Genomic DNA, 286,982 nt, shown 5'->3' with positions numbered 1-286,982 from the left:
AGCTTCCAGTGGTGATGTGGACGCGTTAGCAGCCCAGAACCTCACTTGTCTAATCCTATGGGCTCTTGAGCCTAGAGAGGTTCTACCCTTGACCATCAGCATGCATCACACTGCACCACTTCATCATCAGCCGGCTCACACAGGGTTTGAACATAGATCTGAGCGACAGGCCAAAGCTTCTCCAATTCCAACAAGTTCTATAGATACAGAAGCAGTCTGAGAGGCTTGCAAACCTCTACACAGCTTACCATCCAGCTGCCATTTGTCTTACATCTCATATGGTTCATCAGAACACACCAGCACACATCAAAACTAGAGATGGGCCTACCCCTTAGACCTGAACATCCCTGAGGCTTTGGGATGCTGATCAGGCCCATCTACAACGGAAACAGTTCTCCATGCTGCTGTTATAGCAATCCCTGGGCATGAGCCCCTCATGGCAGCTCGGCCTACCTGCAGTGCAGACCATGTGCCTTTGTTACAGTCTATACCTAGCTGGGTTGGTTAGGCTAATGAGATCACCTATCTGAATAGCTGAGTCACCACTGAGGCTCATTTTGCTTTCCTTCAGCCCAGACAAGCCTGGCAGGGAAGAACTGCGGCCTACCTGCTCTTCAGGAGTTCTGCTTCCAGGGAACTGCCAGGCCTGGCTAGGATATGGATCAGGATTCAAGCTGACTTCCCAGGCAGACAGCTGTCACTGCTTGCGGATGCATCCCAGCATTGTTGCTTGGGAAGCTGGGATGTTGCACCATTATAGGCACGAGGGCAGGTCACTTCTAGCCCATGTGGAATCCCCTGTCAAACTGTAAAAGGCTCATATAGCCAGTAAGAGGCCGTGAAAGGCTTAGTAATTGGAAGATGAGCTAAAAGGACAGTAACATGGTTACAGATGGTTCTGGAATGCTCTGTACATTTCAGACTTGCTTACGTCACTGAGAAGAAACAGAGAAGGGCCCTGTCTGAAACCAGAGAGCTAACTGTAAGCTCGGGGAGCTTGGGTCTTGACCTGAGCTTTGTGTCTAGGGCCAGTCTCTGGCAGGCAATGCAGCAAAGTGACTCTATCCCATTGCCGATACTCTGGGCCAGCCGTTACTTTGGCTTGAGTTTCTGTGCGTATTGCTAGAAGCAATGGGAGCTACACAGGGCAGATCTCTGTTAGGCTGGATGGACCCAGTGCAATGGCTGCTAAGACCCCACTTCAGGAAATTGGGAATCCCATAGATGCTGCCAGTGATTAGGGGGGCTACCCAGGCCCCTTCTTTCCCTCTGCAACAGTCAGCAGGAGTTTGCAGAGTTGGCACTAACTGCTTTGGTGTCCTAAGTAAGTATGGGGTTTGGTTTCCTTCCCCCACCCAAATCACTTTGAAGCACAGGCCAAATCACAGAACCTCTGTGCCTCAGTTTCCCCAGCAGTCAAGCAAGGATTATAATATGTACCTGCCTCCCAGGGGCGTTGACTCATTTATGTCTGCAAAGAGCTTTGAGGTGCTTGGATACCTTTGGCTGTTACAGAAAAGCAGAGTGTTATTCGTGATCATCCTTTGGTTGCTGCTCCAGTTCTAGAATCCATTATACCAGCTGCAGCAATGCTTCAGAGGCAGTACCACAAAAGTACCACCATTACAAAGCCGGATGCTGGAGCTCACAGAGCACCTGTTGACAGAAACAAGGAAGCAGAAACCTTATGGCTGACAGGCCCAGCCTATGGGGGAGCGACCATGATAGACCCAATACATTTTCCATGCAGTGCCACCTAGTTAGCCTGGGTCTAAGGTTGCTTCAGATTCCCTTAAAGATCTCTCTGCAGGTTCCCAGGAAAAAGGACGGATACTGACACACCTCTCACCATACCTCTGGTGTCTACAATGAATGCTTTGTGAGGAGAATGGATAATAAAAGGGTCTTATATTGTTGGACCACTGTGGATTGCTCCTTGCATCCAGTGATAGTTTTCTGGGGTCCAGCTTGATTCTTTCCTGACCTGTGGGTCCCCCTTTGCATAAATTCTTAAGTGGAAAGTGACACGCAATGCGCCAAATTCTGCTTCTGCTTACACTGGAGTAAGCTCCAGGTGACTTCAGTGCAGCTACTCTGGACGTACATTAGTGCAGCGGAGCCGCATGGGGTCCATTGGATCCAGTTATGGCGATAGTGTTCGACTGGAGCAATTGACTGTAATGGGAGCAGGAATAAGCTGTTAGGGCCTGATCCAAAGCCCATCTTCCCAATGACTCGAGTGGCTCTGGCTCAGGGCCCCAATGTGCAGGAAACCACCCAACTCATTCATTTCTCTCCATTCTTCGTAAATGCAGAAAACACAACTGGGGCCTCTGCTTTCTTTGCTGCGACTTCCAGAAATGTGATTGCAAACCTTTCAGGGAGAAGTGAGCATCTTTTAAAGCCAGTGTCATGTTTTTACACGTCCGGGGGCCGTTTGCCTCATGCTTTATTGGAAAATGATCCCTACCCAGAAGGCCACCAACCATCCTTTCATCAAGTCTAAGGTTACCTGTGACGTATGGATTTGTCAGCTGTCTGTGCATTGCATAGCGCAATTCATCCACCAGGATTTATGGGGAAATAAATGGGGGTGCTGAAAATGAGCTTTGTGGTGAGCAGATTTATGGCCATAACAGAAGCTTTAGAAGTGAGGAGACTCCTGCAGTATAAAAACACTTCCCACTAATCCATATCCTTCCTAATTTAACCACGGGCATCAGAACGAGTCCTTCTGTTCTTTTATGGAAGCTGGTAAATTAAAGAGCAGCAAGTCAACACAGTAATTCAATACCCTTCCACCAGCATGCTGTGAAAGATCAAATGAGGGAATATGTAGCTACTGTACTGCAGAGAAATCAAAAGTCCAAGAATACACCCAGGAAATTACCAAGGCCCGAAATACTCAGAGCAAACACCAACCATATGCTCATAAAATAAAATGCTTTATTAAGAATTGCAATAGCCTGAATGTTCATTCAAGCATTTCCCTGTGGAATGATGATACTCTGCTCTTATATAGCACCTTTGTGTGAAGATCACAGTGTGTTTTTCCAGATACTGATGAATTAAGCCTCATGGCTAGAGATGACTCCAGAATAGATTCCAGTTCCAACTGCTACAGAGTCTGGGGTGTTTACAATCTGGGGTTTGGAGTCCAGGTGTTATGGCTTGGGACCGTTTCTACTCACAGACACCCCTGGAAGCTGATACTTTAAATATTATCATCCCCATTTTACAGATGGAGAAACTGAGGCACAGAGGAGTCACCAAGCTAACAGTGAAGCAGTGGCAAAAACAGGAATAGAATTGAATAATTATAGCACATAGTCCCGTGATCTAACCCCTAAGGCACACCACCTTTTCTGTTCCCTTTCATTCACAAATCAGGTTCAGCCTGGGCAACAGCACTGCAAACTTCTCCACACAATCCCACCAGCATGTCGTCCTGACTCTAGGAGTGAGAGGGGAATTGATTTGCCCTGCTCATCCAATCTTGGCCTTTTGATGAGATTGCCAAGAAGGAAAATAATTATTGGCTTGAACTGGGTTCATTGGCAAACTAGGCGCTTTCTATTCCATTGCTGATACTCTGGGCCATCCAAAAAGGTTCTAATTTAACACTGAGGTTTAAATTTATGTCTGGTGTAAGTCCATTGAAGTCAGTTAAGTCATACTAGGGATAAATTTGGCCAAGCATGTTTAATTTGTTAGTAAACCCTCATCTTCTTTTGGACCATTTCTGCATGAAATAAAGTACAGTGTCAAGATTCAACGTCATATTGTGCTGTATTTCAGAACACTTCAAGACTTTATCAGCCACGGCCCTTTTCTTTGGCAGATTCTAGGTGAACTGCCTAATCTAGCAATTTGTTTCTAGCCCTAAAACACCTCCAATGCTCACAAGACCATCTGTTCTTGTGTGTTAGTAACCTGGTACAGGATTCCTAATTTCTCATGTACCAGAGACATCAGCAAGCCAGCCTCAGCTTCAAACAAGGATGCCTGAAAAGGTGAGAATGTAAATCCATATTCACTAGATACTTAAATCTGGATGGCGGTGTCTCACACTTTAGACATACAACTATTTCCCCAAGCTAATTTTTTGCCTACGGTTACTCACACCTTCTTAAAAAGAAAAGGAGTACTTGTGGCACCTTAGAGACTAACCAATTTATTTGAGCATAAGCTTTCGTGAGCTACGGCTCACTTCGGCTGCTACTCTGAAACCTGTCACACCTTCTTGTCAACTGTTTGAAATGGGCCATCCTGATTATTACTACAAAAGTTTTTTTTCTCCTGCTGATAATAGCCCGCCTTAATTGATTACTCTTGTTAGACTTGGCATGGCAACCCCCATTTTTTCATATTCTCTGTATCTATATATATCCCTACTGTATTTTGCACTGCATGCATCTGATGAAGTGGGTTTAGCCCACGAAAGCTTATACCCAAATAAATTTGTTAGTTTCTAAGGTGCCACAAGTACCCCTTGTTCTTTTTGCTGATACAGACTAACATGGCTACCACTCTGAAGGTTATCTAATGTTTGCCTAAAGCTTTATTCCCACATCCTGCTCGTAACAAAATGCTCTGTGTATGAGAGTCAAAAACGTAAAGCAGAGAAAGTTTTATCTGGGAGGATGGCAGCTGAAAGCATTATTTCCAGAGGTAAATGGCTAGATGTGTGGAGCAGCTGTGCGGACCAGGCCACCTGCTGCTTTAACTCCAGTACTTCTACAGAGGTGTGGAATTCCACACCCGGCTCTAAATGACCCCACAGGAAGAATTTAGTAGCCTGACTCCCATTCAAAAAGTGCAGTTTATATCAAATCACTGCTGGTGGCCATTCCCGGGTCACACCTGTTTCACTGTGTGTAGCATCAACGCGGTGGTATTTCTGGCTTTGACACTTTCCTTCCTAGAGCATTAAACTGAATGAACAATGATCTATATGGAATTGAAGGTGGTTCTAGATGAAACATTTAAAAGGCACGAAAATGGACATTCTCCCCACCACACATAACACACCTCACGCTGCCCATCTCTTAAAGTAAACAAGACAGACAAATGGATTTGTCACAATGTTGGGGATTGGTCCTGCTTTGAGCAGGGGGTTGGACTGCTGAGGTCCCTTCCAACCCTGATATTCTATGATTCAATGATTCAATGGGCCAAACCCTGAGGTCCTGCGTCAGGCCAAACACCCCTGGGAATCACTGGGAGTTGGGCTGAGTTGGGACAGAATCCAAACTAAAGGCCACATCCTCCCATGCAGGAGAATAGCCCCCAGCTTACAGAGTCTCCTATGAATTCTGTCATTGAGGATAGGAGGCTGCTCCCACTGGGCCTTGTAGAACATGATGGCTTCAAGCCTTGTGCTTCTAGGACTCCACAGACCACAGATGTCTTTGCTCCACTGAGGGAGAAGGCACTTAAGTTAACACAGCCACAGGTTTGGGGGGGAGCAAGTACCCAGATAAATCCAGTTGGTTCCCTTGCCCCATCCCCTCCAGCACCTGTTGTATTAACTTTCTCAGTGTGTGCACGCACATTGGGGGGAGGGGGTGATTCACGCCCCTCTCAGCTTTCCCCCCTCTTGCCTTACAGATCACTGACAAGGACAACCTACCAGGCCCAAGGCAGGAAGGGATGGTGCCTTGGGGTCAGATAAAGGAGAAGGGAACACATAGAGAGTACGCGGCACCAATGATCAGGATGAGGGCTTGACCCTTACTTTTAACAAATACAGTTTCTGGGTTTGGGTTTTCATTCATCCTGAAATATCAAAGAACCCTTCCAGTTCCAGTGGAGCTGAACACGGCACCCGCACAGGAAACCTCCTGCCCCCTTGCATCCAGCTTTGTCATTTCAGTGCTTGGCTGCTGGAATCATCCTACGGAATAGATGTTCCAGACATAGGACTGTTTGCTTTGGAGGAACCAACACTGAAGTATCTTATACACATAAAGTTCCAGGAACAACTCAGAGCACCAGATGACACTGAGGCAATGAGGGCTGGACACAGGTAGCAGCTCTCCGCAAGAACGGAAGGGACATTTCTGGAGCTAGACAAGCTGTGTGTGCGAATGAGGGATGCTTATGAGGCTTTCAACATTGTAGCATGAGACCTGGCACAACGTTTATTTTGCTGTATTTCTTAACTGCCGTCCCAACAGGATTTTTGAAGATAATTGAGCAATGGAATGTCCTGTTCTGCTAAGACTTCTTGGCTGTCAGAAGCGATGTCTAAACAGCTGAAGTGCAATTCTTGAGCACAGCCCCACAGGGCAAACAGAAGCTGTTTGTGTTCATCACCTGGCTTTGCAGACCTACTTATCTGCCTCAGCACATGGTGCCCTCTGTGAAACTACACTCAAAGAGTTCGCCCATCAGGTTCCATCCTCTGAAATTCACTGGCACTGACTTTGGTGACACAGCAAGGTCCAAAGGATAGGGCGAGGGTCAGGAAACCTGGTTTCAGTCCCGGTTCTTCCACTGATTAGTGTGTGATCTTGGGCAGTTCCCTTCACTGTGCCTCTATCCCCTCTCACCGTCTGTCTTGTCTATTTAGACTGTAAATTACTTAGGACAGAATGGTATCCTACGTGTACGTACAACACCTTGCACCATGGGGCCACGATCTTAGCTGGGGAGTCTAGGCATGACTGTAATTCACCTAATAATAGCAACGACAACAATGCAGAGGCTGGGTTCACCTTGTAAGCCTAGGCTCAAAGGTTTACAACACTACGCAGCAAGGGGCTTAGCCAGCCCATGGGCCCTACTGGTTTAAATGGAGAAGATGGTGGTTGATGTCCCATCATAGCCTTCTTCCTGGTGGTCTCTGCACAATGCTTGGGATAGAGTTGTACAGTACAGTCAATGTGTTACAAGTCCTGTCAGCCACAAACATTCTGTAGATTTCTAGAGGTTTTTCTTTTTGGACGATGGGTGGCAAAGGGAGGCAGAGTTTTGATGCCAGTGTGAGGCTCAAGATAAATTAAAACCAACAATCAATGCAGATCTCAGAACTTTACTGTGACTTGGTAAGAAGTCCACTGTGCACTCCTTCCTCACCCTGGTTAGATCGCTGCAAAGAATTATCAAGGCTCAGTGAAAGGAATGCTGCTTGTCTGTCCAGCATTCGTCTTCCTATCCAAACACGTTCCTGGCCAGACATTTGTTAGGTTTCTTAAACAGGACCAGATTTGCCAAAGTGCTGAGCACGTAAACACCCCCTGAAGTCAACAGAAGTGCAAGATGCTGCCCCTAATTTTCCACAGCTCTTATATTTCCCTTAATCTGCGACAAACTATGGAATCTAATATTTTCACTATGACTAACCTATGAAATTGGACAGTTTTGTCCTTGATTTACATGGGGCTCTAGTTGCCATATTCAGGTCTCTCCCATCTACTCTCTCTTTCCTCCTTACTCTTTTCTACCATCTCCTTACATTCTCCTTCGAATCTTCTTCTCTTGCTGGTTAGAACCATGGAGAAAACGTCCTAAAAATTCATACTGTAGCAGTGCACTCCTGTCTTTAATACTATATGAATTGTAATTTCTCCGAGTATTTTCCAAAGGAAAAAAGGCTTCAGACCCCAGCAAAAGATCACATATTTTCAGCCCGGCTTCTCAGCTACCAGATGAGTAAATCTCCCACACCCACACCATGGCTCTCATTTAAGACTGCAGATGCTGGCTTTTCTGTGCAATTACCACATCAGTTTTACAAGTCAGTTTTGCTACAGCCAGTTGTTGAGTCTTATCAAACAATGCTGTTCTGGAGATTTCTAGAAAATCCAGAGTGCAATTAGCCTAGATCAGTTAATGAATACTACAGGCCAGCTCTTCAGCTTGATACAAACTGGCACAGCTCTGTCGTTGTCAATGGAGCTATACAGATTTACAGCACCTGGGGATGCAGCCCTAAATTGCTTTGCACTCAGCAGAAAGTGTGACATATGCACCGCATTTCCGTGAGGATAATGGGCCTGATTCTCTTCTCACTCAGCCCAATGGATTTACTTCCGATTTAGTGAAAGAAGAATCAGTCCCTGATTCTATGCTTCTGCCTCAGAAAAGTTCTCAGAATCATTTGACTCCATCAGATTTCTCAATATCATTTTTACGATTATTCCCGTTGCCCCCCCCCCCATGATAAAGCTATTGCACCTACATGGAGTGTATATTGAGTAGATCCTGACCCATCTCTGAGCACTTTTCAGTGGTCCATTTAGCAATGTGACTTGCATTTGTCAGACTTGGTCACCAGGCATTGGCTCCCTCCCCATCTCAAATGCAAATTCAGACTTGCCCTGCTGTTTTTCAGTGGTCTCACTCTAAATCACAGCTCTGACCTTTTCTCCACAGGGCCAACCTAGGGCCGGTCCCAACACTGGGGAAGAAGATCCATCGATCCCCCTTTACTTGCAGTGTTCCTTCTCTTTAGAACTCTCCTCCTCCAATTGCCCATTCTCCCTCGGCCGCTATTTCTCTTGGAATCAAATCCTAGTCCTATGGCTGTTGGTGGAAATGACTGACATGTAAAGACAGCCGCTTTGAAACATGTCACCCAATTTCTTTGTATGTTAAAGAAACTTTGTGCCAGAAGTCTTTGTCCTCCTAAAGAAACATAATGGAGAAATATTCTTGAGTGTACGTGTGCTGGAATATTGTAGGCCTTAACTAAGGCGTACATTTTTAATGATGAGAGTAACTAACCAGCGGAACAATTTACCAAGCACCATGGTGGATTCTCCATCACTGACAATTTTTAAATCAAGATTCGATGTTTCTCTGAAGTATCTGCTCTAGGAATTATTTTGGGCAAGTTATCTAGGAGATCAGACCAGACGATCACAATGATTCCTTCTGGCCTTGGAATCTATGAAATGAAGGAGATGCAGCTTACAAATAAACGATTAATTCCTCAGTGAAATAGTTAGACTTAACTGTATTTCCCTATTGCTAAAAACCACTTAAGTCCCTAATGAGATAATGAAATTGAAGCGGGCATAAAGATGAAGATCTTGTTCAAGGACCGTGGTGGGAGGGATTTGACTTCCCTTTGCAAAGTGTATTTAAAAAGAGGCTCTTTAAAAAAAAAATCTACATTGCAGATGGATCCAAACAAGAATCCTATATCCAAAGATCCACTGATATCAACTGGAGTCTTTCCATTCACTTCAGTTGGGCCAGGATTCCACCCCAAACTTGGGGAAACTCTAGATCCACATTCAAACTTTGCAGGCCAGGTCCAACTCTGGCTTTTATTAAATTAAGAGATGTAGCTACAATTTCTCTGATGCTTCAAACTAAAATCGGTCTCTCTTGTCAAACTGTATTTTACACCTCCATCACAAGAGCACACTGGTCTTCAGTCTAACAAGTGTTGTGCTGCCATCCTATTCCCTAGGTGGTGTGGAGGCTATAGTTGGAGAGAGGATTTCCCTCCCACTCCCACCATTACCCCCGCTGCTGCAGTAGTCCCTTGGCTTTTCAGGGTGTAGAAGCAGCCTTCAGGCTGCTCTAACTTATGCCAGGAAACCAGGCTGGCACCCAGCTGGGCCAGGATCAAGGGAGCACAAAGGTATATTAAAGCCATTTTTGCCATGGAATGAACTCACTGTTTCTTGCAAGCAGCACCACAATTATATATTTAAATGGCCATGTGTTTTTTTATTTTCTCTTGTGTGTGATTTCCTATAGTGTCCACGTATTGGCCTGTTTCGTACTAGACAATGATACACAGGTTGGCATGTTAAAAATTAGAAATAAAAAATTCATAAAAAATAGCAAACAGCTCTCTTCTTTACTTCTTCCTTCTGTCACTTCAAGAGAGAACACTGGGTTCTTCTTTATTCTGGGCAATGCTCACCATCTGCAAATCCATTTTAAAGAGGCACTATGAATTAACCAGATGTTGGCTTTGAAGCACAGTATACATTCATCATCTGCTTGCACACCCAGTCATTCCCGAGCCCAGCCATGGCCTGCTTTGAAACATCACTGCTGTTTCCTTCCGTGTTGGTTAGGAAGGTGTTGATGAGGGTAGAAGGTTAAAATTCTAACTGATCTGCACTGAAACATCATCACCAGCACTTCATAGGCAAGCCATCGGGAAAACATATGCAAGCTGGAAGGCCCAGACTTGATGTCACTAGCAAGTTGTTCCTATCCTTGCATCTCTGCCACCCCTGCGAGGCTGGGTCTAGCTCTAGGATGCTAAGAATGGTGGATGTCTGGGTTTGGTTCATACGTGGATTGACCTGTTCTCAATAAACAAATGTACAGTGCATGTAAATCATTCCCATCCTGTTGGACTCTTTTATGGGAAAGGGATATTTACACAAGTTGCTTTCGCCACCACTCTCCCAATTACTTGACCAGGTGACCAGTTTACACAGGAACTGTGTTATCGAAAGATGGAGCAGTCGTGCATCTGGCAAGCTCCCCATGATCTAATATACAGCACACACTTCAGACATGAGAGCTAGTGTTGGGTAGACAGCCGATGTTGCCCAGTCTTGGACTCTTCCTTCCTTCCCTCTCCAACTGATTTAAAATAAACCTAAAATCTCCAAGGAACATAGGAATCGCCAGACTTGATGTGCCGCGGTCAAGCCTAGCGGTCAGAGCAGCGGTGGTCAGAGGCCAGGAACAGCGCCAAAGGTCTGAGCCAGAGTCAGGACCAGGAGTCAGACCTGGAGTTGAGCCAAGAGTCAGAGTCAGAGCAGGGGCAGGGACCAGGAACAAGGCAGGAGCCAGAACAGGTCAGGAAAGCAGGGCTCAGGAGTTGGCCAAGAAAGTAGGGTCCAATGTAGCAGCTAGCCAGGAATCTTATAGCACAGCCAGTCCAACTGGGGGCAGTGGGGGTGCTCCTTCAATCAGGACACCCAATGGGTAGTACCTCTGGTGGGGCCAGGGCTCCATTAGCCACTGGCAAGCCACCACCTGGTGGCCAGGCTGCAAAGATTGCCCGAGACCCAAGGTCAAGACCCATGGATCCTCACAGGATCAAACTCATGACTCATCTAGTCTTTTAATATATATATATAGCAGAATTAAAATGGACTGACACTGTCTGGACCTTAGGTTCTTGGGATTCACTATCAATATGATTTTGGCATTGCTGTTAGCTGCCCCTGTCCACTGCACTTTGTGATGGAGGAAAGAGAGTGTGGAGTAGTTGAATGTGCTCACGTTGGTATAAACCCAAAGAATAATTCACAGTGTTTTATATGCAACAAGAATAGTCTGTATCCACTAATTATGAAATAAAGTAACAATATCATATCATATGATACAAGTACAGTCCTATCCCTTTAAGAATTCTCCTATCCTGCAAGGAATCTCCTGCCCTACAAGTGAGTTCCATTGAATAACACTGAGTTCCTGGAAAACACAGACCTTCTCTTCTGGCAGGGCAGGGGAAATTTTAACAGGAGACAATATTGGTTTACCAAATATAGTCTAGTCACCTAAGAAAGGGTCATGTGAGCTAAATCAGTTTTGCACTAGTCACATCTTAGCTGGACAAGTCCTTGGAGCCCAGAAATGGCCAGCTAGCCATGGAGGCCCTGTGTACTGCCTTCTTAATAATTTCAGAGGCTCCTGGACCCAGTGTAAATTGGGGGCCCCTACCATATTACAGTAGGAAATAAATAGTAAATCTTGTCTCTAAATTTTATTGTGAGCCAAAACACAACATAGCTCTCCCCCAGATGAGGCAGTGGCCACAACATCCTCTTTGCCTCTGGATGACTTTAGGCAATTCCAAGAACTACAAATCCTGCATCTGGGCATCTGATTAGATTAGATGACCCTTGTGCTTCATTTTAACCTATGGTTCTATGCTAGTGGTAATAGAAAAAGTTTTACACTTATTTTCCTGATTTTAAAACATTGTTTTCTGGATGTGTGGGCAGCAAAGTCAAGAATGACATCTGAAAATTCAATTTCCTGAAGCACATTGGACTCAATATTCACCGTAGATAGAGAATTCAATCTTGGCTGTAGCCTATGACAGATGTAGTCGTTTTTTATCAGCTTCAAATCTGAAAATGACCATTCACCACTGCAGTTTGTTACACTCACAGACAAGGAAATTCACAAAGCAATTTCAGTGTTAGTGAATTGAATGTGGAATCCAGCTTGTCAGTCTTTACTTCCAAATGAAGGCTTGACATGGACACTGATTCTTCTCCTTCTGCTGAGATATCATGCTTGAAATGCTGATATTCAGAAATAAGGTCTGCTTTGCCAAAGTCATTTTGTAGTAAAGAGAGGCAAGCTTCTCCCGCTACTTTGCGATTTCCTCAGTATTCATATCCTTTGCTTTCATAAAGAAAACAAATTGCCCATTGATGTCTTTGTATAACTTGCCTCATCTTAATCCATGAGTTGCTGATTGGTTTCAATCTTTTTTCAATTATGAACTTTTGGCTTCCTTGAAGAACCGCGTTACTAGCAGCTCTTTCAAAGTGACTTAGGCAACAACTTCATTGTTTTACTGTTACTGTAATCAGCCTCTGGACCTTCTGCCTTTGCCTTGCATTCATATTCATCAAACTGGTCTCTCAGATCTTGTGTATATGACTTCAAAGATTGGACAATGATGACAACAACAGACAAATTCACATCTCCTTTTTATATAGTCTTGCCTGTTTCACTGAACCAGATGAGAATATCATGCCAAAGAATGGTAACAAATACTGTCTCCAGTGTGCCCATTTTTTATGGAGATTTTGAGCATCATGCATGGTTTCTCTTGGCTGATGGTAGGTTATCACTGGCCAAAGAATCAAGAGTTGCTTGAATCCCTTCACAGACATCACATGGATCCTTCGCTGGGTCAGCATGAGCTGACCATTGAGTGTTAGACAAGCGCTTCACCACCTTGTAAAGACACCAATGCATTCCAACCATGAGTAGATGAAGCAAAATATGTGTACAATCTTTGCGTAAAGTCAAAGTATGAAACAACTTGCATGCTCCATTCAGCAACCTTAACACCTACTAGGAACAAGGAATATCTTGCACAGGGAACGTACACAGGAAATTCATTCATTTCTTTTAGCCTTCCTGCAAATTTGAGTTGCTTGGGTGGAGCAAAATTTGGACCAGGGTTCTACTCATGTGAGTAAGGGCTAAAGGATGTCGTTCCTCATGTGGAAGGGGGCAAAGAAGGCTGTTGGGCAGGACATTGAGAGCATTATTATTCCTGTTAAATCCGTTGTTTTTTCCAAAGTCCTTCTAACCTGAATATGAAAACCCTCTCCTGGCTGAAATGTGGCTGACAAGCTTCAGCCCCAAAATTAAATTAAAACCCTTTTTCTTTGCTTTTCTGGAGAATCAGTCAAAACAAAAGAGCCCTTTCCCAGCCTAAAATTGTTATTCCACTTAGGAAAAAAAGATGCTAACTTTTCAAATGTGATTGTTTGGAAGCCCTCGGTTCTACTCCCATGGGACTCAGCAGCAAAGCTCCATTGACACCAGTGAAGCGGAATCAGGCCCAGAGATCTTTCTTTGGTCTGATGCGAGCTGGCTTGTTGATGTCTGAAAATCAGGATCTGTACATGAACATTATATTTCCCAGTATAGACTCAGGAATAACTCCATTCTGTGGGGAGACACCTTAACCCTCTGAAAGAGCCAACTGTTGAGATGCACTGGGCCATAACCTCAACCAGTGCAATACTTGGAATTGCTCAATTGAAGTCAATTTGTACCAGCCGAGTATCTGCTCCATTATGCCAAGGAGATACTTATTGGAGTCAATGCACCAAATTCAGCACTGGCATAACTCCACAGAAGGCTGTGGAGATACACCAGGGATGAGTATGGCCTGATATTACTTAGCAGAGCTAGGAGAATCTTGGCCACTTTGCTTGCCAGAGATTTCCACAGACAGTTTCTTCTTCTTCTTCTGTGTGGCATTCACTTTCTACTCCCTCAAGTTTCACTGTTAATTTAAGTTTGAAGAAACCTAAACATCTCTAAGAGAAACAACTGCAAGTTGAAGCCACCAAATTTTCACATGGTTTTGCATCAAAACCTCAAATTTTCCCCAGTATCAATATGAAAACACAACATAACCTGCATTTCCTCAAAAACTGGCACCAGATGTGCTTCAAAGGGTCACAAACCTTTCAATAAACCCAGTCTGAGGTGAAAACAAGAACCCCAGCCAATAGACCACTGCCTATCATGCTCACCAGTATTGTCGCATTATTTCTTTGTGTTCCCCCATCTGTCTGTATGTATCCACCTGTTGTCTCATGTTTTATACTTAGACTGTAAGTTCCTGGAGTAGGAGATCATCTTTTCGTTCTGTGTTACAATGCCTAACACTGTGAAGGCTGTTGTGATAATTGGGCCTACAACTTTACCCTAATTATGAGCTAAACTTATAAGAAGTACATGAAAGTTCATAAGATATCACAGTGACCTATAACAACAAACGTTGATGGGAAAAGGCACGATAGGGAGACGCCAACATGGAAAGAGTCCAAACAGAAAGCTCTACTGATATAATTCAAGGACTGTGTTAAGATCATGCTTGGTAAACAAGAAAAGTATGGAACCAGAAAACCATGAACCCTAATTGGTGGGCAAAACCATGAGGGGATAAGCTATTCTGCCCACCATTCCCTTTGTGGGTCCTTAAAGAAAGACTTTGGCTTCACCATTATGGCTGCCTCTCCCACCATTTTCTGGAATGCCAGGCCTTCATCAACCTGATGCTGAGAGATGGCTGAGCAGACCAGGCCAGAGAGAGGGACCCAGATGACACTGCTATTTCTACTGGCTCCAGCTGAATCCCAAACACCACCTGGGATGAAATGGGATTGGATGTTAACAACAACAGGTCCAGCCCATCTCAACTAACTTCTTCTCTTACCATCAGTTATTACCATCATTGATACCATCTAAGAGACTGACAAACAAGGTTTTTTTCCCCTTCTAAGGACTCTTACCAGCTAAAGAAAAATGGAACAAGGGATGTTGTTAAAATGAAAGCCTTATTTAATGTTTGCATTTCAAATACTTTAAGTGATTTTCCTTCTTTTCTTTATCTTTCATAAAAGGTTTAAAGGATTTTTAATGGGGTGTTTGCCATGTTACCAAGCAGGCTGAGGTCTCTGTATGCCAAACCCCGGACCTTGTTTAACACTGTTTAATGTTGGACAGAGAGACTGGGTTATGTTAAAACCTTTAGCTCACATATTCCATCTAAATTAATACCACAGGTACTGGTCGATGACTAGGGCTCCTATGGGCGACAACAACCAATATATATCACAAAAAAAACCACAACAACGGTGACTGTACTTTTCTATGGTTCCAGATGAATATTTCACAAATAGTGGCTAAGAAAAAGTGTTGCCCTCATATTTTTGTTTTCAGGAACCTGCTTTTAATCCATGGCGTGGTGCATTACAACACATTGAGAAGTCAGCAATGAGACAGAGACCATCCTCCCCTGCTTGTTTTGTTATAATTATCCTGCCGTATTTTGTTTTGGAAACATTGATATGGAACATGCTTCCTGAGATCCCCAGGGACCATGTTTTTTTTCTTAGAACCTTAATTCCTAATTTGCTTGACATTTTAGGCAAAGCTTCCCAGAATTATAGTTGTAGCTTAAAACTAATCTTTCACCAGCCACAGATTCTCAAACTCCCACAGTGGTTTTAACACTTCAGAGGTAGCTTTTACATCTGTTACATAAATGATGTATGTAAAACTGAATAGCATTTAACCATGGTCCACAGTTTAACTCATAACCAAATCCTTCCAGTGGGAAATGTCTGGTCATTCCTTGACTCCTAGTCACAGCCTGTAAATTCTCCTTTGGGCAATAAAAGCAAACTACTGTAGTACATTTTCTGGATCTTTTCCAAAAATTTTAGGCAGATGGGCCACGATTTTAAGCTGAAGGATTGTTTGTTTTAAGTCACAAAATAATTTTGTGCGTGAAAGGTTTGATGATGGTTCAAACCTCACAGTGAGCCCCTGGGACTCTATGACATCTCCAAGACTGAATATATAACATGGAAAACATTGCTAGGGGCTGGGGTATCAAACAAGATTTTAAAAAAATAGTTGGCATTAGTTATCCCTGTAGAATGGTTGGATAACTCCAAGGAGTCAGGTGATAAATGAAATCAGAACTCCCAGCTCATTGTTCTAGAATGGATTTAATTTTATTGTAAAACAGTGTTTGCTGTGGAACCAAGTAGGCAATTAGGCCCAGATCAAAGGTATTTAGGTGGCTAACTGTCAATGGGTGCTGAAACATGTGAGGATCTGGGCCTTTGTTACTTAAAATCCTGTATTCTCCTGCATAAAGATGCAGGAGGGAGGAATTTACAGAGAAATGCACACATCAGCAGAGGGAGATTAGCATCAAATCCCTATGGTAGGCTGGCAGTGTGAATGGGAATGTAGCCAGGAAAACAAGAGTAGGTGCTCAGATACCATGGTTATGAGTGCAGCATAAGAACCAGAATAGAAAAGAATAAGGTTTAGATTAGCAGACTCATTGCCTTGAGATGTTGTGATAGCCAAAAGTATAATTGGGTTAAAAAAAGAACTAGATAATAGATCCATCAATGGGTATTAGCTAAAATGGTCAGGGATGTAACCCTATGCTTGGGGTGATCCTAAACCTCTGATTGCCAGAAGCTGGGTGGGGAAAACAAGGGTGGATCTCTCTAAAATTGCCCTGTTCTATACACTCCCCCTGAAGCTCTGGTACTGGTCACTGTTGGAGAATTTATCAAGCAAAATTTATCAAGCAAAATTCAGATAAATATGCTATTGTTTTACAATTAGTTACATTCCCTATATCAAATCATAGAAGTAACTGTGTAAGAAACCACACAGCCTCCTGAGAGTTAATCCACAGTAGCAAACGGGAAGGAGAGTGAAGAAGAGCAGACGACCTGGCATGGTAGCTGAGCAGACAAGCCGCTAAAGCCCTAGACAATCTCTAAGTACCACTGGATGAATCATCCCTTTAGCCTCAAGAGGGACTGAATGCTAATTCAGGAAGAGATGAAGTTTCAATTAATTCCAGCTTTAAATTTAACAGGTGAAAAGCATTAAGGGGAAAAAAAAAGAGGATGAAAAAATGTCCTTTTCATTCTAACACATTCCTCTGTCTTAAATATTGAATAAATTTGTGCTGGTTGAAAATCCTAGAAACCAGAGACTCTGGAGGGATTCTGAACTGCGAGTTCAGATCCGGATTTAGAACCTAGAACCGAAATTGTTCAAAGTTTGGGTGTTGTCCTGATTAGGGGCTCTTATTTGGACCACTGAAGATATAGTCTGACACTTGGCTCTGGAATGAGATCTGGAGCCCAAAGTTCAGCAGTATTTGGCTGTTCAGATCCGCGTCCACTAAAAATGGGTTAGTCTGCACACTGAAACACAGAGAAGGTATTTGACTAAGAAAATTCCCAAGTATCCCTCACACAAAAAGAGGGAACAGTGGAAGCTAAAACCTATCTTATATCACAAATAGTCTCTCTCACACAGCCTCAGGAACTACAACATTAGAAATTAATGAATTGTAACCCACAAGAATCATGTATATGTAGTAATATATATACAAATTTTATGTCCTCAGTAGACTTCAGCCACTGGAAGGCGACATGGCACACATTAGAGACAACTGTACCTTAATAGAAGTTAACCACTACATGGTGACACGATCCTACACACTCATACACTGCTCTGCCATTACTTATGGCAGGGAACACATAAAACCTGTTGGAAGACGGGCAGACATACAAATACAGTGCATTATTATATAGACATCGTAGCAGTCGTGGAAAATGTGAGGATAAACCAAATTGGACAGGCCCAGGGAGAGCCATATATCATGTTTGTTATCAGCTCATCACACATTAGAAATACTCAGCTCTTGTCTGGCTGTGCAGCTTACAACTCCGAGGATGCACGGTAGCAAAGCAACATCTCCCTGCCAAGCCGGAGAACTGATTATATCTTCCATATTTGGCTAGTGGAAAGAAGCTGAACTCCCTGCGGAGAGATACCTGTCAGGCTCAAGCTCAGCATGCTACAAAATATGGCATTCAACATGCCCCATGCACTGACCAATCTGCCAATAACCTGGTGCAATAATTGCAGGTTAGTGATGATGAAACCAGAGACCGATCACAAGGTCTGAATTACACAGAGAATTGTTTTTAATGAACCTCTGCACTAACATGCTGGTGGTCTTTCCCCGAGCTCTGTGTGTATGCCTCCTGCACATTCTTTGTAGCCTCTCCAGCTCCCGTTTATCCTTGACAGGAGAAGCTCAGACAAGAACAGCTGGAAAATCTCAAGCAGAGAGGCCTGCACCCGCAGCAGTCTAGTTTTAATATCCGGTTTAGTTTTCTTCACATGTGGAATAACCTTCTCCTTGTTTTGCAGAGAAAGTCTTTGTCATGGGCATTTTCCTGAAATAGTGACTCTTGGAATCCAGTGCAAAATGTTCAGAGACAGTGACAGACACTGAGACACACGACCAAATCCTCACCTGGTATAAAGTAGTGTAGCTCCACTGAAGTCAATGTAGCTACACCAGTTTACATCAGCTGAGGATCTGGCCCACGCTGTAGAAGGCAAGCAAATAGGCTAATAGCTTTCAAAGGGGAACATGAATTTGTACTCTTAAGAGTGTAATAAGACTGCTCGTGTGGGGGAGGGTACATTCCCCCACTCTTTTGTTATAATTAATTAGGACAGTTTTCTGTGCAGACAGTCTTCATCAGGAGAATGAAGCAAGCCCATCAGGGCATGTTCCATTGAAATGGAAGCTTGTAGAACATAGGATCAAGCCTTTAGGGTCTGACCCTGCAAGGTGCTGAATGCCTCCTGCAAGGATCTAAGCACTCTCTTAAGTCTTTTGCAAAATCAGGTCATCATTAGGTAAAAATCCAGCTTGAGAGAGTAAATAAAACAGTTCAGCTCAATTTGGGAAGCCACTGCCTCACTAAGGAATTTCACACAAATACATTCTTCCAAAACCCTCTTAAACATGTGTACTTTTCCTCTAACTCCTTCCATTGCTGATGATTACCAGAATATCTGCATGTGAACAGAAGATTCATGTCATTTAACAACAAAGTTAATTAAACTCGGGCTGTCGATTAATTGCAGTTAACTCACGCGATTAACAAAAATATTAATCGCAATTAATCGCAGTTTAAACAATAGAACACCAATTGAAATTTATTAACTATTTTGGATGTTTTTCCTATTTTTTAAAATATATTGATTTAAATTACAACACAGAATACAAAGTGTACAGTGCTCACTTTATATGATTATTTTTATTACAAATATTTGCACTGTAAAAATGATAAACTGTTTCTTTGCTATTGTAATAGCTTTTGGTGAGCTCATCGGTTTTGTTCTTTTACACTGTAAACATAAAATCTGAGTAAGTGTAATTAGAGATCAGTTGTTTATATGACAACGCCACAAACATTTTCAGTTTGTTTTGGTCCGTCTGCCAGCAGGAACGAGAAGGATTAGAAAGTGGGCAGAACTCAATTTAACGACCCTTCCAAACCTCATTTTCTCCTTCATACTCAAATTAAAACAAACATTTGAAAGAATTTGCCTGCACTTCGGCTATTGGCTCCTGAGGATCCAAGACCCACATAGTTTAAAGGGGATCATTTTAAACAAACTGGCAGGCACAGGTGATAAGGGGATGTGAGACAGTCACTTTTTTTTGCCTAACTTTGAAATGATTACTGTTGAACTTGGACATATGGGACAATAAATTTAAAGTGGAACCAACATTCGAGGGGCCCAATTCTTCACCACCCCACAGGATATCAGTAACTCCCTCTGACATCAGAACCAGGCCCCAGTTTGCTAGAATTAGCTGAGGACCAACAGTAGCGTGCTTGTGATGGAAGGAACAATCTGTTTAGACTAAATGACAATCCCTCGACTAGTTCGGAAACCTTTTTTAAAGTCCTCCATTTGCTCCCTCCATGGCTCTGTGTATCAAGTTGGAATGCCTTGTCCTTGCTTTCAAACCCTACTTCTCAGAGACTCATAGGACTTTAACATCAGAAGGGACCATCATGATCCTCTAGTCTGACCTCCTGAATGTCACAGGCCAAAGACCACCCACTCCTGTAATAGATCCCTAACCTCTGGCTGAATTACTGAGGTCCTCATATCTTGATTTTAAGACTTCCAGTAACAAAGAATCCACCAGCCACACACCTGGGAAAGAATTCTCAGAGCCCTCCCCATCCAGTGTCCCATCTCCAGCTGTGGCCGATATTTGCTGCTAACAATCATGGATGGGCCACATGCCTTTGTAGGCAGTCCCATCATACCACACCCTCCATAAACTTATCAAGCTCAGTCTTGAAACAAGTCAGGTTTTTTGCCCGCACTGCTCCCCTTTGAAGGCTGTTCCAGAACTTCACTCTTCTGATGGTTAGAAACCTTTGTCTAATTTCAAGCCTAACCTTATTGATGGCCAGTTTATAGCCATTTGTGCCAGCACTGGCCCTTAATGTAAATAACTCTTCCTCTCCTTCCCCTGTGATTATTCCTGTGATGTATTTATAGAAAGCAATCATATCCCTCCTTAGCCTTCATGTGGTTAGGCTACACAAGCCAAGCTCCTTAAGTCTCCTCTGGTAAGGAATGTTCTCCATTTCTCTGATCATCCTTCTTGGCACCTGTTCAAGTTTGAATTCGTCTTTCTTAAACATAGGAGACCAGAATGGCACACCGTATTCCAAATGAGGTCTCACCACTGCCTTGTATAATGGTACTAACACTTCCCTGTCTCTACTGGAAATACCTCGCCTGATGCATCCTAGGACTGCATTTGTCTTTTCCACAGCTGCATCACATTGGAGGCTCATAGTTGTCTTGTGATCGACCAGCGCACCCAGATCGTTCTCCTCCTCTGTCACTTCCAACTGATGCCTCCCCAGTTTATAGCAAAAATTCTTGGTAGTCCCTAAGTGAATGCACTTTGCACTATTAAATTTCATCTCATTTCTACTACTCTAGTTTTCAAGGTCATCCAAATCTTGTGTGATATTGTACGATAATCTCTATATTGGCATACTTCCCAACCTTGTGTCATCCACAAATTGTATTAGTACACTCTCACTTTTTGCGCCAAGGTCATGAATGAAAATGTTCAGTAACACTGGTCCAGTAGTAGGGTCCTCAGAGGGCTGGGTGGCCTAGTGGTTAGTGTCCACTCAACTGTGGGACAGTGGTTGGAGACCCTGGGTCCACGCGTTCCACTGAGCTACAACCCAGGGCCCTAGGAGGGTTAGGAGTGTCGACCCCAGGAAGAGGCATGGGTGCCCCCTCTGAGTTACCCTCCCTGGGTCGCTTCCTACCATTGCTTCTGCTTCTGGTGCCAGATAAGGAAAAATAAAAAGGAAGCCAAACCGTCAGCACCAACTGGGCTCAGCGCATACTACTCAGGGACATGTCTCTAGCCCAGTGGCTCTCAACCTTTCCAGGCTACTGTGCCCCTTTCAGGAGTCTGATTTGTCTTGTGTACCCCAAGTTTCATCTCATTTAAAAACTACTTGCTTACAAAATCAGACATCAAAATACAGAAGTGTCACAGCTCACTATTACTGGAAAAGTGCTGATGTTCTCATTTTTACCCTATAATTATCAAATAAATCAATTGGAATATGAATATTGTACTCACATTTTAGTGTGATACTTGAGCCTGGTTTTCACTTGTGAGCCTTGTCATTCTGGGAGGCAGTGAAGTGACAGCAACCATTAGGTTTTTCTCCATGCTGAGCCTATTCCTACTCTTAGGCCTGGCGTCACGGAGTGGCAAGCAGGGCAATTGTCCAGGCCTCATGCCACAGGGGGCCCTCTGAAGCTAAGTTGCTCAGGCTTCGGCTTCAGCCCTGGGCACCAGTGAATCTAACGCTGACTCTGCTGAAGCTCAAGTCCCGCCGTGTGGGGTTGAAGCCTTCAAGTTTTGGCTTTCTGCCCTGGGCCCCAGAGAGTCTAACCAGCACTGGTGACCCCATTAAAAGGAACTCATGACTCACTTTGGGGTCTCAACCCACAGTTTGAGAACCGCTGATATAGTAGACGGAGCAGGAGCCTGCGGGCTAGGCCTGCACTCATCCCCAGTCTCCAGAGCTGAGTTGCTCCCTTGGAGGGGCAGGTCTAACTGGGCTCAATACTGTCCTTTAGCCCCTTCTGTCCCAGTGTGGGGTCTGTATACCCCATCACAGGTCCCAAGACCGATCCCTGAGGAACAACACTAGTAACCTCCCTCCAGCCTACCTGTTCACCTCTCAGGGTGGCCTGTTGTAGTGTCCCCTTTAACCAGTTCCTGACCCACTTTTTGATTCTCTGATTAATCCCTGTCTTCTCCAATTTAACTAATAATTTCCCATGTGGTACTGTAGGAAATGACTAACTGAAATCCAGGTAGATTAGATCCACTGTGATTCCTTTGTCTAAAAACTCAGTTTTCATCTCAAAAAAAGAAATCAGCTTGGTCTGGCACGATCTACCTTTTGTAAAACCATGCTGTATTTTATTCCAGTGATCATTTACCTCTATGTCCTTAACTACTTTCTCTTTCAACATTTGTTCCAAGACCTTGCATACAATTGAGGTCAAACTAATGGGCCCATGCTTTCCTGGATCACTTTTTTTTCCTTTCTTAAATATAGGTTCTACAGTTGCAATTTTCCAGTCATAGGGCACAACCCCTGAGTTTAGGGATTCATTAAAAATCCTTGCTATTGGGCTTGCAATTTCATGTGCCAATTCCTTTAATATTCTTGGATAGAGATTATTTGCTCCCCTCTTCCCTCCCCCCCACCCCGATTTGGTCCCATTGAGGTATTCGACTTCCACCTCAGATATGGTAATTTCTACTTCCATGTCCTCTCTGCTACTGTCCCCAGGCTCCTCATTATTCTTATTAAAAATGAGACAAAGTATTCGTTTGGATAGTGGGCCATCCCCATATTATCTTTAGTCTCCACCCATCCTCAGTGCTTAGTAGTCTCACTTCTTCTTTCCCTACTTCATCACTCAGCTTCTGCCAACATCTTGGTCTCCTTTGGTGTGTTCCTCCTTCCAGCCTCAATTTCCCCTTCATCTCCTTCTCTAACAAACGTCTCTGCCCCTTCTGCCTTGCCACCCAGTATGCCTGCAACTCTCTCTCAAAATCTCTTTGCCAGCCCAGCACACTCACCTCGTTAAATCCCTCCTGAAACCCAGGGCCACTGCAGAGCCGCGGAAGAAAGAAAAGAACTGAGCGGAATTAAACAGAAAATAGTAAACAAACTTCTCCCCACCATTATCCCGCCCTACCCCAAAAATAACCCAAAAAGGTTGCTCTCCAAGAAGTGCATGTCAACTAATCAAGGTCTCAGTTCTGTGATGAGCTCTGAATGGGCATAGGGCTATTCCCATTAGCGCTCATTGCAGAGTTGGGGCTTATGTCACCACATAATGTTATGTAAATGGCCCTGTCTGATCCTATGCTCTTGTGTTATGACATCTAAATTTTAAAGTGTAAGCTCTTCAAGGCAGGGAGCTATCTATTTATCAGGGTTCTTATTTGGCCCCCACAAGCCTAGTATCTAAACCTCTTCCACAAGTAAAATCGAAAACAGTAATCTCTCTCCCCCTCTTATCTGTCATCCTGTTCAATGAGGCTTTGATTACACCTCCGGACATGGTGTAAGTAATGAAGAAACAATACTCCAGTACTAAACTACATACTTGCTCTCCAGTGCAGTTTCTCTGTCCTTTGTCAGCCCCTTTGCTCTCTCCGGTTACTTATCTCCATTAGGGCACTGCAACTCCCCAGTCTGCCGTTGGCTTGCATTATTTTGCAGAAAGTTGGAATATGCAATCACCTTGTTAAGGGATTACTCAGACTGTGGTTTCCTCACTCTTCTATTTGGTTTCCTCTGAGTCCTGTGGCTCAGTGCCACCTCCTAAGCTACACGCTGTGCTATATAAGAGACCCCAGCGGCTTCAAGCTGCTGAGATCGCTTGTACTGTACCGTAGCCCAACTCAGAAGTAGCATACAGGAGACTTTGGTAAGCTGCAACTCTTATTTCTTCTACTAAAGGGTTGTAAATTCCTTAGTTCAAGGATGCTGTGCGTGCAACTAACTCTTGCTTCACCTCTCATACTGTAGCTTGGCTAAAAACTTTGCAGCAAGTGAGATTGGATTTTCCCTTAATTGTTGTCTAGGTGATGTATGCAAGTGAATTAATCTAGGGTTTTATTCCCCCTCTGGTTACACGATTATAGATCATAAATATGTAATTAAGGCTGAGTAATTGTATTTGACTGTGTTTATGGTTGAAAGATCTATACACTATAAATTGGTTAGTCTCTAAGGTGCCACAAGTACTCCTTTTCTTTATACTGTAAGTGGTAATTCATTGATGGCGTGTTGAGGGAAATATTTCAGAGACTGAGTGCTCAACAGCTCTGAAAATCATGGAAGGGGGGAAATATACATTGAACTGTGGTCTGGCGCGAGTACAGGACAGATCATTAGCCTAGGCAGAAATGATCACTTTTAATTTCTATTCAACCCAAATCAGTGCATGGGAGAAAAGTCTCCTGACTTCCTTCTATCAGATTTCTATATTACACAGATATTAGCAGCCCTCAAAGCACAATCTTCCTTCTGTAGGTTTCAGACCTAGGGGTTTAAGCACAAAATCTGTACATCCAAGCAAGGGAGCCTCTTAATTTACATGGAGCTGTTCCAACCTCATTGAATGTGAATATGTTTCTACATTGTGACTAGCTCCTGATTCATAATCCTCTTTCCAGATAAACGGGAATGTGCATAGCATACAGAGTGCTTAAACTCCTCTGGCTTAGTGGGAAGCTCAGCTGGAAAACGAACATTTTAAAAACCCTCTGTGTCTTGGGCTTCCAGGAATGTAGACGGTTTCTGGCTCCTACACCCTATGGGAAAGGGAAAAAAATGTCCTAATTCTTGGCTGAGATTTCCACGAAATCCAGTTTATAACAAGCTAGAACTGAGGTACAAAAGTAGCCTCCAAATGGGAATAGGCTTTTAACTAGGGGTGACTTTTCTTCTGCTATTGTTAGACTGTAATTTCAAATTCTCATTATAAAGCCACAAATTGTCCCGAATTTCCTGCTTATATCGTTTTTTGGCCACTCATAGCTTTTAAGTTATAATAAACATATTTCCCACCCCTATAGTGCCTTTTCTCAGAGACCCTCATAAATATGACTTTCTAACCGCTAGGCATCATCACGACTGTTATTAAACATCACCACCATCCTGCAAGGTATGTAAATCTTAGCCTCATTTTACAGATGGGCAAACTGAGGCGCAGAATGGTTAAGGCTATATTTTCAATATGTCCACTAACTTTGGGGACATCACCTCAGACACTGACAACCCCAAGTGACTTAAATGGGAGATGATGCTCAGAATTTTTGAAAATTAGGTCAGAAGGTGGGCACCCCAAAAATCTGGGACACTTGTAAATTTGGGCCTATGTGATTTACTCAAAGCAGCTTCATAATGGACAGAGCTGGGAATAGAACCTAGAAGCCCTAACTCCCAGTCCGTGGTCTGTAACCACTAATGTAATAATAATCCTTTTTTGCAGCATGTTGGTCCCAGGATCTGAGAGACACAAGGTAGGTGAGGTAATATTTTTTATTGGACCAACTTCTGTTGATGGAAGATACAAGCTTTCAAGCTGCGCAGAGCTCTTCTTCAGGTCTGAGGAAGGAAATCAGAGTGTCTGAGTTAAATACAAATTGGGACAGATGGGTCAGCAGAAGGGGTAACGCATGCTGTACATGCATATTGTAACATGCATTACCCTTTCTGCTTAACAATCTGTCCCAACTTGTATTTAGCTCAGACACTCTGATTTCCTTCCACTGACTTGAAGAAGAGCTCAGTATAGTTGGAAAGCTTCTACCTTTCACCAGCAGAAGTTGGTCCAAGAAAAGATATTACCTCTCCTACCTTGTCTCAAAATACTTTGCACATATATAGAATTTTTACACTTTCAAAGCACTGTACAAACATCAGTCCTCACACCTCCCCTGTGAGACAGCTAAATAAATAGGTAGCTTTACCCCCAACTTGCAAATGGGGAAACTAAGCCCCTGAGCAGTTACTATATAACTTACAGAAAGCCACACAGCAAGTCAGTGGCAGAACTGGGATTGGACATTAGATCACACTTGATGCTATTCCACTTTGCAAACAACAGAATGACATTGATGTCAGAGGCATGTGATCTAATCTACAGTGCTGACAGCTCTGGAACTTGTCTGTTTCAGTTACATTTTATTTCCAAACCATATTTACTATTGGTTGCAACTCCTTTCCAGTATATGCCATTGTACTTGTGTCATTCTTGGAGCAAGGCTGCGGTTTCAGAAGGAACGTGGGACTGTCGGGCTTGGTTTCTGCAGCAGTCCTGAAACATCATCATTGCATAGAGATTTAATCCAGGAGAGGGCGGTTTAATGATCTTCCATGAAATCATTGTCTGCAGAACACATCTGGGGCATGGCTTGAATGGGGTGGGAGGATACAAATACTAGAACTCTGTGCTGGATACACCTTTCACACAAACAGAAATAAGGAAGAATTCAACTGAAGTCAATAAAGTTCCACCAGTGTGAGAGAAGAATCAACCCAAATGTTTGCAATGGGGTAGAGACAGAAGCCCAAACGCTAAGGCCTGTGCTGTACAGGAGGTCAGGCTAGATGATCATATTAGTCCCTCTACCGGCTTTAACACCTGTGAATCCAGAAGTGATGCCATTGGTGACACAAGTGCCACGTCAAGTGGAAGTTGGTCAGAAGACAGGGAGGGTGGGTGTAAGTGGCAAGGGAGTGTATTTCACATTGCTTGGTCAATACTCACACTAGACGGTTATACTGTGAGGGCCCAAAAATGATTGGATACTGTAAAAACTTAGCCATTGTACCTCAGGACTGTTTACCCAAGACGATCTTTGGCCCACACTGGTAAATGTATATTTAATAAGAATGGCCATATGGAGTAGTTCCAAGGAACATAGTCTTCAGAGCAGAACTCCTGGCTATTCCTACCAGACAGGTCAAGTCTTGTGTTTAGGAATCAAGGCCATTCTCGGCTCTTTTAGCACCAGATTTTGCCACCTATAATTATGCTGAGTTGTACTTCAGTCTTGGAGGAGCCCCACTGACATCAGCCATAGCATGCTGGGGCCTGAAATCACCCCGCCTCTAACTGAAGGGAGGTGTTACCCAACACAAGGAAGGCTGAGAAAATCTGGCCCTTGATGAATTGCCCTTCAGGACCTCTTTGAGAGAACCATCACATAGGGCCTAGGCCAAATCCCATTGATATCAATGGGAAGATTGTCATTGACTTCAATGGGCTTTGGATCTGACCCATGCTAATTGAAATTGTCTTCACAGGTGACCTGATTTAGGGAAACTACCCAGGGACTAAAATTATTTGAAGACTCTCCATTCTCTGTGGGGGCTCAGCCAGTGAAAAAAAGGATGATCGCAGCAAGAGGATGGATTCTCTCGCTCTTTCTTCTGGATGCCACAGCTGTTCTAAGTGAAGGTTAAACATTTATACCAACATTATGGTTGTGGCCCAAAGCTGTCACCTGCTGATAGCTGTTTGATGGCCTACATGAAATGAGCTGTTGTTTTCAGGTCTATTCCAAGGGGAATTGCCCATGTCAGAAAAATCACTGGTGCATTGGCACTATCTGCTAACATTTCCCATCTAGATTACTTATCTGGCCCCCATCACTGTAGGAGCCGATCCCCTCACACTCTTTAACACCCCTGTGAGGTAGGGCAATTATTCCAGTTTTGCAGATAGGGAACTGAGGCCCAGAGACACTAAGTGACTTGCTCAAGGTCACACAGGAAGTCTGTACCAGAGGTGTGAATTGAAACAAGGTTTCCCAAGATCCAGGCTAGTCCCCTAACCACTGGACCATCCTTCCTCCCTAATCAAAGTCCCATAATTTTCACTCCCACCTCTGCTCCAATATTTGAACCCAGGACCACGCGCATTGTAAGTGAGAGCCATACCCCAGACGAAATGGTGTAGTTTGTGGGCACTCTACTACACTGTCGCCTCTTAGGCAATGTCTATTCTGGGAATTTTCCCCAATTTCAGCCATCAGCAGGCAGCCATCAATGGCACTGCTGAATTGTTGCCCCCCCCCCCCCCATATAGACCAGCGAAGATGTGATTTGCACTGATACAGGTTACCCTGGATTCAAGCAGGAGTAAATTAGATTGGTGCAAATTATGGCTTATAGCAGTTCATTCTTTCTACACTAGGAGTTTGCACACCAATGATCGGCTGCCCGTTGCTGAAATCCACAGAGACAACATGGTCTTAGACATGGTATCCAGGGCAGGATCAATATGTGAATGGGGCAATGTGGGTTAAAAAGCCTGCAGTTACACCGCTTGTGCAATAAAATAGAGCAGATAACCCCTTCTGCCTCGAGGCTGGATCTCAGTCTCTGTCAACAGAGATGGCTGGGAAATTTCTGCAAAAAATTAAAATTTGACAAAGTAGAAATGAAATTTTGAGAAAATCCATGGTGGTTTCCATTTTCTGGCCAGCAGCTCTAACTTTCCATCAGACACCTTTCAGCAGCACAAATTTAACTAAAGAAAAAGGCAACGGAAAACAAATCTAGATCATCCCATTGTTGTCCATGTCCACACCCACAAACTCCTTATCTCTCAACGAAAGCAATTAAAAAATATTTAATGGCAACACTGGTCATAAACTAGTTCCTCATTTGTGTTACAAGCCATCCCTGCCTGCCTCCTGCTTCTTGAGTTTCCAGTCTAAACAGTTCTAAATTTCATTCAAAACACGTTTGACCTCCAACAACAGGGCTAATGGCTCACTCAGTCAGCAATGACCCACTGCCCATGTGTGATTAAACTACTCAGCCTCAAACCGCATAGTTTATCCCTTTGGGAGGGAAACTAGATTATTGTTCCCCAAATTGCAAGGGGGGTGGGCTAGATGACCTCTGCAGGTCCCTTCCAGCCCTACATTTCTAAGGCAGCACATGGCTATTATTGTCCCTTCGTTACTGAATCTTAAGCATGTTCCAAGCATGCAGACATCAAAGAGTTGGGGCTGGGCTAAGTATGGGCAGAGATGGGGCCAGAGAAGCATGCTGCAGTCTTCGAGGAGGATTCCTTCCTCTTTTCCCCTATGCATTAGCCCAGTGCCCAATCCTAGGCAGGGCGCTGTGTTCAAGATTTAGCCTTTGGGGTTAACTGCAGCATTAAATAAAACAAAGCAGTTGGCAGCCGTTACATGGAATCTGTAACACACTTTGGAAGGGTTATTTTGGTGAGTCAGCAGTGCTAGAAACTGATTATTGGACTACATTTCCGGTCACATCGATGTCAATAGAGAAAAGGAGTACTTGTGGCACCTTAGAGACTAACCAATTTATTTGAGCATGAGCTTTCGTGAGCTACAGCTCACTTCATCAGATGTTGATGAACATCTGATGAAGTGAGCTGTAGCTCACGAAAGCTCATGCTCAAATAAATTGGTTAGTCTCTAAGGTGCCACAAGTACTCCTTTTCTTTTTGCGAATACAGACTAACACGGCTGTTCCTCTGAAACCTGTCATCGATGTCAATGGGACTTTTGCCATTGGCTTTACTGCGACCAAGTTTTGGCCCCATGGTCTGCAGAGCAGCTTGGTTCACTTAGAATTTTCACGGCTTTGCAGTCAGAAAGGAAACCTGGTGAGAAGAGGTTCTTTTGTGAGATTCCCAGACCGACTGCTTTTGGCAGGGATGGGAATATTGTGAGGTCTGTCTATCATTGTAAATAATTTTAAAATACAAAAGTTTTCAGCCCACTCTTAAATTCCACCGAAGACACAGGCCCTTTGTAGCTCAGGAGGGTCACACAGCAGTTCTCTATCCAGACCATTACTGGTGCAAAAGAGAAACTCTGAGATGGCTGTGCACAGAAACTCTGGACCCAAACACTGTCACTGAGAACTGGATCCACATTAGAGTCTCCTGGCAGGCCCCTAAGTCTAGAGTGGCTGAATCAAAACCCAATTCTGCACTAAGTTACATGGGTGGTGCTCCCTTTAAAGGCAGTGGGAGATGCACCCTATGTAACTCAGAGCAGGGTCGAGCAAGCATGTACCTCCCAGCTTTGGGAAAGCCCAAATCCAAACTCTGCAGCTCAGACCCATTGCAGAGAAGCAAATTCTTGAGGATATCGACTATTAATAAAGCCAGGGCTGCTTCTAAAATAATTATTTCTAGCTTTTAAAGAACAGACTTCCTTTGACCATCAATGACTACTTTGAATCCCCAGCAATTTATCACGTGACTGAAGAGCAACTCAGCTATCTCATAGTATCGATCCGTTCCCTGGCTCCCGCAGCACTAACATTGGGGGTGCATTAAAAGAAATTTTGGAAAAAATCAATTGCTAGGAACACCCACCCCTCAGAAATGTTCTTCTTCCCTGTGTTGTAAACTTCTCCCCCAGGTGAGAGGGTCCTGAAGCAATCCGTCAGCAGGATCCAGCCCAGACAGAAACCCCTCACTCCCTTTGTAAAGGACAACCTAGCAAGTAAGTCATTTTCCATCTCCAGAAGCTTTGCTTGGTGGGTACAGAGGTCGTTTTGTGCACGTTTATTTTTTTCATGCTTAATATCCAACCTCTTTAACAAGATGAGGTGCTTATGCAATGGACTCATCCCCACCTCTGGCAGGATTTGGTTGTCACTGCAATATGCTTCTGGCTTCTCTCCTGGAATAGTGAAGGTCAAATATACAACCACAGCCCATATTTCTAGCTGGAATCCAGCCTCACACACTTCCCTTAGGGACGTAAGGTTCCTCAGAGAGGAGGAATGCATACAGATATCTTGAATGTTTCACTACACCTTCCTCCCCCACCAGAAATCACGCAGTGTCAGTCCTCAGAAGAAGTTTGATAGACAGTTCCCTGCCCTACACTTTTTCCTCGGCACACAATGCCTCTTCAGAAGAACTCTCCAAGGAGATTTTGTCCCACACTGTACACATGCAGAAGGAAGGTGCCCTGAGAAAGTTGGGCTGGGCAGAAAAACATCCAGCCCCAGGACCACTCAGAGAATTAAGAGCTCTCCCCACACGACCAGCAAAATGAAAAGACAAGCCACCATCGTCAGAATCAATGGCTGGAATTTCTCAGGGGTCCCCTACAAGTTCTGGGTCAATGTAAACATGCTCTTGTAACAGGTGCATGTGTGCTGCTAAAGCAGAGTAAATGTGCCCCCTAGCTGAAAGCATCCCCTCCCTCTCTCCTGATTCAGACATTTCCCACCAGAACTGGGAATAATCTGCAGGCAGGGCTATGTGTGGGTGCCATGGGTTAACCAGGGGGCCTATGTGCAAAAATGTATACACCACCAGCCAGAACCCTACATCGGCGTCACTCCACTGAAGTGAGTGGAACTGTACCGATTTAGCCAACGGAGGATCTGGTCCCCAGCTCCCTAAAGCTCCACCCTGAAATGCACCTCTGTGGCATTTTTGCAACTGCGGAGTTAAAGAAGGCAGATAAATTCCATCTAACGCTCCCATCAGCTGTGGGTGGGTTCTCTGATAAGCTCCCTGCCACGAACTTGGCCCAAATACAATGCTGGTAGATAAGCCTAACAATGTAACTGGTTAGCCCACCAGGCACAGATCCTCTAGCAATGCTGAGCACATGCCAGCTGCCACAGTGTCACCCTGCAAACAACCCCTATCTTTCTACAGTCGCGTAGGGTATTTCTCAGTGATAAACAACCAAGCAGATTTAATGACCCACAGCGTCATCTTTGCCCATCAGCTCATCCCAGCTGTTTCTTAATCCTCAGGAAATATCCTGATGCCTCAGGTGATGTTCCCTAACGTCAGGCACCGCAGACTAGGATTTAAATTGCAGCAGATACTGAAAGCGATGAACAATAATGATGTTACGGCAGAGGGATTGCCAGACGTTCACAGCAGTTACGCAAACCTTCCCATCCCATTTTCCCTTCATTACCATTCTTAGCAGTGGTTGGGGTGGGAAGGAACCATCCATGTGTGATGAGCTAAAAGCACAGAACCAGGGACGCAACACCTGCATTTCAAATACAGGATCTGCATTGGCTCAAAAACTGGAATGCCAATTTAAGCTGCTTGTTTCCCCCTTAAACTGGTGGTTAAACTCACTCTTGTTACCAAACCTGTGGTTAGAGCTAACACGGCAGTTGGGGATAGCCCATGTTTCATGACAAGGGAAATATCTAATATTTGACAAATTTGTTTAGAACAGTGTTTCTCAAATTTCATTGCACCACACCCCCCTTCTGACAACAAAAATTACTACATGACCCCAGGATTGGGGACCGAAGCCTGAGCCCGCCCAAGCCCTGCCACCCTGGGAGGTGGGGGGGAGGGAGGCAAAGCCCAAGGGCTTCAGCCCCAGGCAGAGGGCTATAATCTGAGCACCGCCACACAGAGCTGAAGCCCTCAGGCTTCAGCTTTGGCCCCGGGTGGCAGGGCTTAAGCTTCGGCTTCTGTTGCAGGCCGCAGCAAGTCTAATGCCAGCCCTGGCGACCCCATTAAAAAGAGACCACAACGCACTTTGGGGTCTCAACCCAGTTTGAGAACCGCTGGTTTAGAACAGAAGCTTCTAGACTTGACCACACTTGGAAACAGGGATCTGAAAGCACCATGCACACATTAATTGATTAAGTCTCATACATCCCTCCTGGGGAAGTATTATACCCACCTTTTATGGCACAGAGGTTAAAGGACTTACCCATGGTAACACAGCACAGCTGGCATTAGCATCCAGGATTCCTGACGCTCCAGTCCCAGTTTGGGGACATACACAAGAAAAAGAAAACATTCAGGATGAAAATTAAATGGGAACAAGAGCCAAAAAGTGGCGTGGTGATCATGCCTCCAAAGCTGACTGTCAGTACTGAAGCATCCTTTCTGTTATCCAGATCATGGGGAGTGGACCACATGGTTCAATGTTGATCATCCAGGTGGCAACGGGGATCACGAACGTTTAGACGCCATCAGGTTTTACTTCAGGGATAAGATGTGCGAGAGACCCATGGGAATTGAAGCACGAACCACAGACTGGGTTCCTGCCCAGAAGACAGGCCAAGTGGTCCACGCTAGCCTACAGGAGGGATTCTGGTGTTTGAATAAGGAGCAGCCTGCAGGAAAAACCTGTTTGAATTATGCCATACGTTTCCTGTGTCCCACAGGTAAGTGCAGCAGCTCTCTGGGGGGTTGGAATTAATATTTACCATGTCACTCTTAAAGAAATGAGGTCCAACATGCCATCCAACGAGGATGTACAGGGTATCTCTACACAGCGAGGGCAGTGCATCACAGAGCCCGGATCAATGCTACAGTGCAGGGCTCACATTATGACGCTAGAAATAGGTGTGTAGACGTTACGGCTAGGGCTGGAGCTCAGGTTCTGGAGCCCATTGTCCTCCTTTAGCTTCAGAGCCCGAGCTGCAATATCTACTATTTTTAGCACAATAGCACAAGCCTGAGTCTCTTGACCTGGGCTCCAGACGTAAAACAGGTCTTATAATTAGAGCCCTGTGAAATTGCTTTTATTTCTCAGAAATATATTATTTTATTTTATCCATTCTTCCGCCAAGGAGCTGGGCCCTGCCCCTGGGGGAGGCTGGGAGGCCATGAGGGGATGGTTGCAGAGCAAGTCCACCTTGCATCGGACCTGCAGTGATGGCTGCTGTCCTGCAGGGCTGGGCCTGGCTCCGGCTCCCTGCTCCAGGCATTGTGACCTGGCACACAGGGTCACAGTGCCACTCACTCAAATTTGGTCCGACCATTCCCCCATCCTCATGATGGAGTGGCAGTTGGGCCAAACCGGAGTGATGCTGCAACCCCATGCACCAGACCCAGGCCGACAGGACAGGAGATACAGGAGCTTCCACTGAGGGTTGAGTTTTTCATTTTATGTTGTTTTAATGTTTGGTTTTTGTTTTATTTTGTGCTATTTCACTTTTGCATAAAACACAGGGCTCCATTTATCATTCACCCCATAGAAAGCATTTTAACTTGTACGGTCGTCTTTTGAGACTATCATCTGTCAATCAACCAACCAGAACACAGGATTTGAGGCACCAACAGCTTTAAAATGTCCATTTAAGCCATGGCACTTCTTGACGAACCAGCCATTACAGTTCTGCGGCTGCTGTACTTCGCTTTCCTTCTCCAGCCACCAAAGTCCACATAAAACTTCTGCTTTTATAAGACAGGGGTCAAGTAGCCGGGGGTAGTCGTGTAGTCTGTATCCACAAAAACAACAAGGAATCCGGTGGCACCTTAAAGACTAACAGATTTATTTGAACATAAGCTTTCATGGGTAAAAACCCCACTTCATATGCATGTTCCAGGCATCTGAAGAAGTGGGGTTTTTACCCACAAAAACTTATGCTCAAATAAATCTGTTAGTCTTTAAGGTGCAATAAGACAAGGGGTTCATATTCCAACATTGTTATTCAGACACTTAGCTGGGCATCTGTCTGCATTTCTACCAGGTAACCTGACCTTCTAACTGGTTTATTACAATAGGTGGAAGAACGTATAACATGGTGCTTAGACATTTTTCTGTAAAAGCAGATTTGTATGTATTTAAAAGAATGTGCTAATAAATATTTTATGGGGCACGGTGACTTTCATTTTTAAACACTTGGAGCAGACCGTGTATTTTGCAAGCAAGCAACTTAAATTACATTAATTCCTTCTAGTAACTTTTTTAACTGAAGTGTCTTAAGATCCCAAACACACACAAGACCATATCATGCACTGCAAATAATCTGACCATAAAATGCTATGTAAGTGCTAAGTGGTATTCCAGGGTTCTGTTCTGCCCTCAGTAAAACAAGTGCAATTCTCACAATGGGAGATGTACTTATGTTATTGTAGACAACGTTTAATTATCAGAGTCATTGGCCTAGCTTGTGCCAATTCTCTTATATCCTTCCATGTAAGTGACAAGGTCTGTTTGATTTCCTTTAAAACAAAGACATTCAAAACTAAGCATCTATTGCCCTTGAGCAGTGGTTCTCAAACTTTTGTACTGGTGACCCCTTTCACATAGCAAGCCTCTGAGTGCGACCCCCCTCTATAAATTAAAAACGTTTTTTTAATATATTTATCACCATTATAAATGCTGGAGGCAAAACGGGGCTTGGAGTGGAGGCAGACAGCTCACGACCCCCCCCCCCGAATAACCTTTCAACCTCCTGAGGGGTCCTGACCCCCAATTTGAGAACTACTGCCCTTGAGTTTTACTTTAGCAATTCTGAATGTAGTAGCCTGCACAGATTTAAGTCAGGCACATTTGAAAGTCTTCTCAAAGCTTATTACTCAGAATCATTAATATGTTTTGGGTTTTTTAAAATCTAAATTATTTTTTTAATAATCACTGCCTTTTTCCCAGGCAAGAGAGAATACGCAGTAAATGTAACATGCATCTTAGTAACACAGAAATGATGTTATTCAAGGGTCTTTGCTGCAAGATTCAAAAAGGTTTTGGTCTCCATGGTCGAAATGGAGTGCGTGCTCAGCAGAATGTGGCAAAACTGGTGTCCAGACCCGTATCAGAACCTGCCTGGCAGAGAGCCACTTGGACCTGCACTGTAATGAAGTGACTGAGGAAGGGCAACTCTGCATTGGACATTCTTGTTCAGGTGCTCATATAAACTTGATTACAATGTCCTTTACCTACATGAAATAATGTCACGGTCTCACTCCAACTACTAGAGTAAAGGAACCACCTGTACGGTTTTAGCATCTTTCTTGCCAGTCTCAGGCAGGAGTGAATAAGCCACAAAGCCTGATCTACCCTTTCACCCCGAGGGTGGTCTTGTCAGATCATGACTGAAGTACACCGATGGGGAAGCACGGGGAATTCATATGCTGTGGTCTATGCTGTGCTTACCCTGTGATTAAACAGAGGGCTCCAGAGATGAGCTAAAATTAAAATCCCCCAATTTTGATGCTTTGGTATCAAGATGTGGGAAACACTCAGGGCTCCATCAGGGATGCTGTGGATCTCTTGGATTAAGGAGCATCTACATGTAATGTCCTGATAGAGCAGCACTCAAACTGTGGCTTATGGACCACTGGTAGTCTGCAGCGTACTTGCTGGTGGTCTGCTGGCTGGTTACGTAGTGTTAGCTCTCCTCTTATTAGCACATGGTAAGTAACATTAAAAGTAGACAAACTACGTTATATACTTTCCTAATAGTGCTGTTGTTGCCACAAGGCAATTAAGCAATTGTGAATGAAAGAAGAAATGGTGTGTGCCATTGTGATGGGAAAGGGAGATGGTTCCCTGAAACACTCTCTATTAGGTGTAGTCCACCTTAGGAAAAAGTTGAGACTCACTGTTTTGCAGCTAATCTATTAGACCCCTAATTCTGTCCTCAGAGAATGCCCCTTCAGTACCTCCCATTGCGTACTCAAGTCAGGACAGAACTGGACCCACAGAGTTAACTAGGTAATTAGTTTTATAGACGGACCTGAGTCATGCCATGTACACTTGGATCTGCACCCCAACTTTCCCAGTGTTTAGAGCGTTTGGATTTGTGGTTTTAATTTGGCCCATTGTATATCTGTGGCTAAGCTGGAAAGTTCACATCTAAATCTAGATTCAAATTTCCCCAAGGTACAATGCTGGGAGGTAGAACGGAATGTTTGCAGTAGCTAGTTATTTCAAGGTAGTGACCAATAGTAATAAATTTTCATTAAGTGATTGACTACATAGCCATTAAATCTATCTGCTTCTAATTCACAGTTGCAGATCATCAATAAAAATGTGTTTTGGATAAAAATTATTTCACGTGCTATATCTGCCTTATTAAATTTGAATTAAAGTAAGACTCAAGATCCTTAACGGAAAGCATTATCAGACTGAATCCGAATGCTCCATTTTAACCTACACTCCTTCCTTCCCCAGAGTGCAACCTCACTTGCTCCATGGGCCGCGTGAATGCTGAATGTGATGCCTGCATGTGTGAGGACCACGTACTGCATGGGATGGTCTCCCTTGCAGACGGAGCACCGGCTGCTGAAGCTACTGTCTACGTGCAGTCTGAGAATCTGAAATTGTTAACGGAGTCTGATAGGAACGGAGGGTTTAGGATTCCTGGTGTGTGCCCTGACGGCAAAAACATTCTGAAAATAAAAAAGGCCAGATACGCCACTGTGACTGTCCCCATACCTGAAAGCACCAAGAAATCCTCAATAATCCACGTGCGTCTGAAAAGAGCAGGTAACTACAAAGACTCCTGGCAATAAAATTTACTGCTATGATCCACTGATTGCTTAGTAGTTTGCTCCTGCTTTTAACATTCATCAACTCTAACTGTGGTTTTAAACTGAAAAGAATACAGATTTTCTTCCCTCCCACAGACAAGCCATACAATGTAAAGAATCCAGTGGATAAAGTGAGAAGAATAGGGCAAAGCGTGATACTCTGCTGTAAAGCTGTGGGGAATCCAGCCCCTGATCAATATCTCTGGTAAGCAATTAAAGGTGGCCCACAAAAGTTATTTTTTGCCTTTGAGCATGCTACAGATATAAAAGATGCAACAATGCTCTTAGAGTTCCTCTGCACTTAGGTTCCTCTGCAGAACCACAATAAATCCTTACATTATTGTTAGTAGGAAGTATTTATATTACGGTAGTGCCCAAATGTCCCAACTGTGCTTGGTGCTGCAAAACCATAGAAGAGTCCATCCCTGCCTTGAGGGGCTTCCAGTCAATAGTGTGTCCGGTCATTTGCATTTGGAATCTCAAAAATCCCCTGTAGAATTCGCTATTGAGGAAGGGTTTAGTATAAAGATGCCCAAATTGCAGCCTAAATCAAAGCACACTGCTGATTTAGGGCCAGATTATAATACTCCTTACACACCGTAAATAGTACTTTACTCCCAAAGATTGACATTAGTTGGATTGCTGATGGTGAAAGGTGTTATTCACAGTCTGGTCCTTAACTTGTGTGATGAGTTGATACACTAAAGCTGATGGATCAGAGAGTAATTTTCTCTGTAGTGTATATTTTATTTTTATCTCCTTATCCTCTTAACAAACACATTTTTGAAATGTGACACAAATAATGTGTAGGACTTCATAGAATGGGAAATTATTGTTGTAAGTAATTGTTTCTCTAAGATTTATACTATATTACTTCTTGTACAAGTCTGCAGTTAAGAGTTCGTATGGAAAAAATATATAAATAATGATTTAAAAACCCCCTATCCCAGCAGAACCTTCAAATGTGGCCGGGAGACACTCTCCAGTCTGCTGTGTTTTAGATACAACTTGTGGGGGCTGGCTATGCTAAAGCTGGATTTACTTTAAGAATTTTTACCAAGTTTAGCACCATTGTGGTTCTCCACGTGCCAGAAATGGTAGAAGCACCACCATAGGCCAAGTGAAGGCATTTTGACCACCATATATCTTACCCTGGTGACATGGTGGCAAAAATCATGCACTAGCATTTCCACAGTTTCTAGCAACAGTGAAGCTGAACCAGTGGGCAAATGGCCATGGTAGGAAAATTGCTAGAAATTCTCAGCGCAGACTAGCCTAGCATACCAAAAACCCACAGCTAAATTCTGAGCTTATTTAACATCACTGAATTTACCTCCACGTAGCTCAGATCGGAATCCAGCCAAAGACTGATAATGCAATGGTCATACTTAAATGTTTTTACCCTGTCTGAAAGTTTTTACCAGTTTGAGAGAGAGAGATCTCCAATACACAGACGGCCTGGGTCCAATGTCCACAGGAGTCACTGGAAAGACTCCCATTCCCTTCTATGGGGGTGGGATATGGTCTGCTGGTAAAAGCTTTCAAACCACAGAAAAATTCTGAGTGGTCTAATATATCCCTCCAATGTCTCTGTGAATGCTTGGGCATTTTGGTTTCAGTGCTGGTGAACTCAACCAACGAGCGAGTTCTAGCCACTCATCAATGATAATACAATCACAGGCAGATATTAGGGCTGTTCGCATATATTTATTTTAACAGTAAGTGTAAATTATAACTAGGACTATCTACAGACTCCTAGAGAATTGCCAATGTATCCCTCAGTGTCAAAGTTTGGACAGCCCCACCATAGTTTATTTACTGGATACTCATAAAAATATTTTGCTCTTCTGTGGGGCCTTCTACTTAAGGATTTCAAAGCCCGTTATTAGAGCGAGTTAAAAGCTCACATCACCTCCATTAGGTAATATTATTCCAATTTTGCAGATGGGAAAACAGCAACCCAGCAATGTGTGGCAGAGTTAGGAGTAGAACCCATATCTCTAATTCTAGTCCAATGCATTAGTCATTAAAACCATCCTTTCCTTGCCCCATCAAGTTGCTTGACTTTTTAAATCAGGCTATGGAAGGATTTCTGTTTCTTACAGGTACCACAATGGAACTCTGCTGGATTCCTCAGTGTACAAATATAATAGCAAGCTGGTGTTAAGGAACCTGAACACAGACCAGGCAGGAGAGTATTTCTGCAAGGCTAGCAACGAGGCAGGGTCTGTGAAATCCCAAGCTGCTAAACTTTCTGTAATAGGTAAGAAAATGAGGCATGTTACAAGAAGTTTGGGAATTGCCAATGTGCAAAATCAGCGGGCACATATGTTGAGGCTATTTAGGACAAGTTTTGCAGAAATAATATTCATTATTAGCACATTAATACAAGATACATTCAATATCAGATAGTCGCAAAAGAACGAGCCTTGTGCACTTTGGATCACCTACCAAATTTCAGTTTAATGACCTAACCAAAATAATTGTCCTTTACACTCACTGCCATATGAGTGGAGTACCTCAGTACTTTTAGACACTGGGGCTGAGGCCCCAATTCAACAAAGCACTTAAGCATGTGTTTAAGTTCATCCCTATTCAGCAAAACACTCAGGCACATGCTTAAGCTTAATAACTAAAGGATATTCTTCATTTGAATGGGATGTTAGCACATGCTTGAGTGCTTTTCTGAATAGACAGACCCTAATCACATATTTTAAGCATGTGCATTGCTGAATTAGAACCAGAGGCACTTGACTAAACAGAAGCTTGTAACGCATCCAATTATTCTGAATTTAAAAACCTTATTGCTATTGAAATAATGGTTATCAATATCGGAGGGGTTCAGATGTGGCAAGAAGCAGCGCAGAAATATCTACACATTCATTGATAAAAATCTATTTTAACAGCAAGCGATGAAGCTTCCTGCAATCCAAGACCTGAAAGCTACTTCATCAGACTCCCGCATGACTGTTTCCAAAACGCAACTAACTCCTTCTACTATGACGTTGGTAAATGTCCAGCACACACATGCGCTGGAAAGACAGATAAAGGACTCCAGTGCAAAGACAGCGTTGCTTACTGCTGCGGGGTCTCCAAAATGGAAGTGAGAGAGATATCGTGCAGTGGATTCGCCCTTCCCACTAAAGTTGCTGTGGAATGTGGCTGTAGCATGTGCAGGGAGATCAAGATGACAGTCCGGGGGACAGCCACAGCTGCAGATAACGGTGAACCAATGAGGTTTGGCCATATATACATAGGGAACAACAGAATCGGCATGACTGGCTACAAGGGAACCTTCTCCGTCCACATCCCAGCAGACACAGAGAGGTTGGTTCTTACTTTTGTTGACCGCCTACAAAGGTTTGTGAACACGACTAAAGTTTTGCCTTTCAACAAAAAGGGAGGTGCCGTGTTTCACGAGATCAAGTTACTAAGAAAGAAAGCCCCCGTTACGTTAGTGTCCTCTGAAACCAACACGATTCCCTTAGGAGACGTGGAAGGGGATGATCCGATAGCTGAACTAGAAATTCCTCCCAATACGTTTTATAGGCAGAATGGTGAACTCTACACAGGCAAAGTGAAAGCCAGTGTTACGTTTCTGGACCCAAGAAATATGTCAACAGCTACGGCAGCACAAAGTGACCTGAACTACATAAATGAGGAAGGTGACATGCTCCCGCTGCACACATATGGCATGTTTTCTATGGACTTCACTGATGAAACAGCCACCGAGTCTCTTAATGCAGGGAAGGTAAGGGTTCACCTCGACTCTACACAGATCAGGATACCAGAACACCTGCAGCAGATGAAGCTTTGGTCACTGAACCCAGAGACAGGATTATGGGAGGAAGAAGGGGACTTCAAACCTGACCAAAGCACACGTCACAAACGGGAGGAAAGAATTTTCTTGGTTGGGAACATGGAGATCAGAGAGAGGAGGCTCTTCAACCTGGATGTCCCAGAGAGCAGAAGGTGTTACGTCAAGGTACGAGCTTATAGAAGTGAGAGATTTCTGCCAAGCGAACAAGTTGAGGGGGCTGTGATTTCCCTTATAAACATGGAGCCCACATCAGGTTATTCATCCAACCCTAGAGCATGGGGACGCTTTGACAGCGCAGTCACTGGTCCCAACGGGGCTTGCTTACCAGCTTTCTGTGATGAGCAACGTCCAGATGCCTACTCAGCCTATATCCTGGCAAGCCTTGGAGGAGAAGAACTTGAAGCTGTGCCCTCTTCTCCCAGATTCAACCCTAACGCCATTGGAGTCCCTCAGCCATATCTCAACAAGCTCAACTACAGGAGGACAGATCACGTGGATCCTAGAATTAAGAAAACTGCCTTCAGTATCACGGTGGCCAAACCAAGTCTGAGCACTGCAGAAGAGAGCAATGGCCCCATTTATGCCAATGAAAACCTAAGAGAATGTGAGCAAGCACACTACAGTGCCGCTCATTTCAGATTTTATAGAGTAGAAGGAGACAGGTATGATTACAATACAGTTCCCTTCAATGAAAATGACCCAATGAGTTGGACTGAAGACTACCAGGGATGGTGGCCCAACCCAATGGAGTATAGGGCATGCTATATGAAAGTAAAAATTAATGGACCCCAAGAGGTGAACATAAGATCTCGCAACATGGGTGGTACGCATCCGTACACAGTCGGCAAGCTTTACGGCATCAGAGATGTGCGCACCATTCGAGACATGGAGCAATCAAACCTTTCGACAGTGTGCCTGGAATTTAAGTGCAGTGGCATGCTGTATGACCAAGACCGCGTGGACCGTACACTGGTAAGAATCATTCCCCAAGGAAACTGCTATAGAGAAAGTGTTAATAGCATGCTCCAGGAATATCTAGTGAACCACCTCCCCCTTGCTGTAAATAATAAGTCAGATGAGTACACAATGTTGGCACCTCTTGACCCTCTTGGACATAATTATGGAATCTACACAGTCACTGACCAGAACCCTAGCATAGCCAAGGAAATAGCTCTGGGTAGATGTTTCGATGGCACGTCTGATGGTACTTCCCGAGTTATGAAGAGCAACGTAGGCATAGCATTAACTTTTAACTGTGCTGAAAAGGAGGTGGCGCAGCAAAGCTTATTCCAGTCTCTGCGGAATTCACCTAGGCAGAGTGAAAGAATAGGGATTAGAAGGCAACAAAGAGAAATCTGCATTGGCCAGGCCAATATGAGGAGAGTTACCCAACGCAGGAGTTCACCAAGAGTTCAGTGTACACCTACAGATTAGAAACACACCAAAGCACCATTACAGTACCCATATTTGACTAAATATATTCTAAAAAGAATAGCTACTTGCCAGTAAGCTAATCTAAGTACATCTGTTCAGCTGCAGTTGGGGATCATTACTGAATTTCCTGAGACATCACTTCTGTGCTCACTCAACTCTAGTAATTAAGGTTCATCAATTTCTGATTTTCTTTTTATTGCACCACAAAGGAGAGATATGAAGCAAACATACTTGGGGCCAATCATATTACCATGTTAACATTCTTAGTTAAATGAAATCACCATAAAAATCTTATTTTTGCCTGATGTTAAACAACTTCAAACTTTGGCCTAAAGGGGAAAAATTCAGAGATTAAATAATGTACCTAAAATATTGTTCTAATGTTCTGGATCCAAAGACGTTGCCAGCTAGGAGTACATGAACATTAGTTAGTAACAATTAAAAGGAATAAACTGATTTCTTCATAGTGAATTCAACTGCAAGATTTTGTACTTGAAATGTAAATATTTTATTTATTTCCTTGCTTATTTTAGAAGTGTGTATTCATTACTGAAGTATTGTATAGTGCATTTATTTTATTTTGTGTTTTTGTAGCACATTGAGAAGAAATCATGTGGATTTTTAGGTTTCACTTGCTGAAGGCTACAGTTTTATTTTGCTTCTTGCTTGATTCAAGTAAAAAGTCCACACTGTAGAATAGTGTAGATTCATAAAAAGGTAATTTTTGTAACATTGATAGCGCTGTATTCCTTCTGTGTCTGATGGGTCTGTATTAATGTTCAAGTAACAAAATAGTTATTCTTGGCAAGGAATAATTTGCTAAATTAAAAGGTGAAACTCTTTCTTTTCGTGAACAATTCACAAAACAGATCACAAAATCCTCAATTTGAGTCCGATTCTGGCTGATGCTGTGGGCACAGTTCTGGTAGCACAAAGCAGCTGTAAAGCTGCTCTAAAAATGGGCAACTGGAGATTCTCCCAGGGTGTGAGGGGGCATAGTCAGAGCATGTTGCAGCAATTTCTTCTATTACGAGCCAATGCAATTTGGAGCAGCCCTGGGGCTACTCTAATGAACACCAGCAACCAAACTTGCACCCAGCAGCCCCTGAGATGGGGAAAGTGCTTCCCCCAGCCCCAATCTCCTCGGCTGCATTGTGCAGAGCTCTCATGCAGGTGAGGATCTAGCCCTTACTTTGGTCTTTGAGTTCTAACTTTGTTCATTCTTGGAAAGTTATCATGAATTTCTTCAGTACTTAGAACCTGATCTGCTGATTGCTCATGAACCACGAACTGCAAACATTCACAATCTGCATTGCACTGGCTAGTTGCACAAGACATATAGTATTGTTTCTCTTCCTGGAATGGCTGATATATGCAACTAACCAACAAAGAGCAAACTGTATATTTTACAATCAAACCAACCATTTTAAATGAATATTTAAGTTTAAGATTTGGGCTAGTAAATCTCAAGCACTAGAATGCTCATGGAAAGAGGTCACAAAAAAGTAACCAATACACTTAGATTGGGGAGGACAAACTATGGCCTGCGAGCTGCTTCCGGCCCATCAGACGTTTTTATCTGGCCCTCGAGTTCCCACCTGGGAGCAGGGTCGGAGGCTTCCCAGCCCCAACTCACAATTCCCTTGATGAGCACCATCTTCCGACATGCAGAACCACACTGCGCAGGTGCGATTTCACTGTGCTGTTTCCGGGATTGGAACCCTGCCCCTACGTGGCAGCCCCCACCCCATGCGGCAGCGCACCCAATCCCCTCCCGGTCTCCTACGGCCCCCCCTCAAGAGGCTCAAAACCGCCCAAGGGCCGCACCCGTCCCAGCTAGGGTGCCTCTGCCAGTGATGGTGCCTGGTACGGCCGCCTTGGTGTCACTGCCAGCAGGACCCTTAGGAGTCCCCAGTACTGCCCCTGTAGAACCCCCCCACCACGCCCCATGAGTCCCCGCTCACCCCACCTCAGTAACATCCCTTATATAGCCCCCCCATGCTACACCCCATACAGTCCCCCTCTCCCACCAGGCATTCATGGCCCACCATACAATTTCCATACCCAGATGCGGCCCTCAGGCCAAAAAGTTTGCCCATCCCGACTTAGATCAACAGTCACTTCAGAAGTGAAACAAATACTCAGGACTAATTTTTTCCTACTATTCACTCAACCCTCATGTGTAGTAAGTAATTTCTAAACCAGATAATATGCTTGACCCTGATCCAAAGCTTACTAAAGTCAATGGAAGTCTTTCAGTATATTTTAGTGGCTCAGTCCTCAGTGTTGGGGGTGGGGGAGGACGGCAAGAAAGTTCAGCTTCACTGATTTTAATGGTTATAAAAAAACCCAAAAACACCTTTGATCAATAGACAAGAAATGCCACAATAAGCCTTGTTTTTGTGGATCAAACTGTCAATTGATGAGACTAAGTGAAAAGAAAACTGGCGACTATTTGGGCATTTTTTCCTTTTCATAATAGTGAGTTTGGGTCATTCCTCTTTTATGTGTGTCTATTACTCTGCATTGGTTTGCCTGGAGCTGCTGCTGGCAGAGCCAAGATGGATCACTGACTTGATTCTTCCTCCAAAGTCGCTGGCTTGCCTAGTTCAGCAATGCATTTTTTAGACTAAGCACCCCCCCCCTTTTTTTTTCCCTTCCCCAGACACAGAAAGTAAAATTCTGGTCTCAGCTACACCCATTTAAATCTGGAACACCACTATGGGTTTACACTGGTGACAGTGAGCTTAGAATCTGACCCAGCGTATGCGCATACTTAAAGCTAGAGTTTTCCCTTTTGGGAGAATTTTCTAAAATTCATTTAGTACTGATGAAAGGGTCCTGATTCACAGCCCAGGGGACTGAAATCCTCTTTATCCAGAGAATGGGTACAGCATGGGACGCAGCAACGCAAGCTTCCCTATGCTGCCCCACCAATAAGCCTGACCTAGAAAGACAAGACGGTTCAGGACTCCATACCTATTCAATCCTTGATCTCTCTGCTGACAAGGTTACCACCAAGAGCCAAGGGTGGTCATGGGTTTTCTGATGTGGAGACTTATTTGCTGTTAACTAGATGGAGTTCATCAACTCATTCCATGCAGCCTCAAAAGCCACTAGTCAGATGCTAACACCCTCTCACTGCTAACATAGGCAAGAAGGGTTCCATATCCCATTACCCATCTCAGGAGCCATCTAGTCCAAACACAATTTTAAGACAACTCATTAAAGAGACACACAAAACTTAGCCAACCCCCATCTCTGATCCACAATCTTTATAATATTCTTCAGTCCTGTGTTCTTCGTTTGCATCTGTCCTTTGACTTCCATAATACTTAGCTCTTGTGTTTGTTTGTTAATTTCTTGCATGAGATGCATTAGCTGCAACCTCTAGCTTCATGTGCAAAGTTATTACACACTAAAACACAGGTAGATCATGTCAACTACAGGGAGCTCAAGAACCAACCCCATGGGAAAACTCAAATTCAGCTCCTCCCCTGTGACGGCTTCAGGCCCCCAACCAAGGCATCATTCAAGTAGATGGGCCTCACGATGCACCGGAAGATCCACCAATTAGGGACTAACAGGAAAATATGTTCCACCGAGAACACACTTCCTCCCAACCCCAGATAAACATCTACCATCAAATTCTATTCCCGCTGAAGCCAATGACAAAAATCCCATTGACTTCAGCTGGAGCAAGACACCACCATTTGGAACCATCAAGCACTCATTGGTTGGTCTCAACTGTTGGGATAAGACACAGGAAGAGGTGGTTTCTTATATACTCACAACTTTAATTTCTTGGGGCTTATGCATCTTAGCCTCCAGGGCTTTGTGTGGGTCTACACTGGCTCACCTTTAGTCATCTGTAAAATACTCAGCAAGAAATAGGAGAAAGTTAGAGCTTTAAAAAAAATCCTTATCTTTCGAGCAGGAGCAGCCCAATTGCTGCAGTTACAATCATACCGAGAGATATGCCACAAGGTTTCCTATTCCGCATAGTATTTATCTGAAATTCAAAATGACAGCATCCCTATGCAACACCAATGCCTCTCCAGAGTTCAAGAAGTTTTTTAGGTCCCCTATTGACCTGGCTTATAAAGCTCTTAATAAATTAAAGCCTCAGTGGATGTAGGCTTAAAAATATAAAGTTGCTACAATTTTCTCTCTCCTCTGAAAAGGCAAGAGTTGTTCTGCTTAGCTAGCAACAATTTCTGAATACTAGGGTTGCTGTTCTTGACCTTAATAGCGATGCTGGGAATTGAATCACAACGGCTAACGCATTTTAGTAAATCTTGGCATGCTATGTCACACCTCATCAGCAAACACCCCACTTTTATTATGTGCCTTCTGCAAAAATAATCATTCTTCATTGCTTTCTGGGTTAAATCCCCATATCATGTAGATTCTGGAAACAATGCTTTCAGACACTTTGGCTGAGATTTTCAAAGATGCCTGGGGGACACAGACATCCAATTCCCAATAATCTCAGCCATTGTGCAACAGATATTAGAGTCAACTGGGTCCCAAACTGGGAAATAGAAGAATCATCTTTTCCTCCATAAAATAACTACAAGAAAGCAGAGACCTCTTCTCAGCTTGTGCATTAAAGAGTTACTAAACAACTGAGAATTTCCTAATATTTGAGCATATAAAGTTGCTTTTGTAAAAGAATAATTTAGTGGCCTCAAACAGAACTTTGTGTGGATTTAATCATGAGCAAAACTGGGCAGCTCTGGCCATAGCAAGGATTAAAAATGGTTTTCCAGGAGACAAAGAATTATGGGTATTCTGAACCCTATATTTACTTTGTGATTCTGGCACAAATGAGCCATATACTTAAAACAGATACTTCTATCAACATCAAGGGCAATACGCTACTCGCATATGGCACAAAGATCAGGATCAGATACAGACAGCATCATCTGCTGATCTCTTGACTGTAAGTAACTGTGTATATCCAGAAAGTCACAAAAGGAAACATCTGCACTATAGTGTGTAGTTAGGCTTAAAATTACAGCAATAAACCTCACACAAAGCGCAATCTGAAGACAACAGCAAGAAATGTAGAAGCTACTTTGCAGCTTCTCTCTGGTTCAAACATTTACTGCAGTATAAATGTTGCTCTCTCTTCCAAAGCACCATAAAGTAGATATTCCAACAAGCAGCTCTGTTGCCCTCTGGTGGGGTGATACTCTTGCATTGCTACACAGGACTCCACAAAGCACTCTTAAGACTGATAAGGCACCCACTGCACAGTGACTGGGGATTTCTGCTCTGTGAATATCATCTTGCAAGCAAACATTAGAATAGCACTTGTGCTCAATCCTTAGGGCTGTTTTGCAGGAGGATCTTCTTTCTGACCCACACAATGCTAAATGCCTCATCGTTTTGGTTTAGACAGAGGCAACTTTATGGACCCAGCCAGGTCAAAAAGCACAGAAGTAAGGAGAAATTAAAGAAAAACCAAAGACATTACAAGGAATTGTTTTAAAGCATTAGCACGAACAAGACAGGTGAATTACATAGGCTGGTCACCAGAAAATCTTTAACCCAAGAACAGCATGGCTATAGTCAGCACCTCATTCAATTTACAGACATTACAGCTTATTCCTTTTGATCAGGGCCAAATGGGCAGACACACTGACCTACCTTCTCACGGACCCAGTACATTGGTGAGGCGTGTAAAAAGCTAGCCTAGGCAGTGCCATGCCATCTGTTCTTCAACTGCAGCACTTTTCATAATCACTAGATTCCTTTCCACTGTGTGCTAGAAATGATCTGTGTATTAAATGTTAAGTGATTTATTTCCTCCATTCCTCTATATTAAGGAGATTCCTATGATTACTTATGAAGCCACAGTTGTGTGACATCACAACTAATCAATGTCACAAGTGGACTCTCTCCAATTTGTCCACATCTTTCCTAAAGTCTGGCACCCAGAATTGGAGACAATACTCCAGACGAGGCCTCCCCAGTGCCAAGTAGAGCAGGACAATTAACTCTTGTGTCTTAAATACAACACTCATGTTAACACACCCCAGAATTAAATTAGCCTTTCTCGTAACTGCATCATATTGTTGACATACTGCATATTCAACTTGTGATCCCCCAAGTCCTTTTCAGCTAGCCAGTTATTCCCCATCTTGTAGATGTGCATTTTATTTTTTTCCTTCCTAAGTGTAGTACGTTGCACTTGTGATTATGGAATTTCATCTGGTTGATTTCAGAACAATTCTCCAATTTCTCAAGGTTGTTCTGAATTCTAATCCTGTCCTCCAAAGTGCTTGCAACCACTACTAGCTTGGTGGCCTCTACAAATCTCATAAGCATACTCTCCACTCCATTTTCCTAGTCATTAATGAAAATATGGAATAAGTACAAGCCCCAGCACTGACCCCTACAGGGCCCCACTAGACTGCCACCCTCCATCCCCAGTTTGACAGCAAACTCTTGATAACTACTCTTTTAAGTATGTTTTTTTAACCAATTGTGCACCCACTTTATAGGAATTTCATCTAGACCACATTTTCCTAGTTTGCTCATGAGAATGTCATGTAGTATTGTCAAAAGCCTTACTAAAAACAAGATACATCGCCTGTATCACTTCCCCACTATTCACTAGGCCAGTAACATTGTCAAAGGAGAAAATTAGGTTAGGTTGGCATGATGCATCCTTGACAAATCCATGCTGGCTATTCCTTATAACCCTATTATCCTCCAAGTGCCTACAAACCGATTGTTTAATAATTTGCTCTGGTATGTACCCAGGTTTTGAAGTTAGGCTGGCTGGTCTATAATTCCCCAGGTCGTCTTTATTCTCCATTTTTAAAGATAGATATTATGTTTGCCCTTCTCCAGGCCTCTGGGACCTCACCTGTCCTCCATGAGTTCTTGAACATAATTGCTAAGGGTCCTAAGATTCCTTCAGCTAGCTCTTTAAGTGCCCTAGATGAATTTCATCAAGCACTCCTGACTTGAATACATCTAACTTATCTAAATATTCTTTAACCTGTTCTTTCCCTATTGTGGCTTGTGTTCCTACCCCCTTGTTAATATTGCATTGAGTAGGGGCCACCATTAACCTTTTTAGTGAAGACTGAAGCAAAATAAGTGTTAAACACCTCAGCCTTCTTGATATCATTATTAGCTGTCCTTCCCCTCTACATAGAGGGAATACACTTTCTTTCATCTTTCTCTTGGTCCGAATGTATTAAGACAATAAGAGATTCTTTAAAGTACCTTGCTAGATCTAACTCATTTTGTCCCTATATGCTTGTGCCATTCATTTGTACTCCTCCTTAGCAATCTATCTTGTTTCCACTTTTTGTAGGACTCCTTTTTGATTTTCAGGTCATTAAAGAGCTCCTGATGGGAGTCATAGTGGCTTCTTACTGTTACTTTCTCTCTTTTGTATCTGCAGTGCGCCTTTAATATGGTCTCATTGAGAAACGACCAGCTCTCCTGACCTCCTTTATCCCTTATATTTTGTTCCCATAGGACTCTACTTAGTAGCTAAGTTTGTTAAAGGCTGGGTTTTTTTGTCAAGCCAAATAATTTTGCCTCAGTTTGACAATGAACTCCATTGTCCTGAGCTACCACAGTATTTTATAGGAGTTGTCATTCAGCTGATATCCAGCCTCATTCTTCCCAATAGGCCAGCTCCCCAGCCAGACGTCTCCCATGCCAGTTCAGCCAAGGGGAGGCTGTGATGCATCATGGGAGAAAAGTCTGGCCAGGGACTTTGGCCCATAGGATTATAGGGCTTCCAGTAGGCACCACACTTGAAGGGGACATACATTAACGCCAAACTGACCCCAAAATGACAGGTTTCAGAGTAGCAGCCGTGTTAGTCTGTATTCGCAACAAGAAAAGGAGTACTTGTGGCACCTCAGAGACTAACCAATTTATTTGAGCATGAGCTTTCGTGAGCTACAGCTCACTTCATCGGATGCATAAAGTACAGTGAGGAGATTTTATATATACACACAGACCATGAAAAAAATATACATTGTAAGGAGAGTGATCACTTAAGATGAGCTATTACCAGCAGGAGAGTGGGGTGGGGGGAGAGAAAACCTTTTGAAGTGATATTCAAGGTGGGCCATTTCCAGCACATTTCCAGGAGTTAACAAGAACGTCTGAAGAAGGGGGGAGGGCAGGAGGGGAGGGGAAGGGAAGGGAGGGAGGAGATAAACAAGAGGAAATAGTTTCACTTAGTATAATGACTCAACCACTCCCAGTCTCTATTCAAGCCTAAGTTAATTGTATCCAATTTGCAAATTAATTCCAATTTAGTAGACTCTCGTTGGAGTCTGTTTTCAAAGTTTTTTTTGTTGAAGGATACTCACTTTGAGATCAGAAATCGAGTAACCAGAGAGACTGAAGTGTTCTCCGACTGGTTTATGATGTTATAATTCTTGACATCTGATTTGTGTCCATTTATTCTTTTACGTAGAGACTGTCCAGTTTGCCCAATGTACATGGCAGGGGGGCATTGCTGGCACATGATGGCATATATCACATTGGTAGATGTGCAGGTGAACGAGCCTTTGAAAAACCAAAATGGTTTCATTTTGGGTCGAGACACAAGACAAAGTATGCTGATTTTCTCTAATAGAGAAATCGGAGTTTTCCCAGGAAAAAAAATTTTCATTTGGTGGAAAACACATTTCCCACAGAAAAAAACATTGATGGAAAATTTCCAACCGGCTCTCGCTGGGAAGAAGGCTTATGGAAAACAATGGAGGAAAAAACTGAAATAACAATTAAAGTTGTACATAAAACCTAGTCTGAGACCCATCTTGCTTTCAGAGATGCAAGAAAGATAAATGACATTAACAAGCTAATCTCCTTGTCCTTGGTGGAAAAGTTGAGCTAGAAAAAATTAGAAGAGTCAAATATCGGACCACTAGCTGAAAAGCGGGCAGAAGGCATTAGTTTGAGCATCTGTCTCAGTTTCTAAACACAGGCTCAGTTTAATATTTGTAACTCATAAAAGCGTAATAAGTTACAGCCCTATTTATGTGCAGTTATTTCAAAGTGACAAATTCTCAACACGATCCAGTCTTTTACCATGATACTGCGTCCAGGTTTACATTAGGAGTCAGAGGCCTAAACATCTTGGAAGAGTCTATGTTTTGGGAAACCTGTTACAGATTCATGGATAGACTGAGGGCAGTAAGAAAAATATTGTGACGTGTATTCCATTAAAACGTTTTCCTCCATGTTATATAATGTAAGGCATTTTTAATGGATTTTTCCTCTCTTGCCCAATGCATCTCAGCTATTTCTAGGATGCCTGCCACCTTGGTGTCTACACATTTAGAATAACTTTATGGTCTGTGTTTCTCTTCCAGCTTTAGTCACATCCTTCTTTACATCTGAAAGGATGTACACACACTGCCATTGAAAGATTGAGGTGGCCAACAAGGCAACCCTAGATAGACCAGGAGGGAGAGGTTAAAGCAGGAAGTCTGGGCATATCCAGAACTTGAAGCATATCCACCAACATGAGAAACGTTACTTAGTGACTGTGAGAACTTGAGCCATTTACTTCTATAGAACTTACACAACTTTTTGTAAAGTATACAGCCCTTAGGATTTCATTGATAACTTTGCAAATATGAACTGAATGGAAACTGATGCAGTGTGTTTTCCTGAGTTTGCAAACAGCTCCAGTAGCTCTATTGATTCTCCAGCTTCTCCCAAGCAGCCAAAAAGCGAAATTAGCAATACTCCAAAGTTTCACTGCTGCTATTCAGGACCTCATAGGCAATAGTAATGCAATCCAGAATCAAGTCAATGTCACACTGCTTGAGAAAGCTACAGGTAGGAGCAGACATGAGTACTAGGGTTATTCCCAGAGAAGCTCTTTCTCTCTCCCCCCCTCACTCCATCATCCCCCCACCAACCCAAATATTTTTCTTCCATCTTACCTCAGCAGGCAGGAGACTGGGAAGGGTAGAGTAGCAAAGACCAGCCCCCTTCACAGCAGCCCATACGTTCTGCAAGAGGGCAATACATAGCAGCTAGAAGGTTCTGAAGGGGAAAGGAGGAACAGAATGCATCTTCCCCCTTCCAGCAGCTAGAGGGTGGTGGAACTTCCAAGTTCTGTTGTACACCTACAAGCCAGAGGTTGCTACAATACATGGAAACCCCCAAGCAGCTTCAAGGATAGAAAGTTGCTAAAAAACCCAGCACTATCGGCAATCCCCACAACTGAGGATGGCAGGCTTCTAAGAAGTTGCCCCTAGAATTCATAGAATCATAGAATCTAAGGGTTGGAAGGGACCCCAGAAGGTCATCTAGTCCAACCCCCTGCTCGAAGCAGGACCAATTCCCAGTTAAATCAAATCCCAGTTAAATTCTCTGGTACCTCCTGTTTTTCATCTATACTTCCAACTGGTAGGCTCTAATAAATTGTTTGATACAATTTTCAAGTCCTGTTTATAAATGCCAGAGGTTCGTCCCATTGTTTTTCTAAACTTTAGTTATTTCCAGAGTTGGATGACTATAAACCGCTGAAGATAACTGTCCAAAATCTATGTAAATGACAACTTAAGCCTAGTGGCAAAGGTTAGTTTACAAGCATAACAAAAGTGTTACCATAATACAAATCATAGTTCTATTAAATAATCTTAAATGTAAATATAAAGTCATTTTATGGGGGGGAAATTTCTACTTAGATACTTTAAAAGCACAATTTAATAAGAGTCTTGCAATTTTAATCTTGACTATGTAAGCACAGTGCAACTCTGAAAGACGAAAGCACAAAGCATGCAAGGGCTGGTGTTTGCTGGTTACTGTTCTGTAGCCAATACTGGCCAGTCCTGTCTCCTCTTTGGGAAAACAGGGCTTCTTGACCCTTTTTTCTTTAAAAATTGACACTCATCGGTAGAAAAAAGTTTTTCTTTAAAAGAAAGTACTAAACTTCTGGCTGTTTCCTCTAATGTCAAGCACTAAAGTGGGTTTTTGAAAGATCTGTGTGATAAGCCTGGATGACAGAAAAGCATTCCAGACTGCTGTCATTAATCAACAGATATCCCTGCATCCAGATGAAGCAATAAAGCCTTCTACATTTTCCCAAAACATTATCAGAACAAAATACTGTTTCCTGTATTCTACAAACGTCAAAATGTTTGAATGACCATAAACAAACAGTTAATTCAATGTACGTGTTCAGTGCCAAAATTGTACTAGCTTTTCTTCCATTAGACACACAACTTCTCTGGATGGCCGTCATCCAACCAAACACTAGTCAAATGGTGTGTACTCTAAGAGAACAATTCTAATTCCAGTGGGTATTGATTTAGAGGCTAAATTTCTGCTTTGTGTTCTCTAGTTTATTTTAGATAAAAGCATGCAAAATTACCAATATAATCCTCCTGGACAATTCCCACTTGTGGACTTCACTTGAAAATGTTCCACTAACTAAAAGTTACAAATCTGAGCCTGAAATACTACACAATTACCATATGCCTTTGTACAAATAAATATCTGGATCCAGTAGGATTTTGGCAGATATTACTTACCAAAATAGGTTTTGTTTCACACAAACAGGACCTTGCAGGTAAAAAAGTGTTTCTCATTAATTTCCTATGCCATTTAAGGACAAACTACTTTAAGTTTGTCAGATAAGCATAATTAAACAGAACTATATTGATCTACCCTCTGACAAAGCCACGTTGGAAAAAAAAATCAAGCTTTTAAATTATTTTTTACACAAAATTTAAATTGTCTAACAACAGAAACAGGGTTATTCATTGTCTTAGTTAGGCATTCACTAACGTGTGCTCTTCTCTTAAAGGAATAAAACATAGTGCTTCATAAAAGAGTAATGAAGAAATCTTCTTGGCTGATGATACCAATATCACACACTTTGCAGTTGAAGCGCCCTTAAAGAAATTCCTGCTTCATTTATTGTAATGGACGATGAAATACTTAATGTTTCTATTCATTTACAGCCATCCTGTTTGACAAATTTCGTGCACTTTGTTTTATATTGTGCACCACCATTTCCTTTTCTTTCAGTCTTCTTCACTGTGGTAAGTTTGAGAGTATGAAATCTGCAGTCCCTATAAAGATTTTTTGAATTCTGCTGGAACCAGGGATGTAAGTACCCATTATAGAAGTCAGCAGCTGTAAGCTTCTTCTTTAAAATGACAGTTTTGACTCCGACCCAGCCTTCCTAGAAAGGAAGATAAAAGATGCACACACTAAGGACTCTATCTACTAGCTAAGTTTGTTAAAGTCTGATCATTCTTATGTTAGGGTGCAGATTATTAAAAACAGAGGTAGCAGTCTAAAAATCATCTTCAGAACCCTGAATAGAAAGTAAAGGCAGAAAACATACCTTGCAACGTACCACCAATGTCTGTGACGATTTATGGTATAATACTGATCCTGGAACAATTCCATGCTCATTTAATAGTTGATCTGCAAACAAATAGGAACTTCTTGCATTTTCACGCTACTGAATAAGAGTAAAAAACATGAAACTTATTTTTATGCCTGTCTCTGAAACTAGACAGTTATGTAAAAAAGTTATGACAGTTACCGGTTTGCACAAAAAACCTCATTGTTCTTTATGATATATAGCAGAGAGGAGCAAGTCAGAGTAAGGGGTGAAAGTGTCCCATAAGTAACAGAAAATATCTAACATGGTCCCCAACTTTTCCAAAAGTATGCATAAGCTCCCTTGTAGTAATAACGGCATGTTTGCTCTCTAGGGGACTTAGTGAAGCCACACTCTGCAGTACACTGCTTTCTAATAGGTCCCCAAACAAAACAGTCACTGCAGTAGAGTAGATACTAGAGGTACCATTAACTTCTTCTGGATGTTACCCATCTCCCCTGAGAGAGGATTTCAGGAAACACAAAAGAGAGGCTGGCCTTCCCTATGGATGACCCAGGCTCAACAGGTCTACGCCTATAACTATTAATTTTACCAGACACAGAAAATAATAGAATCATAGAAATGGAAGGCTGGAAGGGCCCTCAAGAGGTCATCTAGTCTAGCCACCTATGCAGAGGCAGGGCTAGGTAAACCTAGACCATCACCGACAGGTGTTGGTCCAATCTGTTTTTAAAGACCTCCAACAATGGGGATTCCAAAGCCTCCCTTGGAACCCTATTCCAGAACTCAATTACACTTATAGTTAGAAAGTTTTTCCTACTACCTAACCTAAGTCTCTCTTCCTGCAGATTAAGCCCATTACATCCTGTCCTACCTTCAGTAGAGATGAACAACTGATCATCATCCTCTTTATAACAGCCCTTAATGTATTTGAGACAGTTATCCAGTCCCCCCACTCAGCTTTTTTTTTTTTTTTAACAAGACTAAGCATATTCAGACTTAAACTTTCCTCATAGGTCAGGTTTTCTAAACATTTTATCATTTCTGTTGCTCTCCTCTGGACTCTCTCTCCAATTTATCTACATCTTTCCTAAAAAGTGTGGCACCCAGAATTGGGAACAGAACTCCAGCTGAGTCCTTACCATTGCCAAGTAGAGTGGGACAATTAACTCCTGTCTCTTAAATACGACAGTCCTGTTAATACACCTCAGAACGACAATAGCCTTTTTTTGTAACTGCATCATATTGACTCATATTCAGGTTGTGATCCACTATAACCCCCAAGTCCTTTGGCTAGGCAATAGTACTGCTAACAGTTATTCCCCATTTTGGATTTATGCATTTGGCTTCTCCTTCCTAAAGGTAGTACACTGCATTTGTCTTTACTGAATTTCATCTTGTTGATTTCAGACCAACTCTCCAATTTGTCAAGATCATTTTCCATTCTAATCCTGAAGTGTTTGCAACCCCTCTCCCCCCCCCCGGTGTCATCTGCAAATCTTATAAGCACATTCTTCACAGCATTATCCAAGTCATTAATAAAAATACATTGAGAGCAATTTATAAGTTTCTATGCATTTAGATGAGAATATTTAGTCTTGTTTAATTCCACTAGACTCCTAGTTAAAAACTTGCATCATGTAACTGTCGCCTAGCATAGCTTCATGTTCACTTCCAATTAAATTAAATCACTTTCAGGGTCTGTAAAATCATGTAGCAGAAAATGTTAACAGATTATAATAAATACCAGCAAAGCTACGGATGTTATGCACTTCCACAAAATCCAGAAGTTTAACAGTATTTCCCATCCACAATGTCTGCAATGGAAGCTGGAAATACATAAGGAGATATGACAAACTGAGAACGTTTCTACAAGAGTCTCCGTCAATTACTTTGTTTTTTCATGTGAAAAGTGTGGTAAACAGCTCTAAGGCAAAGGTTTAGGGACTATTCCTGGTTGGGTGGACTGTCTACAGGTCATCATGCATATAAGCATCTGATCTTTTTTGTTCTTCTCCTATTCCTTCCTCTCAAACTTCTTTACAACCATATTAAGCTACATATTAAAAAAAAATTACTCTAGCATTAACAGTGCATGATAAATACCTAAATACACTTGGATGGAGAACTCAAGAACTCCTATACCTGTGAAATTTTAACGCTTCACAAACAAGAAATGTGTGTACACAAACCTGGTATGTTTGTAGTTAATATCTGAAGGATACATTTGCATCCTTTAAAACAGTTAACCATAACTTTACTCAGTACTTCACAAATATAGCATCATTCCTCTGAATGAATGCACTCTCTGAAGTACCACACATATCCCCATTTTACTGACAGGGAAATTGAAGCAGAGAAGTTAAATAACTTGGCAAGGTCACAGTAAGTTAACAGAGCCAGCATTAGAACTCAGGAGATGTTCTTGGATCCATGTCCTATCCTCATGCAACGTGACTGCTTTGCCTCTCTAAAAAGAGCCAATCCACCATTTAAAAGGCTAAAGCATCAACTCCCAATTAGGGTAAGATTTATCTTATAGGAAAGCTTCTAAAAAATTATTTGTTTTGTCTTACTATAGCTCCTATGGCACGTTGTAGTCGTAATATCTGCTCAGGAGTTTGTTCTTCCCATTTTATACAACTCATAGCAACAGTGACTTTAGGAGCTAGAAAAAAGCAAAGCAAAAAAAAGAGACTTTATATTTTTGCTTTGTGTTTATTTACAACTGAATAAGTGTAATTTGTAAAGCCATTAAAAGCATTTAAGTCTGTCTTCTTGTTGCACCACCAGCACTAGAAGATCACACAAGTTAACACCACCTATGCTCAAGCCGAAGAGTTAATTTTCTGGTAACGCAGACAGGAACAGCATGAAACCGATTAGAATCTTGAGATGTAGTCTTTACTTTAGTGGTTGCAGGGGCTTTCAGAAAATTGTTACTCCTGGAATCTAAGGAAAGATTCTGCAGTGTTCTACCCCCAGCCTCCCCCATGATGTTAATCCTTTAACACAGAAGTCATTGGAAGTTTTCTGTTGATTTCAAGAGATACAGACACAGCCCTAAATAAGAACCAACACATACAAGAGTGCCCAAAAAACACAATGTAGGATCACAGGAACTGAATTCTATACCCAGGTAATATTGAAAAAAAAAAAAGAAAAACATACAATTTGCATTAAATACTCAGTACCTACCAAATGTTACTCCTTCATTTGGTTGCTCCCTTTTGTTTTTTAAACTTTCAGGTAAGTTTTTCAAAACTGAAATGAGCTGCAAAACAAAAAAAAGGCTTTGTACAGAACAAATTTAAATAGCACATGAGCATTATATTAGATATACTGCCAGTAGCATTCCTCCAAGACTTTTAAAGCCTCAAACATTTTGATCAGTCCAACTTTCTAAAAGCTCAAAAGAAACTCATTTCACTGAACTAAGAACACACTTAACTGTGCTATAAACTAATTTTTTCCAATTAAAATTGAAAATTCCTCAACCTTATGCTGGCAGCTAGCCTGCTAGTGTCACTGGGTGTAAAATCAAGTGAAAAATCTGCCACTGATTTCAATGGAAGCAGTGTCAGCCTGAGTATTCATACAGTGTGTTTAAAAAGTTGTTCTTTGGACATAGGCGCTGACTCCATGGGTGCTCCAGAGCTGGAGCACCCACAGAAAAAAAATAGTGGGTGCTCAATACCCACCAGCCACCCCTGAACAGCTGTTTAGCAGTGGGTAGGCGGCACAGTGAGGATGGGGCCTTGGGGGACGGGTGGAGTGGGAGCAGGGCCTCTTGGTGGAATGGGTGTGGATCACCCAATCCCGAAAAATAAAAGACAGTGCCTGTGTTCTGGACAGTTAAACCAGAACTAATGTCCACTGGAACCAGTTAACAGACTGGGACACCAATACTGCCAATGCATCTTTTCAGCAACGCAGGATGCTCAGAACTGCCAAATTTCAGACCACCTATATCTATTTTCCTGTCAAAGCTTGCAGTTAAATCATGGTAGCATTAAAAGCAGTTAGGTTTGTGTATTGAGGGAATGTACGCCTTTGTTTTCTAATGCATTTACAAATAGCTCATAACAAGGAATGCTTCTCAGAATGGAAACTGAGGACAATGCAATGAATAAAGTGGACAGTTACTTGCGTAGGTTTACCATGTTTGCACCCAACTTTGATAATATTGCTTCTAGTTCTTTTGCTGTGCACTGAGAAGGAACAGCAAACTTTTCCTGCTTAATAATTGGACCTACATCAAACCTAAAAACAAAAAACATATGCGTTAGCTTCTTCCTCTAGTGGACTATCACTTCATTCACACTAGCTCTCGTGTACAATTTTGGTCTGAATATTGGACTTACAATTCCAAGTGCTTCACCTCAAAAGAAAAATGGCCTGAAATATTCAAGGTGAATTTCATACATTGTTGAGATATGTTATCCAACAGAAGTAGGACAGGAAGAATATTCCTCTAGTATAGCTAAAAAACAGACAGGTCCACAGTAAAGGGGCATAGCATGAACCTTTTAATGTACTCGGTACACTATGCCATTTCATTTTATGTTCAGTTTCAGAAATGAACAAGTTTGTAGAACCTGTGAGTACACCATATAGCATCTAGAAAAGCAGATCAGAGGAGAGAGGTAATTTACCAGTTTCACTGCACAGTTGAGTTGAGATCGGTAGTCCTGCAGATCTCGTGCTATTTTTGACTTGTACAGCACAAAGTGCTTAACAGACAGCTGTGATAAATCAATTTGTCCACTCACAAGCTATATACATGACGAGTCACAGCAGTTCAGGTAAAACTTCTGAACTGTTTGAAAGTACTTAATATGAAACCATCTGTATGGGTGCATAGATGCATTTTAATTAAATGAAATTAACGTCAATACTATTTAACTTAAAAAGAATGAATATTCAACACAGTATTAACTTAATATTTGTTAAAGGCAGACATTGCAGTGATTGAATCATTTTTAAAATGTTTGCTGTACCTTTTAGGCTTAATTTGCATAATTGTCACCCCAGTTACTGTATCACCATGAAGCACTGCGTGGACTATCGGTGCAGGGCCACGCCACCTTGGGAGATAGCTGGGATGGACATTCAAGACGCCACTGAATCAGAATATTTTAAAATTAGAATAGGACCAGTAATTCTGTAACACATAAACGGGTATTAACCATTTATTATACTGAACTTCCCTCTTATAAAAACAGGTTTTAGCTCTTCAGATGTATTGAAAATTCAATCAGTTTCACGAAGTCATATTTAAAATGCCAATCCTAAGAGCAAAGCAGCCATTTTAGAGTCATATTTACACAATACAGCTTTAATGTCTGGCAACAAATGAACACAGGAATGGGAACAGAAGTAGTAAGGGGAACATACCACATATTTACAAGGACCTCTAACTTTTTTTAAGTCATTTCCGTATGTCAACGTTTTTGTTTTTGAATCTACTATTGTTACAAGCAGCACCCAAGCTAACTGGAACAGATTCAAGAACATAAATTTCGCTATTTTGTTCATTTTATTAACTTTGCACATTTGATAGCCTTTCTGCATAATTAGTTTTCACAGTTTGCAGAGCTTGTGATGTTCAAAGCCATAAAAATCTGCTGCAGAACTCAGCAACAAGCTTAACATTGCAATGACTCAACTTTTTTTGACAGGTTTCAGAGGAACAGCCGTGTTAGTCTGTATTCGCAAAAAGAAAAGGAGTACTTGTGGCACCTTAGAGACTAACCAATTTATCTGAGCATGAGCTTTCGTGAGCTACAGCTCACTTCATCAGATGCGTACCGTGGAAACTGCAGCAGACTTTATATATACACAGGTATTGTTTCATATTCTCTGTGTATATATAAAGTCTGCTGCAGTTTCCACGGTACGCATCTGATGAAGTGAGCTGTAGCTCACGAAAGCTCATGCTCAAATAAATTGGTTAGTCTCTAAGGTGCCACAAGTACTCCTTAACTTTTTTTGAAAAATGACTGATTTTTGAGTTGATGCTGTCCCTTTAAAGGGATTCTTCAGAATGCAAAAGACCCAAAGCTCAGATGGTCTTTTCACATGCTACTGTAACCAAAGGCTAGATGACAAGAAACATATCATACCCGAAAACATGCTGCTGCTCCATCATGTCTGACTTACTATGGAAACTGAAGAATGAGGTCCTCACTCAGAAGACGCCCAAACGATGCCACCACCCCGACATCAAACTGGCCATTGGGTCCTGTATCCGGCCATTCGTGGGTTGGGAGTTGAAACTGTTTGGTGCAGTTTTTCACAGGAAGACCCCTCGGCAAAGGGGATGGCAGAGTCACCACCTCCAGCCTGTCTATGAGCGGCTCCTCCCTGGGCTCCCTGTGGCAGAACGACAAGGCGGCATATGCCAGTGAGTGACCAGCACAGCTAGGAAGGGAAGGCAAAGCCTCTCTATGAACAACAGGTAGAGAAACAGCTGCTCCTTTCTTTCTGCTCCCCCAACCTACCCCACCTCGCCCCTGGTCCCGTCTCACCCTCCTGCTTGTCTCCACTTCCCTCCCTCACAGTCTCCCACCGCTTCACAACCTCCCCTCTCAACCCCGTTACCGCCCCAGCCCACTGCCCAACTCTTCCATGGTCCCCACTCACCACCCTCCCCATGATCCTCCCTCCTCAGTCCCTCCCTTCCCACCCTCCCATGCCAGCCCCCCACCCATCCACCCCCCTTCTCCCCATCCTCCCCTCCCCCGGTCCCTGCTCACCCTCCCCTTAGTCCCCCACCTCCCTTCCTCCCACCCCCACGGTCTCCCCCCAACCCTTCCATGGTCTCCACTCACCCCCCTCCCCATGATCCTCCCTCCTCGGTCCCTCCCTCGCCAGCCCCCCCACCCATCCACCCCCCCTTCTCCCCATCCTCCCCTCCCCTGGTCCCCCACCTCCCTTCCTCCCACCCCCACGGTCTCCCCCCAACCCTTCCATGGTCCCCACTCACCCCCCTCCCCATGGTCCTCCCTCCTCGGTCCCCCCCCGGCACCTGGCGGCCTCCAGCGCCCTCAGGGACTCGGCGGCGAAGTCGTCGGTGCCGAAGAACAGCACCCGCCACGGTGGCTTTGCCCGGGGGACCCCGAGCTCGGCCAGCCCGCGGGCGGCGGCTCCCTCCCGCCAAGCCCGCAACAGCCGTCCCCTCATGCTGCCCGAGCGCGAGCCGCGGAGCCCCAAAGCTCAACCGCTCCCGCTTCCGGCGTCGGGTCTCAGAGTGACGCAAACACGCCACGCACACCGCCTGAGCACGGCCTAGCGCGATGACGTCATGGCTCGCGGGGACTCGACGATGGGAGGGGCCAGAGGAGGGGGCGGGGCCTGGGGGCGGGGCGGGGCTACGAGGACTGGACAGGGCCGCAGAAGCTTGAGACCCCCGGCTGGAGCCTCCTTTCTCCGGAGCCCCCTCCCACACCCTGAACCCCTCATTTCTGGCCTCACCCCGGAGCCCGCACCCCCAGCCAGAGCCCTCACCCCCTCCCGCACCCCCACCCCCTGCCCTGCCCGGAGCCCCCTCCCACGCCTGAACCCCTCATTTCTAGCCTCACCCCGGAGCCCGCACCCCCAGCCAGAGCCCTCACCCCCTCCCGCACCCCCACCCCCTGCCCTGCCCGGAGCCCCCTCCCACGCCTGAACCCCTCATTTCTGGCCTCACCCCGGAGCCTGCACCCCCAGCCAGAGCCCTCACCCCCTCCCGCACCCAAACCCCCTGCCCTGCGCCCCCTCCCACACCCTGAACCCCTCATTTCTAGCCTCACCCCGGAGCCCGCACCCCCAGCCAGAGCCCTCACCCCCTCCCGCACCCCCACCCCCTGCCCTGCCCGGAGCCCCCTCCCACGCCTGAACCCCTCATTTCTAGCCTCACCCCGGAGCCCGCACCCCCAGCCAGAGCCCTCACCCCCTCCCGCACCCCCACCCCCTGCCCTGCCCGGAGCCCCCTCCCACGCCTGAACCCCTCATTTCTGGCCTCACCCCGGAGCCTGCACCCCCAGCCAGAGCCCTCACCCCCTCCCGCACCCAAACCCCCTGCCCTGCGCCCCCTCCCACACCCTGAACCCCTCATTTCTAGCCTCACCCCGGAGCCCGCACCCCCAGCCAGAGCCCTCACCCCCTCCCGCACCCCCACCCCCTGCCCTGCCCGGAGCCCCCTCCCACGACTGAACCCCTCATTTCTAGCCTCACCCCGGAGCCCGCACCCCCAGCCAGAGCCCTCACCCCCTCCCGCACCCCCACCCCCTGCCCTGCCCGGAGCCCCCTCCCACGCCTGAACCCCTCATTTCTGGCCTCACCCCGGAGCCTGCACCCCCAGCCAGAGCCCTCACCCCCTCCCGCACCCAAACCCCCTGCCCTGCGCCCCCTCCCACACCCTGAACCCCTCATTTCTAGCCTCACCCCGGAGCCCGCACCCCCAGCCAGAGCCCTCACCCCCTCCCGCACCCCAACCCCCTGCCCTGCCCGGTGCCCCCTCCCGCATCCTGAACCCCTCATTTCTGTCCTCACCCCTGAGCCCGCACCCCCAGCCAGAGCCCTCACCCCCTCCCGCACCCCAACCACCTGCCCTGCCCGGTGCCCCCTCCCGCACCCTGAACCCCTCATTACTGGCCTCACCCCGGAGCCCGCACCCCCAGCCAGAGCCCTCACCCCCTCCCGCACCCGCACCCCCACCCCCTGCCCGGTGCCCCCTCCCGCGCCTGAACCCCTCATTACTGGCCTCACCCCGGAGCCCGCACCCCCAGCCAGAGCCCTCACCCCCTCCCGCACCCCACCCCCTGCCCTGCCCGGAGCCCCCTCCCGCGCCTGATCCCCTCATTACTGGCCTCACCCCGGAGCCCGCACCCCCAGCCAGAGCCCTCACCCCCTCCCGCACCCCCACCCCCTGCCCTGCCCGGAGCCCCCTCCCACACCCTGAACCCCTCATTTCTGGCCTCACCCCGGAGCCCGCACCCCCAGCCAGAGCCCTCACCCCCTCCCGCACCCCCACCCCCTGCCCTGCCCGGAGCCCCCTCCCACGCCTGAACCCCTCATTTCTGGCCTCACCCCGGAGCCTGCACCCCCAGCCAGAGCCCTCACCCCCTCCCGCACCCAAACCCCCTGCCCTGCGCCCCCTCCCACACCCTGAACCCCTCATTTCTAGCCTCACCCCGGAGCCCGCACCCCCAGCCAGAGCCCTCACCCCCTCCCGCACCCCAACCCCCTGCCCTGCCCAGAGCCCCCTCCCACACCCTGAACCCCTCATTTCTGGCCTCACCCCAGAGCCCGCACCCCCAGCCAGAGCACTCACCCCCTCCCGCACCCCAACCCCCTGCCCTGCCCGGTGCCCCCTCCCGCATCCTGAACCCCTCATTTCTGGCCTCACCCCGGAGCCCGCACCCCCAGCCAGAGCCCTCACCCCCTCCCGCACCCCCACCCCCTGCCCTGCCCGGAGCCCCCTCCCACGCCTGAACCCCTCATTTCTAGCCTCACCCCGGAGCCCGCACCCCCAGCCAGAGCCCTCACCCCCTCCCGCACCCCCACCCCCTGCCCTGCCCGGAGCCCCCTCCCACGCCTGAACCCCTCATTTCTGGCCTCACCCCGGAGCCTGCACCCCCAGCCAGAGCCCTCACCCCCTCCCGCACCCAAACCCCCTGCCCTGCGCCCCCTCCCACACCCTGAACCCCTCATTTCTAGCCTCACCCCGGAGCCCGCACCCCCAGCCAGAGCCCTCACCCCCTCCCGCACCCCCACCCCCTGCCCTGCCCGGAGCCCCCTCCCACGACTGAACCCCTCATTTCTAGCCTCACCCCGGAGCCCGCACCCCCAGCCAGAGCCCTCACCCCCTCCCGCACCCCCACCCCCTGCCCTGCCCGGAGCCCCCTCCCACGCCTGAACCCCTCATTTCTGGCCTCACCCCGGAGCCTGCACCCCCAGCCAGAGCCCTCACCCCCTCCCGCACCCAAACCCCCTGCCCTGCGCCCCCTCCCACACCCTGAACCCCTCATTTCTAGCCTCACCCCGGAGCCCGCACCCCCAGCCAGAGCCCTCACCCCCTCCCGCACCCCAACCCCCTGCCCTGCCCGGTGCCCCCTCCCGCATCCTGAACCCCTCATTTCTGTCCTCACCCCTGAGCCCGCACCCCCAGCCAGAGCCCTCACCCCCTCCCGCACCCCAACCACCTGCCCTGCCCGGTGCCCCCTCCCGCACCCTGAACCCCTCATTACTGGCCTCACCCCGGAGCCCGCACCCCCAGCCAGAGCCCTCACCCCCTCCCGCACCCGCACCCCCACCCCCTGCCCGGTGCCCCCTCCCGCGCCTGAACCCCTCATTACTGGCCTCACCCCGGAGCCCGCACCCCCAGCCAGAGCCCTCACCCCCTCCCGCACCCCACCCCCTGCCCTGCCCGGAGCCCCCTCCCGCGCCTGATCCCCTCATTACTGGCCTCACCCCGGAGCCCGCACCCCCAGCCAGAGCCCTCACCCCCTCCCGCACCCCCACCCCCTGCCCTGCCTGGAGCCCCCTCCCACACCCTGAACCCCTCATTACTGGCCTCACCCCGGAGCCCGCACCCCTAGCCAGAGCCCTCACCCCCTCCCGCACCCCCACCCCCTGCCCGGTGCCCCCTCCCGCACCCTGAACCCCTCATTACTGGCCTCACCCCGGAGCCCGCACCCCCAGCCAGAGCCCTCACCCCCTCCCGCACCCCAACCCCCTGCCCTGTGCCCCCTCCCGCGCTTGAACCCCTCATTACTGGCCTCACCCCGGAGCCCGCACCCCCAGCCGGAGCCCTCACCCCCTCCCGCACCCCCACCCCCTGCCCTGCCCGGAGCCCCCTCCCGCACCCTGAACCCCTCATTTCTGGCCTCACCCCGGAGCCCGCACCCCCAGCCAGAGCCCTCACCCCCTGCCCTGCGCCCCCTCCCACGCCTGAACCCCTCATTACTGGCCTCACCCCGGAGCCCGCACCCCCAGCCAGAGCCCTCACCCCCTCCCGCACCCCCACCCCCTGCCCGGTGCCCCCTCCCGCGCCTGAACCCCTCATTACTGGCCTCACCCCGGAGCCCACACCCCCAGCCAGAGCCCTCAACCCCTCCCTCACCCCCACCCCCTACTCCAGCCCGGAGCCCCCTCCCACACCCTGAACCCCTCATGACTGGCCTCACCCCGGAGCCCGCACCCCCAGCCAGAGCCCTCACCCCCTCCCGCACCCCCACCCCCTGCCCTGCCCAGTGCCCCCTCCCGCACCTAAACCCCTCATTACTGGCCTCACCCCAGAGCCCGCACCCCCAGCCAGAGCCCTCACCCCCTCCCGCACCCCAATCCCTGCCCTGCCCGGTGCCCCCTCCCACACCCTGAACCCCTCATTACTGGCCTCACCCCGGAGCCCGCACCCCCAGCCAGAGCCCTCCCTCACCCCCAGCCCCTTACCTGCCCGGAGCCCCCTCCCACACCCTGAACCCCTCATTACTGGCCTCACCCCGGAGCCCGCACCCCCAGCCAGAGCCCGCACCCCCAGCCAGAGCCCTCACCCCCTCCCGCACCCCAACCCCCTGCCCGAGCCCGGAGCCCCCTCCCGCATCCTGAAACCCTCATTTCTGGCCTCACCCCAGAGCCTGCACCCCCAGCCAGAGCCCTCACCCCCTTCCTCACCCCCACCCCCTGCCCCAGCCCGGAGCCCCCTCCTGCACCTGAACCCCTCATTTCTGGCCTCACCCCGGAGCCCGCACCCCCAGCCAGAGCCCTCACCCCCTCTCGCACCCCAACCCCCTGCCCCAGCCCGGAGCCCCTCCCACACCCTGAACCCCTCATTTCTGGCCTCACCTCTGAGCCCGCATCCCCAGCCAGAGCCCTCACCCCCTCCCGCACACCAACCCCCTGCCCTGTGCCCCCTCCCGCATCCTGAACCCCTCATTTCTGGCCTCACCCCGGAGCCCGCACCCCCAGCCAGAGCCTTCACCCCCTCCCGCACCCCAACCCCCTGCCCTGCCTGGAGCCCCCTCCCACACCCTGAACCTCTCATTTCTGGCCTCACCCCGGAGCCCGCACCCCCAGCCAGAGCCTTCACCCCCTCCCGCACCCCAATCCCCTGCCCCAGCCCGGAGCCCCCTCCCGCACCTAAAACCCTCATTTCTGTCCTCACACCTGAGCCCGCACCCCAGCCAGAGCCCTCACCCCCTCCCGCACCCCCTGCCCAGCCCGGAGCCCCATCCCGCACCCTGAACCCCTCATATCTGGTGTCACCCCAGAGCCCGCACCCCCAGCCAGAGCCCTCACCCCCTCCCGCACCCCAACCCCCTGCCCTGTGCCCCCTCCCACACCCTGAACCCCTCATTACTGGCCTCACCCCAGAGCCCGCACCCCCAGCCAGAGCCCTCACCCCCTCCCGCACCCCAACCACCTGCCCCAGCCCAGAGACCCCTCCCGCGCCTGAACCCCTCATTTCTGGCCTCACCCCGGAGCCCGCACCCCCAGCCAGAGCCCTCACCCCCTCCCGCACCCCAACCCCCTGCCCTGCCCGGTGCCCCCTCCCACACCCTGAACCCCTCATTACTGGCCTCACCCCAGAGCCCGCACCTCCAGCCAGAGCCCTCACCCCCTCCTGCACCCCAACCCCCTGCCCTGCCCGGTGCCCCCTCCCACACCCTGAACCCCTCATTTCTGGCCTCACCCCTGAGCCCGCACCCCCAGCCAGAGCCCTCACCCCCTCCGGCACCCCTGCCCTGCCCGGTGCCCCCTCCCACACCCTGAACCCCTCATTTCTGGCCTCACCCCAGAGCCCGCACCTCCAGCCAGAGCCCTCACCCCCTCCTGCACCCCAACCCCCTGCCCTGCCCGGTGCCCCCTCCCACACCCTGAACCCCTCATTTCTGTCCTCACCCCTGAGCCCGCACTCCCAGCCAGAGCCCTCACCCCCTCCGGCACCCCTGCCCTGCCCGGTGCCCCCTCCCACACCCTGAACCCCTCATTTCTGGCCTCACCCCGGAGCCCGCACCCCCAGCCAGAGCCCTCACCCCCTCCCACACCCCAAACCCCTGCCCCAGCCCGGAGACCCCTCCCGCGCCTGAACCCCTCATTTCTGGCCTCACCCCGGAGCCCGCACCCCCAGCCAGAGCCCTCACCCCCTCCCGCACCCCAACCCCCTGCCCGGAGCCCCCTCCCACACCCTGAACCCCTCATTTCTGGCCTCACCCCTGAGCCCGCACCCCCAGCCAGAGCCCTCACCCCCTCCCGCACCCCAACCCCCTGCCCTGCCCGGTGCCCCCTCCCACACCCTGAACCCCTCATTACTGGCCTCACCCCGGAGCCTGCATCTCCAGCCAGAGCCCTCACCCCCTCCTGCACCCCAACCCCCTGCCCTGCCCGGTGCCCCCTCCCACACCCTGAACCCCTCATTTCTGGCCTCACCCCTGAGCCCGCACCCCCAGCCAGAGCCCTCACCCTCTCCGGCACCCCTGCCCTGCCCGGTGCCCCCTCCCACACCCTGAACCCCTCATTTCTGGCCTCACCCCAGAGCCCGCACCTCCAGCCAGAGCCCTCACCCCCTCCTGCACCCCAACCCCCTGCCCTGTGCCCCCTCCCACACCCTGAACCCCTCATTTCTGTCCTCACCCCTGAGCCCGCACTCCCAGCCAGAGCCCTCACCCCCTCCGGCACCCCTGCCCTGTGCCCCCTCCCACACCCTGAACCCCTCATTTCTGGCCTCACCCCGGAGCCCGCACCCCCAGCCAGAGCCCTCACCCCCTCCCACACCCCAAACCCCTGCCCCAGCCCGGAGACCCCTCCCGCGCCTGAACCCCTCATTTCTGGCCTCACCCCGGAGCCCGCACCCCCAGCCAGAGCCCTCACCCCCTCCCGCACCCCAACCCCCTGCCCGGAGCCCCCTCCCACACCCTGAACCCCTCGTTTCTGGCCTCACCCCTGAGCCCGCACCCCCAGCCAGAGCCCTCACCCCCTCCCGCACCCCAACCCCCTGCCCCAGCCCGGAGCCCCCTCCCACACCCTGAACCCCTCATTTCTGGCCTCACCTCTGAGCCCGCACCCCCAGCCAGAGCCCTCATCCCCTCCCGCACCCCAACCCCCTGCCCTGCCCGGAGCCCCCTCCTGCACCTGAACCCCTCATTTCTGGCCTCACCCCGGAGCCCGCACTCCCAGCCAGAGCCCTCTCCCCCTCCCGCACCCCAACCCCCTGCCCCAGCTCGGAGCCCCCTCCCGCACCTGAACCCCTCATTTCTGGCGTCACCCCAGAGCCTGCACCCCCAGTTAGAGCCCTCACCCCTCCCGCACCCCAACCCCCTACCCCAGCCTGGAGCCCCCTCCTGCACCCTGAACCCCTCATTTCTGGCCTCACCCCGGAGCCCGCACCCCCAGTTAGAGCCCTCACCCCCTCCCGCACCCCAACCCCCTGCCCTGCCCGGAGCCCCCTCCCGCACCCTGAACCCCTCATTTGTGGCCCCAGCCTGGAGCCCACACCCCCGCTAGAGCCCTCACGCCCTCCTGCACCCCTGCCCCAGCCTTGAGCCCCCTCCCGCACCCTGATCCCTTCATTACTGGCCCCACCTCAGAGCCTGCACTCCCAGTTGGAGCCCTCACCCCCTCCCGCACCCTTCCCCAGCCCAGTGAAAGTGAGTGAGGGCGGGGAATGTCCTGAGTAAGGGGCAGGGCCTCAGGGAAGGGATGGGGCAGGGGGTGGGGTATCTGGGAAGGGGCGGGGCTAGGGCGTTTTGTGCGATTAGAAAGCTGGCAACCCTAGCAGGTGCATGGTGCTCCTCACCCCGGTGTCCAAGGGATGCCAGCCTTTGCGTTGGCAGGGCGAGGATAGCGGCACGGATAACCTGAACATCTACCAACCTGAGTGTGCAGAGCTGCCCGGGCTGCGCTTAGCAGACTGTGTTCGGGTTTGAATTAAGACTATTTGTGTATTTTGACGTATGATGTGGACAATTTGTGTTTTAATGGTTATAAATATTTAACTTTTTGAATTGCAATGTCTACTGTTTTGAAATAATTATGATCTGGCTTCCCCCACTGAATTTCCAATAACTGTGAAAATTTAAATCAATACAAAATTTTAAAAGTTTAAAAATAAACATCGCTATTATCCCTCAAAATTGTAAAAAAATAAAAATAAAATTCTACCATGCTTATATATATTATACTATGCATTATCTAGTTAGATATTACATTCTATTTAATAGAGAGAACATTATATTGTAAAATCAAAGGAACATTATGAAACCAATACAATAATTCAGGACTAATGCTTTCAGGAACAACAGTGTTCCTGGAAAAAGAACAGGAGGACTTGTGGCACCTTAGAAACTAACAAATATATTTGAGCATAAGCTTTCGTGAGCTACAGCTCACTTCATTGGATGCATGCAGTGTTCCTGGACTTACTGTATTTTCACTGTTGGATACTGCAAGACAATGAGGAGGCTCAAAATACCATGAGTAGCCAAGATCTTACATCACATCAGCCCTGTAAATGATACTCCAAGGTGTTAAACGCATCACACCCTAATCACAACGTTATGGCTCTCCAAATTTATTTAATCCCCTTTTTAGGAGCTACTTTAATCCTGTTTCCTGCTCCTGTTTTGTTCTTGCTGTGGCAAGCAGCAAAATGTCAGCTTCTGTTCCTTTTCAGAATGAAGCCTCATGGAAATTTCAGCTGCAACCAGGCAATTTTGTGAACCCAAGTGGTTTTTCGCCCATCTGTATGTGCTTTCTTTGATTATCTTCACAACCAGCAACACAGAATCTAACCCTCTTTCTTGAACATGATCTTGTAACCTTCAGCCATGTGTTTTAAACTGGCTACATTTAGACGGAGTACAGTGTATAAACATTAAGTGGAAAAATGTCAGGCAAAAAAAGGGCGACTGTTGACACCAAAGTCACTGACTTCCTTCTGGTTCTGAGCAAGATTGACAATTAGATGCTGCGTTGGAAAAGTTAGTTCTTTTGGTGAGGCATGTTCTGTCTTAGCGATGGTTATAATTTAAGGAACATTCTGTTCTTGTAAAGTACAAGGTCAGGATAATCACTTAATGAACAGTCTTCTCCCGTAACATAAGAATGAAAATATTTTATCATCTTCTAAGAACATTCTTTTATCTATGTTTATATATGTAACTCTGACTAAGTTTAATCAGAATTATGTGGTCAAATTTCCTACACTTTTAGATGACAATGTACCCTAGTAACTTTGACATTAAGAAGTTCTTCAGCATAGTATCTAAGAATTTGGGAATATTGTAGGTGGTCTAGTGTTGATATGGATTATTTACTCGTTAGATTACAGAATTTGTATAAGAAGCATATGCAGGAAAAGTTATCTATAGATGGCACTGTCCATTGAAGGTCATGTAATCTTTAACTTTCCAGTTTCATATTAAGCTCGGGTATAGAGGTCCTGCTCCCTTCCAGCTCTCCTTTGCCCAATTTTAGGTTTCTGGAGGTGGCACTGCTCAATGGGTATTTGGCCAGTGCCGTATCAGTGACTCTAGCCCCATGTGTGGAGGCAGAGAGGGAGCAGCGACTGGTGGTGGTGTGTAGGGTCTGTGGAGCTGCGCGCCACAGTGAAAAGCAGGTTGTGATGTGCAGTTGTGCATGTCATTGAAAGGCTCTGGCAGGGGGAAGGCGGCAGGGGACACCTCAGACAGCAGGGAGACTTTCCCGACAGCAGGGCAAGGCTTCGTCTCCCTGTGACAGGGAAAGATTCCAAACAGAGGTGGCAGTAGGACACGACACTGCTAAAACTAGGAGTGTGAATGGGGAAGGTACAGCTTGGATATGTAGAGAGCCGGGTAGTACGGTACATACCTTAAGGTTCAGATGTGTCTTTACTCACATAAGCAGTGCCTCACTGTCTACACGATTTATACTTGTGCTGGGGGTGCGTGCAGTGTATGTACTCTACACGCCCGGTAAGGAGTGTATGGTGTCAAATAGGGAGTGCCTATTTAACAGATATCTTGCCATCTATGCCGGGAAAACCACACACACTAGGACACATGCCACACAGCCTGGGACAGGGAAAATCTATCGCCGGGAATCAAAATGTTTTGTTTCTAATCATCCATTCAGACTCAATTCTTACTTAATTCTGACTTACAGAATCAAAACTTTACTGTTCCTGGAAGTCTTTGTCTTGAATTGCTGTGTTGGCCCCATGAAGTCTAGTCTCCCTTTGATTTTGCACTATAATGTTCAATATATTATATTACACACACAAAAACTACTCTTGTAGACAAAATAATGCATGATCGTGTAATAAAGACTGTATAATCATAATACATATGCACAAAAAAATAGAATTTCCACCATGTGCTATCATATTGACACCCACATAGTTCATCAGCATGGTTGGAACCTTGAAATCCAACATGCAGATCTCTGCCACTTGAACTGGAGTTTCTGATAGCAGTAGTAGGTTGTCGTCCTCTGTGGAGACCAGCACTACAGGAGGATGGGACACTTTCAGTGGGTTTGACGGATATTTACTGAGAGCAGAGGAATGGTGGGACTCAGGACTCTTGGTTTCTGGTGGGGAGTGTGCTCTAGTGGTCACTTATTCTTTTGCCCATTCCCCCCAAACTTGACCCCTTCTGCCCCATCTCCTCCAACTTGCCCCTGTTTTGTCTCTTTCCCACCCTGACTCCTTGTCCCAGTCCCATCCACCTTGTCTAACCAATCCCAGCCTTCACTCCTACGGCCTCTCATCTCTGATCCAGCCTCCTTGTCCAGCAAGTCCTAGTCTCCCAGCTCCAGATTCCCCATTCCAGTCTCCCCAACTTACATTCCCTGTCTCTTTGCCCAGCCATTCCTCTTTCTCCCCCACTGCAGGCTCCTTCTCCCTCGTTCCCCTCCCCCAGGTCAGGCTCCTGTCCCCTCTGCATTTGAGTCAGACAACTTCCTTCTCCATGCTGCTTGGGCCCAGAAAGGGTTCACCGAGAGCACAGGAGAGACAAGCTCCCTGCTCTCAGTTCCAGTGCCTGGCCATGACCCAACCCACCCCTGCATAGAGCTGCAATTGCAGGGGAAGGCCTGCTCAGCCCTGGGCTGGAGCATGTCCAGGATGTAGAGAATCTTTGGGGCTTTAAGCTGTGAAGCTCTAGCAGGCCTCTACTAAGCAAGTTCAAACTGCAATATCTCAAAGGCATATAACTCGGGGAAATGTGGGTGGATTTTCAAGTGGGCTGCAAATGGCACATCCCTGAACAAATTCCCAGCATCCAAATTGCAAGTTCCCGCTCCAAACCTGGAGCATTTTGGCTGACATTTTTGGGGGAAAAAAAAATGAAAAGGTCAGCCCGAGGCAGACACCTGGCATAGAAAGTGTCCGCTTTGCACATCATATTTGGCAATGTTACAAGAAACAGAAAAAAGAGTGTTATAATTGGAAGTGTAACACAACAATAATAACAAGTGGTGCTGCCAGCCCTGCCTATAACATATGACTTGAACAGCTAGTATGTAATATACAGTAGAGATGCAATACATCAGATCTTGAAAGATATCATTTTGCTTCTCACCCTCCTTTTATTTGCCCACTTCAATTCCAATGTGATTTTAGCAACCACAATCTCATAAGCATACAATCACAGGACTGGAAGGGACCTCGAGAAGTCATCTAGTTCAGTCCCCTGAATTCATGGCAAGGCTACGTATTATCAGTGAGATCTAGAATTGTGGGGCATGAATCTGTCCAAATCAGAATGGCACCGTGGCTAGGTTCAAAGCAGTGGAAAAATCAGGTCCTACTAGTTTGCGTCATCGTAAACATAATATCAAGTATACCGCTTGATCTCTCAGCCAACAGGAACAGCCTTCAGAGACGGCCATAACTGGAGCTGAGGGTGCTTAGCGCCTGGCAGGACTGGCTCAGTGAGTATGTCTATTGCAATAGAAGCTCAGGGTTAGTAGAATTCAAGTGAGCAGAGCCTAGGTTTGTTAACCTAGGGCTTGGGTGTCTACATTCAATTGTAACCCTGGGTTAGGAATTGTTGACCACTGAATGCGAACCTGGGAGGGGTGGTTGAATCCCGCCACCCATATCCAGACTTCCGAGTGCCCCCTTCCCCCCAAAATATGGCCACTCCAGCCCTTTGTTTATGGTGCAGCATGGGAAAACTTGACTGTCCACCAACCTTGACTGTTCAGAGGACAAAGGAAGCCAGACTGTGGGATACTTCTGGCAGACTCCCAGAGCATGAGTCCAGTGGGCTGTGTGTACACTGCAAAATAATAGGGCTAGAACCCTGGGTCCTGGCTGGACTCAGGCTTGGAGCCTCCACCCCCGTGGGATCCTGAGGTGGAGCCTTGGGTTAGTGTGATTTGTGACACTAAGGTGCCACAAGTACTCCTTTTCTTTTTGTGATTTGTGAGTAGATGGAAGGAGGGGTTAGGCCTGAGCCTAAGTTTGAACCATGGGCTTACACTGAAAAGAAAAAAAAAATCCAGCAAGAGGGTGGGGCTCAGAACCTAGCCTCCAGCCCAAGCGGGAGTGTCTACACTGCTGTTTTTAGCCCCGTAGTGCAAGTCCTGTGAGTCCATGTCAGAAGACACGAGCTCTGAGACTCACTGCTGCAAGGTTTGGTTTGTTTGTTATATTTCAGTGTAGACATACCCTAAATGCCAACATTCTGAGCTCTTGGGGTGAAATCCTGGCCTTTTTGAAGTCAACAGCTAAACTCCCATTGACTTCAGTAGTATCAAGATTCCCTCTCAGGGGTCTACGAGGGCTAGAAATGCATATTGACACCATCGGAAAATGGAGAATAAAAGATTCCAGCTTTCTGGTGACCGTCATTAATTCTAGCTAATGGTTCACAATATATCAGACTGGTCGTTCATTGGTAGATTTTCATACTGATTTGTAATTTAATATAGCAAATGTAGGCCTCAGAATCCTGCCAGCAGGTATACTTAAGGATTCTGGAAATACTGAAACTTCATGCTGAATTCTTGCCAGACTCATTTACAAAATAATTCGTGTTTTGTTTCTGGTGCTTTCATGAAATGGTTTGAAAGTCACTCAGATATATTTTACTCCCAAGCATTGTTCATGTCAGTACTGTAACCGCATAGTTCAACTAGCTGTTTCATTATGACACACTGTATGGTGTACATGCACTGTAATTAAAGGCTTGTCTGGAAATAAATGTTTATTGCACAGGCAAAGGCACGATTTTTATTGTCATTCAAATAAAAAGCTCAGAGCCCTTGCTTTCCTAAGGGATTTGAGCTCTGATATTGTATATGGCACCAAAAAAAAAGAAAAAGAAAAAGTGCTGAGTTATTCTGTAACCAGGTGTGTGGGGTCAAAGACACCGAAGGGATCAGAAACCTGTAATACAAACAGATAAGCAAAATCGAAATGCCAAGGACAGAGTCTGGTTTCTTCCTAGAAATACCAAAGACAAATCTGGGGAGGAGATGGAACACAAAGTCATGTGCTACCTTGTGGGTGGAGCCGAAGAGCTCAGATAAGGGATACAAAGGTGACAGTCAAAAGCTCTGGGGCATAAGGGCTCTTTGGAGCCTGCAGGAATCTTTTCCATTATTTCAGAGGGTGGATCAGGCCTTCAGGGAGCCTCAGCCACGCACCATCCCCCCCAGGCGCACAACTTACTCCTGTGACCAGGAAGGGGGCTTAGGTCTATAGACCACTGAGTTTCCCCTGTGCAGGAGGAGTCCTCTGACGACTGAATTGTGCAGCTGCCCTAACACAGGACATGAACCAAATAATCACTGTGGAGCTATTGGACCTGCTCCTGGCTTCAATGGGAGCTGCAGATGGTCAGTGCCTCTAATTATTAGGCCCCTAAATATGATTTTCCATGCCTCACTTACATAGGCCTTCAAGTTTGGAAACGTAAGCTATAGTACCAAACCCAGCATGGCTGGGCTTTAAGACCCCAGTTAGGGCAATATCATTCTGAAATCATAGATGATGATCAGCTTTAGTTGGATAGACCTTGGTGCTGGCTGGTCCATGCTTTCACTTGGTGACTGGTCTGTGTGGGTCAAGATCTTCCCCTCAGCCCCTTGATCTTCTGTTGAAGCCAACAAGTGAGGGGGATGTGACACAGTTTGGCCCTGTGATGGTGGAGGGAACTATTTGCTCAGTCTGATGTACACATTACGTATGATCATTTAAAGGGGAAAGAAAAGCCATACAAACTCCCTGGGAATGGGTGATAATGCTGCGTCCGATGCGACAGAGCCCTTATAAATCATACAACTTGAAAGAAGAAGGAAAAAGACACTATAGAAATCCTGGGAGAGAGAATGTATAAATTACAGCAAATCCCCTGCCTTTTAGCCTTAAGCCTCTCTCCTCAGGCTAAGTGAGCCTTTATGCCCCTAGGAATGGATTTTGAATGAAAAACTAGAATCCTGTTTCCTGCCTGACTGAAGCTGAATAGTAAATCCTATCTGTCTGGGGAGTCTGAGCATTGGCAGGATAAGGTTTTATAGGGACAGGCAGAGAATGCTCTGAATTGCATATAGAGGGAGAACTCAAAGATAAATGATTGCAGGATGCAGCTTCAACACCAAAGAGGTTTCAGTTCAAATTGGAAAATGCTGAAGGCAGGGAGAGAATGTGGAGCCTGTGACAACCATTCCCTGACCATATGCTATTCATGATACTTGGCTGCTAGGAGCCTCACCACTGATATGGTATCTGGTTTTTCCTTTTTATTCACCGTTCAGTTGTGCACTCAGATGCTAAGATCAGACATGTGTAAAAACGCTAATGGCTTCTCTGACATTAATCCCTATTTGCAAATATAGCTGACATTAAAACCAATACGTTGGCATTATTATTGCATTGCAAAGTTTTACTGATTAATCAGTTAGAGTGTACCTGCAAGGGACCCGATCTGGCTAACTACAATACTTTTCCTACAGCCCTCACCCTTTCTCCCCAGTAAATCGCAGAATGGCCTTCTGCCACTATATCACATGGAACAAATAGTTATCCTACCACCTTTTCCTCCAGCGAATATGTCTTACAGTTCTTCCATGGACTGCTATAGTTAACTGACATTATCACAGTGTAACTTGGCATGTTAATTATATGTAGAACAATCAGATAAAAATAAGCAAATTCAGATTTGGTGTGTGGGATGCCCAGCACCTCTAAAACAAGGCCTCGTACTTATGTACCTCTTGTATTATTGTTAACAATAATAATTTAGCTATCTCACCTTTCTCCACTTGTATGATGGGGATAAATATGTCCCTGCCTCCCAGGGGTGTTTTGGACTGTGTTTATTAACGCAGTCAGGTTTGTAAAGGGCTTTGAGAGCCTCAGCGGGAAGGTGCTATAGCAGTGTTGTTATTATCTACAAACACTGGGCAACACCTGTAATGTGTCTTTTTATGACAGTGGTGGATTAACACACGGGCCCCTGGGGCCTGTGCCCAGGAGCCCTGCGAAGATCTCACGATGCTAGGGCAGGATGATTTAGCTGCTGCGCCCTCTGCTCTGCTGGCCAGGCTTGGGGCAAGGCTTCTTGGATGAGGCAGTGGTGGCGAGCGTGGTCAAGGGAGCAGCAGCAGCCACCACCTCTTCCTCACCTGCTTGTTGTTTTCTTCGCGGCTGCCCACAGCTTCTCGCCGCTGCTGGTGACGGGCTCCCCCTGCCTCCTCCTGCACCTGGCCGGGACTAGGCGGCGAAGGAAGATGGGGACCACCACCTCCTCCCGCCCCAAGCTGTGCCAGAATGTCCACTCCCGGCTGGAGTCCTACCGCCCCGAGCTGTGCTGCTAGGGCATGGACTGCAACCTGTACCTTAAAGTTATGAATAATAGAGTCATTTTAGCTCAGGTTAGGATTATTTCTTTTAATTAAGTTACTTTCTGGACTTGTGCCTAGTGTCTTTCAGACCTCTTCCTGCCACAGTAGAAAAACTGAACTGTAACAGGATCAATAGGTGGAAAAACATGCATAATGGTCAGGTTCAAAAATACTGGGGGAGGTGAAAGAACCATTTGTTGACCTGTGGACAACTGATTCTTGAAATGCCAGTGTTGTCCAGATGAGCTGCGACCACCTTTGTGTGCTGGTATGGATAATATCTAGCCATATTAATTTTCTATGTGGCAAAATTGAACAGTTAATTTAGGCATAATGAACTGGGATATGATTTGCTTTCTTAGTAATGCAGTGTGTAACCACTCAATGGAGTCTTCGTATTAATGCATTTTGATACAGTCTTATTTTTAATGGGATGTTGGGGGGGGGGAGGGGGAGGGGAAATGTTCTTTGTGCCCAAGGCTCCAATACGTCTTAATCCACCTCTGCTTGTATGGTTTCACATCACGAAGGTTGAGCCACGAAAACCACATTGTGTAATTTTTTTTTTAAAAACAGAGTACTAGGTTTCAGTATCTAGTTTTATTCAGAGCTCCTTTTTCATACTGATTATGCCAACAACTTGAGTAAATAAATGGAACATTCTTAAAGTTCATCTTGGGGGAAAGTTCATTCACCCTGTGTTGTAAGTGGAACCAACAGCAGAGGGTGGTGTTATTTTCCAGGACTTTGAAAAACATACCTATAGGTTTCTGCTTTCCACATGATTACGAGCAGCAGAATGAATCACTGTGTGTGACTTTCAGACCGTCAGAGCAAAGAAGATCTAACTGCTGGTTAGATGTGAAGTACTGAGAGGTGCTCAGTCGAGCACGTCAAAGCTGCAGATGGCAAGATTTACATAAGAAACGTAATTTCCCTTCCTCCAAGAACTACTGGCTTTCTGGTGAGTTCATGTTAGGTATTTTTAAAGGAGATTTTCTTTCTTTTTTAAGTTAAAATTATGGGATTTTTTTGAGATTTTTGTGTACAGCCTACATGATATTCTTAAGAAAAGTGAGTGTATCCTTTTATCAATAAGAAAGGGACCCATATTCAAATGTTTAAGCTCCTATGTATAGAAAACCAGAATAACACTGTGATTGAAAAATGTTGTGTAGATTTGCTCCTAGATTTCCAATTATGGAAAAGTTTAAAAAGTGCCTCCCTGTTTTAATATTTTTTCCTTTAATATGTTAAACAATTTTGCTCCCAAGTGCTAAAAACTTTGGGTTGAAGTGATTCCATAGTTTAACTTTCTTGGACACAAAAACATTGGCTTCTGTTTACAAGGTATTGCACTGTGTACACAAATTTATTACTAGAGTTAGGATGAGAGTATTCAAATCCAATATCTGGGATGACATGCAAAATTTAATGCAATTAATACACAGCCATCACCATAAACTGAGTCCAGCGGAACAGAGACAAGAGAATACGATTTTCTAAGGTGCTTAATCCCAAAATTTGAGTATTGTAATTGCATTATAATATATTGTAGGATGATAGGGCAAGGAGACAGAAAGAACATAAATAATTTTTTATCAAATAGTCCACATAGATGGCCTTTCTGAAGGTTGGACTGAGCCTTTGTTGCCGGTATCAACAAGATAAATCACAGATGGGGTTGGAGGACCTTCAAGGCCTGCTGGCCAGCTGATCTGATTTGTCAATAGAGTAAAAAAATTGGCATTGCGCTTTTATGAGCATCATTGGGAGTTCTACACCCAGACTGAGCACAACACGTCTCCTAGTAAATGGCCTAAAATGTTAACGCCCAATAAAAGTCAACGTGCAAAATAAAAAGAAAGGGTATATTTGCGACATTCTGGAACAGATTTTGATTGTGCAATATGGTGTGCCCAACCGGGGGTGGGGTGGGGGTGGGGAATATACTCTTGTGGGCCAGATCCTCAGATCCTAATATCTAGAGCCTGATTTCACAAACTTACTCGTAAGTTGATCAGATTGGCTGTATAGGTGCTGGAACTAGAGCTGCTGACCGTGCTGCTGCATGCCCTGGCTTGAAGCAGTTTCCATCACATACAGGGTTTGCAATTTGGTTCAATGGCTCTCAGCACCCCCACAGTACAAAATGTTCCAGCACCCCGATTGCCTGCATGCCTAAGGATTGCTATCATGAGTAAGGTTTTGCAGAACTGGGTGTTGGGTTGTATAAAATATTCACAATTAATGTGAGTCTCACCATTTGATTTTCCACATTTCATTGCAATTTAATAAACAGGGTGCAATGGCATGACAAAACCTGCAAAATTCCATAGCACCTGGTTTTGAGTGGAACCTTGAGGTTTTTTGAAATGTGAAAGTCCATGCAGATGAGCATCCGTGTTTTCTCTGACTTTTGCATGTTTCAGTGAGAAAATCCAGGTTCTGAAAACAGTATGAAATTTTGCAGGTGTAATGTCACCCAAAATAACCTGAGGAAAAAATGTTCACCAAGCAGGATGAAATATTGACCCCATTGTGCACAGGCCTGAAATTAACAAAAGCTAGGAAAATTGGGAAACTGGCTCTCTCTTTCCTGAGTTCCCCAAATTGTACCAAAGTATTAAAGGTTTCAGAGTAGGAGCCGTGTTAGTCTGTATTCGCAAAAAGAACAGGAGGACTCGTGGCACCTTAGAGACTAACCAATTTATTTGAGCATGAGCTTTCGTGAGCTACAGCTCACTTCATCGGATGGACCTCTGCACAGTGTGTGGTGTCTCCATCACAGACATCAGGAGGTGAGTCTCTAATAGGACTGCAAACTTAACTCTGAATTGGTCACGGTGCAGCTCCAGCGAGTCTAGCCCAGTGATCTAAGGCTGTATCTACACTATGAGTTAGCAGTAGGATTCCCGTTTGTATACACACATTTGCATTGGAGCTCATTGAGCTAATGTCAGTGTACAAAGCAGTATAGCCACGGAGGCTTAGCTGTGCCGAGTACAAACCTGCCTGAACCTTGTGGGTATGTACTCAGCCTGGCTAACTGGTACCTTCACTGCCGCTACCCATGCTACCATGGCTACGCTGCTGTTTAGACGCACGCTCGCTCAGTGAGAGGTAGCAGGAGGATGTGTCGTGAGTGAGGGCATTGCATCCCTAACTCGTCGTGTAGACGTAGCCTTAGTGACAGCAACTATGGCTGTGGTTTCAGAGTAGCAGCCATGTTAGTCGGTATCCGCAAAGAGAAAAGGAGGACTTGTGGCACCTTTGAGACTAACAAATTTATTTGAGCATAAGCTTTTGTGAGCTACAGCTCACTTCATCGGATGCATGCAGTAGAAAATACAGTGGGGAGATTTTATATACACAGAGAACATGAAACAATGGGTGTTACCATACACACTGTAACGAGAGTGATCAGGTAAGGTGAGCTATTACCAGCAGGAGAGGAAAAAAAAAAACCCAAAAAACCCCACAACCTTTTGTAGGGATAATCAAGGTGGGCCATTTCCAGCAGTTGACAAGAACGTGGGAGGAACAGTGGGGGGAAGGGAGGGAAATAAACATGGGGAAATAATTTTACTTTGTGTAATGACACATCTACTCCCAGTCTTTATTCAAGCCTAATTTAATTGTGTTCAGTTTGCAAATTAATTCCAATTCAACAGACTCCAAGGAGAGACCAACCCCCGGCTTTTGGTTATCGAAGCAAAAGAGGCAATGATTTTAAGCATGAAATGCTGCACATCATAATACCTGTGAGAGGGCAGTTTACAAGGCTGTGGTTCAGGCTTGAAATGCAAAGCTCTCTGGAACCATATGCTCAGTTTAGGCTTTCATATGCTGGAGGCAGATAAACGGAATTCAGTGAGTTTATTTTGTGTGAGAGAGAGATGAATGAGGCTTTAAATATGGAGCTCCTGTCAGGAACATGTGGACGTAAAAGATTCCTTCACCGTTTCCATAATAGTAGGGGGTTTGCCCTAATGTCCTTTACCAAAATTTCCCCTTCTCCCACTCATGCGCAAAACACTGCTTGGTTGCTGCTCTCCACCCCAGAGGTGGTTGCCGTTCATTGGTATTTTATGGGGCTAAATCCTCTGAAGCCACTCTCCTGAATTCGCAAAAAGAAAAGGAGTACTTGTGGCACCTTAGAGACTAACCAATTTATTTGAGCATAAGCTTTTGTGAGCTACAGCTCACTTCATCGGATGCATACTGTGGAAAGTGTAGAAGATCTTTTTATATACACACAAAGCATGAAAAAATACCTCCTCCCACCCCACTCTCCTGCTGCTAATAGCTTATCTAAAGTGATCACTCTCCTTACAATGTGTATGATAATCAAGTTGGGCCATTTCCAGCACAAATCTCCTGAATTCATTGCTGTCCATGGGAGTTTGATCTGAGCAAGGACTTAAAGATTTTGCCCATAGTTTATGAAGCATTTTGGGATAAAAAATGCCATATAAATGTCAAATATTATTATTAGAACATGCTATTACACAGAAAACATCTCTTCACGATTTAAAACATTCAGTGTTGGACTTCTTGTTTGGAGGTAACATTCAGATAAGTTGCTTCCTGTGGCACACCGTAGTTTGCTTGTTCTTTCTATGGTGAATGATCTATACGTAGGCATGCAAACTTAATGGAGAGCGTGGTAACTCGTACGTCCCTACAGGGGTTTCATTCTCTGAAAGGCCGTGCTATTGTAAAACATAACATTGCAGAATCCCATTTGCACATGTACTGCCTATAGCATGACTGTCTGTCACGAGGAAATGAGCCTGCATGCTTAGCTGGGCATAAAATATGAACTTTGAATTGTTAAGACATTGTAATCCATGACCTAAGGCCAGAAAAAAGCAATCGCTAGGTGAATAACCAGTAGGACAGATTTTTCATGTAATAGTCAGCAGGGTCCTTATTAGCATTCATTGAGCAGTGTAATGTGTTGGTGAGCAATTGACCAGGGGCAGTTCTGGGGTCAGAAGAAATAACATGAGCTATTGCACCTTAAAGCAAGAGTGTGCAATGGATGCAAAAATCTCTGTGGTTATAATAGTAATTAATGAAATATGAAGACAGAGTAGCTCAGGGAATGGGATGAAGAGTCATCCCAGTGATGGGATGAAGAGTCATTTACCTAGAGGTAGGTCACAGTTCAAATCCAGAGTAGTTTGGGAATGAAAGTTTTTACCATCTAGTGGACTGAATAAATGAAGTCTCATGGGCTCATTCCAGATCTTAACAGGCAAGTATCCCCACCTCAATCCCTCCAGATGGGACTGAGGCACACTGGTGATGGGACAAACAGGCAGAGTGAGTGTAGGAGCTGAGGACTTCTTAAGGGGTGGGTGGTGGATGCTCAGTCTGCTCAGAGGAGTGAGAGGTGCCTGCTTCTAGGAGCTACTCAAGGAACAAGAGACACCTTCCCTTCAGCCTGGTACCAGGAGCTGCCTCCTCCCCCTTCTGATAGCTGAGTTCTCCACTCTCAAGGCTTGGTCACTTCTTCTGCTTTCCTCTGACTAGCAGCAGATGCTCTCACAAGACGTATCTCTGGTGCTGAATGGCAGGGGAGCCAGTGAGGGAAGCAGCTGCCACTTGAGGAAGGAACAGAGGAAAGGAGCCTTGCTGGGAAAGGAGCTGGCTCCTGGCAGCAGGCCAAGGGGCTGCTCAGGGGATGGCAGCTCCCTGGGTGGCTCTTAGAATCAGCTCTGCATCCCATCCTGTCAGCTCGGCCTGGTGTAATGAGAAGAAAGCAGCACAGAAGTCGAAGCTGGACGTCAGAACATGTCTGAAAGGGCCGATCTAGCAGGCAGTGGAATGGGCTGGATCTCCCATTGCTCATGTGTTTAAAGTGAGACGGAAGAGAGCTCAGATGCTGGACACTGGGAAATGGACATGCTGGCCTAACATCTTTGGTTCTTCTGAGCCTGTTACAGCAGCGACATTGTTTTGCATGGATATGGGCAGTGACCTCTACTACTATCAAACTACGACAACCCAGGTTCTCAGGGTGTCAAGAAAGTATCCATAACCTCTTGGCTTTTTTACTTTCCCAGGTTTCCAAGTACCATACTTCGAAGAAGGCCTCTCCATTTCAGAATAGTACCTACAACTATGAAGTCACTCTGGATAATCCTCTTTCTACTGGTGCAAGGTAGAGTCTCTGCTTGGTGAAAGGACAGCGTACGGAGCAGCCCCCCCATACCGAGACAGCTCCTTGTCTTGAACTCTTACCCACGTCAGGCTGAGCAGGTGGCACTGACAATCAGGGCTACAAAATGAATCACTCTGGGGCATAGTGCTAGGTGCCCTACTTAGATGCACCATTGCTTCCCTATATCTGCATGCCCAGTTGCCACATCTGGCTTGAAAACGGGCATTGGCACCTGAAGTGGCTCTTTCAATGCCAGTCTGGCCATTGGCAAACACAGGTACGGTTTGAGTGTGTGCGTGCACACACGATACCTGCGTGTGTAAATATAAGTGTGCTATTGCAGTCATGTTTTACCCAAGTGGGGCTCTAGCTCCTTGATCATTTGGCTGTCTACGTTCTGAGCCATGGGCCAGTTCTCCTCTAGTCCATATTGGCGTAAAACTGGAGTAACCTCAGTGACAGTTACTTCCAAATTCTGCCCTCAGTTAGGCTGTTGCAATCCCATTGACGTCAGGGTCGTCACCTGAGTGTAACCATGGGCACAATGTGACCCAAAGTCATTCATTATAGGGACGAGCTTTCTCAAACTGCCCATAGCAGAGATGTGCTAGGACTGAAATACCCAAGATTAGCTAATGGAACAATAAAAGGTCTAGTAGCTGAACTTGATATTCCCCCCAATACCGAGAGAGCCAGATCACAGATGTAGCTGAGCAGTTGGGTTGTAAGCTGGGGATGTTAATGAGGACATGGATAACCTCTTCCCCCAACTGTAGAGCAGCAGCTTATAAAGGACTGCAGTGGGTTTCCTTCTGATCTGAAACACTTAGGCTCCTTAGAACAACAACAGGTTGAAATCCCAGGAGAGCTGACTCAGTCCTTCCAAGAGAGGGAAACTGAGCTCCATGCAATTCACTGCTTGTGTGGCTTTTGCATGAGTCCTGTCTGCTCCCTGTAGACATTAATAGATTGCTTGACTTGATTACTGTCTGTACCATACTTTGTAGATAACCGTCCCATCCGTACAGGATGACTGTGCTCAAGCTCTGGTTTCTTTGCAGGCACACGGGGTTTTCTCATTCAAAACGTTAAAGTCAAGCTGTGTTTACAAGCCAGCACAACAGATGAGAATTTACTTTTAGAGGACTGTGATCCCACTTCAGAGTTCCAACATTGGTCTTGGCAAGACAACTCCTTGATCAATCAAGGCACCAGGAAATGTCTGTCTTCAGATGAAGCCAATAGCGTGTGGTCAAGTCCCTGTGAAAGTGCAGCACATGCAAACTGGGAGTGTGTTAATTTCATGCTGCACTCTGTGGGCAGCATCCGTATGTACCTGACTGCAGAAAAGAATAAAGCCACTCTGACCAATACAAAAAGCCCAAGTTCCCGATGGCGAGTCAGTAGGGGGCAGAGCGTATGCGATCAGAAGCCAGGTAAGCATCAGACACCAAAAAGAAAAGACACTCACTAAACTCATGAAACGCTTGCTAATAATATGCAATGAATTTGCTGCGTTCTTGCCATCCTGTGTATCACACACAAAGGGGATCCGCAGTGTCCGCCAATCAGCTGAAAAAAACAACACTGTTCACTGGGCAGCGTCTCCCACAGATAACAAAGGGCTTTAACAAGCATGCAGATAGGTATTGATGCTATAGGTCCCATAAGGTAGAAAGTCAACTTCAGATTTCTCAGTCCCTTTAGGTAAAACCTGAGTATAAAAGAACGAGATCTGGTCTCACTGAACTCAAAGGTCAGAGTGTCACTGACTTCCTGATTTGGCCATAAGTAAGAAAACCTGACAAATAACAAAGATCCAAATGGAGCAACCACAGACATTTCTCTCAGATTCCTGTTCCTGGGATACTCTGAGCCACATTTTCAGCTGTAGACCCTGTTTGCAAGCTTACTTTTGTGCATGCAATGGCCTGTGTCCACAAAACCCCATTTTGCATACTTGAGTTGCACCCGCACAAGCATACGTGAGAAACAAGAGAAATTCAGCCCTGTGAATCAGTAGAGAGGCTCTTCTATCTTGTGCATTTGCAATGGAAACAGATGTCCCGTCCATCTTTCTGTTTTTTCACAGCAAAGGCAGAGGGCAGTAGATATTTCGCTATGGCTCTTACCACCGCACAAATGCATGACGAGGTGGAAGGCAATCCCATTTCTGGAATGTCTCAAGAACAACTACAGGAGTTGTTGTGGTTTTTCCGGACAGAAGATTGTAAGTACCATAACTTAACATGGTAGACGGCCGGGGGCTGCAGGGGAAACAAATGTCTGGTTGTGAACCTTGTTGGCTAGTGGCAGATAGCAAGGGGAGTTACTCCAGCCGTAGAGGATGGCCAGAAATGGTTTTCCTGTCCCATAAGAGTTTATGAGTTTCCAAGATTTTTTTTACTTGGGTGATTTTTAAAACCAGCTCTTTCCCACGAACAATTTCAGTGTTGATAAATCAGCCTTTTCCCAAAACATGTTTCATCAGAAAATTCCCGACTAACTCTCTCCAGAGGTAGCTGCCTATGTTACAAACCTAGGTCCTTCCCTGGCTCTGGCAGGGCCTCTAGAATCAAGAGGCAAATACCAGTGGGATGGGCGACATCTTATTACCGAGATCTCCCTTGCATATTTCTACATCCCACATGGAAACGGCTCCAGTGTGCTGACTGACCTTTCTGCCGAATGGGTCTTCCAGCCATTGGAGCAAAGGTCTGTGATCAGCAGCTGCTTCAGCAGAACAGGAGGCACGGATGATGCGGGCTGGGCTGAGGACATACGGTCAATCCCACACCCACTGAGGTCAACGGCAAAGCTCCCCTTGACTTTTGTGGTGCAGGATCAGAGTCCTAGCACCCAAGGGAAAAAGCCAGGCTATCCTGGGCTGGAGCTGGCTCCAGAGACTGGTACAGAAAACACTGGGATTAAATCCAATAAAGAGTGTGTAGAAGAGCTCAGGCATGCCATGGAGTTTGATCACCAAATATTAGCTTTTAATGGGCCAAATCCCAAAGTCAATGGAGTTTTGCCTGAGTAAGGACTTCAGGTCTGGACTGCTTTTGATTACTTGATGATAACACACCAGGACAAATAACTTCTACTCTCTGCTTCAGCCCTAGACTCCCTCCTTCTCTTTGGGTAAAAGCCCACTCACCCATTTCGAGGTTTAATTCTGCCAGGTTCTTTTCACTCCTGACAAGCAGCTGCCTTGGGGTGCTCCTGAGTTGGGGTACACAGCCTACGTGATGTGTCCTCAGGAGCAGGCCACGTAAGGGCACGTTAGAGGTCCTGCAAGGTCACAGGGGCTACCCTGCCTTTCACAGCACTTGTGAAATCAACAGGGGCAGAGGGCGCTTATGCATTTTGCAGGAGACATTCAGGCTCGGTTAAGTGACTAAAAACCTCCGAGGATCTGGCCCTCAGAGCTTCAGCAGATTAGGCTCTCATGCAGCAAGCTTATGAAAGAGCTAGTTTTCTTCAGGCATATAATGTACGCACGGTGGGCCAGATCCTGAGCTGATCATCCTCCGAAGCACCAGGGATGGCCATGGCTGGAGATGAGGAGGCCAGGGCCCTGAGGTGGCAGCAAGCAGTCACTTTCTCAGGTCCTTGGCTGGCTGGTTCTTGCTCACATGCTCTGGGTCTAACTGATCGTCATAGGTGGAGTTGGGAAGGAATGTTCCCTCAGGTCAGACTGGCAGTGACCTTGGGAGGGGGGTTTTCACCTTCCTCTGCAGCATGTGGGTACGGGTCGCTTTCCCGGATTACCTGGGTATAGCTCATTAACCATTTCCCTGCCATTGCAGGGGCCTGGGACAGTGGTACACCCTCCTGTTCTTTCCCAAAGACACCCAACAGTCTAGCCTCTTGTGGGCTGTAATCTGTTGGTCTCATTTCGGTGGTTGGGTCAGTGTGCGGGTGCAGGGTGGGGCTGGTGGCCTGGGATCTACAGGAGGTCAGACTGGGTGATCTGATGGGCCTTTCTGGCCTCAAACTCTATGACTCTTTGAAGGGAGCTCAGCACAGGCCCCTTTGCACTCCCCTAATCCTGCAGCTGATCTGCACCAAACTCATCGACTCCGTACAACTTGGAGCACCCCCGACAGAACTTGGCTGTAACGTGGTTGTCAGAATGGCTCTGCACACGCTGACTTCACTTGTCAATGCTTCTCCCCGCCAGCATCCACGTGGAATTATTCCATTCTAGTCCTGTCCTTTGTGGTTCTGTTTCTGGGCCTCCTTCTTCTGGGAATAAACATCATGGCAAACAGGTAAGACACACAGAACTTTAGGGGTACAGGGAGGCTGTAAAACCCACTGTTGGGGCACAGGGGAGAGCAAGGCCATGGAGACACTGGGACAGCACCTGCAGGAGGGACAGCTGCTAAACCCTGTACAGAGTGCTCCATGGATGTGCTCCTGAGCGGGACAAGGCTGTAATCCCCTCAGTGCTTGTCCTTAGAGGCAGCCAGGGTAGGGATAACTGGGTTCCCCCTCCTTAGGTGCACAGGCTCTCTGCATGTGGAACGCCAACAGACCCCAGTCGTCAGCAGGCGGGATCGAACCTGGAGCCTCTGGAGCTTAAAGCATGAGCCTCCCACATGAGCTAAAAGCCAGCTGGCTGTTAGCTAAGGCTGTAGAGCAAAATCATTTAACTCTCTCTTTAAGTGGTCTCGGTGCCACTAGATGGGACAGAACAACTCACCCAGGAGGTGTGTGGGTAACACATGCTCCCCCCGACACGCCCGCGCATCACCAGCCAGGACACAGCCTGTGGGATTTTGGTTGAGAAACATGCTGTTTTAAATGGGATCTTTATTACGATTGGTTTTAAGAAGAGGTGATTCAAAAAATCATTCCAGTGGGTGTCCACACAAAGACAGAACCATTTTCAAACCTACTCCAGTTCTTACTTACTCACTAGGCTGCTAATCTGAATTCACTGCAGGGCTCTAGTGACTGAAAGCTGTTGCCATCTGATGGCTGCCGAGTGGCCAGCAGAGAAATTCTTACGATTGTGTGCCAGGCACCAAACAAAATCACTTGCACATCTGAAATATTAGATCAATAAGAGTTAACAGTTTGCATTTCCATCATGCTTTGGACCTGTTTCCTGATGTACTGTGCAAAGGCAGGCAGTTGTTATCCCTGTTTTACAGATGAAGTAAATGATGCCTGGAGAGGTTTAGCATCTTAATACCCCATTCCCACAGTGGAAGAAATCCCAGATCTGTGCTCTTTCCTTTAGAACAGGAAGGAAGGCCCAGTGGTCAGTTCAGTTTCTTGTTCTGCTCTACCACCAACTTCTTGTATGACCTTGGGTAAGTCACTTAGCCTTTCTGTGCCTCAGTTTCCCCATACATAAACTGGAGATAATAGCATGTCTCCAACTCACAGAGCTACTAGGAGAAAAGATCCATTTAAATAAGATTGCGAGGAGCTCAAATACTCTGAAAATTTGGGCTGAATAGGTACCTAAGATAGATGCCCCTTTGCCTCGCCTATTCAAAATAATCTTTCACACCGTTTGGTTTCTAGAGCAAAAGTAGGATTTAATCATTGTCAGATACAGCATCAGAGAATGTGTCAACCCTCATAATCCAGGTTCTGCTGGGATAACAAGTATTACACCACTCTGCTGTGCTAAAACACATTGGTCGAGTACCACAGAGCTGAGAATGAGTCTTCTCCTCAAGCAACAATCTTTGCACCACACTCAGGTTATATAATAATAAGAGTTTTCTCTTCATCTAAAAGAAGAAAGAAGCAGCAGCAAAGTGTTAGGCATTTGATTTAGATCAGGGGTCTCAAACTCGAATTACCAGGAGGGCCACATGAGGACTCGTACGTTGGCCCAAGGGCCGCTGCCCCCGCCCCCCACTCTACCCCTGCCCCTGCCCGCGTGGTGCAGCAGGGGGCTCAGGGCAGGGGGTTGGGGTGCAGGAGGGAGTGCAGGGTGCAGCAGGGGGCTCAGGGCAGGGAGTTGGGGTGCAAGAGGGAGTGCGGGGTGTGGCAGTGGGTTGGGGTGCAGGCAGGGGGCTCAGGGCAGGGAGTTGGGGTGCGGGGTGCAGGAGGGGTTCAGGTTCTGGCCCAGCGCCGCTTACCTTGAGCGGCTTCGGGGTGGCAGGGGTGCGCACCGGGGCCAGGGTAGGCTCCCTGGCTCTGGCCCCAGCCCCATGCTGCTCTGCTCCACTTCACACAGTGTCACCAGCAGCTGCTGGAGTCAGCAAGCTGGGAGCTGTGGCCCTGGGGAGAGGCGGTGGCAAACAGCTGGGGGCTGCAGGGACGGCCACTGAGAGTAAGGGGGGGCATGCCTGGGGGGCACATGACTCAAGCTGTTGGGGGAGACAAAGCTTTAAATTGTGCCCCCCCTCCCCCCAGCAGGCACCAGTTGTCTCTGGCAGAAGTCCCTAGCCCCACTACCCCTGCCCCAGGGCAGAAGCCCTGAGCTCTCCCCCACCCCCCAGTCTGATGGATGGAGAAGGAACGGGCGGGGCAGCTCTGCGAGTTGTACTTTAACTGTAAAAGAGCTGCAGGCGGCTCACGAGCCATGGTTTGGCCACCCCCCGATGTAGACAACTTGGTGTATTACGTTTTCTCGTTGGATTCGCTGTAGTAATATAAATGGCAGCTGTGTGTACTAAAACACTTCACTCCATTTACACTCCCGGACGCCTCTGGGGTTTTCTAACCACCATCGGCGAATGTACGCTCCGCGCCGAGCCGTGCGTATGCCAGTTCCACACCTGCCGCACGGAAGCCTGCAGTTTCACTTCTTGATTCTTTTTGTATCCCTCCCCATTAGAAATAGGAAGATTATCCTCATGTGTGAACAAGCTGCCAAACCAGCTGAGCCGGAAGCCAAGCCACCCTTTGTGGATTTGAAGGAAGATAATAACTTGAATCCTTTCATGCAAGATTTGCTGCCCAAAGGACAAAGACCAGGGGAGGTTTTGGTTCAGTGGAAGGATGGCAGTGTTACAGCCCTGTATGCAGAGAAGTCTGAGGAGGACATGTAACCGTGAGCGCAATCCAAGTCTAGACCCCAGACAAATATTTCACCAAGTGTCATGTAGCTAAATTCATGCTGACTGGCGCTTTGAAAGTTAAGCACAGCTTATCAAAGGGAATAAAAAGAAATGGCAGAGGAGATTTCTTAGCATGAGCTGCTCTTGACTCAGATAGTCTGGTCTGGTCCCACCGGCTTTGATGCCAATACGGCCTGATCCTTACCTGCTGCTGTCATTTGGTTCCAAGGCTACTCCTACATGCCAGCCTTGCCCACCCTCTCTCAGCTGTCACTCGCTTCCACTGCAAAACAATTATATGAGCCAAACCAGACAAGGAAAGGGGGAGGATTTTCCTGCAGTCAGCCAGGGAATGCATGCTTTTAAAAAAAAACTCTGCGAAGGTTCATCGAGAAAATGCTGAAGCTAAGCAGATGGGCTGACGCCTCGTCAAAAGTTGCCTTTATTAAAATATTTTCCAAAGTAGTTGATTGAAATTGTGTAATTATAGATACATGACTTTACTCTGCAGAGAAGTGCAATTCCATACAGAAGCAGAGCAGTTACTGTCCCCAAACCATGGACAACAAGGAAAATAAAGTACATAACCTTTCTTAAGGAAAAGGGCCTGTTCATTGTGAATTTTGCTCTTGGTTGAGTGTTACTGAGCATTCTCCACAGAGAGCATGGACTGGAGACACCCACAAATAATTTAAGACAAATGGAAAATATATCAATCTTATACACAAACGATTTTGTTTAAATCCACCCAGTAAAGGAGTATTCCATTGGCTAAGTCTTTGAAAAGGAACATTGCATTGTAAAAAAAAAACCTTACTCAATATATTTTTGGTACAAGTTATTTCAGTGTGCAGGCTTTTGTTTTTAGATACCTGGAAGTGTTTATTCTGCTGCAATTATATTTGCATTATATATTTGCAATATATTTATATTTTTCCATTTCATTTGAAAACCTCTCCTTGCTTATTGCTTAAACAGCAAAATGCAAACACTGCTGATTTGATTTGATATGCATGCCATCAGCTTTGTTTGAATTATTTAAATCACTGTGTCACTGGATGGGTAATAAGTACTGCTTTCCTTTTTCTGTATAGACTAGACTCCACCCTGTGTACATTTCTGGATTCTAGTTGCGGTTGTCCTTTCATGAGAAAGGCATACCAGTTGCAGCGTGCTAACATTCCACTAGGGGGGGCTCTGTGGTCATTAAATGATATTTATTGGCCTTGGAGCACACTGTCAACATTTTGCTAGCTTTTGCTGAACACAATACTGGCAATAAGGACTTTCATCTGCACACGCGCTGTAGCAAGTTACCTGAAATGGGATTTGTAGATCTCTAAACAATGGACCTGTTCCTGCTCCCATGGAAGTGAAGGGAGTGTTTCCACTGATTTCAATGGGAGTCACACAGGATACAAACTCTGGATTTGCAGACCAATCCAGTTAGGGCTGTAAATACATATCAGTAATTTTAGGGGACAGAACCTTAGAAGAACACTGACATTTTAAAAAACGCTGGAAAGCTAGGAAATTTTCAGTTACAGAAACCCTTTAAAAAACCCTAAAAAACCCCAAAACCCTAATGTTGGAAAGTATGGAAATTCAGTCAAGATACCCCAAACAACCTTATCTCCAACATGTATCTCTGACCACCTTCTATCCAGATTCATCAGACATTATGCCTTCACACTGCAGATCTTCAGCACTGACAACATGAGCCAAATACTACAGCTTGTCCGGAGTACAGCCATTCCATGTTGTGGTAACTTTCAAAGTTGCAAAGAGAGAGCAAGGTTCCTGGGATGTGGGAGACCTGGGTTCATGTCCCTGGTCTGCCAGAGTCAAAGTGATCTCAGATGAAAACTCCGCTATGAATCAGCCAGAAGCAGGACTTTAACCCAGGCCTCCCTCATCCCAGGACAGTGCACTGACAACTAACCTGCTCTCCCACATGCCAGCTGAATGCCTTAGCCACTCAGCTGCTTTCTCTCTCTCTCTAAAAACTCTCCCACATGCCAGCTGAATGCCTCAGCCACTCAGCTGCTTTCTCTCTCTCTCTAAAAACTTCCGGGCGAAAGTTTTGTGAAAACCAGTATGTCTCCACAAACCATCCTGGCTCTGATGAAGTCGTATATTCCATCCAAATATTCCCACTACAGGGTATCAAACTGGGCAATACATTTGTGCCCTCTACATGATCACTGCATTTAGATACTCTGGACCCACTTATTACATGGGCCGCACTGCTTGTCTAATCAGCTAGTGTGTATTTAAGGGAGCTGATGTTTCAAGAAGTGGTGATACACACGTACAAGCAGAGGATCTGGCCTCTTGGGAGAACAATGTAAAGTTTATTTACCCTACGCACAGGGCGAGGGCATTCGGCTTCTCATCCTGCTGACGTGCCGAATATAACATAGGCTTCATCTCTCCCTCTCTCTGTCCTGCTTCTGCTATAACAAATAGCTCTACCAACACCCAGTGCAAACGCTAGGACTAATGTGCAAATATCATGTCAATACTGAGCTATAGGGACTGGACAAATAGTCAGTGATTTAGAAGGATGTTATGACAAAGTTTCAGACTCTTCTGCACTCAATCCCAGGCCTGTTCGCTGCATTCCTACCAAAGTGCTTGGCTGTAGATCTAAGGCCAAATGCATTGTCAGTAAATCATGGAAGATAGTCTGTAAGCCACTGCTGCCATGGAGATTGTCAAATATGCCACTGCAGAAGTTGGAGGAGGTTCCTCGGGATGTCATGAAATCCAGTGGCTGCTTCTTGCCCATCCCTTGGAGGGGCCAAGGCTTAAAATATTTTAAAGCCCTTCAGTAAGGTCAACGTGGGAGCTTTCCTCTTGCTTTGAGCCCGTGACGATTTCACCGTGACCAGCTTGGCTTGTGCCACGGAGGGAATCTCTTTGTAGTTGACCGTGGAGAGAGTGTTGAGCGTGCAGCTGGCCAGGCCATGCTTGGAGGCCACGGCAGTCGGGGCAGCAAGGTGTAGGAAGGGCCTCTCCTCTGTGATGAACAGCGGTCGGACTGGCAGGTTCCTCTCCATCTCCCTCCTCACTTCCCGCGCAGCTTCATGGAACACATGCTGTACAGCCTCAAACTCCAGGCAGGCAGAGACCTCGTAAAATGAGCACCCATGCTTGGCAGCTAGAGACACCCCTTCGGCTTTGGTGACCTGTCTGTCAAAGGAGAACAGGAAGGATGTGAGCGGAGCAGAGACCACAAACCATGACAGCTGATATGCACGGGCTCAGGGCCTGAGATCATCGCTCCCTCTAATGGCCAGCCTTAGCCACAGCCACTACAACAGCCTGATACAAAGTGGCAGCTTATAGAGAGGGTTTGAGCGCCAGATAAAGGAATTTACGCTGTAGTACCTGATCCATTTCAGTCAATGAAAAGACTCCCATTGACTTCATTAGGTTTTGGTTTGCTTCACACTAACTACCCTAGTGCCTGGATATGCACAGCCACAATTTATTACACTGGTACCCTTCTAAAATGAGGGTTCAGGCCCCGATTCAGCCAAAACTCAACATTAAACATGTGAGTAGTCCTATTAAAGTCAGTGCATTTAAGCCAATCGGACTATTCCTATGCTTAGTTAGGCATGTACTGACTCAGGGCCTTGGATGCCACAAAGCTAGGAAGTCTGGCAAGAGACCACCCTGGCTTAACCAGGAAACCTTCAATGATCTGAAACTCAAAAAAGAGTCCTACAAAAAGTGGAAACTCGTTCAAATTACAAAGGATAAATATAAACAAACAACAGAAGTCTGTAGGGACAAAATTAGAAAGACCAAGACACAAAACGAGATTAAACTAGCTAGAGACATAAAGGGTAACATGAAAACAGTCTAGAAATGCATTAGACGCAAGAGGAAAACGAAGGACAAGGTAGACTTGTTATTTAATGAGGGGGGAAAAACAATAACAGGAAATGACAGAAGTGCTAAATGACACTTTTGTTTCAGTTTTCACCAAAAAGGTTAGTAGCGACCAGATGTCTAACTTAGTGAACACCAGTGAAAATGAGGTAGGATCAGAGGGTAAAATAGGAAAAGAACAAGTTAAAAATTACTTAGACAAGTTAGATGTCTTCAAGCCACCAGGGCCTGATGAAATACATCCTAGAGTACCCAAGGAACTGACGGAGGAGATATCTGAGCCATTAGCGATTATCTTTGAAAAGTCATGGAAGACGGGAGAGATTCTAGAAGACTGGAAAAGGGCAAATATAGTGCCCATCTATAAAAAGGGAAATAGGTTAACTTCAGTGCCTGGAAAGATAATGGAGTAAATAATTAAGCAATCAATTTGCAAGCACCTTGAAGATAATAAGATGATAAGTAACAGCATGGATTTGTCAAGAACAAATCATGTCAAACCAACCTAATAGTTTTCTTTGCAGAGTAACAAGCCTTCTGGATATGGAGGAAGTGGTAGATGTGGTATATCTTATCCTTAGTAAGGCTTTTGATACAGTCCCACATGACCTCCTCATAAACAAATGAGGAAAATACAATCTAGATGGAGCTACAACAAGGTGGGTGCATAACTGGTTGGAAAACCGTTCCCAGACTAGTAGTTACCAGTGGTTCACAGTCAAGCTGGAAGGGCATAATGAGTGGGGTCTCGCAGGGACCAGTTCTGGGTCTGGTTCTGTTCAATATCTTCATCAATGATTTAGATAATGGTATGGCGTGTACACTTATAAAGTTTGTGGACGATACCAAGCTGGGAGGGGTTGCAAGTGCTTAGGAGGATAGGATTAAAATTCAAAATGATCTGGACAAACTGGAGAAATGGTCTGAAGTAAACAGGATGAAATTCAATGAGGGCAAATGCAAAGTACTCCACTTAGGAAGGAACAATCAGTTGTACACGTACAAAATGGGTTACAAAATGACTGCCTAAGAAGGAGCTCTGTGGAAAGGGATCTGGGGGTCATAGTGGATCACAAGTTAAATTTGTGTCAACAGTGTAACACACTTACAAAAAAAGCGAACATCATTCTGGGATGTATTAGCAGGAGGGTTGTAAGCAAGACACGAGACGTAATTCTTCCACTCTACTCTGTGCCTCAACTGGAGTATTTTGTCCAGTTCTGGGCCCCACATTTCAGGAAAGATGTGGACAAATTGGAGAAAGTCCAGAGAACAGCAACAAAAATGATTAAAGGTCTAGAAAATATGACCTATGAGGGAAGACTGAAAAAAATTGTGTTTGTTTAGACTGGAGAAGAGAAGACTAAGGGGGGACATGATAACAGTTTTTTGTACATAAAAGGTTGTTACAAGGAGTAGGGAGAAAAATTGTTCTCCATAACCTTTGAGGATAGGACAAGAAGCCATGGGCTTAACTTGCAGCAAGAACGGTTTAGGTTGGACATTAGGGAAAACTTCCTGACTGTCAGGGTGGATAAGCACTTGAATAAATTGCCTAGGGCAGTTGTGGAATCTCCATCATTGGAGATTTTTCTGAGCAGGTTAGACAAACACCTGTCAGGGATTATCTACATAATGCTTAATCCTGCCATGAGTGCAGGGGACTGGACTAGATGACCTCTCAAGGTCCCTTCCAGTCCTATGATTCTATGATTAAAGTGTTATGAAAGTACTCATTAGGAACAATCGATCAATCTGTCATTGCCTTCCAACCCAAACTCACTTTTCAGAAAATCAATAGACTCTCTGTGTGTAACTGGGAAGGGAAAAACGAGAGGGGAAACCCTAGTGATTACCTGAACTCTTCTTAAAAAAGCCCACAACAGGTGTCCAACTGCCTGGCCCCTGCGGAATGGAGGGCTAAGGCCACCTCAGCTTCCCCTCCTACTCACACAAATGCTATGGGCAAGGACATTACTGGCGAGGGTACCTTAGGGGAGCCACACCCAGGGGCTTGGGGCTGGCTGGATCCTGAGCCTGAGGAGATTGCCGTCTGCCCAGCAACCTCAACTGCTGGGAAGGTCGTAGCTAGCGATGGGCCTGCCCCAAGCCTTGAATACCAAAGCCCTGGACATCCTGACCAGGAGCCAGACTTTGACCTGCTCTCTCGAACCCCTGGAGATTTAGGGACAGGCAGACCTGGACTGCCCAGGTCAGGCTCATCCATACTCATAGCTGGAAGTCAAAAGGAGCTCCCTGAAACCCACCGAGCCACTGTTGTTACATCAGACATTGCACCTAGCACATAACAGCAGGGAACAGTCAAGCTGCTGAGCTGATGGCATTGACCTGGGTTTGTACTGGAAATGGCCCACCTTGATTATCATATACATTGTAAGGAGAGTGATCACTTTAGATAAGCTATTACCAGCAGGAGAGTGGGGTGGGGGGAGAGAAAACCTTTTGTAGTGGTAAACACCCATTTTTTCATGCTTTGTGTGTATAAAAAGATCTTCTATACTTTCCACAGTATGCATCCGATGAAGTGAGCTGTAGCTCACGAAAGCTTATGCTCAAATAAATTGGTTAGTCTCTAAGGTGCCTCAAGTCCTCCTTTTCTTTTTGCCAATACAGACTAACACGGCTGTTACTCTGAAAGGTGTTTGATAGAGGATCTGCACCCCAACAGTGTGCCTAGGGATCTCAAGACAGGGACAGTGCCTGGACTCTGTTCAGACTCTGGGGGCTCAGAGAGGTGGGCGCAGTCTGGTGGGTACCAAAGACGGGGTGTTAAACTATATCTGTGACAGGGGCTTATCTGGACTTCAAAGGCTGGTAGGGAGCTTTGCAAGCTCCAGCTGTGATCATCTGCAAAGAGAGCAAGGTTTCCAGTAATAGCTTGGATTTACTTGCAGGTTATTGTTCTCAGCTTTACGGGGGGTGGGGGGGAGTGGCTGGCACTGGTGTTCCAGGGACACCCTGCAGTTCCTTCCAGCTTTAATCAGTTCAACAGGGAAAATGTAAAACCCCTCCCTCTGCGTGCAGTGGGTTCCTGTGGTCGGAATAGACACTGGTGCCACCAGGCTCCAGAATGAGCAAGAAGTGGGGAGTATCGGCCTAGAGTAGCATGCAAGGCCAGCAACCACATCAAAGGCATTTAGCCCCCTGCCGAGAGACCCACAGGATAAAGAACTCTGCGAAAAGGAGTCAGACAATGTAACAGGAGGAGCTGGAGCAGGTTCAAATGCAGCCTAAAAAAACCAGCTAAAAATAACAGCAACCTCAAAATAAGCAAATCACCTTCCAGCCAGTGCCCGGACACAGGGCAGGGAAGAGGGTGGGGTATGGGGGGGAAAATGTTCGGAACAGGAGGCAAGGTCACAAAGAGCAAGGGGTGTCCTGACCCACATCTACAACCAGCAATTAGGGACTATGGGAAAATGAACAAAAGATTCAGCATTGGATTGTGCATCTTAGCGCTACAGAACAACCGAGCCATCAGAACTGAATCTGTGGGCGCCTCCCTACAGCGGGAAGCCGATCACAGGCTGCCATCCGGCCAAGAAAGGGCAGAGGGGGAGCGACAACAGGGCAATGACAGCCAAGAGTCAGATAACAAATGCCCTGTCTTAAATATAACAGAGGGAGTGTGACTGAGTGTGTGTGTGTGTGTGAGAGAGAGTGTCTGAGTGCGCAGAAATTCAAAACAGTTAGCTAAACTCGAGTATCAGAATAAGCCCTCAGATGCAATAACGAAGGCATTTAATATAAGTTAATGGCTCTGCTTCATTTTTAAAACAGATCTGCCATTTAAGAAGGTCTCTACTGTACAACAATGGACCCTTCGGCCATTTTAGGCAGTAGCTAGCAGGATGCACATTCTGAAGCTCATAGGAGTTAAGCCCCAACAGCTGATCAGCTGCGCTCCCCCCACCCCACACACACATCTGTGAGATCTTCAGTGGATGACAGTGATGTGTGTTCCCTTCAATTCACCTTAACAGAATAAACATACATCTATCTGCCTGGCTGCCAATCCTACATCAACTATGCAGCTAAATGTTCCCCTTTCTCGGCAGAGAAAATCATCAGAAATGACAATCTCACATTCATTCTTTCAGAGCCTCCCCCAAACATTAACATCAGAGCCACGCCTCCAGCCCTTCCGCGAAACCCATTGACTTCAAGAAGACAATTAATGAGTGAGGACAGCAGCATCTGGTCCTGGGGATTCAGCCAAACATATGCTCCTTGCTGCACTTTTCAACCCAAAAGCGAATTCAGTTCTGAAGGAGAAACACTCCATGGCTCAGTGTAAAATAATATCATATTCTCAGTCCAGAGCTCAGTGAACAGGTGTTCACGTCACAGAATCACCACGATCATCGGGACTAACTTGTCCCCTTTTCTCAGCAGAGACATGCAGGCCTGGCTGGAGCCCAAACTCCCTTGTCCCCTCCAGATCAAGTTGAGCTACCTTGTCAGGGAAGCTTGCATTGCAGCTGCCCTTCTCTGCATAAAGTGAGGACTCCGGGGCTAACAATGGGGCAACTTGAAATAAATTAAAGGTTAAAGTCAGCACAGAGCGCATCTCCACGGGACCGTCTGGGCTAAGCAACGTCACCCTTCTGCATGGCACAGATCGAAGATTGTTACCTGTATTGCTCCAAATCCAGCTTATTTCCCAGCAGGAGGATGGGATAATCGTGCTGAATGCCTTTCGCATGGAGGGAAATGATATCCAGGTACTGACGGCAACCTTCAAAGCTCCTTTTGTTGTCAATGCTGTAGACAACCATGAATGCATTGGCCCAGTTGAGATAGCGTTCGCAATTCACTGGTACATCCTAGAAGAGTAATACAGGACAGCATTAGCATAGGCCCCCAGTGCCACTGTCAGAGCCCGTCTGGGGGCATTTGCTCGTCTCGCGCTTTGTACATTGTTTCAAAACTAAGCTTATTTCAAAAGGCCGTTTAAGAACAGACTTGGCTTGGCATGAAAAAGTTCCTTGTGCAACGAATCAATGATATGAAACAGCTCACGCTGCCCCGAATCAGAGCAATCAAAAGCACGCAGTGGTGGAGTCAGGTTTTCTCTCGGGCAGGCTTCCAGAAAGACTAGCCTTTCAGGCAGCCTTTTGCATTGATTCATTTAATCGGTGGGTTTTCTTTGTAACAAAGAAATTCTGTTTGTGGCAGGGAGAGCCGGTGGGAAGGCCTTCTGGGATGGACTCCAGGGGGCCTGATCCAAAGCCCAGTGGAAGGCAGTGGAAATCTTTCCATTGACTCCAGTGGGCACTGGTCTAGGCCTTGAGCATGGGGGAGGCCCATGAGAGACAGGACTATCTGTGAGCGGAGGCGTAAGGTTAAATCTACGTAGTGTCCCAGGGCACAGCAGCACCAGGACCCCCCTCTAAGTTACTGCGCTATGTGTTTATCCTGAGACTTAAGCCTATGTGACCCGATTCCCCAAATATGGATGAAATACACACAGTACAAATCAGCAGAGGGGAGGGTGTGCAAAGGTGGCTTAAAGCTCACTTCTCTGCGGCCCTGATCCTGCTGCAGCTGACAATGAAAGGCCCCCTCTCGCCGGGCCCCCTTTCGCTGGCGACGCCAGCAACTGGAAGGAGTCTGGGATCAGAGCCCCTGCCCAACTTGCGGGTCACCAGTACACAGACACGCCAGCTGGTCTCGGTTAAACATAGAATCTGGAGTTACTCCATGAGCTACAAACAATAAAATATATATCCACAAGTGAGTCACTGTCTGTGTCGCGCTGCAGAGACATCGCTGATGTATTGTACAAGTGAAATTGGCTAGCCTGGACTTGTAACGAACAACAGAACAGCCTGCCCTGGGGGCCGTGGGAGATTGGAGAGCGTTCACTTCAGTGGCAGGAGCAGCGGTCAGCACCTGGGCTAAAGCTCTGCCAGCTCTTGATGGGACAAGCAGCCCCAGTGGTGCTAGGGCCCTTTCAGGCTGGAGGTTTTTCCAAAGAGCCTCCGAAAGTTGAGCGCCCAGCTCCCACTGCACTTCGGTGAGTTCCAGGTACCACCAGCTATCTCGCCTTTATTACTTACAGTGCTCTCCTAGGCAACAGATACAAACCCTCCACCCCTAGCAGAGTTTTCACCCCAGCTGGGAAGAAGAACCAGAGATGTGAGGAAATCACTAGGGACCTTGCTATAACTATCAGTTTTATGTGGCAGGCGCCCAGATACCACAGTGACAGGCAGCAGGATAAAACCCTACCCTTGATTAACTTGGGTAGAAATAGCTGATACGCGTAGTCAGCCACTTGTAGCTCTGACCTCCCTGCTTGCTCCTTTTCTCTCTCATGACGAGGTCGATATTCGGGATGAAATTGGCCCCTGTGCATCAGGCCAGAACAGGGCCTCCGCACTGAGGTCCCCTGGACATACGCCTCGTGCTGGCCTCTGCACGGGGGCAACGTTCACCCCTGGTGAAATGTGAGACTTCACAGCAAACCATGCAGAGACGGTTTCCCCATTCGTTTCACAGTCACCACCCCGTTCTATTGAGATCCCTGCTGCGTGCTCCACGGGGAGCAGGAGCCTGCCATCCTTTCTAGAGGCACAGAGACTTCCTCCTTCGATCCCCTGGAGAAGCCCTTCGCCATTACCTGGTCAGCTGTGTCCATCACTTTCATCAGCACTGGTTGCTGGTCCACAGTTTCTTCTGATGTGTAGGTGTCCTCTGCAAAACAGATGAGCTCTTGTGAGCGGCTGGGACAAGAGCCTTTCACATTCTGGGCCACACACTCCGGGAAGGCTGAGCCCCAGGTATTTACATCTTCCACTCAATGAAAGTGGAGACACAGGCGCCAACTCTGTGGGTGCTCCGGGGCTCCAACGCCCATGGAGAAAAACTAGTGGGTGCTGAGCACACACCAGCCACAGCTGTTCGGCGGCGCCACCGGTCAGCTGTTTGGTGGCTGGGGAAGGTGCTTGCGGGAGGGCGGAGAGCAGCGAGTAGCAGTCGGGTGGGGGGTTCGGGGGAGGGGGCGGAGCAGGGGTGGGAAGAGTCGGAGCAAGGACTCGGGGGAGGGGGCCTCAGGGCGAAGTGGGGGGGTGGAGCACCCCTGGGGAAAAATAAAAATCAGCACCCATGAGTGGAGGTCCCTGGTCCTGGCCCCTGAAGAACAGCACTGATCACAAGGCTCTAGCCACGAGATCTGCTAGCAGTGGGTGAATCGGGATGGCATAACAAGCCATTACTCCTCACTGCTTAGCACACCTTCCACACGTTCCATCGTTTTAAGCACGACTAAGACGAGTCAGTGTTGAGCTTAGCCATATAATTTGACTAGACCACGGTTATGCCTGAACGCATTGCTATTCTTTCATAGCTGCATCACCGTAGTGCCTAGAGGCATTACTCAGACTCGAAGGCCCATTGTCCTAGGTCAGGGGTTCTCAAACTGGGAGTCGGGACCCCTTAGGGGGTCGTGAGGTTATTACATGGGGGGTTGCGAGCTCTCAGCTTCCACCCCAAACCCCGCTTCGCCTCCAGCATTTATAATAGTGTTAAATATAAAAAAGTGTTTTTAATTTATAAGGGTGGGTCGCACTCAGAGGCTTGCTATATGAAAGGGGTCACCAGTACAAAAGTTTGAGCACCACTGTTCTAGGTGCTGTACAAACATGTAAAAGGACTGTCCCAGACCCAAAGAGCATACCCTCGAAGACAGGTGGCATGTGAAGGATGCAGGGGAGTGAGACGCAATGAAATCAATACAGTTGTTACCTAGAGATACATTTGCCACGTGTTTATTACTACAAAGAGACAAAAGAAGGCCCAGTTATTCCCATTGGCCCCTGAAGCTAGTTGATTGGGTGGTTTCTGACGGGGCTTGTGCCAGAAGTGAGTCTGGAAAACAGAGCTTTTTGGACAATTGTCTGATTGGAGATGGAAACCTCCCCCGTTTTCCTAGATTCTTGGAAAACAATCTACTCTAATTACTTGTTGGTATTTATAAAGTGCTGATCGGACTGATCTGGTCACAGGAGCAAAGTCACCGAGCTGTAACGCCAATGAAGGCAATGGCAGTTACTTCAGGGATGGTTTTGGCCCGCAGATGTTACTGCCACTAGCCCATCACAGTTTCCCTGTAAAGAACACTGGGCCAGATCCTCTGGCACATATGGACACTTTGTGCCGCACCACAGGTGGATGCTGGCTGTAGAACCTGGCCCCAGGAGGGTCATCCCAGTTCAAAATGGACCCTTTGGTGGCTCAGAGTCAATCATAGACACATGCCTTCATCACGCCCTCCCTGCTGCTGTCATGTGGGCTGTGACCAGAGAAAAGAGGACATGTCTGGATGTCCCCATCTTGTGCCAATCGCTGACTGGTTTCAGCCCCCTCAGCTGGTGAAAATTAGAGCAGTCTCGAGGCTGCTCCAGCCTGGTGCAGGGGGCTGGCCCTGCATATAGCAGCCCCAGGATCAAGGGGATGGACTAGGGAGATTTCTATGTCCTTCTCTGAAGCCTTCACCCCGCAGTTGCTGCCTTCTGTTGTGAGCTCCTTGGCGATAGCCACAGATCCAGCCCATTATTGGTACAACAGCCTCCAAGGAATTTCAGTGAGATTCTCCTCCACAGTCCTGTCTCTGACCCAACAATGAGGCCTTTGGTGGCCTGCACCGCTGGCATCCCTCAGTCTCTTTTGTATTGTGCAAAGCTCTCCGTTGAGTCAACGCTTCCGCTGCACAAGTGTCCTGAGCCCTCTTTCCCAGGTAAAATAAAGGCTGTATTTTCACATATACATCTGTGTCTGCACCCACAACCAACACATGTCACATTGGATGTGTACCCATGTAGCCTATGCAAATCAGGTATCAATGCACTCAGCTTACCCATTACACTTCTTAACAAGCCTTAAGATCTAATGTAGGCTATACTTCAGAATCCATAGAGCTCACAAGGACCTTCTGCCTGCCTACCTATCACTGTAGTACCTATGGGCCATTGCATACATGTACATGCATTCTATGGTTGGCTTCTCATATGAATGGCCACACTGGGTCAGACCAAATGTCCATCTAGCCCAGTATCCTGTCTTCTGACAGTGGCCAATGCCAGGTGTCCCAGAGGGAATGAACAAAACAGGTAATCATCAAGTGATCCATCCCCTGTCACCCATTCCCAACTTCTGACAAACAGAAGCTAGGGACTCCATCCCTGCCCATCCTGGCTAATAGCCATTGATGGACCTATCCTCCATGAAGTTATCTAGTTCTTTTTTGAACCCTGTTATAGTCTTGGCCTTCACAACATCCTCTGGCAAAGAGTTCCACAGGTTGACTATGCGTTGTGTGAAGAAATACTTCCTTTTATTTGTTTTAAACCTGCTGCCTATTAATTTCATTTGGTGACCCCTAGTTATTGTGTTATGAGAAGGAGTAAATAACAGTTCCTCATTTACTTTCTCCACACCAGTCATGATTTTATAGACCTCTATCACATCCCCCCCTTAGTCGTCTCTTTTCCAAGCTGAAAAGTCCCAGTCTTATTAATCTCTCCTCTTATGGAAGCCGTACCATACCCCTAATCATTTTGTTGTCCTTTTCTTAACCCTTTACAATTCCAATATATCTTTTTTGAGATGGGGTGACCACATCTGCACAAGGTATTCAAGATGTGGGCAAACCATGGATTTATATAGAGGCAATATGATATTTTCTGTCTTATTATGTATCCCAGGGATCGACAACCTTTGGCACACGGCCTGCCAGGGAAATCCGCTGGTGGGCCGGGACGGTTTGTTTACCTGCAGCATCCGCAGGTTCGGCTGATCGCCGCTCCCACTGGCTGCAGTTCGCCGCTCCAGGCCAATGGGGGCTGCAGGAAGCAGTGTAGCCAGAGGGATGTGCTGGCTGCCCTTCCTGCAGCCCCCATTGGCCTGGGACAGCGAACCACAGCCAGTGGGAGCCGCGATCGGCCAAACCTGCAGACGCAGCCGCTAAACAAACCGGCCCGCCCCGCCAGGAGGCTTACTCTGACAGGCCACGTGCCAAAGGTTGCCGATCCCTGATCTACTCCTTTCTTAAGGATTTCCAACATTCTCTTTGCTTTTTTGACTGCTGCTGCCCATTGAGTGGCAATTTGAAGGTAATTTTTTCCATTGAATTCTACTACTATGGTTTTACTTTTTTCTTTTGGACCCAATAGAACTCACTAGCTCCTCCACATTCTGAGCTTGATCCAGCTTCTATCAAAGTCAATTGAAAAAGTCCCTTGATTTCACTGGGAGTTTGCCTGGGCACTGTGTCAAGTGAAAATAACCTCCTGCTTCAGCTGTATCCTTCTGCTAAGTGGCCATCCCTCTTAAACCAAAAGTTGAATCTCCTTTTTAGGTTGAGTAAGAACCATCGTTTCCCCCTCAATCATAAACATTTCGACATATCTGCTAAACCTGGTTTAACAAACAAGTCTACAGTAGGAGAGCAGCATGTAGGTCATGTTTTGCTGTTAAAACATCAGCTGTCAAAATAAATCCTGTCACAAATGGTTCAGACCGGAACTGGAAAGAGTTTAACCCATTTCAGAATTAATGTGTTGCTTACTTGGCAATAGCAGGGGTTTATGTAAGTGAATGTCGCTATAAATTCATTTGATGAACTTCATCTGTTGCACATTTATTCAAGGAATGACATATCTCTGGCATGGGGGCTGCAGCTCAATGCAGGCGTTTGATCTTACTTCACCTGGGTTACGAGTTCACATCTCAATTATCCTGATGAGTTCGGTTTTGAGAAATGAGAGCAAAGGAAAGAGGTTTGCATGCTGCTGTTCGCCAGGGCTGGAAGTTTCATGGCCCAGGACAAGACTGTTCCATGCAACAAATATCAGGAAAGAGCAAGCGCAATAAGGGAAGGGCAGAATAGAAACATTCTGTTAACAGAAGGGAGGAGAGCGAGTACTGTAGGATCTCCTCTAAATGAATCAGCCAGGAGAGTTTGCCCATTCTAGCTCCTCTTGCTGACTAATATTCAGATTTCTGTTAGCCGGCAGCCATAACATTCCTAGGCAGAGGTTCTTGGTAGTAACGGCCATGGGACTTCATATGTGCACAGACAGAGGGTACTTCTACACAGACAGGGGTGCTAGAACCATCTGTATCGTGGGGGTGCTGAGACCCATTGAACCAAACTGTAAACCCTGTATATGATGAAAACCACTTCAAACTAGGAGGTGCGGCAGCATGCCCAGCACCCCTAGTTCCAAAAGACCTGTGGCATGGCCAGGGGTGGCCTGGGACAGCTGACCTGGGCTCGCGAGGCTCAGGCTGAGAAGTAAACATGGCTGTGTAGATGCAGGATCCCAGAGCTCAGGCTCCAGCCCAATCCCAGGTGTCTACACAGCAATTTTTCAGCCCTGGTCAGCCAACCCAGGTCAGTGGCAGGTTTTTATCCCTGTGTAGACATGCCCAGGGAGTACGGCAGGCTAGTAGTCTGAGTGCAGGTGTAGACACCAGGAATTCCTGACACTTGCTCTGCAGCCTTGTCACATAACTTTTCTGCCATCATTTCTCCATCTGGAAAATGGGTCAATAATTTTCTTAACAAGTCTGTGGCCACCTAACACCACACGAGAGATGTCACTATGCTGTATGCCATCTCTTCTCGAAAATTCATGCTGACAGCAGGGATAGATTGCAATTCTTTCTCCTCCAAACACAGATGCCACTCCCACTTGAGCTATAGGAAAATCTCCTGTAACTGATAGCAATAGAGGGCATATGACACACAGTCAAGCAATTCTGATCCTATCCTGTACAGAGCAGTGGTACACACATACACACTCAGAGTAGCCGATTCCTTACAAAGCTTACTTGCCTACTACACAGAGGAGTGGGAAAGCTAGTGGGCCTGATTTGCTATTGCCTTATACCAGTTTTGTGTAACTTCATTGATTCCAGTAGCATTAAACTGGTGTGAAACTGGAGTAACAAAGCAATGAATCCAGGTCAGTGTCTCCAAAGCCTTGTGATGATTACCAGTGCTAGGTATTACAATACAGACAAGAGCGTCAGTATTTTTCTCCAAAAATCCAAATAGCACAAATCAAGAACTCATCAATATATTTTCTTTTTTGGCCATCAGTAAAGGTAAAAAACACCAATTCAACTGGAAATCAAGGGTGTCTATTTCACAGTGGACCTACGGCTCAAATGCACATGTGCATATTCTGACAGGGGAGAGCATAGGCCAGCTGTCGCACAGATATGTTCAGAAAAGGTTTGATCTGGTAAGAAAAACAGAGCTATGCAGAATCAGGAGCTGGAGGCATGGTGGTGTTGTTGTCTGTTAACTTATGCTGCAATGGCTGTCTTTTTTTTTTGAGAAATGGGGAAGAAGAGATTAATTGTGAAATAACAATTGTGACAATAATGAATGTTCAGCAATTGCTCCAACTAGATATTTACAGTCATATTTTTGAGAGGCTTTAAAATATGGGAGGATTTCTCTCTCTTCTCCCTTCTTTAAAAATGAGTTCTTGAACAAGATCTGAGGAAAGGATTTTTAGGAACACAAGTTGCTGAGTTATTAGGTCTTTAGTCCGTTCTTTGCTAATGGCCACAATAAATCATTTGCAGTTCTTTATGATGCCCTGGATTTGGGCCCATAAAAATAGTTGTTAATTACTCAAATAGAGATTCAGTGGAAAAAATGCCCAGAACATTTAACTGCAGTCAGTGCAAAATATAGTTATCTTCAGACTTCTGCATCTGTTGCTCATTTCTGGGATATTAGTTTTCTACCAAAGTTAACACGTTCCCCAAATTGCTAGCTTGCAATTTCAGATGGAGCAGTGCACAGCTGAGACAGTGAAACACACTACAGGCCACATCCAAAAGCCACTGGGAATCTTTCCACTGACTTCTCCAGGCTTTGGAGCAGGCCTTAAGGGGAAAGAAAATAAATATGTTTGGAAGCATTGTTTCTCTGAGCAATGATGCTGCCTCTCTTAGGGCCTGACTTAAATCCTTTGAAGTCAATGGGAATCTTTCCATTGACGTTGACGGGCTTTGGATCACACACTTTTGTTCCAATGCAAACTCCTTTGCCCATGTGAAGAGGGCTTTGAGTAAGCGCAGGACAGCCCAGAGGTCAGTGGATGTGTCTCCTAATTTAGGATAGTTCAAGCCCCAGATTTGCGCTCTCGGTTTTGTTACAGAGAATGTTCATTTTCATCTGTAGTACTATCAGGTTTGTTCTAGGCTGGTTCTCTGCAGCAAAATTTTGCTCTGTTTTTGTGTAGCTCATTAAAATGAATGCGTTGTTTTGGGTTTACACTCACGCGCTTAGGGATTGTTCAAAAGACGATTGCAATGAACCTGAGCCTTTCCCTGAAATCAGCCTGAGCCTTTCCAAACTCACGATTGGATCCACTCTACAATAATGAGCCAATGTGTATCCATGTGATAGGGGATGAGCAGCCTGGCGAGGATATAGAATACACTATCGAGATTTCAAGAGATTATTCATACACAGCAGATAATAAAGGAAAAATGATGTGAAGGATACAAACCCCCCTGCTTCAGGGCATCACCAACCTCTAACTAGTGGGGGTCAGGAGGAAACTTTCTCTATGGAGAGATTATCCCATCACTGCCTACTGCAGAGTACACGCATCTTCCTCTAAAACCAGTGGTGGTTGCCACTTTCAAAGACAGGGTAGGGACTAGATCGTCTGATCCAGTCTGGCAATAACTACATTGCTTTGCTAGTGTCTTTAACCGTCTTTCCCCCGTTATGAATTTTTATGAGTTTTCAAACAACTCTGGCCAAGTCCTTATTCCTGACGAACACTGTGCCTCTGGAACAGAAGCCTTTCCATGTCGCCACAGTGAACGCCAGGCAGCTACGTATTTTTCAGCTGTCCTCTGTAACTGCTTCACAGACATCTGGATGCAGACTGAGAGGGAACCAAAAATAAGACAACTTGTGCCCATTCTCCCCTAGGTGGAGGAATCCCATGTAGGAACCGGGATTCTCTAGGCGTTCTCACTGGCAGAAGTCCCTTTATTCTTTTCTCAGGGTTGGGGAGGGAGGTAGAGACTTAAAACGGTGCATAGCCCTGGTGCTGACCTGCTGTGCAGGGGGAATTTTACCGCTTTGTGAAAGATCACTTTGTAAAGGGGGAACATATCCCTTGCGGCCCCCTGCTGATGAACATGAGTATAAGAAAAAAGGCTCTCAAATGCTGGGCAAAATCCTATAGTCCTTGCTCAGGGCCAAATTCCCACCCGTTTCACTGCTGCTGACTTCACTGGGAAGTTTATCTGAGGAAGACTGCAGAGGGAATATTTCTGAAATCATCTTGTCTTTTAGAGTTATTAATTGGACTAGTAATCCAATGCTACCTCCATAACTATGGAAGCTGTTCTTCTTATATTTATATATCTCTGCTGTCTGTAATGACAGTTTCAGTTTTCCTTTCTAGTCAATTTCCTGGGACAAGAGTTGTGATTTCTGTCATCTAGCCTTTCTCAGCCTGGTCCTGATCCCTTGATAGGTTGTCCCACACAGGAGTGTATTTATGTGACTTGTAAAACAAGATACCATCTGGAATGTGCATGGGGCTGAGAGAACCGGTAGCAAAGGAGCTGCATGTGGCGAAATGACAAGCAGAGAACAGCATAATCCCTTTTTTCTTAAACAAATAAGGCGCACATGATCTAGTCTATTCTAATCTATTCTATTCGCTCCTCTGGCACAATGGCGCTCTCTTCAATATGGGTAAATCTTGTCTGTGAGGAAGACAGGACGTTCCCAGGGGCTGGTCTGAGACTGTGGAGTGAACTCCCCCAGGATCTAAGGACCACCCTCACTTTCCACTCCAAGTGCACAGTGCATTTTTTTGACCTGCCATCTCTGACATAATATAGAGCAACGTGCGCTTGTGCACACACGCACGCACACAGAGACAACACCCTACCAAAACAACACACTCCACTGCCCACATTTCTCCCACTGGGGAGAGGATGAGAGAACAAACAACGTGTGACTGCGGTTAGTTACGGTTCTGAATGCCCTCCGGGAAGAGGCTCACGCACTATAACGATGAGCGTAGTATAGTAACCTACACACAACAGAGAATAGAACAGAACTGGTGTAAATCAGCGTAGATCCACTGACACCAATGGAGCTATGCCCGTTTATACCAACTGAAAATCCGACCCATCGTGAGAACAGCCCATGGTACCGGTCACTAACCCACAACTAGTGGGGCAGATTCTGCTCTCTCAGCGGTGTAACCCCATTGACTTGATTTATATTGGTGCCAATGATGGGAGAGTCAAGCCCATTGGTTTACTCTGAGTCTAAAGCAGATTTATCACCCAAACCTGCCTCAGAGCCACTGCTGAACTCAGAATTGACACCAAAGGGCTAATTTGAGAGTTGGGTGTGCAGTACACGGCCAAACAAGGAAAGGTGAAGCACCAATGATTGGAGAGAATGAGGAGGAATCATATATATTTTTTGGAGATAGAAAATAGAAGTTTGTGTTTTCCATGATTTCCATGAGCACTGAGAAATACAATAAAGAGGAGGCTAATTTCATCAGCACACACCCTTAGCGATGACATTCGGAAGCACCGATGTAAAGTGCCTGGAAAATGAGATTTATATATGAGAAAAGTGGTTTTCAATCGGCATTTTTCAGTGTAATTAAGTTCTCGTGGTTTTATTCCCAAGTGTTTAGTTGTTTTCAAAGTATCATACTTTCCCCACCCCCCTTAAATGCCATATGTATGGAAACCCTAGACCTAGGGAAGAATTACTGTCCACTTATAAAGGAAGAATGTTTTCTCATCTGCCAGTGTAGAAAGCCAGCTTGGTACCAGCTGGCTAAAGAAAGCTGCAGAAACTAACTGCTTGATTTATATCACAACAATAATAGGACAGGCACAAAAGTGTTCCCAGAAATGGCATGTAGACAACAACCAAGGGAAAAATAACTGCAAAGAAAATGTCTTACCCAAATTGGGATCATATTCACTTATAAACCTCTTGGTTAGAAACTTCACAGTCAGTGCTGTAAAAGGTGAAACAAGGTTCGTTTAGTCTCAGTTTTGTTCGCCTCTGTGCAACTCAGCTTCACACCAGTAGCAAGTAGCTCTTGCAGCCACGTGCAAAGGGAAAGGGACAAACTCTCCCTTGAGAAATGGTTCATGGGCCGGTTTAGTTCTGCTCATGAAATTAAAGCATCCCGACACTTATTCTTTCCCTCGGGGTTAGGCTCAGAGTTCCCATCTGTCGAGTGATACAAACTATTACACAGTATATTTATACACACTCATTTCACTTTTGCTGAGCTGCAACACACTTTCGAAGGATCACTGATTAGATTTCACCAACACAATTCCCATAGGAGTTTTTCAGAAATGGGGTCTGAGCACAGGGCTGGGAACCAACAACTTCTACACTCTAATCCCACCTCTGACACTGACTAGCTGAGCCTGGTGGAGACTGGCGTAAATCCACCAGTCAATGGCACTGTAGCAACATCTACCAGCTGAGGATCCGGCTCCAGGATTCCTTTCCTCCAGCGACCCCACCGACAGAAAGATTTCACCCAAAGTTTCTCTTATCGCCAGGTGTCAAAACCAAACCAGTCCTAACTTATTACACCTTGCAACTAACCACAGCCCAGATAATGTCACTGGGCCCTCCTATCCCCAGCCAGCATGAACCAGACTGAGTTTAAAATGCACAGTAGGTACTGCCGGGAAAAGCACAGCTACATACAGCATTTCTGAGTTGGACGTTTGTTGTCCCAGGACATAGTCACAGACCCTCCATATAGTCTGAGTGCAAAGCCACGGGGAGGCTTGGGGCAGAATAAAGTCATTTGCATTAACTAGAAATTATGGGATGGCTTTTCTCATGTTTATTTACTTTATGCAACATTGTACAGACAGAAAATATGGAAGATGAGTGGCCGTACTTCCCATGTGATAATTGTGGTTATTCACTTCTGACTGCTCCCTGAACTCTGCCTACCCATCTAGCTCCACCAGGCCTTATGTTACCCTTCCAAACCTTCCATCAGGCACCAGCTGCTTATTCTTTAAAATCAACCTACCCCTTCTTCCTTCAAATGTGGAATTTCCTCCCTTGCTGCTCTCCAGTTACTCTGCTCATTTGCCACTGGCATCTGCAGATACTGACCCCTGCCATGAAACGGTAGCCAGGAAACAAAGGCTATGATTGGGCAATGCACCCCTATTTGGCAAAGCTCTTGAGGCCTGATCTGGCAATGCTGACGGGAATGGGAGCTGGAACATTGACGTCAAAGAGCACAGGGCTCAAGCCCGTAAGCGGAAGCAGAGAGTTAAACGTTTGCTTAAGAGCTCTGCTGAATGGGGCTGAACAGTAGCCTCTCCACAGCACTCCTGTGCCACTCACAACTTTCTCGCCATGTGCAGCGCAGGCTGGGCAGTACTCAATCTGCAATAGTAAGAGGTCGAGGGGCTGACATCTTGTGGCTGGAAATGGGACCTTTCCACCACGGGCGAGAAGGTGGCTCAGCTCCCAAAGCTGGAGCTCAGAAAAGCTCTCCTGGGGCGTTTTCAGATGTGTTAGCTACAGTTCTTCTCCTCCCTCTCCATGGCCTGCATGGTCAGACCTGCAGTACGAAGGCCTTTGGCTTTACGGAGATGGAGTTACACAAAACACACACCCAATCAAATTGTTGATAACTCTCTCAACCAGCTTTCCTGCTCGGTATCCTACGTATTATCTGTGGGGCGGGTAATACAAAGGGTTTACTGGCGTTCCTTTGAGACAACCTTCATAGCCCTCTCACGGCTCGGCCACTCGTGTGTAACACAGCCACCCCAAACTACTGCTCATCATTTTATACCATGCTGCCATGCCGTTATGGCAGAGAGTGTAACCAAGTACATAGGACACTGGCTGGCACTTCGGAGACCTCAGATCTAGTCCCAGCCTGGTGGATGCTCTGCTGCGTGACCTTAGACATGTCATTTCTCCTTTCTGTGCATTAATTTCCCCATCTGTAAAATGGGGAGAATTATACGTATCTCCTTTGCAGAGTACTTTGCAATCTATGGACGCAGAGCACCATATAAATGGAGGTAGATAACAGGATTAGGATCATATAGTCTGTATAATATATGAAAGGAGAAAGATATATTATACATCAGGCACTTGAGACTGATCCTGCAGTCCTTACTCCCATAACTCATCAAATGATTTTTAGATTGTAAGCTGTTTGGGACCGATACCGTCACTTAGCATGTGATTGTACCATGCCTCGCACCATGGTGCTACAAATGATAATCAAAATCAATGGGTGTTTGGTCTGTGTAAGGAAAGCAGGATCCAGCCGGATATTGAGTAGATTCATTTTGCTGCTTGTTATGGGTTGAATTTAGAACGAGGCTAGTCTGTTAAGAGCAGCCACCTCTATTCACATGTTTCTCAAAGAATGCAAGAGACATTTTAGTAAGGAAGCGGCAGCTAGCTGGGTGTCAAAATTCACCCAGGGAGCATTGTGTTGATGCAGAAATTAGGTCACTTTAATCAGTTCACTCAAAGAACAAAAGGAATGAATGAAAGTCGAAGGTCTTTGCAGTTCTTTGGGTTTGGGTGGGAGGCAGAGCAGATCAGATGTTAATCACAATTAGAACAGAGCAAAACATTTTCAGTGAATAGAGAAGTAGAGAAAAAATGCATTTTCCTGAATAATTTTTCTGAAATTATTTCCACATTCAGGTCAAAGTCAAAGAATAGTTTTGACTGAAAAAGAAAATGTAAAAGGAAATCTGGAAAAGTTGAAACATTTTTTTCTGACCATTTTGAAACATTTCATTTTGACTTTTCGATTCCAAAGGGCATTTTGTTTAGGCATGTGGGCCATTTAAAAAAAAAAGGGGGTGGGGGAAATCACCCAAAACAAAACACCAAAGTGAATTGTTTTCAGGGGAAAACCCCACTGAAAATATCAGTTTCAGCTCAAACTGGACCAAAATTTATTATTCACTCAGTTCTAGTCAGAATTGTTTAAAGGTCAACATGAAGAAATGGCCATTCCAGAGAGAAGCAATTTCCCACTACAGATTCACCCAACTTTCCCCAGGATTTCTAGCAAACCTCTTCAGGAGCCATATCCTTCTTGCCTTGCAAGAAGTGTGTTGACTTCAATCGGAATAATTGCAGGATGGTGGAACAGGTTTTGTTGGAAAATTGGCTACATACTATAGAATCTACCAATGGCCAACAAGCGAACGCTATTTAGTTTACGCTTTAGCAGGTAGTGTAAATGCAGTCATCATGGTTACAGTAAACAGAATCTAAAGGTTTTGAGCTGTAGGTCCAACCCAGCAAGGCACTAAAGCACATCATAACTTTAAGTGCATGAGCAGTGCAGTTGATTTCAATAGAGCTATTCGCGTGCTTAAAGTTAAGCATGCACATATGCACTTTGTTGGATCAGGGCCTTAGTTCTGATCATCACAATTTCTTCTCTGTGGGTTTCACCCATCTGGAGAAGGACAAAGGGAATGAGGAAAGTTCTGTTTTCCAAAAGCAGCTCTCCTCACCTGGAAGATTCCTGGGCCACATTTTATCCTGGATGGGCCACCTGGGTGTCTGGTGTGACTGCTGTGAAACCAGCAAGATACGTTTGGCCCTGTGATGAAGGCTCAAATACAATGGAGTTCCTACAGAACTACATTTGATTTCACCCAGACTACTCTCCCGGACAGCTTAGCACAATTGACGTTGTTCCAATGGAAGCTGTGAGGATCTGCCACTTTCATAACTTCAGGTGAATTAATGCCATGTTAGCAGCACTTTGCTATGTTCACCTCCAGAATGAGCGGGCATTGGCTTTTGGTTCCCTGGGCATGATCATGGGAGGCCTGGGAACCACAGGGCAGGGCCAGGATCAAGGCAAAGCTGAGTCTCTATGGTAAATTCCCATTTATTACCAGGTGGAGCAGCGGGGCAAAGTTTTAACCCTCTTGCTTGTTTTTACACCCATAGATTCAAGGAAATAATAACAAGGCCTAGAACTTATATAGTTCGTTTCCTCTATAGATCTCATAGTGCTTCATAAAGGATCAAAATCCCCACTTTACAGATGGGAAAACTGAGGCACAAAGAAGGGAAGTGACTTGCCCAGGGTCACCCAGCAGGTCAGTAGCAGAGCCAGGAATAGAACTAAGGGTCCCTTGAGTCCCAGCCCAATGCACTAGGCCACACTGCCTAAAATGAACATGAACCGAACATGTTTTACCCCAAAACCTCTCAGCCCAACCCTGGGGCTCTCTCTTGCCAGATGCATCTTTCTCTCTCTCTCGGTGTCACTTTCCTCTCACCTGATTTGCCAGATCCTCTGCATCCTAAGATCGCCACATTGCACTCAGGCAGCAGGCTGGGGAGGTGACGGTCAGTGGTGCTGGGGGCGGCCCGTGGCTTGCCAAACATCGAGGACATTCTCTTGCCTTTCAAAGAGAGCGAGGAGAAAGCATGGGAGCATCACAGGGAGACTGATCACCCTATGGGGAGGAGCTCAGGTTACCGCTTGCGAGACAGAGCGACAAGTGCTGAGTGTTATCCCCTCCACCAGCTCTATCGCCCCCAACAGATTCTGCAGCACAGGTCCACCTCTGCCTCAGCGGGATCGAAGCGCATGGGGGGGACGTACGTTACTGGGGAGACAGGCACCCCCTCCTCCTCTCTCTCTCTCCTTCCCAGTTCTCTGCAGCAAACTCATCTTCAGCACCACCTGTCAATTTCCAAGCCCCCTTGCAGGGCACCACTAACTTCTTCCCAGCCTGAAGAAGTGAACAGCTACAGGGCTTGGGAAATCAGGGCCGCAAAGTGTCGTTGGAAAGGCGCACAAAAGAAGTCTCCCGTTCTCCTGAGTGCAATTTCTTTTGCATCCTTTAAATAAGCAGCGGCCCTGCAATGCTCAGCCTCCCCACAACACACACCTCCTTGCAGGAAAGAACTCACGTTAAGTTTTGCTGTGTATTTCCTTACAATTCTCCCCCTCCCCACCCCGTCTCAACCAAACCCGCCATGAACACACGGAAAAGGATGCTTGCTTTGCAAAGACAAAGCTGCAACTGACCTCTACCCCTATGCCCTCCCCTCCCGCTATTAGAAACAGAAGATAAATTAGTCCTCTAACCTTGAAATCAGAGCTGGATTTTCATGAGGGACACAGAGAGGATGAGTTTGCTGGGCAGGCTTTGTTGTTTATATCCACAGATCCATGGTTTGCCCCCTACACACACGCTCACACTCACACGCACGCACACGCCTCCTCAAGGCAAGGCCAGGGCTGCACCCACACACCGAATCCAGAGGAAGAAGCCAGCCACCAGGCACCGATGAGCCGAGTGAATCATTGGGAACTCAGCGTCTGCGCCGTCCCCACGGCTGCTGGCTCCGGACCTCAGCCCCGCGCGTGAATGAATGAGGCAGGGAGGAAGAGAGCTCAGGCTCCCTGCAACTTTCGCCAGCTGAGTCCCAGCCAAACTCCTTGTAAGGAAAGCTGCTGCCTCTCTCAGGCTCCGCTGGATACAATTTCCCATCAGCACAGGGGACTTTCCTCACAGCAAACAAATAAACCTGCCGAAAAGGCCTCCAAGGCTCATGGTTAAAGGGGATAGAAACACAGCAGCTTGTGGTTCCCCTGGGGGCTTCTGTATGCTACAGTCCTGGCCCCTCACCCGGACACTGCAGCATCACCCTGCACTGGACGGCATCCGTGCAGCACACTCGTTACTAATACTTCCGTTATTAATAAAGGGCGGCAGCAAGAAGCTGTTAAAAGGAGAAAGAAAAACCTCTCTAGGAACCCACCCTCTCCTCTTTCCAAGCCCTCCTCAAATCACACGGCTCCCCACGAGCCTATCAAGTATTTCAGCCGCCACCCAAGGAAGTGCAGTGGCTCTGTAATAAATACATATGTATATGTGATCATGTCATCTCCTCTGCACACTGTGCTGTCTGGGTCCAGACTGCATTATCTCTCGTACAGAAACACCGGGAGACCCCAGGCAAGATCCGGGTGCCCAGGGTCACACAGGAAGTCTGTGGCTGAGTTAGGGATAGACCCGAGGTGTTCTGAGCTGCCGCCCAGTGCGCTACCCACTGGGCTGCCCTTCTGACCCGTAAATCCCTTTGGAAATGTAGCGCCCAAGGAGGTTTTGCTTTGGTCCACAGGAAATGTCTTGGGTAATTATGGGGGCGCTTGTCTAAATAAACTCAGAGCATCCGAAGAAAATAAGCAAGTAATAGCATGGGACTTGGTTTACCTGGACTGGGAGTGCTGGGGCGCTGGGGGCAGGAACCAGGTTTTTGTTATTCGTGTGTCCGGTGTCTAGCACAACGGGGTCCTGATCTCTGAGTGGCGCCTCCAGGGGCTGCTGTAACACACAGAGTACACCAGCAGTATTGTCTCAGCTATCCCAGATGCTTTGGGAAGTGAATCTGCCCGGCCCAGTTTAATGCAGCTCAGCTGGCGTTTATATATTTTTTCACGTAACAGTTAGTTGAAGGTCAACAGAGGCCAACTTCTTCCAGAAAGTGACCAAACACAGCTGAAGACAGTAGGTCCGATTCAGCTCCCCATTAGGCCAGTGAAAATCCAGAGTGACTTCCCTAACTCCATGGAGTTCCCCCCAACTCCGAGCTGAGTCAGAAATAGAACCCAGGCATTCTGGCCCCCAGTCCTAACCACTAGGTCTCACTGCTTCCATTCATTCATTTGCTATAAGAGATTTGTAGCATGCCTGTTGCTGTAGCAACTGGCTGTTGCTGTCATCTCCGAAGCTCCCTGCTCCAGCAGGTTTCAAAGGGGCTAATGCGTCTGCCAACCAAAGTGCCAGCTTGGGGGCAACACAATAAGCAAAACAGAGAAACCTCCCCACCCCACCCCACCCCCCCAAATCCCCTAATATTAAACTCAAGCCATCAATTAAAAGCTAAACAAAGTCAGCTGGTGTAAATCAGAGTCAGTGGGGTAAACTGAAGTCAATGTTGCCATGGTGATTTATACCAGATTGGGATCCAGCCCTGTCTACTTGGATCACACAGACGCGTGCTCTTGTTTGGGGATCCGTCACACAGTCCTTAGGCCTGGTCTACACCGAAAATTCAGGTCGCTCAGTGACAGCACTCAGGGCTATAACAATCCGCACCCCTGAGCACGGCAGCTATGTGGGTGTGGACACGGCTAGGGTGATGGAAGAATGCTTCCGGAGAGCTAGCTACCATCACGTGAGGAGGTGGATTACCTACTGTGAGGGAAAAAATCCCTTGCATTGCAGTAGGCTGCGTCCACACTCCGGGGTTATGCCAGCCTTGCTATGGCACCATAGCTACCCGCTATAGCTCCCGTAATGTAGATAGGGTGGCCAGGTGACCCGGGTGTAAGGGTGGGAGGGGAAAAGCAGTGAGCAATGAGGGGTGGGGGAAGAGGAGTGGACAGGGGCGGGGCCTCAGGAGGAAGAGGCGTGGCAGGGGTGGGGCCTCGGGGGAAGAGGCGGGGCAGGGGAGGTTCCAGCACCCCTACTGGAGTGTCCAGTTTTTAAATATTACCAAGTTGGGAACCCTAAATGTAGACATGGCCTTGCTCACACAGGGCTGTGAGGGATTTCATTGGGAGGGAACGCAGGACTGGGCTCCTGCTTTGGGCTCCGTTGGGACCAACAGCTCTCTTTTAATATACATCATTACAGCACTACTCTTCTGATTGCCATCCAGGAAAACAAGGGAGTTATTTTTAAACCTGCCAGAAATAGTCTGTGATCGCAACGGTCCAGCCTGTGCCTTGGAGACAGGCTCTGGTGATACTATCTGCTAGGTGCATCAGTTAGCTCTTTTTCAGTACTGGGAATCCAGAGGTCATGCTGGGACCACCATAGAGGCAGTCATTTTTTCATACTGACCTCTATTTCAATAAATATGGTAACTGGTCGTTACTGCCACTCCCATGGAAAAATGGCTCATTTTTCTAGCAGCTCACATAAAACAGTCTTATCAAAACACCCGTCCGTTAACTATAACCCATGACTGCCACTGACTGTAATTTACGGTGCAGTTAGCAAGGCCCTTACATAAACACGGCAAAGCACTGGAAAAGTCCGGTCACCAGGCCTAATTAACGCAGGGTCTAATCCTGCAGCCTTTAGACCAACAGCCCCTCCTTTGGGCCCGGCCTGGCCCTGATCGCACACTTACTTAAATCAGGAGTAGCTCCAAAGGGAGCTCCGAATCCAGCCCAGTGGGACTGCTCCTATGAGTAAGGTCTTAATGAACACAACACAGGCCAAAACTCGTTCTTGGCAGCACACACAATTCCATCCATTTTCACAGCCTTGCCCTCAGCTGGTGTGACTCAGCTTTGCTCTGGTGCGTTCAGAGCAGCAAGGCCGATTTGCAGCCTTCTGAAAAGGTGCCAGGCCTAGCATGAGGTCAAAGGAGCCAATTCTGACCTCACTCTATCTTTACATCACAGCTATTCCATTGGCGTCAATGAAACTAACACAAGCCCCCAAATGCCTCCACTCCAATCACCCCCAAAACATGGTATGGGCTACCCCCATGCTGCTTGAAGCAGCAGTAGTAGACTCTGCTGTCGTTTGGCGACTAGTCAAAGCCATTTATTAATTCATCCTCACAGCATCCCCGAGGGTAGTATTGCGCACACACCCCGGAGAGGGGTACGTTGAGACTCAAAGAGGGCAAGTGCCTCGCCCAGTCATTGTCAGGGCTGGGAAGAGAACACAGAGGTTCCCACTCCCAGAACCCTGCCCTAACCATTAGGCAACAGATTCATAGATACTAAGGTCAGAAGGGACCATTATGATCATCTAGTCTGACCTCCGGCATAACGCAGGCCACAGAATCTCACCCACCCACTCCTGCGAAAAACCTCTCACCTATGTCGGAGCTATTGAAGTCCTCAAATCGTGGTTTAAAGACTTCAAGGAGCAGAGAATCCTCCAGCAAGTGACCCATGCCCCATGCTACAGAGGAAGGCAAAAAACCTCCAGGGCTTCTTCCAATCTGCCCTGGATCAAAATTCCTTCCCGACCCCAAATATGGCAATCAGCTAAACCCTGAGCATATGGGCAAGATTCACCAGCCAGATACGACAGAAAATTCTTTCCTGGGTAACTCAGATCCCACCCCATCTAACATCCCATCACAGGCCATTAGGCCTATTTACCATGAATATTTAATTACCAAAACTATGTTATCCCATCATACCATCTCCTCCATAAACTTATTGAGTTTAATCTTAAAGCCAGATAGATCTTTTGCCCCCACTGCTTCCCTTGGAAGGCTATTCCAAAACTTCACTCCTCTGATGGTTAGAAACCTTCGTCTAATTTCAAGTCTAAACTTCCTGGTGGCCAGTTTATATCCATTTGTTCTGTGTCCACATTGGTACTGAGCTTAAATAATTCCTCCCTCTCTCTGGTATTTATCCCTCTGATATATTTATAGAGAGCAATCATATCTCCCCTCAATCTTCTTTTAGTTAGGCTAAACAAGCCAAGCTCCTTGAGTCTCCTTTCATAAGACAAGTTTTCCATTCCTCGGATCATCCTAGTAGCCCTTCTCTGTACCTGTTCCAGTTTGAATTCATCCTTCTTAAACATGGGAGACCAGAACTGCACACAGTATTCCAGGTGAGGTCTCACCAGTGCCTTGTATAATGGTACTAAAACCTCCTTATCCCTACTAGAAATGCCTCTCCTGATGCATCCCAAGACCGCATTAGCTTTTTTCACAGCCATATCACATTGGCAGCTCATAGTCATCCTATGATCAACCAATACTCCAAGGTCCTTCTCCTCCTCCGTTACTTCTAATTGATGTGTCCCCAGCTTATAACTAAAATTCTTATTATTAATCCCCACCTCCCTTGTGTGGGATTGCTTCTGTGTAATGGTTTTTGCCAAATGTTTGTAACAACTGACTCATGCTGAGAGTCCCATGCCCACTGGCTGTGCCAGTAGCCAGTAAAGCCAAAATTTGCAGCCATTCATCTGAGTGCCCTCCTGTCTGAGGGCTCTGTTCACCTTGCAGTGGAGGGGCTGGGTTTCTACACCAGCTCTGAGAGACAGGGCCAATGACCCAGATGCTCTGCTGTGTCCAATTCGTGGTAGCTGCAGCTGAGGGGGATCACAGTTATTGTTTGCAGCTCCTTCATCCTGAGCCCACTCCTATACTGGCCCAGTCCCCAGCGTAGTTTAGAGCAGCCTCAGCACTGCTCTAAACTACCCCAGCTGGCTAGTATGCGAACTGGGGATTACCAGAGTGTAGCAGGGCTCTGGCCATGCCATCTTCCTCCCAGCCTTGTGAGCAACACAGTCCTTACACCAGAGGATGGAAGTATAAGTGTTATGTATTCCCACTCTAAGATGATCTAGGGATGCCCTCACCCTAGGGGAATGCCCAGCCAGCTGGCTCCACTGGTTTACAGCTGCTTTGCACTAGCCCAGTGCAAAGGGATTGAATCTAGACCAGTGTCTTTGAGAGCGCAGTAGGGAAGTGCATATAACACCTATAAGAAGGTGTAGGGTGCCAATCAACCCATCCCTATGGTGCTTCTAGTGACTCCATCAGAGCTAGGGCCCTGAGCCCTTGCATGCTGGGAGAGCACAGACCAAGGCTGCATTTGGTCCTTGCACAGCTCACAGGGTAAAGGACCCAGCTCCTAGCACCTCCAGACCCCCCAGCCCTCATGGCCCCACTCATAGCTAGCCACAGTCTATTCCCTGCCACCACTTTGCTACAGGTGGACCGAGGGAAAGACATTAGCAGCCCTTCTCTTTCGGGAAACACAGGCTGCATGTGTTTAAAATTAATCACAGTTCAGAGCTAAGTGTTTTTTCAAACCCCAGCCCTTGCCAGGTATTTGGAGAGATAAATCACCGCAACAAAAGCAAAGATGACATGTCACAGATGCTGCTGCATGACAGAGCTGCACTAATCGTTCCTGGAGCCGAAGGGGGAAACAACTTTATGGGGCAGAGCAACATAAATATTTATATGATTCCAAAAGGTCTTGCAAAGATCATCATAAAATTCCCCTGTTATTAAGGCTTTAGGTGCGAGGGTGGAATTTGTTTACCTTACATCCTGAAACTGTGATTCTTTTAGACGCTAATAGCCTGGTGTTTTCCTTTGCCCCACGTGTGCCTGCGAGCATGAGCTAGACTCCACTGTGCTGATATCAGATCTGGCAACCTGGGTTTGCAAAAATAGCACTTTATGGTACATGTCTTTATATAGCTATTTTACCAGAATAGCAAATATTGCAAAATTGCCCGAGTAATCTTACAAACAAAATCCCTAGGATTCCCAGGGGGAGTGAAAGGTTTGCTCTTTAGATCAGTCTTTAAATTAAGCCACGATGAAGGGACCCACTAGAGGATGCTTCCAACCAAATGACTTCCTTCCTAACGCACACTGGAGGCAGCCCGGGTTGGAGGAATGAAGGAACACGTGGCAGAAGATACCAAATTCCCATCTGCTGCTGGGTGCTCTCAGGTGAGCCACTTTAAATGGTGACTTACCATATGTATTGCAGCAGCACCTAGTGACCCCCACTTGAGAGCCGGGACCCACTGTGCTTGGGGCTGCCCCTGCCCAAAGAGTTTACAATCTAAACAGACAAGGCAGATGCAGGGGAAACAGAGGTGAAGTGATTTGTCCAAGGTCACACAGCAGCTCAATGGGAGAGAGCCCAGGTCTCCTGACTCCCAGTCCAGTGCTCTATCCACTAGCCCAAGCTGCTTCTCCACTCACTGCCTCTGTTTTTTTCTCCATTCATCAGGGACAAAATGTAACCACCTCCTTCTCATGGAATGATTGTGAAGCACTCTGAACATGTGCGTGTATATAAATGTTATAGATTATTATTAGGAATGTTTGGTAAGTGTGTAGGTAATGGCCTTTGACATCAGGTAATCTAACATTGACATTAATGCCAAAACTCCCATGGATGTCAGCGAAAGCAGGACTGGGCTAAACATTTGCAAGTGGGCTTTACGCTCCACTGATCTACTAGTAGTGCTGTTATTCTGATTGCTTTCCTATCACAACACTGATTGTATCTCTGTGTCCCAGCTGTTCTGGTATTTGGGTTAATAATACAAAAAAAAATCGCAAGGGACTTTAAAAATAACATCCAGCAGTGAGATCACTTGCATAAAATTACACAGTAAATACAGACCTCGACCGCAAGCGATTATTTAAAGGACTCAAAGGGTCTTAATTCTCTGAAAGCCAGCTCCCGGACCAGATCTCAGCCGATGTAAATCAGCAGAGTTGCACTAAGACCAATGGAGGAATCTGCCCCATGTGAATCAGTGCACACATGAGCGACACACAGGAAAGACCACACATATTGCTTCTGACTCACAAAATAGGACTGGTGCACAAGATGCCAAACCACAGCAAGGGAGCCAGTTAAAACACCCAATGTCTATTCTGGTAAAGAGCACGCAGTATGTGAGGAGGGACTATCCCAGCTTTAACTGTGATAGGAGGAACCATGTGGGTGGAACATAATTAATTGTTCTTCCCATGATGTTTCCATAGTATTTGATTTGCTGTAGAGCCTTATCTTCCCCAATGCTGTCAGCACAGCAGTGAGAGCTGTGGGTCCTCAGCACCTCTTGGAATCAGGCCCCTAAACTGCACCTGCCATCTCATGACCCTCCAGAAACAAAATTAACCTGGCCACGTGGAATCACTGCCCTGCATTCTGCTGTCCACGGCACTGGTGCGGATGCCCTTGGAGGTAAAACAGCATCTTCTCTGTTCTCCATGTCTGATGCCATAACATAAACATGCTCCAAGGGGAGTCACAGGGCAAGTTGGTGCATGATCAGAATTTGGAACCTGATGCCACAGCTCAAAGAGGTGCCCAGCTGATAGCAAAGAGAAAAACACACCCAAATTCACCCCTAACATCAGAGGGCCTCGATTCTCTGCTCCCTCCAAGCTAAAGTGGATCAGAGCTGTTGAGAAAGCAGGGTACATTTTTACAGTGTTGCTGTTCTGACCCTCATTTCACTTTGTGCTTTGACTTTACTGATTTGGGGCATCCATGGCCTTCATCTGAGTTCTCCCCATGTTCTTTCATAGCACTTGGTTCCCCTTAGTAAACAGGCTTCTTCCTCGCTAGGTGGACCTTTAACACCAGGGCGAGTGAAACACACACACCTCCTGGGTGTGGTGTTCTGTCCCATCTAGTGGCACCAAGACCACTTAGAGAGAGATTATGAGTCTACTCTACACCCTTTGCTAAGAGCCAGTCAACTTCTAGCTCATGCAGTAGCGGCTCATGCACTAAACTCCAAAGGTCCCAGGTTCGATCCTGCCCGCCGACGACTGAGGTCTGTCGGTTTTACACTAGCATGACATGGAGTTATGACTGTTGTAACCAATTCTTCCCTCTTCTTTGGGTTGAAATTGACCGGGACTGGAACCAAGCCGATGGCAAACGATTAGATTGTTACAATCGCTGCATAGCAGGACCCCAACCAGAAACAACCCTATGTTTTTCTAAAAGATCAGATCTAGTTCAAACAGGAATTATTTCAGGGATGTTCTAGAGCCTGTGTTATGCAGGCAGGCAGAGTAGATGATCACAGTGATCTCTTCTGGCCTTAGAATCTATGATCCTATGAAAACCTGCCTTATGGTTTTTGTAATCAAACCAGGTGTTTGTTTCAAATTCTGAAGCATTGAACAACATGATACAAATCAGCAGATGGGGGTCATATATGACAGCTGTTCTCTTAATAGATTACCAGGCCCCACTATACTCCAACTTCAATCTGCTGCTCTCACTGCAGACAGACCTTCTGAACGGCTACATAAAGCTGCTCAGGGAGAGAAGAAAGGTTTTGACAAGCTGGAGAGTGTAAATTATGATATATTAGAATAATGTAACAAGGCCATGGGATCTGGCTGGCAATACGTTGAGCATGGTCATTCATGACACAACTATTTTGTAGAGCATCAGAGAGAGAAGATGGGTGACAGAATAGCTTTTATTGGACCAACTCCTGTGGGTGATAGGTACAACTTTCGAGCTACAGGTCTGGAGAATGAAATCGGAGTGTCTGTCATACAAAACTATCTCCCCAAGATTGCTTTACAGAGTTAAATACTAGTAGTAATGGGAGAGAGAAGTTAAGAAGTGAGGCCTGGGGTGGGGAAGATCTGTCATTCATCTATGATCTGAAATGAGGTGGAGAGTTGATGATGTAAAGAGACACAGGAAGTCTCCGCTAAATGGCTAGAGAGGAGATTCACCCTACATCATAACGTAGCAGTGCTGGGGTTTGGATTCAACTGTGCTGTAATTTCGTGAGCTGTTCTGGCAAGATTTCGTCTCATGTCGTTTTGGCTGCATGCAAGTCTGAACCAAGAACCAAGTTCCTTTTGGATCTGACATAGACGTAAGATTCCCTAGGATTCAGGGATTCAGATCAGAACCCTCCAAAATGGAAAGGGTCCTGGACTGATAGCTGCACATCCAGCTATTGCAATTCCAGTGTCAAAAGCTTTATATGCACAAACCAGGCATGAATCTGCTCCTGCATCACCTACAAATAACATTTTTTTCCCATGTAAAATGGTGTGCATTCAGTTCTGCATGTGCTGTAACAGCTGCAGTGCAAAACTGGGCAGGACAGTGCAGAAGCTGGGGCTGGAAATGTGATCCACTGTGGCTACTGGTCAGTTCTAGTGTCATTTGTTTAACCAGATACACATGCTATCATAGAATCATAGAATAGAATCATAGAATATCAGGGTTGGAGGGGACCTCAGGAGGTCATCTAGTCCAACCCCCTGCGCAAAGCAGGACCGATCCCCAATTAAATCATCCCAGCCAGGGCTTTGTCAAGCCTGACCTTAAAAACTTCTAAGGAAGGAGATTCCACCACCTCCCTAGGTAACGCATTCCAGTGCTTCACCACCCTCCTAGTGAAAAAGTTTTTCCTAATATCCAACCTAAATCTCCCCCACTGCAACTTGAGACCATTGCTCCTTGTTCTGTCATCTGCTACCACTGAGAACAATCTAGAGTCATCCTTTTTGGAACCCCCTTTCAGGTAGCTGAAAGCAGCTATCAAATCCCCCCTCATTCTTCTCTTCCATAGACTAAACGATCCCAGTTCCCTCAGCCTCTCCTCATAACTCATGTGTTCCAGTCCCCTAATCATTTTTGTTGCCCTCCGCTGGACTCTTTCCAATTTATCCACATCCTTCTTGTAGTGTGGGGCCCAAAACTGGACACAGTACTCCAGATGAGGCCTCACCAGTGTCGAATAGAGGGGAACGATCACGTCCCTCGATCTGTTGGCAATGTCCCTATTTATACATCCCAAAATGCCATTGGCCTTCTTGGCAACAAGGGCACACTGTTGACTCATATCCAGCTTCTCGTCCACTGTAACCCCTAGGTCCTTTTCTGCAGAACTGCTGCCTAGCCATTCGGTCCCTAGTCTGTAGCGGTACATGGGATTCTTCCATCCTAAGCACAGGACTCTGCACTTGTCCTTGTTGAACCTCATCAGATTTCTTTTGGCCCAATCCTCCAATTTGTCTAGGTCCATCTGTATCCTATCCCTACCCTCCAGCGTATCTACCTCTCCTCCCAGTTTAGCGTCATCTGCAAACTTGCTGAGGGTGCAATCCACACCATCCTCCAGATCATTTATGAAGATATTGAACAAAACTGGCCCCAGGACCGACCCTTGGGGCACTCCACTTGATACTGGCTGCCAGCTAGACATGGAGCCGTTGATCACTACCTGTTGAGCTCGACAATCTAGCCAGCTTTCTATCCACCTTATAGTCCATTCATCCAGCCCATAGTTCTTTAACTTGTTGGCAAGAATACTGTGGGAGACAGCGTCAAAAGCTTTGCTAAAGTCAAGGAACGACACGTCCGCTGCTTTCCCTTCATCCACAGAGCCAGTTATTTCATTATAGAAGGCAATTAGATTAGTCAGGCATGACTTGCCCATGCTATGACATGCACCACCAGGTTCGGCTACGGCAGAGAACTCTGAAGAAGGTTGAAGGTGGCTTTGTTGGCATTTTGTTCCCCACACCCTCTGAAGACAATAGAGAAAAGACTGCTGAATGCCCTCTGGACAAGAGAGGCCTGTGGTGGGTCAGAGACTGGCAGCTAATCCCACATTTAAGAAACAGCAGGATCATACGAACAGACTTCTCCACTTCTTCTCCAGAGAGAGGAACATCTTTGATAGAGGCTACTACCACCTCCAGAGATAGTAGGATCCTTCCATTTGTCAGACCCCTAGTTCCTCCTGCTTAGCCTCACTTTCCTTCTGTTGCTGATGTTGGAAATAAGGGGCATGTTTTCACAATTGAGGATAATTAGCCACTGGAACAGATTCACCAGGAATGTGGGAAATTCTCCATCATTTGGGGTCTTAAACCAAGACTGGCCATCTTCCTCAAAGGCATATTCTTGTTCAGCCACGGGTCTGTTGAACTTGGCACAGGAATTTCTCTGGCCTGTGCTATGCAGGAAGTCAGGCTAGATTATCAGGACAGTTCCCCTTCTGGCCTTAAATCTATTAATAAGATGGACCTTGCTTCATCATAAGCCTCCTGGGTGAACTGAAGTGAACTCAGAACAATTTTTTTTGCTGCTAAGAAGCAAACATTTGCTCTGCTGCCCGTGTGGACATTCCAAGCTGGAGTAATATAAGAAACTGCTGCTGCTAAGATTTGACTTCTTTTTTGGAGGGAGGGATTTTTTTTTTCTTTGAAGGGAAGGTTGAAGGACACCAGCCCAGGAACCCATCTTCAGATGAGTCCCTTTGTTCTCTTCCCAGCAGTTCTACTTAGATAAAGACTCCATTGTGCTGTTGTGCAGCAGAGCCAATAAGCCCAGATGCCCCATAAGTCATTGATTTAACTACCATCAACCGTTAGATTAAAACGTGCAAGCCAGCCAGCCCAGTTTGGAACGTCCAGCCACCTCCACATCAACATTTACCTTGGGGTGTCTTCAGCTTGATTGAAACTGACACCCCCTGCTCCTTCCATCCGCTCTTATTTGCTGCTTAGGGTCAGTCTCCACTAGTTATTGCTTCTGGCCAGGCACCAGGTTTTCCTTTCAAAGGAATGGTCCAAATAATCTTGGCCACAGAAAAGCACTTTCCTCGCTCTCCCATGTAATAGATCTATGTAAATCATCACTGCTCAGCCTGGCTGGAGCTCAGTAGCCGTCTAGCTGCAGGAACAGGTGCACACAATCAACAGCGTCTCATTCAGACCATGGGCCCGAAAGGCAATGAACTGCGTATAGCAAAACAAAAACCACCCCTCCCCCACCTGCACTTAGCACACCTAAGACTCCCAAACCAGCTGATAAGCATGATTTAACTCCCACAGCTACCCTCTATGACAGGTAAGTCATTTTAGCTAGCTGCTTTGAAGTCAAGGAAACTGATTTACACCTGCTTACAACAGGTCTGAATTTGACCTGGGAGACCAGATTCTGAACTGCACCTCTCAGCCCATAATAGGGGGTAAAGGTAGTTCCAAGCCACCTTTGCGCTCCACCCACCCCCCAATTCTGGGAGCCTGCTCAGACTCCAGTATAAGTTAGAGCAACCCTGGGGTCTGCTTTAACTTATAGCAGCTTCCTATTGCTCAGCATAGCTGGAATGCAGAGCACAATAGATACCCCCCCCAGCCATCTGTGACACACGCCTGCACCCATCCCAGCATGCCTGCGTGATGGAGGCTGTGCAGGGGAGTGGCAGAGAATCCTCATGCCAGCTTTGCACCAGCTGAGGAAGGTCCCTGCTCTGGGGTTATTACCTGGGGGCCGTCTCTGCCACTTGTCTTTTATGCGAATTAAGGCGACTCGGGAGTTTAGGTGGCTCGCCCAAGGTGACAGTGGCAGAACTGGGGTTAGTACCCAGGAGTCCTAACTTCCCGTTCTGTCTCTCTCTCATCAGATCAGACAGCTCCCCAGCTCCCCTAGTATTTATCCAGGTGGCAGCATTGTATTCCGGAGTAAAACACTATAGACCGTTGGAAGTGTTCATCCTGAAGCCTCTTCCCTGTTTTGTACACTGCTCCAGGGTGCGGAGGGACACACACGACCTTTCCTCTGGTCTGTTTCAGTTTGAGATTTTTTTTATAGCCATGATTTTAGAAGTGTAGCAGGAAGCCTTTGGCAGCTGCCCCTTTTCCAGCTGTTAACTGGTCTGACGGATCCCTTTTATGCCTTTTGCCATGGCAACCTGAACAAGACATAGAAGCTGTTTGAGGAGAAAACAAAACCGCTATTATTTTTAATGCACCAGCTCTCTTCTGGCAAGGATCCAGTGGGTTCTGAGCATAAAAAACTAATACCATGTTACTCAGAGGCAGCCAGCTGCACATGTGGGGCTCTGCAGAGCATCCAGGAATGGCCAGATCACGTGCACCAAGTGGGGCAGAGCTGACTTTTCTACCCTCTCCTCTGCCCCATGTTTTGGGGACCAGAAAATAGAATGTCCTGGTTTTACATCTTTACAGATGTTGCTAATCCCCAATGGGTCTGGGGCTGCCCCTGCAGCAAGCTGTCTCATGGTAGGAGATTAACCGCCGGCTCCCATCCAGGAGTTTGACAATCACATTCTCCAGAGCCCCTTCCCACCCAATGGAGGGGCTGTGTCTTCGAGGGTGCATTGGCGGAGGGTGCAGGGGAATGAGGCTGCTCATCCCCTCTTTATCCCATTAGAGGAAATTTTTCAGTGCTTGTTAAAGGTACTGGCTTAGGTCATGACTGATTGGTAGGCAGACACCCCAGCCCCCTGACAATCTAGGCCCATCCCCGGCCTCAGGAGGCCAATAGACACAACCATTGCAGACTGCCCACTCACTGAGAGCTTTTTGGATACAGATATTTTCTCTTGCTGTAGGGGCAGCATCCCTGTGCTAACCGTGAAGCATGGGTTTCAAATGGCCTCCGTTTAATAGCACACTAGATGGACTAGGGCATTCTATGGTCATTACAATGGTTAAGGAATGAGTCATCTGATCAACAGTGAACTGTGTGTTCTCACTTTGAACAGAGTCATCAGCAACCGATCTTGGAGACCAAGAGACACAGGGAAAGGGAGGCACTGGACAGCAATGATATAAAGCTTTGCCAATGAACCAATAACTCACAATACATTGCACCTGCTCAGCTCCTTTCAACCCAGGGGATCTCAAAGCATGTTCAAAGGGTCGGTTAACTATTACCATCTGCATTTCACCAATGGGGAAACTGAGGCACAGAGCAATGAGGTGAGCAATTTGCTCAAATCCACGTGGTGAAACAGCGGTGGCGCCCAGAACCAAACCTGAATTTCCGGAGTCCCTGTCCCCTGCCCTGACAACTGCCTCCACAGACTGTTGGCCACTTTTCTCTCCGGCATCTTGCATATATGCTGCTTCCTTAGCCCCGGCAGATTTGAGGTGCAAGCAGCAACTACAATGCTGCCAAGCGTGACACCCACACATCTGGTGGCCCTGTCATACATTCTCACCGCACAGCTGGCTCCTGACGTGTCCTGCGGGAACGGGGTCAGGTTGCATTTGCTCCTCGCAGCTATCAGGGGTCCAGCAGCAATTGCTGTGGAGACAGCCTTCCTACCTCTCCTCTCCCAGCTCCTGGTGGGGATCTGAGCAAGCCATAGCAGCAACAAAAGCAGGAGGTGCAGGCAAAGGCGACAGGTACAGCTGGTCAGAGTAACTTAGATGGAGCCACATTCCAGTGCCGCTGAAATCCAAATGCTTTGTGAAGAGCGGTCGATTCTGCCGCAATTTCACTCTGGAAGAAAAACCAGGAAAAAAACATTCTGTCAGTGTTAAAATGTTTTGAAACAATTTTTTCCACTTAAAATATTTTTGCTTTGCATTCTGCACAAGGACATAAGACCTGCCCTGCTGGGACAGACCAACAGTCCATCTAGCCCAGCTTCACCTCTCTGACAGCAGCCAGCCCCAGAGCTTCGGAAGGGGGTGTGTGTGTGTGGAATGGGGCAATCTGGGTGAGATCCATCCCGGCTTCTGGCAGCCTATTGTAAAGTACAATACCAAACAGAAGACAAGCGAAATGAAACGTTTTGTGTCATCAGAACACAAGTTTGGGGAAATTTTGCTTTGCGGAGAATTTAGCCATGTTCCATTTTAGTTCTGCTTCAGAAGGAAGCCAAGTCTCAAAACCCTTTGCAAAATGGAGCTTCTGTTCTCTGCACGGCGGTGATGAGGGGCTCAACATGGCCCAGCCCCAGCTCCCCAAGGACACCCCAGCGACCAGCCCCCTAGCGCCCACCAGACACACCCTTCCCCCATCTCGCCTAGCAGCCATTCCACTCCAGCAGCTTCACCATCCTTGACACACTCCAGCACCCAGCTGACCCCCACCTGCCAAGTTCTGCGCAGTTCCATGCCCTACCCCTGCCACTCCGTGGGGCAGAGCGTGTTGACCAGAAACATACGTCTCCATGCAAATTCTTTGCACATAGGCAAATGATTCCATTAAATAACCTGCATAAAATGCCACCCATGGAGCTGCACAGAACTTGCCAGCTTTGCAGCCAAGCATGACTCAGAGCTGGCCTGAACTCAGGTGAACTTGGGGGAGGGAACTGCAAATAAATTCTCATCCTTTTTTGGAGGCAGAAGGCTGAAGGTTCCTGACTGAGCAATGCCAGCTCCAAGTCCAGGTGTTGACAACAAGGGGCTGTTGGTAAGGAGCAAGGCTGAAGAACAAGAACAAAGTGGGGGTGGGGATGGGGAGGTTAGAAAAACGGTACGGCAGCCTCAGCAAAGTACCACCACGCCAGCGGGTTTGGGTCAGGAACGGCTCCGACGGGCTCAGCAGAGCAACGATCCCCTGGGCACTAATTGCCTGTGGTGATTTTCCTCTTCTCGTTCCTCCGCGCGACAGCCACAGCCTTGGTTTTTTCCCAAATTCTATTTTTGTCTCTCTCCCCTGCAGGCAGCACAAGGCCTTTTCAGACTTACGGGCTTGACCTCTGGCTATCCCTTGGGGTCTACATCCCCGTGCCCCCACTGCAGGCTGATGCTCACCAAGAGAGGGAGGAGGCAAAACTAAAGGCATGAAAGCAGCAGGCAACCTCTGCCCTCTGCCAGGAAGGCTCTGTTGAAACTGAACAGCTCAGCTAATGCTGTTCCTAACTGGCCTGTTGGGGGAGCTGTAGATCAGTGCTTCCCAACGCATACCGGCCCCTCTGAATGGGAGGTAAATATACTGGGCTCCCGCTTCCTTCCTTAGTTTGTGCTAGCTTGAGGTGCCACTTGGACACATGTTGTCCAACCGCAGAGTGTGTGCTCTGCTCCAAATCCCCTCTCTGGAACTGTGAGCCTGGATCGACCCAGTTCCCCATAGGCTGGAGCTGGATGGAAGGCAGCAGAGCCCAATAGGTCGAGTGGAGACAGAGGAGCAGGGGAGTTACCCTTGCAGACCGGAAAGCAGTGTTGCAGAGGGATGCTGACTGCACCCTATCTACCTACCAGCGTGTTAGGAGCACCTAGTCCCCATCTGTGCCCAGGCAAAGCTGGGACTCAAACCTCTACCTTCTTCTTAGCGCTTCCACTCACTGAGTCGGCAAATTGGGGTTTATTTTAGCTTCTGCTTTGCTATATTGTGATCGGCATAGATGTGGATAAAACCACTAATAAGTGGGGGCAGTCATTTAAGGTTAACCTCCATTGATTTCAAAGCTCCCCCTCCAAAATATAAATCACCTAAATTTGGGACAAATTTGATTGCTAATTCCACCTTCTTGATACTCCTGGGAGACAAAAATAGAACCCCTCCCCCCAGGGAGCTTTGCAGGGATGACTGCAACCATGGCCAGGCACATAGATGTGAAATCTTCCTCCTGTATCTGTCCAAGCCCCTGAATGAAGCAGCTAGCTGGACTATGCCTTGAAGGAGGCACTGAGGTTGTACAGTGGATGCAGTCCAGCTGTCAATCCAACAGCTACTGTAATAGCAAAAATGAATGGTGTGTTTTTTCACCAACGGAGCCCACTTCTGTGGAACTTTCAAACCCCAAGGCCAACCGTTCACCACGCAGACCCCACGCTGCTTTTGCATTGTCTCTCCCAATATGCAAAATTAAAATAAAAACCTGTAATAAACCATCCCTACTGCTTGTCAAACGCCCTTTGGTGTGTGTGGCCTGCGGTGCTGGCAGACGCACCGTCCCATAATTCGGGCTTAAAGACTCAGGGATTTACGGAAGTAGTTATCTCATTGAAGCTATAAAACTTACTTTTATGAGGGGGGGAAATGTATGCTCTTTCCAGCAATACAAAAAGCCACAGCTGTGGGATGAAAGGCGATGAATGAACAGCAGGATTAGAATATCTATGGTCGTTTCTGCACTAGGGTCTGGCTCTCCCCCCGGGGAGATCGCGTCAAACAGTCTGTATGCACCCAGTAGAGAAGCCGCCTTTGGAATTCCTAGAACTGGGCTTTTCAGACATTCTCCTCCTGCAGACCATATCTTAATAGAGAGATTTTCTTAAGGACACCTCCTCATCAATTCACAATTGTGCGGATTGCCTCCCCGCCAGTTTGCAGTCACATAACTTTCTTGTGGCAACTCCAGCAATCGCTGACCTGTAAAAGGTCACTTTAGGGAAGTATTGAATGTATTTTTAGCTACTTTTAAGGCATTTTAACGTCTGGAAATTAGGAAGAAGAGCCGGTACTATGTGACTAGCCAGCTCGCCAAGGAACACCAGCAGTTGCTCTGTGGACCACAGTTTGGGAGCCTCTCCTAAGACAGTGGGTCAAACACTTAACACCTGTGTGTTTCCCTGGTAGAGCACCTCGCTCCCCCAAAGAGGTAAGCTCAGTCTGTGAGCCCCAATTCTGCTCCCTGATACAGTGGTTTAATTCTGGAGTAAAAACGCTGACCAACTGCACTCCCAAGAGCAGAATCTGGCCTTCTGTAAAGCACTTAGAGGTCCTCACAGCAAAGTCCAAAGTATGATTATTACAAGCATCTCACTGTATAACTATTTCTAGTTCAGTAGCATCTATGGGCCTTTAGGAGCCCACAGGGAAACCTGGCAAAGACCCCAGGCAAGATTTTCAGAAGTGACTTGTGATTCTGGGATGCCTTCAAGGGGCCTGGTGTTTAGAAAGCACTAAGCAGCCAGCCTCCTAAAACCAGGGCTCTTTGTGGCCTCAAGCGGGACACACAAAAATTGAGACACCAAAAAATCACTGGTTTCAGAGTAGCAGCCGTATTAGTCTGTATTTGCAAAAAGAAAAGGAGTACTTGTGGCACCTTAGAGACTAACAAATTTCTTTGAGCATAAGCTTTCGTGAGCTACAGCTCACTTCATCGGATGCATTCACTAGTTTCTTTTGGAAACCTTCACCATCATCTTCCCTAGGTAACCTTCTGCCTTGGGAGATCACCTCACGTCATCCCCTGAGGGGATTTCACGAGTTACAGCTGGGATGAATTGGACCTGTCCAGTACGATTAAGTTCCACCTTTACCCTTGATGATCTCCCCTCCCCGCACCGATAGGCAGCTAAATGCTGCCAGTCCCTGGAGTGGCTACTCTGTGTTTCATTGGAAGCAGTGCTGCTGGTATCAGCTGGTAAGAGAGCTCCATGGATGCCAATGACAGGCTCTGCTTATGGCTTTCATTGCTGGCAACTCCGATCACATGGGCCACAGCTATCTTTAGCTGGAGGTATTTATATTACAAGTTAGCAGCGTCTTAGCTGCTGGGGAGGCTCAGAAAGCTAGCAAACAACCACAGAAGAGATAGGAACAGTGCTCTGCTTGGGAAGCGGCCGACATACTGAGAAAGGCTTTGGGTTCCATTGTGTCCTTGCCCATGCATTGAGACACCATCACCACCTGCTTCCCTGGTTCAGGTCCCCGGCATTAGAAGGCTGACTCCGGAGCAGATCATGCAGACGTTCCTGCGGGGAAGAGTGCGTATCAAAGTGGAGGAGGAGTTTTTCGCCACGGACAAGGCTCTGCTGGTGGAACACAGTGAGTACTTCCGCGCGCTCTTCCAGTCTGGCATGAAGGAGAGCACGCAAGATGAAATCCAGATCCAAGACTTGAGTGCCGTGGGATTTCTCCTCATGCTCCGGGTCCTGGCAGGGGAGAGACCCGTGCTGACCTGTGAGGAGAATCTCAAGGCGGTTGAATGTGCAGCTTTTCTTCAGGTGAAGACAATGACCAAGTATCTGATTAATTCCATCAATTCCGATAACTGCATTGTCCTTTATCAAGCTGCTGCCATGTTTGGCCTGCAGGACCTTTTCCACAGTGCTGCCCTGTACATTAGAGATGGCTATTCTGATTTAGAGGAGTACTTAGACTGCCTTTCCGCTGACCTGCTGGATTACGTGGACTCCCTTCTGCCCAGCACGTTTGTCGCAGTGGGAGCCCATACACCAACCTTTGAGTTTCTACAGGACCTTTCGAGAACCATCTGCTACCTTGATGAGGACGACAACACGTGGAAGACGCTCTCCTGCTTGCCACTGACGGCCAGCACATTCCTGGCCGGCATGGCAACACTGGATAATAAGATCTACATAGTGGGCGGAGTCCGCGGAGCGAGCAAACAAATCGTGGACATCAGCTTTTGCTATGACGTAGATGCTAACAGCTGGAGCGAGTTTCCCAGTCCTCAGCAGCTCCGGTACGACCTCACACTGACAGGTCATGAAGGTTATCTTTACGCCATAGGAGGAGAATTTGAGAAGACCTTGCTAAAGTCTGTGGAGAAATACAATGTGTCCTCCAACACCTGGACTTTTGTCGCCGATCTGCCCCAGCCAACAGCAGGTGCGCCCTGCGCCCAGGCCATGGGGCGGATATTTGTCTGCTTGTGGAAGCCACTAGACACCACGATCATTTATGAGTATGAGATCCAGAAAGACGAATGGCTTCCTATCTCAGCCTTAAAGAGACCTCAGAGCTATGGCCATTGCATGGTGGCCCACAGAGATAATCTCTACATCATGCGGAATGGGCCCTCAGACGACTTCCTGCGGTGTGTGATAGATTGCTTCAACCTCACCAGCCTGCAGTGGACAGCTTTACCGGGGCAATTCGTGAACAGCAAAGGAGCTCTCTTCACTGCCGTAATCAGGGGGGATACGGTTTATACAGTCAACAGGATGCTGACCCTCCTCTACTCCATAGAAGAGACGGCATGGAGGTTCAAAAAGGAGAAGGCTGGCTTCCCAAGGAGCGGGTCCCTACAGACCTTCCTTCTCAGGTTCCCAAGGAGAGACCACAGCATTGCCACTTAGTCAGTCCCTGCCACAAGGGGGCGCTCTAGGATACAGGAGCCAGTGAAAGCTATTTAAAAATGGATCCTCAGCTTTCTCCTTTTCTTTCCAAGCCTCCAGCTGCTCAGTAGAATTCCGTGTATAACAGGAGGCTGCAGCACCACTCGGGTCCCAATCCACTAAGTGCTTCTAGCTCCTCCTACATTCGCCCTTCCAAGGAGCCAGCGTGAGGAGCTGCAGTTCTGCTGCCAAGCCTGCTGATTGCCCTCTGCTCCTGGTTACAAAGCATTGAGCGCTCTGTAATGCTCACCCTTTATTTAACCCGAGGTTGTCCTAATGTGTCTGGAGTTTGTAGAGCCCTTAGAGACCTCCAGATGAAAGACATTTCAGAAATGCAAAATAGACAGTGTGGCCTAAGGGACAGAACACCAGACCGGAACTTGGGTGACCTGGGTTGGATTCTCAGCTCTGCCACTGGCCTTCTGGATAACCTTGGACAAGTCACTTCCCCTCCGTGTGCCTCAGTCTCCCCATCTTTAAAATGGGAATAATGACATTGCCCTCCTCTGTAAAACACATTGAGATCCATGGAGCTGGGTATAGTTCATATTGACCGAATTCGTCAAATGTTTATAAAACCATTTATTCTAGGTACTGATGGGAAAAGATCAATTATCTTGTAGAATTAAAGGGAAGAGGTTTTTTTTAAATGTAGGCACATGTTTTAAAAGGGTCATTGTTTCAGGGAAATTGAATGAAATAACTTGTAACTCTGTTTATAAGTGAGGTTTTTATACTGCCAGGGAAATGCTTTTCTGGCTGCCAAACATGTACTTTGGAGTGTATTCCCTGCATTGCTCTTGAGATATCAAAGGAATATATCCATGGACCTGTTTCCAATTTAAAGCGATAGCATGGACTGGAACCAGGTACCTGGAAAGTCTCTGAAGGACAGTGTGTAGAGGGGGTGGGGAAATTATACCGGTGCGATGAAGGGAAGAAAAATTATGCTGTTCTGAATTGATTCCAATAGGATTCCAAGTGAGACAATCCAATAACTGTTAGAGGTGGACTGACAGCAGGTGGTATCTGGCACATTTAGGCTGAGAGTTGGCTGGGCAGAGTCCGAGCACTAAAGCTTGGCTTCCGATCTGACATTCCCCGCATCTTATGAGCCATTAGTGTAGGACTGTGGCTCAAAGTGGTAGAAATCTCCCAAGACCAGCTGATCTCGTAGCATTTCGGGCTGCTTCCAGCGTGGATTCTGAACCAAAACCAGGGGGTCAGGGATTGGGTCTGGAGGATTCTGATTTTGCAGATTGCAAAGGGGGGGGGTCGGGTTCAAGATCCTGTTTCGGTGCATCTCTGGTAAGAACATTTGTAGGGTGAGTCTTGAACTGGAATCATCTGGATCCAAACCCCTGCCTCATGATTTTGGTACCAGATGTGGAGCTGGAACTGTTCTATAGAATTTCTGTTTAATACTTAGGGCCTTCCTCACTCATATTAGCCTGCCCTTCATGTGCTTAACAGCACCGTCCCCAGAAAGAGCCCTCAAGAAAGGTTTACCTCTGGGAATGACAATGCAGCATCAGTCAATGCCGACTAGCTGATCATGTGACACCTTTCGGAATGGTGTTGCTGGGACAGATATTAAAACTGTGGGTCAAATATCTCCCTGGTGTAACATCATTGACTTAGTATCAGAGGGGTAGTCGTGTTAGTCCGTAGCCACAAAAACAACAAGGAGTCTGGTGGCACCTTAAAGACTAAGAGATTTATTTGGGCACAAGCTTTCATGGGTAAAAACTCCACTTGTTCAGATGCATGGAGTGACTTAGGTGAGTTACAGTAAGGATGAATCTGGCCCAGTCTGCAGCCCTGGGAATGTGGGACACTTGTGGGTGCTGGGTTCAATATTTCCTTCTCATCCCGCAGTGCTTTACATCCTGCTTGTTAACGCTCCCTGCTCTCATTGGCAAGATTGCTAGCAACACAGGGCAGATTCCTAAGCCAGTCTGGAGGGGCCAGCAGAGGAGACTGGAAGTGCCGCAGTGACCCCTCCAGCCACTTTGGGGGCAGGGTTTATCTGCTCTTGAGAAGGCCACATCCAGCCCCCCCGGTCAGGGACACTGGTCACTGAGGTACCCGTCCCTATGGGCAGATAGAGAATACTGCTGTTACAACAGAGGAGCCTGAACCAAATCTCTCAAAACTGAGTATCCCTGGACTTGGGAGTGCTCAGAATCTGAACCCCGGTCCCAATCCACATTTTGCAAGTGGCCCCCTCTTCATAATGGGCTAAACCAGAACGCCAGATCCAAACATTCATGAACTGTGGGGTATTTGAGTTGTCAGTTCCGAGGTGGAAAACTCACTAGGTATTAATCATCAAACCTCTTTCTGACTGGTGTATTTAGCAGATGGACTCTTTGTGTTGGGCTATAAACAAGGTGGACTATGAAAGGTTAATTGGAACCATGAAAAACCCTTCTCCCTGGAATGAGAACATATGGCCACTCTCATTTGTGACTTACGCCAGGTTTTCAAACCAGATCTCTGGCCCAAAGGACTAACCCCCTCCACACCCTTGTATGCCAGTCAGCTCTTTCAGGCAGGCAGGCAGGATCTCACTTTCAGTTGTCCTCCTCCTCCATTTCCAGTAAGTGAGCATTACAGTAGCTGCCTGCATTCAGTTCAGTACTCGCGCACCCAGGAGCACATAGCCACAAGCTCAGTAAGAACATGATACAGGTGGACAGGCTCCCAGGCTACAATGGGAGCTGTATCTCGGGGTGGATCAGTTTCACAGCAACAGCGGATTCTGCAGTGGAAGTACAGGCAAGTCAAGAGCTGTGTGTCCCGGGAGAAATCCTGAAGTGGCCCATACGACTTCACAGTAATGGGTGTGTTAGTGTAAAGTACAGGGATCAAAATACAGCTCCCCATTCCACCCTCACTACAAATCAATGGGGTTATATGGGAGGAACTGAGAGCTGCATTTGGCTCACACTATTGGACCAGAATAGGAATGATGGGTCCAGTCCTCAGCTGATGTAAACTGGCATAGCTCCTTTGTAGTCAATGGTGCTATGCTGATTTACACCAGCTGAGGATCTAGCCCTGAAGCACCTTTATAATGGTCAGGGCATCTGGGTGCTACTTTTGTTATAATTAAACTGGCCTTGTATTGCACACTGGCCTATACTGGGCACAAGTACTTACCCTGGGGGGATTCCACTGACTTAAGTTTCTTCAGTCTTACCCCAGTGTTGCGGAGAAGGATCAGGCTCCCTGGGCCCAATTCTTCTTTCACTGTAACACACTGTAACTGTGTGAGGTATAAATGGCCCCGCTGCCTCTCCTGACATTATGGAGCAAGAGTGTGTTTTTTTCCCATTTTTTGGTTTTCCAGTCTAACGCCAACATCGCTCTCATAGGCAGCCTTTTCTCTACAAGGTAGCCACTTGAGCGGTTCAGTAGCCACTGTTGTGACCATGCTTCAAATCAGAGAAGAGTTTTTAGCCACCCAGGATTTTACACAGTTGGGTATTGCCAGCCTGCAAATGGAGCTAAAATGGGGGGAAACTACTATGAGGAGCAATATGTAATCCGCATAGTATAGGCGTGAAGCTGCCTTCCTGACAGCATTGCTGAGGTGTCTTGCTGCTTGTGAAGTCCCAGGCACAGATGTCTTTATTTCCTGTCTTGTTTTCTCCTGCCTGGCTTGTCATTGCTCATTATTTTATATCCATCACAACAGAATTCTATCACCTTTCCCAATGCAAGAGCTGTGTATCCCCACACAGAAAGGCACAGCTCACGGGACAGGCTTTCGATTTGGAAGCGTGGCAATTTCAGCAGCTTTTAGTTCAGCCCCAAAATGAAAGCGTTAGCTCTTGAACCATATCAAGGTGTCTCCCATGCATCAACAGATTCATTGTCTCTCGTCACAAGTCATTACAGGCTTTGCTCTTGCAGTTCAACAGCACTTTGGCTAATGGACCAGAGAGAATAGCATGGAGGAGATGAGTCCATCTATCTGAAGAGGGGCAGCAGAGACTAGCTAAACTGCTGACCCTTTTCCCTGTCATGGAAATACTCATGCTTCCCTGGCTGAAACAAGATGTGTAGGTTCAGGATCAAAGACACGGTGCAATGTGGCTGACAGAGCCTGAATTATGACCAGAAGAGATGCACATTTACCTACTGCCCACTCTGTGCCAATGCCAGGAGAGAGGTCCTGGAGGCCACATTTAGGCTGCCAGGTAACAGATTGATGTCTAGGACCTCCATGGTAGCATTCTCTGAAATGCATCCACTTCCATGTGTAGTTAGACAAACAGAACTGCAGGGTCTCAATGTGTGGATGAGACAATAGGGTTTGGAGGAGGGATTTAAGTTTATTAGGAATTGGGGAACCTTTTGGGAAAGGAGGAGCCTATACAAGAAGGATGGATGCCACCTAAACCAAAATGGAACCAGATTGTTGGCATGTAAAATTAAGAAGGTCACAGAAGAGTTTGTAAACTAAGGGCTGGGGGAAAGCCGACAGGTGCGGAGGAGCACACAGTTCGGACAGACACATCCCTTATGGAGGATTTTTTAAAAGGGATACTCTATATCCTCGTAAAGAGAGGACTGGAATTGATAAAGTACAGGTAGGAACTAAAGAGAAACAGTCAAACCAAAAAGAGTCCCATTCAATTCCAAAATTCCAGAGAGAGTGATTCACAGGGTTGGGATCTGTACAGGGGCAGAGAACAGGGATTGGGCAGTTGTATGGGGCCACCAGACACATATAGTACACTGTATACAAAGTAATTATTTGGATTCACACCATGGTTTTCAGTCAATGATTTCAAAATATTGCACAAAGCTGGGTAAGTACCAGGATCCCCTTTTTACAGATGGGGAAACTGAGGCCAAAGAAGTTAATTGATGCTCAGCATCGTTGAGTAAGGAAAACGATACCCACATCTTCTAGCTCCCAGTTCCATCCTCTAGCAATGATGCTACCTCCCTTGAGGGAGACTTGAGGAAAGTTTTATTGTTGCCTTAGAGAAGCACAGAGGCTGCCTAGTGTGAACCCCACAAGGTTTAGGGAGTGTTAGCTTGTTGACATTGTCTTATTTTGAGATCCCAAAACGAATGTATTAGTCCAGACGGTGCGCAATACATTCCCTTTCCGCAGATACAGAAAAAGGCATAAATAAGCGCTCTCAGTGGCTACCCACTGACCTGCTCCTAAATTTGAACAGCCTCTTAAACAGAAGAAAATGAGCATTTCCTGTTTGCATAACAGAGCCTGAATCAGAGAGATTTAAAGCTCTCCCAAGAAGTTTCCCACACCTCAGTGCCACGATCAGGCTATTTAAAAATAAACAGAGCATCAAAAAGAAGGGGAAAATACTTCTGGAATCACTGAAATCGCGTCCGAGCATGGGAAGAAGGCCCCAGTCCCACTGACGACAAACTGGTAAGTCAATAGGATCAGGGCGGGCACTGGCAAAGGATGTGTACGGTGGTTGGCTGGGCCTAGGGTAGATCTGTGTTTCAGTTGTACAAGGAGAGGGAAGACTAGGAACTTCCCTGGTTCTCTCCGTGAATTGGAGAGGGGCCAAGGAGATGGATTTACCCTGGCCCCTCTCATTGTTAATTGTGGGCCTGAGTATCCACTGATCCCATTGACTGTGACTGGATTTTGGATGCTCAGCCCTTCTGAAACTCCGGCCCTAGCTGCATTCCAATAGCGCCAAGAGGCCCCTGCAGAGCTCAAGGCCCCATTGGTGCTTTCTGGCATTCCTGGCGCATGGCTGCTGGTGCACACTCACACCCCCAACTGGTTGCGCAGATGACAGCCCGGGTGCTGAAGTGCCAGGGTTGGTTGAGCTGCTGCCCCTCGGCAATCAGCCCCATAGTGTCAAAAACTGCACCGGCTGATTATTCCCTTTTCTCTGAGACACCTGCTAAGTTCCCCTCTATTCGACATTGGTGAGGCCTCATCTGGAGTATTGTGTCCAGTTTTGGGCCCCACACTACAAGAAGGATGTGGAAAAATTGGAGAGAGTCCAGCGAAGGGCAACAAAAATGATTAGGGGTCTGACTTATGACTCATGACTTATGCGGAGAGGCTGAGGGAACTGGGATTGTTTAGTCTGCAGAAGAGAAGAATGAGGGGGGATTTGATAGCTGCTTTCAACTATCTGAGAGGTGGTTCCCAAGAGCATGGTTCTAGATTATTCTCAGTGGTAGAAGATGACAGGACAAGGAGTAATGGTCTCAAGTTGCAGTGGGGGAGGTTTAGGTTGGATATTAGGAAAAACTTTTTCACTAGGAGGGTGGTGAAACACTGGAATGCGTTACCTCGGGAGCTGGTAGAATCTCCTTCCTTAGAAGTTTTTAAGGTCAGGCTTGACAAAGCCCTGGCTGGGATGATTTAGTTGGGGATTGGTCCTGCTTTGAGCAGGGGGTTGGACTGGATGACCACCTGAGGTCCCTTCCAACCCTGATATTCTATGATCCTGCTGTAGGACGACTGTGCCAATATCTTCTTCAGAGATGTCCATGGACAACTGAGTTTTGAGCTTACTGTCAGAGTTTCACAGGACTGGGGCCTTTTTAACCCCTTCATTGTCTCAAACTCTCTATGAAGATTTGCACCCCAGGTGCATTGCATGTCTTTGCACAGTAATGCTCTAAGCTGGCTTGTTTGAGCTGTTAGCTTGGGCACAAATTTCCGTAGACAGTTCACTGTTCCAAGGAATCATTGTACCCTTCCTTGTACGTTGGGGCAGGCATGTTGGTGATGGTCTCACCCTCACCGTGATCGACCTGTGTCCCTTGATAGACTAACTTCTTGCCCAGTGACATTGTTTCCATTACACAGAATTTTGGTGCTTGTTTTGGGGATTGGTCCTGCTTTGAGCAGGGGGTTGGACTAGATGACCTCCTGAGGTCCCTTCCAACCCTGATATTCTATGATTCTATGATAAGTTGCGGGGCCAGCTAAGTCAAGGATTTCAACAGAGGACAAGGCTATTTATTCAAAAAGCCACGGTTTAGCCAAGAAGGATATACTTAGGACCTGATAAACTGGGACAGACAGAGGCTGCTGAAAGTATAAGAAAGGAAAAAATATCAGTAGAAGAGCAGTCTGGGTTCACCTTCAAACTCATAAACATTCAGTGTTGTCAAAGGGACCATTATTTCCAGATACAACGAGTCAAATGTGTAGTTTTTATGCTGTACTCAGTTTCATCAGGCAGGTCACTGAACACTTGGATGTTTAATTTCCACCCCTGCTTTCCTCCTTTCTTGGGTTCTGAGGCTAAGAGCTGGGAAAATCATTACTGTATCACACCAAATTAATACCCTTTTATCTGGAGTATTTGGAGAACTGTTACCCCCCTTCTCTCTCTCTCATTTCTGCAAACCTTACACACACAGCATTGCTAGAAGAGCCCTCAGCTGGCTGGATTGACTCTGCCTATCAGTGCATATAAAGTGGTGATCAACACGAAGAGCCAAAATATTACACAACCATTTTTCCACAAATTGAGTAGACTCCTAACCCTCCATGACTCCAGAATCTAAATAGAACAGAAAAGAATGCTAGCTGGCACACCTCAAATTCTTGGATTTCTAGCTCTTGCCAAGTTCCCTGCATTTTCAAGTATGCAGCCATGTGGGTCATAACAGTTACTGCCTTTTAAAAAAAAACAACAAGGATTCCTTGTGGCACCTTAGAGACAAGTTTATTTGGGCATAACAAGCTTAGTCATGGGCTAAAACCCACTTCATCAGACGCATGGAGTGAAAAATACAGAAAGCAGTGTAAATATTACAGCACATGAAAAGATGGGAGTTGCCTTACCAAGTTGGGGGGGGGTCAGTGCTAATTAGCCTCATTACCTTGGTAAGGTAATTCCCATCTTTTCATGTGCTGTAATATTTACACTGCTTTCTGTATTTTTCACTCCATGCGTCTGATGAAATAGGTGTGTGGGTGTAGGTGCCACCTAGGCAAAACTCCAGGTACGATCAGGGTCTCAGTGAGGTTGCCTTGACTCCTACACTGGAAATTTATTTTTTCCCTTCCACCATTTTCTGCTTCCAACTTTACTCTGTGCTGCAAGTTAGCATTCTCCTTGCACAGGACAGCTATCTGTGCTCATCACAATGTCGTCGGAGCACCTCATGTCATCGGAAAACCCAGCAAGGGTCCAATCCTTGTTTCTCCTGCCTCTGAACAGGGAGTTCATTATCGAGCATTTGTTCATTATTGTTCATTATTATCACTTCTTAATGGGTGGGGCCCCTCACAGCTGCTGCCTCTTTCCCTCCTGATAAAGTCGTATCAGCACAAGCAGTCCCGTGGAAGCCAAGAGATCTCTGTGTAAGCAGTGACATTCACCCCTCTGCAGCAGCACAAGGCCTGTAGACCACTTTAGCCACACTTAACTGTACTTCAAAGGCTTAAGTGTTGCATGGGCCTTAACTCACCATTAGGTCATGTCATTTGGATGTCTGCCCAGAGTGAAATGCCAGATCAAACCAAGTTCAATACTACTGATGAGTTTGCACTTGCCGGTTGTGACTTTACCAAATTAAGAAACACAAAAATAGCCATCTCACCTCCGCTTGGCAGAAAAGTTTCCACCTCATGATTTAGCTTAGAGTTCTGCTCATTGAAACAAGATCTACACCAAAGGTGTGAACATTTCCTGCTAGTATTGTCTTAAAGTCATGCACAACACGACAAGGAACTTTCCAGCCCTCAGCTATGCACTTTCAGGATGAACATTTCAAACAACAAAGAGTTACACGGTCAGTCACAAGCATGACTTTTGAAATGGGGATGCACAAATATTGCAGGTGGCAAGAGAATCTCTAGAGTATGATTTTTACTACTTCTATTAGAGGCCCCAGTCAGGATTGAGGCCTCATTGCACAATGCACAGAACGAGTCTGCAGCAGTATCTGTTTGCAGCTGTTACCCTACCTCCTCAGAATGTTAGCATAGTTCTGCACAGGAATGCAAGGGAACTGTGAAATCCAAACATTTCCCTGGTCCAAACAGATCAGATCAGACACGTTCTGGGCAAATTTTAAAAGCCTGTTTGTTCAGTTCAAGACAAAGATGCCCAAAACACTTCATTTACTGCCTCTATCCAAATACTCAATGTAGCTCCATTCCAACTGTGTCATGTTTTGGCCTGGAAGCAAAATGGTAAGGCTGCAATATGAATGCTTTGGTAAAGAAGTTTATAATGGAAATGCCAGTGAAGCCAATAATTATATAGCTAGGCACTATTTCTATAGAGAGACAAGGTAGGTGAAGTACTATATATCTTTTATTGGGCCAACTTCTGCTGGTAGAAGGTATACGCATACAAGGTTCACAGAGCTTTTCTTCAGAACTGGGGAAGGTACCAGAGCATCTAAGCTAAATATAAGATGGGACACATTGTTAAGTGTAAAGGCTTCACCCATGCTATAGGAGACCATGTAAAATGAAGTGGGCAGTTAAGGGTTAGCAGGCAGTGGGGAATGTTACAAAATGTTGTAATGAGCCATAAAATCAGTATCTCTGTTGAGTCCCTAGTTTTTAGTGTTTAGCACAGTTATGACTTTAAGTTCCCAGGCCTGCCTTTTGAAATTGTTATGCAGATTTCCTTTGAGGATGGGGACTGAGAGGTCAGATAAGGAGTGATCGCTTTGTGAAAAGTGTTCGCCCACAGGTGAGAGGGTGGGTTTGTCTTGTATAATTTTTCTGTCAGTTCATTCGGGAGGTTAGTGGTTGTCTGGTATCACCCACATAGTTGGTGTTGGGGCATCTGTTGCACTGGGTGAGGTTCACCACATGCTATGATAGGCATGTGTAGGACCCATGAATCTTGAAAGGTCTGTTGTGGAGGGGGGATATTGGTGATCATTACAGAGGTGTTATGTCTGCAGATTTTGCATGTATTGTTATGGCAGGATCTGGTGCCACTTTGAGCTGGTGTATCTGTGGGGAGCTTGCTTTTGATGTTGAGCTTGGCTAAATTAGGGGGTTGTTTGAAGGCCAGAAGAAGGGGTTCAGGAAACATTTCTTTCAGGATGTAATCCCCATCAAACATGGGTTGTAGTTGTTTGATGATACCCCATGTACGTTCCAGTGTGGAGTAGTAAGTGACAACTAGGGGCATGTGGCCAGGGAGGTTTCTTTTTCCTGTATGGAAGCAGGTTCTCCCTTGGCATTTGGGTGGCCCATTCCACAACGTGATCTACATCTCTCCTGGAGTGTCCTGGTTTAGCGAAGGTGGTTTTAAATGTGCTTAGGTATGTCCCCTAGACTTTCTCTTTGGAGCAAATTCTGTGGTATCGGTGTGCCTGGCTGCAGTTAACAGATTTCTTGGGATGTCTGTGGTGGTTGCGGGATCTGTGAAGGTAAATGTGGTGATCCATGGGTTTCTTGTTTATAGTCATTTGTAGGGTTCCATTGTTTAAGCTGATCATGGTGTCTAGGAAGTTGATGCAGGTGTGGGAGTGTTCTAGAGAGAGTTGGATGGATAGGTGGTGGTTATTGAAGGCGTGGTGGAAATCTATGAGGAAGTTTAGGTTGTCTGTCCACAGGATGACAATATCATCAATGTAACTCAGTCGATCATGGTGCATTTTCCGGAAAGTTTTCCTCAAGGTGGCCCATGAAGAGGTTGGCAAATTGGGGAGCCATCCTCATACTCCTGACCCATGGCTTAGACAAAGTGTTTGTTGTGAAATGTGAAGTTGTGGGTGAGGATGAAATGGATGAATTTGGCGATGTGTTTGGGGTGGATTTCTGAGCATTGTATTTGAGACAGTCAGTGATGCTGCTGTGGTGAGGGATGTTGGTGTATAGGGAGGTGACATCCATGGTAGCAAGGATAGGGGAAGATTGTTAATGTTGCAGTGTTTCTGGAGGAAGTCGGTAGTACCTTGGAAGAAGCTGGCCCTTAGTGTGATGAATGGTTAGAAGATGGTTTATATGAGTCCTGTCCCTCAGTAAGAGTGCAGTGGCCAACTATGACTGGTTTGCTGGGGTTCCCTTATTTATACGTCTTGGGAAGCATGTAGAAGGTCCCTGGGGTGAGTTCACGGGGGAAGAAGTTGCAGAAATTGTCTTGGAAATGTTTTGGGGAAGGATTTGATGGTATCTTTAAATTTCTGTGTAAATTGTTTTATGGGGTCTTTGAGTTCTTTATGGTAGGGGGTGTCAGAGAGTTGTCCCTTGGCCTCATAGATGTAGTCATCATGATTAAGGACTACGTTGCCACCCCTTTTGTGTGCTGGTTTGATCGCTATCTAGTGGCTGGATTTCAGGGGCTCTATAGCAATCCTTCAAAAGGCAAGTGTAGGAACTTTAATTCATAGCTCTGCTAAACACTAAAAGCCAGGGACTCAGAGATGTTGATTTTATGGCTCATTACAACAATTTGTAACACACCCCACTGCCTGCTGATGCTTAACTGGCTGCTTCATTTTAAGTAGTAGAAATTATGCAATCACAAGGCCTTTAGTCTCAGGTCAAGGCATTTTTAATTTGTCAGTCCCTGCATGTCTCTCTCAGATGTCCTGAAAATAGCTGGTTGCTCTGAAAATGAGCCAACCCTTCTCTAGAGAGGGAGTAAAGTATCTGCATTGAAGATATTCATATCCACTTGTGAATTCGCAGAGGACATTCAATTTAGTAAACACTTTGTTGACATGATTTTATCTTTGGACTCCCATCATCCTTCCTCTCATTGGTTCAGTTGCTTTCAATTCAAATAATAAACAGCTTTGATTTTTATATTTTTGCTTTTTTATTTTGAAATGAGATGTTACTTAGTACAAGGATGCTAAAGATCGGTAGAAAGCCCTTTTGATATGAGACCATGTATGACAAAGATAGAAAGCAGAGTGCTCCTCCAGTCATTCTGCTCCATTAACCTTTTTATAATTGCACGCATTATTTGACAACGTTACGAGCGAGAAGCAAGCTGTACCTCTGTTTGCATTTAAACCTCCAGTAGAGAACTAAACTGTTACAACTGGAAACCTGCCACTATTACTTGCAAACGGGCTAGTATAAACTCAGCGAAGGCAAAGTTATGTCCTATCTTAGCTGAAGTCAGTTAACACTTAACACAGTTGTCTCCTAAACTAACAGCAGCACATATAGGTCATTATGTTTTAAAATCACCTTAAGCTGAGTAATCCGCGTAACCCCCTTTTTAGAGTAATTAAAATAACTATTACAGGCTTATGTAACTCATCCAGGATAGTTTAATACAGCAGGCTTTTTCCATTCCTTATAAGTATAGCCTCAAAGAGGCCAAGCAAGACAACTTCTAGCCCCCGTGGACACCTTTTCTTCCCTTCATTTGTTTTTGTCCACAGCTTTTAGATTTCCTGAAATACACATGACTAAAATACAGAGTGTCCTAGAGTTGTAACATTTAGAGAAGAAACCTGTGTTGGGATTCAGTGTGCAAGACGTGATGTCGCAAGGCAAGAATACATTGATTAACTTAACTTGTCCACAAAGCTAAAGTGAAAGTAACACTCAACAAAGTAAAACTGATGAGTCAGCTACCCATTGCCTCTATAAGCCACCTGAACATAGAACGGCCAGCTTTGGAGGGCTGAAAGGAGAATCGTTCAAAAAAGAACAGGTGGGGAAAAATCAGCTATACAAAGCCAAAAAAAAAAATCTCAACACAAACTTTCAAACACAGACCATTAGGCACAGTCACCCCTTCTACCATAAGTGGGCACAAAACCATCCGCAAATTTTATTTCCTACCCAAAAGATACTGCAGTCAGAATGTTTTGTAGTCATTGGAGAGGAACACACAATGGTTATCTATTCCTTTACATCTTAATTATGTGTACTTCTCTGAATACAAAGTTAGATTTTAAACTGTTTCTTTAATCATATGTTAACATTTTGCAAGACTTTTTTTTCCTAAAGTGACATCATCTTGGCAACAATAAATGGGATGAAAAATTCTGTCTGTAGAATGGACTTGCCTTTTAAGGACTGTGTTCAAAAATAAATGTTTGTGTAACTAAGTGAAAAACTTCTGCAAGGAAGTGAAGAAAGGAAAAGTATGTATGTGACGGATACGGCTGCAGAATTCCTGTCACACACAGAACTAACTTACTGGCCAAATTAATTTTTTTTTAAAGCATGTGTTCTGATTTGGAGACCAAGTGTTAATATGCAGATTTAGAGTTACTCACTGAAGTAGTCCCTTTGATCTCACTGGGACTACTCACATGAGTAAAGGTTTCAGAATTGTCCCTGTTTGTTTCAGTGCTTTGTACTTACAACATATATCGGTAGCTTGAGCATCTCTCCAGTAGGACAGCCATATTGCTCTCTGCAGTTATATACCAAGGGAAGGCATAAAAAGCCTAGGAATCAAAGTGATTCCCTTCTAGTCTGTGATGAACTGCGGGTTCTGTCTGTACCACTTCTGAGTGATGGATGACTTTATGACATTACTGTGTCATGGGAAGCCTACTTGTACGTGGCTCCACCATGAACGAGCAGGGTTGTGTCATAGTTTCTGCTGGCCAGAGACCACGGTGAGTGAGCTGCAATCATCTATTCAAAACAGAACACCTAGGGACAACGGGTTTGTTTCCTCTAGCTGGGAGAAGACACTTCCTCCGGTTGTCTGAAGGGAGTAGGGTGGAAGTAATGGAAAGTTACCAGGAGAACAAAAAAAGTAGGTGACCCTAGTGGGAGTCTAAAGAGACTCACTGGAGGAGACTGGGCGAGAGAAACATTTTTCCCCAGATGAAGGTGAGGAAGTCTGCTGCAGGGGCAAGGTAGGCATGGGGGTGGAGGACATTGCCTGCCTGAGGGAAGACAGATGATTCCCAAAGACCCCAAGGGAAGCTTAGGCCCATGAGGGACACTGTATTTAGGAGGGTTTGTATGATCTGTACTCTCCTGTGGGCTTTATCCGTTAAGAGCATAGCAATGTTTGACTGGGCAACGTGTGTGTTGACTGCATCACAACTACTGCGAGCCCTTGAGAGAATTAACCTGTAACCTAGAAGCTTTGCACCTTTTGGGGGGACTTTGGGAGAGGCAAAAAGAAAAGGAGGACTTGTGGCACCTTAGAGACTAACAAATTTATTTGAGCATAAGCTTCCGTGAGCTACAGCTCACTCCATCGGATGCATGATGAGGCATGTGTTTAAGTACCAGGAAATCTGGAGGGTCAGTGCTGTGCCCAGAGGGGTTAGGTGAATGGTCAGCAGGTTCCAACCCTTGGAGAGGGTGCCAGATAGAAGGTCTGTGCATAGAGATTGTGCCTAGGGACCTTGAGATTGGGGCAGGGGATGAGCTCCGTTCAGGCTCTAGAAGCTTGAAATACCTCAGGGAGCCAGAGGACAAAGGCTTAAATTCCCCTCACAGCAACCCTAGCATGTGGCCAGGCAGGGGAACTCATTAGGATCTGTGACGCAGGCATAGACGAGACAATCAAGACTTCCTGAGAAGTGTACCTGGTCCATGGCATGCTATAACAAGAGAGAGTCTTTGCCCCAAAGAGTCTACAGTCTATTTAAAACAGACAAAGAGTGGGAAAAGTTTACCTCCATTTCATAATTGGAATTAAGAGATTGTACAAGGTCCAACAGGAAGCCTGTAGCCGAGCTGGGAATTGAACTCAGGTCCCCTTGTTCCGGTCTAGGGCCTTAACATGAGATCACCCTCTCTTTCAAGAGCCGGTGTTCCAGCCCTGCTGTGACACCTCAGGAGGGTGGTAGGATATCAAGCAGTAACAGAGGGGCATTTTCTAAACAACGATATTTAAAACTATAAATGGGAACATGGGGGAGAAATGTAAGGACAGATTGTTTAACTCAGCTGAAATAGATTGCACTATGAAAGCTTTTGGAAGGACACAATGGAAAACGGTAAATATTCTGCAGCTAATTAAGGACTGTCCCTGCTAAGTTGTGCCAGTTGGCATTTTCATAGGAAAAGACACAATAAACATATTTAAGAAAAAAAAAGAAAATATCCCTTGCTCACAAGCAATTACATCTATGACTAATTCAAAGGAAAATCAAATGCTTGAGTTCATCTATGTGACAACATTATCCCTGTAATGTTGCAAAGGGCAGAGAGACATCCAAGAAGGTGATTTGGATCAGTTACATTCTTTGTATGTCAGTTACACCAGAAAAAAAGCCTACATCCAAATTTTCCAGATCTCAAAGACTGTGCAAAACTTGATTATTTGAGCCACCACTTCCCACCTTCTGGAATTGTGCTGCTTCTCCGCACTTTCTTCAATTGGACACAGAGCAGAATCTTTCCTTCAGTTCTCTTCCAAATTTCATGAAAATTCCTGTTCATGCAGGGCATACGTCTTGCATAAGCCATTTTTCATCTTACTCGATAAACATGATATATTAGTTATCAACAAAATTACAACAGAAGCCTTTGTTCTTCTCTTACACTCAGTTAAATATTGTATTCATTTTACCTTTATCCTTTTAAATGGGAAGCCAATGTTATTAGGCTGAAATCTAGAATTTGGTTACACACTTCAGACAGGAGGACTCATCTCAAGAAAACAGGAACTAATTTTCTGGGGAAATGTCCTGCTTTTATAAAAAAAAAAAAAAAACAGAAACCTTTTCTGTTGGCTTGTGTTGTGTAAAGTTCACATCTGGCTATATTTGCTGGTATTGTACTGAGGAGGCCATGTTTTGCAAAGCCTTGTAAGCCATGTCCCGGTTTTTGCAGAATTTAAGCCACATGGGGGCTTGGATCCAATTCCATTTTATCCAAAACAGTGAGATAAGATAGTCAAGGTGCGCATGTGGAAAGTGGGGGTACGGAGAAAAGTTTCTGATATAAAGCCACTGCTATGGTACAGTGACAAAGCCACTTGTAATAGATGTTCACAGAAAGTGAGGCGAGAATGAGATGCAACTTTAATGGCTTATTTCTGAGGGGCTATAGTCATGTCTTTCACTAAATTAACAGCCTGCATCTAGAATGAAACTGACACACATGGGTCTATGGTGGTGGTCAGTCTAGAGATGAAAAGATGTCACTGTTACCAGAGATTTGATCCCTGTGTTCGTGTCATCAGCTCTTCTAGTGCCTTATCTCTATGATTCTCACAAAGCAGAAGAACCTCTTTGATTTCAGCTTGCTGGAAACCCATATCCTTAAATTGCACTAAAAGATGCAGGAATTCAGCTGCCTGGGGGGGGGAAAAGGAACAAGAAGGAAGTTATTTTATCATTATCGATTCAAGGAGAATTCATTGTAAGGTTTCAGCAGAAGCAGCAGTATGTGAAAGGATGCAATCGATCTGTATGATCTAGCAGGATTAATTACATTTAAAGAACAATGTTGAAATCAATGGCACAGAATGTGGATGGTAAAGCCCTGATTCTGAATGCTGCTCCTTACAGGTGAATTCCTGTGCTTAGGCAGGGCCCCAGGGAAGTCAATGAGGCTCCATATACTTGCAGGGGCTGCCCATGCAGAACTGGGAACAGAACAATTTGAAAACCCTGGGCCAAATTCACCACAGATAAAAGTGGACACCTGTCCACTGATTTAATGGAGTGACACCTGCCGGCACCAGTGGTAAATCTGGTCCCATCTCTCTAAAAGAGAGAAAATGTCCTTTTTCAGGACACACGCCATGGATGGAACTGACAAAGAGGCTAGCTTTTAACGGCAGGTAACAACTATTGTTTCTTTATTTCAATGCTGTTTGTGATAAAACAGTCACTCACTTCATCAATTCCAAAAGGGGGTCAGTCTGGTTCTAAAGTGGCCCCTATCCAACAGAACGGTGAAATACTCCCAGTTTGGGGGGAAATTATGACTATTATCAAGTAACGAAATAGAATTTCAGTCTATATTAGGAAATAATTACATGAAAAAGATACATCAAATCAGAAAAATATACTAAGCACAAGCTGGTATTTATTTCCCCCCCCCGCCCCATACCCTTCATTCTTGCACCAGATCTTTACTGGCCTCAGTATTTTCCACAGCCTCTCATCTGCAACTAAATCAGCAGAAGTGAAAGGTACAATCCTGCATGTTGTGAAATTCGGGGTTCTGCCAGACAGTCCAGACCCGAAGGTAGGTAGTGTTTCTCCTCTTCCGTGCCAGCTTTTCACACTGTTAGGGGCACCTCCCAACACCCTTGGCCAAAAGTGACTTCACACACAGTCACGGTGCCATGGCTCGGCCGTCTGGGGAAAGGAAGGCACAGAGTGGAGAGCCTGCATAGGGGCCTTGGCAACTCATTGTGGAACTAGTAGGTAGATGGGCCACAGGGGAGGCTGGTGCCCAGGCAGTATAGAATTCATCAGTGCAGGGGCTATAGAACCATAGTGTTTCCACTGCAAGGGGCGGGGGCAGTAATGGAGCCATTCACAAATACTCTGCACTCCCTATGTGAGGCAGAGCTGGATTCCTCAACAGCTCGGTGTAGCCCACAAGGAAAGGGGTTCTGGAGGTCGTGCTGGGGGTTTGATTCAGTCCCACCTCTAATACAAGGCCTAAGCAACATGACTCTTTGCTCTGAAGGCACCTAACCTTCTTCTCCGAGTACTGGAACATTTCCATGGCTTCTTCCACCTGCCCCTCTTCATAGCCCTGTTTCAGCAACCTGTCGCAGGCACTAAGGTAACTGAGAAACTACAACAGAGAGACAACAACAAAGAAACTGAGTTAATATAACCTCAGGGAGAGAGGGTGAGCAGCAATCAAAATCGATTGCCTGTATATGAAATCTTTGATTGAAGGAGTCTGCCTGCCCACCACTCCAAAGCCCTGCAATATGGAGGCTCTGTCTTGGAGGTTGTTCTTATGATTGAGGTGTCACCAGAGCTCCTCGAGGGGATGAGGATCTTATTACCCAGAGCCAGATGTACAGGAAGGAACAAATTGTTCCATCGTGGTGGAAAATCCCTAAAGGCCTCGAGTGCAGCTTTCCTGGTTGAGAGGCTGGGTCCCCTGCTTCATAAAATTCTGGCCATTGACTTCAGTAGGGCCAGGATTTCAGCCCTGGTGTTGTATGAGGCTTATTTATGCACACATTCCCTCAGGGTGGGCCAGATCTTCAGCTGGTGCAAATCAGGGTAGCCTGAGTAAGCTACACTGATTTATATCAACTAAGGATTTGGCCCTTTACTTTAAAAAAAAAAAGTGTAAAATTGGATGTTTTTCTTAATCAGGCCTAAATTCTTAGGTGCCCAATGGTGCTAACGCTGGACTGTTCAGATTGAATTTGGGATTGGAGAATAGACTAGGATTGTAACAAGAAAAGCATGGAATATAAGTAATTTGCGCATTGTACCATTATCCCACAAGCTGGCAAAAACTGTATATTACAGCCACACTTCAGGAAACTAGGTCTTTTGTCTTTCAGTCTCCATTAAGGTCAGCTGTATTTTTGCACCAGTTGTTAGTAGAGGGAGGATCACAAATTTAAAAAAAGAGATGGGAAAGAGTCAACACAAACTTGTTCCATTCAGTTCATTGCCTAATGTTTTGTTCCTACGAGTTTTCAGTGACTCAGGCAGCAGGACTTTCATCACTTCCCTGGAGAAGATAATCATCTAAGATCTTCCCATTCTCTGGGTGTGGGAAATATGAACAAATGGAGAGACTTCCCCTCCCCCGGGGAATCCAGAAATCTGAACTCTACTTGATGTGGGGGGAAAAAAGTATTTTAAAGTTTGTTTTTTTTAAAGACTGTACCATTAAAGAGCTAGGTGGTGCTGAATTCTAACCTGCCATGCTCACAGCGTCACTCCTGATGTTCAAAACTTCAACCCTCTAAGGGCTTGCTCCAGAATTCTGAGCAGAATATGCCCCTCAACCCAATGGAGGCCTGTTAGCTGTCATTACTGAAAGCAAACAGTTATTTTTGGCTTTCCTCATTGTTCTTGGAGTGCTGACAGCACAATTCCCAGTGGTATCTTATAAATACCACATAAGCCATTCACTGCCCAAAAACTTATGTGACAAACAATAAATGAAATATACAACGGTAAAAATAGCCAGGGCCAAATTCACCACTTGATGTAAGCGGGTGCAAGTCCATAGACTTCACTTGAAGTTGTGTCTGTTGATGCCAGAGGAGAATTTGACTTATAATCTACAAAGTCTTTACTAGTAAAAGAAAACAAGTGGCCCTCCGCCAGACTAACAGCATCAAAGCCAGTAGAAGGATTCACTAAAAGATCATAAAACTTGCTAAATGTCCAAAAAAAAAAAAAAAAAGCTTTCTAAAGCTAAGAAAAAAATTTGGCCGAATACTCATTTCTCCCGCAGTGCGGTAATGAGGGGATTAACAAGAACAACCTAAATTCACTTGCTATTATCAAATCAAATATTACAGCCTCTATTTGCTTGCCATTTACGTGAATAACTTGCTGTTTTTATTTGTCTCATGACCTTCCTTCTTAAAAAGCCAGTTCTGTTGACAATATTTCTTTGACCATTAACAGGGACATTGGCTTACAATGTTCACTGCAGAAGCAAACAATTCAGAGAATCTGACATTTTGTGTAAGCACGGTGTGGAACTTGTGCAAAACAGGATGATTTCAGCATTATAAAAAAACATCAGTAAGACTAAACAAAAACAGGTTTCTAAATATTGTGACCTATCAACCTTCATGGTACAGTATAGACTAATCTTTTGCCTGTGGAGGTGGAGAAAGAATGTAGCTAGCTTATCCTGGAGGAATGTATTTAGGAACAACAAGTTTTGCATTTGGTTTTCAAGAATATTAATGCACCCACAAAACATTAGACAGGCATGTTCTCCAAAACTAAAACTAAACACATACACAGTTTTAATGCTTGCATCTATCCTAAGCTGTTCTCTCTGGGTTTTTTCCTGTGTCTTATAATAAGGTTGAGGATGGTTATAAACACCAGGTAGCCTCAGTGCGAGCGTCTTATATCAAAGAAAACTTCTCAACAGAGTTTTTATTCTGGCATTATAATCTATGGAACATACAAAGGTACAAACCAATTTTGAAGTTCTTCAGTACACTTGTAGCTTGGTAATTCATCTGTCCCCCTGCCCCCCCTTCATTATGTTACCTGTCATGCTATGCAGAACAATATTTGTTTTTTCATATCAGAGAAAAGCAATGCAATGACTCAAACAAGTTAACAAGCCCATAGCTTACACATTCACTTGAATGTATTCTCAAGATTTCCATTACAAGTTTGTTTGACCTTCACAAAAAAGGCCTTTCTCTCCTAGGCCACCAATTTCTGATGGTTCCACAGGCGGCTGCTTAAAACAGGATGCACTGTACACTGGTTTTAAGTGTCTTGCCAGCCAAATCAGAGAGCAGCCTGTAAGTTCCAGCATCACAGCCAGAGATGAAGCACAGGAATGGCATTGACTGCAAGAATAGGTCGAACCAAAATGGAGAAAAGTGATGGCTTCAAAATGAAGGATGGGGGAAAACCATTATTCTTCCCTGGGAGCAAGCTCTGGACCAAGGGTGGGGAAATTCACTGTTAAAAACATCCCTAAAGTATTCTGTGTCACCAGAACAATAAGACAGTCAAATAAGCGGAATGACAGCAAATTTAAAACTGACAGAACTTTTTTACACAATGCATAATCAGCCTGCGGAACTCTCTACTACAACAAAATAGTATAATTGAGGCCAAGAGTTAGAAGAAGTTTTTTTTAAAATGGGCATTTAGGCAGATAATGAGAACAGTTACATTAGAAACAAAAAACATAACAGCAGCCATACTGGGTCAGACCAAAGGTCCATCTAGCCCAGTATCCAACAGTGGCCAATGCCAGGTGCCCCAAAGGGAATGAACAAGGACTATCAAAAAGTTTTGAAGAACTGTTACTTCTGTCAGCCATAAGCCACCCACTAACTGATAGGGGTTAGGAAGAGACTTCCATTGTGGGCAGGTTATTCCACAATTGTCCATCCACTTTGGAATTCTTCCATATCCCTCAGAACCATGTGGTACTGGTGGAGATAGGATACTGGATTATATGGCCCACTGACTCATTATAGCAATCCCTATCCCTGTATGAGCCTTTTAACCATGTTCTTTTGTCAAAATTGGGGTGAATGTTGCCTCTTTAAGGCTAAAGCTTGAAAAATCTTGCTTTGGGAATCAGGGTAGTTTCTGGCAGATTTACTCAACACCATAAAGAATGCAGTGATTTTTGGCTACCATATGATGTTACTGTCAATCACCCTGCCTGTAGTTGTCAGCACCATACTGCAGCCCAACATGACACTAAGGAGCAATGAATAGTCTTCATTTTTCTTTTCTTTTTAATTTTTGGTGGAAAAATTTTTCCAGCAAGGTCTTTAGCCTAATTTGGTCAGACTTACACCGGTAATTTGAGCCTGGAAGTCTTCATAGCTAACCATTATATTTCATCTGGGCTGTGCCCCTACACAACCAGAGGGGAGAGAGGAAATCATGCTGGTGAAAGAGAGAGACCAGTATAGGGAGCAGAAGGATACAACCACATATTTAGCTAAGGGCTGCACTGGTAACTTTGTGAGAACCTGAGTGCCGCAGACAATTTGCATAAAATGGAGCAGATTGCAGCCAACCTCATCTGTAATATGAAGCACTGCCTGCTGGGATGTATAGCCTCTGTGGGCTGTACCCTCCATATTAAAGATGATGGCGGCACCCATGGTCAGGAGCACACTGCATGACTCCATTAACTCCATAGGGCATGTAGGCTGCACTTTGCCCACTTCTCTGTATGTGGCTTGTTTTAAGTCTTTGTGAGTAGAATAAATAACATTCACCAATTTGGATTACAGAAATATTTGCATTAAACAGCAGAATTGGTCTGGGAAGGATGATCTAGTGGATAGAGTGCTAGCCGGTCACTTGGGAGACCTAGTTCCAATTCCCTGCTCTGCCACAAAATTCCTGTGTGACGTTCGGCAAGTCACTCTCTAGGCCTCAGATCCCCATCTGTAAAATGGGATAACAGTACTTTCCCGCCTCATAGGGTTGTGAGGATAAATACATTAAAGATTGGCATGTGCTCAGATATTAGTTAGTGCAGAGAGGCATCCAGTAAGATAACTATAAGTGATATGTATGCATTGGTGACAAATTAGAATATTTCATGACCCGGTATAATGCCAAGGCATTATTTGTACGTATCCAGTGACTAATCACCATTCTGAAACAAATTCTTTAATTCTGGTGAAAAAGCAAGAAATCTTAGTGGGAATTACACACTCCAGTTCTGACTAGATGAGCCACGGCGATAAATCATATTGATCCAATGACTGAGAAAAAAAAATCTGTTAGCAAAAATGTTTCCATACCATGAACACAAGAGATCTTCACTTCAAAATAACACTGTGCTTTAGGTCACCGATGTAGGTTTTTGGTTCTATATAATAAATAGAACACTATAAAATAGTAAAACAGCAACTAGTATTACCTATGGGAATGTGGCTGAACATAATGCAAGCCAATTTTATTACTTAAAAACTGAAGATCTAAGGCAAAAATCCAGAATTACTTCAGTTCTTATTAGGACGTATGATAAACTACTACAGTTTCCCAAAAGCAGAACTGGGCGTCTCTTTTAAGACTTGGCTAGTTACCAGATGATATTGCACTAAGAAGCTTCTTACATGATTGTTCTTTATCAAGTATTTTCCATACCATTTAAGTAAAGCAATACTGGCTCCACTAACCTGACCTAAACTTTGTCTTCCAGTCTTCTGAAGGGCGAGGATTGCTCTGCGTATCGGATAACCCAAGGCTATAACTGGCTCAATAAGGTCACGTTCCTCTTGGCTTAATGCCGAGAGGAGGTCAGCTGTTGAATCTGGATGAGTTCTGTGGGAACTTGGATGTCGCAGAGCCCCAGAAGGGGGTGGAAGACAGGAATAGGGGCTGAGGGACTGAAAAATAAACACAATACTTTATGTTCGCTAATTAAAACACATTCATTTACAAGATACTAGCATTTAGTACTATGTGGAACTATTAAAAGAATACTTTTTCTCCTCTTCTAGAACAACAAGGTAATTGTGGAGGTTCAAAAGCATCATTTTGGCATTTGTCATTTAACATAATTTCATTAGACAGGGCAACCAGAGGAAAATTCCAATAAATGGAACAATTCCCTTCTGGTTCTGTATGAGAGCGTATAAATAAATGATTACAGTTCAGGTTAGCTATCATGCATGTGAATTTGTGTGTTATATATCCTGTTCAAACATATTCTAAAGTTAACTTCAAATGACCTTACTGAGATCAAAATTTATGTTTCCAGGGAAACTCTGAACAGACCGAGATGACAATGTCTGCACACTGGAAATTTGGGAAAACTTTAAGCTGTGCACTCTAAAAATAAAAACAAACAAAAGAACCCAATCTAGTTATTACGTGGGGACAGCTACAACAATTTGTCCACAGGCTCTCCCTTCAAATGAGACTAGACTTAATTAAGTCTAGGCATGGATTCAAATACAGATCAAAGGATGCTGATATGGTAAACTGATCACATCCAGCTTCTAATTCTCAGGGAATCCTGTTCCTAACTCCAATAAGCTCTTTACTTGTCGTTGGTTGGCCAAGCAGGAAATTATTATAATATCAATGAGATGATAGTCAGGTGGCGAAGACTTAAAAAAAGTGACCGTCTAAACACTTGATCTCCTATTTAAGAGTGTGTTGTGTGTATAAAGATATAAAACCATAAGCAAGAGAGAAAGACAAAGCCATCTGAGATCCTAGAAAATGTCTCATGCTGAGAAGTGCTCACCCCGTTTAGGGGCTTACGGAATACAGTATGATGTATGATAGCTGAATAGATTGGGATGATGGATAAGTAATTAAATTTAACAATGGTTTAGTTTACAAGAGTACGCATAGGCATATAACCACCCCATAATTACTCTCTCTAAATCTCATGCAAGTAAATATAACTTGAGGTTGCCTTTCATTTATTTGGTCACTGTACCTGTGGCTTTTAAGTAACAAAAGTCTGACATCTCTCAAGTAGTTATGATAGAATTTGAAAATTTAAGATGACAGAAACTGCAACATTCATTCTGTCATTTTGTGGTACTTACTCTAATGCTGACATGATCAGACATTATAATGTAACTATGGAACTAGTTCATAATTATTTCTTTCCTGTTTAGACTTTTTAAAAGTGAATTTTGTGCAAGTAAGAGGTGCCAGAATTGGCAGCAGTGAAAGCTGAGGTCTTTCTACCAACGAAACAGGGACAAAAGAGACAGTTATAGTGTAATGATCTGATGAAGTGAGCTGTGGCTCACGAAAGCTCATGCTCAAATAAATTGGTTAGTCTCTAAGGTGCCACAAGTACTCCTTTTCTTTTTGCGAATACAGACTAACACGGCTGTTCCTCTGAAACCAGTTATAGTGTAGTACTTCCACCCTGAGCTGCACCTTAGGGGTGAGAAAGTAGTTTAGTCTTCATGTTCATTCAATCCATGGCATCCCTTCTGAAACTGCCAAAAGAGCGAACTGAGGCGGCAGCTGTGTGTGGGATACAACAAGAGATGGTTGCGAAATGTATTTTATTTCCTGCCAAAAATGTCAAAGAAACAAAAATTGTTTACAGTTTCAGGTTTTCATTGAAAACCAAAAAAAATTTCCGTTGTTGAAAACTGTTTTTTCATTGCCAGTTGGCAATAATCAAAATGGTTGTAGTTCTTTGATGAAAATGGAAACCGTCTCACAAAAATGTCACCCAAAAGGCATTTTTTTCATTGAAAAAAATTTTCAGCAAAAAGTTTAGACCAGCTCTGGTGAAAGCCTGTCCCCCAACCACTACTCAACTTTCCTCAATTAATTTTTTCAGTGTTTTCAGCCTCAACATATAACGAAGGCCAAATGCTTATGATTTCCTCAGCTCCTAAGTTTGGGAAATACTGCTATATAGCTTGCATTGTCTTCTTTCTCTCTCACACCACTTTACATGGGGCTGTGTGACTACTATCGGTAGCACTGACAAAGGTACACGGTATCAAAAAGCCATATCTTACCGCAACTGTGGGTTTATGGTTTCTTATTGGAGGTATTGATCTAGCAGCAGAAGCTGTCCTGGGACTACAGCAAGGGGTAGGTGGAGGTGTTGGGGTTAAAGTTCCCATCAAGGATACATCCGAGGCAGGTCCGTATCTAAGATTTCTGCTACTTCGAGAGCGCTGGTAGAGAGAAACCGGTCTTGGAGCCAGTTTCCTTTCAACAGATGCTCTATTTAAAGGATGCACTAAAGCAGCTAACTTCTTTTTGGCTTCTTCCAACTCATTCTTCATATTATTAAATAAAATCATGGATCTTCTCTGCTTGATCAGATTTGCGGTAACTGGCTCATGGCAGCAGTTTTCAGAAGGTGGATCTAACAATACCGGAGAAGTCCTTGGTCTAAATTGGTGAACTCTGGAATGCTGAGGCATGGCGCTTTCAACAAATTTGTTATCCAAAATGTTTTCTTCTTCTTTGTTGCTTTCTTCACCAGTAGTTGAGGAATACTCATCGTCCTCAGAATACTCATTCTCTTCAGAGTACCAGTCCTCACTTTCCGTCTCAGATGGTGCACCTCTGGCTGTGGAAGGGCCATATTTCACATCAGCAGCACTTAGGCTTACACATCTCCGAACAGAGGTTGTGTGTGTCACACCATCCTTTGCTTTCCCATCAGCTCTCTCCTCGTTCTGTGTATTGATGACATAGTTTTCTTTAGGATCAACCAAAAGCAGCCAGCAAGGTGGAGCTGTTGGCACAGCATCAGTAGTAACTCCATACCAAGGAGTTTCTTGCCCAGAAGCAGCCTCAATCCAGTAAAGCACCTTTCTTTCTAATGAGAAATCATGCTGTAAAATAGCAGTAAGCAGAATAATTCAGTATTTAAAAAAAATAACCTGATGTGATGTCAGTTAAAAGACTTTTATGGGTTCAAACCTTCACTCTTACTCACCTGAGTAATGCTTAGAATAGAACTAATTGCAAGATTAAGGGGTGCAGGACTGGACACAATGGGCCACATCCTCTGCTGGTGTAAATCAGCAGAGCTCCATCTCAGGCAAGGGAGTTATGCCAATATCCACAGTCTGCCCCAGTATCTGTAATCCTGAACATAGACCTGTATCCGCCTCTCAGAAATAATTACATCCAACTCAAATAAATTCACACTGGAACTTCGGGTTTTTTTTTTAATCTTTGAGTAATGCTTAGAAACCAAATAGCTTCCAGAGTTGAGCTCACAATCAAAACCTTATGCTTTGTTTTAAGTATTTATCACCTACAGCACTGGGGAAGGGGAAACACAGAACTGTGGACTGAGGGTGTTGGCATAGAAATAGAAGAGGTACTATTTTCATATACTTTGTTTTAAAATGTAAATATATTTGTGATGTAAGTCTAAAGACCTGATTGAACAAATAAATCTTATATCATGCCCTGGAGCTCGCCAGACTAGAACTCTCATGGGCTGTCAGACAAATATATCCCATAGTCAGACCACAAGTTCTGTTATTACCACTTACATACAATTAGGCCCAGTACTTGCTAGAGTTACGACTGGAGATGGACCTGAACCAAATCCCCAGAGCGAAAACACACCAAACTTTGAGGAAAGATTTTTAGATCCAATCTTGCAGCTTTTATCAAATTCAAGTGAAGAATAATATTGTTTTTTTCCAAAGTAAAATATGAAGGTCAGAATTCGAGAGAAGGAGGCAACTGGTATGCCTGTGCAAACACAAACGTGAAAATCAGGAGACTGCACACCCCTCAGTCGTCAATTACCAGTTTTACACATGGTGCATAAGGCACAGATGCAGCAATCTCCTTCAAAAAACTATTCTTAGCATATTGGAGATATTTAAAATAGGGAGCAAAGCAGAGCTGAGCAACAATGAACTAGTGAAGAAGTGCGATGCGGTTTTTAAAACTTTGCAGCTCCTCCAGGCAAGAGTAAACAGCATCAATCTCTGTTACGAAGAGTCCTACATAAGGCAGGCTTGCCAAGAATAAAGTGCAATGACTCCGCCTATTGGTGAGAAATTGTGAAACACCTCTGAAACCAAAGCAGTTCTTTTTACAAAGAGGACTCCAATTAAAACCCAATTAAAACCCTGTCCATCCTATGGTTGAAACTGTGCTAGCAACAACTGTAACCTAGGAAATCTGCCCTAGTGGGTTCTGGAATAACCACCACCAAAATGATAGTGATAAAAAAGTACTACAGCCAGCCAATGGGGAAAATCCACAGTAGTTTCCTATGACGGACAAAACTGTTCTAGCAATCAATGTGTGCATTTAAACGCAATGTTCAACTGTAATGTGAACAGGGTCTAAGTCTGTCAGAATGCACCACACTGCAGCATATGTCCTAGCCAGCGTGGGTAGTTTTGGCTGGCCAAAATTCCCTTTCAGGTCCTGGGGCACAGGCCAAAGCAGGATCTGGGCTTTGCCCTACCAATCTTTGGCCTTGTATGAGACTGCAAAAACAGGTGTCTGTTTAGTCCAGGAAAGAAATATTTCAAGGATTTTTTTTCCTTTTCAGTGGGAAAAAAATACTAAGCTACTCTTAATATCATGGATATTAATATGAGATCAAAATTAACAAAGGCTCTAAGAACAGAGACTAACCTACCAGTGTGCACATTAGGATCTCAGTGCAGTCAGGAATATCAAAGTCGGCTAAACTGATTAAGTTGGTGCCTTCCGCAGAGTCATCTTCAAAGCTCTTGGGCATTTTAAAAGGTACGTCATCCAGACAGCTCATATTTTCTCTTGATATTTTGCAATCTAACAGAAAATGAGTGAATAAAAAGAAGTCTCAGTAAATTTAATGTGAAACAGTAGGGTAATAGCATTTCACATGCCCCATCCTTAAAAAGACATGAAAGGAGAGGCAAAGTAGATATATTTTAATGACTGTGAATAAAAATAATTTAGCTTTTGAACATAGTTTACAGAGAAGTGAAAAGCACTATATGCTGCCGATTCTGGTAAAGTAGAAGAGCAGTGTCCACTATGAATAACACTGAAAATCTTAAGAACTGTATTTGGTGTCAGATACTAGAAATATTTACATAAAGGACTAAACTTTATTATTAGATGAAGGAATTTGCGATGTACACAGAATAGGGGCCAAATCTCAAGGGTTCAGGTTTTGGATGATAGAAACTGTTGCAGAACCCAAATGTGATTCATATTGAATGAACGTGTGAACACAGTTTCTTCACTTCACTCACAGAACTCAGACTGTTGATCTTATGCCCTGTAATTTTGCTGCACATGTGGACATGCCTGACCTATGACCCACATATGGTCAGTGCTCAACTCTACATTAGTGACATACTGTTCTTGTGCGGAATCAGGTCTGTCCACTCACACACACACCCCCCTTATGCTCGCTGAGGAATGGACAACTAAGCTCTTGCCATGGATAATTAAAGGAGACAAAAAGAAAAGGAGTACTTGTGACACCTTAGAGACTAACCAATTTATTTGGAGCATAAGCTTTCGTGAGCTACAGCTCACTTCATCGGATGCATACTGTGGAAAGATCTTTTTATACACACAAAGCATAAAAAATGGGTGTTTACCACTACAAAAGGTTTTCTCTCCCCCCCAGGTGCCACAAGTACTCCTTTTCTTTTTGCGAATACAGACTAACACGGCTGTTACTCTAAAGGAGACAGGTTTTTTTCCATTTGCCAGTTTGCATTCTGCTAAACAGACTTTCTAAGTTCCAACGCAGTGCACATCTATACACATTCAGAACGTGCCTGGAGCCAGCTGATCTACCTTCTTGGCCCTATATTTCTAACCTCAAAAGAAGTTCTTATGAAGAACCAGCATGCAATTATTCTTTTATCCTCTTTCCAGAGAAGAGCCTGTAACTGCAACTCATTTGATCATTTGCATATGTGAACTTTCAGTTTGTTAGTTTAAATGGCTTTCCAAATCTTTGACAGCCAACAGTCCTCTCTTCTATCCACTGATCAAGTGTTCTGTTTTGATACCTATGGTAAGTGATGATAACTTGAACAGGTGGCATATAGTCACTAAAAGTCACCTAGACTTCAGCTGCACTTGCAGCATGATCAAGACTCATTCATTCTCCACTTCCATCCGCCACTATGTTCAAGCTTAATTCCCCATATATTTTCAATACTCTCCATCCACTTCTCTTTCTTCGTCCCCTCACTATTCCCAGCCTATTCTCAACTGCCACATACCTCCTCACGTCATCCATCCATCCACCCACCCACCATTCTTCCTTCCATTCCCTCTCCCAACCAGAAAGCAGAGAACAGGGAAGGAACCAACTGGCAGTTCTTCTGGAGATGCAGGCTAAAATGGCATCTCAGGAAGCCACTGCTCAGCCTCTCCACCCTTTATGCAGTTTAAGGATGACCCTGGGTTGTGGGGAGGGGTAGGCAGTTTCAACCATGGACTGGTAGCCAGTGGCTAGGGAACAGTAGAGTGGAAGCACAAATAGATGTCCTCCTAGCCCAGTTGACATGACCCAGCAGCAAGGTCAGAGCTCCGCAGCACAATCCAAAGGGCTTCCCCGCACATGGTTGGCCCACTAGGGGTTTAAAGAGCAGGTGGAAGGTGACTGCTGAGATGGCACTGGGGCATCTTAACTGACGCACACAAATCCAGATGAGATTACTGGAAAGAGGAGAGAATTGCTGACATTACTATTGGGTGCACACGCATCCCTTTCTCCAGCTATGCCTCATGGGGAGAAACGCCCGCCCCTGACTCAAATGTAGCACACTCACATTTATTCCTATGAGTTATTTAAATTTAAAAAAAGCAGAATAATGAGGGTCAGCCCATACAGTTTATTTCTACGTGATTTAAAATCTCTCTCTGCCATACCGGTCATTTTTTGGAGCCCTTCATTTGGGAGGTTTTGCCCACATTGTTTTCCAGACCTTGCTATTGTGAGGGCTGAGATAACAACCACACTTCTTGTTAGAGGGATGTTGCTATTATATTATCTAGATAAACTTTACAAAGAAATCAAATAATGTTTAGTGTGGTAAAGGTTTTTTGGGGTTGGAATGGCAGGGAGAGAAGGGCGGAATCTGGTGAACTGGGATTACTGGCATGGAAAGTATTCCTACAATAGTGCCAATAGATTTAGGCTATGAATGACTCAGTTAAGTGAAAAATAAAGATTCTGTTGCATAGGCAGATGAAGAATCCCAGTTCCCTAATGTCTTATCTATGATGGGCTGATAACGTTTTGCATAACGTTAACTGGCAAGTCTTGATAGCAAGACTTCTAACAAGACTAGGAATCTAAAGTCTGTACTTATTACAAAAAAAATCCCTACACAGCGATTGCTTATAATCTTTCTGAAAAAATAAAAAGTAGCTGGAATCAAGTCAATTTTCACAAAACTGTTCTGCCCATAATTTTTCCAAATAAGAGGGAGGGTTTATTCATTAGTAAGGATAAGTACATCAAAAAAGAAGCAGAATTTATACAAAGAGGACATAGCAGCACCTATGAACAATGTGGATCTCACAAAGAAGAGGCACCTAATCAACACACAGCCAGACTTCCATTCATTAGGAAACAAATTTAAATACTGCTGTTACTAGACTAAAATATCAATGTTCCTATGCATAATTCCTAGGTGCAACTGACCTAATTAACATACCCAGTTTATATTAACATTACAGAAGGGTTGTTATTTGGATCGTTAATACAAGGATTATGTGCATCCAGGGCTGTAGTTGTAGCCAGATGGACAGTAACCAGCTTTGCAATGCTGCACGTGTATTTTCATTAATACATTTCACGTGCAACAAGTTGGAATCCTACACAGGCATAGACCATCTGCTCCATACTTAAAAGAGGTTCAGCATAAGCTACAGCTTGCGTAAGTGTCACAGAAAAACAGAGCCAAACTGTATCTGAAAAGAAATGATTGTGAAACATTGCTCTTTCAGTTACCAGGACTACATATACTTAAGAGTCCACACTTATGTAGTTAATATTATCTTGCAGACATTGCATACTGCAGGAAGAGAAGGATGTTCCTGTAGGGTTAAATAATGAACAGAGTCTCTCTCTCAAAATAGGTGCAACTTCCATTATTGTCAATGGCAGTCAGGTATGTATATGGGGAAAAAAGGACATTTTGTTACCTTTTCCTAAAAAAAGATTTTTAAAAGTCATTTTTATGGATTAAATGAAGAGAGTTAATGCAATCCCCAAAGGCACTGTGAACATAACAATTGGTGTTCGGACATCTGTCTGAAATATTTGCTATCCTGGATTTGCCAAAACATGGGCTTGTCTATACACAAAAGTTAATCCACTTTAACTATAGTTAAAGCAGTACAATCCCCTTGTATCATACAGTCATACTCATATAAAAGTGCTTTATACCAGTATGGCCATTCCCATACAAGGAGAATGAAATATACTGGTGGAACTGTATTCATAGCAGGAGTTGTACTGGTATCACTATTTTGATTACCCCCCCCCCCCCATTAAATAACTATACTGGTACAAAAACTGTGCGTACATCAGACCTAAGAAGTGGTGACTACTAGAGACACACTAGATAATGGTCTGTCAGTACTACAAATATTTTCAGAGGTTCATAGCTTAGATTATAATGTCAAATGGACCATTATGATACACTATAAAAAATAAATATAACTGAGGCTTCCACTTTTAAGATTACAGGGAAGCCTGCCTGCCTAAAAAATAAAAGCAGAGTTACCAGTAAATACTAATTTATACCAAAACACACTTGTAACAAGGATTCTGAACTCATTCATCCAGTGACATCTTCACATCACTCTTAGTCAGTTTCACACTAGAGGATCCAGGTTGACAGATTAATTAATACACATCAAGTCAATTAAAAAAAGATGACACTTAGTACAGGAGTGGACAGAATGTCTTACAACTATACAAAATTGAAATTGTATTGCGACCAAACATGGAATTGGAGCCAAAGGAGCCATGAAAATTTATGATCAACCTTCTTTTGAGCCACAGTATTTTTCTAAACCTTACAAGGTAGCAGGAAAATGCCTTTCTGGACTCAGCTCAGTTCATAGGTTTCATCAGATGAGTGTTTATTTGAAGACATTCTTTTAGAATCAAACCACAAACTTGGATATAATAGTTACTAAGTGGCACAATATTTTAAGAGTTCCTCTTCAGTTGTTAGCTCAAACATCAAAACATGTGTTCTTCATTTGAAAATCAAAATATTTTAACAAGGAAAAGGAACAGACGTCTATATGAACTATATTAAAACTACATAACTGGAGTATATTTTGCTCTATAGTATATCAACTGGCATTTTAAATTTTATGTTTATAAACAAGATAGAAGTATAAAGTTATGCGTACCTTAAAAAGAAATCATGCAGCTTTTCCCATGAAGTAGAGAAACTTGCGCTGTTTTACATACGCTAGCTGTTTATCCACTGCTCAATTCTTTAAATGCTTGCACACACAAAGTCAGGTGTCCGAGTTACGTTTCTACAATTTTAGATTATAGCTGTCTAATCAGTTAGCCTGCATCACCATATCCTCTGACACAATAAGGAGCCTAACCACTTATGCTGAACATCCTCTGGTCACTCATTACCTTTTATAATTTGAGGGTGCTGCTGCCACTGTTTTTATAGAACTGAAGTTTTGTTTTAGAGCAGAGGTTCTCAAACTGTGGTCCGTGAGCTCCACTCAGGTCGTCCGCGGATAATTCCCTCTAAGGTGTACGCCTGGATGGCTGCACACAAGAGAACAAAGGGCCACCCACCTAATTAGTGGAGCTGCGCAGGCATGGCTCCGCTAATTAGGTGCATGGACCCTGGAGAAGACACACATGTAAGGTGAGGGGGTGGCCTTGGGAGGAACAGGGGGGAACAGAGGGTAGGTGTGAGGGAGCAGTGGAGTTAGAAGAGGGGGTGGGGGGAATTTGAGATGTGCAGGGCTGCGGTGGCCAGAGAAAGAGGTGACTTTCCCAGCTCCAGAGCTGTGGCTGCCAGGGAGAGATGGCCCTCCTTCCCAGCCTCAGCTCTGTAGCGGGGGAGAGATCCCCCCTCCTTCCCAGCCCTAGCTCAGGGGCTGCTGCGGTGGGGAAGAGAGGGCACATCCATTGCATTAGAAAGGTAAGACTATGAGTTGTGTGCTTTTATTTGTAGAACAAAAAAAAAAATTAGATTTTTTTTTTAATATAGTGCTTTTATCCAAAGTGCTTTACAATAGTTACCTAATGGTACAAACATTTGGAAAGATCATTAAGTGGTCCGCCAAGACCCTCAGCAATTTTCAAGTGGTCCGCAAAAAAAAAAAAGTTTGAGAACCACTGTTTTAGAGCAAATAAAATTCTAGGGTAAAGATTTCCTGTGTAACAGGAAGCTATAAAGAGCAAATTTTTCCCCCCTTTTGTAAACCAGAAACCCTGGCATTCCCTTTAATTACTTTATGATATAGATCATCATATGGTGTTTAAGGTAATACACATGGAAGCAACAATTGCTGCATTCTCTCTGGCAAAAAAGAGTCACACTCTCATTTTAACCCTTTCAAGTAAGTAATTCTCAGTGTGCCCATACTGACAGATCTCAACTCTGGGCACAAGTTTCAGTTAAAAATTATGAACATTTACATTTACTTGTAAAGCCACAACATAAATGATGTTGAATATGCCACTATATTTTAGTCAACCATATGCTGATTTCCTGATGCAGTTTTAGGGTGAAATGAATTTCATCACATGGAGTCTGAGTAGATACTTTCTATACAGTTGATGTAAGTGAGTTGGAAAGATTAAATCCACTCCCTCGCGTTGGGGCCAAGATACAGGGTTGAAGCCTATGGGCTGGAATAGCAACTGCAACTCCGAATCACTTGCATAGATCTCGTAGGTAGAACTAGAACCTGCATAAACACGGATCCCATTCCATGCCCCCATCACTGTCCTATATATTGGCCTGTACACAAAACAGCTGCAAAACAGAACCTTCTGTAGTGCTTAGGGAAAAGAGCTGTGGATGTTTGCCTGTATGGCTACTCTGCCAGCAGCCCTCCCCATACTATGGAGATTAAGTGATGCAAAGGCTTGTGCTGGTCCTCTGGTCCATGGAAAATTTCCCCCTCAGAGAACAGGTATTTATGACAGTTTCCATTATTTTTTATTTATTTAAAGTATAAAATGCACTTACAAAATGAGAGTTGTATTTTTGATCAAATTATATTTTACAAATAGTATCTACTTACAAAGAAAGCAAGTAACTAGCAAGAACAATTACAATAAATTAGACTTCAGCTTTTATTACATTTTTTTTTCTAGTAGGCTTATTTATCAAGCTATATACAGTCACATGGCTAGTCTACCTTTTTGAGCATGATGGTACAATTATGGATTGTCAAGATACTTCTATTAGCACCATACCCAAATACAATGTCAATGGAACAGGTATCACATGAATATTAGGCTCGAGTGTCTAGTCTATAGGAGATTGAGCACATACAAAATTTCAGGTTTTATAAGCAAAGCATCTCTTGGACACAGTGCAACACATGACTATCCAGAGGGGGAAAAACCTTTTCATTTCTTATAAAAAACCTGAAAACAAGACTTTAAGCCCTTCATTAAGCAAAAATAACTGATTTTGAACAGGAGACAATCAAAGAGCTAGATTTTTAAAGCTGCATGCATTATTACTGCATGTATAATGCCCAAAAGCTGGCTACTAACCTGCCTGAAAGAAAGAGGCCATCTGTGGAGCTCACACTTTTTATTTGGGAAAATAATCTTAAATTTGTGAGCTAGGTTTGATGTATAATGGCTAAACGGCATATCAATACAAGTAATACTTAGCATTTTAAACTCACTATACAACATTAATCCTTGTGAGGTAGGAAATTATTCATAATTTTGCAGTTTGCTTAAATAGACAAAAAGAGCTTATTGACTGCCAAAGGCCACAAAGCAAGCCAGTGGCAGAGTGAAGACTAGAACTCAGGTTGACCACAGAGACTCTTAGAAATGTCTACACTTCTATAATTATGTGGTGTTGACTATTTGTTTGTTTTTTGTTTTAAAAAGAGATCTGGAACTTCAGGGTCAAACCTTAGATCGAGAGCGTTCACTGACTTTGATACTACTTTTGGAATAGAAATTTGTTTCAACACTAGTTTTCTATGGAAATTCACCTCTTTTGGCGATAGTCATTCACTATCTCTACAACCAGAAGAGTTCAGAGAGAAGAGATGACTGCTGAACTGAAAGCTTACATGCTAGGGAAACAGCTAAATCTGATGTCCAACGTGAGCATTTTGATTGCACACACATGCTCTGCAAAAGTATCAGCCCACTTACAATGCCCTCAAATTGTAAACAAACTCACTCAAATCCAAAGGCTAGTTAAATAAAGGCCCATAACAGAACTGTAATTCTATAGCACCACAACATTAACAACAAACATGGCTTATACTATCTTTTACACTTGGATATTTATCTGTTAATCCAGGAGGTGGAAAACATTTTTCCCTTATCGTTTTTCTTCAGGAAATTCCAACTCCAGTATCTTGCCACATGCTTTACAATTAAAAAAATGAAGTGGTGGTGTAGATTTCAAGGAAAACTTGGGACCTACCTACCTATATGTGAAATTCCTACCACTTCAGACTGACTTCTTATAAAATTATCTAACAGCAGTGGCCCAGGTGTCACTGGTAGGGAGACTTGGAAGGACCCAGCCTGGAGGGATGCAGCTTCCTTCAGGATGATCAGCTGGTACCAGATACTGATCCCATTCATGCCTTTAATAGAAAAAAAGATTAAGATAGGCATTTGTTCTGTTCCATCTCACACACCTTAATAAAATACATTCACATACATGTTCTTTTTTCATACTGTTTCATATACAAACACATTATAAAATGTACTTCTGAATTACATCTTCAGAGCAAAAACTTGAAGATACATTTTTAAACCAACACGAAATGAGCATGAGTGAGCATGCAAGTTTCTAGCAATTATATATGGAGATTCACTACACTTTATGCTGAAGTCTACAGCATATTTAAAGAGTCAAAAGCATAATGTTCCTGAATTAAATTTAAATGACATCAATATATATTTTTTTTAAATCACCTACTTTACCCTAGTAAGTATGCTGCCTTCATTTTATAGGTTGCACCATTATACACAGTTATACAGTAGTTTAGGATCAGGAGGAGGACACGGACCCTTCATTTCCAGACTGGTTTTATGGCAGCTTGGATATTGCAAGTCTATGCACTTTATAAAATGTAAAGTTTGTAAAACTTAAGTTTAAACTTCCTATGAGAAGGTAAGCATGCTCCCATGTAAAAGCAGGTCAAGTGTTCCAGGAAGATTCACAAGGTTTTTTTGTGTGCAGAGGGCAGTAATATTGTTGACTTGAAAACGAGGTTTTTAGCAACCACAAATGCGTTGGTGTGATTATATATTATGATTGTAGTGAGCTAGTGCTTTGAAATTAATATTGGGTGTGAAAGTTGCCTTAATTTATTATTTGTTTGCTTTTTAATGTTCAGGGTGTTGTGAGGAAATATATTTCAGCAATTATAACTATGTTAATGAAGTTTTTTGGGTGGGAATACATTTATGTTAGCTGAAAACGGAGTTAGGCAAACAGCTGCCAATTTTATAATCAAAGTCATCTGATGAGATTTCATGGTATAAACTTTATACTCTGGTGGGCAATGAAACAACAGACGATGTAATTTTATCTTCACAAATCTCTACATGACAGACTACCACCTCATTACCACTAATAAACTAAAGATGTTTGCTCTTACCTTATCTGGATAAGGGCTGGTACAGAATGCTCAGCTTGTAAATAATATTGTCTAAAGGGTTGCAGTAGATGATTAAGAGGAAACTCATCTGTTAAAACACATACATAAGAAAACTGTTCAACAAGATATGACCTTCAATATTAAAAAGTGTTAGGATCCTTAAAGGTGCCATATCACACTTGTCACTCCGTGATTACTGTTTAAAGTTATTTGCTAATTAATATATTCTTGTTACAAAAAGTATTATGGGATTTCTGATGCCTACAAGTGGTTAGGACTTTCTCCACTCTTACAAAAGATAATTCTTCCAGTAGCAACCTCCCTCCCTGGGAACACACTGGTATTGGGGCTGTACTAAAAGGAGTAATGACACCTGCTGAATCACCAATACTAACGTATCAACATGTTGTGGGACGTCTTTAAATACCAAATTCAGACTAATCCTGCTTGGCTTGTAAGGTTTGGTGAAATCATAGTTTGTGATACTGTGACTATACTCCTCCTACATAAAGTAATTTTCCAATTCTATGAACATGATAATGAAAGGGCATGAATGAACTTGTGTATCTTGTCTCCTGCTCTTCATAGTAATTTCAGCACATGGCAGCTTTTCCACGCAAAGTTGTGTTTGCATTTTAATCTGACTTGTTTTGAAAAAAACCTCCCCAATACTGAACTAAAATATGCAGAAATGTACCTGGATCCCCAAATAACTTGGAATCAATGTCACGTTTTTGCTGTAGAAGCTTTTCCCTTTCTTTCTTCTGTTTCTTTTCCATTTCTCTTTTCCTCTCTTCTTCCTGTTCTCCTTCTAACATAACTCTTAATGCTCTCTCCTCAGCTTCATACAGTTCAGAGCGTTTTCTGATCAGTGTCCTCAGCTTCTGTATGTGATGTTCAAAGTCTTCATCTGCTGAGGGTGGAGGACAGACACCTATACAGACAGTGAATTAAGTTATAATTTTCAATCACAGAAATGGTACTAATTTCAGTTTCATACTGAGAGTGGAGTTTGCAGAATCTCCAATTAACTTATATCTGGTCACCCATTTTCCTCATGACTATCCTCCAATAAAATGACGTGGGTCAAGAAGGAGTTTGGAAAGAAATGTATATCATGCAGAATACTACAGTTACACACAACAATCTTTCAGAGATACTATCCTATAAGAATGGAATTTAAGGTAACTGCTCAAGCAGTATCTTCCGAATCCTCACTAGCCAGGTACTTTATTCATGACGTTTATTATTTATGTACAAAATGGTGCCGATAGTCTGGTTATTGGGTACACTCAGCACATACTGCTTAAATAAATATAACTTATGATTGTTAATAATACCACCTAATATAAAGTAATTATTCATTATTATTATTATTACTGTAAAAGTTTTATCATCTGGCACATTGGGAGAATGGGAGGTGCTGGTAAGTCAAAAATTCTGGTTAACTAAGAGGGAGTGAGTTTTGGTGCGGGAGGGGGCTCGGGTTGCGGGACGGGTGTCGAGGTGCCGGGTCCTTGCGGCTCCCCGCAAGTGGCGATGTGTCCCTGCTGCTCCTAGGCGGAGGTGTGGCCACTCCTGGCCAGGCAGCTCTGTGCGCTGCCTCTGCCCGCAGACACCACCCCCGCAGACACCACTGGCTACGGTCAATGCTCCTTGGTGGAGGCGCAGCCACGCAGCTCTCCGCGTTGCCTCCGCCCGCAGGCACCACCCCTGCAGCTCCCATTGGCTGTGGTCACCAGCCAATGAGAGCCGCGGAGCCAGTGCTCGCGGCACGACCTGCGGGCGGAGGCAGCCTGCAGCACCGCCTGGCTGGAAGTGGCCATGCCTCCGCCTAGGAGCAGCAGGGACATGTCGCTACTTGTGGGGAGCCGCCTGAGGTAAGTGCCTCCTGGATCCAGCAGCCCAAAACTCCTCCTGCGCCCCAGCCCCCTGCCCTGAGCTTCCTCCTGCACCCAAACTCCCTCCCAGAGCCCACGCCCCGCACTCCCTCCTGAAATGCCGATTTATAGAGCTTTCCGATTGGTAAAGTGCCAGATAACACAGCTTTTACTGTATTAGCAAGTCATTAAGAAAGTCTCACCAACTGAACCTGTTAAATAAAGCATTTGGAATAAATGCAGGAAACCTATTGAAGTTACTAATTTGGCAGAGTCAGGAGCAAGTAAAAAGACACTGGTGCTACTGGAGAAGTCCTTATCAAAATACCTTCGGAAAACCCACTAAAGGCCTGATCCTGGGATTTGCTGAATCAGGTCTCCAAGAGCTTATTGTTCTTAGAAATATCTATTCTGCTGAAATATCCTGAGAGCAGAACAGTTTTACCCAAACAGTAAAGAGGAAAGAAAAAGACCCAAAACCAAAAAAAATACCTTGCGACCCAAGGCCCTGATCCTACAAACACTCACGCACATGCTTAGCTTTACTAGAATGAGAAGTCCCACTGATCTGTGATTTCAATTAAAATCCATGGGACTACTCACAGCAGTAAAGTTAAGCATAAAGTTGCCTTATGGGGACCTCTGCAAATAAAACCCCCAAGTGACCACCTGGGTATTGTCTATGCTGCAATTAAAAACCCACGGCAGGCCCATGTCACCTGACTCAGGCTTGTGGGGCTTGGGCTGGAGCCTAGGTCCTAGGATCATGGGAGGTGGAACAGTCCCAGCTCGTGGACACCATAATTAAACAACCCCATAGCCCGCCAGCTGCGGGTTTTTAATTGCAGTGCAGACATACCCTTTATTTACGAAGCGAGGGCACCAATTCATCTTATAGGCTATTTGAAGTCTCCATAAACTTAACAGAAGTTTTAGAGCTTGGAAGGCACCATTATCATATCCCATTTTTAGTAGAGAGTTTGTATTACACAGATAATTACACAGGGCAAGCTTTTGCCAGCCTTACTCATGTTGCGTAAGCCTTTAATCCATAACAATGAAATAGGGGTAATCATGAAGAAAGGAACTACCTAATGCAAGAATGGAAAATTCTCAATATTATGGAGTTTTGCAAAATTAAGACATTTGCTAGCTATATTTGAATCCATACATAATATTTGTCTAAAAATATTTTATTTCTTGTATTTCCGCATAGATCACAAAGTGCCAATAATTTACCTTTTCTCCCTGCTGCCTCTTTTCTCAGTTTTCGAAGCTTTTCTAAAGCACGCAGGATGTCCACCATTCTCTTTGTGTCTGCCTGTTTTTTCCTTACTTCAGATAAGACACTGTCTGCTGCAGCTTTAAGTTCACGTTCCTGTGAACAGAAGAATGTACAGAGAAAACATGAAATTACATACATGGGCAAGAATTAAAAAGAAAGCTCATATAGAATAAAGGGAAAAATAAGTGAAAACAATATTCCAATGATGGAGATGAAGTAAATCAGTCACCTGCCTATTGTGTCACTTTTAATGGAAAGAAATAAAACAGGGCAAAGAAGCCTAAAAAATTGGAGAGCAGCAGAGTAACACCAAAGCAGTGGTATCAGAGGCTGCTGGTAAATTCATAAACCGTAATAAATTCTGTCCTCAGATCATCAAAATGATAGATAATGTATGTAGATTAAACAAAACTGGGATCCAAGTCCCATGGTAGGATGCACTATGGGGTAATCAACTATTTTTTGTCAAGATCCAAATGTCTTGGTGAACAAACTCCAGATTCCAAAGAAAATAATATAAAAATAATAATAATAAATGATAGTAATAAGTAAATAAAAAATTTCCTGGTCCATTCAAAAGCATCTGGTGGTCCAGATTTGGCACCCAGGGTTGATGTACTAGTTTGTAAGTAGAGCACAAGGTTAAATGTATAGGGTCAGATCTTGAAACTTACACTGCATGCTTTGTAGCATTCTAGTAACACAACACAACTGTATAGTGAGTGGATCTGGTATCCTAAGTAACTGCTTGGTGGCATAGAGTTAACATTGTGGCTCTTATGACACCCCTCTTCAGGCCCCTAATGCAGGATAAATCTTTTGCTTTAAGAAAAAAAATTATATAAATAAAATGGAGAGCTAAAAAAATGGGAAACACTTTTCCAAACTGCTTACAATTATGCTATGGAAATGAATGGAGCTTTTAGTTGGTCAACAACAGTATTGCCAAGCCCAAGTTTTCAGAAAATCATGGCGTTAAAAAATAATTCACTCTAGGTTCTTCTTCTTTGCCTTCTGGTTTCTAAAGCCTGATATATTAAAATTTAGCCTTACCCAGCTACATCACTCAGGGGTGTGAAACATTCACATCCCTGCATGCTAGTTAAGCTGACCTAACCCCCAGTGTAGACATGGCTCAGTCAGTGAGAGAATTCTTCTGCCAACCTAGCTACTGCCATTTGGAGAGGTGATTAACTACAACGGTGGAAAAACCCTTTCCATTGTGTAGGAAGCATCTAGAGTATGGCGCTACAGCTACACAGCCGAGCTGCTGTAGTGCAGACACATCCTGAGCATCTAGAGGATACTCGGGTCACATTCTCAAGCTTTTCTCTGCAAGCACAAGGGATAGAAATGTACTTTAAAAAAAAAATTTGAAAGCAAGGATTTTCACATAATCCCTTGACTCCAGGAAGTGGGGCTGTAAGAATGTTACTAAATTTCTTGCAAAATTTCTTGCAAAACTTGCAAAAAAAAAAAAAAAAAAAAAAAGAGAATTATAATTCCTGGTTTTAGAGTAGCAGCCGTGTTAGTCTGTATTCGCAAAAAGAAAAGGAGGACTTGTGGCACCTTAGAGACTAACCAATTTATTTGAGCATAAGCTTTCATGAGCTATAGCTCACTTCATCGGATGCATATAATAATTCCTCACACTTTTTGGAACTTTCATTAAAGGAGGGCAAAGCATGGAAGCATACGAGCACGCCAGTGATGTAGCTAAGGGATACAACAAGGATCAGTGCACTCTCCAATTTAGCCACTTGGTACATGGCAACACAATAGTTTAGGACAAAAAAGGAAGAACTGTGTGCAGGGAAAATTTTATGTAGACTGAATGCAATCAGCCATGTCAGGATTTGGCCAGAGCAGTGGAGTCAACGCCCACAATGGATCTTTAAGGCCTACCAATGGTCAGGACCATCTCAAAAAGCACAGCACCCCCACAGGTGCTGGAAGTCGGGGTGCTGCCGCACTCCCTGGTTTGAAGTAGTTTCGGAAACCACTTCAAACCAGGGGGTGCGGCAGCACCCTACCAGGGTTGCCAACCCTCCTGGTTTCACTGGGAGTCTCCCGGAATCGGGCTCTATCTCCCGGAGGCTACTGAAACCAAACCAGTAGATTTTAGGCTGCTGAAAGTCTGGCAGTGCAGTGGGACTAAGGCGGTCTCCCTGCTTTCCCTGGCCTGCTCCCGGAAGCGGCCAGCACATCCCTGCAGCCCCTATGGGGGGCCCCAGAAGGGTCTCTGCGCACTGCCCCTGCCCCAACCGCTGACTCTGCAGCTCCCACTGGCCAGGAACTGCAGCCAATGGGAGCTGCGGGGGCAGCGCCCGCAGGCAGGGGCACCACGTGGAACCCCTTGTCCCCCTCCCTGCCAGGGGCTGCAGGGACGTGCTGGCCTCTTCCAGGATCGGCATGGGGCCAGGGCAGGCAGGGAGCCCACCTTAGCCCCTCTGTGCCCGCCAACCAGGAGCCATCCAAGGTAAGTGCCACCTGGCCGGAGCCTACACCCCTCACCCACTCCCGCAACCCAACACCAGCCCTGAGCCCCATCCCAGAGCCAGTACCCCAAACCCCCTCCTGCACCCAAACTCCCCCTCCCCCCGAGAGCCTGAATCTCACACACCACCCCTGCACCTCAACCCCAGCCCGGTGAAAGTGAGTGAGAGGTGGGGGTGGACAGAGCGAGAGGGGATGGAGTGAGCGGGTCTCAGAGAAGGGGTGGGCAAGGGGGCGGGGCATGGGCGTTTGGGTTTCTTCGCAACAGTTGGCAACCCTATAGGCAGGGTTTATAGGTTGGTTCAATGGCTCTCAGCACCCCCACGGTGTGAATTGCTCCAGCACCCCTGAGCACCCCTCCATGACAGCCCCAGACAGTGGTACGGGGGGGGGGGGCGCAGTACCCGGGTCTTCTCCTCCACCTCCTGGACACACTTGGCTCGCCACTGGTCGATCCTGGCCTCCCTTTCCGCCGCCCGGGCCGCCTCCTCCTCCCGCGCCGCCTCGGCCTCCTGCTTCCTCTTGTGGAGGCGCAGCCGCCGCTTCCGCGCCTTCTCCGCCTTGCGCCGCAGCTCGCCCAGGTAGCCGGGCTCCCGCAGGGGCCGCACCCGCTCCTGCAGCTCGCTCAGCAGGGCGCGGGCCCGGGCCTGGGCCTGGGCCCAGCCCGCCTCGTCCCCGGCGGCCTCCTGCTGCCGCATGGCGCGGCACAGGCCGGCGAGCTGGGCCACCGGCCGCAGGGCCCCCGCCGCCAGCTGCCGGGCCTGGCTGAGGCTCGGGGCGCCCGGCGAGGGCGGGGGGAAGCCGCGGGGCCGGGGCCTCCTCTGGGCCAGGAACTGGGCCAGCCAGAGCTCATCGCGCTGCCTCAGGGCGGCCTCCCCCTCGGCCGCCTCCCCCCGCGGCTCGGCGCTGCCCTCGCCCCACGGCGGCGGTGGCGGGCGCGGCGGCCAGGCCGGCGGCCCCGGGGCCGGGAACAGGAGCCGCGGGGCCGCCTCCCGGCCGAGCGGAGCCGGGCCGCAGCCGCCCCCGGGGGCGGGGAAGTAGGGGCCGCCGCCCCCCGCGGGGCGGTGGGCGGGGGGCAGCTCGGGGGCCCCCGGCGGGGGCGGCAGGAAGGGCGGCGGGGGCTGGGCTCCCGGGAAGGGGCCCGCGGCGGGGGAAGGCGCGAACAGCCCCCCCGGCGGGGGGAAGCAGCGGTACTGGGGGGGCGGCGGCGGCCCCGCAAAGCGGGCGGCGAAGGGCAGCGGCGGCTGAGCCATGAGGGACCCGGCTCTCCCGTGGCCCCGGCGCGAGCGCTTCCGGCAGGGCTGCGCCGCTCACAGCGCCCCCCGGCGGCGGGGAGGAGCCAGCACCGGGGCTGCCGCAGGAGCGGTCGGGGGAGGGTTGATGGATATGGACGCCGGGGGGTGGTGCCCAGCCTATGAATATTTATGAAGGGGAGGGGTCTGAGCAGAGCCCTGAGTTTAGATGGGGGGAAAGGTGAGAGGGGCGATGCAGGTGGAGGAAGGAGAAGGGTCTGGGCAAGGGCTGTGAATACATAGATTAGGGAACCTAGGTGCAAAAATTGGGGATTGGCCCTGCTTCAAGCAGGGGGTTGGACTAGATGACCTCCTGAGGTCCCTTCCAACACTAACCTTCTATGAATGGGCATCACTCACCCTAACCTCTTCCCCCATCCGCTCCCTTCAGCCAGTGACAGCCGAAAGCAGCTGCAGCAACAAAGTCATTTCTGAAACCGGGGCCCAGCCTTTCCTAACTCACAGCTACTGCTGCAGCCTGCTAGAGGCGGTCCCACATTGCAGAGAGCGCAGCGCGGAATGGGCGTGATCCCTTCCCACAACCCAGTTAGACCTTGTGCTTTAACAGCAGCTCCTACTGTATTACAGGACACCTTAAACCTATCCACATCACAAGCCTCTATCTTCCTCAGCACTAGAGCTGCTCCTTATATATGCTGGGAAGTTAGTCATAGAGTTGAGCAACCAAGACCCTGCATTGCTCCAAGAGATCTGCTCTACCACACCAATAATGAGTCAAATGAAATCACATTTTCTTGCCACCCTTCTACCCCTAACGTTGTCACTCAAGCAGACACAGGGTCAGTTATTGCAAACGAGCAGAGAATGATCCTGTAGCCTGTGCACTCTGGCACCTACCAGTCAAGCACCTACCACCTCACGCAATCAGCCCTGGAGTAAGTGTAAGGCTCTACCAAGGTCACTGCTGTGACAAACATGTCATGGACCATGAAATCAGGCCTCCCTTGTGATATCTAGCTACTGGAAGGGAGAAGGGGTAGGCTTAGGGGCACCCCATCTGAGGGGCTACTATCATGGCCCTGGCTCCAGCTGCTAGTCTGGGGAGGTATAGGACTTACTCTTCCTCTGCACAGCCATGCTCACGGGCACATCAGAGCCACCTTCCTGAACCTACCCCACTTACAGGAAGCTCTTGGGCTAGACAGCAGCCCCAGAGCTTCCTGCAGCCACAGGAGGGTGCCAGAGGTGGAGGTAAGTCTGATCTCCCCTGTGCAGCTGGGAGCACCCTGCAGCTGGGGGAGGTACCCAGAGGTCAGTCTGATCTCCCGCAGAGAACCACAGTGTAGGCAAAGAGCAAAGCTCAGCTGGGACTAGCAGCTAGGAGTCTCTAGTTGTGGTGCTCCCAGCAGCACAGGGGAAGATCAGACCCACATTTACCTCCTGGAACCTCTTGCAACTGCCAGAGGCTCCAGTGCTGCTGCCTTCAGTACAGAAGTGAAGGTGGCAATCCTGCCCCCCACACACAACCGCTTTGCAACCCTCCTCCTTCATGACTTTCTTTTGCATCAGGACCCCCAGGTTACACCACCAATGAGTTTTCAGATGTAAACATCTGAAAACATGTAATTGACTAATTTCCAACTCCTATGGCTATTAAATTGACCAGAATGGACTGTGAATTTGGTAGGGGCCCAAGTATATGGCATTGCCTTAATTGACTCCACCTTGGAGTTGGCCAACTAGAATCACAATGGTCAAGTGGGGCTACACAGCTGGCCTCAATACATCTGCAATGCCAGCTGCTTGAGTGCAAATTCTCTTCCCCTGACCTAACAGAGTGCAATGATCAGACTATTGCATGTGCACAGATGCAGCAGGCAACAGTAGAACGTCACAAGAAGGAGCAGAATTAATGCACAACAGAAGTAATTACAAAACATTATGTAGTATTTGACTGTTACAAGACATTTAATATAGCCAAGTCAGAAAAATACATGTGTTGACACGATTAGCTACTAGTATGGCCTTGTTTGCTTCAGAGAAGTGATCAAAAACTTGTTATAGTGTACCAGTCTACTCCCAGCTGCTTCAATATGTTCATTCTAGCCAAACTGGCCGTTGAAGAACTGCTCTGCTGTAGGTTTGCCTGGCCCAGCCACACTCCTGCTATTCTAAATCCTTTCAGCTGCAGAGTATGGATATCTATTCCATTCCCATAAACCCCATCCCCAGCTCAGTGTCCAGGAGCAGTGAAGCTGTGATTGCACAGACAGTACTAAATGAAACAGTGAGGTGAGGGTCTAATTGAACCTTTTCAGTTTCTCGATCCACAACAGTGCAGAACCGGTTTGCTTTAGTTTGAAACGTTTTTGAAGCCTGCTGAAAGTCTTCTCCAGCTGGTTCCTAGAATTTCCCCTCACACATTTGTGGCCCCAGAGTAATGAACAAATAGTCAAATTTGTAAAACTCTTTGCAAAAAGCCAAATCCAACCTCTTCTCCTAGACCTTTGGTGGGGTCCATTATGCAACTCATTCCATCACAGTGCAAGGAATTGACACAGATAACTGCCACAACTGCTAATACAATGTACTTTCTCAATGGAGATGTATACACATGTAAAACTCTTCTTCCCTCTTTCCATCACAAATATTGGTTTGATGCGTTTCAAAAAAAAAAAGCACTGATCTTCACTTATACCGTCATTCTAGCCTTTTTATTGCTATTCTGGACACAGCATTTCATTTAAGTCTGACATTTCTCTTGGCTCAGTAGTATCCGAAGAGATAATAGAGCAAGCATTTCAGTAAGGCAATTACTGACTGTAACTGACTATACAGAAGGCAGCTCTAAAAAGGCTCACTCCCCACTATATCAACTTGAGAACAAGATTTCAAATGAGCATGAAGATGCAAGAGGGTGGCCCTTAAGAACCTATTATAATTAGGTAACTTTTTAATTAAACAGTTAGTAGAAGAAGCATTTACCTGGCAATAATAATGGGGATAACCGAAGGCAATTTATATTAAACAGATTTCATTTCCCCAAGTTACAGCTACTTTGCTTTTTTATTGTACTTTTGTTATATGTACCTTTAAATTTTAAGACTATGAAAATAGTTGTGATTAGCTTGCATAACTCCCAAAGAACCATTATTCTACTACATAGATTCAAAATTGTCTAAAAATATGTAAGTGGACTCACAACTGTGAAAGCTCAATATGTAAATACTGTATATAACTTAATTCAGCTTTTTAATAAGGATCCTGAACATAACTCAAAACATTTCCCAGAATGCGTAATCATTTATGTGCCATTACTTAAGTCTCATATTTCATCTACCGAAATCTGTAATTCATGAATATTTGCTTTGTTTTATTCAAATGCCAAACCTATTTTTGAAGTACAAATTGTAGTTCTACTGCATTTGTTTAAAAACATTTCTTGATTACACATTAAACTAAGTTGTTTAATTATTTTCACTAAAACATTTCTCAATCATTTAAAAAAAGAATTAACAGAATTAAAATTTGAATTTTCATTCTACAAAAAGGAAAATGAGGTTAAAGTTACCAAAACTGTCAGATAAGTCTATATTATAATCTACCATTGCTTCTCCTGGAAGTATCCTGAACCCTGAGAGCAGCCTTTCCTGAACCATTACTGGGTACCAGAGGAACAGCCGTGTTAGTCTGTATTCGCAAAAAGAAAAGGAGTACTTGTGGCACCTTAGCTGATGAAGTGAGCTGTGGCTCACGAAAGCTCATGCTCAAATAAATTGGTTAGTCTCTAAGGTGCCACAAGTACTCCTTTTCTCATTACTGGGTAGTTTAACTAGAAGAAAAACAGAAATTGCAACAGAAATTCTGTTGCATCTGATTAAATCTCTATTTATTGTGTCCCATTCTATACAACCATGTATGTATTACCTGACTGACTTAAACCATGTTAATTCTGAACTACGAGTGAAGAAATGAAGGCGTGGGCCAATAGAACAGTACCTGTTCTGATCTAAAACATTCACTGTATTTCTAGCCTAAAAACAGTAGGGGTGTTTTAATTAAATTAACTAGCTTGACTCAAAACTTAACAAAAAAGTCAGTATAACTTAGAGCCACATATTGCTAGGAAGAACAAAACAGCGAAGTTGTCAGCATAGATTTTAATTTCTGAAATAATCAAAAAGATACAAGTCCCTTAGTGTTTTACAAATGTTTTCCTAAAGGATCAATTTAATTAGAGTGTAAAACAAAGTTAGGGCTTTTTTTGCTTTGCTGAAAGTCTAAAACCAAGAAAAAAACCACAAGATGCAGCATTTAAGCATGTAACTTAAAAAAAAAAAAGCACTGTCACGTGAACAGTCTCTACTGATTACATCAAAAATACTATACATTCACTTTACTTTCTTTCAACTCTTAATGTTATAAGAAGATAGGTGGGCAAATATCTGGCATCAAAAAACTGATGCATGATATCATGTTCCAATACTTTAAACAAAATGTACTATATAGAACATTAATATTTAAATTTTTAGGCCATTTTAAAAGTTTAAATGCACATGGTCTACTACTTCCTGTAAATTGTTTCCTTCCAAAAGAAATTCAGACTTCTGGTTCCACTTGCTTTCACAGTATTCTAAAGGATCCATTAAAACGTACATGTGATGCTAAGGTAAGTAAATAATGATATGACATTTGGTACTGCAGCCAATTATTGTAACAAGTTAGTGTTACATTTGAGCAAAGCTGCATTAAAAAGTAATAAAACACATCTGATTTTTTTCAAAATCTAGTTTCTAGGGAATTTTTCATGACAAATGTAACAAGTCTCTCCAGCATCCATCTGGGTTCCAAATGGACATAAATCTAACACTGACATTTACAGTGAATGAACTTAACCCGAATGAAATATATGCAAAATTAAGTTTGCTTATCCTCTATTTTATATTAAACTTGTTTTCCCATTTGTAGAGTAACATTATTGTAAAATGTAACTATTTGCGACACCTGCATCGTTTAAGCAACACCGTCTTTGCTTTCTAGAATTGTTTGTTAAAGCACATTTATTTAAAAACTGAACAAAACGTAATGTACAATTTATATTTGAACGTTATGCTACTGAAGTCCATATAATGTCCACTGAATAAATCAAATGTGATGTTACAATACATGATCTGATTTTTTAAAAAAATATTTTAACTTTTTTGACCATGTATTATATCCAGGATAGATCCAATGCCTTCAGTATCAGACTGTAATGCCAGATAATGATCTTAAAAATAACCAAACACACTATATGCAGGAGAACATTGACACTATTTAATTGTTTGCAGCATCTGCTTGACGAGGCCAGCCTTCCTCTTCAACTCCTGAGTCATACTCTTCTTCAGAAGTATCTTTAGTCGGAGCCCTACAATTTAAAAAAAACAAAACAAAACAGGTATTCCAGAAAGCATCGTTTCAAGTTGGATATGGCATGTGTGCTGCTTTAAATACTGGTCTCAAATGTCTCTTGGGAAGGTAATTCACTGATTAAACCTTATTTACTTTCTTGAAAAGGAAAAATTATTTACATTCTTTATCACAAATTAAATGATCAGAAATAAACAGGGTAAAGTTTAACTTTCCAATAAACACTGCAGGCTCCCAGTTATTTTGCAGTGCACTTCCTAACACTTAGCGCAAGTATTACTGAAGATAACACTTCGCGCTTCAACAATCCCCTCTCTACCTGCAGACTGAGCTCCTCAGAATTAAGCCCGAATACTGACTTGATAAATAATAGTATTGTCTCCTGTGATGTTTTTGGGAATCTGTCTACGTACAACTTATGACTGCCGGTTGATGATATGAAATGCTCTAATGTGTTCAGCAGAGGGCTCCACACTTTTTGCTGGCATGACACCACTTCAGTGAAATATTTCCCCATGGGACTCCAGACAGCATGGAGGATGCCATTTTGAAGAGCATGACCTCACACATGATCATGCATGCAAGGCCATGCTGTGTGAAGCAAAATGGCATCCTCTGCATACTAGGGATTTCTGCGCCCCATCAGCTGATAGCGCAACTTCAAATCCCACAGTTCAGGAACTGCTGGTGTAGTGAGTCAGCCACCAGTTGGCAGGTGCTGTGTCGTGTACCTTCTAGCTCAGGGATGGTGCTGAGTTGTTAAATTGTAATGGGTTGCCTATTCAGGCGGGAACCCATTGGGACAATAGGTTGGCTGGAGCTCAGAGGAACAGTTCCCTGAACTTCTCTGCAGGGAGGGGAAGGTGGAAAAATCACCAAACGAGACAAAGGGGCAGGGGTGACAAAGCAGGGGTTTAAAAAGGATTCTCATAGAACCAAGGGAAAGGCTTTTGGACAAAGCATTGGACAGGAGAGAGGGGCATGCCTTTGTAACAGGGAGCTGTTTTACTGCTGGATCTACTGAGGATGGAGGAAGCTAGCTGCATTAGAGGGGGCAGGCAGAGAGACAGACACTCCATGATTTTGAGAAGCCATGTGCAGAAGAATACTGGGCACCCCAGAAACTTTGTCCTAAGACCAGAGAATGCTCTAGAGCGGTGAGGAAACTGAAACAGGGGACAGCATACAGGTTATAATGTCTAGAAGTGTGTCTCTCATTCTACCCAAGTAAAAAGTAATTGTGTTTAGAAACCCTTATAAAGCCTGGGAGAGTGTCTGTTTTTTCTCACATGTCCCTGAAGAGGTGACCTGTAAAACCACAGTACCTTCCAGGTGGAACTCTGGAGAAGAATGTGCTTAAGCCATTGTGGAAAAGTTAAATGAATTCTTCACTGCACAGGATGTGAAGGATATTCCCACACCTGACACATTCTTTTTAGGGAGTGTGAAATCTGAGGAACTATCCCAAATTAAGGTGTTAATAGTTAATAATAAATTGATAAGTTAAACAGTAATATGTCACCAGGACCACATAGTATTCACCCAAGAATTCTGAAGGAACTCAAATATGAAATTGTAGGACTAACAACTGTGGTATGTAGCCTTTTACTTAAATCAGCTTCTGTATCAGATGACTGGAAGGACAGCTAATGTGATGCCAATTTTTAAGAAAGGCCCCAGAGATGATCCTGGCAATTACAGGCCAATAAGCCTGACTTCAGTACCAGGCAAATTGGTTGAAACTAGAGAATCACAGGGTTAGAAGGGACTGCAAGGGTCATCTAGTCTAACTCCCTGCCAAGATGCAGGATTTATTGTGTCTAAATCATCCAAGATAGATGGCTATCCAGCCTCCTTTCGAAAGCCTCCAGCAAAGGAGCTTTCACAACCTCCCTAGGCAGTCTGTTCTGTTGTCCTACTGTTCTTACAGTTAGGAAGGTTTTTTCTAGGATTTAATCTAAAGTAGTAAAGAACAATTATCAGACACATAGATGAACACAATTTGTTGGGGAAGAGTCAACGCTCCTTTTATAAAAGAAAATCATACCTCACCAATCTATTAGAATTCTTAGAAGGGGTCAACAAACATGTGGACAAGAGTAATGCTGTGGATACAGTGAACTTGGACTTTCAGAAAGCCTTTGACAAGGTCCCTCACCAAAGGCTCTTAAGCAAAGTAAGCAGTCATGGGATGAGAGGGAAGGTCCTCTCATGGATCAGTAACTGGTTAAAAGATAGGAAACAAAGGGTAGGAATAAATGGTCAGTTTTTAGAGTGGAGAAAGGTAAATAGCAGGGTCCCCAGAGATCTGTACTGGGGCTAGTGCTGTTCAACATATTCATAAATGACCTGGAAAAAGGGGTAAACAGTGAGGTGACAAAGTTTGCAGATGATACAAAATTACTCAAGATTGTTAAGTCCAAAGCAGACTGTGAAGAATTACAAAGGGATCTCACAAAACTGGATGATTGGGCAACAAAATAGCAGATGAAATTTAGTGTTGATGTTGGAAAGTTACGCATACTGCAAAACATAATCCCAACTACACATATAAAATGATGGGGTCTAAATTAGCTATTACCACTCAAGAAAGATCTTGGAATAATCGTGGCTACCATAATGTGCAAACATCTGCTCAATATGCAGCGGCAGTCAAAAAAGCTAACCTAAGTGGTTAGGAACCATTAGGAAAGGGATAGATAATAAGACAGTAAATATCATAATGCCACTATATAAATCCATGGTATGCCTATACCTGAACACTGCATGCAGTTCTGGCTGTACTAAGAAATGGAAAAATACAAAAAAGATGCATCAGAAAAGGAAAAAGTAGAGAGAAGGGCAACAAAAGTGATTACAGGTATGGAACAGCTTCCATCTGAGGAAAGATTAGGACTATTTAGCTTGGAAAAGAAACAACTGAGATGGGATATGATAGAGGTTTATAAAATCATGACTGGTGTGGAGAAAGTGAATAAGGAAGTTTTATTTACCCCTTCACATAACACAAGAACCAGGAGTCACCCAATGAAATTAATAGGCATCAGTTTTAAAATGAAAAACAGGAAGTACTTCTTCACACAACATACAGTCAGACTGTGGAACTCATTGCTAGGGGATGTTGTGAAAGCTAAAACTATAACTGGTTTAAAAAAATTAGATAAGTTCATGGAGGATAGGTCCATCAGTGGCTATTAGTCAAGATGGTCAGGGATGCAATCCAGTGCTCTGGGTGTCCATAAGCCTCCAACTGCTAGATGTTATGACTAGACGACAGGGATGGATCGTGTAATAATTGCCCTGTTCTGTTCATTCCCTCTGAAGCATCTGGCATTAGCTTCTATTGGAAGACGGGATACCGGGCCTAGGGCTACTTGGCCACATGGTCCCATTTCTAGTGCTTGTGCACAGGAAATGAGTCAAGAGGCCAAGGAGAGAAACAGTGCTGATGCCTACAGAGACCCCGGAAAGCTTAAGAACACATGGGTCCAGTGTGAGAGGCTGAGTACAGCAGCCTGATAAGTGTCCAGCCAGGGGGAACTCTACCAGTGCTGTATGTTACATCTCCAGTGCACAGAGAGGCTATGCAGCTTCCTAAACATCACACAAGGAATCTTGCCAGAAACAGGAACCCCGACTCCCAGTCCTATATGTTAAAACACAAAACTGTCTCTCCCCTCTCCACATCATCTGCTATTTATTTAGATTGGGGAAAAAAAAATCCAAGATCTAATAAAACCATTAAATCCCAGCAGAATTAAAGTAGTAATTTCAACAGGAACTCAGCCAACCAGACATCTATCTGCAGGAACACCTTTTTATCCCATTCCCTTCATCCCTGTGGCAAGCATACCCTCTGCCATCTCAAAAATATTATCAGACAGATGTATTTGGCAACATGCCTAGATCATCAAATTCAGCTATTTCCAACCAAGGAAGGGAGAGCAAGCTCCAGTGTCCTGGGGCCCTCACAGAGCACAGAATTTTTTTCTTTTCAGCAAATATGACACTACCATTCACTGAAATAGCCTTAGTGATATATTCATAATGTACTCATCATGCACTTTTTCCCCTCTGTTTCTAAAGAAACACACACTGGGAAGAGTTAAAAACAGAATGTAATACATTTAGATTTAATACGTAACAGTAATAAAAAAAATCCAAAATCACTAGTACAGAACATGCATTAAGTGCCCTATATCTACCAACTATGTATGATATCCACAAAGTCGGAAGATTATTTTTGGAACAGGTATGTGTGTAGAACTTTATTTTATCTAAAAAAACAAAAACAAAACATTTGTATGGGGCACCGGATGACTGACAGGTATTAGGACAACTGTCTAGACTGGTTAGTCTGGTTTGGAATTGCAATTCCTATGTTACCTAATGTATCCTGGTTCTTTTTTGCCATCCACAACTTCTTTGTCAACCTCCACACATACAATGTCAGAATTGGGTACTTCAAACATGGGCTCCAGCAATAACTTTTCCTATGAGTAAAGAGAAGAAGTAAAAAAAGAACGTATACAATGCTTTGCACAAAAGTAGTTCTGAAAGTCACTTCATAATAGTGGATACCGTACTGGAAGAAATCTGACTAGCTATTGTCATTAGGAAGAAATTTACTTTGTAGATCTTAATATCCCGCCTAGAGATCCTTTTTTAGCAGAAGTTGCCTTGGCAAGAAGAATACTTACATTCAAAATACATTATCTACACCTACTGAGGCCGATAATACCCCCTTAAAAAGGCTGCACACTTACCATTATAGATCGAAGACCTCTTGCACCAGTCTTTCTGTCTAGCGCCAGTCTGGCTATAGCCTTCAATGCATCCTCAGTCACAGTCAATTCACACTACATACATAAGAATACATTACACTTTGTTAAATATTTCATTTGTAACTTTCCTAAATCCACGGTTTACCCATCTTTCATTTAACAATAAATATATTTTGCAAAATAATTTGATAAAAATATTATTGAATAGCTAGTTCATTAAGTAGCACTTCTAATTTGTCTTTTGGAAATTTTACCCAAACAACGTATTCACCATAGAACAGACGTTAACAGAAGCTCTTTAATGATTTTGTCATCTTCTGCTCTTGCACCTCCCACCTTTCAGGGCTTTTTTTGTTTTTTTTTAAAGTTTTCTTTTGGACAGGTTCTTTGAACTGCGCAAGTAAAGCAACAGGAAAACCACAACTATATACATACTAATGCTAGTGTGTATTAAAAAAACATGGGACAAATCTGCACCTAATTTAGAGGGCTGACTTGTCATGAATGGAATAAATTATGGTTTGCAGATAATTTTCAGTTTGTTTGTATTATAGATAAAAATCTTCAGTTATCTGCTTTTCAGTTGCAATTACAGTATGTTTTCTCCTACCATTTCAATATGGCTGCATATTGAGACTAGGATGCATTCAACACAAAGCAATAATGATGAATAATGGGTTATGAAGGCCATTTGCTTAGTTCTGCACCGGTGTATTTACTACTGGCCTCTTGTCTACACTACAGATCCAAACACTTGTAACAGAACCATTGAATTTAAGTACAAACCAGTTAAAATGTTTCCCTAGAAGCCATTTAATTTTAAGACAATTACTTTTAAGTTTTGCCTTGCAACCACACACCAGTGCTGTCCTAAAACATTTCCATCGCAAAGCCCTCTGCCCATTCAGGGAGATTTCGCAAGACCACTTGTGCACGCTTGGACTGTAGTGGGAGGACGAGTTGAACTGTTTCAACTTGTCTTCATCCACAGTGGCACTAAACTGGTTCAGACTGAACCAATTAAGTTGTAACTAGTTATTAAATCTTCTGAAAGAATCTGGTCTAAAAAGTGTGGGAAGAACATTGGAGGCTTCTATGGGTGTGATCAGTGTTCTACAAATGCTGCAGGAGCATCAAACAATGTAAAATTTTCTAGTATAGATCAGGCTCTTGAATTAGGCACTAACAGGTTATAATACATGTTAGAAAAAGGCCAGATTATTATTTTTTCCATAGTACCAATACACCAGGTGCTTTATAGAGACAGGTATGAAGACAATGTCCCTGCAAAGGGTTTACAATCTAACTAGACAACAAACAAATGTGGGGATGGGGAGTGAAGGAAATAAGCTACTATAAAGGCAAGCTGATTTAGTGAAATTTAGCACGTGCCTTGGAACTTTTGCAGTTTCTAGAAAGAATTTCAAGCATCTCATACTTTAACACTTCTGAGGGGAAGACTACGATTAAAAGGCCTATTTCCGAGAAAGCAAATAGTGGAGGCATAGCAGCTTAGGAGAAAACCCATTCCCCAAGCCATAAGCTACTCAAATCAAAGTAGCTTTGAAACCTGTTTCCAAAATAGAACACAAAAATATCTAGCTAATGGAATAATGCTAGTAATTCCATTATATCTTTAGTGAGACCAGGCAATGTTTTCCTACACTGAAGATAGATATTCTAAAAATTCAGCAATTTTACAAGAAATTACAGCATACACGGTTGGCCAAATTCGATATAGTGCTCTTAAGATATTGAAAAGAAAGAATACATTTGTACACATTTCTCATAGTTTTTTGATTACTTAAGAGAAGCCCAATAAATGTAATAAGATCTTGCTAATCTCTTTATCCCTGAAAATTTCCAAGCACTGGCAACTAATGTAGTCACTGAGGCAATGAATAGGGATTCTCCCAATGAGTGGAGATTTATGCAACTTCCATTACTTACCATGCTTTGATAAGATGAGTTTATTTTCTTTAGTCATAAAGCAGACAGTATATCTTTATACTGAAAAAGCCTTAACATGAATTCCATAACAAGGATACCAAAAGGATGTCAATTAGTAAGACAAAAAAAATCGAACCTTGTCCATGCTGAATAATGCCTGGTATTGAGGAACCACAGCATTTCGTGGCTCAGTAAGAATCCGTACAAGTGTTTTCTCATCCAGGCTATGCAGGGGAACCACCACAGGTAAACGTCCCACAAATTCTGGAATCATGCCAAATTCAATAAGATCTCTGGCTTCCACATGCCGCAACAAGCGATCTTTTTCTTCACTATCTTGCTGTGTATTGGACTCCGCACTTATGTTAGCGAGGTCAGCTGCTGCAGCAGCCCTTCTGCCTTTCCCCAAATTAGATGGCGTGCCAAAACCAAGATACTGCAAAATAAACACTGCATGTTCATGAAAGAGCTACAGTTACATGCTTGCTTTATATAAATTTGGTTGCATATGCATATTAAAATACACCAATGACAGCACTAAAACAGAAATGACCAATCAGCTTTAATTACAAATTAACTGTTTCAAGAATGTATGTATAAAGAGCTTTAATTTTAATGTTGTATGAATCAACAGAAACCTGTTGTAACATTTAGTTCTCTCAGCAAGGCACTAACAAATAGTGACTACTAACACGGCATGAAAGAATTATATATACTTTTCACAAATTAAAATATGATTACATTACATACCTTGTACTAAGTAGCTATGGGATACGAGTACCCTCTAACAATAAAAAGTACTCTTCCAAAGTGAAACAGATGAACCTCTGATAAAAAACTACACCAAAAAGCTTTACAAATACCCAGCAAGCTGGGGTAAAAACTTTAGACATCTGCTGGAAATAGAAAACTGACCCAATAATATAGCTCTACATAGGCTTATTATGTCATCCAAAAAAGAGCAGCTGTGTGTCTCCAACTGCTGATAAATAAGGGGGATTAAATATAATATTAAATATAAAGAGTGTGTGTGCGTGAGAGAGACAGTTTCCAATGCTTGCTCTCTGCTTCAAGCTTTCTGCGTATCATATCATACATTTTAAGGAAATGTGATGGTAGGACACCTCCCCAGTGGAATGGTTCACATAGGTATCCCATTTTTAAAAATTAAGGGACGTTACAACACCTTCACAATTAACTTTTTAGCACTAGAATTCAGTTTTCTAGGTGCAGTTAGAGGGTTTTAAAAATACATTAGCAAAAGAGCCACTATACATTCTTTCAATACAGCTAAAAAGAGCTATTCTAAAACTGTGTTCTCACCTTTTCATTTTTCCTCCTGCTGATGATTCTGTCAAGACCATTAAAGGCACCAGAAGCTACGAAGAGGACATTTGTTGTATCAACCTGAACCGTTTCTCCACGTAACTTACGGGAATTTTTTTCTGGAACATTTACTATTGTACCTTCTAGTAACTTTAACAAGCCCTAAGTAAAAACAGAGACGTAAAAGCAGTAAATAAAGAATCCACATTATAGCTTTAGAACAGAATGCACATCAAATCCTGTAAACCTACTCACACCTGATTCAATGAGACTGACCACCTGATTATGACAAGCAGGACTTGGCCCACAGGTCTCGAGTACTTGAGAATTTTATCAAAGGCCACATCAACAGTCAGGGGCAGAGATGGGAACTAAACCTAGATTGCTCATCTTCTACATGCCACCTCCCATATGAGAAGAATTGTTTCTAAAAATGTTTTTCAAATTTCTCCATGAGACATCGGTGATGAAGGGTTTTGGAGAAAGTGAAAAAACTGCACGTCATGTTTTTTAGTTTATGTAACTTGATACTTGAAAGCAGATAAGGATGATTTCTAATAAAACAATTCCACTGAGGGTTTTTGGGGAGGTGGACAGGAGAATGGGGGATAAGGGGCTTTTGATTAACCCTAGAATTTAATGAAATATGAATCTATACACATACAATATCTGCAACATGACAAGACAATATCAGAGACTTCATGTACTTTAACGATTTGATTTACAAGGCTGACATCAAAATAACTGCATACTTACTTGTTGGACGCCTTCTCCTCCTACATCCCGTAACTGATGAATGCCTGGCACACTGCCAATCTTATCTACTTCATCCAGAAAAACAATTCCTAAAAGCAGAAGGAATATATTTAGAGAAGATTATATTTCTCTTACAAATAGCATCTATGCACAGAGAAGAGTGCCATCTTAAAAAGAAGAGATTACTATAGCAATGTTACAGAATGCTTCATGTTACATAAGCAACTTGCTGTATAAAGGAATAACTTGTTATACCTGTTCATAATAGTAAATTAATTTTAAAAATTAAGTTTTGAAAATTCTTATCAATCAATCAAATAAGAGTCAAGTATACGTACCAAGAATGCTAAATTATTAAAATGATTCTTGACACCAACTTACAGAATTTAATTGGGTCATGCATATTTTGCGGACAAACATCAGAGAACACATAGTTCAAGTTTACCTTGTTGAGCTTTTTCAACGCTGTAGTTGGCATCTTGCAGTAGTTTTGCAACAACAGATTCAATATCTTCACCTACATAGCCAGCTTGAGTCAAGGTAGTACAATCACAGATAGCAAAAGGTACATCAAGGCATTTAGCTAGAGTCTGAGCCAGCAGGGTTTTACCTAAAAATTAAAAAAAAAAAAAAAAAAACCCTACTACTTGTTCTGTAATATTAATAATTTACTTCTGTGGCAGTACAGAAGACCAAAAACATTTTTCCTCAATGAACATAACTAGTGTGGTATTCTTTATCATCAGACAGCTAAATTGAAGCCAAAATGTTCATATATTCATTCAACAAAAGTTTTCTGGGTCAGCTAGCTTTATCAAACAATGTATGCTATCATCTTTTGATTCTGCCAAGTTGCATACATTTTAATGACAATCTATTACTTTGCTCAGGATTGCTATGATACATACACTACAGTTAACACAAGTTTGTGTGTTTAAATATTGGAACAGTGTGCCATATAAATGAAATGTTAAGTTATTGCCATTCATCTGTTAACTTTCAGGGCACTGTGCAAACCTCATTTGTTTATTCAGTGACATATTTTAAAAACTGAAATATAATTTTTCCTTTTTAGACCCAACAACAGCTGTGGCTTAGAAGGTGAAATGGCATCTTTTTCTAACCAGGACGTATCATCTTGAGCTTACCATGAGAAGTCTGCAAACTATGAACACATTTTTTTCTAGCTACATAACAGTTATATTTTTAACATGGTTTTAATGACGGATTAAGGGGAGAAAACTGAGTAATGAAGGAAGATTCAGTAACAGCCTTCTTCTCCCTTCCCAGCAACGCTAAGCACAGGTGGGTACAGGACCACTGAGTCATAAAATACCATGCATCAATTGCAGCTGCCTTTTAGGGGTACGAATCACAGAGACTGTCTTCGCAGCTGCATTTTGTTGTTTAAAAGATTTTTTCAATTACAGCTATGCACATGGGCACTATTTTTCCTCTAGTGTTAGAGTGAATTAAAATCAAAAGAGCGATGCCTTAAAATGAGTGAACCAAAAAGGTAACAAGCAGGAAGTCAGTTCCCTATGGAGTGACTGACATGCATGTCTATTACTCACACTAAGGACTTGACAACACTTAAAATGCTGCACCATTGCAACTGCGCTGTTGTAGCACTTCAGTGCAGACACCACCTAAACTGACGGGAAGCGTTCTCCTGTCAACATAGGTAATCCGCCTCCTCAAGAGATGGTAGCTAGGTCAATGGGAGAATTCTAGTGCTGTTCTACACTGGGGGTTAGGTTACTATAGCTGCGTCTAGCGTTCCCTCTAATTTTTCCCAACCATGTATGGAATTAATTTTGTTACGGGCACCAATATGGAGATGATGTATGACACGTGACCGTCACATTGGTGCCCATAACAAAATTCATGTGGTGGGCGTAGTGCCAAAGGGTTCGGAGCGTGGGAAGGGGCTCAGGACTCGGATAGAGGGTTGGAGTGCAGGAGTGTGAGGGCTCCAGCTGGGGATGTGGACTCTGGCGTGGGGCCGGGGATGAGGCGTTAAGGGCCGGGGCTCTGGCTGGGGGTGTGGGCTCGGGGGTGAGGCCAGGGATGAGGGGCTCAAGGCTGGAGCAGAGGGTGGGGGTGGGAGAGAGAGGGCTCCAGCTGGGGGTGCGGGCTCTGGGGTGGGGCTGGGGATAAGGGACTTGTGGTGCAGGAGGGTGCTCTGGCGGGGAGACAGGACTCCCCCCAGCTCTCTTCCCCCGCAGCAGCACCTGGGCTGGTGGGGGCGGGGGGGGGGAGAGGAGGCGCCTCTTCCCGCTGCAGCAGCTCTGGGGCTGGGGCCGCAGGATAGGTGCCCCTCCCCCATCAGGTCTGGCGCCGGCTGGGTCCGGGCCGGGCCACCCCGCCCAACCCGTCCGCGGCAGGTCCGGGCCGGGCCAGGTGGGGCCGGGGATGCGCTGCTACCCCCGCCAGTCCCCAGGCGGGTTCCTTGAGCACTTGCTCAGCACTAAATAGGCTGCTGCATGGCCATGCAGCTTACGGGGAACTTAGGTTGCATCTCTCAGGGCTGTGGATTTTTCACACCCCTGAGAGACATAGCTATATTGAAGTAAGTTCCCAGCATTTACCAGGCCTAAGTCACTACATTCATCAATAACCTGCTCCTAAGAGGTGGGAACATCTACACAATACAACCGGACTGCACTGGGTATTCCACATCTCTGAAGATCAGGTTCCAAGTAGACACATTAATAAATATGGTTATGACATGCAAAATAAAGCACCTACAACAAATTGGGTTTAAAGAACTGATTTTCTGAGCACACAGAATTTCCTGATACTGAATTTCATCCACGCAGAGTGCGCTTTGATTTTTTTCTTCCCTACCTGATTCCAGACTATTCTATTTCCACGCTATCAGTCTTTATAGTAACTGCTGTTTTTCACTTCTAGTAGCTGAGGTATGATTCCTATAATGGATTCTAGCAAGGTATTTATATGATCGTTCTGGAAAACTGCCTGAAGCGTGCAGTACAATTGACTTTTGACCAAGATGAGCCACTCTCATTCCACAGTACGGAGGTACCTGTGGGTAACACCAGATGGTCACCTGTCTTCTTGGATTTGAAGACCTTTGAAAATATGATTTGCAGGCACCATTATCAGGATATAAAAACTGTGCATTGTACTTTTGTCTTGTAGTCCAATGATTACACTCAACATTGTCCTGTGCTTGAAAGAAATCATCAAAATGTATGCATTTGAAGTATGGCAGAGAGCAAACTGGATCAGACAGGTAGCTGGAAAGGAGGGAGGTGTAATATAAGCTGGCAATACCCAGGTCTGAAGTGCAGAATTAAATGCTAACTTTATTCCATGGAGGAAACGTTAATTTCAATCTGTTTTTAAGTGAACATCAACATGCAGCATGTTTCAATATAGATTTCTTGTCGTTTAGGATAAGAACATACTATACAGCGAAGACTGGAGTTTAGCATTTCTACTTCCTGCTGTTTTTCCTGATATTAACCAGCTGCAAAAAAGAGCCACTGGAGACTGAAATTTCTTAAAACAGGACCTCAAAATCTGTCCTCGGTCTGGTTCTAGTCAATATCTTCAAAAATTATTTGGATAATGGCATAGAGAGTATACTTATAAAGTTTAGGAACAATACCAAGATAGGAGGGGTAACAAGTGCTTTGGATGACCAGATTAGAATTTGAAATGATCCTGACAAGCTGGAGAAATGGTCTGAAATAAATAGGATAAAATTCAATAAGGACAAATGCAAAGTATTATATTTAGAAAGGCATAATCAGCTGCATAAATATAAAATGGGAAATGACTGCCTAGGAAGGTGTACTGCAGAAAAGGATCTGGAGCTTATAGTGGATGACAAACTAAATGAGTCAACAATGTAATACTGTTGCAAAAAAAGCGAACATCATGCAGGCATGTATTAGCAGAAGTGTTGTCAGCAAGACACAAGAAGTAATTATTTCATTCTACTTAGCACTGAAAAGGCCTCAGCTGGAGCACTGTGTCCAGTTCTGGGCACCATACTTCAGGAAAGATGTGGACAAATTGGAGAAAGTCCAAAGAAGAGCAACAATAATGATTAAAGGTCTAGAAAACGTAACCTATGAGGAAAGATTGAAAAAAATGCATCTGTTTAGTGTGAAGAGAAGAGAAGATTGAGGGTGGGGACATAATAGTCTTCAAGTATGTCAAAGGTTGCTATAAAGATGAGAGTGAAAAATTGTTCTCCTCATCCACCTAGGACAGGACAAGAAGTAATGGGCGTAAATTGCAGCAAGGGAGATTTACGTTAGACATTAGGAAAAACTTCCTCACTGTAAGGGTGTTTAAGCACTGGAGCGAACTTCCTTAGGAGGCTGCGGAATCTCCACCATTGGAGGTTAGACAGATACCTGTCAGGGATGATCTAGACAACATTAAATCCCGCCTCAGAACAGGGGACTGAACTATATGACCTATCGAGGCTCCTTCCAGTCCTACATTTCTATGATTCTATGCCATGGTTTTATTCACTCAACTGGTAACATAATAAAAATATTTTTATCTTCTGTTCCCAAAGTACTCAAAATCTAGGGAAGTGTTAAGTTACATACCTGACCCAGTTGGTCCAAGCAGCAAAATATTACTTTTTTCAAGCTTTATGTCGTCATGGGTTGAATCTAGTACTTCGCCTCCTCGTTTCTCCTGAGGCATCTGCTGGTTCACTTGTTGCTGCATTGATGCTCCTAAAGCATTACCATGGGGACTTATTCCAGCAATCTGCAGAAGTTCTGAAATTAACAATAAAAGCATTGTTTGAGAACCAGGTTTAACCTGAACTGGCAGAATCTGACACTACTGTTGAGCACATAATTAAAATTTTAACTGATGGTTCTTGTAATCTTTCAGTGGTTTGTTCTGTGAGCCAGTAATCCTACCTAAGAAAGTACTGCAGTCTACAGACAGGATTGCAACAAACACAGTTAGCATAAACACCAAAAAAAAGAGGAACTGCATTCACATACTGTATGTTTCCATAAGCAGATTTTTACATATTTGAGAAGATATTTCAAACAGAAATAGAAATTGTATAGTGACTTATCTAAAGCATTCTAGTATATTAAACAAGTGCATGCAAAATTCCTAGTCCACACACAAAGCAAGTTACCAAGTATTTTCTCCTATACATAAATAGATATATAAAAACAAAAGGCACTTAGATACCATAATGCTGGCAAAAGTATAAAAACTTATATAAAACTGGCAAACTACTAATATACACAAAAACAATGTACAGTTCTACTCTAAAAATTGACTATATAAAAATAACTCCTAACAGATCTGTGACCCGTGAATATTTAGTGGTAAATTAAGGTCTTTATTTTTTAAACACTCCTTTATTCGTTAGTACTGCAGTGTCAACAGAAAGATGGGAGTGTGAACTGGATTCTATTCCTTTTCGTCCATCAGCAGAATTTTAACTAGTTCCAATTGCAAGGCAGAATTCTGTACTTGAAAGAAAATGGAATTGACCAGGTGTAACTAGGATTATAAATTGGTCTGCAGAAGCCTTATTACAGATGATGGATGGTGCATGAGGCAAGAAGAACCCAGTCTGAAAGTCAGCTTGCAGTTAGAAAAAATACTTTAACTTGTGAGCCGAGCAAATGTGACCAGGTGTCAATGAGACAAACATGGAACAGCACAATGCCATTTTGACAGTTACTGTTCAGAGTACAACTATGTTGTAGCAAATATATTAACATAGCATTGAAGGATTAATACTATACAAAAGTTGGCATGAGGCATTACCTACTAGGCAGTGATTCACATTTCCCTTTGCCTTAGACATTTGGCATCAGATAGAAATTCAAGGAAAATATACTGCCAATATCTCAGACTGAGTAAATAAGTCTAAACTTTCACTCTTTTTAATCAAGGTTAATTCTTGGTACAAATACTTATTTAGAAACTTGTGGGTTAACACTTTACCTGCCTTCCATGTAGAATTATATACAAGGTCAAATCCTGTCCGCCTCAGTCACAAATGCTCTTTGAAGTCAATGGACTACTTGTCTGAATAAAAGTAAGCAGGATTTGGCCCATAATTTCAACCAAGCCACCACTAAACTACTGTTCGGATGTTAATTTCAAGAGTAAATATTGCAGAGGAGGACATGAGGAGAGTTCACTTACTTGTAAATCTGTACTCATCCTCCCGTCTTCTTATTTCTAATTCTAAGAGAGAGAGGATGAAAACAGTAATATAAAAAAATATATATATATTTGCTCCACCTCTTGCCCTCTTCTGAATACATTTCATGGTGTAATCAACGTCTTACAAACAAGAAATCCCCATGTTAGCTTTTATTTGTCAGATCTAAGAGCTCCCTATTTGGGACTACTTAGTCATCTAGTTTTTGAAAATGTTTGCTTTTATCTAGCATTTATGTCTATATATCCAACAAAATCATTTAAGGAGCCAATAATATATTCTTCATGCAGGTATCACATGCCACTGAATTCATCCCAAGTTTTACATGTACAATAACTGCTTGCATTTATTATAGCACCATATATGGCAATATTGCAGGAGTACAGGAAAAAAGTCCACAGAGACAATATACTTTATCAGAAAAATATGAAACATTCTACAAACCTCTTGGTGTTAAAGAAGTCTGCTTTTCAACTTCTGCTTGCTGTCTCAGATTAGCTGGGATATTGTTGTATATTCTTTTGTAATGATTGTACACAGCAACTGAAAGCACCTTCTTGGCAAAACACTGACCAACAACATACTTGTCGAGGTAGTTGTAAATCTAAAAAATAAAATTAACTTAATAAATAAATAAAAATAATTATATTTCTAAGCCACCCATGCACCATCAAAGCATTACAGGGTGCCAGAGGTACAAAATTAACACAGACGACAGATATCTAAAACTGAACAAAACCTGAGTTTAAGAGACATCAAATTCTGAAATTCTAATGCATAAAAGGAGCTGAACTCCAAGGCTTTTGGAGCACAATGTGCATGGCCCATAAATGGAGGCGATACTAACTGATCTAAACAGATTTGATTTTTAAATTTTGTTTCATGGTCTGTGATATAAACTAATAAAGGTCATAGAACTAAGTATTAACTATCCAATACATAAATACAACCAAAGATTATGAAACTAACAAATTTTTCCTTCAATAAAATACTTCACTATGTCCTATAGAATACAAGCAGAAAATCTTTAAATCTGGGAGAACTAATTTTTTATCATTTCTTGGATTTATGTCCCAATTGAACGTTTTAATTTTAAAAATCTGTATCAAAGTTTAACATTCAAATATGCTATAATGCAGATAAGCAAACTGCAGTGAAATTAAGAACCATACTTTTTTCGGTGGAGGAGGTGGCTTTTGTTGGAATGCCAATTTCACAGCTTCTGCTGCTGATTCAGGCTCTTTAATGATGCTCTTCTTTGAGTCTGCCTCTGACAGCACAACAAAAAAATGGTGACATTTTTCACACTTCACAAAACGGGTGGAAGCTATAAAAAAAAGTAAAACAAAGTGGTAAGAGACTGTTTAGACATTCATTCAACTTTCTACTTTCATGCTACACAGAACATAAACACCTGTAATAAATTTCAGAGTAGCAGCTGTGTTAGTCTGTATTCGCAAAAAGAAAAGGAGTACTTGTGGCACCTTCGAGACTAACAAATTTATTTGAGCATAAGCTTTCCTGAGCTACAGCTCACCTCATCAGATGCATTCGGTGGAAAATACAGTGGGACATTCTGTTAATTCCCTCCTCTGCCTCCAAGTATATTTTAAGTTGGGATAACATCAAATCTAGAGACAATATTAGTAAATACTCTGCATTTACACAGCACTTTTCATCTGTTCACCTCAAAAGCTTTACAAAGCATTTAACAGATGGTGATATTCATACAGAGAGGCAAAGCAATTTGTCCAAGATCAGACAGTGACAGACCTAGGAAAAGAAGGCAGGTCGCTATTTCCAGTTTGGTGCTCTGCTCAGTAACAACTGTATTCAAAGGATGAAATTCACCCAAGTGTGGCAACCCCTTTCATGCTACTTGAGATATGTGGAGGGAGCATAAAAAACACAGGGAGCTCTGTAATCCTGTATGCACAGGGGAAGGCACGTAATTTGGCTCTGAACAGACTAGCACAACTGAATCCACAATACACAGAGAGAGGTAACAACTACTGGGCCTGGCCCACAAGCTGAAAAAGTAACAGTGCCCCCTTCATGTGTGCTCCTCTGCATGGAATTAATCAGGCTATCGCGAAAGGTGGACATTGGTGTCTGGAAATTTGCCATAAGACCACAGACTATACAAAACTCTGCTTTGTGTCAACGAATGTCTAATCAATTTTGAACAATTTATATCTAATTAGTATTTCAGTTTCTTTTAATGTAGTATGGCAGTATATTGAATGGCTTCAATCCAAATATACTAACTCAGTAGTGACAATTTTTCAATTAACACATTTAGACTATAGGAAAATGTGAAGTATAATACATATGACTTCCGCTCTCCAGTGAGCAACATTTGGTTATCACTTAAAAAATTAACTAATAGTGTTCTAGATTTTTTTTTTGAGAAGTCATAATAAAAACCTCAAGAACAAATAATAGATTTTCTTAAGAACATTTTGCTGCCTTTGGGAATCAATTTTTAGGACAGCAGCAACTCAGACTTCAAAGGAAGACAAAAAATCAGATTCAGAAATACTTTATAATAATTTGTGGACTTGCACTATTAAAGCTATTGTCTGTTTCAGAACAGCAAAGAAAATGGCATCTGTTCTAGATTATTTCAAAGAACAGAACCATAATCCAACGTAAGTGTCAATTCCTGCTCCAGCACTTGAATGTCCTCTTAAGTGTGCCAAATAGGTGCAGTATGACCTACTTAGACAAATAACTACTCCTTATTAAAATGACCAGGTGAAGAACTCTATAACAATCTTCTGAACTTTTAAAAAGTCTCTAGAAAACAGATTACACAGCCAAATTCTGGGTAATTTTATTGTCGACCTATGATAAGAACCAAAGCATTTTTGACATCGTGCTCATGCTTCCCATAGAGCAGATGTTAGGAGAAACTCATCCAACAGAAAAGATACATACGATTCAAAATTCTGTAGCTGAAAAAATAAAATTAGATTTTTATTAAAAAAATATACAAAACTGTTCATTTTAACAGATTATCGAAGTGCTGCTGCACTGTGGAAACCTCATTCCTCTTAATCCTATTCCTTTAAGCAAAGTGAACAGAGGAGATGGAACACTCCAGGGGTAACAACATGAACTGCTGATATCTAGGAGGGAGGGGGCAAGTGAAGAAGAGCAAAGGTCACTCACTTGCAAGCTACCCTCCTATGATAGTACTATCGATTGCCAGTATCACAGGAAGTGTGTGTGCACTTGCACAAGCTCAGAACATCCCGGACATCCTTATTGACTACAAGTACCATGGGAGCATTCTCCTCCCTCACATAATGCTAGCACTCAACATTAGCACCACAGAATGAACATGAATATAGGTTTCAGAGTAACAGCCGTGTTAGTCTGTATTCGCAAAAAGAAAAGGCGTACTTGTGGCATCTTAGAGACTAACCAATTTATTTGAGCATAAGCTTTCGTGAGCTACAGCTCACTTCATCGGATGCATACTCACTCTTCAGCATGGGAACAAAAGGAAAATAAAGGAGAGGCATTATATTTTGCACTTTTACAGCAGCTTTCATTGGAAGATCTCAAAGTGCTTTACAAACATTAAACCTCCCAATGCCCCTCTGAGGTAACTACTTCCCCCATGTTACAGATAGGGAAAAGTGTGGCACAATGGTGATTTTCTCTGAGGTCAGAGCAAGTCAGTGACAGAGCTGAGATTAGCACCAAGATCTTCTGACTAGGAGTTTCATGCTCCGAACACTAGTTCATGCTCCCTCCCACAGCTGTGACAAAGGAAAATAAGATCACTTAGTTTCCACAGCAATGCTCATTTTCAAATAGGAAGGAACCAGAACTACTAGAAAACCGTGGGAGGTTGTTTTTTTGGTTTGTTTTTTTGGGCTGCTGAACACTGTCGTGATGCCTCACAGACGCTGTAAATGTAAACTTCACTTATTTTAGACTCTAAAACGATAAGGTCAATGGCAACTGGCAGAACATTTTACATCACCAGCTTCACAGAAGGTCACACTTTTTAGCAATTTCCTCAGGACAGAGGAAGTATAAGAAGCTCTGCAGATCTCCAGAGCCAGCAATAACGTTATATTAATAAGTACACACAAATGTCTATGCAATAGTTCCAGTTTCAAATAACTTTACTGGCATGATGAGGTCTGCAAACGTTTAGATACAACAACAGGTAGTGAAAAGGACATTAAGCTTGGCTGTTGACTTGGCTCCCATGGCATGCTGAAGGCTGTGCACACTACAAGTCAGTATTTATAGTGGTAAGGTGCAAGCCATATCACACCACAGCAGAGCATTGCATCAAGTTTTTGCACATATCATGTGGGCAATAGTATTATTTAAAAAGCTTGAATCTACACTCTGGGGTGGAGATAGTTACTACACTGCAATTGCTCTAAGAGAGCATGATGTCAAGGAAAAAGGGGCAGGAAATCCACTAATTTTCTAACAGGTTTCAACATGACAAGAAAACCCTGCTCTGGAGTATGCAAAGGGCAGGGAGTTCATCCCGGCAGAGCGAGGTGATGACAATGCCTGTTTTTAAGAGTACTCGGGCTCAAAAGGTACAGGTGGTTTTGACTTCACCTCTCAGGCATGAATTTTCATCTCACTGAGGGAAGCACTGATCACAGGATTTCCCTCCACACAGCCTGACACCTAATGCTAGGTACAAGGAGCGTTGAACAAATGGGTAAAAACCACCAAGATCCCTCCAAAGAGCCCAAGAAGATGAGTGTGTTGGAATAGCAGAGAATCACAAAACTATTGTGCAAGGTTTGCAGCAATGTGATGAAGAAGCACATTACAAACAAGCTGCACTGGAATGTCAAGCTGTCACTCCACCACTCAATGGCTCTTTGCAACTTGATTCATTTATAAAGAAGCTATTTGACTCAATTCCATTTTAGCATTCTGTTAATCATCTCAAGATGAGTACAGAGTTAATTTGATGTTTAATTTTTTAAGCGTGTGGGGCACATACTGGATAAATGTGTTTTCCTTAGTCAGTAAATATGTAATTAAAACACTGAAGATTTACAAGTCAAAACAACAGGTTTGTTTTGTCTTTTTAAAGTAGTGGCATTACAGGCTTAGCTAAAAATGAAGTTACAGTCCGTTTCATAGAATACAACCACCCATTAATGGAATGGGAATGGAACTTGGATGGGAATTTTGACAATTTAAGGAGAACGAGAACACAGCTTGCTTCCCTACAGCTATTCTGCATTCTATAGTGCAAATAAACCCAGAAAAGAAAATAAGTAGAGTAAAACAAAAACAGACTGAGTTAGGAAAAAAATGTACTCAAATTAACAGCTTGAAAGAGAACTGGAAAAAGATGTAAGGAGTCCAATGGATTCAGGAAAAAATTTTGATGTAAGCCTTAAAGGAATATCTGAAAAATTATAGCAACTACAACTGATTTTCTTAAAGATCATAGTTACTAGAAATCCAATGACAGCTCTCCCTCCATTCTGTTTCTCTAACAAGCCCTAAACAAAAGAAAAGAGTTGGTTCCACTCTTACTTGTTGCAATGCTGCATTGTCTAAAAAGACTCTTTAAATCCCAGTATCTCAAGAGGGATGAGAAATTAGGAACATCCAACTGCCCAAAAGAGGCCATCCTCTCACTGTATCTTGATGCTTGAGTTCTCTCAAACTTCCATCAGCCTCAATTCTCCAGATAAGGAAAGGTAATTGGTTTTTAGTCTTATGTGCCCCATGATATCCTGGTTAGGTTCCAGTCTGGCTCTGGTCTTCTTTTTAAATTGAAAATATCTCATCAGGCAAGCTTATCTCCTACACCATAAGAGTATGAGCTTCATGGTAAGATCACTTCTAAACACAGGTTAAAGTATGTCTCTCTGTTGTCCATGGACCCAACAAGTTTGATCTCTGCTCTGAAGCAGTTCTTGGATGATGTTTCCAGCTGGATGCACAGAAACAACCCCATCATCAGCCCTGGTGTTGGTGGTAACCTAGGTGGAGATAGTAATTTTGAGACTCAGTTTCCTGATGTCTTTGTTTACAACTGGGTGTCTTTAGAAGACGGTGAGTCAGATTAAGAATCTTTTCCTCACTTTCAACTACACCCTTTCTGTGGAAAGTCCCATATGGTGAACAGGGTCTGAAGTGTTTATTCCAGCTGTGCAATTAGGGCCGAATTTGCAGAAATTCTGAGCATATACCTTTTTAACTGAAATCAACAGACGCTGCGGGAGCTTAACACTTCTGAAAATCAGTCCCTCTTTCACATTGATCCTTTATCTATCTTGGGACTATCTTGCAACACCAAGACATGTCCCTGGGACCATAAAGTTGGATAACTGCAGTACCTTCCTGTCAAGGCTTATCTGTTTACAGTTTGTTCAGAACAAAGCATCAGAAATCTGTTTTTTAGTTTAGGTATCTGTGATATTACACCTACCCTGCACTCTATACAGGGACTTTAAATTGACCTTGTTTTTAACCCTTAACAGCACGGACCTGGCTATTCATGAGACCTTCATCCTTAAGTCTTGTCAAAAGCAGCTGATGAATATTTGTGCTCTGACAACCCAATTTTTAGAGCCCTCTGTCACTTGCTAGGTAAGCAAGAGTTTGTGCTTCACTCTAGTAGACCCTAAGGCATGGGATTCATGCTGCTCTACACTACTGCCTCAGCTTATCTGTCCAAAGTGCTTTTAAGTACGACTACTTTTAATCCTATAGTTGTATTCCTCTCCCCATTGCTCCTCCATTCAACATCTCTGGTGTGCTACAACCTCTTTAATCTTCTGTTTAAAAGAGTTAATTCTAAATATTTTAAACTTAATGTATTAAAATTCTTGCTGTACAGTATACCAAGTGTCCAGGGAAGGCAAAGGCTGCACTTCAAAAATAAGGTTGATCTTCAGTGGTGGTCTGGCATTTGATGTTAGAAGATTTTTTTTCCCCATTCACTGTGAACTCAACTACTCTTCTGAACACACTATGGCTCTTATTCTGGCCTACAAGGTCCAAAACATATATTTCTTCTAATATATTCTAAAATGTGGGGATTCTCTTAGTGGATCAGCAATTCATACTACTCTTCCTATTGCTTAAGAAAAAGGTTTTAATGGTAAATAAGCAAAAAATCATGCACATGCTCATTAGAAAGCCAGTTAGGAGCTGAAGTAATATTGTCTACATGAACACTTCTTCCACTAAGATACAAAATGTAATAGTTAAAATAAGCTTACATTGTTCACAATATTGCTCTGCATACTGTTGACCGAATTCTGCTCCTGATTATACTCATGCAGTTCCTCCTGATTTACAATGTCAGTGACATTATTCTGGATTAACACCATCATAGCTGGATATTTATATGCATGGCATAAGTATCTGAAATTCTCAGTATTCAGAATAAAACTTAGCTATCGGAACAGAATGGTTAAAATTTTAGTTTGGCAATAATGTCAATGTTTTATAGAAATGGAGAATCACCCATATAAATCAGAACACAATAATCCTTTGTTAACACTTACACACAAAGGTCTCTACATGTGTGCACAGGTCTCCACACTTTGGGCACCGCAGCTGGTTTCCTCCTTTCCCCGAGCTTCCAGAACTGGACTTTTTACTGCCTCCCTCACTGACAGATTTCTAATGAGAAACAATAAAATAATATTTCAATTGTTAGTTCCAGACAATGAATTTCAGATTTGTTTCATTATACATACCACAGTATATAATGAAAAAAGTTAAAAATCGGCAGCTAAAACTCTATTTTCAGTATTTGAAAAAAGACTTCAAACAGCTACAGTAAGAGAGTTTAAAATTTTGTGCTTAAAAACAGGCTAACATTTTCCTATCAACAAGCCAGAAGAAGCATCATGTCACAAGAGACAGAAGAAGTGACTAGTGATTTTGGATGCTCAACCTGAAATACATTTGAGACACCTGGTTTTTCAGAACGTACTGGCCACCCATCCTCTCAAAAACAGGCCCTTTCAAGGTGTCTCAAAATGAGTACTCAGAAATTAAGGCATCCAAAATCACAAGTCCCTTTTGAAAATTTAGGTTCTAACCACTAAGGCATCAGTTCCCAAACTTTTGAAAGCTGAGCCCCAATTTGGTAAAATTAAACTAGTTGTGCCCTCCTGCAGTCCCACGACACGTTATTAAAGGCCTATCCATCTCAACTTCTAAATTTAAGGCACATCCCACATTTTGGGAAATAGAAATATCTTCTCTCTCTCTCTCTTTTTTTTTTTTTTAACATTCTTTGATTAGCAAGGAAATAGCTAACAATGCTGACACTTGAAATATCTTAATTAGCACTCACTGAAAGATGGGGCTGTCCACATCTCAAAACTATTGTTTCAGGGTCTCTGCAAACTTATATAGACAACACTACATTGGTTATGCCCTCTTTACATTTTGAAGGTTTTCTCTGTAATCATAACAGCTATAGACTGACTTTAAAAATAATATATTCACACACAGAAGCCTCTGAAAAATTAACACATCTGTCCATGCCCCATGGCTAGTCCTTCACATTCCACGAAATATCAGTGTAAGGAAAAGTTATTGAAGTACCCCATACACTTTCCAAAATCCTACTTGCTGACTAAGGAACAACCCATCAGGTAAGCAGATTCTTCAGGTGTATGATTATTAATTGCAGGTACAAGAGAAAGAACAGGGTAAAACAAAGATTATAAGTAAGTTCATAACAAGAATAGCAATTAAACATATAAGACTAAAATGAGTCTTTTCCACAAAGCACTCTCTCTTAGTTCCATGGCAACATATTACAGAAGTAATTAGAAAACCATAATATGTTTGGTTTAAAGAAACCAAAATAAGATGTAGTCAGTTTTTAAAAAAGTGTTAAAAGACTTTCAGATACCACTTCTACATGAGTTCCTGCAAATGTTTGTGATTTTATAACCATATTTCACAATATTTTCAAAATATTTATCACACTTTTTGATGTTTGAAAGACCCAAACAATTGGGAGAAAGTGACAATAAAAGTATTTGTGTACTGTCAAAGGCACAAACCATACAATGAAAATATTTTTCCTCTAATCTTTTCAGTTACAGTAATCTGAAGGGTAACTTGTAACAGTAGGTAAAAATTTCAGAAAGGAGTGTGGTTAAGAGATCCCTTTAAGCAATAGGTAGTGTATGCAGACTACCTTATTGCCATCGCCAGAACCATCCTTGCTCGTGCCATCTTTTGAAGCAAAGTATGCTGGTGTTTCTGAAAAACTTCTAAAAGGAATCCTTCTTAGAGACCGAGTTTCAAAAGTCCCAATTCTTCCTAAAACAGCGAGACAAGTACGACCACAAGTAATACCTGGAAATGAAACAAATCCTGTAAGTCTGTGGGACACACATCTTGCTCCCCACAATTCAAACAAACTCTTTGCATAAAATAGGGAAAATGCGCCACGTTATCTATTATTAGTTTGCTTTATGGTGTAAGAGAGAATAAGATATAATAGTTATCACTCTAGCTAGTATTTTACCATTTATCAGAAGACATCTGAAGTGCCAATATATTGTGTATTGAGACCCCCTTTTCCCAATTTCCTGAGTCCTTATCATAGGACAGTGAAAAGGACTTTGAAGGAAAATATGACTTTCCTTTTGGTCAAAAAGTCACCAGCATTTCAGAACAATTCCAAATAGGATTTATTTGAAAGTTCCTTCTGAAGCAGAAGAAGAGCTACAGTTAGATGAAGGAATACAGGTTTGATTGACTTAAGTCAACAGAACACCGAACACTACTTCTAAAGTCTTCACAGGGATGAATATATTTTCAATTAAGTTAACAGGTTAATTCAGCAGACAGTTCACATACAATGGGCATTTGAATTGTATAATAATAAAAATTTAAATAGTATCCCCAAAATACCTCACTGTGTATACACACATCCCCACAACATTATATACTACCATGAGGAAAAATACAGATTGAAAATGACAATGTAGATCCCATTTTTTACACCATTATAGTGTAGTGAAGATTTCTACTAGCATTATAGTCAAATAACAATTAGTCAGCTGTATTCAGTTAACATCAGTCCTCTAGATGTGTGTCCAAAATGTAATCACAATACAAAAGTAACCACTTAATATACTATTACACATTCTCTCATCTAACACATTAGCAGAGGCAACAAAGTCATTTAATGATTTTAATAAGTGTAAGTTTGTCAACAACTCTAGTCTGAACAAAAAACAAAAAATTGCTCTCCTTTTTAATCCTGATGGCATCCCAGCCCAGGCCTGATTTTGATTAAACTGTATAGTGATTAATCAAGGCCATGTCTACACTAGGAACGCTTTGCTGTTATAGATATACCAGTTTCTTATACCAGCAAAACACTCCTCCTACAGACACAGCTTATACTGGCAAAACTGCACTTTTGCTGATTTAGCTTATTCTAGTTCCTCACCCCTCAACCCCAAAAAAACCCCACTCCATAAAAATAACCTATACAATGTATAACAGAAGCACAGTTTTGCAGGTTTTACACTAAGGATTTTAGTTGGCACAGCTAGGTCTGTCAGGGATCAGACCTCCTCATGACTCTGACCACCATAGCCATGCCGTCAGAAGCCTGTAGCGCGGACATGGCCAAATTATCAATAGTGGTTAGTTAGCAAACAGTACTACAGTTCAGCTCTCAATGTCCAAACGTCAGTTATCCAAGATAGCATCATGTCCCCACCTCAATATCTGTCATATCAAAGATTTTCTTGCTAATCCAAAATTATTTCAGGTCCCCTGCAACATTTAGGTAATTGAGGTTATATTATGCTAGTGACAGTTACAGAAAAGCGCAATCAGGATGAAAAAAAGATCAACCTTTAACATGTATTATGAAATGAGGTAACTGCAGAGATAATAATGAAATGACCTTTGAAACGTCTCCTAATCATATGAAATGTACCATGTAAGTGTCTTAGCAGCGTAGTACACTGGTCTTCATTTGGCAGAATCAGAATCCTTGACACTTACTTGTAAACATTTCCAAAAGTCAGTTTCCAGGAATTTTCAGAAGGTCAGATTTGAAGAAACAAATTCTTAAGGGGGAAATGTAGGGGGGCTATTATGTTTGGCAGCATGGCTATCTTCTATAAACAGTGGGTACAAATTTTAAATTAAACACTCTATTTTTAACTTTGACTGTTTTAAATGATTTATTTCCAACATGAAAAAAACTCATCCATTAGGCTACCCAAACCGTTGGTAGTCTTGCAGTAGCCTGGGAGAAATACTCCACATGTGGGTGGTTATGAGCCCACCTACACTATTCCTACAGTTTTAGAAGCTTTTACATAGATTAAAATACAAGAAATGGTACAAAATTCAAGTAGCAATGATACATTTGAGATCTAGATTTCATGTTAGGGAGCTACTACACATAACTAGTAAACAATGTGAGGGGAATTCTAAGGGCCGACCTACAGGAAAATGCTACTTAACAATAATGATATAGCAGTATAGCATCAGCTCCTATTTTTTTATTCCAGCTAACTATGGACTGGGGTAGGTGGAGGAGGATTGAACCATGGGAAGAAATCTCATCCACTGAAAGTTTATCATCTCAGCAGAACCTTCTCAAGCAGGGACACACAAATGAAGAGGATATGGATGATAGGATGAGTGGAGTTGGTTTGCAATGAAACAGAAAATGATTTCCAGTCATTTCTAAGACAGTTTATCATAAATCTAAGTCTATCGTTTTAATTTATCAGGATTTTGTTAAAATAAGTTCAAAGACAGACATGTAATTTTGTTCCAATATTTGACCTTCAGAATTTTTCACTGGCTATCAATTCCCCTCAACATTACGCTTTATTCCCTTAATGCACACATTTCATTATGAGAATATATCTTAAATGATTTAATAAACAACATTCTTAGGACTTTCAGCTTAAATTCTTGGTGTCCTTTGAGAGAGAGGAGGGTTTTTGAAAATGACACCTTATTACTTTAATACAAGGACAGACAATAATAAGGAAGAGTATTACACACAGACATACATATGGTCAAAGAAAAAGCCCCTGCCAACATCTGCTACTGCAAAGTCACAACCAGTGATATTGAATCAAATCAGATTTGCGGATTTTTTAAAAAAACAGTTTACTAGCAAGACACTACCATAAATTAAGGTAATTAAGATATATGTTTAAAAGGGACACTATCAACTCAAAATATATATTTAAAAAAATAGTTGTGTTTGTACTTGACCCTTAGTCCCAACCAATTGAAGATGTCTCTTGCCTGCTGCAATAAGAGAGAAAACTAAATCTAAGGGTTCCTTTTCTTTTTGTGAAGCTAAGGGAAATCATGAAACTAACTATACACAAACTGCTGTCAAATGCACAAAGTAAACTGAAAAAAAAAAAAAGATTTCTCTTTCAGTTACTGTAATGTTAGGGCACGGGTGGGCAAACTTTTTGGCCCAAGGGCCACATTGGATTCCAAAACCATATGGAGGGCCAGGTAGGGAAGGCTGTGCCTCCCCAAACAGCCTGGCCCCCCGCCCCCTATCTGCCCCCTCCCACTTTCTGCCCCCTGACTGCTCCCCTCAGAATCCCTGACCCATCCAACCCCCCCTGCTCCCTGTCACCTAATTGCCCCGAGCCCATCCACACCCCCCACCCCAACAGCCCGCTGGGACTCCCATACCTATCCAACCAGTTCCCCATCCTCTGACACCCCTCAGAACCTCTGCCCTATCCAACCACCCCCTGCTCCCTGACTGCCCCCCGGGATCTCCTGCCCCTTATCCAATCCCCGGGCCCCCTTACCATGCTGTTCAGAGCAGCATGTCTGGCAGCCGTGCCACCCGGCTGGAGACAGACACTGCCCTGCATGAGCGCGCGGCGGCGTAGCTGCGGGGGAGGGAGACAGCGGGGGAGGGGCCGGGGGCTAGCTTCCTAGGCCAGAAGCTCAGGGGCTGGGCAGGACGGTCCCATGGGCCGGATGCGGTCCGTAGCTTGCCCACCTCTGCGTTAGGGATTACTTGAAAAAACAGTAGATACAGAATTTGAAGTTGGTGACCTTTCAGTAAAATATTTTTACAACACTCTGAAGTTGAAAAGCACTATTTAAGTGGTAACACTAACAGTTAAATGTTTTGCTATTCAAACCTTGACAAGCATTACTTTAAATACCATGACAATCAATCTAAAAAGATTCTGCTGGGTTGTGATACTATTTACTGTGTGGTATTAGCTATGATACCATGTCAGTTGACACATTCTAGTTCAGTGGTTCTCACCCAGGGGTATGCATACCCCGGGGGGATGCAGAGGTCTTCCAGGGGGTACAGCAACTCATCTAGATATTTGCCTAATTTTACAACAGGCTACATAAAAAGCACTAGCAAAGTCAGAACAAACTAAAATTTCATACAGACAATGACTCATTTATACTGCTCTATATACTACACACAGAAAGGGGTACAGCAGTCTGGAAAGGTTGGGAGAAAGTTGTTGGCACAGCATTTCAGGGCACCCTGCAAGAATGATCTTTTCACCCAGGCTGGGTTTAGGAGGGTGTAAATAGGTTCAGAAGGAAAAGTTAGGTATCACCAGTATGAGTTGGTTAGATGGGAAGAAGGCTTTTCATGATACAGAACCATCTCGCAAATTTCAAAATTGGTTATTTTGGAGAAAGTTTATTGTACATGTACCTAAAGAGTAAAATAGGAAGAAATTTACTGCACTCATTTCCATAAAATGTAAGTAATCATAAAGTGCAATTTTCCAAGAATATTCCACATTCCAGTCAAATACCTGGTTTATTTCCACTCCACATTTTAGTCAAAACCTGAGCAATTCAACCTTCCCCCGCCTCTATTTCACCTTTATAGCAAAAATTTATTTTGAAGAAACTTGTGATTGGTTAAAAATAATCAATTCAAAACTGAAAAGCTTGTTGATACACAGTAGAGTATGTTTTGCTAAATCCTTATGTGTACTGTATGAAAAATAAAATCTTTTACTCAAGTGATTGCTATGTTTGACAGCAGCTATATAATGTGCAATACCACTATCTCAGTTCTTCGTACTATTCCATGGTATCCAAGTGCCTCACAATCTTTTAATGTATTTATCCTCAGTATCCCAGTAATGTAGGAAAATTATGTTATCCCATTTTAAAGATGAGGAACTGAAACACAGACACAAAAGTCACACGTGGAGTCTCTAAACGGAGCAGGAGATTGAACTCAAGTCCCAGACTAGCACCCTAACCACCTAACCAGACCATCCTTGAATTTTCTACCATTTGCAGGGTTAGATCCATCAGTGACTGCAACAGGTGCCAACCACAAGCACCTAGGATACTGGATAAGAGTTGCAGGCATTATTATATGGCAAAATATGAATAGTCTCCTCTACAACTATTACAGGAAATTGGACTCAAAAATCATTTTTTGTTACTCTGAAATTTCTAGTTTTTCATTTCTCTTTATAGATTCAATTTACATTATGTATTTTGAATAAAGAAAAACACGGGATATGCTGTTTATAGAAAATACTTGATTCAGATACTGACAAGAACTTTTTACCTTTTAAACTTTATTTGCTTTTAGAGGGTTCGTGTAAGGTAGAGTTCACAGTTGAAAATATTGATTTGAACCTCCCAGTGTAGGTCATGCTGGACTGGCAGATATGGAATCGGCTAAATGGTTCACTGCAATGTAATGATTAGCCCTTGTTGAACTACCACATTAAGCTATTGTTACTGAGGTTGACAAAACGCTGTGCCCACTACACATGCATTAAACAGGCACTGGCAGGTTTAAAAATCCTTACCTGTGATACTATCACCACCTTACACTATTAACATTTATGTTCCTTAATTCTTGCATTTCTAGTTTAAACTATGAAAATAAACTTGAAGGTTCTTGCCAGTCAGTCACAAGTTTATTCATCAACATGATGTTCCATTCTCATTAGTAATTAAATATTTTAAATCCTAAAACCCATTTGCACTTTTCTCTTAATACTAGTTTTGTAAACCTTTCTTCTAGCCACTCAATATACATTTAGGCCTGAACTAACCAAGTGGCCTTTTGGACTTAAAAAAAAAAAAGAAAGAAGAAGTGAAAGAGTAAACTATTGCTTGACTAAGGACCCTACAAAGGTTGAGCAACACAGAAGTCTGGTTAGAATGCCACTGGCTGTAAGAACCAGAAATACATTGCACATAGTGACTTGAGGGAGGTGATTTCTTTCAGTAAAGCCTAGACAGGAATTAATAGGACTATCCCCAACACTGCTTCTGCACTGACCCACAACAAAGCTAGCTGGATGGAGATTTAATATCTCTTGCCAATTGTACATTGGTTCTACGACAAATCCATTTCAAGTGAGCTATCCTACAAACACGTTTCAATGCTTGAACTCTTGCTATAAGCATGTTTGGTACTCTATAGTTCAATGACAGGTATGCTTCCTACTCCCCCCACCCCCTTTCTCCAAACTACCCTCTTTACAAGAGCCATCGACTGGAGCTATACAAAGAAACAAAAACCAAGTTAGATCCCTCATTTTAGACCCGACTCCAGCCCCACCATTGAGCTTGCGATACCTCCCGTTCGTAACTAGATTATGGACACCGGTAATGTAGAGTCACGAAGCCCAGGCTAGAGAGCGATCACTGTGGCTAACGCAGGGCACCCCGCTTCCTTTGGACCTCCCTCCACCGACACTCCTTATCTGGGGGGCGATCGCCCCGTCGTTTGGAAAATACTGAACAGCGGCTTAGTCCTTGGTGTGACAGAGGATGCAGCGGGGCGAGGCACAGGCAGGGCAGACGCGTGAGAGCAGCCCCGCGCCGAGCGCAGGGCTGGGGCTGGGGGCGGTGCAGCGCCGGCAGCGGGGACCTGGGGGGTGCGGCCGGGGCTCAACCCCGCAGAGACACGGGGAGGGGGTGTTCGCCCCCCGTTCTCTGCGGGAGGATCCAGGCCAGGGCTCGGGGAGGAGCGGGAGCCCCAGCGCGGGGGGCGCTCACTGGGGCGCGGTCCGGATGACGCTGATGCCCCCCCAGCGGACTCAGTCCCACGGGGGGGGGGAGCTCTCGGCCCGGACCTTGCAGAGGGGGGCTCGGCGGGAGTTGGCACTCAGGGCTCGGTCTCCGGGTAGCAGGGGGGGGGAGCAGGGTACGCCCCGGGGGCCGGTCTCCGGGGAGGGAGTACCCGGCCCCGTCTCTCTAGAGGACCCCGGGCAGTGGGGGCTCGCAGGCGGGCGGGGTCATTACCTCTGTGCGCGGAAGGCAGTGAGGAGCCGAGCAGCCGCGCGGCGGCAGCAGCGCAGGTGTTACAGGCGGCCATGGTCCCGCTCGGCCTCAGCGCCCCGCACCTGCTCACTAGGCCTCCGGCCCGCAGCCTCCCGCGCCGCCCCCCCTCACACGGCTGCCGAGTAAACACCGCCCCTCCCCCTCCCCTTCCTTCCCCCAACTACCGTCACCACGCTCGGCGCTTGTGTGTCGTCACGGCCAGCGCGCTCCTCTTTCGCGAGCGCCGGCTCCCTGCGAAGCAGCCCGTGCCGGCCCGCACTGCATCTTGGGACACGTAGGCCGGCGCGCTAGGAGTGACGAGTTGGGCGGCCGGCGGCGACCCACTGCCTCGCTGGAGCGTTGCATGCCGGGAGCTGTAGTTCAGGGGGACTTTGCATGCCGGGAGTTGTAGTGCAGGTGGGGGAACTGGCAGTGGGAGAGTGGCAGGGGTGGTGAGGCGCCGCCTGTTGGCAGACACCTTGTGATGCTTTGGGTCAACCTGCTGATGTGGGGAGAAGAGTGATGGTACCCGGGTGTTGCCGGCGTAGCGACTGTGTCACTCGATTTAGGGACGTTTTGGTTTCCCTAGCGAGGAAAGAAGTGTCACAGCGTCGGTGACAAATCTCACGACTTTCACTGCCCATGACAGCATCACTCACAAGCAGCAGCTCTGGTGTGAATAAAATCCATTCCACGCTCTTCTCACTACGTTCTGTTGCCCTAGTCCCATGTCCTAGTCCAGGGGTCGCCAGCCTGGGCCTGAGAAGGAGCGAGAATTTACCCATGTCCATTGCCAAAGAGCCACAGTAATACGTCAGCAGCCCCCCATCAGCTCCCCCACTCCCCCGGCTCCCGGCGCCTCCTGCCCACGGGCAGCCCCATCGATCAGCGCCTCCCCATCCATCCCTGCACCTCCCGATCAGCTGTTTCGTGGCATGCAGGAGGCTGGGGAGGGGGAGGAGCGAGGGCACTGCAGGCTCAGGGGAGGGGGCGGGAAGGGGTGGAGTGGGGGCAGGTCCTGCGGCAGAGCCAGGCAGTGAGCACCCCCCGGCACATTGGAAAGTTGGCGCCTGTAGCTCCAGCCCCGGAATCGATGCCTGTACAAGGAGCCGCATATTAACTTCTGAAGAGCCGCTTGTGGCTCCGGAGCCCCAGGTTGGCCACCCCTGTCCTAGTCGGCAGAAAGCACATTCCAGGGTCTTGGTTGCCAGAGAGGCTGTGAATGAGAGCAAGGGTTTGAGCAGAGCAGTAGTTCTCAGCCAGGGTTATGTGTACCCCTGAGGACACGCAGAGGTCATCCAGGGGCACATCAACTCATCTAAATATTTGCCGAGTTTTACAACAGGCTACATAAAAAGCACTAGTAAAGTCAGTACAACACTAAAATTTTGTACTGCTCTATCTACGGTACACTGAAATGTAAGTACACTATTTATATTCCAATTGATTTATTTTATAATTATATGGTAAAAATGAGAACGTCAGCAATTTTTCAGTAATAGTGAGCTGTGACACTTTTGTATTTTTATGTCTGATTTTGTAAGCAAGTAGTTTTTAAGTGAGGTGAAACTTGGGATATGCAAGACAAATCAGACTCCTGGAAGGGGTACAGTAGTCTGGAAAAGTCTGTAGTCACTGGACTAGAGCCCCTTCTGGCAGAATAAATGCTTAGCACATAACTGGGGCTCAGTTTGATTCCTTGGTGGCGGGCACAGGGTGAAAAGCCAGATCTAATGGGGGAAGGGAAGCTGGAAGAGGGGAGGGTACACAACCGCCCTTGGGGGGAAAGTTATGATCTTCTGCTCAGTAAAAAGTTAAAAACCGTTAGTGACCAGGGCAGGCACCACTCCCTGGGCAAGGGCGATGCAGGAAAAAACATTTGTCAACAGGTCTTTGAGCCTTTGGCCACTGAAATGTTAACTGATCAAAATCCCCGTGCAAGGAATGGGAAGCCGACTGGTCTAGCTGGGCAATTCCTTGGGACTCTACTAAACCTGCCCCCCATTACTAACTTCTACGCTTACCCTGCTCAGGCAAGAGAATAGTCCCAGCTGCTGAACAAAAAGCAGCAGCCATGCTGGGTGCTCCCTCTCCAGCTGGATAGTCTTGGCAGCTGAGTTATTATCATTGACCGGCTCTATTTGTGTCTCTCAGCTGGTAGGGGGCTGGCAAGAGGTTTCTGGCTGTCCTGATTACATAGGGCAGGGCTGGGGTCCCCCCTACCTCTTAACCTGGGCATTTGGCTGCCCCTCCAGCCCTCTCTTTGAGGTTCTGCTCCCTGGGGACAAGGTCCAGATTCCATTAGCCCCTGCAGGGATGAGCTGTCCTGAGCAAAGCAAACCTGCCTCCCCCAGAGCAGACATTACCTTGAGACAAGGCTCCTGTGGAACTCCATTCCGCGCTGTCCACAAGGGGCAGTTTGGTTTCTTCAGACATAGAAAAGGTTATTCTTTGTGCTGATCAAATCCCATCAGAGCAGGGGAAGGCAAACTACGGCCCACAGGCAGCATCTGGTCCACCAGCCATTTTAAACCACCCCTCAAGCTCCCACTTGGGAGTGGGATCTGGGGCTTGCCCCGCTCTGGTGCTCCAGCCAAGGAGCAGGGTCGGGGGCTGTTCCACGCGGCTCCTGGAAGCAGCAGCATGTCCCCCCCTCTGGCTCCTATGCATAAGTGCAGCCAGGGGGCTCTGCTCTGCACGCTGCCCCCACCCCAAGTTCCGCCCCCGCAGCTCCCATTAGCTGGGAACCATGGCCAATGGGAGCTGCGGGGGCGGCGCCTGTGGACAGGGCAGCGCACAGAACCGCCTGGCTGCACCTCCGTGTAGGAGTCAGAGGGGGGATGTGCTGCTGCTTCCAGGAGCTGCTTGAGGTAAGCGCTGCCCGAAGCCTGCACCACCTGAGCCACCCCCCTGCACCCCAGCCCTGATCCCCCTCCTGCCCTCCAAACCACTCAGTCCCAGCCCAGTGCACCCTCCTGAACCACAAAGCCCTCATCCTCAGCCCCACCCCAGAGCCTGCACCCCTAGCCGGAGCCCTCACCCCCCATGCCCCAATCCCCTGCCCCAACTCTGATCCCCCTCCCACCCTCTGAACCCCTTGGTCCCAGCCCAGAGTACCCTTCTACACCCAAAACCCCTCATCCCCACCACAGAGCCTGTACACCTAGTCAGAGCCCTCACTTCCCCCACAGCCCACCCCTCCTGCCCCAGCCAAGAGCCCACTCCCAGACCCTGAACTCCTCATTTCTGGCCCCACCCCAGAGCCCGCACCCCCAGCCAGAGCCCTCACCCCCTCCTTCACCCCAACCCCAATTTTGTGAGCATTCATGGCCCATTATACAATTTCTATACCCAGATGTGGCCCACGGGCCAAAAAGTTTGCCCACCCCTGCACCAGAGGGTCACCCCTCCTCTACATCCTAGGGCTCAGCTCCCAGCCAGCAACCCCCCCAAACCACGCCTGAGGGGCTTTGCTGCAATTGCTGGTTCTGAATTCTCTAAACGTCACTTTGATTCTCTCTATCTGCCTGTGCATGCATTTTGTCTGCCTGGGTTTAGTCTTTCCGCTGGCTCTGGGCTCTCCTTTTCACTAACCTGTCGGCTCAAGATAAAAGATGGCCGGGGGAACTGGTGCAAGGAATCGAACACTGCTTTGCAGGGTCACCATTTCCACGGCACCAATTGCCTAGCCTTTCATTTGCTTCCTCTCCTTTTTTTTCCCGTTTATTGTCTTTCCTTTTCTTTCTCCCCCATATTCTTAACTTTCTTCATTCCCCCTCTCCTTTCTGTCAAGGGTTTATTCCCTTTCTCTGGTTTCCCTCTGATTGAATCTCATGCAGAAGATCCCTTTGCATTTCACTCCTCTGGATGTTTTTGCTACTAGGCTAGCTGTCGCTGGAGTTGTCTAGAAATGCGCAGATCCCTGTTCCATCCCCCCCACTCCCAACCTTCTTCCTCCCCAAACAACTAACCCCCAGGCAGACAGAATGCGCACACACGCAAGAATCAAAACCCAAGAAAAGGAAGATAAGAAAAGAAAAGACAAAAGGGTCTAGAGAATGTACTGGCAATGGCAGAAGTGAAGCTGAACAGAAGGACTTAGGTACCCAAAGAGTAACCAGAAGAGACTTTTGGGGAGTCATTAGGAATGAACAGTTGAACAATAACTGTGTTCATGTTATAAAGAAAACAGTATGACATTTGCTTTAATTGGGATGATTATGTAACCCTTCTGCCCGTCAGAGTTGGCAGCAACACCGGGTTCAGTATCTAGGGGTTCCATTCCAATAACACAATGCAAACCGGCTCGAGCCCCCACCCAGTGATCTGGGACAAATATATACCACCACGCTGGGCGCCTCCAAGAGGCAATACTTCCCCTCTCACAAGCACAGAGTCTGAGTGTAGCAAAAAGCCTTTTAATAACAGAGAGAAACAATGTGGCATTATGTTGGGGAAACACCACCAACAGGATTCATAACACAACCCATGAGCAAAAATCCACCCCAAGCAAATTGGGGCATGTCCTTTCCCTTTGGTTCTTGAGTCCAGCAACCCCAAATCACCCAAAGTCCCAAAAGTCCAATGACCCAAAAGTCTCTGTCCCTGGTCAGGGCAGCCCCAGAGTTCGAAAGTTTATCTGCAGAGCTTTACCTCCCAACCTGGGTGGAGATGGGGGCGGGGGGAAAGAGAGAGGTAAGGGGCACCTTACATAATCTGAAGCTGACTGCCCCACAGCTCCATAGGGCTTTGCTCCGCTCCGCTCCACCAGCCGCCCCACGAACTGCTTGGCTCAGCTCCGCAGCCCACAAGCAGCTCCCGCCGTCCCATGAACTGCTCTACCAGCCAGTCCACAAGACGCTCCAGCCATCCCACAAACTGCTCCACAATATATCTTCAGGCTCCCCCACTACTTAACACAACACTCAGTGATTTCAGCTCTTAGTCAGTTCAGCTCTTTTGTGAATTCAGCTTGTAGTAGGGGAATCTCAGTGCTGGTACACCATTAGCCCAAAATGAGCTCAGCAGCCTTTAACTAGACTCCTAACGGAATCAAAATTAGCTCTGATATTCCATAGTGAAGAGAGGAAGAAGTACAATTAACATGTAAGGCCCTCACCAGGGAGCCCATACTACCAAGTATTAATACCTCTTCCCAACCTTTCTCCATTGACAACATTTTGGAACCCATGACCCTTGCCTAGCGAGTGCTACTTCGTTGATGGCGAGTCCCTCCATCATAACAAAAGGCCAAGTACAGTTCCAAGCACAGTTCCCATAATCAGGGTAATAACAATTTATTCTTCCTGTCCCAATAACAGAGACACTGGGGATCCCACAGCAGCCAAAGTGACCATTTGGGCAGCTATAGCCTCATTCTAGGTGGGGTGGGTGTGCCTATGCAAATGAGATCGGCCCCTAAAGTTCTTTTCCACAACTTGCCACACCTCACCACTAGGTGTCAGGGTGGAGCTCATCCTGACTCTGCTTACAATTATAACGGATAGCTATGTCCAATATTTTAAAAAGTAGAGACAATAGGTGGGCAATGGGTTGAGGGAGGGGGTGATCCACAGGTGACAGAGATTGGAGAAAATAGAGAGGGGAGGGGCCCTTATGGGCTCTGTAAATCTCCCTTGTGTAACTTAAACAATCAGATGGTAATCTACCCCCAAGGGTGAGGGTTGAAGTCCCATAAGTGGAGAATGTATCTCCTCTGGACTGTACCTCTCAAATGTTCATGGAGAGAGTACAGGAGTTCAGGGTTCAGCAAAGCATGGTCTTTGGGGACTGATTTATATGTTATGTTGGTATTTTATTTTTGGATTTAAACTAAGGGCAATGTAGGAAAGGGGAGTGAACTGGGAAGGTGGTGGGAAATTGATACAAGAAATAGCTATGTCAGTTTACAAACAGAAATCAAGCCATATTCAGGTACAAATGTGTGAATACAACATAATTAGAAATAAGAAAGATGTTGGCCACATCATGCCATCAAACAGCCAAAGGACCCAATCATTTCAAGTTTTTCAATAAGCTAAATAACAAAACATAAGAATGGCCATACTGGGTCAGACCAAAGGTCCAACTAGCCCAGTATACTGTCTTCCGACAGTGGCCAATACCAGGTGCTTCAGAGGGAATGAACAGATCAGGTCATCATCAAGTGATCCATCCCCAGTCACCCATTCCCAGCTTCTGGCAAACAGAGGTTAGGGACACTTCAGAGCATGGTTTTGCATCCCTGCCCATTGATGGACCTATCCTCCATGAACTTATCTAGTTTTCTTTTGAACCCTGTCTTGGCCTTCACAACATCCTCTGGCAAAGAGTTCCACAGGTTGTGCATTGTGTGAAGAAATATTTCCTTGTGTTTGTTTTAAACCTGCTGCCTATTCATTTCATTTGGTGACCCCTAGTTCTTGTTTTATGAGAAGGAGCAAATAACACTTCCTTATTTACTTTCTCCACACCAGGCATGATTTTATAGACCTCTATCACATCCCCCCCATAATCGTCTCTTTTCCAAGCTGAAAAGTTCCAGTTTTATTAATCTCTCCTCATATGGAAGCTGTTCTGTATCCCGAATCATTTTTGTTGCCTTTTTCTGTACCTTTTCCAATTCCAATATATATTTTTTGAGATTGGGCGACCACATCTTTATGCATTATTCAAATATTGGCGTACCATGGATTTAAATAGAGACAATATGATATTTTCTGTTTTATTATCTATTTCTTTCTTAATGATTCCCAACATTTCTGTTAGCTTTTTTGACATCGCTGCACAGTGAGTGGATGTTTTCAGAGAACTATCCACAATGACCCCAGGATCTCTTTCTTGAGTGGTAACAACTGATTTAGACCCCATCATTATATATATATAGTTGGGATTATGTTTTCCAATGTGCATTACTTCACACTGATCAACACTGAATTTCATCTGTCATTTTGTTGCCCAGTCACCCAGTTTTGTGAGATCCCTTTGTAACTATTCGCAGTCTGCTTTGGACTTAACTATCTTGAGTAGTTTTGTATCATCTGCAAATTTTGCACCTCACTATTTACCCCGGTTTCACAGTGTTGCCAGCTCGCACAACTGTATTTGTGAATCCTATATATGAAAAATAAAACTGTCTTGAAGGAATGACCTGAACAGAGTTTGGTCCGGGCACTAGTCCTTCCTGGGCTGGGGGAGACAGGCCAGCTTACAATTATTCAGTCCATTCCACTAAATGGGAACAAAGCCTTAACAGGCACTATTGAGACAAAATTTCAGGGGCTGACTCCTTAGGACTCAGTTAGAAAGCCACCAAACAGAGGACGCTCCTGAGCAGAGCCTCCTCAGGGAAGCTGGTTAGGAAGCTATTCCAAAGGTATCTCTCTGGAGAGCAGAGGCTTACGGAGAGAGGAACAGGCCCAGACAAAATGTGCTTGCAGACAAGGACCCAAGTAGCCTAGGAGAACAAACTGGGCATGGGAACTCCTGGGGAGCTATGGGGGACTGGCTCAGCAAAGCGTGAGGCACCGGCAGGAGAAGACTAGCATTTGGCTGAATGCCCAGAAGAGGCCCAAGTTCCAGTCAGGGAATTCAGCCTGAGAGTGCTCTGGGGCTAGAGGAGCAAAATATAAGACTGATTAACCCACACGTAGAGAGTTTCCAGAAAAGTAGCCGACAGAAGCTTTTTTATGTTTTCATGTTGTCCTTTTCTGTTACATAAATGAGACCCTTGGAAGAAGGTGCTCTTTAATACTACAAAGGTCTATTTGGACTTGTTTATACCCTGTCTGAGGGAAAACTGAGGCAGGGGTCACCTGCAGTGTTGTGTCTGATCATAGGGGGCACAGCAGACTGATCTCCGTAGCATTATGAAAACCTACAGCTATAATTCTGGAAACAAATACTATGTGTACACAGCAATTCTTGCAACAATGACTGGAGAGAATAATTGGATCAGTTCTCCTCCCCAATCAATATAAATTTCTGGTGCCATCTCAGAAATAGCATTCACTTCCCTCAAAGCACTAGTAGCTCAAAAAAAAATTCCAACAATAAATCCAAACGGAATGTGGCTCAAGTCATTAAATCACCGTGACAAATCCTTGCACAGAACTGTCACTCTACCAGCCCGCAGCACTACAGTGAAACGTGCAAAGCTAAAGCAGACTCTACCAAACACAGAACCGTAATTATGAAGGTACAAATTGGAGACACAAATAGTAAACAGTGAAAACCCAGGAAGAATTGACCACACAATATAATATGACCCAAGAGAAATTGAAATGGGGAGGTGTATATATTTTACTTCAATATCTAAAATACCCGGGAATTTGAGAAAGATCTTTCCTCAGATTGTCAGAACTGATAAAAAGATTTTACATTTAAAAAAATGAGGCCAAACTGTGTACAGCTTTGGGGAAAGAGATGTAAATCATAACATCATGCCCTGGACAGCGTGCAATCTGATCAGGAATGGACAAAAATGACAAAGAGACATGGATCAAACCCCCAAATACATGGTATAGACTTATCCTGGGTAGAATGTACCTACCTCTGACAGATGCTGGGGGGTTCTGTTTCCTTTTTGCATTTGAGCAACACTTGCAGAGCTTGTGATACTGGCCACATATGGATGAACTGCAATGAGTTGGTCCTGACTTTCCTCTCAAGTAATGGGGCAGAAGAAGAAACTTACTACTTGATTCCTTTGTGTGTTAAGGGCACCTGCAAACCATCTGTCCATCTCTGATAGCGGAGTTATATAGCGCAGCGATTCTCAACCATGGATCTGATGCCTCCTGGGGGGCCACGAGCAGGTTTCAGGGGTCCACCAAGTAGGGCCAGGGTTAGACTCACTGGAGTCCAGGGGAGGAAGCTGAAGCCCCGCTGTGTGGGGCTGAAGCCTGGGTCCCCAAGCCCTATAGGCGCCAACTTTTCCCAGCACTGGTGGGTGCTCGCCCCTGCCCCGACTTCACCCCTGTCCCACCCCCATTCCAACCCCTTCCCCAAAGTCCCCACCCCAACTCCACCCCCTCCCTGCCCCTATTGGACTCCTTCCCCAAATCCCCACCCCAGCCCCACGTCTTCCTGGAGCGCGCCGTGTTCCCCCTCCTCCCCTCTCCCTCCCAGCGCTTGCTGCTGCAAAACAGCTGTTTCCCAGCGGCAAGCGCTGGGAGCGAGCGGGAGAAGTAGGGACACGGCGCACTCAGGGGAGGAGGCAGAGGCGGAGCAGACGTGAGCTGGGGTGGGACAGGGAGCTGCCGGTGGGTGCAGAGCACCTACCAATTTTCCCCTGTGTGTGATCCAGCCCCGAAGCACACATGGAGTCGACACCTATGCCAAGCCCTGCCACCTTGGGCTGAAGCCGAAGCCTGAGCAACTTAGCTTTGCAGGGCCCGCTGTGGCCTGGGGCCCCAGGCAATTGCCCTGCTTGCTACCCCCTAAGGCCAGCCCTGGCTTTTATATGCAAAAAAACAGATTTTGTGGCACTGGTGGGCTGTGGAATTTTTATAGCATTTGGGAGGGGGGGCCCTCAGAAAGAAAAAGGTTGAGAACCCCTGATATAGAGAGACACTGCCATATGCAGCATGAATACTAGTTGTTTTTTTTTGTAGTTTCTGATAAAATTTTGGATGGATTTTGAGCCTTATGAAATACAGGTTTAACAGCACTATCTACAGCCAGACATAGGGCAGATAGGTCCCATGCAGTGTTTGCTTCTAATGCTGTATCTACAGAGCTCCTTGTGAAAGGCCTGGAATGGGACAAGCAGGGGAAGTGCCTTCAACAACTGAAAAGCACCGATAGAAATGGAATGACTTGCACTCATAAACCATGGAGGTCTGGGGGAAAGGTACTGTTGGCTTCAAGTATGTGTGCTATTTTATACATGAAGGTTTGTTGCCAAATGTATACCAAAGTTCATTCAGACAGTTTAAGATAATTAGCTAAACCTGGACTTCTGTGGCATTAATATCGCTATTTTTAATTAGACTTGAATTGAACTTTGAATAAAACTCAGGAAAGTGGTCCAGATTTATGAAATAAGATTAGGATGATAGCTTCCTCAGCCCAAAGCTTCGTCTTCAGAAATCTTTTGTCACTAGAAAATCCAGTGTAGTGTTCAGATGATAGTTTGTATGAAATACGCTATCTAAAAGAAAAGGAGGACTTGTGGCACCTTTGAGACTAACACATTTATTTGAACATAAGCTTTCGGGAGCTACAGCTCACTTCATCGGCTAAATTTGTTAGTTTCTAAGGTGCCACAAGTACTCCTTTTCTTTTTGCGGATACAGACTAACACGGCTGCTACTCTGAAAACTATCTAAAATAAGATTCAATCCTACAAACACGTATGAACACGTTTAACTGTATGCACTCGTAGTTCTGTTAAAACTAATGAGACTATTCACATGTGAAGTCAGCATATGCATAAGAGCATGATCAGGGATATAAATTGCAATACATTGCATTGAGGAATAATGATATTCTCTCTCTCCTCTAGGCGGCAGCAGCAGTCCAGAGTTATTCCTTCTCCACAAGCATAATGGATGAGGGGCTCACAGGAATCAGAATAAAGTAAACATTGGTTTGGAAAGCCTTTACTGGTAATTTGCTTTTCTACTTCACAAATTCCAGATGTTGCCCTTTGAGACATGGCAGAGTTCAATGGGAGATGTGCATAAAGCAGAAAAAGGGCACAAACCTACTTTCCCCCCTTGGTCCCTTAGGTCACCTTTAATTACTTCCCTCCAAAATGTGGGCTCTCTCTTTTTCATCAGGACTTCCTGTTGTTGCAGCATTGGGTCAGGGAAAAGTTGCTATCTTCTTTTTTTTTTGCTGTTAAAATACATTTCAACCACCTTCAGCTCATTTTCTAACACATAGCAAAGGATTTTTACCCCTAGGTCCTTGGCTTTCCTGGTAGAGAATACAAATTCACTGCCCACTTTCAGAGTATTAATGTATCTTGTGTCCAAAGGAAATATTTTGCCCCCCTCACGCCAATGATGCATCATTTGAATTATGCAGCTGTTGTAATCAACCGACATCTTATAATGTGACGAGGGCCTTTTCAGAATCTGATACATACAGAATGGTACCTGCCAAAATGAATTGAAGCATCATGTTCTGCCCATTATAATCAAATCCCAAATGGCCAGTTTTGAAAAGAGTAAAAACAGAACATTCATCAGAATCTTTGTAAAAACAACAGCAAAACCCTGTCTTTGGCTGTGCTAAATCCTGGTGTCAGATGTACAGGTACAGCTCTCATTGAAAACCACAGGAGCTGCAAGATAATCATTTGAGAGCAAAAATCAGCCTTTAATCTTAAATTTTGTACAGCATAACTTCACATAGCTCTAAGCGGAGCATTTTTATTAGGGTTACCACATGTTCCTTACTTGAAGGGAGGGTCCCTTATTTCATTGGGGTGACCACCTGTGTACTGAAATGTATTAAAACTGGTAAGTACTATTTTGAACATTTAATTGATGCTGATGATAATTGCATCAAATACTTGAGGGCAGTAGAAATGTACACTTGAGAGAAAAATACATATGCTAAGGGAAATGGTGTTTCCCTAAAACATCTCTTAAAGTGTTGTCCCTTATTTTTCATTTTCCCGGATTTTCATTTCATTTTCCCTGATTTCCATCCAACAAAGGTGATCACTCTAACTCTTATTGACCATGCAGTAGAGTTGAACTCACTGATAGAAATAAAAGTGCTGGAGCTCCCCTCTCCAGTTCCTCATATGAGTACACAAATATCTGCAAGGTTATCTGTTCTACTGGCTTTCACTAGTTTAAAAAAAGTCATTATAAAGAAACTGCTATCCATAGACACTGGAATGGGGCTGGGTTCAGATTAGATCCCAATAAGACCAACTCTCATATTTTATCAGGAGTCTTGCAGTGATTTTCATGGTTACTTAAAGCCCCAGCTCTTGGAGTCATGTTTATTAGGTAACAGAGTAGCAGCCGTGTTAGTCTGTATTCGCAAAAAGAAAAGGAGTCGCTAAGGTGCCACAAGTACTCCTTTTCTTTTTGTTTATTAGGTAAGAATCTCACCTTTCATTAAATAAGTGTCTAGCCCTTGTAGACAGAGAAAAGCTTTAAAACTCGTCCTAAGCGCACCCTAAACGACTCCAACACCAGAAAGGCAAAGAAAAAAAACACCGGAGTTGTTCTCTTTTTATGAAACCTGGGGATCTTTAGGCCAATCTCATAAGTTGCAGGGAGGTCCTGATTTGTGGGTTTTGAACTCCTGGGGCTGGCAGTACTGGTCCAGAGTCACCACGGAGGACGCCACCCAGTGTCACTGGACTCGGGCCCAGGGGGCACTTTGGGGTGAGCGAGGCCCACGTGGGAAGCAAGGGAGTCACCACTTCTTTGAGCGTCCGGCCAAGGGTCACGTGACCCGCGGAACCAGTCATATGACCCCCTGCTTCGTCTCGGCCACGTGAGCCCTGCTCCCGAGGTCGTTGCCGAGACCTCAGGTCACGTGTCGCCTCTGTTCCGCCTCGGTAGCGATGGACGCCGGTCGCGGGGAACGCGCACCCGTGTGATGACGTGCTCCGCGTGTACGCTCCCTCCGCCCCCACCGGACGCAGGCCGAGCACCCGGAAGCGGGCTCTTGGGCCGCTCCTCACTGGGAGGACGCGGGAGCGAGGCTCGGCGACAGACACCGCACCCCCCGCGCGGGAGGAGCCGGTAAGGATTGGGGGGTTCGCCCGCGCGGGACCCCCCCGTTCTCTTCTGCCACAGCGGGGCTCTTGGTCCCCGTGCTGGGAGAGGGGAGGGGAGCGAATGGGAGGCAGAGGGGGAGGAGGGCTCTTGGGTCCCCCTGTGCTGGGGGAGGGGAGTGAATGGGGGGGAGGGGGCTCTTGGGCCCCCCTGTGCTGGGGGAGGGGGCTCTTGGGCCCCCCTGTGCTGGGGGAGGGGAGTGAATGGGGGGGAGGGGGCTCTTGGGCCCCCCTGTGCTGGGGGAGGGGAGTGAATGGGGGGAGGGCTCTTGGCCCCCCTGTGCTAGGGGAGGGGAGTGAATGGGGGGGCAGAGGGGCAGGAGGGCTCTTGGGCCCCTCTGTGCTGCGGGAGGGGAGTGAATGGGGGGTGGGGGGAGATCTCTTGGGTCCCCCTGTGCTGGGGGAGGGGAGTGAATGGGGGGGAGGGGGCTCTTGGCCCCCTGTGCTGGGGGAGGGGAGTGAATGGGGGGGGTAGAGGGGGAAGAGGGCTCTTGGGCCCCTGTGCTGGGGGAGGGGATGAAGTGAGCTGTAGCTCACGAAAGCTCATGCTCAAATAAATTTGTTAGTCTCTAAGGTGCCACAAGTCCTCCTTTTTTTCATGGGGGAGCAGAGGGAGAAGAAGGCTTTTGGCCCCTGTGCTGCGGGAGGGGAGTGAATGGGGGGCAGGAATGCGGAGAGGGTTGGGGCCTGTAATCTCATATCCCCAAAGGTGCTGTTTTTACTCTCTGCAGTGACACTTTTAATTTATTTAGTAGGTTAAAGTGCCTGCAGCTGTTGTGACCATGCTGCCTGTACCAATATGAGCAGAGTTTGTCTCAGACAAAGTTTTACTGATTCAGATTTTGTGTCCATGGGAGCAGGAATAGCATGGCTGATGCAGCAAGAAACGTCAGGAGAGCAAACATTTTGATGGGTGGGCTGAGTAGCGGTTCCTATGGGTCTGTTGCTGGCAGATCAGATGCAGCTTGGGGGAATAGACGTCCAAACAATTCACAGAATATATGCCGCTTTCCCTCTCCTGTAACAGGCTCAAAAGCACTTCAGACCATTAGTGATTGAAAGTTACTAGAGAGGTGGTGTGAATGAGTCTCAAAAATGTATCAGACACATTTAATCTCTATTCCTGCTTATGGGATGTACATCAACACGCAACATTTTCCTACATGTATTTGTTTAAAAATATTCATTTTTTAAAAATTCAAATACACTAACTACACTGGCTTGGTCATTAGCTAGTCTGAGAGTTGTTGATATTCACTACATATGAGTTGTATTGGTTTGTTGATTTCCCAGCTACCTTTCCTGGCATTGTTTCTGTTTCATGACTTCAAAGAGCGTGCAAGCATTAATGGCACAAATACTTATGGGTGTGAACTTACTATTCTGTTTCTGTGCACACTTGCATATGTTGCTTTGAGTGTTCACCGAAAGTGAATTTCATACCATTGAAATTCATTTGCACAAGCACTCTTGAGAGACAAACACAAAAGGGGTACAGGCATGGTCAGAGCAAACTTTAAAAACCGAGCAAATTTAAGGGGAAATGTTTTGCGGTGGTGGTTGGCTTTAGTTATCAATTGATGGATGGCTTGCTTACATGACGTGAGTTTGAGGATCTCAATCCAATTGCTAGTAGATAGCTGTCCACTACACAAAACGCATTGATTGGGATCTTTATTAGCAGTCTCAGTAGTGATCCCAAGGGTTGAATGGGCATGGAGATTGATATGCTTTATCAGTCCAATGAGGGGGCCTCTTCAGGTCATTGTTGAGGTACATTGACAGGACAGTGAGAATAAGAGGGAAAAGTTTGAACAGATGCTGCCTGTACCCAAGATATGGATTGAGGACCCCTGTGTCCAAAGTTGTAACTGGCACCTATCACCATCACCTAATAATGGTACTAAAACAACAGATAGAAGAGGAACGATGAGAACTGATTATAGCTAGAATCGATTTCTAATCCTTTCGTAGTGAACAAAATTATTCTTTAGCATGCCATTCCTTTTAACAGACTAAACAAATGCTTCCTATTTAGCATTTCCTTACATGTGTTCATACAAGGTCTTTCTCAGTGGGACCCTGATCCTGACTTGGGCTTCTGACTGCTACTATAATGCAAATAATAAATATAGTACAAAAGGATAAAGTTCATTGTACTTTTTTGTTTGTAGTTACTATTTTTGCTGTACTTCATTGCATCATCCCATCCCGTATGCCATACTTTTGGCAGGTGCAAATTAGTAGAATGAACTACTCTTCTTTTTCTAATGCACAGCTGCCCTTCCCATTCCAGTAATGTCTGAGCCTGTTGCACTTTGCAGTCTGTTGGGTGGAAGAGGCATTTGGCCTCTGTTATACCTTTTTTGTGCATCCAGAGTAGCACAAGTGGTAAAATATGTGCTGTAAACAGTAATTTAGCCAAAATTGAAATGACAGCCAACACAGTTGGATGGGAAAACTCTGAATCTGTTGTATAGTGAAAATGAGACTTTCTACAGTACTAAAAACTGTAGGTAAGAGGTGTGCATTTTTCTTGATGGGTGGGGTGAGGGAAAATATGCCCTTCCTTCAGAGTTCACATGTCATTAAACAGCAGGAGAATGGGCATCTGAGTTCTGAAGACATGAAAGTGAATTGTAACTAACTCTTTAGTGCAGGTGCATAATGAATTAGTTTTTAATGGATTTTATACACCGTTTAGACTAGCCCTCAGGGAAACTGACCAGAATCTGTTGCAGAATCAGCAATTGCCTTATTCTACTAAGAAAAATGAACAAGTGGCCATTAATTATAATTGTGTAATGATGATTAATAAAAGGAAACTTATTATGCATTCCTTATCCACTATATTCTTGTAAGCACATGAAAAGAATCACTGTAGCAGGATTTCCCTTGCAAACTAAAGTTAACAAGCAGTCAGCATACAACTATGAACTTAAAAAATTATCTGGCATCATTTGCTGTACAAATGGAAGTTCTTAATCAACTAGTGCTTAATCAGGCAGTGAAATGTGGGTCCCCGTCAGTCATGTAAGTTTCATTACTACAAATAAGTAGGATCCCATATAGAATATATAATATTCAGAATGTGCAGGTAATCTTATTAAGACTTATCTACATGGGGAAACTGACTGGAATAGCTATTCCAGAATAGTGCCATGTAGATACTTTGTTCTGGAATAAAATCACTTTTATTCCAGAATAATACTCTCATTTTAGAAGTACACTAATTATTCCAGAATAAAGTGATTTTTATTCTGGAATGCTATCCGCACAGGAAGCTATTTTGCGATAGTTATTCTGGTCAATTTCCCTATGTGGACAAGCCCTGAAGTTTCGACTGTTCTTTACAATAGGTATCACGTAATCTGAAGAGAGCATTTTAACATGTTTTAAGATGCTTTTAAGTTAATTATACTTAAATGAGAGGTGTTGTCTGAATGCTTGACTAAATGGACTGTAGACCTATGAAACATAACTACTTATACAGTCCATTGTCTGAACTGTGAGCGAAGTACCAACAAATTCAAATAGAGGCTACCTTGGAGCAGTTGATAAATGGGCTTAAAAGGAATGTTAAAATATAACTTACTGTTGACAAACATCTTAAACCCTGCAATGCTGTCTTCCTTTCAGGAGCTGCTACACTGGAATGCTTTGTTATGAAAAGTTCGTGTTGCACAAGACACCATCGATTCCTAGTTAGAGGGTTAGTAATATTCGATCAAGAGACTACATTTTCTGACTATCCCTAAGTTGTTATAACTAAAACTAAGGATAAGTAAACACGGCACAAGTTGGAAGACTGACAAGGGAGGACAGTCAACTGCGAAGAGGTAAAAACAAACGTATCCTTTGTATACACAATAAGGCTTCTATGCACTGGATTAGTGTAAACCTACATTCTTGATCTGAAACATCACATGTCTGTGTTTCAGGTTTACGCAACCTCAGTTTCATCTAAACATCATGGGAGAGATTAAAGTCTCTCCTGACTATAACTGGTTCAGAAGTACAGTTCCTCTTAAGAAGGTATGTACGGTTTTAGTTGTCTGTTTATGAAGTGGTATCTTACTTCTGAAGGGTCATGGGGTGCAGGGGTGGAAATTGCCTAAGCAATGGGCCTTTGTGGGTAATGGAAAATAGTCACAGGAGGTGGCAGACCTAGGTATCGACATGGCCCCCATCACCATGGTATTTGAGTACTCAGCAAGTACTTTTATATTAATGTAGCTTTCATTGGAGGTGGTGTGTTACCTCTAGTGGGATTCATGGTGCCACCTGAGCTTTGGGAGCCTTCTGGAAAGCAGTGCCTGTTGGGGGGCCACGACTGTGCTATTGTGGCCAGAAACGTTTGAAGCTGAGATTAGAAAACGGTTGTGGAGCTGAAAGGGTTGCTATGTACAATCATTGCTGGGGCTGAGGCTGGCTTTCCCTCTATGCCCAGCAATTCATATGCTTACACAGCACTACTGTCTTGACTCATCTAGATTTGTTGCTTGTTTTGGGTTTCAGCTCACCTTCCTCAGGGTTGAGCTGCTTTCTCGATTCCCACAAGTAGAAAGATGCATGGGCTATATTGGAGAGCAAAATCACTATTTGCGATAATTGGGTGGGGGAGGATTTGAGAGCTTCTGCATGTTCTCGCTATCCAACCATCTTCCCAGCTTGCCCAGAGCAAGTGTTTGGGATGTGCAGACCTCTTATTACCCCTGCTCTGGACATTAAGTGCTGCAAAAGGGTGTTTATGTGATTCCCAAAGAGCACTGCTTTGCAGCGAGTCTTGCAGCCCAGTATGCTAGGGGCTGCATTTCACCCAGGTCACTATGTAGAGACAACATATCTGAACCACAGTTACTGTGGGTATCTTTGTTCTTAAATACAGCTTATGCTTGGTCCCAAATCTACATGTGCAGTTCTCCCCAAGAAGTGACTTTTTTTTAAATAAAAGGCATGTGGGATTCTCTGCTCATTGTATCTCTCTGATTTCCATGTCAAATTCATTCCGTTTGCAATTAGTAAAATACTTTTGCTGTCAGCTTCACAAATTCATCCTGGGTTCTGACAGTCAAGCTATGGATTCTTTCCATCTCACACATTATTATGAGTAATAATGGTGCTGCAGGCCAAATTACCTCTTTGTAGTCCCATTGCCTCCAGATTATGCCCAAAATGGGTATGCACAGATGTAATTGCACTTAACCTGTAGGCCGAGAGATAGCATAGGTGTACTGAGGTCATAATTTAGCCTGCATATCATCATACTGGGGATTTAATGAGATGGAAATAACACCCATAAGAGTCAGTGAGTATGGAATACTGTGCCACTTTCTACAGGAACTGCATTGCATGTAAACTCTTGAGCAAGTATAACTCTCCACTTGCTGCTGATTGATTTTATTAAATAAAAATATGTATAAATTGCAGGGTAATAAGTGAGGAGGGTTTTATCTGAGCCTCAAAGTATGTGCATAACTTTCTTGACTGATTGTCGCTTTTTATTTTGAAGTAGGCAGAGTCAAAGTGATGAATACGGGTAGTGGGTGAAACCTAAAGAAGCCAGTCTTGGTCTCTGACGGGAAAAAGCTCAATTTTAATTATACTACATTGTGGGGGTTGTTTCTAGGAATAAGACCTTTCCTCTTTGCCTGTGATTGTTAGCAATATGGTCAGCAAGGAGGAGGAGGCAAGGTTCTCTGACGCAGAGAGAGGGTAAACAGGGCTGGCAAGAAAACAGCATAGTTAGTTCTTCCCTCCAGTCCTAGCTGCTGTTTTGTGCTGCCACCAGATCAATGTAGTGAGCTCCCGCAGTTTCTTTGTGGAGTAGTGGGGATGAGAGGCTTGGAGATATTAGGCTATTTCTCATTGCTTTTCCTGCACCCGCCACGTGTTGTCACTGCTACTTCTCCCCCTTCCTGCTGAGATCATAAATACATGGAAGCCAGTTCCTTCTAGAAAGAGGCTTAGTGGGATGCTGAAAATTAAATCAGTTTTTAAAGATTGTCTTTCACTCTGCCTCTGATCCTAGTTTGAGTGATGCTATCTGTTTATAGCCGTACTCCTTACTATCTGTGATCAGTAACGACCAAAGAGTGCAATGAGATCAGGGCTGAGTACTTACTGTAGCGTACTGGCTAAAGTCCACTGCAGATAACTATGCTGCTTACATAAAATTCACCCTGCAGTTCCAACTGGAGAAATGGCTCTTCACTTCCTCTCCTTAAAGCTACTCGTACTTCTGGTGGAGAATGGCTTCTGCCTTCCATCCCACTGGTGATTGCATTTCTGAAATGTGAGAAGTCATTCCCATAGTTAGGCTGCAGTGTTACAAAGAAAAGTGCTTTATAGGTACAAGTTGTGACTTGCAGATGTGTGTGGTGGGGAAGAAAGTTGGTTTTGTGGGTAGAGGACAGGGCTTGGAGCCAGGAGCCCTTGTGCTGTTTGTGTCATTCAGGAAGCCCTTGCAAAACTTTGAGCAAGTCATTTAAACTGCATATAGCACAGTTTCCTGAGTGTAAAATGGGGCTGGGGGTGGGGAGAACGCAGAGGATAAATGAACTCAACTTCATAAAGTGCTTTGAGAGCCTCAGGTAGGAGGTGCTGTACGAGTGGAGTGTTCCGTCTCTTTAAAATGTCACACCGGCTATCTGTAAAAAAGTACATCTTACTATCTAAAATATTATCCTGCTCTGAGACAGTCATAGGGTGAAATTCTGGCTCTGACGTCACTGGGAGTTTTGCCATTTATTTCACTGGAGCTAGATTTCACCCAAAATGTAAATTCAATGATCAATCAAGTGTGGTATAACAGAACAGAAGAAGGTCAGTAACCTGTCTGAATCAGCTGTTAATCAGCGTGACTCAACTGTGCAACATTTATTGCAGATGCAAACACATCACAGTAAATCTACATATTATGTGACTCTCTCAAATGGTACAAGTGCTTGCCACACTCTGGGTGCTGCTAATTGTCTGGCTTTGGGGAAAGTAATTTAATCTCTCTGGACCTCAGTTCCCCATCACATGTATTGAGTCATAATCATTTCTTTAACACTTGTTAATATCCTCAAGTGAAGTACTCAGTGTAAGGTATGTTTCATTTTAAAGTTTTGAAGATATGCTCTTGTTACACAAACACAAAGGGCCATGATGAGCAGATTCAATTAATAATCTTACGTAGCAGAGGAGAACTTTCTTTTGCTTAATGTAAAAATAGAAATGTGAGTTCCTTAGCAGTTCCAGGGCTCTGAGAAGTCCTGGCAGTAAGTCCTTTCTAAATTGCTTGGAAACTTACAAAAACTACTGATGTGATAATCACATGCTCCCTGAACCTCAAGTACAGACTTCCTTGTAAACCACAGATTTGTCGTCAGCCTAGCAGATTTTAGGATTTGTGATCTGGCATTCCTGGCGTATCAAGAAAGGGGTTGTACAGCTATGACAATGAGAAAAAGCTTTTGGTGCTACCAGTTGAATAAGTTGTAAATTTAAAATGGATCACAGCTACATAAATAGAGAGGTCATGCATCTGTTGTACTGCATAGGCTTTGTCTGGGGGTTTTATGGTCACCGAGTTTATTTGGCCTATAGTCCTGTACTACTGGTGAGTTTTGTACCTTTAAAAAAACATTTTAAATATACACAGCAATATGTCTGAAAAGCAAACCCTGAAAATGGGAGACTGAGACTTCTCAAACTCTTATTCTTTAAAGATGGCATTTGTGTAGGATTTTCATTCTTGGGTCTTGAATTCCTAGCATAAGACAGGCAGAACACAAGGGTCTGAAGGTTTTTGGCCTGTAAGGGCAGCAGTAGTGGCCGGGGTCTAAGCTAGCCACTGCTTCAGTTGGTCTTGTGCTGCTCTGCCTCTCCAACTTCTCTCCCTTGAACATTCTAGTGAATTCCTCCTTGACAGTAAATCCGCTCCCTCTGTCCCACTCCAGCTTGTACTACTTTGGGTATCCTCTGTACAGTGTCCCTGTTTTACAATCAGACCTCCATTGTTTCAGATTAGTGATCACAATTTTCTGGGTCTATTTAAGACAGTAGTGTTGAATAGTCGCCAGAGCTGCAAGTTCTTGGCCCACCCCATCTACCTCCATATATCAGGGCCTAGAAAAAATGAGTCGGTTGCAGGGTGCTGTCCTTCCAACCCAGAACTTTGATGTTGTTTCACAGTCGGAGAATGTTCTTGGTGGTATAGATGATCAGGCCTTTAGCAGGCAGGGGGCTAGTCACACCACAGAAGGAGTTTTCTTCCTGGCCAAGCATGTGCTGCTACTTATGGTATACTATCTTCTGAGAGTCTGTCCTGTTTGTAAACAGACTGTTGGGATGTTCCCATGATTTATTCCTATACAGTAATTTTAGGTATGAAAATTGGTATGTGATACAGAGGACCAGAGTGCCTGATTCAGGAAGTTGGTAAACTCAAACCAAACATTAGCTCAGCTGGGGTTATGTAACTTGTACATTGGTAAGGAAAAGACTCCTACCTAAAACAATTTCTGCAACCTGACAATTTACTTTATCTCTGAACAGTATGGTTTTAGTTAATAGAACAGTCACTGTCTTATCGAAGTTTGTGATGTTCTGAACAACTGAAGTCCAGTGCAAGTGCCAGAAGTAATCTAGCTTGTATCAGATAGTCTGACCAGCTTCTTTTCTGTTTCACAACCGGATGTGTGTATGCAGACAGTGTAAACATCACATTTATTAAACAGGCAAGGGGTGAAAAGTTTTATTCTGAAGGGGAGCAAAGGGTGAACTTGTTTGAAAGAAAAATCTTGTAGCACAGGTTTGTGAAAAACGTTACTAGAAACTGAAAGGGAGATATCTGGTATCACGCTTATACAAATTTCACTAAATTCTCTTCTTCCAGATCATAGTAGATGATGATGACAGTAAAGTGTGGTCACTATATGATGCAGGACCTAAGATCATCAGGTGCCCACTCATATTTCTTCCACCTGTAAGTGGAACTGCAGATGTGTTTTTCCAGCAGATTTTGGCACTGACCGGATGGGGTTACAGAGTTATTGCTGTGAGTATTCTCAATGCTACATCAAAATTCAGTGTTTGTTTGCTCTTACGTTACAGTAAAAAAAACCAAAGTTTTTAGATGCATCTGGGAAAGGTCAGCTTCTAAGTCCATTTAGTTCATAATTTTTGGAGGAATCAAAGCAGAGAACTCCAGGGAAGGCTATACTAAGATATATTCTGGGGTAGCAAAACTAGGCCTAAACCAAACCTGTGTTCACAAAAGTGAGTAGGTGAAACATACAAAAATGTATATTAGATTTATACCTAGTGAATTAATTCTGTGATCTGTTTTTTTTCTTTACTCCATGAACATCAGGAGTTGACGTTTGCTGATGTCTCATTCATAGGGTCTTACCAAATTCACAGTTCATTTTGGTCAATTTCATGGTGATAGGATTTTTATAATCCTACATTTCATGATTTCAGCTATTTAAATCTGAAATTTCAAGATGTTCTTGTAATTGTAGGGGCCCTGAGCCAAAAAGGAGTCAGCGGGGGTGGGGTGCGGGGAAGGGTTGCAAGGTTGGTGTGTGTGTGTGCGTCGGGGGGGAGGGGGGGGTTGCGGTACAGCTACCCTTACTTTTGTGCTGCTGCTGACAGCAGTGCTGCCTTCAGAGTTGGGCAGCTGGAGAGCGGCAGCTGCTGACCGGGAGCCCAGTTCTGAAGGCAGAGCCGCCGGCAGCAGCAGCGCACAAGTAAGGATGGCCTGGCATGGTATTGCCACCCTTACTTCTATGCTTCTGCTGGCAGGGCACTGCCTTCAGAGCTGGGCACCCAGCCAACAGCCACCGCTCTCCAGCCACCCAGCTCTGAAGGCAGCGCCCTGCCAGCAGAAGCACAGAAGTAAGGGTGGCAATACTGCAATCCACCTAAAATAACCTTACAACCCCCCCATGATCCCCTTTTGGGTCAGGACGCTGGTCTCCCCTGTGAAATCTGTATAGTATAGGGTAAAAGCGCACACAAAAGACCAGATTTCATGAGAGGAGACCAGATTTCACAGTCTGTGATGGGTTTTCATGGCCGTGATTTTGGTAGAACCCTACTCATTACTTTCTCTTGGAGTTTTGTATAAGAGGAATTCTAAGTTTGCAGATGACAGTCTTTCCAGTGCAACCATTTCCCACTGCCTTGCTTTGTCTCCAGTTGGATCTCTGTTAGCTCCTCTCTGATTCAGCTTGATATTGGTCAGGAAAATAACCATGGTAGTTGGCTTCTCTGAAAGGCCAACATAACGTGATGTAACTTTGGTCAAAATACAGCCAGACTACACCGCTTATCTACATCATTTTAAGAAGTGTTACCTGTGTTTAAAAATTTAACTGAGTGGGTAATTTCAGTCATACTGGAGCCTTTAGGTTAACTGTCCTCATGTAGTTATGGGTCTCTGCCCCTCAGGCCTTTACTCCATTTGTTTTTCCTTGACCGCTTCTGGTCCTGTTCCCCTTTCTATGTCTGCTTCCATCATAGTTTGCACCTTCCATCTTTCAAAATGGAGCAAAGCTGATGTGTTTTGTTTTTTTTTTAATATAGGTAGAATTTATAAGTCTTTCTACTGGATCAGACATTGGTCAATCTGGTTTCCCTCCAGCAGTGACCAGTGTCTGTTGTTTCAGAAGGAAACCTTTCAGCTCTGCCTCCTGTTCACAAGTCAGTTGTACAGTAGATGAGGGGTTGCCATCCTTTATCTTAAGAGGATGAGTTTACTGAAAAGGCATATAACTTGATTACTCACTGGCCTAGCTAGCATGTCTGAAAATATTAAGTCACAAGATGTTTTTAGAAGGACTTAGTTGTAGTAAGAAGAAAAGGAGTATTTGTGGTACCTTAGAGACTAATGAATTTATTTGAGCATAAGCTTTCGTGAGCTACAGCTCACTTTATCTTGATGCCTCTCTGCTGCTGTGAATTCCACAGGGAGGATCTGAATTTTTTAGTAGAAGCCTTATTTATGCAAACAGTAGTGTAGCTTTAAGTGACTCTCTACATCTTTACTAGCTAATGATTTTAGTTTTGCTGATTTTGTATGGTATGGAAACTCCAGAAACAACATCAGTCTAGTATGCAAAATTCTCATTCTGTTGTACATCATCCTGTAATCACATTGAACGTCTTATCTACATCTATTTGGCCAGGCTTTAATATGCAGGGCTTTAAATATTTTTTTAAGCAGAAAGCCGAAAGGTGCTTCTGGAGATATGAAAGAGCAGCTGCTCAAAGAACAGCTTCATTTGATTACTGACTATAGTTTAATTTTATTTTATTTTACTCTAGTTGCAGTATCCAGTGTATTGGGACCACCTTGAGTTCTGCGATGGATTCAGGAAACTACTAGACCACCTACAACTGGATAAAGTTAGTGCCCTGAGATTGGCAAATAACGTGGGGTTGCTATAAAAATGTTAGGTAAAAAAGCCTAGAGTTTATTAAGAACAAACATGCAGAAAACGTCTATGCTATGATGCAAGCTAATTAAAAACCAGAAATTCAAAATCGAAGCAAACACGATCCAAAAGTTGTCCTGCTTTGATTCATTAGTCACTACTGTCAGGACTTGTTTTTTTGTTTTTCGTTTTTTAAATTGCATGTGTTTTTTTTATTAATTTCCATTTTTTAGTTAAAACCTCAAAGTTAATCCTATTAATTAATGACTTAAGTCTTTGGGGCAGAGACAGTCTTTTTATTCTGTTTGGACAGTTCATGGCACAATGGGTGCTACGATAATATAGATAAACAATGCCCATAGTAAGTAATGGTAGTAAATGACCTATCACAGCATCGTCAATCTGGAATAGCTATTGAAGTGGTTAAAATAAGTGTTCATACCATATTGATTTTGGCATGATAAATATACTAACGTCCTGATTTGAATTTTTGAGACAAATATGTTGCCTGTGCCTTTATTTTCAGTCTTTAAAGTATCTTTTTTTTTAATTACAATATCTGAGAGGAATTTTAGGTTTTTGGGGTTGAAAATAAAATTGTGAACTTCAATTATTTCTAATAAGCTTTCAGTTTATGTCAGGATACAAAGAAAGGAATAGCATTGTAATGTTATTATGCTTTTTGTAATATGTTATACATGGATATTCAGGATTGATTTAAGTTGTTACACGACATGTACTTATGTTTGGATTTAAATTAGGTTCATCTTTTTGGAGCTTCTTTGGGAGGCTTTTTGGCTCAAAAATTTGCTGAATACACACACAAATCCCCCAGAGTTCAGTCTCTGATCCTGTGTAATTCTTTCAGTGACACTTCCATCTTTAACCAGACATGGACTGCAAACAGGTGAGAAATATTGATAAGTCAAAGACTGACATTGACATTTTATAGTAAAATGTCAGTTTTAGACAAATGCAGTTTCAAAAACCGATTACTTGCTGGTAATCTGAGCAGGCAATGGAAAAGCAGGTGGCAAAATACTTTAAAAAGCCATGTTACAAGGAAGGTGCACACTTTCACAATCAGGATTTTGAAACCTGGAATTTTAACATTGGAGAGAAGTTTCTTTGTTTTTTGTCTCAAACTTTGATGACTGATACAATCAGACATGGGAAAGACTGGGTCAAGACTAGATCTTTGTTTTGCTTACCTGGGTATATTAAACTCTATATACAGAGAAGCTCGAATGAAACCACTGTGTGGCAAAGAATACATTTAAAATACACTCTCGCAGGATAAAGTCAATAACTTTCAGTGTATTATATTCCTATACACTGAGTGCTCCATCTGTTATCTTAATAGCTTACGTAATGATTGCCCTAGTGAAGTCCTGCACAAACCACTTCATTTGAAATGAAACAAGTGTTCTTGCAGAGCAGGGAGGGGGCAGAGGAGAGATGCATACCAGAAAACACAACTTTTTTATTTTTGGAGGTCTTTAAACTTGAAGAGTCATGTGATCTCTTGTTTATATTTCAGCTTTTGGCTAATGCCTGCATTTATGCTGAAGAAAATTGTTCTTGGAAACTTTGCTTCTGGTCCTGTAGATCCTGTAATGGCAGATGGAATCGATTTCATGGTTGATAGGGTGAGTCCTGGATGTCTAATTCTGGTAATGTTGGGCATGTTTAACCTGGCTTCTAGAGATGGCATATATGTTATGCTATAGGTACACTGCTGCCATCTTTACTTATCTAATATAAAGGATAAACAATAAGTGGCAGACCCTGAGCTGGTTTTACTTTGCATAGCTCTATTGACTTCAGCGGAGCTATGACCGTTTACACCAGCTAAGGATCTGCCTCTTGTTTGTCTCCGTTCCTTAAGGGACACTTGATATTTTCAAGATGCCGTGCAAACAGTGTTACTTGCCCAGCTAGCTGTGGTTAAGTTCAAGCTCCAGTCAAGAGAGGAAGGCTAATGTACGTGGAAGTGTGTTGACTCCCTAGCATCCTCTAGAGAAGCAGCACCTGGGACACTGGAGACCCTACAGGATGCCTCTGTCATTATGTAGTTGAGGATGCTTTGAAGTCTGCCTCTCATGCCTGGAAGGGGATACTGTAGGGATGTAAAACTGTAATTTAAGCCCTTCTTAAGGAAGTAGTGGTCAGGGCTCTTTTTAAAAATGACCAGTAGCCACCATATTTCTTTGCAGGCGTGCAATGATTGGGTGGGGGGAGGTGGCCCCCCCAGACCAGATGATGGAGGGGCGGCCAGAACAATTGAGTGGCATTGTGACCCCGTGCACCAGGGTGCAAAGTCATTCGTTCGTATTTGGCCTGGTCACCCTCCTCCTTGCCCCCCCATCACGATGGACCAAATCTGAGGGAGTGTTGTGGCGACCTTGTGCCTGGGGTTGCAGTGCCACTCAAATTTGGGGCAACTGGCCACCTAACCTAGGTCCCACTCCTTAGCAAAATTTGGGTTCTGCCCATTTCTTCTGCTATGTTACCATAAACCTCCCCAAGTGAAACTGAATTCATAGTCTTTATTTCCATTTATTGAAAGCTGGAAAGCCTGAGCCAGAGTGAGTTAGCTTCAAGACTTACCCTCAACTGCCAGAACTCCTATGTGGAACCTCATAAAATTCGAGACATTCCTGTAACTATTATGGACGTAAGTTGGTTTTTTTTTTCTTTTTTTCTTTTAGCCTATTGCTTCACCTGGCTGGATTGGGTAGGATTTAGCTATTCCATGAGTTAACTTTAATACTTCATCACCTATGTATAACAAAACAGGGAAGATCTAATTTCATGTTGGATGTTACTTTCTACTCATTATGCAACCCTATGAATTAAATGTAAAATGTCATTGGGGTATCATGCACAGTACAATCTGAGCTCAGGGTGCTATAAACTAGGGCAGCATGACTTCAATTTTCTGGATTATGACATGCCTATAAAATTTTAGTTGCTCTTAAAGATGCAACTGTTCTCCATCCCTATCAATTTCAGTGTCATGTTGAGGTCAAATTGTAATAACTGAGGCAGATGTGAACAATATAGGAAATCACTCCTCGGTTTATTACTGGAGGGCAAAGCCTCACACAGTAAGACGGGGGGCTCTATTCTTGGAGATGGATTTCACTGTCAGGCAAATATCACACCACAAAGAAGCTAGAAAGCAGTGAGGTGATTGTTAGAATTATTCTAAGGGCAGCACCCTTCTAGTATGCTATGGTAAGTAGCTACAAAAAACTTGATTGGCTTCAGAATTACTCTGATTGTTTTCAAGGTGTTTGATCAGAGTGCACTTTCAACTGAAGCAAAAGAAGAAATGTACAAACTGTACCCCAGTGCCAGAAGAGCTCACCTTAAAACAGGAGGCAATTTCCCTTATCTCTGCAGAAGTGCTGAAGTCAACGTCTACATCCAAGTAAGCCTCTGAAATTCAAACCTTTCCTAGCAGAGTCCCATCTTTCTCATACCCTCATCTGCTGCTGTTCCCTAACCTTTGGGAGCTGCAGGCACTGAACCCAACTGGTGAGCAGGGGTCGGGGCTACACAGCAGCCACACTGATTGGTCCTGGGTTTGAGGTTGGCTTTCACGTGCCTGATGTCTCTGCAGTCCACCCGCGCTCTTGTGTTCCATGTAGGTGGAGCAAATTTTGGTGTACGAACGAATGCTGTGCTTTGACTGAACTGTAATGGGGACCGGTTCCTGGATTTTGCTGGCTGGGGAGGCAGTGCTGCTTTCCTTTTACCTTGTACCTTACCCATAACTCTGTATTACTGCTTCAGAGTGCCTTTTCCTGTCCAACAGATACACTTATTGCAGTTCCACGGTACACGATACGCAGCCATTGATCCTTCTATGGTTAGTGCAGAAGAACTGGAAGTCCAGAAAATCAAGCTTCAGAGCAGCAGTGAACAAGAGCAGCAGTAGCTTTCTCACGATCAGTTAAAGCAGTGAACCAATCTGGTTGTCTTCCTGTATATAATCCGCTGTTTACAATCTGCCTTTTCTTATGGTAGCCGGTTATCACTGTGTAACTCCAATAGGGTTGATGATATTCAGTGTAATGCAACCGAGAACAGTAATCTACAGCAGTGTAACAGGATACTTTGGTTTAAGCTTGTCTTTGAATATAAGGAAGCACCTTTGAGAAGACTCCAGTTTTAAAGAATTGAGATACATTTTGCTACCAAAGTCTTCACCACATTCTTAAAACGGAAGCCCATTTCTTTTTTATATTTTTATTTAGCTGTATATATTGCACATGCAGGTTGTGTACTTAAAAGCGCATTTATAATTTTGTTGAATATTTGGATTAAAAAAATGCTGAAGTGCCGATGTTGCCATCACTTATTTGCTTCATAAGTTATGTTGCAAGTTAGTTACTTTATTTCTACCTGAAATATAAAGCATTACCATTTTTAACTTTCTTGCTAGCTGTAACAATGATTTTCAATAAAACTTCAATTTCAACAAGTGGCTTTTTTCTAATTGACTAAATAGAATTACTGTAGCTTAACATGATCTTTCAGAGCTGCATGTGGATGTAAATAGCATCAAAGTGCAGAGCTACCATCAGAAAAAGTCTGTTGAAGGATGTTAAATTCTGCTAAGATTTGCTTTAATGGTGTTTCTTGAACAGTAAAACCGCTTGAATCATAGTGAATTCCAATTTACTTGTGTTGGATAAGATTGTTTTCAGCATGTGAATGTGAATTTTAAAAAGTGTTTTATAAAACACAGATTGAACTGAGAAAGAAATCACCAATCACCTTACAGGAAAAATATTCTCGTTTATTGGAGAACAGATTTTATTTCCCCCTTAAACACTGTAAAAAATACAAAACTTCACATGAGAAATTGCTGAGTGTTCATTAAGAAAAGTGTGCTCTTTGTGAGGGTTGGTATAAATAACAGGTGATTATCTGTTCTGTACCGAAATCGAGTAAACCATGTACTGGCACTCAAGGCAAGGCTACCTGTGTGGTGATAACATATTAGTGCATATGCTGACATTTTTCCCTTTAGGGAATATGCAGATGTTTATGTGCCAAGGAGGGGAATTGACTCTTCAAATCCCTCTCGCTTTTGAGTTGTGCACTTTTAGAGCACAAAAAGTAAGCGGTTCATCTATATAAGGTAAAAATGAATTGGAAAAGTATTGACTCTCTAACAAAACTGTACTTTGGTTTCCCTAAATTGTGTATTTGTGTGAAGATGGCTCAAATCTATAGTATGACTTTAACCTTGGAAAGGGCAGATTCTAAATAACAAACATTCAATTGCACAGCACTATGGAATTTGTAGCCTTTCAAATGCCAGCTAATGAGAAACTGTTGAGGCTTTGGGATCCAAAACCTGATCCCTTTTTTTCATACAGTCCAGATAACATCCCCCCCCCCCCCCAACCTCCCCACCCCACAACAAATGTATTGACACCAGCAGCTAAACAATTGAGCATTCCTCCAACAATAAACCACAGGTGACACAGACAAAAACTGAAGAGGTTTGGGTAAAGAACACAACTTACTACATGTTAAATAGAAAGGTTCTCCCCTTTGTAACTTATTTAAAAAAAAAAATTAAAAAAATTATACATACAAAAAATGAGATGTAAACAAATTACAGTAAGAAAATATCAGAGTCCTGATTGAAACGTAGTCACAGTATCACAAATGAGACTTCACCTAGCTTGTATTATAGTCACCAGCATCTATGCAACAGCAAATAAACCCCACATTTGTATAAAGATGTTTTAAAACGATTAGCATGTGCTGATGTGTCTCCTCGTTTACCTGAACTCAAGTGGAAGCAGCAGAAGTGCCACTTGTCATGACAAAGAAGCCCTTAAAAGTTTTATGGCCACTTTTTAGTGAATAGTTCAATGATTCCGGTTCAATCGCTGTGGTTCTAGGGGGAAACCAGCTGAGGCAGCATCGTACAGTCATTTCCCCTTCAGTTGTTACATTGCTGTACACTTCCTTGGAGAAGTGGATTCTGCATTTGCCTTTTTCCTAATGCTTTCTGTAAAACAAACATCATAGGTGTTTTTCCTCTCACCCATTAGGGGAAGCAGAATGAGAAATATCACTTGTACCTTTGTGCTGAGTGGCAGCTTAACATCAGTGCTGATGTTTTCTTTTTTTTTTAATTTTACTCCTGAGGGGTGTCTACTCAGTCTGGTTTTTAATCCTAGTTACTTAAAGGAGGGTCTACGTGTCTGGGTGTGGGTATTTTTGCTCTAGTAAATGCTTCTGGCAAATGGGAGATACAAAGCGGCAGGAGAAACAGCCCAGCAGTATGTATAAATGTGCATACTTGATAAAACAAGGCGGGGAAAAGACAACTTCCTGAGGACTTTGAGGATGTTAATAGCTTAAGACTCTATTTAGAAAAAGGACTGGCTGTACTTACATTACGCAACAGCTATAGAAATTAAATATAGATGTATTAAAAGGTTAATTCAAATGGTGCTAAGTTTGTATTACTCAAAGGAAAAGGAAAGTGATGGATTGTTACCTGCTAAGTCTCTTCTACAAATCCCCACCAGGCCTTCGTATAGTCCTTTGATTGGATTTTCTCCTGCTATGATCACACCATGAAGCCAAATAAGCAACATTCTGTGGCCATGCTCCCTGTAGCTTTTAGTACCTGGTAAGAATGATACATGGATGAAACCATATTTCACTCTGCATGGTGGCCGCAGACTGCGTCCAGTTCTGGCGTGATACCCGTGGAACTCCCTTCAGCGGTGGTGGGAACTGAGTGAATGGATGTGAGGGTAAATTTGGCCCTATTTGCTGCCCAGCCATGCTACTTTTTTTTTTTAATTGAAGCGATCCGAGATGGAAATTAAACAAACCTGCTCTTTAAACAGCAACTCCAACTTCTTAAACCATTTGGACTCTCAGCTGCCTGCACTCACACCAGGTAGCACACTGGTTCTGCAGTCGGCCGGGACAGAATGGGTTGGTGCTATAGTAGTCTGCATTTTGTAGGTGTAAGTACTTCATGTTCTGCTATTTTGCTGAATAACTTTCTCAGGTCCCTGAAACCAGAGCCCCCTCTTCCCCTTTCTGCACTGTTCTATGTCTGGCTCTGCAGGAGGGGACACATCTTAACTGCTGCCCTGGCAGCATTCCCTGCTCTCCTGGAAGGACAGAGCTCAAAAGCTGCACAGGTATTTAGAAGGTTTCTAAGAGAGAGAACAAAGTTGCAGGAAAGAGAATGGTCTCTACTCCGATCTATTGGCCTAATCTATCTGAGCACACTAAGGGTTACAGTCTCTTACTGATGGGACAAATGTATGTCTCTTTTAATGGGTCATGCTTACATCTTGTCTGAAAATATCTCAGCAGTGACATTCTTGTAACCTTCATAGTGTGAATTTCAGAGCACCTCTGTCTTTGCTTACACTCTTAATCCACAACTGCTGCTCCCTGGCAAAACAGGAGTAGGAAACAAGGCACGGACCTCAGGGGAAAGTGAATGAAATTGTGGTTAGCTGAAAGGATTGGGTCAAAATAGGTTGGCTTCAACAAGAAATCTGGCCCCTTAAAAGTCTTGGTACCACATCCAAAGTAATGTCAAAGATTTAATGGAATAGGCTGCAAAAAAAAAAGGGGGGGGGCGGGACTTCACATAATTATTTATGGCAACCCAGGCCCTTGAACTGGAAGTTTTCTGAAAGCCATCTGCAAGTAAATGACTGAATTTGGCTGAGTATGTTTTGTTCAAATGTATGACTCTTTAGGCTTTTCCATGCTTCCACTCAGAGCTGTGATTTCCAAACACAGGGATATTTCCAAGCTCAGAATGCAGTCTGTCCTGACATACCCTTCTAACTGCCCCCATAGTTCTCCGTGTGCTGAGCCAAAAGGGAAAATGAACACTGCCTGTTCCCTGGAAGGGCAGGCATACGTTGCCGGGGTCGCAGTGCAGGTTTCTCTTTGGTGGCCCTCCAAATGCTTTTCTCTAGGTCTACTCCTAATTACCAGAGGGGCAAGCCAAGGACAAACCGGCCCAGTGGGGCCAGGGTCTTTGGTGGAAGCTGGCTCCCCTTAAGACCAGGGCACCACTAATAAAATCTCTCTGTTGAAAGTCTGTGGTCTCCCTGTGCAGAACAGTAAGGAATGTTTATCCGCTTGCCTGAAAATGCCCTCTCTCTGTAGAAAGGTGTTCAGACCTCTCTTGCTTTGTCAGTTACAGCAATCAAGTTTCGCTTTAGGGACAAGGACTCCTATGCTTGGGCTGTCTCTCTAGCAGCCAGGGAGAGGAAGCAGGCCCCTTGTTTAGGAGCTGTGGATTTTCCTACTAGCCATTTTCAGGTGAGTACACATTTTCGTATTTATTTTATAAAGCATTTCAAACGCGATCTTGTGGCTGCTCCATCTGAACCAGGTGGCTTCCTTAGCATGTGGCCCAGTGCCACTGTTGGAGAATTATCTACTAGCAATAGATAGATTAAAGGGATGGAAATGCTTGGTGGAGATGAGAGGCCATCTGCTTTATACCTGCCCACTGCTGCTCAATGGCTCTGATATGTGCATCTGTGAATTTCCAGTAATGTGCAAGCTTCTTCCATTCGTTGGGTTTGAGGTATTTAGTAGCTAATCTCCACATCACTGAGCGAATGTGCTGCGTTTCCAGCCTGTGATCTTGTTTAAAGGTTAAGTGTTTTGCCACCCAGGAGTCAGAGTCACTGTTGAGACTGTCCTACAATGTTAAAATAGGAGTTTCAGTGTGAGGCTTCACATTTCTTTTAGGGTCAGAGACCACTCCCACCCCCACAATATCACAACCCTGAACAATGAATCCCTTCACTTCCAAAAAGCAATTTAACTTTCCTGCTAGCAGTGCTGTGCTGAACTAAGCCCTCTCTCCGCATTACCTGATTAGAGGCTATAATGTTCCACAGGCTGATGCTCTGATGACAACAGGAAACTAACACTGGGTTGTTAGCAGTAGCATCATCCTTAGTAACGTTTCCTGGACTAAAACGCCCAGGTGCTCTTCCAGCAATAGACTCACCATGCTTTTGTTTGTAATGGCCGGTCTGTAATATCCGACAGCCTTGCCCCTGGGGCAGCTTAAATTCATTCTGACACAGCATGTTTCTGTTTTACTAACTGTCCTATTTCATCCTGGCCCAATTCCGTGGGTTAATAAATCTTGTTAATGGCATCCTGGCTACAGAAGCCCATGTAGGTAACAATTTGCATTTCTACAGCGCCTTCTGTCTGATGCTCTTGAATAACATGCTTCAGCAACATGAATGAAAGCTCACAAATGCCTGTGATGGAGGCAAGTGTCTGCCCAAGGCCACACAGGTAGCCTGTCTAAGGGCCTGGAATAGAATCCGATAGCCTGGCTCTAGGCCTTCACTACAAGACCATCCTCCAAGAACTCCTGCTGGGATTTACAAGAAGGCCTAAACAGGTTAGGTGCTGCTTGGGAGGGTGATCTGGGAAACCTATTTACAATTTAAGAACTCTGGCTGATAATATCGTGTTGCTATGAAAGCTGCGGTATCAGGAATGTCCCTCTGTCGGTGTGTATCTACCATGCTGACAAGCGTACCTCCCAGAAAGGGACAATGTTGGGCCGTTAGAACTCAGCCATGGTCTACTCAGTGAAGCACCTTGGGCTAACGGGTTTGTTTGAGTTGGGAGAATGATACTTCTTCCTCTGGTCTGAAGGAAGTCGGGAAGTGGAGAGAGCTGAAATTCTCCAGCTTGGAGACAGGGCTGACAAAGCAGGCAGTTATAACTCATGGGGGGGTGGAGGGGAGACGGACAGGAAGTTTTGGGCAGGTAGAAGGAAGGGGATGGACTGGCAAAGAGAGAAGAAGTGAGGTGGGGGAGAAGGCTCTGTGTTTCTGAACCCAAGCCGTGCACTGCAACAGGAAGACGCTGGATGACCCCAGACGCCCCATCCCCCAGAAGACTTTGGAGTGGTGGGGGAACTGAGGTAAGAAGGTGCTAGGTTTGCTGATTTTGGATGGACGTAGTTTTGGAGGTTTCATCACATGACGATCTTTAATTCCTGGAGACTCCAGGGCATTCCTGGTCGGATTTATTTTTTTTTTAGAACTTTGTGTGTCTCGTGCTATTAAAGAAAGAGCAATAATGTGTTAGGATCCTGTGCAGAGTGTCTGTACGTTATTTGCTACACCTAGCACGTGCCCCTGCGAGCAGTAAACTATAGCCAGAATACTCACGCAGCAGGAGTTTTGGAAGAAGGTGTTAAGCTATGAGCGTATCTTGGGGGGTCAGCATTGGTTCCAGGGACTAAGCAGTTGGACTGCGAGGTCTGAGCTCTTAGGAGGGGCTGCTAGGTAGACGATACCAAGAGCATTGTCTAGGGGTCCCAAGATAGGAACAGTGCATGGGATCTATTCAGACTCCAGAGGCTTAAAACATTGGGGGATTCACTGGCGGGATCCCCTCACAGCAGTCTGGTGAGTGGCAAAGAGGGAGCGCTTGACTGGGAGTTGTGACAGTGTCTAACTCCCTTTGACTTTCAATGGGGGCTAGATGCGTAACCTGCTTAGGTGCTTTATAAACTCCCACTAGGCACCAATCTGGATCTTTTGGTAACTAAATATCTGTGAAAATCCAGCTTCCCTTCCTCCCAGTGCAGCCTGGGATATTTAACAGCAGGGACTCCTATATTAATAAGCAAAGTCTTTGGTACAGTTGTGGGCTGCTTTGTTGTTTGTTTTTCTAACGGGGCAGTGAAAACAGAGAGCTGTTTGCCATGGATCTTCTGCATTTCTCTTTCCCTCGTTCCAGTGAGCACAGAGAATTGCCTCCATAGAAAGGATGCTTTTCAGGGTACTCGGCTCAGTGTATGATGCCTACCTTCTCCCATTTGTAAAATCGATCCGCTTTGATAATCATGTCCGCCAAGTTGATATGGTTGCCCCGGGCAGCTACATCCAGGGATGTTTTTCCTTGCTGAAATTGAGGGGATTTAAAAAAAAAAAAAATGTTGTGCCCAAAATATATATTTGCCATTTGTCTCTTTAAGAGACTAATCAGACCCCCCTGTCACCATAGTCTTTGAGCACCTCCCAGTCTTGAATGTACGGATTATGCTATTATCCCCAGTTTACAGATAGGAAACTGAGGCCCAGAGAGACACAAGTGATGTCTCAGTGGTTACACAAGGAGTCTGGGGTGGAGCTGGGACTTGAACGCATGTCCTAGGCCAGCACGTTAACCACTGGACCATCCTGCCATTTCATCAATCTGCAGTGATTACGGAGCTTCCATCATACGGGGGAGCTGAAACACCCCACTTACCACTGGTGCTAGACAAATGTGATCCGCCATTACTTTATTCCCAGCTCTTTAAGAGGATAAAGCAAAATTATTTTTACCTGTTGTTACAGGAGCAGGGTTTACAGAAGCCAAACTAAGGGGATCAGCAACATTTATATAGGCAAGGTAGATTTGGGTGCCTTGCAAGCCTAGTGCCTCCACGGGGTGCGAGAGGGAGTCTCAGAATGGCACTTGCTGCACCACTGAGCACTAAGTGCAGGGGGCAGGCTCTAGCCACTCTCCAAACCCAGCTGGTCACTCGAAGTGCTGAATGCCACTCAGTGCTCACCTTCTCTTCCGCTCTGGGAGCCCAGTGGTAGCTTTGCTAATTGCCTGGTGCCCCGCCCAGATCCAGGTTCCCTATACCTCTCTCCGACAGCAACCATGCCCTCTCTGCGTGCCCTCTCCCCCCCAGGCAGGAGCAAGCACAGCTTGGCCCGAAATGTCTCCGATTTCACCACTGAGAGAATAGGGGGCTTCAAAGCACTTTACAGACATTCACAGAGTAACGAACGCTTGCACCCGTGTCTCCGAGGGCACAACCCAGTACTACATGTTAAGTCCAAGACAAACTATGGCCCTTTGTTCAACAGATTCATTGAGGTGTATGAATCGGAACTGATCTGTGTAATCCCACAAAGTTCTGCAATTCGTGTATGAACAGAAACCATCTCCTAGAAAACGACACAGGTCAGTTTGACTATTAATGTATGAACAGTATGTTGCATGAACTCTGTGTGTGCATAGATAGATAGGAATGGGACTGGAATAGCTATCTAATCTATCTATCTAATCTATCAGAAATAAATGCAGCATACCAGGAGAGGAATTCTGTGTTGGGGTTGGCTTTTTGGTAATGAAGAGTTCTCACTTTGTACCGAGGATAAAATGTCCTCAATATAGCAAGCACGTTTTCTCTGTGCAGTGTCTTCCTCCAGTTCAGTGGGTCTCAACCAGGGAGACGTGTACCCCGGGGGGATGCAGAGGTCTTCCAGGCGGTACATCAACTCATCTAGAGATTTACCTAGTTTTACAACAGGCTACTTAAAAAGCACTAGCGAAGTCAGTACAAACTAACATTTCATACAGACAATGACTTGTTTACACGGCTCTATGTACGATATACTGAAATGGAAGTACAATATTTATATTCCAATTGATTTATTTTATAATTATATGGTAAAAATGAGAACACCAGCAATGTTTCAGTCATGGTTTGCTGTGACACTTTTGTATTTTTATGTCTGGTTTTGTAAGCAAGTAGTTTTTAAGTTTGGAGGTTCCCAAGACAAATCAGACTCCTGAAAGGGGTACAGTAGTCTGGAAAGGTTGAGCACCACTGCTCTAGTTCCAAGAGCTGCCAGATGATGGCAACAACAAACAGTTATTTCGGTTCTGTACCTAAGGCTAAGTCATTGGATTTGGTTTTTGTTTATAAAACCTGCTGTTGTTTAACTTTATAGCGAATTGTAGCTCTGATATTAACCTGTGGCTGAATGCTCTTGAGTTTTCTTCCTACACATGCAAATATGTCCAGCTACACTCTCAGAACAAAGAACAGAATTTGCCAGATCGTCTTAAAATTCTTTTAGTTAATTGGAGTTCTGGGGTTTCTTTTTTCTCCCCAGCAAGCAGAGCACTGAATGCTGGGTATTTCAGATTTACACACACTGGATCTTTTATTTTTTTTACCCATTAAAATGTTTCTTTGCACTATAATCCCAATACTTTGTTATTTATGATTGTCACAGAAGAACATTGTTCAGTTAGTATAAGTGAAGATATGTGGCAGGAGCAGGAGTTGGGTCTGAGAACTTTGCATAGCAAAGCGTGAACTACCCTGTACTTTTCTAAGACTCATTCACATCCCCTTCAAAAATTCAACACCCTCTGCTCTCTCCCCAAAAAGCATTATTTTAACTGTTTACGCTGTGAAAATGTTAGTGTGTTAAGAACACTGTCAGTTTTACTCATGGGCTGAGATCAAACAAAACATGGCTTTCCTCCCAATCCCCACGCATCTACCCCATCCCTAAGGATGTTTACCTTATCAATTAACTTCAAATTAACTCCTGCTATGAGAATCATCTCAGCTATGTCTTGTCTCCCGTGTTCTGCAGCAATATGGAGTGGTGTCTGCTGCCTCTGTGTGAAAAGAAAGCAGAAGCAAGATGAAATACCTGGGAGGAAATGCTGGCCAGGAACGGTGGGAAGAAACATGGCCATTTATAACAGTACTGGGAGACAAGGCTAAGTGTGAACAGAGGAGCATGTTCCGTACTCCCTCATGCCCATTCAACGTCCATGTAATTCTCCCATCAACATTCTATGGCACGTAAGGCCACAGGTCAATATGAATACCCCTGTAGTGATTTTTTTTCATACTGAAGGACTTCTGGAAAATCCCAGGAAATTTAAAAGAAACCAAACAAAATAATGTGGCAATTTGATGCAGGCATGAAGCAAGCAAGCGTGCATTGAGATAACTGCAAGAGTAGAATGAATAATAACTAAAATCAAATGCTGGGTGATAAATCCAACCTTACCCCCCATTTTCAGTCATTCTTAACTGTCTCAAAATATCCTTCTGTGCTGAAATTCTCTCTTTGTGTACAGCTCAGAGGTGAGGGGCTGAATTGGCAAACTTTGTGTCTCGATCACCCAAGGAACTCAATAGGAATCCCATGCACAGAGAGCACTTGCAGGGCCAGGCCCTGCATTTGCTTGGAAAATGTGAACAATTCAGCTGTTTTCATGTTTCAGGACCTGAACTTCCACGTTTTCCACATTTAAAAGCGTTGTTCTTTTCCCCACTCCTGCTCAGAACTGGCTGATTTAAAACCTCGGTGAATGTGGTTCACGTCTCAGAGATGGAAGGGTTCCGAGCCTTACTTCATCTGGGATGTCCAAGTTGCACTCTGCGTCGATGAGGAGTTTAACAATGGCTGGGAAGTTCTGCAGCACTGCAATGTGCATGGCTGATGCATGTTGCTGTGGGAAGAAGGTGCATTATTTGCATATGAGGGGGAAAAGACATTGGGGTCTCTAGCTCGCACACAGCTTGGGGTCCTGGAGTCTGCTTGTAGGGGGGGAATGTAAGGATCCAAGGATGTAGGTCTGCATCCTGGGGCTATGAGGGCCATGGCTTGCTGACGCTAACTTGTCAGCACCAACGGAGATGAGCAAAGCACCATCTTGTTAAACCTGGAAAGTCAATCACCACAGGACGGTCTATCGGAGCCCCCAAGGCCTGCAGCTGCCTGATTGGCTCATACCCGCTACCTAAGCCAGGAAGTGAACCACGTGGGCTGTCTGAGCAGCTGTGCAGACTTCCTGCTGCTGCCTCCACGTTGGCCCCTGCTCTTGCCTGCCTCCTGCAATTCTGATCCAGCCCTGCTCCTGACCAGCTCCTCGCTCCCGCCTTGCTCCTGCTCCGTGTCTGATCCATGCCACTCTCCAGTTCCTGCCCTTTCACCTTGTTCCTGACCACTGGCTACCAATCCTGGCTCTGCCCCCGTGTTCTGACTTCTGGCTCCACCCTTGGCTCTGGCATTTGGTATCCGACCCCAGCTCCGATCCTTATCTTTGATTACTGGTCCTGACTCTGGCTCAACCCCCTAGCTCTGGGACTTGGCAGTTGACTCTGGCTCTTACCCCCGCTTCCATTCTCTGACCTGGATGCCTGCTCTGCCCACTAGGCCAGACAGCCTACATCCTGGTTCCTAACAGCAAGGGCATCTTGGCTGGAACACAATGGCTACTTCTGAAACTTAACTTCCATTCATGCAGCCTTTGGCTTAATGTATAAACTGCAGCCGGGATTGTTCCAGGTTCTGCAAGGGAATGATGTACGGCTAGGTTTAGCCGCCTTCCCGCTGAAGTCAGTGGGAACAAGCTTGCAGCTACTGTTGTCAACTAGCAACTCAACTCTGCTTTCTTGGAACCAGCTCTCTTGACAATGGCTGGTGATAGTCTACACACAGGTGCACGCAGACTCAGGGTGGCCTGAGGGAGCAGCAGTTTTCTACCCAATTCTGGCCCCGCGACATGAAGGGACCCTCCGTATGGTAAGCACTCCATAACTGAGCTGCCCAGGGGCATTTTCAGGCAGGGCCCAGAATCAGAGGACATGTTTTCCCCGACGCAGATCTTGCCTTGGCTGAATGGAGTGCTGTGATTAGCCACAATACGGGCTCGTAGCAATACATACTTTTGCAGTGTTGAATTGAGCCTCGAATTTTTTTACCAAGAAAAGAAAGCTGGAATTTGGCTCTATCTGTTCATCAATGCTTAAAGCCATTTAATGTGACTTACATGATTAACTGCATCTATGTAGATTCCTGCATCAACAAGGATCCTGGCCATGTCTTCATAGCCATGGAGTGCTGCATAATGAAGGCAGGTCATCGCTTTCTGAGAAAGACAGCAACATAGCTGATATTAGTTGGGACCTTTTATCAAGCCAAAGGACGTATTTCCAGCGGGGCCTCTGTTCGTTCTGCTTCCCAGTGATCCCTGTTGTTTTAGAGGCCACCCCAAGAGTTCTCCCTGCATTCCTTCCACTGTGGAGCAAGGGAGGAAATCAGTGCACACAGTTAAGGATGCGACAATACTAGGATGATAGATTTCAACTGGCTAGCTCCACAACCAAAGCCATAGCCACTTTCACATGGGAATGCAACGATTTGGTTGAATGGCCTTGATTGCCCATGCCCTGCAGTGAAATCAGGAGTTTTGGAGGTACAAGGAATGCAGGACTGACCCATTTAGAGGGAATCTTCTCTAAGATACAAAATTCAGATGAGTTTCGCCTCGCCTTTTGGCAAATGGCTTTTCCACCTGCACCGATACTTTATTAACAGAGGTAGCATTCCAGAAGGTGAATGGAGATTAGCCCTGTGTGTGCATTGCTGACCTCATGTGAAAGGCTGTGCCAGCCACACGGTTGCTACAGGTAGCACGAACGTGAGGTGCTCAGAGACAAAATCATCTTCAGACCGTTCCTGCTCACCTGGGTTTGGGCATTAACGTCACAACCAGCTTCCAAGAGGAGTTTCACGCAGTCGTAGTGGCCTCCCTCCACAGCCAAGTGCAGAGCAGTCAGACCTTCCTGGAAACACAGCAGAACAAGCTTGACATGGGCATGCTAGCTTAGGCTGTTAGAGCCTCTAATAAAGCAAGTGTTACTCTCTGTTTCATAGGGAAGGACAAGCCACAGCTGTGGGGCGGGAGAATCCACTCATTAACTTGGGCTTCTTTGGCAACTTGTCTTCCGAACCCCTGATGTGTTTAAAATCATGGTTCTAAGGACCAGGGATTCATTCTCCCTCCAGACTACAGTTAGAAAAGGGAAGGAAATTAACACACACATGCTAACAATACAGTGACATCCTCGCTCCATACTGACTGCAGTGGCCGTTTTGCGTGTAGCATGGGACTCTGAATGTTCTGATCAGTCATATCTAATACACTGTTCTTTAATCCATCTGCCCCCGGGTCTGTAAGCAAAGTGATTTTACCCACACGTATTAGCTAGTGCAATTCTACCTAGGTACAAAAGAGTGAGTTTGAAAAGGACTCCATGCCTAACCCTGTAATTTACTAGCTTTGATTAAACAAGGTCACAATCTTAATGTGATCTAAAGATGTTTTTGTGCATCAACAAGAACACACTATAATAAAATAATTAAAACATGTACTCCCAGGGAGTATCAAATGTCACCTTACCAGAATCTTATTTACTCCGCAAAGAGAGCGTTAAATAGGGTATAAGGGGAACGCTGATAAACTTAACTAGTAGTGTGCCCTGCAATTGTTAAGGACTTTACTGAGCCAGTATTTGCTATGCAGGGTTTTAACTATGTTTAGGTCTTCTGAGTTTAGGTTTTAACTGACAAAATATCCCCAATACTGATTTTTTTTTTGTTTTTGTTTGTCCAATAAACAGCAGAAATGCTTCCATGTATCTAAGGGCTTGTCTACATGGAGCAGTAATGTAGACTACGGGAGCATGATTTCTGAAGCACGTTAATGTGTTTTACATTAATTGGTCCATGTAGACCCTGCTGGTGTGCACTAAAGGTTCCCTAACGTGCTTTAACGTAGTGCTGTTTGAACCAGTACTGTTGTTGCACTAGGGAACATTACAAAGAGATTACTCATTACACTATATATTACTGTATATTCAAGGAGAAATCCCTGAATCTCCCGATTTCTGGACATTACATAAAAATCAAAAATTGCTAAGAAAATAAACACCCAAAATGAAATGCATAAACCTCAAAAAACCAGAAAGCCTTAACTATGTTCCAATCACAGACACTTTCGATGTTCGTCTGTAGAGAGAAAGATCTCAGATAGAAGGGTGATTTCGTTCAGTGACTAAGTCAACATTGTTTCAGCAAGATTTATTTTAAAACAAAATTCATTAGCTGCTTAGGCATCCCGAATGTGCAGGGGTGAGAAGATAAACAAGCGTCACAATGAGGGATTTTGGTCTTGGCTGTTGGTCCAACAGGTATTTTGTCTTTCACTGATATTCTGTACACATGCCCAGCACTTTGGATCAGTGCATTTTAAATAAAACCAGATAGCTACATAAACTTGTTCGAGATACAGTCCCTGTAGTGAGGCGGTGTGGGTCTCCGCTGCCCCAGAGAGTGACCAGCCCCTCCAGACACCGGAGTGGGCGGAGCCCGGGAGTTCTGAGCTCACCCCCTAGAGGGTCAGGCGTGGCAGAAGAAGTATAAAGACCCAACCCCAGAGCTCACTGAGAGAGCAGCCGCAGGGGAGACCAGACGCCTCCAGCCTCTCTCCTGGTTGGGAAGCCCCAGCGACCTATGGCAGACACAAGGGCTGGCCAAGCCTGCCCCAGGCCAGCTACCTGGAGGAGTGGCCAAGCCTGCCCTGCACCAGCGATCCTGAGGAACCCATTGTGCTGGAACCCCCGAGGACACCACCCTGACCCAGGTCCCTTAAGAGGGGGACTCTGGAAGTAGACCGGGGGCAGCCGACCCTAGTCTGGCTGCAGCACTGCCAGAACCCATGTCAGTGTGTTGCGGCCAGGATCCCCACTGACACAGCCGGTCTTCTGCTGCTGCTAGGGCCCCGGGCTGGGATGCAGTGGAGTGGGAGGGCCTGCGTCCCCCCTGCCACCCTAACTCGCAGGTGGCCATCTCCCCCTCTCCCAGGCCTTTGGACCCAGGGCCTGGGCTTGCTGTGGATAAACTGTTCTTGCCCAGCCCCTGCCTGAGGGCCTGAGCACCTGATTTACCATTGCCCTGACCTAGGACCTTGCCTCCTTGGTTATATACTGTTCTTGCCCAGCCCCAGCCAGAGGGTCTGAGCACCTGACTCACGATTGCCCCGCCCTGACCTAAGACCTGGGCTGCCAACTAACTGTGTTGTTTCTGCCCTCACAGAGGCCGTGGAGGAAGACTCCTTTGGCCGGACTAATTCCCTGCTAGACCTCCTCCCAAACTTAATGAGGCAATGGGGGTCCCCGCCGCCCCAGAGAGAGACAAGCCCCGGTTAACCTCATTACAGTCCCCATCAGTCCTGGCCAGTAGAGTTGGTTAAATCAGCTGGCGTGGGAGATCACCTCTAAGGATGAAAGGGAGGCTCTGGTCTGGTTTGTTTTGCACTCACCATGTTCTTTTCTTCTAGGCTTAGTCCAATTTCCACAATCTTCTGCAGCACTGTGGGGTGCCCATTTTTAGCAGCCAAATGTAGGGCTGTGTTCTTTTCCTGCAAATAAACATTGCTTTGTGTGTAAATAAACTGCATGATCAAGTACCCAGACAAAGCAACTCTCTGCAAACCAATATTTAGGGTGATTTCATCTGACCGCAATTCTTGTAGTCATTCTCTTATCTACTAATCATCATTTAAGAAAAAAAACTATCAAATTCTGATGAAAATGCTTTAGTGCATCAAAGGGAGGTTTAGGAGTCTCTTAATATACATAGAACATTACTTTGTAACAATAATATGCTTCTCCCAGATTCCCAAATTTATATCCTAGGTGATGTGAATTATTACTGTTATGGAACGCGTATCAGTCCCCCATTGCAGCAGAATCTTGTTATCACTGTAGTGTCAGTAATGCCTCAGATTTCACCCTCACGAGCGATGGTGCATTGGTCTCGTGGACCTTCTCTGAATGGGGCAAATGTCTTCTGTCTCCTTTATCTGTCTAGTTACTGAGACATCTCCCATAACCATAATATAGGAGTGCCCCTAATGTTCAGCAAATCATAGGAGTATGTACATTCCTTGATCTAGGTGACTGAACAGATGATCCTTTCATCTGTCATTCCTCTCAGTCTGGGCCCAAGCATAGAAATCCCACTGTGTCCTTCTCCCCACTAGGGGCCTACCATCTACCTGCAGACAAGCCAATGGGACGGCTTTTTCTGGTAGAGTCAGGTTGCAACTTCATCACAATGTACCTTAGAGTTATGACATCCAGAAAGCTCAGGGAAGCGTGTCACCCCTGTCCTTGCCCCACTACACCACTACCGTGGTGTACTTGGACTGCAAACAGCTGGGCGGAAATTTCCTTGGCACAGACACTGCAGACGACTGTGCGACTAGCTGATGAGCTTATGCTCACAACCCACCTGCGCTAGATTTCAGCCAGCCACCCAGCTCCGTATCCCATTAACAGTCCCTCGAGCCATCTAGTCCCTGGTTACATTTCTCTGGCCCTGTCCAATGGTTTTTGCTTTCCATACCTTGTCTTTAACACTGTGACTACAACCTGACCCAATCAGGAACTCCACCACTTCTAACCTCCCATGCTCTGCAGCCAGATGAAACGCCGTCTTGTCCATCTTTAGGTAAAAGAAAAAAGAAAGGAGAAATGTGGAAAACTGGGAAAGCACAAACACCATGATTTTTGCTAAAGGCCCAAAAATAATGTCTCTGTGAATACTCATATCCTGGCAGGCTGGTTGTATTTCAAGCCCCAGTTATTAGTGCTGTAACTTAAAGGTGATAATATAAATCACCAGTATCAAAACATTTTTTGTTTTAAATTTGGATGTGATCCTATAGAAACAAGCTGATCTGAACCACGCCCGGGTATGAACATTTTGGTGTACTTTGGTTTCATCTGGCACAATAAAAGGGCAAGTTAATCTCAATATTTATTTCACAGGAAGAGGGGAAAGTAAAAGGCTTATCACAAGGAAACTACAGTTTAAAAAAGAGAAAAGGAAAATAATCTGCAGCATCAATTATCTGGTGAGTCATTTATTTTAATAAAGGTTTCGGCTAAAGGTAATTTGCATGTTCAACCCACTTTTTCTGAGCAGCAAAGCGAATGGATCACTACAGGAATTGTGTGGTAAGGAAAGAAAGGGTTGCTATTGACATCAGTGAGGGTTCTGTGTGCAGGAGGGCAGGATGTGGTGCTGGAGTTGTGCCTTGTGAATGCAAGTGCTTTCTTTATTAACAGATTGAAAAAAAGGCCTGCACCTTGAACACGTCGGCAGCAATCAATCAGTAAAAGACCTGTGGGAGATACAGTAATAAGAAAAGGAAACTATTACCCATGCCCCACTGCATCAGCTATGTTAGGGAAGCAGGCTTCAATTAATGGAACCTGGATTGAAACTCCAAGGGACTAGCATGGGAGAGAGGGTGTTAGCTGTAGAATTCTCTACTGATTGGAGCCAGAGTCAAATCACCGTTGAGGTGGGATTCAGGGCTTTGGAGCGGAGCCAGGAGCTGGAGCGCGGAGCAGCTCCAGAGCAGTGGAACTGCAGGTTTTTGCCTGGAGCTGGAGCAGAGCCAGAGCATAGATCCAAAGCCCTGGTGGGATATAAGATTCACCTCCTGCTGCAGGCCTTTGCTTGAGAACCAGAGGTTGGAGTGTGATACCTGTAATATTAATAATCCCCAGCTCCTACATAGCACTTTTCATCCATACATCTCAAAGCACTTCACAAATGAGGTCAGTATCATTATCCTCATTTTACAGATGAGGAAACTGAGGCTCAGAGAGGGAAGTGACTTGCCCAGGGTCACCCAACAAACCGGTGGCAGGTCTGGGAATTGAACCCTGATCTCCTCAGTAACAGTCAAGTGTCCTGTGTGCTAGGCTACACTGCTTCCCTTGCCCATGTTGTCTAACACCTTACTCCATGAGTGGCGTCATTGACTTTCATAGGCATGCAGTATTGTTAGAGTGAGGTGTTATTTAACATCAGTAAAGGTATCAAGAATCTGGGTGTGAATGAGGAGTCAGCCCTGCTATGTTCTTAAAGCCACAACCCAGATTTGCCCTCTGTGTGCATCTGAGTGCAAAATCTGGCCCTGAGGACTTGATCCTGCTCCTGTTGAAGTCCATGGGAATGTTCCCATTAATGTCAATGGAGCAAGATCAGGCCCTATGAAACTGGAAGTGGTCCAGCATCTTGCTACCTTGTCTGTCTTATCCACATGCACGTCCTCCAGGTCCTCCATAATGAACTCCATCACATTGATGTGCCCTCTCTGAGCTGCACAGTGCAGCAGGTTCCTGCCGTTCTGCAGAGGGAGGAAACCACACTTCTTTACTGAATCGACAACTGAATTGCTTGATTTTTTTTAACAGCTTGTTCCTGTTAGAAAACCTGGGTGGCACCACCTAGCAGCTCGGTCAGAATGTGCTGCAGATGGCTGCTCACTGCTCCTATGAACAGACGTGCTCTGGCCCACCTGAGGTTGATTTTTAAACACATCTACTGCTTATTTATTAATACAGTAGGACCTCAGAGTTATGAACCCCAGAGTTACGAGCTGACTAGTCAACCACGCACCTCATTTGGAACCAGAGGTACACAATCAGGCAGCAGGAGAGACCAAAAAATAAAATAAAAGGCAAATACAGTACAGTGCTGTGTTAAACATAAACTACTAAAAAAGTAAAGGGAAAGTAGCATGTTTCTTCTGCATAGTAAAGCTTCAAAGCTGTATTAAGTCACTGTTCCGTTGTAAACTTTTGAAAGAACGACCATAATGTTTTGTTCAGCGTTACGAACATTTCAGAGTTACGAACAATCTCCATTCTCCAGGTGTTTGTAACTCTGAGGTTCAACTGTAATATTGTCCGTTTCTATAGCACCTTCCATTTTACGCTTTCAAAGTGCCATACAAACCTGAGCTGATAAAGCCGTATACAGCTTTGCAGCAAAAATTATTGTAGCCATTTTACAGATGAACCTAGATGCGAAGAGATGAAGTAATTTACCCAGCCATACACTGAGTCAGAGTCAGGAACAGAACCTGGACAGCTACTCCCCCACTCCAACCATTATACCGTATCTCCTCTCTAAAATTAGTACAGAATACCAACAGCTGATGAGAGGGACTAAAGCAGCTGATAATAGTAGTGAGTGTTGCAATGTTTCTTCCTAATGCCATGTAAATCTTTCCCTGCATTACACAGTCAGGGGGGTTTACAGCATGTGTTTATCATAGACTGGGCAAAAAATGTACAATCACAAAGAAGCTGTCCCATCACGATAATAAACTCACTGTCTATCTCTAGCTGTTTTGTATAGTTGCCATAAAAATGGCTCAAGTCTTCTGATTTCATTGTTAGTGAAAGGTTCGTGTTCTCTGTTGTGCAGGGTGGGTGTACTGGCTTGTGGACCTCTCTCATAAAAATACAAGTTCCCAACACACAGACATGCCGGTTTCAAAGGTTTCCAGCAGAGATTAGAACAGCTCCAAACTGGGAAGGCCACTTCAACTCATTTAGGTTGAATCCCCAAAATTCCCTGCAGCTTGGCTAAAAAGTCCACTCTCCAGGCCAGATCCTCTTCAGAGAGGATGGAGTCGAATGTCAGATATCGCAGAGGGAACAGCAGCTATTGGAATCGCTGGCTGCTGCCCCTGCCATGTCACGGGAGGTAATAACCTTTAACCATCAACCTCTTACAGATGCTCCTGCGTGTCACACCCTCATCACCAGAGCAGCCAGACTGTGCAAACACCATAACCGTGACATAATGTAACAAGAATTAATTTTATAACACTCCTCTGGGAAGTGACCTTCCTTCAGCAGGAATGTCATGTATACAGATGGCATGAGTCTGGGTGTGGGGGAATGTGAAGTCGCGATACGACACCCAATCACGTCTCTCAAAAGCAGTGATACAGCACAGAATACGGACCGTCATATTCCCCTGGGTTTGCTACACATATTTGACTGCTGAGAGATCTGGAGGAGTTTATTGCCCATGGCAAGGAGGAAGGGCTATAGCTCGATTTAAGCCCATGGGTATATTCTTCTTATAATATTACAGAAATGAATGATAAGATCCACACACCCCCAGATAGCCATGGAATCATGTAAGAGGAGGACTAATGGCATTAGAACTATGAGACAGATGCTTCAGAAGACACTGGTACGGGTACAACTATCATGCTCTGTGCGGAAGCTCAAAAGCAACCCCTGCAACAGGGTCCTCAATGTAGACAGCCCCGCAGTGCTTACAAAGGTCAGGTTTCCTAGTCATTTCCTGGTTCCTGCTTTCTCAGCACTCCCAGGTTTTCCCCACTGTAATTACACACAGAAGACTAGTTTGAAATTACCTCTCTCCTCTCTCTCTCCCTGTCACCTACTGGCAATGAATAGCTGATATCAGGGTGCATGAGGAAGCTGCCTCACCTTGTTGACACAGCTGATCTTGGCACCGGCGTTCACGAGGATCTGAAGAATGCGCAGATGGCCAAACCAAGCAGAGAGGAGAAGTGCGTTCATTCCGAACTGTGTCAAAGGAAACAGAGCCATTTCCACCCTTCCTGCACTAGCCCTTCCCTGCCCCGCCCGCTCCCCCCGACATTGCAGCGGGTCGTCATTCTTCCAGATGTCAAAGGAAATTTGAATGGAGATAAAAAATAAATAAATAAAATGTTTCAGTGTTTCCCCGTTTTCTGGCCCAGCTTCCTGTCTCATCACCAGGACCCCGGCTCTGGGTGCGAGCTGCATCAGCGACCGCTAAGCAGCCTTTTGTTGAGGCTACCATCTCATACCCACTGGCAGAAAGTTGTTCCCATCTGCTGGCTTGGTTTGCTGGGCTCCATTCGCTACCGAGCGGATGAGTCCCACAAACCACCCATCCAGCTGGTCCTCCCTTGCAGCCTGGTTCACAGCCTCAGCAGAGAGGTGAAGGATTTCATTGACCCTGAATGACCTTCTCACCCCTAGTGTTTTGAGACAGTCAGAAGGAAGCTTGGCTGATGCGGATCCCTTGCCTTCTACCAGCACTACATTAAATTTAGGAGAAATCCCCCACCCCCAACCCCTGCAGACAGGCTACAAAGGAGAGTCACACTCATACACTGTCTTTGTCGTCCACCGGGACTTCGAGCTCCAGCAGCAGTCGCACGGCTTGCTCGTTCCCAGCTCCAGCGGCCCAGTGCAGGGCAGTCCTGTCTGTCTGGAAAGGAGGAAAGGGAAAGTGAAGGTGGATACAAGCACAGCGTGAAATCCCAGTGCAGCAGAGTCAATGGCAAAACTCCTATTGCCTCCGTGGGGCCAGGATGTCACCCACAGTGCGTATTCACGCACCACTCTGCAGCTTGCACCATAAGGTACTGCAATGAAACAGAGGACGAAGGGCAAGTGGACACCCTGGATTTTGCAGGTTCAGGGCCAGACCCCGGAATCTAAATGCAGGCAAAGCTCCCATTGCAATGCAAGGACTGTAGGATTGAGCCACTAGGGTCTTTGGGCCATATAGCACTATATTGTGGGGAAACACACTTTCTTTTAAAAACCGGAGTGAGTTGGAAGCAAGTAGGACTGACGGTAAATGCATGAGATCTCTCCGAAGGGAAACAAAGTGAGGGACAATCTCAACCTATGGCCTTCAGGGATAATTTTCCAAAGCACTTCTGTAAATACTTGGGAGGGACCCATTTGTTCATGAAGCGCCCCATCCAGTGAGTAAGTACAATGGGTTCTCGCGCAAGGACCTGCTCTGGAATAGGGGACTGGACACATATTGCAAACACATTGTTCTTGGAAAAGCCAGCCCATAAAAGGAGTGGTACCATCCAAAGAACAAGCTGCTCAGATTCTGCGCTCAGGAGAGCTATGGCGGCACCTGGATAAAGGGATGGATGGAACAAATCTTCAAGTATGGCCCCAAGTCTGAATTCCTTGTGCACCCCAATTTCCCACGGCTCTGCTGATCAGTACAGGGGGAGTTCTGAGTGTGGGATCAATGCCTGTCTTTGTAGCTGCAACATACTCTGTGCGTCGTCACCCAGGGAGACTGACATGACCCTCACTATTAGTAAACATCCTGAGACTCGACGTCATTTTTAGTTATGTCCCCTCAAAATCACCATAATCAACTCCTCTCATTCCGCAGTGTTTACAGCTTTCAAATCCTTTTAGGCCATGGGGTGTTTGCGCCATACATGAAAGGGTGAACATGGGCCCGAGAGGCCAATTAACCAAGAGAATGGGCCAGAACTAATTAGAGATAAAGGCCAGCTGGGTGAGAGGGGAACTGTTTCCCCTGCCCACGAAAAACTGGGTGAGCCCAGTTGGCAGGGGGAAGACCGAGATGTGAAGTGAGGGGGAGTGGAGCGTTTCCTCTCTCTGGGAAGCAGCCCGAAGGAAGGCTGAGAGGAGCAGACAGGCTACTCCAGCGGGGGAGCCGGAAGCCTGACTGGGGCCAGGGGCCCTGAGGAGCTGTAGCCTGCCTGAACTCTTGAGTGAGGGGAGGAGTGTGCCAGCCCCTGAGCCCATGGGATTGACCAAGGCCCAGAAGCTTGTGGCTAGACAGACGGCCAGCACAGAACAGCAGCGGCACGTCTGTGACAAGATGGCTGTCAGCTAACCCCAGCTGGGCTAAAGATTTGGTTCTGTTTACATTTGTTGGACTTCGGTGAAGGACTCTGTGGCAAAGTGCTGCGGCCGGAGAGCTAGGACGCTGCTATGGCTGCAGTAGGCCAAAGGACAGTGGGGGGAAACTGAGGCAAAGATGCTGCAATGCCGCATCCAGCCAGGAGGGGTTGCATTGGGGCAGCAACTTTGATACAGGGTGCAACTTCCTGGATTTCAATGCGGTGAAGAATGTGCTCTACCATTGACTACTTGGCCCTGGGTCGATGCTTTTACGCTTTGCCCAGAGGAGCAACTAATGAGGAGAGTAACGTTTCTTTTATGTCTGGAGACACAGTTTGGATGCTAACGCTTTCTGCTGGCTGCAGCTCCGAGGGTCCCCTCTGCAGCTAGAAAGCAAAAGGCACCTACATTGTTTTTGGCTTTGACGTTAACCCTTGTCCTGATGAGCTCTTGCATCCTGGCTATGTCGTTCCGCTTTGCTGCATTGTGGAATTCTTTTTCTGAATGAAGCACTGAAGCATGAGAAAAGACAAGACAGGCAGAACGGTAAGTGGTGGTGCTGAGCAGAAGCAAGAAGTAATCGCCGTTCCTGTTGAATGTTTCCTGCATCTCACTCACGCATCATAAATGGGCTTTAGGAAGGATAATTCACTGGCTAGGCTTCTACCTCCTCTATTGCCTGCTAAAGTCCCAGCCCTCCAGACTTCAGTGTGTACAATGCTGCTCCCTGCATTCCCACACGTACAGGAGCATGACTGCGTCACCCCAGTCCTCTTCCAGCTCCACCGGCTTCTCATCCATTTCAGGAGCCAGACTAAAATTGCCTTCCTGGTTTCCAGACCTGCCTCATGGACTTGCTCTTGCCTATCTTGTCTCCCCGTGGCCCTTTCGCTCCCGCTGTCATTCAGCCCTGGCCTCCTCTGTCCCTCCACACAGTCTCCTCCCTGTAGGCGCAAGGGCCTTCTCCTCTGCAGTTCTTGCCATGAAGAACACGTCACCTCCACCTCTCTGTCATCTTGACTCTCCCGTTCTTTGCAAACCTCAGCTGCAAACACATCCTTTCTCTCTTTCCTACACATCCCTATCTTACTCTCCCTCTGCTGGTATTTGTTCTGTCCCTCTGTAATTGTCTTACTACCTTCATTTTGCTGCTGAGGAAACTGAGGCACAGAAAGCTCATGTGATTTACCCAAGGTCACCTCAGCAGGTCAGCGGCGGAGATGGAAATAAGCCTCCTCCCGTCTTCATCCCCAGTCCCATATATCCGCTATAACCCCAGGCTTCCTTTTCTCTCTGTTACAGGAAGGTTGTCTGACACTTCCCATTAGAAGACCCTGTTTCTAATTGCTTAGAACTTTGCCAAACTTTTAAGTGTTTAAGCTGAAATATATTGGGGAAAGTTTCAGCAAGAACAGTACAGCTGCTCTGAGAATGAGATTGGGGGCAAAAATACAGTGTTTTGCCCATGTTCAAAAAATTCTTACAATCATTTGATTGAGAACATCTAGCGCCTCCATGCTTTGGAGCAGGGGTTTGGAATTTGGCAGGGGGTCACTTTGGTGTCAGGGATGTGCCTTTGAATGTAATGATGTAGTTAAAGATTGTATCCATATGCACATGTAGGGGCTGAATTAAGGTTGCATGGGCAACCTTAATACTGGCGTATCCTAACCTCTGAGTGCTTGACTTTGCAACCTTGATGTTCTTTGAATGAGGTTTTCATATGTAATTAAAATAGGAAGAGCCTGGTTTTTATTTACACCTAGGGTCCTTTACACTGCTGTCAAAGGGTCTTAAAGTGAGTGTAAATTACAGCTATGCTCACTTTAAGGCCTCTTTATACGGCCAGAGCAAAGTAAAGGGGCCTTAGTGTTAATAAGAATCTGGCCCCTTGTCTTAATTAAGCAGTAACTGCTTTAGGGCGAACATGAGTCAGCAGCGTTGCATAGTATAGAGAGGTTCCTTAAGTATCTCCCAGCATGGGCAGGGACTAGTTTTTAAATACGTTAATAGACTATGGTTATTGTGAACATCACTTCTGCTAAGAATAACTGCACTAATCCTGCAGCGGTAGGAGCGAGTTAAATGGCTTTACTTTTCAGATGGGGCACTGGGTTAACACATCACACCAGTTCCCTGCTTTGTTGAATAAACCTTCCTGCTAACTAATGAGATCAAACCCCAGTTCTGGACTCTGCATCTTTCCAGCATGTTTGACAGAGAGGCTCTACAGCTGGATTTGTAAGGAGGAAACATGTCTGGCCATTTTGCAGAGGGATTTTTTTCATCGATCACATTCTGTCTGTGCCGCTGCTCTTCCAGGGGAATTCCTCTGACAAGTTATTAATTCAGACACTAAACCTGTTTCAGCAGATTGTGGATCCATCTTGGCTGCTCTGCACTGCTTTACTTTTGCCCCTTAATATTAAAGTGAGAATCCTTAGTATAGAGTGATGGTCTCAACGGCCCACCCTTGCCATCCTTCTGCCATTCGGGATTACAGATTTCTGGGGGCCGCTTTTTTCACTTCAGATGCAGATGTTGCCTCCTGAACTTCCTCGTCAGAGGCCAGATTATCCCCTCTGACATTGATGGACAATGAATCCACCTCAAATCTATTGTACAGCAGCCTCCCCTCAAAACCCCCCTTCCATGAACTCTGCACTGTTCGAGTCCCGCTAGCTGGCTGAGCAGGAATGGGACGGAGCCATGAGTATCAGCTTCCACTCTGTACCTCCTCCCCCCTGGACAGTGATGTTAGACCAGATACCAGTGAAGAAGCCCCAGTGGATGTGGGGCTCAGGGTGTCTGGGCCTCCCAGTCTGCAAGATCTCTTGATCTATGGGATTTCCCCATGGAACTCAGGATACACCAAGGGTTAGGAGAGTCATGCCCCTGCCCAATCCACAGCTGGCCAATCCATGCCCCCGCTGAACACACCAGGTCTAGAGGCTGTAAATTTTTCTACGTAACTTTGGCTCGTCAATGGATTTTTCTCTGGGGGAATATGTTCTGGGCTCAAGTTTTCATGTGTTCCATCTCCATTGTTCCAAATTGGTTTAACCTTGAATTTGGGACTAGATTTTCCACCACAATTAGTGTGATGTTACCATTTCCTTCCCTGTCTTTCCACCTACTTTCCCCTGACTTCTTACAATGGACAGCGGACTCAGGACATGTATGTCAGCAAGAAGAAAAAAGGAAGATGAAGGATGTGATAGGCCAGTATTTGCCTGTTCAAGAATCCACCCAAGGAAGTGTGACATTCTCTGATGCATCTGCGCAGCACAAGGGCCATGTAACTAACCCAGTGTCCAGCTTAATTTTTGGGAAGATCTGTGTTGACCAACCGGTGAAAGGTTGGTTTTTCTGACATTTCTGTTAGTCAAATCAAGCATGGTCAGATTTTAACCCACTCTTGAGTCTTTATGTGGTTTGTGAATTATACCTCTTTGCTCCTACAATGTGCCTCATTCTGGCTTTCAAATACAAATGGGGATTTCTAGTTCTTGCTTTACCTATGACAGCAATGATCACCTTTCTAAGTCTCTGAACGGCATTGTCCAAAGTATAATAGGATGTTAGACAATCCAGCATGGTCCCAACAGCTAGCCCTGAAGTGATGGTCAAGGGAGGATCCTAGACAATAGTTAGAATAAACATACAAGTGGGGGATCCCAGAAGCCCTTACTCAGGTAAATTATCCTTACTCTCCTGGGCGATCCTACTGACTGTCATGGGATTACCTCTGAACTAGGACTTCTCAGGCATGACCTGCTTTGAAGAATTGGGCATCACATTTGGAAAGAGAAAAATCTAATTTCTACCTTGCCCATAACTAACTCTCAAGTCATACTCCTTAGCTGTTGGGAATGTCAGAGTTTCAGATGGACAATGTCATTTATGATTCATTCTAGTCAATATTTGTTCAGGCGTCACCTAGAAACTCATCCCTGGCTTTTAACACCAGCAAGTTTCTTTGTCTTGTCATTTACAGCACTATATCTGTGGATGGATGAGAGTTCTTGGACTCCTGCTTTTATGGCGTCCATTAAACAGTTGGCTATAGTGGTCTGTGAGATAACAGAAAAGTTACAAAAGGTTAGAGAACAGACGGGTAGTGATCAATGGCTCCATGTCTAGTTGGCAGCCAGTATCAAGTGGAGTGCCCTAAGGGTCGGTCCTGGGGCCGGTTTTGTTCAATATCTTCATAAATGATCTGGAGGATGGTGTGGATTGCACCCTCAGCAAGTTTGCAGATGACACTAAACTGGGAGGAGAGGTAGATACGCTGGAGGGTAGGGATAGGATACAGAGGGACCTAGACAAATTGGAGGATTGGGCCAAAAGAAATCTGATGAGGTTCAACAAGGACAAGTGCAGAGTCCTGCACTTAGGACGGAAGAATCCAATGCACCGCTACAGACTAGGGACCGAATGGCTCGGCAGCAGTTCTGCAGAAAAGGACCTAGGGGTTACAGTGGACGAGAAGCTGGATATGAGTCAACAGTGTGCCCTTGTTGCCAAGAACGCCAATGGCATTTTGGGATGTATAAGTAGGGGCATTGCCAGCAGATCGAGGGACGTGATCGTTCCCCTCTATTCGACACTGGTGAGGCCTCATCTGGAGTACTGTGTCCAGTTTTGGGCCCCACACTACAAGAAGGATGTGGAAAAATTGGAAAGAGTCCAGCGGAGGGCAACAAAAATGATTAGGGGACTGGAACACATGAGTTATGAGGAGAGGCTGAGGGAACTGGGGATGTTTAGTCTACGGAAGAGAAGAATGAGGGGGGATTTGATAGCTGCTTTCAGCTACCTGAAAGGGGGTTCCAAAGAGGATGGCTCTAGACTGTTCTCAGTGGTAGCAGATGACAGAACGAGGAGTAATGGTCTCAAGTTGCAGTGGGGGAGGTTTAGGTTGGATATTAGGAAAAACTTTTTCACTAAGAGGGTGGTGAAACACTGGAATGCGTTACCTAGGGAGGTGGTAGAATCTCCTTCCTTAGAAGTTTTTAAGGTCAGGCTTGAGAAAGCCCTGGCTGTGATGATTTAATAGGGGATCGGTCCTGCTTTGAGCAGGGGGTTGGACTAGATGATGGTCCCTCCTGAGGTCCCTTCCAACCCTGATATTCTATGATTCTATTTTGTCAAACACTACAGTTATGCAATATTTGTATTCGTCACCTACCATATGTCACCATTACGCGTGTAATAGAGTATGTAGCTTAATATAGCTGTACTGCCTTTCATAGAAAGCTATGATCCACCTTACAATGAATGCAATAAAACCAAGAGTCTGGGGAAATGTACATGCCATTATATAATGAAACCGAGAGCAACAAATCAGCAAGAGATCTCTAGCCAGTGTATCTGTATGTTATTAACGGGGTTACCTTCATCCTCTCAATCCCTTCCCATCTATTTATTAAAGCAATTTGTCTTACATTAGATTATAAACGCTTTGGGGGCAGGGGTGATGTCGTCTGTTACATTTGTACAGCACCTAACTAGTGGGGTCCTGATCCTGACTGGAGCTTTTGGGCATTACTGCAATACAAGAAATAAACAGTAACTGGCCAGTTTCATTGTTACAAACTAATACTCCGTGTCTGACAGCGTTTGAGGGTAAAGTTTGAGAGATTTCCAAAGTCACACATGAGCGAGACAGACAGTGCCCTACTGGCTAAACTGCTATAAACACATCAGAAATTGGTTCCAAATCAGCATATGAAGAACTTCAGCTTTCTGGTTTTGCTTATTTTGGGGCAGGACAAAACCCATTTTTTAGGAAGCAGCGTGATCTTCAGAGCTATGCTTTTGGGTGGGATGATGTAACCTGGGCGAATGATACCATGTGTGAGGAACTTGCCCTCTCACCCCATCTTGCCTAACTGACCGTCAAGCCAAAGAGATGCATAGCAGGGCAGATGGCGGAACTGGATGGATGGTTTCGACCTGACAAAACTGCTGCATGGACGAGCGCTGGGGATTTTAAAGGCAGATGATGATGGTAGATTTGTTGGGCCAGATCCTCAGTGGCTGTAAATGGATGTAGCTCCATTGACTTCACTGTGGTTTTACATCAGCTGAGGGTGCATAGTGTGTGTTTATATATGCACTCTCTCTATATCTATATCAGTACCAATTAAGCATCAACTGTGTACTCTTTGCCATACATTCTGATAATCCATATGCCAGGCTTCATGAGTGGCAGAGACATAACTTCAACTTTCCTTTTGCTCATTCCTCCCTTTCCACGACCCTCCGCCCCCCATCTCCCAAAACACCTTGCCAAGGTTTTCCATCAACAGAGCCATGATTAACACAAAGCTGAATGGGGAACAGTAGTATCCTAGAGGGGACGGCCCTGCTGCTCCCACCGAAGACAAGGGGAGTTTGGGCGCTAGCTTCAATCGTCATATGTCAAGGTTCCTTCCCCACTCTGAACTCTAGGGTACAGATGTGGGGACCTGCATGAAAACCTCCTAAGCTTACTTTTACCAGCTTAGGTTAAAACTTTCCCAAGGTACAAACTATTTGTTTTGCCTTTGGACTTTCACTGCCACCACCAAACGTCTAACCGGGTTTATTATTGGGAAAGAGTCATTTGGAAACGTCTTTCCCCCCCAAAAAATCCTCACCATAAACCTTGCACCCCCTTCCTGGGGAAGGTTTGATAAAAATCCTCACCAATTTGCACAGATGATCACAGACACAAACCCTTGGAACTTAAGAACAATGAAAAAAACATTCAGTTTCTTACAAGAAGAATTTTAATAGAAGAAAAAGTAAAAAGAATCACCTCTGTAAAATCAGGATGGTAAACACCTTACAGGGTAATTAGATTCAAAACATAGAGAATCCCTCTAGGCAAAACCTTAAGTTACAAAAAGACACAAAGACAGGAATATCCATTCCCTCCAGCACAGCTTATTTTCTCGGCCATTTAAAGAAATCATAATCTAACGCATATCTAGCTAGATTACTTACTAAGTTCTAAGACTCCCATTCCAGTTCTGTCCCCGGCAAAAGCATCACCCAGACAGACACAGGCCCTTTGTTTCTCCCCCCCCCCCAGCTTTGAAAGTATCACTTGCAGAAAGCTTATTGGGCAAGAGATTTTGAAAAACAGCAAAGGAAATTTGTGGGCAAAAATGTATTAAAATAACGGTCTTTGTTCTATTTAAATCAGTGGAACACAAAGAAGATCAATTATTCTGGTTGCTTCAGCCTTGCAGTGTTACCATCACTCCATGCTGTGCTTAGAGGGATCATGAATTAGTATGTGATGAAAATAGGATGATGATTGGTATTAAATTTACCGTCATAGAAGTGCATGATGCGTTACAGAAAATAAAAAATAGAAAAGATCCCTGTCCAGATTTTACAAAGCCTATGTATGAATGGAATTTTCTGAGGTTTCTTTAGTTCAAACCATCACCTGCTTTACTGGAGACCTAAGATCCAAAAGCTGACACTGACTATAAATAAAAATGAAAACTAACCAGTTTCATTTCAGTAGCCAAACTGAGAGAAATGCAAAAGTAAGAAAATCAAAGAAATTATGCAAAGTAAATTAGGTGCTTAAAATTCTGTTTCAATAGTCTAATATGTTAGTAATAGGAGTGAGGAAAATTTAAAACTATAGTCCACATCCCACTTGCCTTACCGTTTATGCACTGAGAATGATCGCAAAACCTACCCAATTCCATATAAAAGATGTATGCAATCCCCACTTGCTACAATGGGGTGAATTAAGATTTGAGTTTCATTTCTTCCAAATTTCCTGTCTAATTGTCTCTGGCTTTCAGCCATACCCTGAGTGTTACTTTAATATTTGGAATGCCACAGTTATTTATAATGCATGGAGCACTCAGTGTCTACAGGGTGCTCTACAAAGCCCATAAGAATGGGCCCGTTTTTCTAACGTTTCCTGTAAAAATAAAATATTAAAAAAGTAACTTCCCTGATTTCACCCAGTGGGCCCAATTGCCCTAAATCACCCCAGTGTACAGTCAATCTAGAGCTAAACCCTTGACTCTAAAGGAAATAGTGCAGATTTATGCTGACATAACTGAGGGCAGAATTTGGTCCGGAACTCTTGAAGAGCCATTCTGAAAGAGCATCAAAAATAGAAACTGCAGGGAAATTCCTGCTCTGTAAAAAACATCCTAAATCCCTAGGGACTTCAACATGCAAACCTGATTTACCTGGGACGCATTCAAATACTAGGATGATGGGCGCTATAGAAAACCCCCAATAATGGATTTACAAATAATGACAATTCACTTCCATTTTCTACAGTCTAATGACAAACAGGAACATAATAATAAAAATGGCATCACTTGCACAGCAATCCCTGGTCTTATTTTCATGTTCATTCATGTATGAATGAAACCCAAAGGGCAGGTTTCTTATGTAATTTCCATAGTCTCAACTTTGGCAAAGTTCCCTTTCCCACCTAAAGACTAACAATAGTTTGTGTAGGAGTAAAAGAGTCCATCCTCTTCCAAATGGGTTTTATTTTAAGGTAGTTTTAAAAATATTTGCCTTTCCTGATAACGATGGGTTCTCTCCCCCCCGCCCCCATTTTTATTTGATTTCACCTCTGTGTGTGTGTGTGCGTGTGTGTGCGTGTGAGTTGAGTGTGTCTTTGAGTGATCTTGCTGAGTGTGTGTGTGAATGAGTGTGTGAGCTGGCTGAGTTAATCTCTGTGAATACGAGTGTGAGCTTGCTAAGTGTGCATGTGTGTGTCTCTGTGAGCTTGCTGAGTGTATGAGCTTGCTAAGTATCTGTGTGTGAGTGAATATGATTGTGTGCTCTTGCTCAGTGTGTGTCTCTCTGTATCTGTGTGAGCTTGCTGAGTGTCGGGGCGTGAATGAATATGAGTGAGCATGAGTGTGTGCTGTTGCTGAGTGTGTCTGTGAGCTTGCTGAGTGTGATGGTGTGAGCTTGCTGAGTGTTGGTGTGAATTAATAAGAGCGGGAGTGTGTGCATCTCTGTATCTGTGGGGGCTTGCTGAGTGTGTCGGCATGTATGTGTTTCTGTGAGCTTGCTGAGTGTCTGTGTGTGAACGAATGTGTGTGTGCTCTTGCTGAGTGTGTGTCTCTGTCTGTGTGCTCTTGCTGAGTGTGTCTGTGTGTGAACATGAGTGTGTGCTCTTGCTGAGTGTGTGTCTCTATCTGTGTGCTCTTGCTGAGTGTGTCTGTGTGTGAACATGAGTGTGTGCTCTTGCTGAGTGTGTGTCTCTGTGTGCTCTTGCTGAGTGTGTCTGTGTGTGAACATGAGTGTGTGCTCTTGCTGAGTGTGTGTCTCTGTCTGTGTGCTCTTGCTGAGTGTGTCTGTGTGTGAACATGAGTGTGTGCTCTTGCTGAGTGTGTGTCTCTATCTGTGTGCTCTTGCTGAGTGTGTCTGTGTGTGAACATGAGTGTGTGCTCTTGCTGAGTGTGTGTCTCTGTCTGTGTGCTCTTGCTGAGTGTGTCTGTGTGTGAACATGAGTGTGTGCTCTTGCTGAGTGTGTGTCTCTGTCTGTGTGCTCTTGCTGAGTGTGTCTGTGTGTGAACATGAGTGTGTGCTCTTGCTGAGTGTGTGTCTCTATCTGTGTGCTCTTGCTGAGTGTGTCTGTGTGTGAACATGAGTGTGTGCTCTTGCTGAGTGTGTGTCTCTATCTGTGTGCTCTTGCTGAGTGTGTCTGTGTGTGAACATGAGTGTGTGCTCTTGCTGAGTGTGTGTCTGTCTGTGTGCTCTTGCTGAGTGTGTCTGTGTGTGAACATGAGTGTGTGCTCTTGCTGAGTGTGTCTCTGTGTGAGCTCGCTGAGTGCGTGTCTCTCTGGGTGCGCCTGCTGCGTGTGCCTGTGTGTGCTCTGGCTGAGCGTGTCTGCGTGTGAACGTGAGTGTGAGCTCGCTGAGTGTGCAGGGGCGTCTCTGCACCTACGCGCCACTGAGCCGTGCCCCGTTTCCCAGCCCCACCACCCCCGCCCCGAGCCCACCCGCCGCCCGGCCCGCTCGCCGCCCGGCGGGTCCCACTCACAGGTCTCCTGCTCGGACCCCAGCCCGTCCTCCATGCTGCAGCCGCCGGAGCGCCCGGGCTGCGCTCCCCGCTCAGCGCCCCGGCATCGCTCGGGTCCCGGCGGCGCCCCGAGGGGATCCGAGCCCCGGCGAGCCCTCAAGCCCCCGGCATGATGCGGGTCCGCCGCGCCGCTCGCCGCTGCGCGGAGCCCGGCAGCCGCCAGCGGCTTTGTTGCCAAGATGGTGTCAAATGACACTCGCCAGCCGTGCCCCCCTCCCCGCCCCCGGGCTGAGGGCTCCTCCCCGGCCAGACCCGGGGGAGACGCCCCAGAATCAGCCCCCGCGCCGCGCTCCGGAGCCGAGCCCCCCCCCCCCACGCGGCTGGCTCAGCGGTGCCGGGCTCCAGCGGAGGGTGGCTGGGAAGTGGCCCCATCCCGGGTCACTCTCCTCCTCCCTCCAGGAGCCAGAGAAGTCAGGAGCCCCAAGCAGGCGGCCTAGGATGAATGGGACGCTCCAGGAGAGCTTGGCCCTGTCCCACAAGGCCTGTGCCCAGCCCAGCCAAGCCGCCCGCCTGGAAAGATTGGGCCTTTACTGGTAAATGTTGGTCTCTAAGGTGCCACACAAGTACTCCTTTCCTTTTTGGTAAATGTTGGTAACCGTTGATTTCCCCGTACCGAAAACGGGAGGGGAAATATTTCCATCCATAATAATTACAATGTACAGAATAATGCTGGGTCCTGATAGGGTGACCGGATGTCCCGATTCTATAGGGACAGTGCCGATTTTGGGGTCTTTTTCTTATATAGACTCCAATTACCCCCCACCCCAGTCCCGATTTTTCACACTTGCTGTCTGGTCACCCTGTGTCCGGAACTTATTGGCATTTGATTTAAGGGCATGTACTATGGGCTGGTCTACACGACCAGCGTAAAAAGTTACGTCACTCCGGGTGTGAAAAAACCACCCCCCGCAGCGACATAAGTTACACCGCCTTAAAGTGGTGTCCACATGGCGATAGGCCCGTGGGAGACGCTCTCCCGCCAACGTCGTTTCTGCCTCTTGTTGAGGTGGAGTCGTTCCTGAGACGGGAGAGCGCTCTCCCATTTACACGGTGCGTCTTCACCAGGCAGCAGGGGTGAAAGTAACTTAAAGGACTTACCGGTACTCCGGAGTCCTGAGTGAGGGGGCATGCCCTCAGCTGGAAGAGGAGGGGCCTTTAAATACCCGGGCCCTTTAAATCACCCCCGGAGCTACCAGCTGCAGAGGCGGCTGGGAGCCCCGGGGCTCAGGGGCGATTTAAAGGGCCCTGGGCTCCAGCCGCCGCTACCGTAGCAGAGCCCTTGGCCCTTTAAATCACCGCCGGAGCCCTGCTGCTGCTACCCCGGCAATGGGGCTTGGGCTGCACTTTAAAGGGCCCAGGGCTCCCCACAGTGCCTGGAGCCCTGGGCCCTTTAAAGCGCCACCTGGGGAAGTCGGTCCGGTCCCGCACGGCGTACGGGCTCTTGCCAGTACGCCGGACTGGACCGGCTTACTTTCACCTCTGCCGGACAGACCACATCAGCGCCGCTTTAGCGCCATCATGAAGACAAGCGCTTTGTCTGTTTTGACGTGGGATGTTGGTGATTCGGTGTTTTAAGGATTATATATCTCAACTGTCAGGAAAGACCTGTTGCCTGACAGCTCTCTCATAATTTCCTGCAACTGTGACAATGTAAATCAACAAAAATGCTTAAAAATAAACACCAGGATTTTCTGTCAAAACGATCAAGATATAAAAATTGGATTCTGCCAAGCATACTCGTACACTTTCTCTTTCGCATCTGAGCCTGCTGACAGAGCCCAGTACCCCACTGAACTAAATGGGTTTCTTACCTGTGTACATCAGTGTTTGCAGGATCAGGAATCCATCAGTACCTGCCTGAGTGCCTGTTTTTCTCCATGCTGTTCTGAGTTTAATGCCTTAGAAACTAGAACTGTGCTGAATTTGTGCCAGGGCTTGCCAGGGCTGAGCCTCAGCACCTCTCGGCTTGGCAATTCATAGCCCCAGCAGTGCACCTCTGGGCTTGCTGCGTCTGTTATGAAGGTAAAAACATTGCTTGAGCCCCGGCACCTAATTGCTTGAGCCCCAGCACGTCTTTCATTACAAATTAAGCACTGCACTAGAACTGGGTGAATGGTTTTGGCCAAAGCTTGATTTTGGTAAAAAATGTAGGTTTGGTGACTCTGAAACCTTTTGTGAATTTGCTTCAATTTCACCAAATTGTTTCAGTCACAAAGAAAAAAATCAGAGAAAATCAAAATGTTTCAGGTAGCCTTTTTCTAAACAAAACGTTTGGATTTTTAGGTTTGAAATTTTTGGTTTCAAAGTTGTCTTTAATTTTTTTTTTTAACCAACTTGAAATGGTTGAAATCGCAATGAAACCTTTTGATTTTGTTGAAATGAAACGTTTCGTTTCACCTAAAATGGTTTTTTTGGACTTTCTGATTCATCAAATATTTGGAAAAATTCATTTTCGGTCCTAGAATTGCTGTGTACAGTTGCTCTTGCCACATATTATCTCAGAGGTCAACGATGGGCCAAATGACCCGACAGGATAGGTTGCATTGATACTTGGATAAGAGACCCTTAGGGAATAAGGTAGTGCGGTGAGTACTGCTGATTCAGTAGACAACCTCTGAACCAATACCTCTGCTTACTGTAAGGGGATCCTCTGCTAATGGAGGTCATTAACGATCCAGGGCACTTCCTGGAAGAACAAAGCTGTTAACCCGCCTCGGGGCCAAGTCACAGCTGGTGATTGCATCCTACCTCTCTAAATTGCCTCTGCAGTTTCAGTTAGATATGGAACCGTCACTTCCTGTCCTAAACTGTTGAGCAGTGCTGCTGTATGCTGTTAGTCAACTGCCATCGCAGAGGTGGCTGCATTTCAATGGGGGATTAAATCATTGCTTTGGAGGGTTTGTATAGTAGCTCGTGAAGCACTTTGGAATCCTTCAAGATCCCAAACCATCATGCCTGATTTAAATCTGGGGATTCAAATTCACCTCCCAACCCCAGTATTCAAAGGGGTTTGGATTCAAGGTCCTGCTTTTGACCCATTTCTAATTACACCCCTCCTCCCCCCCCCCACGGCAAAATGTTGAAAAAACTGCAGCCCTGTTGCTTCCCCCAACTTTTCCCCAGCTAGGCTTTTGACTGGAAGAGATCACATGACTTCCTATTCTTGCCTGTCTTCTTACAATCTCTCTTCTCCCCCATATCTTCTCCATGTTCCTTCCTCTTCTTGTCTAAGAAAATTCTTATAACGGAATTCTAAAACTCAGCCACGCTGCAGTCCAGCCAGACCCTCTCTGGTGGCTATACCAGTCCTTGCCATTGACCGGAAGAAGAGTTTCAGGAAGGACATGGACGAAGGTGAGGGAAGAGTTAGGAGATATATTTGGAAAAAGGCAAATATAGAGTCCCTGCGCCCCCCTGCCCCAGCTTACCTCCGCTCCACCGCTGCCCCCAGCCACTTGGTGCCCTAGGCGACCGCCTAGTTTGCCGAGTGGTTGCAGCGGCCCTGAATATAGTGCCCATCTTCAAAAAAGGAAAGAAGGAGAACCCGGGGAACTACAGACCAGTCAGCCTCACCTCAGTCCCTGGAAAAATCATGGAGCAGGTCCTCAAGGAAACCATTCTGAAGCACTTGAATGAGAGGAAGGTGATCAGGAACAGTCAACATGGATTTACCAAGGGCAAGTCATGCCTGACCAACCTGACTGCCTTCTATAATGAGACAACTGGCTCTGTGGATATGGGGAAAGCAGTGGACGTGATATATCTTGACTTTAGCAAAGCTTTTGATACAGTCTCCCACAGTATTCTTGTCAGCAAATTTAAAAAGTAGGGGCTGGATGAATGGACTATAAGGTGGATAGAAAGTTGGCTAGATTGTCGGGCTCAATGGGTAGTGATCAACGGCTCGATGACTAATTGGCAGCTGGTATCAAGTGGAGTGCCCAACGGGTCAGGCCTGGGACTGGTTTTGTTCAACATCTTTATTAATGATCTGGATGATGGGATGGATTGCACCCTCAGCAAGTTTGCAGATGACACTAAGCTGGGGGGAGAGGTAGATACACTGGAGGGTAGGGATAGGGTCCAGAGTGACCTAGACAAATTGGAGGATTGGGAAGAATCCCATGCACCGCTACAGGCTGGGGACTGACTGGCTAAGCAGCAGTTCCGCAGAAAAGGACCTGGGGATTATAGTGGATGAGAAGCTGGATATGAGTCAGCAGTGTGCCCTTGTTGCCAAGAAGACTAATGGCATATTGGGCTGTATTAGTAGGAGCATTGCTAGCAGATTGAGGGAAGTGATTATTCCTCTCTATTCGGCACTGGTGTGGCCACATCTGAAGTACTGCGTCCAGTTTTGGGCCCCCCACTACAGAAAGGATGTGGACAAATTGGAGAGAGTCCAGTGGAGGTCAATGAAAATGATTAGGGGGCTGGGGCACATGACTTACGAGAAAAGGCTGAGGGAACTGGGCTTGTTTAGTTTGCAGAAGAGAAGAGTGAGGGGGGATTTGATAGCAGCCTTCAACTACCTAAAGGGGGTTCCAAAGAGGATGGAGCTGGGCTGTTCTCAGTGGTGGCAGATGACAGAACAAGGAGCAATGGTCTCAAATTGCAGTGGGGGAGGTCTAGGTTGGATATTTGGAAACACTATTTCACTAGGAGGGTGGTGAAACACTGGAATGGGTTACCTAGGGAGGTGGTGGAATCTCCATCCTTAGCGGTTTTTAAGGCCTGGCTTGACAAAGCCCTGGCTGGGATGATTTAGCTGGTGTTGGTCCTGCTTTGAGCAGTGGGTTGGACTAGATGACCTCCTGAGGTCTCTTCGTACCGTAATCTTCTATGATTCTATGATTTGTTTTTTTAAAGAGAAAATAGACCCAGTCGGCAAATTCATTCTGGTGCGGCTCCATGATTTCACTGGAGCGACCCAACATAGCCATTTCTTTAAAACTTCAGTCAGCCAACTTAGAGACATTGACTCGTCAGAGAATAAAGATTTATGAGAGAAGGTATTTTTGTTTTCTGATACAAAGTCAATCACTGCAGCTTTGAAGTTCCTAGGAGGCCCATTGGTGTAGGTTCATTAGTTTGTATAATATGTTTTCAGTGATGAGTGAAGAGCTTGTTTTGCTTGAACTTTTTGTCCTGGGGCTGCCATTGTGGCTCAGAACATCTAGTTCAGGGAGTTTATTTAAGATGTATCACGGTTAGGCAAGGGTAATTTTGTTGTATTTCTTCTCTAGTTTATTAGCTAACATTGGCACCCTATGTGCTAGGTGCTGTGCAAACATTGGCTCTGATCCTCCAGAGAGCGATGCATGTGTTTAAAACTATGTGCTAGGAGTAGACCCATTGACCTCATAACCCCAGTGTGTGGAGTGAACACAGACCTAAATCTTTGCAGGATAGAGGCTGTAGAAGAGAAGATGGTCTCTGCCTTGAAGAGCTAACAATCTACAAAGACAAGTCAGGCTGATACGCTGAGATAAGCTACAGATAAGAATTCAACATTGCCTGCCCCCAGCATTCAAAATTATGTATCAGACACACATACACCCCAATAATTATGAGATTGTCTTAAGAATTGAGAGATTTTATTTTTAAAATGGGGATTTTTTTATTTGCCATCCAGTTTCTGAGCCTTTTGGAGTCCTGTCTTCATGTCAAGGTGTTAGCCGACGGCCAAGGATGTTTGGTGAGGTGCCAGCTATGCCCGTTTATACCATCCGTGACTTTAACCGCTAGGACGCACTGTCCCTTCGCGGCGGGCAGCCCGGGCTAGGCTGACGGATGCCCCAAGGTCCTAACCACCCGTGACTTTAACTGCTAGAGCTCAGAGCTCCTTCGCAGCGGGCAGTCAATACTGACTGACAGGTGCCCCAATGGCAGCACTAAGAGCCTCTCCACACCCGTGACTTTAACTGCTAGAGCTCAGAGCTCCTTCGCAGCGGGCAGCCAGGATTGACTGACAGGTGCCCCAAGAGTTTGCCCCGTGGAGGCGGCACAACTCAACGCTAGGCTCTTAGTACTCTCACCTAATGGCCAGGCTTTAGAGCCAAAACGGCTGAGGTTCTTTAATTGTGTTGGCTGCTTTACAGTAAACCAGAGAAAACAAGTCAGGCTTATGCATAAATGGTTACCAAAATTTATTAAGCTAGATTCTAATCATGTGGTTACAAAATTGCTAGTGCCTACTTGTTTAAATGTAGAGATGTTACACACACAAACAAGTTACAAAACTGAAGCCACAATCCCAAAGAAAGAAAACAAAGTATAGAGCTCTATTTCAAAATATGTGTACACTAAAGATAGGAGATCAGGTGTGGGTGCTTCTTACCCTCCTTGCATCTCTCGATTCCAGCGGTGCCAAGCCAGGATCGGTCACTCAATTCTGCGGAAAGACGAATAAGGGACAAGGCGTAGGGACCCTCTTAGCTGCAGAAGCCTTGGGAGGCTGTCACTTATCTGACCAGCAGATAGATAGTGAAAAGCACTCAAAAATCATGGTGCTGTAGGTCCCCTACTTATACCTCTGTACTCCTTTATTCTCTTTCTCCTTTCTTATGCCAAATTGAGGCTGGTCTGTCTGGGTGACGCCAGCTCTCGCAAGAGTAGTTTACACTTGCAAGGGAGAGAAACAATAAGTTTCGACTACTGGACATTTCTTTTATCAGGGTAAATATTTTCCCACCTAGGATGTTGGTGTGTGTGCATCACGCTATTTAGTAGGGGCTAAGAGCCATGTCTGTTACAGGGCCTCTGCCTGCTGTGAGCTTAATCGTTGTATCTGTTCCCAGAGGCACATTGTAGCAGCACACCTGTGCTTTCACAGCTTCAAAGGCTGTGCTGGAATATATGTTAAGTGCCCTGTTCCGGCTTCCTCCTGTGTTTCCAGCAATGCTGGTCTGAGAGGGGGGCGCTGGCTGTCTGGCTACATTCCACCCCCTGATCCACCACACTACATCCCAGATTGCAAGGTGGCGGTGATGCCAGCACCTCTTGCCCTCCTTGGGGAAATCTAGAAATACCCAACAACCAAATTAGAGGATGAGGGTTCGCGGAATTGGTTAGGATCCCTTTTTAGCTCTAGGTATCTGATTTGCGTGGAGGAAAGAGCAGTTTGAATCAAACGCTTCATAATACATAAAGTTACACAAAAAACAATTACAATAATTAAAATGGTTAAAACAGTATTCACAACCGAATGTAAAAACAGGGAGAGGGAAAATCCCAAGTGTTGAGCTAACCATTGCATCCATGAGGTTTGTCCATTCTCAGCCACTGCATGTAGTGGTACAAATTCAATTCCCAGTCCATTGGTTGAATCTAGCAAGGTGCACATCCAGCAATTTGTAGCACCAGCAGCTGAGGCGATGGTTTGGATTGCTCCCCGAAGAGGATGTTCTGGTATTGCCAAGGTGACTGGAGCCAACAGAAGGATCATGAGGGCTTGCAGGAACATATCTCTGGTGGGTCGTGTTCTAGCTAAAAAACTTATTTTAACACTAAAAGCAAAAATTACACCTGCTATTATAAGTAATGGCAAATATATCAACAGTCCATAGTAGTCTCTAGTGATCAAACAGGTCTGCTGCATGATCCTGACAGGTTAGCTGGCAGGTTGCTCGGAACCATGGGACCATTCCTGCAATAAATCACATGGTCAGCCGGTCTTGGATGCGATCCAAGCCTCTGTAATGGTTATTAGCCTTTTATCAGCATTTAAGGCACTCCATACACCTTTCTCTTTATAGGCATGCAAAACACAGGTAAAGGTTCCCAGGGCTGGGTGTTTAATCACAACAGTATCTCCGGGAGCATACTTGGAACTGTGCAGTGGTGTTCTGGCAGGGGAGATAGCTTTCCCTGTAGGGAAGAATCCCCTGCTGATTGGACTTCCTGTAGGAGTCTGTCTGTTGTTTAATCTCTGCACCACTTCGTCCAGTCTGTCTCCCCATGTGCCATCAGTAGGCTTCAAGTGATTCTTTAGCAACCCATTCCAGCGCTCGACCATGCCATTAGATTGAGGTCGATATGGAAGGTGGAAGGTCCATTGGACTCCATGGTTAAGGGTCCATTCCCTTATAAGTTTATTCTTAAATTCGAACCATTATCTGATTGGATTTCTTGAGGCATTGGGACAATTGCTGTTAAGCGGTTTAGTCCCATAACTGTGGACAACCCTGTTGCCAATCGGGTTGGATATGCAAAACTAATCCCTGAAACAATTTCTACCCCAGTCAAGATGTATTTCCACCTCTGCCTTGTAGTGGGCAGTGGTCCGACATAGTCGACCTGTCAGGTTGCCCATAGTGTTTTTCCATCTCTTAGCCTGCCAAACCTTTGTCCTTCTGCTATATGTTTTCTAGTCTCAGCACAAATAGCGCAGGCTTGCACCAGGTCTCTAGCCTGTCTGTGGGTGATAGGCCACCCCCTGATATGTGCTTGCCGCACTAACTCATCACTTCCTGTGTGTCCTAAATTATCATGTAACCATGAATATAAGCGTTCCCATTCTACTTGTGTGGTAAAGAGCTGGGCAGCTGCATCGGCTAAATTGTTTAACTGTGCAGCTGGGGTATTATTCCTCTGATGAGCTGAGACATGTCCTATGGACAGGGGTTGTTGCAGGGCATGCTGATATAACCACTTCCAGTATTCCAGTCCCCAGACTGGTTTACCTCCTATTTCCCAGTGGCTATTTTTCCAGTTAGTGATCCACTGAGTGGCACCTGCCCATACCGCATAGGAGTCCGTATATACTGCGGTGGCTCCTGCTTCACAGGCCAGTTTAATTGCAGCCAATTCTGCAAGTTGTGCTGACCCATCAATTTCAGCAGTTAGGGGTGCTGCAGAGGTGTCTGCAGGCACTGCTGCAGCTTTTCCCTTCCATTTTCCTTTTACCAGGCTGGCACTGCCGTCAGTGAACCATACTCCCTCAGGCTTAGAAGGATCAAATGGGGCAGCATCCTTAATGGGAGACTGCTGTGGAGGCAGGCGGTATTCATCAGGCATTCCTACTTTCCATAGGGATTCCTGAATCATAGTGGGGTTTTGTGCAGTGTCTGCACTACCTATCCTGTGGTGTATGTAAAGTGCCCATCTTTGGATAGTCAATTTTTGTGCTACACCAGGTGGTAACTCTTTCCCTTCCAATATAGGTTTAATGATTGGAAGAGGAGTGTGAATTGTGATGTCCTTATCCTGAGTTAATTCCTCAGTTTCTCTCAAGGCTGTGTAAGCTGCCAGAAGCACGTTCTTATAAGGCGTGTAGTTAGCCTGTCACCCTTGCCATGACTTGGAACCAAACTGAATTGGTCGTCTGGGAGCAGTGTCACTTTCTTGCCAGAGAGCATAAGACATTCCAGTGGCTCCCACAGTTAGGTACAAATGGAATGGGGCTTCAGGATGTATGGGACCCAGAGCCTGATAGGTGTGTATCTCCCCTATCAGTTGCCTGAGGGCTTCCTCATGGGCAGGAGCCCATTCCCAGGCAGCACTTTTCTTTAACAAATTGTACAATGGTCTGGCTATAATGGCAAAGCCAGGTACATGTTTTCTCCAAAACCCCAGGGTTCCCAAAATCTGTCTCAATTGATCTTTACTTTCAGGGGAGGGT

General features: G+C 45.0%; 9 protein-coding genes and 3 long non-coding RNA genes across 26 annotated transcripts in view; 6 read left to right on the top strand and 6 right to left on the bottom strand.

Annotated features, from left to right (window-relative positions):
- Positions 1 to 24,033: 24,033 nt before the first annotated feature.
- Positions 24,034 to 43,567, top strand: CILP (cartilage intermediate layer protein). 3 transcript variants are annotated; one of them, XM_075133217.1, is made up of 10 exons: positions 24,108 to 24,126; positions 25,280 to 25,368; positions 27,516 to 27,669; positions 30,623 to 30,706; positions 33,105 to 33,374; positions 35,655 to 35,840; positions 37,112 to 37,426; positions 37,567 to 37,675; positions 39,576 to 39,733; positions 40,377 to 43,567. In XM_075133217.1, exons 3-10 carry the CDS (start codon positions 27,603 to 27,605, stop codon positions 42,722 to 42,724), a joined length of 3,537 nt encoding a protein of 1,178 aa, XP_074989318.1. In that variant the 5' UTR covers positions 24,108 to 24,126; positions 25,280 to 25,368; positions 27,516 to 27,602; the 3' UTR covers positions 42,725 to 43,567. The 3 variants fall into 3 exon arrangements, with proteins under 3 accessions (XP_048723811.2, XP_074989319.1, XP_074989318.1); XM_048867854.2 differs by lacking the exon at positions 25,280 to 25,368 and having other exon boundaries at positions 24,034 to 24,126; XM_075133218.1 differs by lacking the exons at positions 25,280 to 25,368; positions 35,655 to 35,840 and having other exon boundaries at positions 24,034 to 24,126.
- A 7,053-nt stretch (positions 43,568 to 50,620) lies between these two features.
- Positions 50,621 to 62,346, bottom strand: MTFMT (mitochondrial methionyl-tRNA formyltransferase). The gene is made up of 9 exons (XM_048867008.2): positions 62,116 to 62,346; positions 61,248 to 61,460; positions 60,086 to 60,208; positions 59,246 to 59,348; positions 58,284 to 58,359; positions 57,662 to 57,753; positions 56,833 to 56,914; positions 55,083 to 55,165; positions 50,621 to 54,917 (listed from the first exon to the last, which is right to left on the bottom strand). Exons 1-9 carry the CDS (start codon positions 62,268 to 62,270, stop codon positions 54,684 to 54,686), a joined length of 1,161 nt encoding a protein of 386 aa, XP_048722965.1. The 5' UTR covers positions 62,271 to 62,346; the 3' UTR covers positions 50,621 to 54,683.
- Positions 62,347 to 78,716: 16,370 nt separating this feature from the next.
- On the top strand, positions 78,717 to 91,571 carry SLC51B (SLC51 subunit beta). Its single transcript, XM_048866273.2, has 6 exons — positions 78,717 to 78,867; positions 83,978 to 84,075; positions 85,137 to 85,511; positions 86,168 to 86,305; positions 88,259 to 88,349; positions 90,884 to 91,571. Exons 2-6 carry the CDS (start codon positions 84,036 to 84,038, stop codon positions 91,095 to 91,097), a joined length of 858 nt encoding a protein of 285 aa, XP_048722230.2. The 5' UTR covers positions 78,717 to 78,867; positions 83,978 to 84,035; the 3' UTR covers positions 91,098 to 91,571.
- On the bottom strand, positions 91,531 to 130,899 carry RASL12 (RAS like family 12). 5 transcript variants are annotated; one of them, XM_075133216.1, is made up of 6 exons: positions 130,736 to 130,899; positions 115,392 to 115,517; positions 111,023 to 111,079; positions 101,656 to 101,729; positions 99,666 to 99,856; positions 91,531 to 94,301 (listed from the first exon to the last, which is right to left on the bottom strand). In XM_075133216.1, the coding sequence occupies exons 2-6, from the start codon at positions 115,507 to 115,509 to the stop codon at positions 93,917 to 93,919; spliced, it is 825 nt and encodes a 274-aa protein (XP_074989317.1). In that variant the 5' UTR covers positions 115,510 to 115,517; positions 130,736 to 130,899; the 3' UTR covers positions 91,531 to 93,916. The 5 variants fall into 5 exon arrangements, with proteins under 5 accessions (XP_074989317.1, XP_048722234.1, XP_048722233.1 ...); XM_048866277.2 differs by lacking the exon at positions 130,736 to 130,899 and adding an exon at positions 117,342 to 117,406; XM_048866276.2 differs by lacking the exon at positions 130,736 to 130,899 and adding an exon at positions 116,210 to 116,859 and having other exon boundaries at positions 115,392 to 115,571.
- Positions 130,900 to 134,848: 3,949 nt separating this feature from the next.
- On the top strand, positions 134,849 to 138,070 carry KBTBD13 (kelch repeat and BTB domain containing 13). The gene has a single exon (XM_048866279.2). The coding sequence runs from the start codon at positions 135,055 to 135,057 to the stop codon at positions 136,414 to 136,416; it is 1,362 nt and encodes a 453-aa protein (XP_048722236.1). The 5' UTR covers positions 134,849 to 135,054; the 3' UTR covers positions 136,417 to 138,070.
- Positions 138,071 to 148,199: 10,129 nt separating this feature from the next.
- Positions 148,200 to 180,235, bottom strand: PDCD7 (programmed cell death 7). Of its 5 annotated transcripts, XM_048866281.2 has the most exons (8): positions 173,984 to 174,035; positions 173,287 to 173,374; positions 172,102 to 172,263; positions 164,090 to 164,244; positions 161,475 to 162,305; positions 159,147 to 159,356; positions 154,001 to 154,102; positions 148,200 to 152,642 (listed from the first exon to the last, which is right to left on the bottom strand). In XM_048866281.2, exons 3-8 carry the CDS (start codon positions 172,259 to 172,261, stop codon positions 152,493 to 152,495), a joined length of 1,608 nt encoding a protein of 535 aa, XP_048722238.1. In that variant the 5' UTR covers positions 172,262 to 172,263; positions 173,287 to 173,374; positions 173,984 to 174,035; the 3' UTR covers positions 148,200 to 152,492. The 5 variants fall into 5 exon arrangements, with proteins under 5 accessions (XP_048722238.1, XP_048722237.1, XP_048722241.1 ...); XM_048866280.2 differs by lacking the exon at positions 148,200 to 152,642 and having other exon boundaries at positions 153,411 to 154,102; XM_048866284.2 differs by lacking the exons at positions 148,200 to 152,642; positions 159,147 to 159,356 and having other exon boundaries at positions 153,411 to 154,102.
- Positions 180,236 to 184,345: 4,110 nt separating this feature from the next.
- On the bottom strand, positions 184,346 to 217,065 carry CLPX (caseinolytic mitochondrial matrix peptidase chaperone subunit X). 2 transcript variants are annotated; one of them, XM_048866725.2, is made up of 14 exons: positions 216,897 to 217,065; positions 209,806 to 209,966; positions 208,148 to 208,265; positions 201,794 to 201,948; positions 201,066 to 201,225; positions 200,603 to 200,644; positions 199,021 to 199,197; positions 194,871 to 195,035; positions 194,426 to 194,514; positions 193,667 to 193,831; positions 192,480 to 192,779; positions 190,376 to 190,468; positions 189,996 to 190,102; positions 184,346 to 185,607 (listed from the first exon to the last, which is right to left on the bottom strand). In XM_048866725.2, the coding sequence occupies exons 1-14, from the start codon at positions 216,967 to 216,969 to the stop codon at positions 185,517 to 185,519; spliced, it is 1,896 nt and encodes a 631-aa protein (XP_048722682.1). In that variant the 5' UTR covers positions 216,970 to 217,065; the 3' UTR covers positions 184,346 to 185,516. The 2 variants fall into 2 exon arrangements, with proteins under 2 accessions (XP_048722682.1, XP_048722683.1); XM_048866726.2 differs by lacking the exon at positions 200,603 to 200,644.
- Positions 185,604 to 199,300, top strand: LOC125643678 (uncharacterized). Its single transcript, XR_007358782.2, has 3 exons — positions 185,604 to 185,717; positions 195,501 to 195,730; positions 197,847 to 199,300. It is a non-coding gene; the product is annotated as an uncharacterized LOC125643678 (long non-coding RNA).
- Positions 217,066 to 218,228: 1,163 nt separating the features above from the next.
- On the top strand, positions 218,229 to 227,506 carry LOC142073505 (uncharacterized). The gene is made up of 3 exons (XR_012670393.1): positions 218,229 to 218,333; positions 226,652 to 226,767; positions 227,422 to 227,506. It is a non-coding gene; the product is annotated as an uncharacterized LOC142073505 (long non-coding RNA).
- A 1,930-nt stretch (positions 227,507 to 229,436) lies between these two features.
- Positions 229,437 to 245,771, top strand: SPG21 (SPG21 abhydrolase domain containing, maspardin). Its single transcript, XM_048866723.2, has 10 exons — positions 229,437 to 229,633; positions 233,305 to 233,504; positions 233,607 to 233,700; positions 238,550 to 238,711; positions 240,985 to 241,065; positions 241,856 to 242,001; positions 242,635 to 242,743; positions 243,664 to 243,771; positions 244,390 to 244,530; positions 244,918 to 245,771. The coding sequence occupies exons 3-10, from the start codon at positions 233,638 to 233,640 to the stop codon at positions 245,038 to 245,040; spliced, it is 933 nt and encodes a 310-aa protein (XP_048722680.1). The 5' UTR covers positions 229,437 to 229,633; positions 233,305 to 233,504; positions 233,607 to 233,637; the 3' UTR covers positions 245,041 to 245,771.
- Positions 245,772 to 246,545: 774 nt separating this feature from the next.
- Positions 246,546 to 277,540, bottom strand: ANKDD1A (ankyrin repeat and death domain containing 1A). Of its 4 annotated transcripts, XM_048866721.2 has the most exons (15): positions 277,322 to 277,540; positions 267,697 to 267,800; positions 265,769 to 265,867; positions 265,096 to 265,194; positions 262,863 to 262,967; positions 261,170 to 261,268; positions 260,082 to 260,180; positions 257,446 to 257,544; positions 256,749 to 256,847; positions 255,327 to 255,425; positions 254,481 to 254,579; positions 251,973 to 252,068; positions 249,624 to 249,825; positions 247,630 to 247,761; positions 246,548 to 247,134 (listed from the first exon to the last, which is right to left on the bottom strand). In XM_048866721.2, exons 1-15 carry the CDS (start codon positions 277,353 to 277,355, stop codon positions 247,073 to 247,075), a joined length of 1,527 nt encoding a protein of 508 aa, XP_048722678.2. In that variant the 5' UTR covers positions 277,356 to 277,540; the 3' UTR covers positions 246,548 to 247,072. The 4 variants fall into 4 exon arrangements, with proteins under 4 accessions (XP_074989314.1, XP_048722679.1, XP_048722677.1 ...); XM_048866720.2 differs by lacking the exon at positions 277,322 to 277,540 and having other exon boundaries at positions 246,547 to 247,134; positions 267,697 to 267,912; XM_075133213.1 differs by lacking the exons at positions 247,630 to 247,761; positions 277,322 to 277,540 and having other exon boundaries at positions 246,546 to 247,134; positions 267,697 to 267,912.
- Positions 277,541 to 283,485: 5,945 nt separating this feature from the next.
- The window catches only part of LOC142073424 (uncharacterized), a 7,490-nt gene continuing 3,993 nt past the window's right edge, over positions 283,486 to 286,982 (bottom strand). Inside the window, exon 2 of the long non-coding RNA XR_012670307.1 lies at positions 283,486 to 284,856. This is a non-coding gene — a long non-coding RNA (uncharacterized LOC142073424). The remainder of the gene's footprint in view (positions 284,857 to 286,982) is intronic.

Source organism: Caretta caretta, chromosome 10 (assembly GCF_965140235.1).
Source record: "Caretta caretta isolate rCarCar2 chromosome 10, rCarCar1.hap1, whole genome shotgun sequence".
NCBI classification, from domain to species: domain Eukaryota; kingdom Metazoa; phylum Chordata; order Testudines; family Cheloniidae; genus Caretta; species Caretta caretta.
This window is presented reverse-complemented; position numbering and strand designations above follow the sequence as displayed.

Coding starts and splice junctions, on each gene's coding strand:
- ANKDD1A (XM_048866720.2), bottom strand. CDS start 267,897: ATGCAGGAAACATTCAACAGGAACGGCGATTACTTCTTGCTTCTGCTC. Junction 260,181..261,169: donor GTCACAGTGTTAAAGACAAG/GTATGGAAAGCA, acceptor GTTTATTTGCAG/GAAAAGAACACAGCCCTACA. Junction 247,762..249,623: donor CATTGAGCAGCAGTGGGCAG/GTATAAAGCAGA, acceptor CATTCTTACCAG/GTACTAAAAGCTACAGGGAG.
- SPG21 (XM_048866723.2), top strand. CDS start 233,638: ATGGGAGAGATTAAAGTCTCTCCTGACTATAACTGGTTCAGAAGTACA. Junction 241,066..241,855: donor ACCACCTACAACTGGATAAA/GTTAGTGCCCTG, acceptor GATTTAAATTAG/GTTCATCTTTTTGGAGCTTC. Junction 244,531..244,917: donor AAGTCAACGTCTACATCCAA/GTAAGCCTCTGA, acceptor CCTGTCCAACAG/ATACACTTATTGCAGTTCCA.
- PDCD7 (XM_048866280.2), bottom strand. CDS start 172,261: ATGAATGGGATCAGTATCTGGTACCAGCTGATCATCCTGAAGGAAGCT. Junction 164,245..172,101: donor GGTAGGAATTTCACATATAG/GTAGGTAGGTCC, acceptor ATTTTCTGTTAG/ATTGCAAAATATCAAGAGAA. Junction 162,306..164,089: donor AGATCCTAATGTGCACACTG/GTAGGTTAGTCT, acceptor GCTATTTTACAG/CATGATTTCTCATTAGAAAG.
- CILP (XM_048867854.2), top strand. CDS start 27,603: ATGATCGCAGCAAGAGGATGGATTCTCTCGCTCTTTCTTCTGGATGCC. Junction 27,670..30,622: donor CACAGCTGTTCTAAGTGAAG/GTTAAACATTTA, acceptor CTTCTCCCCCAG/GTGAGAGGGTCCTGAAGCAA. Junction 39,734..40,376: donor TGCTAAACTTTCTGTAATAG/GTAAGAAAATGA, acceptor CTATTTTAACAG/CAAGCGATGAAGCTTCCTGC.
- KBTBD13 (XM_048866279.2), top strand. CDS start 135,055: ATGCAGACGTTCCTGCGGGGAAGAGTGCGTATCAAAGTGGAGGAGGAG.
- MTFMT (XM_048867008.2), bottom strand. CDS start 62,270: ATGAGGGGACGGCTGTTGCGGGCTTGGCGGGAGGGAGCCGCCGCCCGC. Junction 59,349..60,085: donor ATGCAAATTAAGCCTAAAAG/GTACAGCAAACA, acceptor TTTTGTTTTTAG/GTTTGATGTAGGTCCAATTA. Junction 55,166..56,832: donor TAACATCCGTAGCTTTGCTG/GTATTTATTATA, acceptor ATTTGTTTGCAG/ATCAACTATTAAATGAGCAT.
- SLC51B (XM_048866273.2), top strand. CDS start 84,036: ATGAAGTCACTCTGGATAATCCTCTTTCTACTGGTGCAAG. Junction 85,512..86,167: donor CGTATGCGATCAGAAGCCAG/GTAAGCATCAGA, acceptor GTTTTTTCACAG/CAAAGGCAGAGGGCAGTAGA. Junction 88,350..90,883: donor ATAAACATCATGGCAAACAG/GTAAGACACACA, acceptor CCTCCCCATTAG/AAATAGGAAGATTATCCTCA.
- RASL12 (XM_075133216.1), bottom strand. CDS start 115,509: ATGTCCTCGATGTTTGGCAAGCCACGGGCCGCCCCCAGCACCACTGAC. Junction 111,080..115,391: donor CAGAGGATCTGGCAAATCAG/GTGAGAGGAAAG, acceptor CACCTTTTACAG/CACTGACTGTGAAGTTTCTA. Junction 101,730..111,022: donor TGAATATGATCCCAATTTGG/GTAAGACATTTT, acceptor TCTGTTTTGCAG/AGGACACCTACACATCAGAA.
- CLPX (XM_048866725.2), bottom strand. CDS start 216,969: ATGGCCGCCTGTAACACCTGCGCTGCTGCCGCCGCGCGGCTGCTCGGC. Junction 195,036..199,020: donor GCTTGGACCAACTGGGTCAG/GTATGTAACTTA, acceptor TTTAATTTTTAG/GTAAAACCCTGCTGGCTCAG. Junction 192,780..193,666: donor GCAGGAGGAAAAATGAAAAG/GTGAGAACACAG, acceptor TTTATTTTGCAG/TATCTTGGTTTTGGCACGCC.